Consider the following 265,688-nt stretch of genomic DNA (forward strand, 5'->3'; position numbering starts at 1 on the left):
CTTACCCTTCCCCCTCCCCATATCCTCAAGTCCATTCTCTAGTAGATCTGTGTCTTTATTCCCACCTTGCCCCTAGGTTCTTCATGACCTTTTTTTCTTCTTATATTCCATATATATGTCTTAGCATACAGTATTTGTTTTGCTCTTTCTGACTTACTTCACTCTGTATGACAGACTCTAGGTCCATCCACCTCACTACAAATAACTCAATTTCCTTTCTTTTTATGGCTGAGTAATAGTCCATTGTATATATGTGCCACATTTTCTTTATCCATTCATCTGTTGATGGACACTTAGGTTGCTTCCATGTCCCGGGTATGGTAAATAGAGCTGCAATGAACATTTTGGTACATGACTCTTTCTGAATTATGGTTTTCTCAGGGTATATGCCCAGTAGTGGGATTGCTGGGTCGTATGGTAGTTCTATTTTTAGTTTTTTAGGGAACCTCCATACTGTTCTCCATAGTGGCTGTATCAATTTACATTCCCACCAACAGTGCAAGAGGGTTCCCTTTTCTCAACACCCTCTCCAGCATTTATTGTTTGTAGATTTCTTAATGATGGCCATTCTGACCGGTGTGAGATGATATCTCATAGTTTTGATTTGCATTTCTCTAAAGATTAATGATGATGAGCATTCTTTCATGTGTTTGTTGGCAATCTGTGTATCTTCTTTGGAGAAATGTCTATTTAGGTCTCCTGCCCATTTTTGGATTGGGTTGTTTGTTTTTTTGATATTGAGCTGCATGAGCTGCTTGTAAATTTTTGAGATTAATCCTTTGTCAGTTGCTTCATTTGCAAATATCTTCTCCCATTCTGAGGGTTGTCTTTTGGTCTTGTTTATGGTTTCCTTTGCTGTGCAAAAGCTTTGAAGTTTCATTAGGTCCCATTTGTTTATTTTTGTTTTTATTTCCATTTCTCTAGGAGGTGGGTCAAAAAGGATCTTGCTGTGATTTATGTCATAGAGTGTTCTGCCTATGTTTTCCTCTAAGAGTTTGATAGTGTCTGGCCTTATATTTAGGTCTTTAATCCATTTTGAGTTTATTTTTGTGTATGGTGTTAGGGAGTGTTCTAATTTCATACTATTACATGTACCTGTCCAGTTTTCCCAGCACCACTTATTGAAGAGGCTGTCTTTTCTCCACTGTATATTCTTGCCTCCTTTATCAAAGATAAGGTGACCATATGTACGTGGGTTTATCTCTGGGCTTTCTATCCTGTTCCACTAAGCTATATTCCTGTTTTTGTGCCAGTACCATACTGTCTTGATTACTGTAGCTTTGTAATATAGTCTGAAGTCAGGGACCCTGATTCCTCCAGCGCCATTTTTCGTTCTCAAGATTGCTTTGGCTATTCGGGGTTTTTTGTGTTTCCATACAAATTGTGAAATTTTTTGTTCTAGTTCTGTGAAAAATGCCAGTGGTAGTTTGATAGGGATTGCATTGAATCTGTAGATTGCTTTGGGTAGTAGAGTCATTTTCACAATGTTGATTCTTCCAATCCAAGAACATGGTATATCTCTCCATCTCTTTGTATCATCTTTAATTTCTTTCATCAGTGTCTTATAATTTTCTGCATACAGGTCTTTTGTCTCCTTAGGCAGGTTTATTCCTAGATATTTTATTCTTTTTGTTGCAGTGGTAAATGGGAGTGTTTTCTTAATTTCACTTTCAGATTTTTCATCATTAGTGTATAGGAATGCCAGAGATTTCTGTGCATTAATTTTGTATCCTGCTCCTTTACCAAATTCATTGATGAGCTCTAGTAGTTTTCTGGTAGCATCTTTAGGATTCTCTATGTATAGTATCATGTCATCTGCACACAGTGACAGCTTTACTTCTTCTTTTCCAATTTGGATTCCTTTTATTTCTTTTTCTTCTCTGATTGCTGTGGCTAAAATTTCCAAAACTATGTTGAATAAGAGTGGTGAGAGTGGGCAACCTTGTCTTGTTCCTGATCTTAGTGGAAATGGTTTCAGTTTTTCACCATTGAGGACGATGTTGGCTGTGGGTTTGTCATATATGGCCTTTATTATGTTGAGGAAAGTTCCCTCTATGCCTACTTTCTGCAGGGTTTTTATCATAAATGGGTGTTGAATTTTGTTGAAAGCTTTCTCTGCATGGATTTCACAATTTTTTAAAGTTTTTAAATGTTCAAGGGATGGTTTTAATCACAGATAAGAAATGGCTGGAGAATTAGTAAATTGTAAAACAGAACTAAAGAAAGCATCCAGAATGCAGCACAGAGGCACAAGGAAATATAAAATTTGAATAAAATTGAAAAATAGGAGACACAGAAGACGGAATGAGAACATCTAACAAAAAATCTAACTGCCATGCCTCAGGAAGACAGACTAAGGTAACAGCAAGGTTTTAGGAGATAGTCACTAAGAATTTTCCAGGACTGATGACAGACATAAATCCACAAATTCAAGAAGCCCAAGGGACTCCCCTGGTGGTGCAGTGGTTAAGAATCCTCCTGCCAATGCAGGGAACGTGGGTTCGATCCCTGGTCCGGGAAGATCCCACATGCTGCGGAGCAAATAAGCCCGTGTGCCACAACTACTGAGACTGTGTGCTAGAGCGCGTGAGCCACAACTACTGAGGCCTGCATGCCTAGAGCCCGTGCTCCACAAGGGAAACCACCGCAATGAGAAGCCCGCATACTGCAACAAAGAGTAGCCCCTGCTTGCCGCAACTAGAGAAAGCCCATGCACAGCAACGAAGTCCCAACACAGCCAAAGATTAATTAATTAATTAATTTTTTTTTTAAAAAAAGAAGCTCAAGAGATCCCAAACAGGATAAAACGGAAATAGATCCACACTTAGACACAGATCTTAGAAGCAGCCAGATTGTAAAAGCTGATTACCTTTAAAACCATGACTTTTAGACTGAAAGCTGCCTTCTCTAAGGCATCAATGAAATCCCGAAGAGTTGAATAATATCTTCAATATGCCGAGAGAATAACTGTCAGAGAGAAAAAAAAAAAGGTCACATTCAAAGAATCAGAAGACAGAATGTCTTCAGCCTTTTCAGTGAAGCACTAAGAATTAGAAAACAATGAAGTAATGCCTTCCAAATTTGGGGAAAAAACGATTTCCTCACCTAGAATTCTATAACCAAACTGTCAATTTTTAGGTTAAAGGTGTTTTCTAACATAAAAGAACTCAAATAGTTTACTTCCTCTGCATTCTTTTTCTGGAAGCTACTAGAGAAGACGTGCCACCAAAACCAGAGAGGAACCTATGACAGAGGTAGAGATGGGATTTATGAAACTGGGGCCCCAAGCTAAAAGAAAGGCAAGTGCAATCTCCAGGATGATGGAAGGGGACCCAGGCTGGCAGCTGGGCAGTGGGCCTGGAGGGCAAGTCAAAAGGCTCCAGGAGAGAGTGCTCCAAGTGAATGAAATATGCAGGACATCTTTCAGCAGCTGGAGCGGAGATATAGCCAGTTTGGGGAAGTGCTGACCTATAATAAGTAGTAGAGAACAAGCAACACGGGGTGGGGAGAGACAAGTGTTAACTCTAAGGAAAACAAAACATCAGGAGAGAAAGGAAAAGTCATCAGAGTTGCTGTAGACTTGATAACGTGAACACCAAAGAATAATCTAATGCAGATGATTGTATACTGTACGGGAAGGATGGGGGTGGTGAAAGAGCTACATCATCATCTTTTACTGTAAGAAGTCAATAATTCCCAAAATCTAAAAAATAAAGAAACAGCACTATAAACAATTTATTTACAGAACTAGAGGCAAATGCCAAAAGAAACAGCTAAAAGGGTTGAATGTACTTGATTCTGGGGAATGGATGGACCACTGTGGGTGGAAGCAAGAGATTGCTATTGTTTAAAAATATATATTTATTTGGCTGTGCCAGGTTTTAGTTACAGCATGCAGGATCTTTAGTTGCAGCATGCGGGATCTACTTCCCTGACCAAGGATCGAACCCAGGCCCCCTGCATTGGGAGTGAGGAGCCCTGGCCACTGGACCACCAGGGAAGTCCTGTAGAGATCGCTATTTTTTGTAATAAACCTTGTAGAACCATTTCACTCTTTGAACCAGGGGTTGGCAAACTACGGACTGGTTTTGTACAGGTGTGAGCTAAGAATGGTTTCTACGTGTTTAAATGGTTGAAAAAAATCAGAAGAAGGAGGATATTTTGTGGCATGTGAAAATTATATGAGATTCAAATTTCAGTGTCCACAAAGTGTGACTGGCACACAGCCACACTGATTCATTTACATATAGTGTATGGCTACCTTTGTGCCACAACAAAGGTCTAGTTGAGCAGCTACAACAGAGAACATGTGGCATCAAATATTTACTATACGGCCCTTTACGGAAACAGTTCGCTGACCCCTGCTTTAAACAATGTTCATACGTAGCACTGATAAATGAAAGAACTAAGTATTTTTAAAGAAAGTAGTTAATAGGGAAAGTTAAAATTTGCTAATGACTTGTTCTATTGAGGAATTTTATAGATATCATATAAAACTCAAAACTGACAGAAGAATATGTTGGTGAAAAAAAATTCAAGGCAACCAGTAGAAAAAAGCCAGGTAAATAACATCCAAATAATCAAGGGCAGAAAAAAAGGAACTTGATTAATCCAAAAAAGGGAAGGAAAGGAGGAACAAAAAGAAATGAGATATCAGGTTAAGTAGAAAATACAAAATAGGATGGCAATAAGATGTGATTATCAATGGCTGTATACCATGTTCTTGAGAAGACTCAATACTGTAAATATGTCAGCCTTCTACATATTAACTTATAAATTCAATGAAATAACAGTTTAAAACCCAATGGGAATGTCTTATGAATGTTAGATTAGCTAATTCCAAAATGCAAAAGAATAGCTAAGAAATTTTGGGAACGAAAAATAAGTATGGTCTTGGGATACTTGGCTATCTGAATAAAACTAAATTAGAGTGCTACTTTACATCGCATACAATAATAAAGTCGAGACAGAATAGAGAACTAAACATAAATATGAAACTCTAAAGATATCAGAAGGACACAATAGGAAATGTTTTTATAATCTCTCTGTGGAGAACACCTTTTTGAACAAGTCTCAAACCAAAATGCCATAAAGGAAAAGATTTACATATTGTACTACAGTTTAAAATCTTTAAACCTTCTTATGGTGAAGGAAGCATAAAGTTAAGAAGCAACATTTCGGTTTTGGTTCAAACACTTGCTTCTTCTTAAAAATAAAGTATCTCCATTAACATTTTTAAAGAGCAACAGATTAAGAAAAAAAGATTTGCAATTATCTCTAAGAGATAAAAGGCTAATCAACATAATATATAAAGAACTACAAATTAGGAAGCTAAAAACAAATCATCAAACATAAAAACAGCAAAGGGTAGTAATAGACAATTCAGAAAGGATGAACTATGAATACCAGTAAACATATGAAAAATGTGCAACTGCAAGGAAATCAGGCAGACATAAATGATTAAAAAAGATGTTCTCGGGCTTCCCTGATGGCGCAGTGGTTGAGAGTCCGCCTGCCGATGCAGGGGACGCGGGTTCGTGCCCCGGTCCAAGAGGATTCCCACATGTTGCGGAGCGGCTGGGCCCGTGAGCCGGCTGGCCGTCCGGAAAGTTCTAGAAAGAGAAAGAAGGTCCGCGCAGAGACGTCACACTGCCTCAGAACGCTCAGGCCGCCTCACTTGCTGTGAAGACCTCCCAACCCCCACTGCCGGGGGCTGGGCTGCTAAGGGGCTGGAGGGAGGCGGCTGCAAAGGGGAAGATTCCAGCGTGGCTTTTTTTATAGTGTGAGGAAGTGCACAAAACAAACTGCACTATCGTATCAATAACTCTTTTAAAGCGTGTGAATGAATCGGCCCTCCTTTACTACAGTCACCACATAGCGCAACTGTCACACCATCTACTTCCAGAATTTTTTTATCACCCCAAAAGTAGACCTGGTCCTGCGTGTAGGCAGCCCTCTTTGAATTGATAGGATGAGGGCAGATATAAAAGAATTAAATTATTTCGAATAATGTGCAACATACGAATAACAATTGTTCAAAACCCATGGAGTTGGAGGGCGCGCGTAGGGAGCGGCACGCGTGCGGCCAGCTGAGGAGGCTCCGCGCCATTCGCTCCTCAGACGCGGAGGCAGCGGCGCGCGGAGAGAGCGGCGCGCATGCGGCTAGCTGCGGATGCTTTGCGCCGTTTGCTCCTCAGACGCGGGCGAGATCTCAGCTATGGCTGAACAGGAGGCGGGCGGAACGATGGCGGAAGAAGCCAAGATGGGCGAGGACATCTTGCAGGTGCTGCAAGACATGGCCAATCGCCTGCGCCTCCACGCCATCAGGACCCTCTGTGCCTCAGGCTTTCGGTAAGGCGCCGTGGTCGAAGCTCCGGTCGTTGAGCGGCCGGCCCTGCGGCGACGACCGGGGAGACAGTTGAACGGAGCCGTCGGGGGCGGGGTGGGCTTCGTTATTTAGTGGCCCCATTTCAGGCCCTCAGGGCTTCGCAGCCACCCGCAGACTCGTGGCCGCCGCTGGCCACGTACTCAGGTAGCCGCCCCTCACTGGCCCGCGGCCGGCCGACAGTGGCGGCCCAGGGCCTCCGGCCTCTCCTGCTAGCGGAGAGAAGCCGGGATGCGGGCCGGCTGGCGGAGCGCCTGCGTCCGACCGGCTAGAGTGGGAGCGGGAGCGGCCCGGCGTTTTCCGTGTAAGTGGTTGTCCTTGACGCCAGGGTCCCGACCCAGGACGTGGAGTTCCAGGATATAAAGCCTAAAAGAAAGTAATAGGCGAGTAGGAATCGGAGCCAAAGGGGACTGTTGGTTCTGCTGGTATTTTGTCGAGGATGTTTGCGTCAGTATTCGTGAGATGTTAGCCGTTAGCTTTCCCCGAAGGTATTTGTCTGCCTTTAGTATGGAGGCAGTTCTGGCCCCAGCGTGAGTTTCAGTGTGTTCCCTTCAGTTTTTTGGGGAAAGTTGGAGGAGGATTGAGGATTCACCAGTGAGGCCATCAGGTTCAAAGTTTTTTTTTTTGTCACGGAGCTTTTCGACTACTGATTCAATCTCCTTATTGTAGGTTTATTCAGATTTTCTATTTCTAAAAATTTCTTCTAGGTTAACTGATTTATTGGCGTACAATTGTTCACAGTCCTTTATAGTCCCTTTTATGTCTGTAGAATCGGTGGTTATATCCTTACTTTCATTCCTGAAATGTAATTAGTAATTTCAAATCGGATTTAGTAAATTCAGTAATTTTCTGTTTTTTCCTTACTTTAGCTAAAGGCTTTTGTTTTTGTTTTGGCCGCGTTGGGTCTTCGTTGCCGCGCGTGCGGGCTTTGTGGCGAGCGGGGGCGGGGGGGGGGGCTATTCTTCGTTGTGGTGCACAGGGCTCTCGTTGCGGAGCACGGGCTCTAGGCGCACGGGCCTCAGTACTTGTGGTTCACGGGCTCTAGAGCGCAGGCTCAGTAGTTGTGGCGCATGGGCTTAGCTGCTCCGCAGCATGTGGGATCTTCCCAGACCAGGGCTCGAACCTATGTCCTCTGCATTAGCAGGCGGATTCTTAACCACTGCGCCACCAAGGAAGACCAAGGCTTATTAATTTTGTTAATCTTTTCAAAGAACCAGCTTTTGTTTTGGTTCATTTTCTACATTGCTTTCCTAGTCTTTTATTTCTGCAATAATATTTATTACGTTTTCCATTCTGGTAGCTTTGGGTTTAGTTCTGCTTTTCCTAGTTACTAAGTTGTGAAGTTAGGTTTTCTTCTTTGAGATCGTTCTTTTTTTTAAGTTTTATTTACTTATTCATTTATTTATTTTGACCGCGCTGTGCAGATTGCGGGATCTTAGGTCCCCGACCAAGGATCGAACCTGTGTCCACGGCAGTGAAAGCGCCGAGTCCAACCCACTGGACCACCAGGGAATTCCCAGAGATCGTTCTTTTTTAATGCAAACATTTACAGCTATAAACTTATCTCTTGTTACTGCTTTTGCCACACCCCATAAATTTTGGTGTCTTATGTTTTCTTCTTCATTTGTCTCAATACTTTCCAACTCTCTTGAAGTTTCTTTGACCCATTGTTCGTTTAAGTGCGTTGTGGGGGAAGGTTGTTCTCTTTTTTAATCGAAGTGTAGTTGACTCTTACATTAGTGTCGCGTGTACAATATAGTGATTTAATGCTTTTATGTATTATACCCCATTTAAAGTTATTATAAGAGTGTGTTGTTTAATTCCCACAAATGTGTGAATTTTACCATTTTCTTTCTATTATTGACTTCTAACTTCACCCTGTCCTGGTCAGATAAAATAGTTTGTGTGATATCTTTTTTAAGTTTTGTTCTCCAGCCTGTGCTATAACTTTAAAAAGGCAATGTCAATGAGTTTAAGACCTGCATGGTTTTGGATTTTTTTTTTTTACATTTTCATTTTGCTCCCTTCACCTTCAAAATTAATAACAGTTTGCATTTTCTCAAGAGATCTGTAACAGCTTTTAAATCCAAATTATCCACTTGGGATATTTGCAAAGGCAAGAGGTTTAACTCTCTATTTTCTGTATTGTGAAACTTGAAAGGGGAGATTATTAATACACATGAGCTGGGCTTAAAATGTTACTCTTCTGACTTTTGGGGCGTGGCAGGGCTCTAGGGAGTTGGTTTGTCCTCTGCCCTGCCACCTCCTCCCCTTATTAATTAATGGCAGACTGCCTGGACTCCCATGCAGGCTGCTTTCTAAGAGCAGCAGTTTCTTCATTCTATAAGGGCCTCAAGTTACACCACAATGAGAAACTTCTCAGTCTGACCATTCACTTCCTAAAAGAAATTCATTTTAGGAAGTAGAATGCGTTTTCTTTGTTGGATTTTTTAAAATTTTCTTTCCCAGTTTTATTGCGATGTAATTGAGCACACAGCACTATCTAAGGTATACAGCGTAATGATTTGACTTACATATATTGTAAAATGATAAATACAGTAAGTTTATTTATTACCCATCATCTCATAGATACCAAAAATTGGAAAAATGTTTTTTCCATGTAATGAGAATTCTTAGGATCTACCGTTAACAACTTTCAAATATATCATACAGAAGTGTTAATTATAGTCATTTTGTTATATATTACATCCCAAGTATTTATTTATTTTTAAAATTTATTTACTTACTTGTGGAGTTTTGTGGGTTTGTCTGTTTGTTTTGGCTGTGCTGGGTCTTCGTTGCTGCACGCTGGCTTTCTCTAGTTGTGGTGAGCGGGGGCTTTATTGCAGTGTGCAGGCTTCTCATTGTTGTGGCTTCTCTTGTTGCAGAGCACTGGCTCTAGAGCACAGGCTCAGTAGTTGTGGCTCATGGGCTTAGTTGTTCAGCGGCATGTGGAATCTTCCCGGACCAGGGCTCGAATCCGTGTCCCCTGCATTGGCAGGCGGATTCTTAACCACTGCGCCACCAGGGAAGCCCTGTATTTAATTATTTTATATCTGGAAGTTTGTAACTTTCGGCACCTTCATCCAGTTCCTCCTCCCCTCAACCCCCACCTTTGGTAACCACAAATCTGGTGATCTCTTTTTCTATGAGTTTGGGTTTGGGGTTTTTTTTAGATTCCACAGTGTAATAATACAGTATTTCTTTTTCTGTGAGTTACTTCATCTAGCATAATGTTCTCAAGGCCCATCCATGTTGTCATAAATGGCAGAATTTCCTTTTTGTGCCTGAATTATGTTCCATTATATATCTGTACCACATCTCCTTTGTCCATTCATCTATCAGACACTTCAGTTGTTTCGATAGCTTGGCTATTGTAAATAGTGCTGCTGTGAACGTAGGGGTGCAGATATCTCTTCCACATAGTGTTTTCATTTTCTTCAGATATACTCCCAGTAGTGGAATTGCTGGATCATATGGTGGTTTGTTTGTTTGTTTGTTTTAAGATCCTCCATATTGTTTTCCATAGTGGCTCCTCTAATTTACATTCCCACCAACAGTGCACAAGGGTTCTCTTTTCTCCACATCTTTGCCAGATTTGTTAACTCATCTTTTTGATGACAGCCGTTCTGATAGGTGTGAGGGGATATCTCATTGTGGTTTTGACTTGCAATTTCCCTGATGATCAGTGATGTTGAGCACCTTTTCATGTGCCTGTTGTATGTGTTCTTTGGGAAAATGCCTATTCAGATCCTTTGACCATTTTTAAGAGGACTTTTTGTTGTTTTGTTACGGAATTGTGTGAGTTCTTTATATATTTTCCATATAAACACATTATCAGATATGTGATTTGCAAATACTTTCTCCTATTCAGTAGGTTGCTTTTACATTTTGTTGATGGTTTCCTTTGCCATGAAGAGTTTTGTTCAGTCCCACTTGGTTTTTGTTTGTTTGTTGTTTTTGTTGCTTTTGCTTTTGCTTTTAGTGTCTGATTCAAAGCATCCTCGTGAAGACTCAGGTCAAGTAGCGTAGTGCCTATGTTTTTCTTCTAGGAGTTTTATGGTTTTTGGTCTTACCTTTAAGTTTTAATCCATTTCAAGCTAATTTCTGTGAGTGGTATAAGATAGGTGTCCAGTTTCATTTTTTTACATGTGAATATCCAATTTTTCCTGTATCAGTTGTTGAAGAGACTGTTTTTTCTGCATTGAGTATTCTTGGCTCCCTCATCAAAAATTAGTTAACCACATACGTGTGGGTTTATTTCTGCTTTGTGAAATTTCTGATTAAGGATATCACAGATGAATTCATACAAGTGAAATGACACTCAAATGCTTACAGAGTCACCAGGCGAACTTCCCCAAGTATGCCGGTGCTCCACTGATAGAAGGGGGCTGGTCTGTGAGGTCTTGCTCCCTACGGGGAGAGGAGTTGTGAGGTTCCAGGGCCTCAAAGCATCCTTGAAAGCTGTGAACTTGGTGGGCAGTGGCCCAGCATTCCTTTCCCTTGGCTGGATTCTTTCAGGCTGGGAGAAATGACTGCTGCTTCCAGTTTGAGGAGACCATGTGCTGAAAGGCCTCCTCATGCACTGTGTGTGTCCCTGGTGAGTCACTTGCCTGTGAGAAACGACCTGTGCCATGTCTTTCAGCCACCCCACATTGTGCAGCAGTGCATCTGAGATCATGTCCGTGCTGTTGTTCTACATCATGAGGTATAAACTCACGGACCCGGAGAACCCGAACAATGACAGATTCGTCCTCTCCAAAGTAAGCTGGCATAGGAACCCATGCTCAGACACTTGGTTCCTGAACTCATTTTAAAAGCCACCATGTGGCAACAAGACCTGAAATGGCCTCTGTTTATCCTTTTGGTGCTTCTCTCTTTGCCTCATGTCTTCATCTGTTCAGGCTGGTATAATAAAACACCAGAGACTGGGTGGCTTCTGAACAATAGAAATTTATTTCTCACAGTTCTGGAGGTTAGAAGTCTAAGATCAAGGCGCCAGCATGGTCATGTTCTGGTGAGGGCCCTGTTCCTGGTGGCAGACTTCTCACTATATCCTCGTGTGATGTAAGGAGAAATGGTCTCTCTTTTATAAGGGCCTTAACCCCACTCTTCAGGGTTCTGCCCTCATGACCTAATCACTAACCAAAGACCGCTACCTCCTAATACTATCACCTTGGGCATTAGGTTTTCAACATAATGGATTCTGGGGAGGGTGCACAAACATTCAGACCGTGGCACCTCATAAAGATCTAAAAGGTGTTCTAGTGAGGGCTGCGTGGTGGGAAGGAAGACTTGTGGCAGCTGGCAGTCCTTCTTTTCCTTTGATGGTGCCTCACTTTACCCCACTAAAGCCCCCCTTGTCAGGGTCGTGCTGCTCCAATCCTCTGCCACCTGGGTAGAGGAGGGCCACATGCGTGAATCCAACTTGTTGAGCTCGAGGAGCGCTGAGCTTGATTTGAAGGGATGTCCCTCCTGTCCATCAGCTTTCTCTTCCATTTCTCTGCATATCTGACCTGATACCAATAAGGAGTTTCTCATTAGGCTATAGTACGAGATACCTCATGACATTGGGGGACAGGAAAGAAAAGAAATATTAAAAGCAAGGTCGGTCTAGAAGAACAAGCAGCTCTTTTGATGCTGTCTGAAAGTTTGCTGTGTTCTGACCAAAGCATTTAAAGCTCAACTGGTAGAGCGACATGTGCAAATAGAAACCCCAGATCTGGGCAGCGGGAAGTAAAGACAGAGGCAGAGTATAGGCAGAATACCTGGAGCCGTAGTTGTGATCCTTGTCTTGGTGTCTAAAACATAATCTCAAATGAGGTTTGGTAAAGGATAAATAAAACGTGTGTGTAGAGGAAGAGAGATGAAGCAAACGAAGTCCATTAGTAACAGTCGACGAATTTAGGTAAAGAGTATATGGAACTTCATTGTACTATTTGTACAACTTTTCTGTAAGCTTGAATTTCCTTCATCATAAAAACTGAATAACTACAGGTGTACAGACAAAGTATGGGTGTTTAGAGCTTTACTTTAAAAAAAAGGGAAAGATGTGGGAATTCCCTGGTGGCCTCTCACTGCTGTGGCCTCTCCCGTTGTGGAGCACAGGCTCTGGACGCGCAGGCTCAGCGGCCATGGCTCACGGGCCCAGCCACTCCGCGGCATGTGGGATCTTCCCGGACCGGGGCACGAACCCGTATCCCCTGCATCGGCAGGCGGACTCCCAACCACTCCGCCACCAGGGAAGCCCATAAATTTAGTTTTTTAAAAAAAGAAAACACTCAGGAGCATAGTCCATCTTGGCTCTGGTTGGGAATGGAGTAAATGGATTTGCTAGAGGCCGAGAAGCCAGGGTCTCCATAATCTGTGCTCCCGGGGCAGGAGTGTCTATGTAGACAGCTGCGTGAGGAGGCCGCTGGCTAAAGCCTGGCCATGGCACTGACTGAGGTGCTCATGATCTCTCCGTCCACCACCCAGGCCTTAGTTTTTGTTTTATCAGCTCTTTTGTTTTCTTTAGCCAAGGAGGCCTGGGAAGTAACCAAAAAGCCTTCTTGTAAATTTGTTCTTGAAGCATACTTTGTGTCAGAACAAAGATGAGAAGTACCACCTGGAAGAGAAAGGTTTCTTTCCTGGGTGCCTTCAGCAGCTTGTGTGCATCTTTATTATTGGCCCCTCAGTTGTGAGTGTCCCCCCCACAGCGAAATGATTCTTGGGAAAGGAAAGGGAACCCATGTTGGTGTGCTTCCACCATACCAGACATCATGTTGATGCCCCATCAATCTTCTCAATTAATCCTACAGCCTCTTGCTTCCTGAACGGGGCTTTCCTCACCATCATACCCAGAGAGCAAAGCCTTATGGAAGTGGGCTTACTTGTCCCCCGCGTTAAAGCTGGGGGGAAGTGGAGTTGGTCTGAGTGTAGAGCACAGGCTCCCTCCAAGGGCACATAAGGCACCTGGGAGCCAGAGCTTGTCACAGGAGTAAAATAGGAGCTGTAGGGAGAAAGACTAAGCTAGCGACGTTGTCAAGAGAGACTTCAGTGGGACAGTTCTTGGGGCTAGAGATGCAAAACAGGAATCTGTGAGGGCACAAAGCACGTAGAGAAAGTTAAGGAAGGTCAGGAGCCCCAGGAAGAGCAGAACAGTAGGGTGGAGCAAAACAGGAGAGGGATCTGAGACGAACAGGTACCATCCACTCATCGTGGTAGTGAGAACACAAACCAGTCTCTGAATGGAGCTGACATCTGAATGGAGGAAGGGGGCAGACAAGAAACAAACCCAGAAATAGCATGTCAGATGGGGCTGAGTATCCTAGATCCAAGGGAAGTGGAGGGCAGGTACTAGGTGAAAGAGATGGTCCAGGAAAGCCTTGGTGTTGACATTTGAGCAGAGACTTGGAGGGTGTGAGGGAGTAAGCTGTGCCCTTACTTAGGCACAAGCACTGAGCACTCGGCAGAGAGGGAGCCACACCTGCTAAAGCCCTGAGGCAGGCGTGTGCGTGGCGTGTTCAAAGGACAGCCAGGAGGCCAGGCACCCGGAGCAGCGGGAGGTGACGGGGGTCTGGAGTGAACAGGCCACTGCAAGAGCTTGAGCTCTACTTGACGTTAGATGACAAGACCTTGGACAGTTCTCCGCGAGCAATTGAGGGGCGGACTTCGGTTTTATCGTGCTCCGCCTGGTGGCTGTGATGAGAACGACTGTGGAGGGAAGCAGGGAGGCCACTGCTCTGACGGAGGCAAGAGATGTTTGTGGCCAGGCCAAGATGGTGGCAGCGGAAGTGTTGAATAAGTTTGATATCTCTTCAGAAGCTTGGGAGTGAGTGAGGCCTTAGTGCAGCAGACCTTTGGCATTGGCACCACCTTGTGGCCCTCATAGGGCCACATTCTCTCCATGGGACAGTGATAGCCTGTGCGTACAAGCAGGTCAGTGGGGATAAATGGAGCAGTGGTAGAAAGTGATTTATTTCTAGCATAACCTCCTACATCACCACTTCTCAAATCTCAGTTGACTTGAGTTTTACAAACCAGGGAAATTGAAATCTTCTTCAGTGTTTCTAGTTTCTATTTAAGAGTCCATATTCTCCAAAAACATTGAATATCTGGTCTGTATACAACTAGATAAAAGGTCTTGTGGAAATGGCAAGACTTGTGCTTATGTTTTTTTCTGCTTTGCTCTTGGGCTCTGTTTAGGCCGCTGTGTGCAGAAGCTTCCCACTTCTATGTTGTCAGAGCTCCAGTTGCCCTCACCAGCTGGATTACCTGTGACTCTGTTGTCTTTGTGACGTTGATCTGACACTTTGGGGTGCATGAGGGTGTGTAGATTCATTTGGTCCCTTCTCTTACAGAGACTGTCGTTTGTTAATGTGGCAACTGGATGGCTGGGGCAAGGACTGGGGATCACGTGTGGGATGGCATATACTGGCAGGTACTTTGACAAGGCCAGGTAAGGCGCTTACCCAGAAACCATTTAACTGTTCCCACCCCCCGACCCCCTCCCCCAGCACTTTGGCTTTATTTATCACTTATTAGTTTGGAAAGACAGTGATTGTGTTAAAAGTTCAGGTTACCAAGTACTCAAGGAGTAAAAAGAAATCATATTTCATGATGCTGTTCTAGCATCTCCTTTTGGGTCCTAAGTGCTGCCTGCAGTATAGAAATCAGTTCATTAGGGACTTCCCTGGTGGTCCAGTGGGTAAGATGCCGCACTCCCAGTGCAGGGGGCCCAGGTTCGATCCCTGTTCAGAGAACTAGATCCCACATGCATGCCGCAAGTAAGAATCCCGCATGCTGCAACTATGAGCCCACATGCCACAACTGTAGGATCCCACATGCTGCAACTAAGACCCAGCACAGCCAAAATAAATATTTTAAAAAAGAAAGAAAACAGTTTATTAGGATTCAAGTCTAAGTTTTTTTTAAACATTTATTTATTGCTTGTTTGTTTATTTAGCTAGCTGCGCTGGGTCTTAGTTGCGGCATGCGAGATCTTTAGTTGCAGTATGCAAGGTCTTAGCTGCAGCATTGTGGGATCTAGTTCCCTAACCAGGGATCGAACCCGAGCCCCCTGCATTGGGAGCATGGAGTCTTAGCCATTGGAGCACCAGGGAAGTCCTAGGATTCAAGTTTTTACTAAGAGATACATCTTCCTGTTTCCCATATCTCAGTGAGGTTCACTATAGAGTGAACAGATGGTGTATTTGCCTTTCCATTGGGGACCCCTACATGTTAATCAAAGGTCTCCTTTTCTGGAATGGTCCACCTTCCTGAAGACAGGCAGATCCATGCCTTTCTTGCAGGGGTGTGTGCCCAGGTGCTGCTGATGTAGGAGCAGCAGGATGGGGGATCCTGGGGGGCTCAGGGTTGGCCATGATGGTGTGCATGTTCTACTCCCATGGTTCACCCAGCGTGCCTGAGTCTGCAGCCCCTCAGTCCCAGGTTCCAGCCCAGATGGCCCCTCTGGAGGCACTTTGCTGTACTTCCTCCACAGTTGACCTTTTGCATCTCTCACTGTTGCCTCTGTTAGTCCCTATTCTGTGGTTAATCACTATTTTTATACTTCATTTATAGCATTTTTGGGGGGTCTGGGTTGTGTTTTAGTGGTTTAAATATTTCATGTTTCTGCTGCGGAGGAGTTTAATATTTATAACAGAACAAACGCTCCTGAGGTCGGATGTTTTGATTGTTATTATTTCATATAAATTTGTAAGATCAGAAATAGAAGGTAGCAGTGCTTAACATGGAGCTTATCAAGAAACCATATATGTAAACGTTTGGGCATTTAAGGGAGCTGCCTTCTCCCCATCCTCTCTTATTCGTTGGGCCCAGAGGAGTGGCAGAAGAATGTAGAAATTACTTTTACAGCTAGAATGAGAAGACTAGCCAAAGGTGCAGCCCATGTCGTGAGGCCCAAGCTTTGAAAGCTGCATTTCCTCAGCTGTGGAATCTGGGCAGCATTGACAAGGAAAACTGTCTTAGGTCTGAAGCAGCTGCTCCAGTCTCCTCCTTTGTTTCTCTCCATGAAATCTATTTGCTCGAGCCGCCCAGAGGAGCCCCAGGCAGGGTCCTAACGTCTCTTGGCTTGCCCCAGCTACCGGGTGTTTTGCCTCATTGGAGATGGCGAGTCCTCGGAAGGCTCCGTCTGGGAGGCCATGGCCTTTGCTTCCCACTACAGTCTGGACAATCTCGTGGCCATCTTTGACGTGAATCACCGTGCCACAGCAGCACCCAGCCCCTCGAGCACCGCGTAGACCTCTTTCAGAAGCGCTGTGAAGCCTTTGGGTAACTGTCCTGTTTTGTGGCACCTTCGTTCCGCCCCATCCCCGCTTCGCCTTCTAACCTGGCCCATTCTCGGTTGACAGATGGAGTACTTTCGTGGTGGATGGCCGCGATGTGGAGGCACTGTGCCATGTGTTCCAGCAGGCGGCTCAAGTGAAGAGCAAGCCCACTGCTGTAGTTGCCAAGACCTTCAGGGGCCACGGCATGCCACGTAAGGAAGTGTTGCTTTCCTGCTTGTGGTTATCAAAGCCCTGCCTAGCGTATGAGGTGGAGAGAGGCTGACTTCATGCACGGTGATTATGCCTGTGACGTGCGCCCAGTGCTTTTGCTCTTTTTCATGCTTGTAGATAGCAGATCTGGTTAGGGCAAGGGGGAGGAAGCCCAGACCCCCAGCAAGCGAGCGCGAGGGAGTGGCTGAGAGGATAGTCTGTCAGTTAGAGGACCAGCAGGGAGCCATCTCCACGGGAGTGCAGAGCCAGAGGGGGGCTGAGCGTGAGCAAATACGTAAACATGAGTGTACGTGCCTGCGAGCGCCCTAGCCTGTTCCCATGCTACCTGGGAAGACACACAGGCCACTAGTAAAGCAGCGCCTCTGGGAAAGGTAACTGTGGAACTGAGGGTCGGGGAAGGGAGGGGGTTTTGAAAGTCTTCTTGCAGATTTCCAAGTGGACATCTGAAGTTGTTCATCTCAAGTATAAATAGTTGCAGTAGGTGTGATTCCTGGTGTGTTTCTAGTGTTGACATTTTAGAATAAAACTCTTCTATGATTCCTTCTCAAAATACAGTCTTATTCTGGCACCCCCGTTCAGTAAATGATGACTGGACCAGTTTGCTCCTGGAAGAAACGTGGGTATCGTCCTTGCCTCCACCTCCCCCTTACGTGCCCCCTACACACATACCCAGTCTGTCATCGATTCTGATTGATTCTGCTCCTGATGTACGTCTCAAGTCTGTTTGCTCCTCTCCATCTCTCTTGCCCAGGCCCAGTCATCTCTCCCTAACTGCAGTCTCCCCAAGCCAGCCCCCACATGACTGCTGTGGTGACCCTTCTACAACGTGGATCTGATCAGTCACCATCCCCCTTCGAAACCCGTCAGTGGTTTCCCATCTTGTTTGAGTATAAGAACTCAAACTCCTTATACCCATAGGATCCTCCATGGTCTGCTCTGCCTGTCCAGCCTCATCTCCTTCTCTCCCCTCCATTCACCAGCACATGGGCCAGTGGCCCCCTCAGGAGCCTCTCGGCCTTTGTCAAGGCTGTCTCCTGTGACTGTAGTACTATTTCAGGCCCCCTGTGCCAGGTTTTTACTCTGTGGCTGACATCTTCTCCATCTGGATGTCTTTCAGATGACCGAACAGGAGCTCATTAGATACTTAGGAAATGAATGCGTTTTATCCATTGGGTTACAGATGTTGAGGATGCAGAACACTGGCATGAAAGGCCAATGCCAAAAGAAAGAGTGGAAGCAATTATCAAGCTAATTGAGAGCCAGATACAGACCAAGAAGAAGCTTAACCCAAAACCCCCTGTTGAAGACTCGCCTCAAATCAACATCACAGATATAGAAATGACCTCTCCACCTGCTTACAATGTTGGTGACATGGTAGGCAAACTGCTTTTTTCTCTGCTTTTCCTAATACAGAGGACTCTGTTTACTCTGATCTCCAGGAATGAATAAATTGTTAGGTGATGTGATATTTAACTAAAGATTATAAGCAACAAATATGGATTTACCTTCTCCTTTACTGTTTCTGATATTTATTCTTTGATTTCAAACTTAACTCAGGTCTGAATTTTCTTACCAGTCAGTCGCTGCTTATTTGTGTCCATTGCTATGCAACTTTTGCTTGCTTCTGTGTCTTCTCAAAGGGTGGGGGCCTGGCTGGATTGATCTGTTGGGCTTATTCCCTGGATTACACAAGGAAACACGTCAATTCATCAAAGACCAGTTCTTCAAAAAGGAAACAAATTAGGCACGAAACCCTGAACATACAGCCTTTCTGCTTTTTGTTACCACTTTTGTATTCAAAGTATGCAGGGTCTTCACAACCTAAGGAAATAAGGTGGCGAGCCTGGGAGGAAGGAAATATTTATTTATTTGGGGACATTTTGAGTGTTACTTACGTTTTCTTAGCCTGGTAATATGGGTGTAAAATAAATGACTATTTGAGAAATTAGAAAACAAATTTAAAAGCAGAAGAATGCTGTTAATAAGGGAAAAGTACATATAAACAGAGGCTACTTTGGTAGTATGTGTTAACACTTTAGCTGTTCATACCTTTCAAACTAGCAGTGCAACTCACAGGAATTTATCCTACAGAAACACCTGTGCAAGTGTGCAGACTAGAATGAATGTCAATTGCAGCATTGATTATGATGAGGTGTTTATGTCTGTAAGGTAGGTGGGATTATGGAAGCTTTTCATTTTTTGGAAGCTTTTCATATTTTACTAATAGGAAAAATTAAGGAAACAGGCCAGTTCGTAAAAAGTTAATGAATTAAAGAACAAGAAGTCACATTAATACACAAATCAAGGAGTTGGCTCTTTGAATTACTTATACAGTAGACAAACTATTATCTAGCCTACTTAAAGAGATGAAAATCATAAATGAATAAAATTAGTCACTAGAGGAGACAACCACAGATGCAGAAAACAGAATTTTGAGAAAACTATGCTAATTGGTATGAAAACCTGTAAAAAAAAATGGACCTCTTTTAGGAATACATAAAATACCAAAATTGACTAAAAAGACACAAAACACTTAAGTAGATCAACAGCCATAGAAAAATTTGAGAAAACTGTCCAAGAGTTATATACCTCCAAAGCGCCAGGCTCACTAAGTTGCAAGAGTGACTTAATTTTAACCTTCAAGGAATAGGTGAATTCCTAGGCTATTTCAAACCTTCTTGAATATGGAAAAAGACATTTATGAAGCCAAAATGTTACAATGCTATCCCAAAGGAAAAAACTACAGGCCAACCTCACTTATGAATATTGATGTAAAAATTCTAAATAAAATGTTCGCCGGTCTCAACTCAGTACCTTAAAGAAGTATATGAATCAGTGAAGTTCAAATTAGTAATGCATATCATTCACCAGTATTAGGAGGGGGGAAATTATGATCATTAACAATAAAAGACTCAGTCCTGACAATGAAAAGGCAAGCCTTTTTGCAGGTGGTAGAGTTGTATGCCTGGAAAGCCCAAGAGAATCGACAGAAAGTGGTTAGAAATAAGAGGAGTCCAGAAAGAGAGCTTGTAGCAAAACTAATATACAAAGACTGATTCTTATATTAATAAAATGGAGAGGTTATCCCTTTTACAGTGGCAGTAAAAACTAAAATAACTAAAAATAAACTTAAGTATATAAGGTCTATGTTAAGCTACTTATAAAACTATAGCCCTAAAAGAAGCTCACATGCCTTGTACGCATGAGATGCTCACCAAGTATTTGTGAGTAGACCATTGCCAAAAGGATGCTACACGAACCTGTCATTTCCCTTACCTCTGGGGAGAGGAACTGGGAGAGTGGGAGGAAGATGGCCTTTTCACTCGATATTCTTTCATAACTTGACTTTTGTACTCATCTACATGAATTGCCTGTTTTAAAAAATATTTTTAAGAGTGTTTAGATGAGTGAACAAAGACAAATAAATGAGGAGGCAAACCTTGTTTTTTAAATAACAGCTTTATTGAGATAGTAAAGATATATAAAGCTATAGATTTCTATATAATCCACCCATTTGAAATGTACAATTCAGTGGTTTTTAGCATACTGACAGAGTTGTGCAACCATCACCACACTCAGTCTTACAACATTTCCGTCATCCGGAAGAGAAACCCTGTACCCATTAGCAGTTACTCTCCATTCCCACCCAGCCCCTAGTAACTGCTAATCTACTTTCTGTGTCTGTGGATTTGCCTATTCCAGACATTTCATGTAAATGGGATCATATAATCTGCGAAGTTTTGAGTCTGGCTTATTTTACTTAGCACTGTGTTCTCGAGGTTCATCCACGTGGTGGCGGTACTCCGTTTTATGGGTATATCATATGTTTTATTTATCCATTCATCTGTTGCTGGACATTTGGGTTGTTTCTACCTTTTGGCTATTGTGAATAATGCTGCAGTGAACATTTGTGTACGACCTTTCCTGTAGATGTGTTTTTCTCTTGGGTATATACCTAGGAGTAGAATTGCTGGGTCGTAGTAATTCTGTTTAACTCTTTGAGGAAATGCCAAACCTTGTTTTTTTTAATAGAAAAACTCAATATTGTAAGGATGTCAGTTCTCCCCTAAATTAATCCATAGGTTGAGTCCAATCTCAAACAATATCCTAATGGAATTGTTTATTATTTGTATTATGTTTCTAAAGTTCTACATTTTAATATTTACAGTGAGTATCATCAGTTTTATAGTTAAACACTCACAGAGGCATTTGCATTTGGGGAAATTTAAATTTTTAAATCAATTATAGGAATGGGACAGAAGAATAAATTTATTTGGGGGAAATTGATACCCAGTGAGCCAAGTATGGACTTAAGATTGGCTAGCAGTCCTTTTTTATTACCCTAAAGGAGATCATTGGTGAATCGTAAATTTTCTTTCTTCATTAAGGTAGATGACAATTTATAATTCTACCAATTCACCTTCCTTCTAAACCCATTCTAAGAAACTCTGCTGTTTAACTTCCAGATAGCTACTCGGAAAGCATGTGGTCTGGCCCTGGCTAAACTGGGCCGTGCAAATGACAGAGTCGTTGTGCTGGACGGTGACAGCAAGAACTCCACCTTCTCTGACATATTCAAGAAGGAACACCCTGAGCACTTCATTGAGTGTTCTTCTGAGCAAAACATGGTATGTATGCTGGGAACATCCATCTGGAGCCTTCTCATCGACAAACAGTGGCCCACCAGACATAGGAGGCCTGCGCTGTGTTACAGTTTTTCTTTCCACTTATAAAAGCAAAGGAAATGGAGGAAAAAAGTGTCGGGAGAAACAAGTACAGAGCAGCCAGGCAGAGTCTGAGGGGTGACTTCCAGGACTGCAGGGAGGGGCTCCAGCCATCTGCCCTCAGGTCTCCAGGCCTAAAGCATGCACAGCTCCCTGGTAGCTCTAGGTGACCCCACTCTTCCTGCCCTGCCCATCCCACAACCAGGCAATCCTACAACATCTCAGAGGCCAATAGAGTGAAAGCTACAAGGGACTGTGGTTTTTCTCTCCACGTTGTTGCATGGGGCCTAATATATCCTAGATATTCAAATGTTGCCCTAATTGCAGCCTCAAGAATGTCAGTAGTGCTGTGGCCTTAGGTAGAGCTGTTCTGCTTATCTGTGCTTCAGTCTCTTCCCAGGATGACGTTAATGCAGGAGTCTCTTATGCATGCACATATCCGCACACACTCCCCTCAAGAGAGAGAAAGGAGTTTGTGCAAGTAAACGCCTTGACTTGTAAAGCTCTGTGCCAGTGCAGAGGCCAGCGCACATGTACCTTCACATCGTAGAGGCCAAAAACAGCACTGGCCAGAAATCTGTGGGCCAGCAGGCCTTACGTGACCACCAGAGATATTGTATTTGGAACAAGTAGTATTTACAAATATTTTAAATTAGTTGCAAGCTTTTTTTTTGCCTGTACCATGTGGCATGTGGGGTCTTAGTTCCCCGACCAGGGATCAAACCCGCGCCCCCTGCGTTGGAAACACGGAGTCTTAACCACTGGACCGCCGGGGAAGTCCCAGCTGCCAGCTTTTAAAAGTCAGGAAATTTTATATGGAATCCAAATTTCTGGATTCTCTTGAAGATTGGGAAGATCTGGCAACATTGGAACGACATTCCTTCCTGCCTGCCACCAGTTAGCTGGAGCCAAGCAGGGGCCCCATTTAGATGGGGGTCCACAGCCAGCTCACCATGTCCCTGCATCCTGCTGGCCCGCTCATTTGTTCACGGTGCTTCCCTGGCCCTGTCAGTGTTGGAATTTAAGCCCCCCCCCGTTCAGTAAAGTAGGTCATTGCAATTGTAAGAATATGTACATTTTTCTGTGGGTCTCATTAAGCTAAGCTGTTTCCATTTTGAATGGAAAAAAATACAATTCATAATTTTCTGAATTGAGCCACCTATCAAAAAGCTTGCTTCCTAACTCATTGATTCTTTCAATCAGCAACTGAAAAAAATGAATAAAGAAGCAGCCAGCAAGTGGGTAGTATCCAGTGCTACCGGGTGAAACTGGTGACTACAGTGATAGCATGACTAGGGCCAGTCAGGAGCAAGGTCTCAGAGGACGTGACATTTAAGCTGGGACTTAAGTGACAAGGAGTCAGTCATGCATAGATCTTGGGGGGACGGTATTCCCAGCAGAGGGCCCAGATAGCTCTGTGGCATGCCCAAATCTGAGCTGTTTAGGGAGCAGAAAGAAAGGCCGGTGTGGAGAATAGCTTGTTGGGGGAAGTTGGGGAGGTGACAGGAGATGGCGACTTGGACCAGGACAGTAGCTGTGGGGTTGAAGAGAAGCAGACTCATCCAGAATCAGCTTTGACAGGAGAGTCGGCAGGATGCCATGGGGTAGGTGTCAGGGCAGGAACCAAGGCTGGCACTAGGGCATAGGCCAGAGCACTTGGGAACAGAGCAGTGTCGCTTCCTGAGATGGACAAGACTGGGGGAGGAATGGGTTTTGGGAACACAGCTCTCTTTGGGCCCTGGGGTGGGGGGGTCAGGGTACCTGTTAGAATGGGGATGGGGGTGCCAGGTAGGTTAGAGGATAGATCATTTATCTCCAAATGTGTTTGCTTTCCAAACTGCTGAATGTGTTCTTCTAAACTAGATATTTTTCTGCCTAGCTTTAAGTTAACATCTAAATTTTTCATCACAGATTTAAGTAGATGCAAAGGATATAATTTCCCGTATATTGAAATTTGTGACACTTTAATACTCAAATCATCCAATTACATGAAGGCTCTCTTTGTCAGAAATTAAATCCGTTTTTCTACTTGAATTCTTATTTCCGTTCTGCTTCCCCAAATATATTTATGCAGGAAAGCCTTTTATTGACAGCTCTTTTCTGCAATAAAAATATGCATATACACTGATAGTTTTTAAAATTTTTCCTATGTCCATAGGCCTTGGAGCACTACAATTTTTTTTCTTCTGGATTGAGCTACAGTTATAATTATTAGCTTGTGTAGCATTGGTTAAGTACACTTAAAGCTAGAATGAGGCAAGTTTCAGAACAAAATCTATTCGTATTTTAATGATGTAAGTGCAAAGAAATGTTGTTTACATAAATAAGGTGATGGGAAGGGAAAGAGTTTTGTTGTGGCAACATCATTGAATTCATTTGAATTCCTTCCCAGTTATAAGCCAAACACGACACAGTGATCTTTCATGTAAAGCTGTCGGTGCAAAATTATTTGTAAAGGGTTGACAGTTGCATTAGGTTCTCTTTCAGTTTTGTTAAAAGAATTGGAAAACCCCTGACTTAAAAAAGAATTTGTTATCCAACCTTTTGAGTTCTGTAGTTTCTCAAGGCTGCTATGATTATTTCGAATTGTCCTTTCTGTTTTGGTCCGGAGCTCTTACACTCCAGGATGTTGCCCGACTGAAGGACCCGATGTGGGTGAGAGAGCGCCTTTTGGCAGTCAGTGACTGGGAGGCGATTATCAGGGAGACAGCGGGAAGTAGGCCCTGGGCCCTTTTGCTGGCAGACAGACGTGGGAGTCAAGGATCTTGATGTTGAGACCAGCCACAGCCATGTTTCCCTTGGACGGTCTTTGTTTACCCCCAAGATGTTCATCTTCTAGTTTGAAACCTGCCAGGGTATGTGAGCCTGGCGTTCCAGGGGAGGTGAAGAATAGAGAGAGAGGGGTGGTTAGCATCAAGCACATCAGAGTGACACAATGAGACCATATGCTGGTTCCCCGTGGAGGGCACAGATGAGGAGGAGTGTGGCCCGAGCCCCAGGACTCAGTCTAGGTGCCCCGCCCAGCAGAACCAGCCTGGGCAGGAGAAGCAGTGTTCAGTGAGACGGGTGGTCTGTAGTGCTGGAGGCTCCCGAGAGGTCAGATATGATGCAGACAGGGTCAGGTGACCTCTGCATTTGGCAGCTTCTGGGTCCCTCACAGGGAATGGCAGCCTAGATGAAGGGAAACGGGCAGAAAGTGGGAAATGAGGAAGGGTGCGAAGTTTCCTGTGAAGGAGAACATAGACGAAGGGCAGCACCTGGAGCGGGAGGACAAGGTGAAAGTGAGGGGGGAAGATGGAAGATACTAGCACACACTTCAGTGATCAGAGAGGGAGAAACTGAGGAAACATGGGAGGGGAGGGAATAATTGCACGGTCAGAGGTGCCCTTGAGAAAGCAGGAGAAGGATGAGGTTCAGCAGGGTGGGCAAGTGGGGGCCTCAAGTAGGTACTGGTCTGTCCCTCTCCTAATGACACGGTGGGGACGTGGGGATGGGATAGGAGAGCCTCCGTTGTTCACCTCTCTGCCCCCGGAAGTGCCCCGGGGAAGCATGCGAAGGGGCAGGGAGAGAGGGGACAGAAGGTAGGGGAAGAGAATAGGAAGGAGACCCACGGGGACTGCAGGGCGGCCTTGAGTGTCCCGAGCTTCCACATCTTGGATTTGAAGGAGCAGGGTTAGCACTGCAGTTCCTCTCTTTTCTGGCAGCATTCAGGGGACACCGTGGATTTGCCAGGTTTGGGTTTTTCCCAGGTAGGTGCCTGGGGGAGGGGTGGCAAGGTGAGAGGGTGCAGAGTAGAGATTTCCCTGAGATCCCCACACTCTGTGCTGGGGAACGGAAGGGGCAGTGGGGTCCGGGAGTGTTCTGATTCACCTTCTTTGTGTTGCAGGTGAGCGTGGCGCTGGGATGCGCCACCCGTGGTCGGATGGTTACTTTTCTTTGCACCTTCGCTGCCTTTTTGGCCCGAGCATTTGATCAGATCCGGATGGGAGCCATCTCTCGAACCAGCATCAACCTTATTGGGTCCCACTGCGGGGCATCCATAGGTATGAGTCCTCAATGCCGTCATCTTAATCGCCTTCCTTCTTTACAGAGAAAGATTAGCCTGTAAGAGATTGAACTGCCGGCGTACTTAAGGTTCCATAATGTTCGGTTATCCATAACCTCCTTTTTGAAAAAAGCCATGTCATGTTCTAGAAGTTCCAGACACTCTGGGTAACTTTTGAGCTGATCTCTTGGTATTACTGAAAAGTGCCCATTTTTTCTGTCACCAAGAAATAATTATCTGTCCTGAGTGCCTCTTCTTTGTCAAACCACATACTAGGTAGGGATTGGGTCACCCTGGCATCACCGAATTGTCTACTGCTCTCTGGTGGCCTTAGTCTAAGTGGGGACGAGTAGCATGGGCACAGCAAAGCAAGGAGCACAGCCCGCCAGGACTCTGCTGGCCCGAGCAGCCTGCTTGGACAGAATGGGAAACCTCGAGGCACCTGACACGTGGGCATTAACCGTGGATGGGCCACATGGAAACTGTGGGAAACACGGGAGCCAGGAGGAGGACCGAGGTGTGTGTTAGCAGTGGATAGAAAATCGGGCGAATCTGTGAGAACCTGAAGAAAGATTTCAACATTGCTGACAGGAGGAGTCTCAGACTGCAAGAACAGCAAAACCCCAGTCCCCAGGGGTTTCTTGCCTGGGAAACATCCGGGAGTCGTGTCCGTGGATGACAGAAATGGGGAGTCTAGAAAGATGGGGCACCTGACATTCCTGTGGCAGGGCAGGTCAAGGTAGATGTGACAGCTTACACTTGCTGCCAAATGCTGGAGGGAAGAGCTGGAAGTACATGTTTGGGTGTCGTCTTGGGGACTTCCTGGGAGAGCAGGACTGGCTAAGAAGTCTCTGGATGGGCCAGATGCAGGGGAAGAGAGCAAGGAGAGAGGAGGTCTGGGCTCTCTGCCTGGGGCTGGGTGAGGAGTAAGTTTTCAACTCAGCTAAGTGGAGAAGTGGCTCTAGGTCCAGCCCAGAGGAGCTGGGGTTCTGAGGAGAGACAGCAGTCCCAGGCCAGGCAGTGTACACGGTGACAGTTCCCATCCTAGCTGGAAGAGCTAGGCCACCCTGGTGTACATTGGGCTTTCTCTTTCCACAGAGTTTCTTTCCCCCACACACGAAGGCCCCCTGAGTTCCAGCAGCACCCCGAGGGCACCCCAAAGGTTATGTTCTGTAATGCTCGGCTACTTTGAAGGCCACGAGAAATGAATGAGACCATTTGAGTCTGAAAACTTTAGTCTCTTGATGGAGAAGAAGGTAGAAGAGCAGAGAAGAAATGACAGAGTCTGAGGGGGCCCTCCTAGGGAGAAGAGAACAGGGCCAGAGGCCTGGCGCTCAGGGAGGAGTGTTGGGTCACTTAGGGCAGCAGCACAGCGAGGCTTGGGGCCAAGAAGAGGCCTATGCCACGTTGCTAGCAGGCTCATCTTTTTGTTGGGCTATGGCTTTGCTTTCTCAGGTGAAGACAGCCCCTCCCAGATGGCCCTGGAGGATCTGGCCATGTTCCGAACGGTTCCGAACTGCACTATTTTCTGTCCAAGCGATGCCATCTCAACGGAGCATGCTGTGTTCCTGGCGGCCAATACCAAGGTATTTTTAAGGGGACACTGGCGCAGACAGAAGATGTTTCTGGGCTCTGATGCTAGTTTGGTACTGATGGTTTGATTTTTTTTCCCATCTTTTTCTCAGCGTAAAGAAGATAGATATTCGTTATAGGAAATTTGGTTGTAGGATTCCTTTTAAAAGTAGAACCATTGCCCCAAAAAAGGGTGATGAACCACGAAGGACATGAATACATTCGCATTGTAAAAAACGGTGCAGAAGAATTTCGAACCCCTGATGACCTGTATCGGGTGGGACTTGGGTCAAGAAGGAGGGAGTGCTCTGGGGCTCTGAGACAGGGAGCCCTTGGCAGGGCCACGGAAGTGGGCTCCAGCGACAAGCCATCATGTGCTGGCCTTAGACACAGCCCGTGCAGCTGCCACCTCGTGATATCAGAAAACTGGACAGTTGCCAGTGGGAGGCCACCGTAGACAAACCCTGGGGTTCCCAGCCCTATCCCACCCTCAGAAACAGCTTAGATGGGTACAAGTCTGGCTTCTGCCCTGCCTGCCCCTCCTGAAGTCTCACCCAAGGGCATCAGATGGACACAACCTAACTCCTGTCCAGAACCCAGCTGCAGCAGAGGCTACGGGACAGAATCTTTATCTTTCTAACCACTCTAGCTAGCGGTCGCCAGACTCACCTCACCCTGCAGCCCTGCACACACCCATGCCCCTGCACAGGCAACCCTGGGCACGGTTGGGGTGGGTTGTGCAAGTTCCGTTCCAAGCATTTCCAACGTGTTAGAGACATGAGTTTCTTTGACTTTTTTCCTTTAAACCTAAGTGGCCTCACACATAGTTCTGGATTTTTCTATTTGCTATATCATAGACATTGCTTTATGTCCTTGCATGTACAGTACAATCTTGTGTGCTGCCGGAGCTCGTCTGTGGGAAGTTCAAGAGACAAAGCTGTGGTGACGGAAATCAGAACAGAGGTTGCTTCTTGGGTGGGGAGAGTGACGGGAGAGGGGCATGAGGGAACTTTCTGGGCAGGTGCAAATGCTATCCAGACTCAGGAGGTGGTTACACGGTGTATAACTTACCAGAATTCAGGGCATGCTCCACTTAAGTCAATTGTACCTCATAAAAATACACCGAATACAACTAGTTCATAGCATGTAAATGAGCGAAAGGAATCAGTGTTCCTAAATTCATATATTGGTTTATCATGTATGATTTAAGTATGCATGTAAATTAACAAATACTCTAGACATTTGAGTATTCATTTACATTCCTGTTTACATGTTCAAGGTGATAAAAAACGTATTTACATCTTTTTGTTGGAGAAATAGTCATTTTAGATTCTGGTGTCTAAGGTACTTCTGAGGATGGCATTAGAAGCTGTTGGGACAAAAGTTGTTTCCCATGTGTTGTAGGCTTTCTGTTCAAGGTGAGTCAGTGCTCCTGCCCCACGTTTATGTTCTGTGGAGACACAACACATCGATTTGTATTTGAGAAAGCTTTCCTGCATGGGTGAGCTAGCACAGTGTGGAGGGCTCGCCACAGGGCACCCAGCAGGGCCCTTCGTAGTAACCTGACCCCGTGACAGCTGGCCCTCACTCCAAAAGGCACATTTTGTTTTTAGTACAAAGAATTGTTAGGTCCTCCTCCACTTCTTTTTGAGGTTTATTAGTTGGAAATTTAGTTTGATTTTCTAAACTGTGGCTCTGGTGTTCGTTTACACCGTAGGGGATGTGCTACATTCGGATCAGTCGGCCAGAAACTGCAGTTATTTACACCCCAGATGAAATCTTTGAGATTGGACGGGCCAAGGTAAGGCCTTAAGTTCTCCAGTGTCTTCCAGTATCGGTTCATGTGGAGAGCACTGTTGTTGAAGCCAGCGCTAGAGACATCCACAGTTAACGCTTCATTCTTTCTGAAAGGAGTCTCTTTGTTGAGCCCTTAAAGATAAGCTGGTAACAACTTGTTGCTTTGCTGTACCTTATCACAGCCTCAAGCTAAACAAAATAATAGAACCCATTTCAGATGAATAGTATATCTGTTAGGTTCTGGTTTTGCAGGTCCAAGGCCAGGAATATAACAAACAAATATGAACCATCTTGCCTCTGGCCATTGTGTGACCCTGAGGTTGTTTTTTCACACGGATTGTGGCCTCGCCCCCAGGCCTGCTGATAAAGGCTGGCATCGCAAGGTGCCTCCTATCTCCTGTATCCTTGAGAAAGCCCTAGAAGCACAGATTGTTAGCAACCAGCCATGTTTTGTAGTTGAGGGCCAGAGAAGGTGTTCAGGAAGACCAGGATTCAAGCCCCCACGGCAACCTGGCGTCTGTGTGCCTGCCTGTCGGAGCTGTGCGTGCAGAAAACCAGCAGCGTCTGTGGAGAAAATAAGTGATTGCCCACCACCTAGAGAGCAGTGCTTACAGACATTGGGCACGTTTTCTTCCTGGCTTTTTCTATATACACGTATATATACGTGTATATCTTAGTTGAGATCATACTGCATAGGAAAGTTTTCTGTCCTGTCTTTATCTTATAAGCCTTTTAGAACATCATTAATACTCTCCTTAAGTATGTGAAAGACTGATAGCCACTCTTGAAGAGTAATAGGTGACTTCCAGCTTGATTGCTAAGGGCTAGGCTGCTCCAGAATTCACAGCGCTGGATGGCTTTCGTGCCACAGTAGACCGGGTGTACCCAGAGCAGTCAGTAGTCCCCCATAGCTCCATTCTGCTGAATGGAAAAGCTGTACTATTCACTTCAGTGTGAACTACACGTTCACACGATTGTTCCCTGACTCCCATGTTTAACTCAAAGCCATATGTTTGCCTCCAGGGGCGGTGGGGAGTGTGTCTTGGTGATAGTCATATGGTTTTCAAAGCTTTCTCATATCTCTCTTCTTTCTTTTCCCCCCCTGATGTTTGTCCTGTCCTGACAAAATGAAGTAACTTCCTGATGTGAGTTAATACGTGTGTGATAATATGCATGCCGTGGATAATTCAAGGGCTGGGTTTGCAAAGGGGGACGTAGGTGTGTGTATGTATATGTGTATATGTATGTATCTATACATGTATATATATGTGTGTGTGTGTGTGTGTGTGTGTGTGTAAAAACGCTAGAACATTCTCGAAGAATGGGGATGGGTGGTTTGAAGCCCTGAATATCTGTAGTCAGCAGTGGTTCTTAAGCTACGGCAAAAGCTGTACAGAGGAATGCAATGCAGACTTCCAGATGCCTTTGGTTGGGTGACTTTGGAGGAAACAAAACGATGAAAAAAAGAGCAGAGAACCCTGTCTGCTTACAGAATAGCGAGTGGTTGGGAGCATGGGCTCTGAAGGCAGATGGGCCTGGCTGCTGGTCTCAGCCCTGCCCTGGGCGAGTTCCTCCTGCTCTGAGATTTGCTTTCCACAGCCACAGAAGGGGTCCACTGATGCACAGGCTTCACAGGGCACCTCAAAAATGCCTCCAAATGGTCCCCGTTAGCGTGTTCATGATCGGAGTCCGTTCTGTGTGAGTGCCCCAGCAAGATGTTCAAGCAGTCCAGAGGTGGTGCCTCTTCAGACCCCTTGGTGGGTGTGAGTCCATGCTCCGGAGCAGATGGGCTGTACAACTCGCTTCTGGCCTTCAGCCTTTCACATCCCAGTTGGAAATCCACCTGCTTTGCTAAAGGGTCATTTTGCATACCTATTGTAAAAGAACCTAGTAATTTGGCATCTTGGATCCTGAGGAAAAGTAGGTGAATTTGTTAAACAAACAGGAAGTGGGGCTTATTGAAAAGAATGTGTCCTTGTTGGTCAGTGTGCTGACTCGGCCTTTTTTATAGTGAGCTATTAAGGAGTGAAATCGGTGGGCTCAGGAGAGCACTGTAGCAGAGGGCCCTCCGCTTTGAGACACACTCTGTGTGTAGTAAGCACAGCATTTTTGCTTTGTGGGTGCAACACCAGGTCGTCCGCAACAATGTCAACGACAGGCTCACGGTTGTTGGAGCTGGAGTGACTTTGCATGAAGCCTTAGCAGCCGCCGATGATCTTTCTAAGCAAGAAGGTCAGTTGGTCGTTGCTGAGTGCTGAAGTTCAAGCTGGGAGTGGTAGGACTCGGGCTGCCTGCGTGCCCCAATCTGTCTTTTATTCTGAGTCCGCTTCATACACCAAGCTGGTTATCTCTGTTCTCCAGATATTTCTATCCGCGTCATCGACCTGTTTACTGTTAAACCCCTGGATGCAGCCACCATCAACTCCAACGCAAAAGCCACAGGTGGCCAGATTATCACAGTGGAGGATCACTCTTCAGAAGGTGTGTGCAGGCCTTGGGGACCACTTTGAAAGTCTGTTTTCCCTGACCGGAGGTGTGCCGTGATCGTGGGCAGCACCTCCAGCCAACCACTCACCCAGCAGCCTGTATTGCCCGCTCTTTGCGACGGTCTGGGTATGGGATCTCTTGCCCGCCTACACTGGCTGGCAAGGGTGGGGCCCTGCCCATCCTCGTTTGCGTGTGCTGAGCACAGTGTGCGGTGCCTGGTCCCCGGGCAGCTGGTTCAGTGGCAGTGCAGAGGATGTCTAACTTGGCATTGTGAGGGGAGGCGTCATAAGAAGCTTCACGGTTGCTCTTGAGTATTGAGTGATTAATAGTTTGCCCCCCACAAAAAAATGGCAATGGTGCCTTGCAAGCAGAGAACACAGCAAACGCAGGAAAAGTGTGGCCAGGGAGAGGGGGCTGGGCAGTGTTTGGCTAGGGAAGGTCAGGTGGGGCAGAGGAGGGAGTGGGGAGCTTCATGTGTTTGCGTGTCAGGGGCCCCAAGAACACCCCCGTGACTTGCAGGAAAGCACTCCAGTGCCCTCCCGGCTGAGGTTGATGACAGGGACAGGGCACGCGCCAGCACCCCCAAGGACAGAAGACGCGGGTCGGGGGTGGAGAACCCCACACCTTCGGCTTCCCCTCTCCCTCCCATGAGGGGCCAGCCGAGCACTCTCCCTTCTCCGGCAGTGACAGATGCCTCCCTGGAGACCCAGGGAGCCCACTCGAGACTCAGCGCCCCGGGTTTCATTGAGGGCTGGTCGCTGCCCGGCACGTGCCAAACTTCCCGATTCCCAGAGGAAAGCAGGTGCGCCTCCTAAACGACCCTGTGGTGCCAGAGTCCAGGCACAGGGACCACCCTTATCAGTAGGGAAAGTGTCTTGTTGATGCAGGGCACTCGCACCAGCCCACTGCCCGGGCACCACCCCGGGGCCAGCCTTGCAAGCCGGCCCTTCCGAAGCCGGCATCCAGTTCGTAGGTTCCTGACAGCTTTGAGAATCTGAGTTCCACAGACGCCTGCATCCATGGAGCCCCAGTGGAAAGAGCCCCTGCCACAAGTGAGGCTGGGAGCAATTTGGAGACTTGCACTTTTGAACGAGAATGCTTCTGGTCAGTCAGGGAATGGTTGTTTATGAATCAACGGCCAGTGAAAGATATTCTTCCCTGGGAACCACAAATTCAAAGGCCTCTGTGTGATGGGGTTTTAAGGCTGACTAGCTGTTTCCAGAGCAGAGCCTAATGTCCCTTGCTTCTCCAGGTGGCATCGGGGAGGCTGTTTGTGCAGCAGTATCCATGGTGCCTGATATCCTGGTCCATCAGCTGGCAGTGCCAGGAGCGCCTCGGAGCGAAAAGCCGAATGAGCCGCTCAGTATGTTTGGAATCAGTGCCAGACAAATCACAGTGGCTGTGAAGTGTATTTTAATGAATTAAAATAGCTGTTGGCTTTGGTCAGGTAAAGACTGGCCTCTTTACCTTTCATTTATGCTTATTGCCAACCCATTACTTAAATCTATATGGTTGCGCTTTATTCTTTTTAAAAGCAAAGCCAGTTAACTACTTTCCTGTTAAGCCATAACTACGTATACAAGAGTAACTTTCACCTTTGAATCATAAATATGGGTTATAAGATAAGGTTTTAAGTGACAGAATAGCTAACAAAACAACCACCTAATAAATTTTCTGATGAGACTACAGATAACTGGGCTGGGGACCAACATAAGGTAACAGTTTCTTGAATGTGTGTCATGAGTAAAGAAAATGCAAATTGAGTTGTAGCCCGCAGTTGCCCAGGTTTGAGCACTGTACACCACGCCGTGCACTGCTGTCCCAGTTCAGTTCGCCGGCTGCCATCCTACCTGTGGCCTCCCAGGTACTGTGTGGCTGCAGTTGCCCTAGAATTTCCTCTGGGGTTTGCCTTCATCTCCCCTGTTCCGTGAGGAGGCTGTGGGGCAGCAGGGAAAGCTCCTAGTATGTCCTGTGCTGCTTGCAGCGACGGTTCTGTGAAGAGAGGACACAACCCGTTCTAGTCCCCACACTGCAGTCTCCTGGGAGGTCTCAGAAATGTCTCATTCGCCTAGTGACCACACCGAACTGTTACCTCAGTTGTACTCATCTGCTAAGCATGCTAGTTAAAGTTAATGTTAATGAAGCAATTACAAACCGCTGCCTGCTTTATTGCGTTTGTGCCTTGTATGTGTAATTTGGTTTCTCCTTGATGAAATCCCAAATGAGGAAGGAGATGTTATCTAAACCAGCAGAGAGCCATGTCCCCTAACAAGCCCTGGAAATGGTACTGGGCAGGAGATGCACCACTAGAGGACAGTGTACAGCCTGAAAAGCCAGCCCAGAGCTGACTCCTTAATTTCGCTCTGAGCATGTAAGCCATGTGGCTGGAATACAAGAAGAAAATACCTGCCAGGTAAATTAAAGATAGGCCCCGCCTCCGCAGCCCCCCCCCCCCCGCCCGCCATAACCGAAGAGTCCTGAGCCCTCTTGTTTGCGAGCTGTACGCCAAGTCCTCCTTTCCTGGAGAGCCGGGGCGGGGCCTGCGTCGGCCCCAGGAGGTCTGCGCCCTCCCGGAGTAAGGCCAAGAAAAAGCCGCCCCCCAAGATCCAGGGCTCAGGAGAGCCCGTGAGCACCGTTGGGCCCGCCCTGACCCGGCAGAGAAAAGAGACGTTGTGCTCCCCAGGGTGACTTGGAGAAGGCGAAGAGGAAGGTGGCGACCCCACCCAGATGGCAAACGAGCACTGTCACTCCTTGTGCGGCTGGGCCCCAGTCCTGGCCTCTGAGAGCTGCCTTGATCTGTACTCCTGGGAGCTTCCACCCTCCCGGGCCCAGAATGTGGCACCCACCCCCACACACAGTTCTTTCCCCGCCCACTGAATTCCAGCGCCTCCTGAGTGTGCCTCTGAGATGTTCACGAAACCACCCCCCGCCCGCCCAAGAATACATCCAGAGAAGTGTCCAGAGCTAGTACCCATACCACCAGGGATCTAAGTATCCGCCAGAGGTGCCCACGCTTCTAGAGCTGGGGATAGCAAGAAGGTAACAAAGTCTTCCCCGTGTCACTTGACAGGTGTGACACACCTGTTCTTCTCCAGGACGACCTTTCACTTTAGTGAATGGGTCCTTTAGGAAGGCTTGGGAAGATTTGTGCTGTGCACTTCCAGCACTGCTGCAACTAGGTCCTTCCCAGGGAACACGGCCTCCCCTTCCATCAGGGGGCTCTGGGTCTGGAAACTGGGTGAGAAGATGTGACTCTCCACGGGGGCAACTCAAGTCAGGGTTTCGCTCCCAGAACTAGAGGATTTAGGGTTATACGCATCAAGCAGTCCTGTAGCAGTCTGCCCAACTATTTCCTTCTTAGAGGCTCATTTTCTTTTTCTTTCTTTTTTTTTTTTTGCGGTACGCGCGCCTCTCACCGCTGTGGCCTCTCCCGTTGCGGAGCACAGGCTCCGGACGCGCAGGCTCAGCGGCCATGGCTCACGGGCCCAGCCGCTCCGCGGCATGTGGGATCCTCCCGGACCGGGGCACGAACCCGTGTCCCCTGCATCGGCAGGCGGACTCTCAACCACTGCGCCACCAGGGAAGCCCTAGAGGCTCATTTTCTGTGCCTGGCTCACCTGGCTCCAGCCCGTCATTCTTGCTTTTCCTGGAACGTGCCACACTGTTCCTGGGGTCCTTAGTCCTTCCGCTCGTGTTCCTGCGCTAATGGCTCTCTCAGCGCCTTGCTGAAAAGAGCTGCTTCTGGACCTATCCCTGGAGCACAGTTGGGGGATGGAGTGTTCAGGCCGGATATGATGAATGTACTCTCAAATTCCTCTCTCCCTAAGCCTACGGATTCTGTCCTGCACCTCCTGTCAGGGCATTTCTGGCATCAAAACCCATGAAATGCAGGTCAGTAGTAGGTCCAAGCCAAGCATGTGAGGTGCTAGACTACACAGCAGCTGTATGTCCTAATACTTTTTTATTTTTCAATTTATTTATTTATTTATTTTTGGCTGCATTGGGTCTTCGTTGCTGCGCGCGGGCTTTCTCTAGTTGCGGCGAGCGGGGGCTACTCTTCGTTGCGGTGTGCGGGCCTCTCGTTGCAGTGGCTTCTCTTGTTGCCCGGCACGGGCTCTAGGCGCGCGGGCTTCAGTAGTTGTGGCTCGTGGGCTCTAGAGCGCAGGCTCAGTAGTTGTGGCGCACGGGCTTAGTTGCTCCACGGCCTGTGGGATCTTCCCGAACCAGGGCTCGAACCCGTGTCCCCTGCATTGGCAGGCGGATTCTTAACCACTGCGCCGCCAGGGAAGCCCCTGTCCTAATACTCTTAATCTGGAACCTCTAGTAAATACACTATCAGTTAATCCACCCCATCGAGTGGCCCACCTCACCTACTGAGTCGCACACCCTGAGAACCTACTACCACAAACGTTCAAATACAGTTCAGTTGGTAGATATCAGTGAAGTCTGGAAAATATTTTTTTAATATCCTTGTGGAAAATACGTATTGACGTATGAGCTCTTTCCTCTAGGGTCAGGCTTTGGTCTGTCCCCCTGGATCACGCTGTGATTAGGCCCCAGTTACGGGTCTAATGGCAACAGGGTGTGGTGGCACCGGTGTGGAGGACAGAGGGTGTCCCCTTGCAAGGCATCTGCGCCAGGTGAGGTGATGACACAGTCCTCAAGGGAGAGAACAGCAGCCTGCCAGAGACGGGAGGGCAGGCTACTTCCACCCGCAAGGGAGGCTGCAGGGGACCGGGGGCTTCCCGACTGTCAGCCTCCACCGAGGGCAACCAGATGTCCCGATTCTAGGCTTCAGGGTCCCACTCCTCCAGCCAGTGCCGTACCCTTCACACGAGAAACATGGAGAGGCTGGGAATTCAGGTGACCTTGGGATTCTGCAACCCGCACAGTGATGCAGGTTTCGTTTGTGTTTGTAGTGTTTGATTTCCAGTACCGTCAGCCCTGCAGGTTGCAGGAGGAAGAGAAGTTTTAGGGCTGCCATGGAAGTGCTCTGGCTGGCATACTGTGCCTTGAGCTGAGAGGTAAGGAATCGGACCTTGTCAGTTTTTTCTCTGTGCACTCCCGGGGACACTGTGGAGTCACCCCACACACAGCCTTGATCCCCAGCGTCCCCTCCACGACAGTTCAGGGCAGCAGCCGCTGCGGCTCCCCTGGGCGCTTGCTGCACTTGGCCCTTCATCCCGGTCAACCGCAGGGGAGAGCTTGATGAGCGGTGAGGCCCCCGCAGGTCATGGGTGCCTCGAGCCCCACTAGGTTACCCAGGGATCGGAGGGCTGGAGGAACAGAGATGGTACAGGAAGAAGCTGCCCCCCACCCCCAGAGCCTGGGAAAAAGGGAGGGGGTTGACGTCATCTGAAGCCTAGAAGGCAGGATAAGGGGCCTTGAAGAACAGAGGCCGGATCTCTGAGGAGGGGCTGCGGCAGTTTCTCAGGGAAGGAGAAAGCAGCAGCATCGCTAAGAGGGGGAACGGGACAGGAGGGGCAGGAGGTGATTTCCGAGGCACCACCTATCTTCCAGGGCACTGGTTCCTTCTTCGGTGGCGTCCGATCTGTGGTTCGATTCATCTGTTGAGATTTTTATTTCAATGACTGTGGCTTTGTTTTTAATTCCTAAAGTTCTTTTTCTTCTTCAAATCGGCCTGGGCTTTTAAAATTAGTCTTATCTTTGTGGTTCCTTCCTTGGTATCTTTGTTTTGTGTCTCGGAGGCTGCTGAAGATTTGGGGAGCTGGAGCAGCCTTCTATCACAATGATGCAAACGACTTGTAAATACCCATGAGAACTGCTCTCTGATCTCAGGAGAATCCAAAGGTAATGTCAGTCTGTGTTTCAAAGGCCGCCCCCCGCCCCCTCCCCCCATTAAGCACAAGAGTAGAAGGTGTTTCTCTTTCTCACCCTCCTTCCTTTATGGGCTGGCCCAAGGCCAGGGCGGGGATAGTCACCAGGACTCGCCTCTGATGCCTTCAGGACAAGCTGATGTGCCACACGCACCACGGCCCGGGAGCCTCCCTGCGAGGGAGCAATCCAGATGCAGCGCCTCCCCGCAAAAGGACGTCAGGCTTAGAGGCCGGTGTCCTTGATCCACACCTCGCCTCGGCCACCTGCTAGCTAGTGATTCAGAACAAGCTCCTCAACCCTTCTGTCATGTTGGCCTCATTTGCTCATCTGGAGGATGGGGATGACATGCTCCCGACTTCCTAGGGCCACCGCGAGGGTGGAATGGACGAGTCCAGGCACGGAGCCGGCACTCACAGCCCTCACTGAAAACTATATTATCTGGCCTCTGACAGGGATGCCCTGGGGACAGGACGTTGACAGGGCCAGTCGTCCGTCCAATGCTCCATGAGGGTGGGCGGTGTCTTCAATTTGAGCTGGCAGACCCGTCTTCCGCTGGGCCTCTGGGAGTCCCGAGGGGGAAGCCGGGGGTGAGGTGTCCCCTTCCAGGGAGCGACTGCTCTTCGGGGAGCCCAGCAGTACTACCACGACGGGGGGCGCTGGGCATCGTCTCTCTCAGCCTGCGGTTCTCTGAAGCCCCTCTGTCTGCGGCGGGGGGAGGGGAGGCAGCCCCAGCTTGTGGATGATGGGGGCAGGGGCTCCTCTCCTGCTCACTCAGACCCATGCTGGGATGGACCCACTTCTTCGTACAGCCCTGTCCTTCCTTTTCACTGTGCAGGTGACTGTTCAAGAGCGCTGCTTTCAGGCGGATTCTCAGTTCTGCTCTCTCACCTTCTGCGGCCCATCAACTCTGAGCCCCTCGGAAAGCCTGCCCGCAGCTCCTCTCCCAGGCCCAGCCTCGGCCCCAGCCACCCCACTGATTCCATTTGCGGTTGCCCCCATGGATCTCCCTCGCTCCCCTGCGGGCCACCTATGCACTTAAATGATATAGCTAGGGCTTCCCTGGTGGCGCAGTGGTTGAGAATCTGCCTGCCAATGCAGGGGACACGGGTTCGAGCCCGGTCTGGGAAGATCCCACATGCCGCGGAGCAACTGGGCCCGTGAGCCACAGCTACTGAGCCTGCGCGTCTGGAGCCTGTGCTCCGCAACAAGAGAGGCCGCAATAGTGAGAGGCCCGCGCACCGCGATGAAGAGTGGCCCCCGCTTGCCACAACTGGAGAAAGCCCTCACACAGAAACGAAGACCCAACACAGCCATAAATAAATAAATAAATAAATAAATAAATAAATAAATAAATAAATAAATAAATAAAAATGATATAGCTAAACTCTTCTCCTTACACATTTCCTTGTCTTCTCCCCAAGTGGACTGGCACCCTGGAGGGCAGGGGCTGGGTGTCTGAGAGGCACTGCCCCCAGTCCCGGTCTACATAACGTGGGGTCATGTGACAAACACCACCTCCCCACAATCTGCCCCCGTGCGCAAGCGCATACACACACACACACACAGACACACACACACACACAGACACACACACACACACACACACACGGAGTGATTGGCCGGCAGGCCGATTGCCAGCCAGGGTCAATGAGGAATTTGCTGTGGGACTCAGAAATCCCGCCCACCCCACCCACTCCCGCAGTCACGACACTCTCCTCACACGAGGGAGGAGGCCTTTGTGCCCAAGATACATAACCCAGAAATCATCAACTGAGAGTTTAATAAATTTGCTCATATAAAATTGTATAGCTTCTCGGGCGTCCCTGGTGGCGCAGTGGTTGAGAGTCCGCCTGCCGATGCAGGGGACGCGGGTTCGTGCCCCGGTCCGGGAAGATCCCACCTGCCATGGAGCGGCTGGGCCCGTGAGCCATGGCCGCCGGGCCTGCCCGTCCGGAGCCTGTGCTCCGCAACGGGAGAGGCCACAACAGTGAGAGGCCCGCGTACCGCAAAAAAAAAAAATGTGTAGCTTCTTGACAGCCCAAACCAGCCAGCCTAGTCTTTCAAGACAAGAGACAGACTGAGGGAAAATATTTACAACACATGGAACAAAGGACTAACAGCCCAAGTGTATGACAAGCAGGGTCTTTTGGGGAGGCAATTAGGTGCTGTCCATTAAAACTGTAAATGTCCATAGGCTTTGACCTGGCAGGGCCACTTAGAGGTAATTATTCTAGGGTGACATTGACACATGTTCAGAGCAGGTAGCAAAAACAAAGAAAAAGGAGAAGAAGGAGAAGAAGAAGAAGGGAAAAGGTAAAAGTTCATCAGTTGGGCATTTGTTATGTAAATTATAGGACGTGTACTCTATCAAATACCGCGTGGCCAGAGAAGAAATGAGCTAGATGTTTCTGTACTGACATGGACGAATTTCGAAGCTATATTATTGCTAGTTAAAAGAAAATCACAATTGTATGTACAGGGTTTGTGTTTTTTAAAACTGTGTGAGTATAACTATGTCGGTGATTGCATACAAGAACATAGTTAGAAGTGAGAAACAGAACCGTTAACAGTCTTGCTTAAGATAACGTTTTGTAAAAACTTTCAATTATGTGCTTTAAATACATGCGGGTTGCTAACGTGTAAAATGGTCCAGCCACTGTGGAATGCAAATTGGCAGTTTCTTCCAAGGCTAAACGTCCACCTCCTTAGAACGCAGCAGTTGCACTGTTGGGCAGGCATGCCAAAGAAATGGAAACTTCTGACCACAGGAAAACCTGTACACGAATGTTCATGGCAGATTTATTTGTAGAAGCCTAAAGTGGGAATCGGCACCATGTCCCTCAGTGGGTGAAGGCCTGAACAAACTGTGGCTGATCCAACCAAGGACGACAGCTGGCAATACAAAGGAAGAACTAACTATTGATACCTGCAACCGTTCCGATGGACGGATCTCAAGAGCAGTGTGTGAGTGAAAAAAAGCCCTGGGTGGCTCGCGGGATCCTAGCTCCGGCCCGGAGCAGGGATGGAACCCCTGCCCTTGGCAGTGAGAGCGGGGACTCCTACCCACTGGACCGCCAGGGAAGTCCTTATGTAATGTCTTCAAATGACAAAATTACAGAGCTGAGAATAGAATCCGGTTGCCATGGGTTGGGAGGAGGAGGGAGGGGGCTGTGGCAACGAAAGGTCCACAGGAGGGGTCCTTGTGAGGGGACGGGCTGGATAGTGATGGCAGTGGTGGTCACCTGACTCCAACACACACACACACACACACACACACACACACACACACGGGGATAAAACCCGGAGCAGCTCTCCGCTGGCACCAATGCCCTTTCGTGGTGTGCGGTCCCACTAGCTGTGCAACAGGCTGACGCTGGGGGAACTGCGGGAGGTGCTCCGGCCTCTTGGACGTTTCTGTGTAACTTCCTGTGAACTTAATTCCTCCAGAATACAAGTTCACACCAAAAGCACACAAGCAGGGCTTAGCGTGTACACATCGGACCACTCGCGCGACTCTGCACGGACAGTCCCTGCTCTCCCGGCACGGACACCTAGAGGCCCGCAGCCGACCCGGTCGCCGGCTGAAGAAAAACCGCGGGGGGCAGAGCTGAGAGGGGCGCGTGGGGCGGGGGGGGGCGGTCTGCTTGTTTTGATTGGGCAAAGGAGGTGCCCGTCACACCAGAAGGGCCGGGTTTCCTGGGGGCGGGTCTCGTCACGAGTCGAGCTCGGTCATTGGCGGGGCCAGCTGGAAGGGGTGGGCAGGAAAGCGGTGCTCCGCGGCTTACGGTGGGCGCGCTGAGGGGAAGTGAGGAGACCCGCGTGGGGGCGGTCAGGGCGGGGCTCGACGCGCCGGGAGAACGGCCCGGCCTTGTGGTCACCGCCCAGCTTCCCCGGACTCCGCCCCCCACCCCTCTGGGTCCTGGGCCTGGCCAGAGTCCCCGTTCCCCGAGTCACCGGGGGCCTTTGGCTCCGCGATCCTGAGAGCTTCCACCCTCCCGCCACCCCACCCCTTGCCTGGCCCACTGTGTTCCAGCGCCCCTGAGTGTGATTCGGACGGTTCCCTGTGAAGCACGGACCCGCCCCCCTCCACACAGGCGTGGTATCCAGGGAGAGGTGGGCAGAGCTGCGGCCGTGCCCAGAAACTTGGTGTCGGCCAGGGGTGTCTGTCCATGCTGCTGGAGGGGGGGGGACGGCACGAAGTAACAAAGTCTTCCCCATGTCACTTGACACGTGTGGCCTGCTGGGAAGGAATCCTGCCCAAGCACGCCTGTTCTCCAGGACAACCTGTGGGTGCCTGCCTGCCTGCCTCTCACCTGGGAGGTCAAGGTGAGCCCCGCAGAGAGAGAAAGCTCATGGCTTCTCTAGAAGAGGGTGCGATCAGGAACCGTCCATCCCGGTGGTGGTTCTCACGCTGAGAGGCGCGTAAGAACACCTGGAGGGCGCGTTCAAGCCTGGGTTGCAGGGCCCCACCCCAGAGGCTCTGATCTGGCACACCTGGGGTGGGGCCTGCGAATTTGCTAGTCCAGCAATCCTGGGTGATGCTGCTGCTGGCCAGGGACCCCACTGTGAGAAGCACTGCTCTAGAGGGCTGAGACTCCTAGGTGTGTGCCCCCTGCCCTACCCCAGACTGGCTCCTCTGCAGGGTCCCCGCGGGCCTGGGAAGCGCCAGGAGGATGCTGGCTCTCGCGAGATCTGGGGCTTCCCATTGAGCAGCCTTCCCCCTTCCCCGCCTGAGGATGTGGTCCACAGCGCACCGCCCCCCCCGCCTCCCCCCCATCCCCCCCACCCCCGGCACCCCGGCAGGATCAGGTGTCAGGTTTGTACACGTGCTCAGCAGTTCCCGGACTGGGGCTGATAACATCTGGACAGACACTTAGGAGGGAGGGACGGAGGCCTGGGCGTGGGGATGGGAAGAACTCTGATGAGGCAGAGGAAAAAAGACCTGACCGCCGAGCTCAGAGGTGGGAAAGGAACACGGGCCCTGAGACCAAGAGTGTGGATTTGGGGGAGCGTGGAGGCCAGAAAGGGGGTTGTCTGCCCGGGAACTGCCCTGACAGTTGTCTGGTCTGTGGGCGTGGCCAGTCCTCTCCAGCCGCCGCCGCCGCCTTTCCTGCCAAACGTTCCTCACCAAGAGGGTCTCCCAGCTCCTGGGTGATGCTGCCCAGACCTGCTCAACGCCCAGCGCCACCACCCACCGTTCTGGCCAGTCTTTGCGGTGGCTGGTCTTTGTTCGGCTCCAGGATCGCCCGCCTTCTAGTTGGAGGCGCAGAGCAAATGCAGGGCCAGTCACCAGGCACCATGTGTGCCCGGAACCAGCACCTCTGGGACCCCAACACTCGAGCACGCTCTGGCTGTGGGATCAGATGGGGGGTAGCCTTTGGCGTGCACTTTCCGCGGTCCCCTCCTGCACCCCCTTTTCCTTGGCGTCGTTGAGCTTTCCTTGTCGACTGGTTCAAGCTCTCTATGCCTTAACGACATGAGCCCTGAGTCACGTCTTGCTACTATTTTTTTGCCCCACTTTGTCACTTGTGTCTTGACTTTGTGGTTTGGTCTTTGTGTTGGCCAGGCATACGATTTTAGTGTTTGTGTCATCAGACTTTCCAGGCTTCTCCTAATGGCTTCTGGGGCTTCTCGTCGGTTTGTTTGCTTCAGGCTGACTTGGAGTGGTCTTCTCCATTTAAAATGATCGTGTATTAGTTACCCATTGCTGTGTAACAGATTACCCCAATCGTAGCACCTTAACACAGCCAACCGTCGTAATCTCCTGCGTGTGTGAAGGACAGGACTCTAGAAGGCTTGGCTGGGGGCTTCCGGCTTGGGGTCCATCACAGGCTGCAGTCGAGGCCTCCGCTGGGGCCACAGCCCCATGGTCTGCCTAGGGTGTGGGGATGGGCGGGGGCAGCTCTGCTTCCTTGGTGGCTCGCGTGGCTGTGGCAGTGCCTCGGGCCTCCCCACCGGGCCTCTCCCTAGGGGTGCTCAGGGTGGGGCTTCGCCAGAGCCCACGACCTAGCACAGAGCAGCCCCGAGATCGAGGCCTCAGTGTTTCTCTAAGAACTTCACCTCGAAGTGACACCCCCTCACCTCTGCTGTAAGTTTATGGCTTACACGGGTCAACCCAGGAAGAGCGGAGGAGGGGACGGTACCCGCTAGGGCGTAGCTTGTTCGCGTTCATGGCGGATGAGAAGGCTCAAAGGAGTGTCCTCGCTCCAGAATCTGTGTGCGGGACTCCTGGTCCGCACAGGCCCCCTTGGGAATGCGTCCTATGTCTGAGCAGGGGTGGCAGGTTCCAGCCCGGGACCCAGAGAAGCAGGGCCTGTGTTTGCAAGGGCACGGTGGGTTTTCACCTTTAAACGGTTGCAGACAAAACACACAAAAAGCCAGAGAAAGAGGGCCTTCCCTGGTGGTGCAGCGGTTAAGAATCCGCCTGCCCATGCAGGGAACACGGGTTCGAGCCCTGGTCCGGGAAGATCCCACGTGCCGCGCGGCAGCGAAACCCGTGCGCCACAGCTACTGAGCCCGCGAGCCTGAACTACTGAAGCCCGCATACCTAGAGCTCGTGTTCCGCAACGAGAGAAGCCACCGCAGTGAGAAGCCCGCACACCGCAACTAGAGAAAGCCCGCGCGCAGCGACAAAGACCCACCACAGCCAAAAATAAATAAAATTTTAAAAACCAAAGTTAAAAAACAAAAAAAGCCAGAGGAAAGAAAGAACATGTGACAGGACCCCAGCGTGGCCCACAAGGCCAGCGGTGCGTGCCCTCTGCCCAGGAGTTTACAGCCCCGATGGGCGTCCTGCCTAGTTGCGCTGCCAAGGCGCGGGGGCCAGAAGCGCTTTCGCATCACAGCAGCCCATCCACTGCCAGGGCCGTGCAAGTGCGCACCCAGGCCTGGGCCCCAGTGCTCCCCGACCTCCAAGGTCCCCGCCCCCTCTCCTTCTCAGTGGGGTGGGGGCGGGGGCAGCTACCTTGCCTGAGGCTGGGGTGGCCTCTCTGTGCCCATAGGTGCAGGCCCTCCTCTCCCAGCTCCCCTCCCCGCCCCGCCAGCCTCCCACCACGCAGCTGGGAAGTGGGTAGGGGCAGGGAGCAGAGAAGGGTGGGCCCCACTGTGAGGTTGCAGGCTGGCGAGCCCCTGTCCTCAGTGACCATGCCAGGTCGCCCCGGGCCGGGCTGTGACGGCTCAGCAGTGGCAGGCGCCAGCCCGGGGTGGCAGGCGAGTGTCCCTTTGGTCCCAGCAAGGAGCTCCCACTGTGGCCGAGGGAGAGGTGCCCGCCGCATCCTTCTTGCCTGGGAGTCAGACGCGACTCCCCGGTGACACGCTTGGTGGCTCTGAATTTCTCACGCAGGTTCTGTGGGCGGTGAGTGCCTTTCCTGTTGGCTCTCGCTGCTGGGCAACGCCGGGGCCCTTGGCGACAGCTCTCCGGCCCCGTCCGAGGCCGCCATGCACTTCTTGAACCCCAGGACCGTGGGTGTCGGGAGAGCCAGGCTCTCTGTCTCCGTCCCAGGAGCAGAGGCCGAGGCCGAGGCCGTGCTTGCTGGGCCCGGCCTCGTGGCTGTGGTGGTGGCTGCCGGGGACACCCTCCGGCCGCGATGTGGGGCCGCGGGGTCCTGGGGCTCCGGGGGACGCGCGGGCCCGCTGCAGCCCCACACTCCTGGGCCATCTGACTGTCCCCCAAAGTAGAGCCATCTTCCAGTCCCTCAGCCCTGGGCAGAAGGCACGACAAGGCGGGCCCGGCTTCCCTGCAGTCTTCCCTCTGAGGCGGCCTGCCCACGGGGGCCCAGGGCACTGCGTGGGCGCTGGTCCTCCCTCGCCCGAGGGAGCTCTTCCTAGCGGCCTGCTCTGTGGATGGGCATAATCAGGGCAGCGGCCAGGCCCTGTCCCCGCCCGGCCGCCGCCCACCTGCAGTGCTCATCCTTGGCCCTCACCCTCTCCGCCCGCCCGAGGACCTGGGTGCCTCCCCCCGCTGAGTACGGGCGTCAGTACCTGGCCCGTCCTCAGTAGGTGCTCTGACCGCAGGGCAGTCCCCCAGCCCCGCCCATTGTTTAGCACTTTCCTCAGTCCTGCTCCCCTGGCTGCGGCCTCGCTGGGCTTGTGGGGGCCTTCCACACACACACACACACACACACACACACACACACACACACACACTCTCTCCCATCACTGGCTTCATCGGGGTTCCTGGGGGGTGTGGAGGTGGCTGCCCTGGAGCGCCCTGGCCCTGCGCCCTGGAGTTGGGTGAGGCCGCCCGTGCTGGGGGCCTGCATGGGAATCCCAAGGGTCTCCAGACTACTGTCTCCCTTGTTGAAGTGCTGGGGCTCCCTCACTGTCGGGTGGGCGGCAGTCCCGTCCTGAGGGGCCGGTGCTCCCCTTTCCTCAGCCGGGTCCCTCCCATCCTCCTGGGGGAGCGGGCAGCAGGGAGGGTCGGGTGCAGAGGTGTGGCCAGAGCAGGGGTGGAGGCTGGCCGTGGGGTGTGGGTGGTCAGCTCCACCATCCCCCTGCCCTGCCCTGCCCGCAGCTGGACCTGCAGGATGGGGGGCTGCTCCCAACTGGGGCGACCGGCCACCCCGTCCCTAGACTTAGTAGGTGAGGTGGGGCCAGCCTGGGGGAAGGCGTGTGGCCGCGACCTCATCTCTGCTTCTGGCACCTGCTGGTGAGCGGGGCTCGGGCGTGGGCGTGGGGCCTGTTGGAGCTGGGCCACCATCCCTGCTGGCTCTGGGTGGGTGGCCCGGGCTGGACACCCTGCGTGGGAACCTGGCTGAGGCCCAGGCCTCGCACTTCCCTGTCTCCTAGCAGCCGGGGTGTCCTCTGGGGGATTTGCTCAGTGGGGCCAGGTCCCAAGCCATTTCTCCCCAGCAGGATGGGGTCTCGGTGGTCCTTTTCCTGGTGCCATCTGCCTGTTCCCCACCCCCACCAGAAGCCCTGGCAGGGATGGCACCCCAGTCACGCTCCCTCCTGACCCCTGCCTGGGCGGGCCTCAGGCTCAGGCCTGGTCTGTCCCGTGGCCTCTGTCCTCAGGGCTGTCGTCAGGGTCCCGTTTCCCCCCTCCAGGGCGGCATCTTTTCTGCCGCTGACGCCTAGCACGCCTCATGGCTGCCTGGGTGTGACGTGGAGTCCGCGGTGGGGACGGAGCCTCCTGGTTAAGCTCAGCCTGGCTCTGGGGCCATTCTCCCATGGGGGCCCGTCCAGCAGGCGGGGTTCGGAAAGGTTGGGAGACAGGACTGTCTCCTCCTGGCGGACTGGTACAGGGAGCAGGCAGGAGGCTCTGGGTGAGTCGGCGGGAGGGGCGTCTGGTGGGCCGAGGGGAGAAGGCGGTGCCTGGGGGGGACCATCTCTATTCCCCCCAACTGCGGCTGGACTTCTCTGGGTCTGCCTCTGCCCCTTCTCCACCTGAGCAGCTTCTAGAAGTAGAGTCTCCAGGGACTGGCCGTAGGCCAGCCCCGGGGCAGTAACGCTGGGCACCATGCCCCTTTCCTGCGGACCAGTGGCTGCCCCTGCTCTGCCTGCCCCCTGCATGCTGGGGACGAGTGGCTGGAGGCTGAGGGGGCCCTGGGTCTGGGTGTTGGGGAGCTGCCACTGGCCCCTGCCTGCTCGTCTTCCTGTCCGTTTCTGAGCTCGTGCTTCTTTTACTGGGCTGTGGCTGGGAAGCGACTGTGATCTGAATCTGAGCTCATGGTGGCCCAGAAAGTGCTTCCAGAAGGGGGGCATGGCCAGCACGTTTTCAGCTGCCCAGTTGGGAGAGGAGGCCTGAAAGCTTGAGCCTTGGCTGGCTCTAAGGCCCTTCCCTACATCCGGGGGGTGAAGCTGGCCGCCACCCAGGGGAGGAGCAGGGTGGCTGTGCGGCCGCAGGAGGGACATCAAGAGTTGTGTGCGGAGGGCGGAAAAGCATGGAGGGCTCGGGGTGGGGCACTGGGCACAGAGGTGAGGGAGGCTCTGAACAGGGCCGCAGAGGAACGGTGACCTGAGCGGCTGGGATTGCCCTTGCACACCGGTGGCAAGAGGGAGATAGGGCAGGACAGGCGCAGACACCTGTCACTGGAGTGGGGATGGGGCAGACTCTGTGGCCAGTGCCTTGAATGCGTCCACCTGCTGCCACCTGCCCACTGAGGGGCCTGGAGACCCACAGCCTGCCCCCGCCCCCGGGGCGGGGGCCCTGGTGACAGTGACAGCGCCTCCTCGGGGGATGGTGGCACGTTTAAGCTGTCTGAGGGATGGCCAGGGCTTGCCGTGATTTCAGGTCCTGCTTATCTGGTCCTCCCACCCGGCACTTCACCTCCTGTAGCCTGGCCATGGCCTGGCCCTTCCCCGGGACAGCATCCGTTGCTGGCGGGGTCTGGGATAAGCACACTAGCGTCGGGCCCTGTTCTGGGGGCACGACACACCCCTTGCCCCACATTGGTCTGAACTCAGGGAGGCAGAGAGGAGGCCAGTGCAGATGGGACCCGAGTCGGGACCCCCTGGGTGCCAGGGCAGTGGGAGGGGGCCGGGCCTGGAGATCCAGCAGCCTGTGGTCTGGGCCCATGCTTCCACCCAGCCGTGTCCCCCGCGTCTGCGCCCTTGCCAGGAAGCTCGAGCCACCCTCAGGAGAATGGAAGCGGAACTTTATTCCTCTCGGCTAGAGAAGAGAACTAGCGGGTGGTTGTGCACGAGACCCCCACCCTCACCCCTCCCGGGAGCAAAGAAGACAGGCAGGCTGCCTCTGCTCACCCCTCTCCTTTGCCCAAGTGGAGGCAGGGGAGCGCAGCACAGGGCAGGGTCAGCTGCGGTGACAGGGTGGCCGGGGCTGGCCAGGGCTGGGGCGGGTGCTGCTTGGGTGGCGGAGGGCGGGCGCAGGGGCACTTCTCATCCTGGGAGCTGCTGGCTGGCACGGACACAGAACTCAGGGCACCAGGACGCGGTAGGGGCTGCCTGGGATGTGCTCGTCACCCCATTTGACCACCAGCGTGTACTCCCCCTTGTCCTTGAGCAGGTAGGAGACGCTGTAGAGCCTGCTGCCCACGTGCTTCACCAGGATCTCCTCGCAGGGTGTCCGGGGCCCGTGTACCCCGACCAGCAGCATGTTGTTGCCTGGGGGTGGGGGAAGGGGCCTCAGTGCCAGGCCCCAAGTCCCTCCCCTCAGCTGTGACTGCGCTGACTCCCTTCTCCTGTCTTGGGGCGACAGCCCTTCCTAAAGAGCTGCCAGCAACCCCCCACCCCACCCCACCCCGGCAAGACCAGCAGAGGAAACTCCAGCTCCTCCAGGGCACTTCCCTGAAGGGTAGAGGAGACGGCAGGGAGGCCCAGGCTGGAAGCGGCCCGCTCCCAAAGGCACTCCCACCGCCCTCGCTCCCCTTGCCATGTTCCCAGGCACTGGCCGTCCGCTCTAACGTCTAGCCTCATCTCCTGGAAGGACGCCCACCTGCTCTGCTGCAGTCCACCGTGAAGCTGCTCTTCTGGCCCATGTAGGCCTTGCTCAGCCCCACGCCCTTGGCCAGCACCTTGCTGGCGTCGGTGGGACCTGGGCCTGGGGCCCCGTGCTGGGGGGCACTGGCAGTCTTGGTCAGGGAGTCCACAAACACTGATGACGTCTCATGGAGGCTGTGGTTGCTGACCAGACGGTGACCTGCAGGGCAGAGCAGGAGGGGCTAAGAGGTGGCCAGAGTGTCGCGCACTGGGTTGGGTAGCCGCAGTCTGGTACGAGGCTCACCTGTAACCCTGGCCTTGAAGGGGCTGCCCCCAATGTGGTAGGGGCCGCCGTACTTGATGGAGATGAGGTAGCTGCCAGGTGCCATGGGGGTGTAGGTGACGCGGTAGCCCTCAGGGCACTCCTGGCAATCCATCTTCACCTTGGAGGGCCCGTCGATTGTGACCGAGAGGGCACCAGCGCCCGCATTGCTTGTGTTCACGATAAACTCGGCTGGGCTCCCTGGGGGCGCGGGAGGTTAGGCAGAGCCGGCCTGGCCCGTTTCCCCACCCCAGCCCCCCAGTGTAGCCTTGTCACCTCCGCACGCCTCCTGTTGTCACTGAGAGCTCGGAGGAGGGACCCGAGCAGTTGTGTTCACACACTGGAAGCTGCACCCACTGACCTACCTGTGACGCCGCCTTCCAGGCCCGCTCCGTAAGCGGACACCAGGCCTGGGTCCCCTCCATGCCCAGGCTCCCCAACTCGGATCTTGAAGGGGCTTCCAGGGATGTGGGTGCCATTGAACTTGACATCAATCAGGTAGATGCCATTCTCCCGTGGGATAAAGCGCACGGCGTACTTATCTGAGGGGCAGAGGAACGTGCCGTGGGCCTGGGGTCTCTCCTCCAAAACTGAGCAACTGGCATCGGCGAGGGGCTTCCCTTGCCTGCCAGCGTTGAGTCCAGCAGGTCTAGGGGGCCCACTCAGCTTTTCCTGGAGACCGTGCTGGGCACCCACACCCCACTGCACAGACCTCCTGAAGCCTGAGGGGTGAAGCTTTAGATGCCCAAGCTACCGATAGGACTCATTTGGACTGAAATCTTCTGTAGGCAAAATGCCCCCCTCGACGCCTCCTTCTCCAAAGGTTACCGTGAGCGCCTTATCCCCCACGTGTTCACTGGGGCCCAGAGACAGGCGGGAACTTGCTTGAGGTCACGCGGCTGGGAAGGGGCAGGATGAGGCTGTGAACCAGTGAAATTGGGCTGGGCAGCTCCTCCCACCCCCGGGGCTGTCCCCGGGTTCCAGGCCTTAGCCAAAGGCCTGGGCAGCCCCCATCACTGGACTTTGGGTCTCTCCCTCAAGAGACTGCACTATACGGCCCGCAGAAGGTGTTTTCCTTCCCAGCAGCACGGCTGCCAAGCTAGGTACCCCAAGGGCTTGGGTCACAAGCTGGGGAAGCGCCGCCCGGCTGGAGGAGCCCAGGCCTCTGGGCCCTGTCTCGGCTGCTTCCGGAGTCTGCGCCTCCCCTTTGTACTCTCAGCCCGCTTCCCAGCCAGTGGGCCAGGCCCGGGGGGAGGCCCACCGCTCCCAGTCGGGCCAGGGCAGACGGCTGGCTGGCCGGGAAGGGACAGGGCCTCACCTTGGTCGATCTCTGTGACATAGCACTCCTCCAGGGCTCCTGAGGGGCTGTGCACCTTGGCATCGATCGCCCCCTTGGCCCCGTTCAGGCTGACTGCAAAAGAGGCTGGCTGGTTGACCTTTAGCCCTGACTCCTGGAAGCACAGCAGACGCGGTTAGGGGCTGGGGCGGGGCAAGGGAAGGAAAGGGCTCCAGAAGCAGGAATCCCACTGGGTTGCACTTACCCATCTGGCGTCCAGCTTGGTTTAAAGAGGGAGAGCCATGGATTCTCGAGGGGCAGCAAGCTACAGGCACACACCCCCGCTCCCCGACCCACGCTCTACAATCACACACCGGGCAGCAGGAAGGGGGGTGGCCCCGCCCTGCGGGCAGCACTCCTCAGCCCTGGCAGGCTGTCCCTCTTTAAACCTCAGCCCTGGTGCTCAAGGGGCACAGGCTTCTGTTCAAAGCCTTTAGAGCTGAGACACGAGAAAAACTCCACGCGACGGTCAGGGGTACTTCCTCCGACCCCAAGCGTGGGCTGCACCCGGCCAGAGCAGAAGCCCGGCGCCCCGAGCTGGGCTGGGCGGGTCACTCGACACAGGGCCAAGACCTGCTCTGTGCGGCGGCTCTGGTCTGGCCGGGCCCAGGAGCCCCAGGCGGGCGGTTTCTCTCGGTGCCTCACCTGAAGACTAGAAACAGTAAGGCGGCGGGCGTCACCAGACGGAGAAGCCACAGGCACCACAAAAGGGCTATCGGGGATGTGCTCCTCGTTGAACTTGACTGAGACCTCGTAGTCACCTGAGCAGGGAGAGAGAACAGAGGGCGTGCCGGGAGGTCCCCACCCGTCAGCATTCGAGCCTGCCACCTCCCGCAACCGCAGACAGCCTGAGCGGCCCTGGGACCTCAAGGGGGAGGGTGGGAGCCGGGCAGGGCTGTCCGCGTAGACCCAGACCAGCGCCCAAAGCCGAGTCCTGCCTCCCAGCCCCAGCCACGCCTCAGTACCTGGCTCCTGGACCACATAGGCCACGCCACAGGAGCCATCCTTGCGGTCCTCGAAGGAGATCTCGGCCTTGCTGGGGCCCTCGACAGCAATGGCCAGGCCCCCGGCGCCAGCTTCCCTGGTCCAAATGCTGAATTCGGCTGCGGGAAGGTACAGTGTGTCCTCACGGAGGGCCGCTCCCCCGGCGTCGGCCCCCGCCAAGCACGGCTGCTAGCCCCCCTCCTGCCCCCCAGCCCCCGCCCAGGAGGGGCAAGAGCCCCGCAGGAAGCAGGCCTACCTGGCACTCCAGCTTCAGCCCTTTCCAGGCCAGGGCCCCCCGCGCGGACCTTGTGGGCTCCCCCTTCCCCCAGGGGCCCTACGGTGAACTGGAAAGGGCTCCCAGGCACGTGCTGGCCCTTGTACTTGACGCTGACGGTGTGCATGCCCATCTCGGCGGGCACGAAGCGGATGCAGTAGGTGTGGTTCTCCCCTTCCACGATCTCGGCCTCGTGGCTCTTGCCTGATGGGCTGGTCACCTGGGCTGTCATGTCCTGGATGCTAATTTCTGTAGGTGGGGGACAGCCTGGTGAGCAGGAGACCCAGGGTCCGCCCCTCTGCTTGGGACCGCCTCGGGCTGGCGCCTAGGACTCCCTGGGACCCTCCCTGGCTCCTGTAGCTCCTACCAGGGATCTTCAGGCTGAGGTCACAGTGACTGCCAACGTTAGCCACCGAAGGGGCCCGTCGCCTGCGTGTGATGCTCTCTTTCACCCGGCCCTCGCCTGTCACCTTCACGGAGAAGGGGCTGCCTGCAGGAAGAAAGCACAACCCACGTCCCGCACAAGTTACGGTGTGCGGACGGACCCTGGGGTGTGGCAAGAAGGGTTGCCCAGCCACGGGGAAGGTGCCTCACTCACCGGGCACGTGCTGGTCAGCGAACTTGATGTTGATGATATAGTTTCCAGGCTCCGTGGGGCAGTAGGTGACCCTGCATGTGCCATCCTCCAGGTCCTCTGTGTTGATGTCCACCTTGCTGGGACCCTCGATGGACAGGCTGAGCCCACCATAGCCTGCGGGAGGGACACCCCTGAGCCAGGGGGCCGAGTACAGAGGTCTCACCCCAGCTTCCAGGCCACCACCGCCTACCTGCATCACGGGTGTCGATGATAAACTCTGCAGGCTCAAAGGTGTGGCCTTCGTGGAGGCCCTGGCCTGAGACCCGCACGCGGCTGGCATCCCCAATCTCCGACTGGCTGATCACCACTGGAATGGGGCTGCTCGCCACATGCTGGCCATTCTTCTTCACGTGCACCAGGTGCTCCCCGGTCTCCTTGGGCACGAATGAGATGCCTGGACACGGGGAGGGGCTGTCAGCTGGGGAGAGGCGCGCCCCCACCCCCAGCCTCCCTCCCTTCCAGAAGGCCCCACTGCCCAGCCTCTTACCCACGCGGCCGTTGCGCAGCCGCTTCAGCAGGCAGGGCTCCTCCCGGCCCGAGGGCGGCACCACCGTGGCCGTCAGCAGGCTGAGGTCCGTCTCCGAGATGTTGATGGGGATGTCGGCGGCAGAGCCCACCTTCAGGTGGGACATGCGCATCGAGTCGTCACCTGGCAGGGGACGGTCACTGTGTGTCCAGGCACAGAGGGAGACTGCACCCACCCTGCCACCTGCCCCCTTTTGTCACCGCTCTGGGTGTCACCTACCTGTGACCCTGGCAGTGAAGGGGCTGCCCGGGATGTGCTGCTCGTTGTACTTGACCAGGATGCTGTAGTCACCGGGCAGCACGGGCAGGTAGGAGACGCTGCACGTCCCGTCGTGGTTGTCGGTGCAGCTGATTTCTGCTTTGGATGGGCCCTCGATGGCCAGGGACAAGCCCCCTGGAGAGAGTTGTGGGTGAGGGTGCGAACTGTGCCCGGGGACACTGCGCCAATGAGGAGAAGCCCCAACGGGCAAGCGGCGGCCGGGGGTGGGGCAGGGAGCCTCATCTGGGGAGCATCTCCAGTGTCCAGCTCCCCAGCGGACGACAGTAGCCCGTGACACACAGGCGGGTCAAGACGAGAGCTGCCGCTCACCCTCTCCTGCATCCTTGGTGTTGACGGTGAAGACGGCAGGCTTGTTCACCACCCCGTGCGTGAGGCCAGGCCCGTAGGCTGTGACGTGGCCGCAGTTCACATAATCCACGTAGAACTGTAGGGGGCTTCCTGAGGCAGGAAGAGGGACCACGTGGAATGGGGGCCTCGTGTCGTCCCCGAGCCCCTTCCCCCAGCCCCACGCCCCTGTACGGTGGCGGTGGCATGCTGAGGGGCGCACCTGGGATGTGCATGCTGTCGTAGCGGATGTCCATCTCATGCAGGCCGGCCTCGCTGGGTGCGTAGCGCACGGTCACAGTGCCATCCTTGTTGTCGGTGATGGCCGGCTGCGCCACCTTGCCCGAGGGCATCCGCACCTCCCCTGCAGGGCAGTGGGGCGCGGGTCAGGGCAGCCCGTTGGCACACTCTGGCCTCTGTGGCTCCCTGGCTCCTTCCTGCCCCCGCTCACCAGTGATCTCGCCCTTCTTGATGGTGAAGGGGATGACAAGGTCGAAGGGCCTCAGGCTGGTCACATCCAGCCCGTTGACACCCACCAACGGTCTTTCTGGGGCCTGCAGTGGAGACAGAGGGCCTGGGTGAGGAGCTGCAGGAGGGAAGGGAGTCCCGCGTGGGAGGATCTGGGGTCCCTCCTAACAAGCGGCAGAACAGGGCCTCACGGGACGCCCAGCTGGCCGGTCCCCGAGTGTCCCCTAGGGCTGGGAGGAGGTGGGCCAGGCCATACCCAGGTCTGCTGGCCGCCCTGGGCGTAGGTGTACGGCGGGGCCAGCTGCTGAGGCCGTAATGGGGGCTGTGCCGTGGGCTGGTCTCCAGCCAGAGCCTGCAGAGCAACGCACAGGAGCTGGAGACTCTGTCGTCACACATGAGCCCCGCCCGGACGCCTCGCCCCTGACCCCTCCTGACCGTCACTTGGAAGGGGCTGTTGGGCACGTGTTCGCCACCGAAGCGCACGCAGATGACATATTTGCCCGGCTGGGGGGCCGTATAGAAGATGTCAAAGGTGCCGTCCTCGTTCTCTACCACGTCCACGTCCACCTCGGAGCCGTCGGGTGTGCACACGGTGCAGGTCACCTTGCCTTTGCCCGCCGCCTTGGTGTCCACGGTGATCACCGTCTCCTCCCCAATCTGGATGGTGGGGCCGATGCCAGCGCCTGGTGGGGTAGGGTGGGTCCCCAAAGGGGGGGCCGGCGCATGAGCTCGGCGCTCGGGCCGCTCCTGTCCACCTGCCGCCCGCCCAGGCCTCTTACTGCCACCACCAAGCACAGCCAGGCCTCCCGCCCCCGCCCCCCCAAAGCTGGGATGGTGAGTGATTTCTCAGAAGGCAGGAAAGGTTCCCCCGAGCCACCTCAAGCCTGGGAGTCCTGTCTCGGGGGAGTCCCCCACGTGGGAAAGGCCCAACGGATGGCACCCAGGAGTCTGAGAGGAAGGAAGGGCCGGGAAGCAGGGCACCCTCACAATGGGGCCCACCCTTCTCTGCTCCCTGCCCCTACCCACACCCCAGTGCCGTGTGCGGACGCGGTGAGGCGGAGACCTGCTGCAGCGTGGGGAACGTGACACTCGCCCCGCGCCCCCCGGGCCTGAAGGTGAAATTGGAGTTTCCTGACAACTGAGAACGCTCGCTCGACCGGAGGCTTGCAGAGAGGGGCGGCCGGGCGCGGCCCGGCGCAGGCAGGGAGCTGGGAGCAGGGAAGCAGGTAGGCAGCACAGCGCAGCAGGCAGTGGCAGCACCCAGGGGGAAGGGGGGCAGGAGGCCCAAGCCAGAGCCACGACTGCGAGGTGGCGAGAGCAGAGCAGCTGAGCAGCCTCCAGGGCCCCAGAGTGCCCGAGGAGAGGGGAGGGACAGTGACGTTATGATCTGGGCTCAGCCGTGGAGGCTCGGGGAGCTGTAGGCTGTGAGGGCTGAGTGCAAGGGGGTCCCCCGGCCAGCCTGCCACCGGACTCTCCTGTCCGCCGAGGGCTCCCACTTTGCGCAAGGGCTCCATGCTGGCCTTCCGCGGCTCTCCCGAGCTCTACGCCTGGCCCCCCCTGCTGCCCGCCCCTGCCCTGGGAGGCCTCACCTCGCACACAGCCACACCTGGTCTCCCTGGCTCGGAACCTGGACCCGCCACCTAGCTAGTAGCTCGGGCCCCAACCTCACAGTCAGCCCCGACTCCCCGCTTTCCCTGCCCGGCGCCCAGCCCCTCAGCTGCCCCATCCTCAAAGTACCCCACCCCCGCAGTTTGGCTCCCCCTCAAGCCCCACCACCAGCAGCCTAGCCCAAGCCACCCCTCCGACTGGTCCAGAGGTGACTTCGGTTCCCCAGCCGGGCGCCCTGTCTCCATTCTGCATGCGGTGGCCGGGTAAACCGAGACCACTCCCTCAGCCCAGCCCTGCCCCTGCCTCTGCTCCCCCCCAACCCCGGCCCTACCCCCTGCCCTAGGCACGCAGGGCTGGCGTCTCAGACCCCGAGGCCTGCTGTCCAAAGTCGTCGAGCCCCTGCCCTGGAGCCCCAGCCACCCTCTAACTTTCTCCCCGGCTGCCTCGGCCAAGGTCCAGGCCGGCAGCCTTCAGAGGCTCCCGTGTAGTCGTTGCCTCTTCTTGGTGTCCCTGGCTGGGGCTGGCTCTCCCCTCCCATGCCTGAGCGGGAGAACCTCCGTGCCTGGTTGGGGACCATCTGAATAACGTCACTGCTTGGGGAATGGGGGGAGGGAGGGGGGAGGGGGGCCACCGAGTGCACTTTGGGGCTCTGAGGCCGGGCCGGGCCCCGCCATGCTGGCCGCCCAAGCAGTCGACGCTGGTGCTACGGCACCACCAGCCAGCCCCACCCACTCATGCAGCCTGCACCTCCCCCGGCCTGGGACGCAGAGGCCCCCGGGAGGTGGGGATGGGGGTCTGTGGATCCGGCCGGGGCCGGGGACTCCCGCGGCTTGGGGGAGACCCCACGCGAGAGCCCTGGACGCGGAAAGAGGAAGTGAAAAGAAAGGGCCTGCTGCCCGCCCCCGGGACTTCCCCGGGAAGCCAAGATCCCCAGACCCCAGAGCCCCCAGGGGGGTGCCTCTCAGGATGCACCTCACCCCAAAGCTCTCAGCTGCAACCCGACTTCTCAGATGGGGAAATGGAGGCCCAGAGAGGGGGAGGGCCGGAGCACTCATGCTCAGCTCCGGAGGCCTCCCTGGGCCCTAACCCTCCAGTTCCCCCCTCTGTCCCTGCCAAGAGCTGCAGCTGGAACTGTCCTGGGAATCAGCATGGAAGAGGAAAGGAAGCTGCCCTCTGGGCAGGAGGGGCATTGGGAGTGGCCCCAGCAAGCAGCTTACCTAGCCCGTGACCTCCGATTGACACTGAGGTGAGAGGGCAGAGAGCAAGGAGAAAGGTCAGGTGAGTCACTCAAGGGGGCGGCCCCCACTCCCACACGCCGCCCCAAGCAGCGAGCCCTTGCACACAGGCACTCCCAAGCCCCGTGCTGAGCGCCGTGGCCGCTGGCGGGCTGGCTCACCTGTGACGGTGCACTTGCTGGCATCCCCAGCGGGCACGGCCCGAACGCGGTACGGGGAGAAGGGGATCTCATCGCCGCCATACTTGATGAGGATGGTGTAGCGGCCCGTCACGTCTGGCACGTAGGCCACCGTGTACGTGCCGTCGTGGTTGTCTTGGATGTGCGTCTTCTTGGGCTTGCCCTCAGGGTCCTGCATGGCAGAGCAGAGGGGAGGCGGTTGGCCCAAGCCCAGCCAGGCCCGGGGTTCCCTCAGGCCCTCTCAAAGGACCAAGCGTCAAGCACCACTGCTGCAGGGACAGCCTCTGAGCCGCTCAAGCACCATGGCCCAAGACGGTTGCCTGCATCCACCACTGTCCTTTACCTCCCCACGGGCAAGGTCCAGGAGGGAAGCGCCAAAATGCCCAGTGACCAGCCCCCCCCCCCGGCCCCCCGCACCCTGCGTGACAACAGGCAGGGGCAGGGACCTGGCGCCCATCCTGCTCTACCCCCACGAGGACCTCTCAGCTCCCATCCTCTACCCCAGGGCCTGCCCTAGCACTAGGACGAGCTCCCCCAAAGATCTCAGAGTCCTAGCCTTATACCTGGCCCCAGGGAATGTTACAGGCAGAAAAGCTGAGGCACTAAGGGCTTTGGTGACACCCGAAGTGAGCAAGTGCGTGCGTGGGGAAGCCCGTGTCTGTCACCACCATCCTAGAGGCTGGCACGGCTTCTAAGGGAGACCAGAGAGCCGGGCTGGCCCAACTGCCCCGGGCCGCGGACCCCGCGCGGCACCCCGCTCCAGCCTGGGCCCCTCCCCTCCCTCGCCTTCCCTGTGCCCGGAGCTGCAGAACAGCTGGAGCAGGCGGCCACCCGTGCGGCCGGCTCACCGTGATCTGCACCGCCAGCAGGCCCTCCCCTGCGTCCTTTGCGTCGATGGTGAACTCCACAGGCAGGCTGGCGGGCACGCCAGTGGTGTTGAGCCCGGGGCCGCTGGCCTTTACCTTGCTGGCGTCGTGCGTAGGTAGCACCTTGACCTTGAAGGGGCTGTGAGGCCAGGATGCTGTGAGCGGTCAGGACGGCTCTTGGTGCCCAGCCCAGGCCCCTCCCCACACGCAGAGGGCCCAGCCTCTTACCTTCGGGGCACCTCTTCTTCCCCGTACAGCACCGAGATGCTGTAGGGCCCCTCACGGCTGGGCACGTAGTTCACGGTCTGGGTGCCATCGGCGTTGTCCACCACATCCACTGGCTCCACCAGGCCTGGCCCCAGGCCCACAGACAGAGCCTTAGCCGGTGCCCTGGGCCCCTAGGCCCACCACACTAGAAAGCCGAGTTTGGGCCATGCACCCAGCCCTCACCCCAGGCGGCCTCGACTTGCCCTCACCTGCCCGTCCCCAGAACAGCCCTGAGCCCCCGTGACATCTCAGACCCTTGCCCGCTCTACCTCCCTCCCGCCTGCCACATCTGCTCAGCGGCCGAGTCCTGTCTGTTCTGCCTCCTTTAGGTCCCCTGCCCCAGGGCACTGGCTCTGGGGTCACCTGAGGCTCCTCCGTCAACTGCCTGCCCACCGGTCCCGCCCCCCGCCTCCCGCCGTGTGCTGGGTCCCCTCCCTCAGAGGACCGCACTCCCCCGACCTGACCCCCGACTCCCAGGCACAGGAACGCTCACCTTTGGGCCCCTGCACTTTGACCTGCAGCGGGGCCACGCCGGCCTTGCTCGTGTCCACCTGGAAGGACTGAGGGAGGTTGGCACGGACCATGCCTGGGCTCAGGCCAGGCCCAGAGCACTTGACCTTGGACGCGTCTGTCACATCATGCACGGGGACCTTGAAAGGACTGCCTGGAGGCGGGCAGAGGGATGGCAGCTGTGTGAGACAAGAGTGGAGGGCGGACAGGTGGTCCCAGCCCGGCCCCAGCTGACCTGCCTCCTCACCTGGCACCTGATGGCCGCCGTAGGTGACGTTAAGGCTGTAGGTGCCGGCCTCATAGGGGACGTACTCGACCGAGCAGCTGCCGTCCTTGTTGTCCATGCAGGACATCTTGGCCTCGGAGGGGCCCTCTACAGCCAGGCCCAGGCCCCCTGTGCCAGCGCCCCTGGTCCAAAGAGATAGCCCGTTATCCCCTGGGTTCCAAGGCCCCTGCAGCCCTGCCTCTGGGGCTCTCGCTCACCTGGTCTCCACGGTGAACTTGTTGGGCTTGTTGGTGGTGCCGCTTTGGATGCCCGGCCCGTGGACGCGCACTCGGGAGGGGTCACAGCCCTCGGTCACGGGCACCTGGAAGGGGCTGCTGGGCACAGGGCTGCCGTCGTAGGTCACATCCACAGAGTGGAGTCCTGCAGGAGGGCAGGCTGAGTCAGAAGGAGCCCAGGTCACCCTGCCCCCACCCCCAGCCCATCCCTCCAGCGCCCTAGCACGTACCCTCCTCGTAAGGCGTGTACTCCACTTTGTACGTGCCGTCGCCACAGTCCTGCACGTAGGTCTCGGTCAGGTTGCCCGAGGGGTTGGCCACGCGAGCCTTGACGTGCGGCCCTCCGGTCTGCGTCAGAGCCCGGGCATCCACACTGAACTCAGTGGTGGCTTCTCGGAAGACGCCTGCAGGGGGGCAGGGAGAGGAAGAAGAATGGGGCTCCCAGGGCCCCGGCTCCCGCTGCTCCCACGCCCTATGGTGGGAGGCCTCTCACCTTGGCCCTCAATCCCGGGCCCGTAGCACTGGACGCCTGAGGTGTCCACTGCGGGCTCCACCTGCAGCTTGCTGGGGAAGTTGGGCACGGGCTGGCCGCCGTACTTGATGGTGACAGTGTAGGCCCCGGGGCACAGGGGGATGTAGGTGATGGTGTGTGTGCCGTCGCCGTGGTCCTGGATGTGCACCTCGGCTGGCAGCCCCGCCTCGGAGCGGATCTCAATGGTCAGCTCTGCGCTGCCTGCACTCGAGCAGTCCACGTGGAACTGGCCCGCCTCACCGGCTGTGGCACGCTCCAGCCCGGGGCCCGAGCACTTGACCTTGGATGGGTCAAAGCAGGGAACCACGTGGGCCTTGAACGGGGAGCCGGGGATGTGGGTGTCAGCGAAGAGGATGTTGATGTTGTAGTCCCCGGGCTCCGTAGGCACGTAGGACACAGAGCACGTGCCGTCCCCGTTGTCCAGGCACTCAAGCTGGGCCTCACAGGGGCCCTCCACTGTCAGGCCCAGGCCGCCCGTGCCGGCGCCCTTGGTGTCGATGGTGAAGCGGGCAGGGGAGCCTGCACTGCCCCCCTGCAGCCCCGGCCCAAAGGCTTTCACCTGAGGGAGGAGGGGCAGGTCAGGAGCCAAAGCCACGCCACCTCCCTGACCCTTGACCCTCAGACCCCCAGCCTGACTCCGTCTGCCTGCTCTCGTTCTGGCTCCCCTCCCCCACCAGACGGGCACAGGCAGGCCTGAGCAGGGCCACCGCTCAAAAGGACAAAAATGAGAAGGGGTGAGGGCGAGTCTGGAGAAGAGAGGGGGTGGCGCCCACACCCCAGTTACCTTGCTAGGCTTGGTGGGGGGCACAGCTTCGAGAGAAAAGGGGCTTCCAGGCACAGGCACGCCGTCGTAGGTCACCTCGACCTCGTAGGGCCCCTCCTCACGGGGCACAAAACGCACCACGCTGTTGTCAGCCCCTAGGCCTGGCTCCACCTTGCAGGGCACTGCTGTCCCCGAGGGGCCCACAATCTTGGACACCACTTTGCCTTGGCCACCGGCGCCCTTCGACTTGACTGTGAACTCCTGGTCTTTGCCAACATCCACCTCTGTTGACACGATGAAAGGAAGGGGAGAACTGTGGCACGGGCCCAGGCAGCCCCGGGGCATGCTCAGTGGCTGGCTGTGACAGGCCCCAACTACTTACTCTCTCCCAGGCCGGACACCTTGATCTTGCTGAGGTCCAGGCTTGGAGACACCGCCACCGAGAAGGGGCTCTTGGGGATAGGATCCCCTCCATAAGTGACACTGACACCCACTGGGCCCTGGGAAGGGTACAGAAGGGCAGGGTCGTGGGTCATGGCCCTGGTCCCCCTGGCCTGGGGCTTCCCAACTTGGGCATGGGGAGGGGCTTCAGAGACAATGGCTTCTCTCTGCCACTGCACCCCCTGGACTTCCATGCCTTCTCTCTCCCAGGTGGGAAACGAGAGTGGGCGGGAAGCCCCCTGGAGCTGCCCACCCAGCCCACCACATGAGGGGGCCCACGGGCTCAGCAGGTATATGGACAGGCGCGGCCACAGGGGGTCAAGGTAGCTACCTGCTGCACCGGGGTGTACTTGACAGTATAGGTATTGTCATGGTGGTCAACGAGGTCCACATCACGCACCGCATCCCCCTTGGCCAGCCCCGAGAACTGGACATCCAGCTTGCCTTTGCCGGCGGCTTTGGCATTGACCGTGAAGTGGGTGGGTTTGCCAAGCTCGACACCTGAAGAGACACAGCTACCCTGTAGGGGCACCTTGCCCCACGCCCCCCGGGGCTCCCCAGCCTCCCCATGGGGTACTCGTCCTCACCGGTACGACTGAGGCCAGGGCCCTCGGCCTTCACCTTGCTGGCGTCATGGGAGGGGTCCACCTTGACCCGAATGGGGCTGGTGGGCGTGGCCTGCAGGGGGCGGGAGGAGGAGGGCTGAGAGGAGAGCCACACCCCATCACCCAGCAGCATTAGGGGCCGGAAGCACCAGCACCCACCTGGTCGGCGAAGAGGACCATGATGGTGTAGCTGCCAGCCCCGCGGGGTGTGTACTTGACCGTGAAGGTGTCGTTGTCATTGCGGATGATGTCGAAGTCAATGTCGGCCTCGGCGGGGCCCACCACGCCAGGGGCACACTTGATGCCGATGCTGACGTCACCTGCGGGGGAGGAGGGAGTGGAGGCTGGAACCTCACGGGGACGCCTCGCCCACTCGCCCACCCGCGCTCTCGAGGCAGGGCCTCACCCTGGCCGGCCTCCGTGCAGTCCACAGTGAAGTAGGTGGGCTCGTGAGCCTTGAGTCCCGTCTTGGCCACTCCTGGGCCGTACACCTTGACCTTGTTTGGGTGGCTGCCGGCTCCCACATTCACCTGCAGGGCACGGGGGCAAGTGCAGGGGCATGACCAGTCTGGAGGAGGGGCAAAGTGGCGTGACCACCCTGGGGAGTGCCATGTAAAGCAAGCATTCGATGCTGCAGTGCCGCCACCCTTCGCTATCTATGCAACCAGAGCAGTGAGATCGCTCGTCTGCACTAACGCCTGTACCAGAACGTCCGTGGCAGCACTGCTCACGACAGCCAAAAGGTGAAAAACCCCAAATGCCCGTCAACAAGTGACTGGACACCTAACACGTGGGCTATCCGTGCGATGCAGCGTCATTCAGCCGTGAACTCGTGCTATGCTGACCGGGAACTAGTGCGAACACAGACACAAAAAGCCACAGGGCCTAGGAGCCCGTCCCCAGGGAATGTCTAGCGAAGGTAAACCGCACAGCCAGAAAGCGGGTGCGTGGCTGCTTAGGGCCGGGGGCAGTGGAGGCGCAGAGGAGTTTCTCTGGGGGACGGTATGCGAGTTTCATGGAAGAGGGCCGTACCAAAGCAAAGCAGGCACCCAGGGAAGTGGGCTAAAGGCCCGTCTGAGGCCTGCAGAGGGCAGGCTCACCCGAAAGGGGCTGCTGGGGACGCTGACGCCTCCCCAGGACACCATGGCCGTGTGCTTCACCGGCTTCCGGGGCACGTAGGAGCAGCTGTAAGTGCCGTTGCCGTTGTCCTTGACCACTGCCTCCACGGGGCAGCCCTCGTTGTCCTGGAGAGCGGGCGGGAGCAGGCGGCCTCCTGGTCAGTGCCCGGGTCGGGGCACCTGCCCACCCTGCCCCCACCACAGAGGGCACCCCACCTGGACTTGGACCCTGAGAGGAGCCTTCCCGCCGTGCTTGGCATCCACCGTGAACTCTGCCGGCTTGTTGACGGCCACACCCGTCTTCTCCAATCCAGGCCCACGTGCCTTCACCTAATGGGAGGCCACCCAGATCTCAGGGGACCAAGTGCTGGCCTCCAAAGACAGAGTGGCGGGAGCACGCTGCCGGCCGTGCCAGCCCAGGGCCCCAAAGCCCAGAGACCCAGCCCAGCGGCCCGCACCCTTTACCCTGTCTGGATGGAAATCCTGGGGCGCCTCACGGATGTCGGCCATGAAGGGGCTGAGGCGGATGTCTTCACTGTTGCACAGCACGTGCACGGCATACTCGCCAGCCTCCTGGGGCCAGTAGCGCACATCACAGGAGCCATCGCCCTTGTCATCACATTCGATCTTGGCCTGCGACGGGCCCTCCACAGAGAAGCCTGAGAACAGCCGCCAGCTCCGTCAGTGCCCTGGAGCCTCGGGAGGGTGGCCCTTACCAGCCTCTGCCCCCGGGTGCCCACATCGCAGCCTCCAACTTACCCAGGGTGCCCACGTCGTCCCCAATGGCCTCCACCACAAAGTCTGCGGACTTGCCAACGACGCCGCCCTCCAGCCCGGGGCCCCAAGCCCGCACCTTCTGATTGCCACACTCGGTGCCCACCTTCACCTCGAAGGGACTGCAAGGAGAGAGCCACCCAGGGGAGTGCCAACGGGCCCCGTCTTGGAGGGGGGCCGGCCCAAGCCCAGCAGAGGGAGGAGTGCGCCACCTCCGAGCTCAGCCCGGGGTCTCACCTGCGCCCAATGTTCTGGCCGCCCCACGTGATGGTGACAGTGTATGTGCCGGGGACCATGGGGTAATACTCGAAGCCATAGACACCATCCCCCAGGTCCTTCTGTTTCACGCGCTCCTCGCCCTCTGCCGGAGACAAGGGAGGGGCCTCAGGCCTGCCCAGCAGTGGCCGGGGACTGGCACCGCCCACCCCAGCCCAGCCACAGGCCAACTTACTGGGACCCTTCACGGTGACCTTCAGCTCCCCACTGCCCGCGCCCTTCGTGTACACCTTGAAGTCGGCAGTCTCCTTCACTCGCACACCCTTGGGCTGGAGGCCCCGGCCGATGGCGCGGCAGGCCCCTGGGTTACAAGCTGTGAGCAGAAGGCTGGCTGAGCTGCTGGGAGCCGGCGCTGGGCGACCCCTCCCTTGCTCCCACAAGGCTGGGCCGTCGGGCCACACAGGCCGGTGAGGGACGCGTAAGAAAGAACTGGAAGGGACCGTGACCCTAGGACCTGCGTGGCCCAGGCCAGGACACGGCAGGCCTCCTCCCACCTGCTCCGGCCATGCCAGCCCCCAGCCCCCCGCCTAGCCCCCCCTAGGAAGACAGATCCAAGTACCGTTGACCCTGCGGGCAGAGCAGAGAGCAGCAGGTCTCTAGACAGCTGGAGCGAGCTCTTCCGAAGGTGAGAGCGCGGAGAGAGAGATGGAGAGGCGAGAGGAGGGCCAGAAAGAGTGCCCGCACAGCGGAAGGACAGAAGCCCGGGGAGCCGGGGCGGGGGCTGGGACGGACCTGCCCGGCTGCCCCGCTCCGAGACCGCAGGGCTGGAGCCGTGCCCAGTGGGGGGCGGCCGGGACTGGCCTACCTTGGCCAACAGTGACAGTGTAGGGGCTGCGAGGGATGGGCACACCAGCGAAGGTGACATGCACCGTGTGGACGCCCTCCACGGCGGGCTGGTAGCTGCAGCGATACGTGCTGTCACCCCGGGCCTCCAGCTGAGGCTCCACGGTACCCTTCCGTCCTGTGGGGTCCTGGATCACCACTTCCACCTCGCCTGTCCCCGCTCCTGCCAGGAGGCATCGGCTCAGATCCCGGAGCCTCCAGGCCGCTCCCGCGGCCCCCCAGCTCTTCCCCCAGACCTGCCGGCCTCGGCACCCTCCCCTCACCCGCCGTGAAGATCTCAAAGTAGGTGGTCTTGTTGGCGATGTTGCCGCTGGGCTCCAGGCCAGGGCCCTGGGCCGTCACTTTGCTGGCATCTCCCTGGGACTTGTCCACATACACCTCGAAGGGGCTCTTGGCGATGTGCTGGCCGGCAAAGAGCACGGTGACCTGTTCCCAGGAGGGGCGCACCGTGAGGGCAGGGTTGGGGCACCCTCGCCACTGCCCTCGCCACTGGCCTCCCCTTGGGCTGAGGGCTCACCTTATGAGTCCCCGTCACCTCGGGGACATACCAGACGGAGAAGGTACGGTTCTTGTCGTTATTGGCGGTCACCTTTGCCTAGGGTGGGAAGGAGTCCGTGAGCCGTTGCTCAGAGCGGCCCCTCCACGCGGGGGCCCGGCAGCGCCCTGCCCTGCCTGCCGGCCGCCCTACCTCCTCCTGGTGCCCGGCCGGATCCTCCACGTACACCAGCACCTCTCCCTGCCCGGCGCTTCTGGTCTCCACAGTGAACTCTGCCCGCTTCTTCACCATGTTGCCTGTGGGCTCGATGCCTGCCCGGGGATGAGGGGGAAGCCACAGGCTGGCTGTGAGGGCTGGCGCACTCCCGCCGCAGCCCCATCAGGCTGTTCGGAACGGGGTGAGTCAGTTCGGTGTACACCCCAGCGCGCAGAACCCGGCCTTCGGCCCCAGCTGCGCTCCTGCCGTGGGACAGGCCTGGGCCTGTTTTCTAGAACGCTGGCTTGAGTTTGCCTCGGGCTGGTGTGGCGGGGGGAACACAGAGCCAGTGGCCAGTTTTGACCAGCCCCGACCCACTCCTGTCTGACTCACGGGGGGGCATTTGATATCCTGGCAGCCACGTGGCTGAAGACTCCCCGGGAGCTCACGTTCAGGGAGGAGGTCACCTTGCAGGAGGACCCCCCGCCTGGCTCTCTCACCTGGCCCGTAGGCTCGGGCTTTCTTCGGGTTCAGTTTGGGCCGCAGGGGAGCCCCTGGTTTCAGCTTGGCCTTGGGGAACTGGGACAGGTAGGTCATGACGGAGTGCTCATCCACATTGGGGTCCACGATCTCCTCAGGGGTGATCACCTGTCACGCGCAGAAAAAGGAGCCAGTTGGCCTCCAAGCCTCAGGGCCCTGGGACACGCCACCTCTCCGCACTGGGCCCTCGGCCCCCAGACGGCCGCGGTTGGCCCGGCGGAGCGTACCTGAGGGATGCCCAGCCAGTCGTCGGCCTGCTGCATGGCTTCCCTGGCGTTGTTCACGGGCTTGCTGGCATCCCAGGAATCCCAGTCAGGGCACAGGCCTGCGGGGCAAGGAAGGCCATGAGTCTGGGGGACCATGAGACCTGGCTGCAGGCCATCCCCTCCGCCCCCCTACAGGCGGCCCCGCCCCCCCGACGCCCCTCACCCGGGGCACAGCTGTCGACAAGGGCGCCCAGGGCCCTGCCACTTTGCCAGTCCCGGCTGAAGTTGGTGATGGGCAGCTGCGGCAGCTTGTTCTGGATCCAGCCCAGGAGCCTCTGCTTGGGCGTCTGCTTCTTGGCCTCCTCGTCCTCCTCCTCGTCCCACATGGGCATGGAGATGGAGTAGTGCAGGATCAGGGTCCAGATGAGGCCCAGGATCAGCTTGAGGTTCCCGTCCACTATGGCCTTACTGTCTGTAAGGGGAACGAGCGGCAGCGCTGGGCGGGCAGGGTTGACCCGGGAGTCCCTGCGCATGCGCGCACACACACACACGCGCGCGCGCACGGGTTTGGGGGTGGCACACATTCAGGGTGTCAGGCCACTCCCAGGCACTGGGCAATGTGGCAGCATAGCAGGCCCCAGGGAGGAGGCACAGGCCCCCGTGGGGCAGGGTGGGGTGTGGGTCGGGGCCCGTTCTGCCCAGGGCCCCTTTGGGGGTGTGAAGGAGGTCTGGAGGCAAAGCACCTGTAGACACATGATGACAATACAGCACAATGAGGGGGCATTGCTGGAAGCCCTGGAGGCCGTGGGGACCCAGAGGAAGGACGGGAGACAGACCTAGGCGGCAGACAGGGCCAGGGGAGGCCTGGGGAGGAGCCCCCTTCCGCAAAGGTGGCTCTGGAGAGTGAGTGGGATGAGTGCTCTGCGGGGGCCCACCGCCCATCCCCAGGGATCTCCAGGAAAGAGCCCCTGACCTGCACTGAGAAAGAGGAAGGCCGGCGGGTGGAGAGGTTGGGAAATGTGGCGGCTGCCCTGGGGTCGCGGGGGCGGGTGGATGGGTGGATGGCATGGGGCTGGGGAAGCGGAAGCGGTGGCGCGTTGGGCAAGGACCCTTTGGGTGGAGGGTGTGAGCCCCGCCCCCCACTGCCTTAGTGCTCCCCCGCCACCCACAGAGCCAGGCTGGGAGTTGGGCAGCAGCCCTGATGCAGGGGGAGGGGCTGGGAGCCCCAAGGAACCGCTGGTTGGGCTGCATGGCCCTGACTCACTGGGGCCCGGCAGAGATGGCCTGCCAGCCAGGATGCTGGGCAGGACACATTCCAGGGGCCCCCTCACCCAGCCCGAAGGGGAAGGGCGGAGCCAGTGAGCCTGGGTTGGGCGCTCAGGGCCCAGCTTGGGAGTCTGGGTGGCAGAGGTCATGGGTGGGGTCCCCAAGTCCTGCCGCCTCAGTAGAGCCTGCTCAGCTGCTGCCCGCCCTCCTCGCCACCTAACGGGCCACTGGGCTACAGGCTGGTGACCGCCAAGCTCGCCACAGGGGAAGTGGTTAGGGCGGGCACCCTGCACCCCATCCCCATGGCGATGCCTCTGGGCTCTGAGCCCCACCCAAGGCCCTTCTGGGTCTCAGCCTCCTCAAGCGAACGGGGTGGGGGGGGGCCGGGGGGGGCCTCTGAGAACTCAGGAGGGCAGCTCATCTTTGGAATCCCTGCTGGCGTGTTCCACCTACCCTTCCCCAACAATCAGTAGAAAATACTTGTCTGGTGAGTCAACTTGGGGGTGGGGAGAAGGGGATGGACGCCACCAAAAGGGCCATCAATGGCAGGTAGCCTCTGAATCCAGCGGGCAGCACCTTGCAGACCAGCTCAGTGCCACTCAAAGCAGAGCGGCCTTCCTGCTCCTAGGCTGCGGTTGGCCCCAGTCCCTCACCACTGCCTTGCTCTGTCCCCAAATGGCAGGTAGGAGGGTGGAGTGGGGGCTTCAGGCTAGGGGTGACTGGAAGGTTCAGAGAAGCCCAAGGACACAGGAGTAGCCAGGCCTTCCCGCCAGGCTCCCACCCGCAGAATCGCGAGTCTAGCACAAGCCCTCAGCAGGCCCGAGGTCCACTATGACCCACGAGGGGAAACACAAGGCCAAGCTCATCAGCCATCATCGGGCTGGGCCCTCCCCACCCCCGGTCCATAGGAGGCTGGCCTAGGCCCTCCCATCCACCTCACAAAAGAGGGTGGGAAGGACCGGGCTCAGAGTTGAGAGACTGACTGGTTGGATGGCCCCGCCCCATCCCACCCCCTTTCACCAGCCCCCCGGGCCAGCCTGCCCCCTCCCTCCCCTAATCACTGCTGCTTTCCAACATTTTTTTGCCTTATATGGCAAAGCTCTGGGAACTAGGCCTGCTCCAGCCAGCTCACAAGAGGAGGAGAAGGAGGGAGGGGGGAGGAGGAGACCCCCCCCAGACAATTGGGGTGTGGCCCGCCTCCCCACATCCGGTTGCCCCCCCACCCAAGGCTCAGAGATGACTCAGCTTGGCTAGACTGAGGCTGGGACTGGGGGGTGGGCCTCGGCCTCGACTTGCATTCCAGAGAAAGAGGTGGGGCCCTTGAGACCTGCCCTGAGTGGTTGGGGGCACCTGGGTCTCGGTCCCTCCTTTTCTCAGGCTCCGCATGGACCGGGCCAGGGCTGTAGGGACAACTGGAAGGCCTCTTTCGATTCTGAAGAAAAGAAAGCTCGTGCCCCTTCTCTCCCTGTCGCATCTCCCCGCCCCCCCCCCAAGTCACCAGTTCTGGTGCCTGTCCCTGTGTGGCTCTCATCTCCGAAGTGCCTGGGATGATGCAGTAGGCCCGACCACTGCCAGCCTCACCAGCCCGGTGACACGAACACTGGGCTGGCAGCGAGCCCAGCACATGCTGGAGTACCTCCCAAACAACTCCTGCATATTCTAGATGCAGGAAAGCAAGTCCTACATGGAGGCAAGAGTTTGGCACAAGCTCGACAGTAACCAGGTATCTAAGTGACTACAAGCCAGCTCCCTTCACTGGCCAGCGCCCAAACCCATCTCAGGTGCTGTTTTGCTAGCTATGGCCCTCTCTGGCCCCCTAGTTCCCGAAAGGAAATCTAAACTTGGGGTATGAGCCATCTTCACTGGGGGGCACTAGACAATGGGACCCACAAGCTCCAACCCCCTGTTTAAGGAACCACAGGGGTGCCTGAAGCCCAGAGGGCCCTCTCCAAACTGCTGTAGGGGGTGGAGAGCCCCGGCCTCCCCCTCGTTAGAGATGGGGCACTAGGCGCACAGCCAGAGCTTGGCCAGTGCCCGCCCCCCCAGGCCCTCTCCCACCGCGGGCGCAGCGGCGGGGGCGCGGCCTGTGGAGGATGTGAGCTCAGCCTGGGCGTGGGCCAGCCGGGGACCGGCGGGCGGGGGCGCGTAGCGGTCCGCACGCACCGCCGGCCTGCGAGCCTTTGTTCTCGAGGCCCACACGGAGCTGGGCGACCCCGGGGACTCCCGGGGCGGCGCCACAGCTTAGGGGGGTGTCTGCGAGGGGTCGGCCCGGAGAAGATGGGAGGACGCGCGGAGCCCCCCTCCCTCGCCTCCCAGCGCCACCGGGCGGCCCGCGCCCTCACCGATGGACACGAGCTTGATGCTCTCGCGCTCCAGGAACTCGAGCGCCACCGACACATTCTCGAGCTGCATCTGGCGGAAGGTGGGCCTCTGGTTGTGCTTGCGGTGCATCTTCTTCTGGCTGAGCACCTCGAGCAGCGCGATAAGCCGCAGCCCGTCGCTCAGGTCCGTCTGCAGGTTGGCGATACGCTTGCTCACGCACTTGAGGTGCTCGTTGCACCAACGCGTGAATGTGTTCTGCTGGATCTTCTTCCACGGCGCATCCTCCGCCAGGTCCTTCTCGGTGGCCGGCATCTCGGCGTCTCGCGTGTCAGCGCCGCTGCCCGGAGCCGCGCCCGCAGCGCTCTGGCCCGCCCGGGAGTGGGAGCTACTCATTTTGAGGCGCGAGGAGCCGAGGGGCGGTGCTGCAGCCCAAGCGAGGGGACGGCCCTTTAATTAAAGTCGCAGGCACCTCAGCGAGCGCGGGGCGATGCAGACAGCAGAGACAGCGCTGTGGAGAGAGCGAGCCCTTTAAATGCGGGCGGGGGCGGGGCTGGGAGGCGGGGTCACATCGGGGCGTGGCCTTGGGTGGGGCTTCGGGGCCGTGCCCGCCCCGCCCCGCCCCGCCCGTTGGAATGCCCCCCTGAGTCCCCCCGCCCAGGCGATTTCGACCCGACCCCCAGCTCCGGGAAGGGTCGTTGGGCCCCGTAGCGGGCAACGATGCGCTCAAGTCCTGCGATCTCCCTCCCGCGCTGCAGGAAACGCTGCAGCGAGGAAAGGCTGAGCAGCGTCTGGCGCTGGACCTCTTGGCTTCCAGCGGGCACACCATACAAGGGACTTTCCTTCCCCAAGGCCCCTGCGGGGGGTGGGGTGGCTCGCCCTCCCTGAGTCACGTGGACTCCGCTCGGTCCCCGCAGCCCCCCGTCGTCCCCTCTCCCCCGAGCTCCGGCGCTTGGGGTTCCCTGGACGCGCCCCAGCCGGCGGCCCCGGCAGCAGCAGCAGCAGCGGGAAGGGCCCCGATCTGAAGGGCGAGCCCTTAGAGAGCGCAGGTCTGGGCCAGGCGCTGCTGGCAGCGCTTTGCGCGCGTGCGCCAAGCCAAGGAAGCCCGTAGCGCCCGAACCCTAGGCCGCCGCCCCAGACCCCCAGGCCCCCTGCCCCAGCCCGCCTTCCCGCTCTGCAGCGCCTGGACTGCGCACCTGCGCCCCGCCGGTCCCCACCGCCTCCCTCCCTCCCCGCTCCACCCGGGAGGAAATGGGGCACTGGGCCAGGAGGCCACCGGCACTCCTGGAGCCAGCAGCCTTGGAAGGGGCCTGGGCGTGCCGTTGCGCACTGGCACAGGGCGCGGTGTGATGCATGCAAAGACAGCGAGTGCCCGCCTCACCCACCAGCTGTCCACCTGGGGCGGGAGGGGCTTCCTCTCCTGTCGGAATGGCCCCTGAGCCCAGTGTGACCAGCAGCCAGGCAGCGGCGGGGGGCGGGGGTGGGGGCTTCCAGACTCAGAGGGACCTGCTCCGGGGTTCCAGTAAGACTTGGTGGGCTCTGAGCACCTGGGTCTCGGTGGGCTTCAGAGCCGTGGTAGTGCAGAGCGGGCCCCCAGGACAGGAGGGCCAGGGGACCGAAGGGGACAAACCACGGAAGGCTGCCAAGGCCTGCTGGGGAGCCGGGATGGTGTCAGGGCAGTGGGGAGCTATTTGCTCAAAATTAATTTTCTGGTAGATAACTGGAGACCGTGGGAGGTCACTGTGGGGAGACATTGACCGGCAAAGGCACAGGAGCGAGAGGCCTGTTGGGACACTCACTGCCACCCTCTTCAGTGAAGAGAAGCCAGCCTACTCATGGCTTTGTCACCAGAGTGGACTCACTTCCCCCAGTCCTGTGTACCTCCCCTCTCCAGGATGTTCCCTTCTTTACATCTTTTTTCCAGAAAGGCATGTCTCTGTTCCTCCTGCTTGATTCTTAGATTGACCCGCAGACTAGCAGTAATTAAGTTATCTGCTAAAGACCAGTGGGAGAGGAGGCCCTGGGTCAGCCAGCACGTCATGCCCAAATATGGTTGACTCTTGCACAGCCCTGGTGTCTGCATCACCCGCAGTGGGGCTGCAGTCCCCACCGGCATCTCCCTTGCCCTCCAGCATGCTCGCTTGGGGGCTGCCTGTCCCCCCACTGGTTTTTCCTCACCAGTGGTGGTGGCATGGGGTCTAAATGATGTTTTTCAGTCTGAGGCTCACCTCCTGTGCACTGTCCACTCCTGACCACTTTCAGACACATGTGCACAAAACTCCACACTGCGGTGTCTGGGAACTGGGATGGAGGTGGGAGAGAGAGCTGTAGAGGGGGACCCATGTGGACCCCTCCCTACCAGGCCCCATTCAAGAGGAGGTGAGAGTTGTCCTTCTGATTCCCCTGCCCCACAGAAGGACAGAATTACACCAAGGACAGAATTACACCAAGAATTGATTCTCACTCCATAACTGCCATCCAATTGGGTCATCTGTGTTCATTCCTTAATCTTCAGAGAGCAGGGAAACTGAGTCAGAGTAAGCGACCAGAAGCCGGCTCCAGCAGAAAGGGGGACAGAAGCTGGGTGCCCTGGCTTCCAGCCCTAGGCTTTCCCTATTTGGGGGCAATAAGTGACGGGGGTGTAGAGGGTTCTTGTCCCAAGGGGACATAGTATCACCACCAGGTGGCGCCCCATCCCAAAGCCCCCAGATCGGGCAGCCCTTGGAAGCCAAAATCCAGCTCTTTCATATTTTCCCTTATTTGGAGTAGATTCTTGGATGTTAAACACACCCCGCCTCCCACCCCACTCCTGCCCTCAGACCCCAGGCCAGGCCCTCCCACAGGGGTGCTTCGGCTGATGAAGGAAGCCGAAGAGTGGCAGGAGGGGCTGCTCAGGCAAGTCCAGGGGCAGCACGTGACAGCACTCAAGTCCTGAGTTCCCACTTCGACAGAGCTGCCTGGATCACACACAGGTGGGTCTGTCAGCGGACTTCACCTGCTGCTCCTGGACCAGGTGGCATGGGAATCTGGGGACCCTGCCGCTCACATCCTGGCTGGTGTGAACATCTAGCTCAGAGCCAACCTGGGACAGGGCGCAGCCTGAGAATCTGGCCTGGCCACCCTCCCACCTGGGTCCCCGTGGAGCACAGCAGCCCAGGAGCCAGCCCCCATGTACCCAAGGCAGTTGGTGCCCAGAGGACTGGTGTCACAGGTACCCACTGTCGCCCTCCCAGGGGGCATACTGGCTGCGAAGTGTCCTTCCAGGTGGTCACTCGCGCTCAGCCCACACAATGTCCTGCTTTCAGGGCCTTGCCTTCCTGGACAGTCATGCAGTGACCCGCTCACGGGCACCCACGAGAGCCCATATCCCGCCAAACTCTCAGACACCCTCTCTCTCAGGGACCCCCGTGGCTTTCGGCTCCCACACTCCTGGGCACACACATAGGTTCCCGGGGAAACCCGGGAAGGCGGCTGCGCTCACGCACCCGGCTGCACCTGGCCCTGGGCTCCCGCTCCGCGAGCAGCTCGGTGACCGTTCCACTCGGCGCCCGCCTCGGAGGCCTCACCTGCTGTCCCTGCGGGCGGCCGGCGACCGCGGGGTGGCGCCTGGCCGGTCCTAGAGCCCGCGCCGAGCGCCTCGGGGCTCCGCTGGCGTCCGCTGCGCGCCGCGCGCCTCCACGCGAATGGGCCGCCGCCGCCCGCCTTCTTGTTTGCCGCACCCCCGCCCCGCGCCCGGCCCGGCCCGGCCTGGCGAGAAAGCCTTAATTGGTAAAATCGCCCAGGAGCGGGGGTGGTGGGGCGCCGCGGGGGCGCGCCGTGAGCTCAGGCGCCCGGGCCGCCGGCGACGCCCCCCCACCCCCGATGAGCTCACCGTCCAGCGAGGGGAGGGGCGCGCCCAAGGGGTCGCAGGGCCTGCGTCTCAGCCCAGCAGCAAAAGCCACCTCCTCCAGGGAGCCGCCCACAGTCACGGCCCCCCGCCTTTGCCCCGAGCCTGGGCTGTCCAGACAAGTTTGATTCTGCCTTGCGGGTGGGGGGTGGCCCTTGCAGGTGCTCACTGAGCGCCTACCACCCGGAAGTCCGCACTGGGGCAGGGACCCGAGCCCCGTGATGAGCCAGCGTCCTGGCTGCCACTGATTTCGCCCCTGATGGGTGCCAGGCCTGGCCTGGGAGCGAGCAGTAGAAATGTTCTGGATTCTCAGGAGCATGATTAGGTGCAGTGCTGAGCTCTGGGCGTGTACAGCGGGGTGCCACCGAGGGGCCAAGTGTCTGTGAACTGGGCGGGCACAGCCATGCCCCGGCTCTGCCAGGCTCCCTCTTCCTCTTCTACGTGCCCATTGCCTGGTAGTTTCATATTCAGCTCAAATGTTACTTCCTTGGTGAAGGCCACATAAAGCAGTGTCTTAATATTTTGCCCACAACCCCCAATAAGAACTACATTTTACATCCTGAGCCAGCACCTGCATGCACACACGGATCGACACAAATAACTGAAACAAACGTTCCACCAGATGAAACCTTCCCTTACTGCCTGAAAACACTCTAGTTCCTATTCTATTCTACTTCATAAAAAGAGAGAAAAAAAAGAAGGAAGGGGGCTTCCCTGGTGGTGCAGTGGTTAAGAATCCACCTGCCAATGCAGGGGACACGGGTTCGAGCCCTGGTTCGGGAAGATCCCACGTGCCACGGAGCAACTAAGCCCATGCACCACAGCTACTGAGCCTGCGCTCTAGAGCCCGTGAGCCACAACTACTGAGCCCGCGTGCCACAACTACTGAAGCCCGCGTGCCTAGAGCCCATGCTCTGCAACAGGAGAAGCCACCGCAGTGAGAAGCCCGCGCACCGCAACGAGGAGTAGCCCCCACTCGCTGCAGCTAGAGAAAGCCTGTGTGCAGCAACGAAGACCCACCGTGGCCAAAAATAAATAAATAAAAAATTTAAAATACCTTTAAAAACAAAAAGAAAATAAGGAAGGGAGGAAGGGAAAAAGGGAGAAGGAAGGAAGGGGGAGGAAGGGAGGAAGAAGTTTGGTCACACCTGCTAAAATGCTGGCTCTGCTGGCAGTGACATTTCCACCTTGATCCATGGTGGGATCTCCTCGCAGTACCTCGGCCTTTGTTTCTCCCTGCTCCATCTACTGGGACCCCGTCCCCACAGCACTGGGTTATCCTCACTTGATCGATGAGTGGCCTCAGTTTAGATCCATAAGGTGGCTGTGTTGGAGCTCATGGCCAAGGCTGTCTTTCAAGGAGGGAAACCCACCTACCACAGGCATTGCAGTCGGAGCCAGGGGTACAATAGGTGGGGTAGCAGGAAGGAGACACCTTCATTTTAATTTTCTCTTTACACTACTATCTCCCTCCCCTCCCCCCCACACCCCTGAGACACACACATCTCGGGGTCTCTACTTCTTCCAGGTCTGGGGGAACGGTTTGTACAGCACCTGCTCTTCCCTGGTAAAGACTGTAATAAACACTTTTTCTCCTTGTGTTGAAGGTTCCTGAAAAGCACTAGAACCAGCTCCATTCCCACTGCCAAGGCAAGCTGACTCTCCAGCTAGCTGTGCCAACAGTCCCAAGGTGGACGGATGTGTTCTAGGGCTGGAACACAAGGTGTTAATTGAGAGGCTTTTGGTCAGCTAACCATTCCCTGCTGTATATTGGCTGTAACAATCTTCCACATGTTAATTTTCACAATAATCGCCATCTTACGACTTTTGCTACAATCTGAGCAATGTTTTAAAGTATTTGATTGCCAGGAAAAACCCATAGGATGTTTCACATCTTTGAAGAGAAAAACTAAGTTTTGTATTGTACCAAAGTATTACGGTTCTGATCTTTTTAAAAAAATATTTATTCGGTAACACTTTATTTATTTGGTTGCACCGGGTCTTAGTTGCAGCAGGCAGGCTCCTTAGTTGTGGCATGCATGTGGGATCTAGATTGAAACCGGGCCCCCTGCATTGGGAGTGCAGAGTCTTAACCACTGCACCACCAGGGAAGTCCCCTTAAGGTTCTTATCTTAAAGAAAACATTAATAGCTCAATGAATAATAGTCTCCTTGGACATGACTGTTGAGAAATGTATTCATGTTGATATTACTTTTCCTTATAATTTTTGATGTTGCTGGGATTACAAGTTATATAATATACTGCTTAGAATCCATTCCCCATTCTCAAAGGAGAAACTGTCTTCTTGTTCTTGACTTGGAATCGGTGGCTTCCAAGCCCACTCTTCCCAGCAAGACTCCCCTCAAGGCCCCAGATTTCCCCTAACAGCTCCTCTGCTGACTCAGAAACCCCGCTGGGCCACACTGTCCGGGTTAGGACCTCGAGGGCTAGGTACTGGCTGGGGGAACATCCATGAATGAATTGCACTCGGGGCCCTTGCGCAAGTCTCCTCCCTCTCTGGGTCCCCAATTCCTCCTCTGTGTGACAGGGGTGGTGCCGAGGGCCTCTCAGCTCTGACGGTCCAGGGCTCGCCTGTTTTCTGGTGGTCTGGGATGGGTCTGCCTGCAAATGGGGCTGGACTTGGGCTCCAGGTGGGCTTGTGTGCAGGGGACCATCACAAGTCAGACTCCTGGTGCCATCCATGGTGGGACCTCATAGCGGGGCAACTGGGGGAGAGGGAAATAAAAGGCAGAGGGCCAAGGCAGGTGCCGGGGGAGGGGTTGTTCCTAGAGGAGAAGGCAAACTTAGAATTCCTTGACCTCATAAGGAAACAGCTTGGGTCTGTATGGGGAGGGGTGGCATGGGGAGGACAGCCTCTGGGACAGGGGCCAGCACTGCAGAAGGCTTGGAGAGGTACTGGGGAATCTGATCTTGCCAAAACTGCAAATTCCAGGAGGCCAACTCTGAGCGGCCCAGAGCCCAAACGCCATCTCCCTTCCTGCTCTGAGATAAGCAGCAAGACCCTGCCCTGCCCTGGGCTCTGCCCCCTTGTACTGCCATGCATGTCTGGGGCCTTCATATTTTGGGAGACAGAGCAGGCCTCATCTTTACTCCAAAACCCAGCCTACAGCAACTTTTCTGAGGGTCTTTGTGTGTGGTCAAACCAGGGCCCTATATTCTCTCCACCCCATGAGCGAACCTCCACGCAGAACTGGTCTGTGACCCTCGCCACCTGGGCCAGCCTTCCTGCCTGGTCTTCTCCCAGGTACCAGCCGTCATCTATGAGAACCTCCTCCCCAGGCTCCCAGTTCCGGGAGGAGCACTTCAGTTCCCCCACACTCCATCAGCTGCCTTTGTTTAGAACGTGACTGTCATCTCCTTCCCAAATTCCACAGGGCAGCTCTTTACTGACCAAGCCCCTCACCAACTCCTGGTGACAGTCCCGGCTCCCCAGCAGGCCTTGGCAGCCTTCCGTGGTTTGTCCCCTTCGGTCCCCTGGCCCTCCTGTCCTGGGGGCCCGCTCTGCACTACCACGGCTCTGAAGCCCACCGAGACCCAGGCGCTCAGAGCCCACCAAGTCTTACTGGAACCCCGGAGCAGGTCCCTCTGAGTCTGGAAGCCCCCACCCCCGCCCCCCGCCGCTGCCTGGCTGCTGGTCACACTGGGCTCAGGGGCCATTCCGACAGGAGAGGAAGCCCCTTCCGCCCCAGGTGGACAGCTGGTGGGTGAGGCGGGCACTCGCTGTCTGCATGCATCGCACCGTGCCCTGTGCCAGCGCGCATCGGCACGCTCGGGCCCCTTCCAAGGCTGCTGGCTCCTGGAGTGCCGGTGGCCTCCTGGCCCAGTGCCCCATTTCCTCCCGGGTGGAGCGGGGAGGGAGGGAGGCGGTGGGGACCGGCGGGGCGCAGGTGCGCAGGCCAAACCCTGCAGAGCGGGAAGGCGGGCTGCGGCAGGGGGCCTGGGGGTCTGGGGGGGCGGCCTAGGGTCCGGGCCCAGACCCACGCTCTCCAAGGTCTCGCCCTTCAGATCAGGGCCCTTCCCGCTGCTGCTGTTGCCGGGGCGGCCGGCTGGGGCGCGGCCGGGGAACCCCAAGCGCTGGAGCTCAGCTGAGGGTGGACAGCAGGGGGTCTGCGGGGACCGGGCTGGGTCCACGGGACTCAGGGAGGGCGAGCCCCAACCAGCGCGCGGCCCCGCCCCACTTCCATGTCCTGGCCGGTTTCTGCCGGTTCCATGGCCACAGGCCCCGCCCCTCTTCACTTCGGGCCGGAACAGGCCAGCGAGTGACGTCTTGGCTCGCCGACCCCGCCCCGCTCCCGGGTCCCGGCGGGTCTAAGCTCGTCCCCCTCGCGCGCAGGCCCCGCCCCTCGTTCCCGTCTTGCCCAAACTCGCCAGCGTGTGACGTCTCTGGGCTCGCAGGCCCCGCCCCCCTCCCGGACGCACAGCCCCACCCTCTCCCACGGCCCGACCCGTCCTCGGCTCTTCGGCTCTAGCGCGCCCTACATCCCTCTTTCGCCTCTAGCCAATCCCCGCCCATTCCCAGGGCCCGACCGCTCTGCGCCGGGAGCTCCCCGCGTCCTGGCTCCGCCCCGCACAGCGCGCGCGGCCCGCAGGGGCCGCGGTTGGACGCGATTGTGACGCAGGCGTGACGCGGGCGTAGCCGCTCCCGAGGCGCTCGCGCTGCTCCTGTCGCGCTCTGAGGCAGTCGTAGCTCTCGGCCTGTATCACCAGGCCCGGGCCACCCCCAGGCCTCTGCCGCCCGCTGCCCGCCATGGACGACTACGCGGTCCTGTCGGACACCGAGCTGGCTGCCGTGCTGCGCCAGTACAACATCCCGCACGGGCCCGTCGTGGGTACGCGGCGGCGGCCGGCCCCGTCCCCGCGCTTCGCCCCGCGCCCCCTTCCTTAACCCCTCTCCGCGCCGCCCCCGGTCTCGCGGCCCGCGCCCTGACCGCCCTGTGCCCCTTGTCTGGCCAGGTTCCACTCGCAAGCTCTACGAAAAGAAAATCTTCGAGTATGAGACCCAGAGGCGGAGGCTCTCGCCCCCTAACTCGTCCGCATCCTCTTTCTCCTGTCGGTTCTCGGGTGAGGCCCCCGCCCCACGGCTCCACCTGGCCGCCCTCGGGGACAGGGTTTGGGAGGAAGGGGTCGCGAGGGGGTGGCAGGGGCGCTGGCCGGGAGGGGCACAGGGGAAAGGGGAGGTGAACCTTGGAGGCAAATGGCCCTGGCCCCTCCCCCATTCAGACTTAGATTCTGCGTCCGTGGACTCGGATATGTACGATCTGCCCAAGAAAGAGGACGCCTTACTTTACCAGAGCAAGGGTAAGGCAGGGGTGGGGTGGGCACCCAGACACCTTCATTCCAGTGTCAGGGAGAACCTGAGATCTCAACCCCCACCGTCCTGCAGTAGTCCTGGAGGGGAGAAACCGAGTCACAGGCCCCCAAATGGGATTCAGATTAGGGCCATCTGGCCAGGTGGGGACACCGTTGCTCCCTCTTCCCCGCTGCCCCCCTTCCCAAGGCTATAATTATGACTACTGTGAGGAGAGTTACTTGACCACCAGGACTTACGGGGAGCCTGAGTCTGTGGGCACATCCAAGGGCTTCCGCCAGCCCTCGGCTTCACTCTCAGATGCTGACACCTTTCACCACCAGGTGAGCTGGCTCTTGGGCACCCTGTACTTGGGTACAACCTGAGGGGGTGATTGTGGGGTTTGGATAAATCAAGGGGGCCACTGGGTGCAAATGGTGGCTCCGAGAGCCCCCAGGGAGAGGTGGGGTCAGCAGACACCTGCCGGGTCAGGGCCTTTTTGTGGGGGGCTGTCAGAACTGTTTGACTGGAGTGCCCGGTACATGCCCTGCACCCTTGCCTGGGATCTAGGTTTGAACTCTCTCTGAGAATCCTGGGGCAGAAAGTAGGGTGTAGGCAGCTGGCACAGTCGCTTAGCAAGTGGCAAGGCCCCACAGACATAAGGCCGGGAAGCAAGAAGGGTGCTGGAGGGTGGCAAGGCCCAGGCCTTGAAGCAGTGTTCAGAATAGGCTGGCAGGGAAGTTTGGGCTGAGGGGTATGACAGCGCCACGCTGACCCTGCCAGCCAGTATCCTTACCCTGATTCACTTCTATAGGTTCACGATGACAATCTTTTCTCTTCTGAAGAGGAGGGCAAGGATAGGTGAGTAGTAGGGAGGGCGAGGGACTGGGGCTGATTCTGGGCTCAGGCCTTCCCGGCCTATCTGCTCCCCTCTCTGCCTCAGGGAACGCCCCGCGTATGGCCGGGACAGTGCCTACCAGAGCATCGCACACTACCGCCCTGTTTCCAACGTCTCCAGAAGCTCCCTGGGCCTGTCCTATTACCCCACCTCCTCCTCCACCTCTGCCGTGTCCTCACCTTCATCTCCTCCTTCGTGGCTCGCCCGCCGTGCCATCCGGCCAGAAAAGCGGGCCCCTGGGGCTGCTCTGGGCCAGGATCACCAGGTCCCACTCTGGGGCCAGATGCTCCTGTTTCTCATCTTCGCTGCCTTCCTGTTTTTTGTTTACCACTGCATGCAGGCCTAGGGTAGCGACCCCTTCCGGGCGGAGCCCTAATGCTCTGGCTTCGTGGCTTGGGGCCAGCTGCTCTTGGAAGTCCTGGCTGACTGCCTTAGCAGTGTTTTCTGGGGGAGGGGGGTTGGGGCTTTTCTGCGTGTTCTAGCTTGGGGGTACTGGGACAGGGGCAGTGTTTGCTTCCCCTGCCTCGTCCTGTCAGGGAGGCAGCAGGCCTGGGCCTCTGCAGCATGGTGGGCCTGGACAGGTGTTCCTCTGGAGCCTCCTGGTCCTACTTGCCTCTGACCCTTAGGGCCTAGGAGGGCAAGAGCCTTCTCCTGGAGAGGAGAACGTGGGTGTCATCATTGCATGCCTCCTGTTCATTGTCACCTCATTGGGGGGGATTAACCAAAGGACACCCTGACTTTGTTTTCGTGGACAATAAAAAGACCGTTTATTTTTAACGTGTGGGTTCTTCCCTTTAATGTGGGGAGGGGTTGGGCTGCCCCCTGCTAAGGCCCTCCAGGCCTTGGGCCTCCAGAATTGCCATCTGGCGTTGTTGGTTCTTCTTTTCTTCCTTTGCGCTTGGGGTAGGGATCACATGCTACCCGTGGACATACTTGTGCTTTGCTTTTGGGGTCCACTCCCTGACTCGTTACCCAAAGCTCTTGTAACTACTCATAAAAACAACTGTCACACGGAGAACCCACTTGGAAATGCAGGCGAGGCTGCTTGCACGATGTCAGTTATGGGTGTTTAACTCTCCAGCAGAGGCCAATCTTGGTGTCCAAGGGTGGGGGGATGAAGAGGAAACGAGGCATCTGCTTGGTGAGCCATTTCTGCTGGAAAGCTGATTGTTCGATGCTACAGGAGAAGGCTCTTAGTACTCTGGAGTGCTCCATCACCTTTCGGTAAACCAGTTCCTCACCTGGCTATATTCTTTCTTATTGCCAGGTTTTCTGCTGTGGGTATTTCATAATTTTCAAAGAAGGAAACCTAGGGTAGACTGCCACAAGAGGCCGTGCGTCCTGGCTCTGCACTGCCAGTAGAGGGCAGTAAAGCGTGGAGAGGCTGGCTCCGTGTAAACAAGCGGGAATCGGAGGCACCACAAGGGCTACCTCGTTGTGTGGGGGCCTAGCATCAGTCCCTCTCACCTCTGACCGGCTCCTTGCTACAGGTGGCAGGACTTGGCAGAGCCTGGCCTCTCACCTGCATGTACACCATGGGCTCCTGAGCCTTTCGGGGCTCCTGAGCCTTTGGGGGCTCTTAGCTGTCTATGGCTGCATGGTGAGCTTTGGTCAGGGCTGGGACTGGAGCCATCCTACCGAAGCTCCTGGACATTTCTTTCTGATGCATCCTAGTCTCCCCATTTTCTTTTCTTGGGCGGGTGTTTTCTTAAAAATAACACAGGGCTTCCCTGGTGGCGCAGTGGTTGAGAGTCCGCCTGCCGATGCAGGGGACGTGGGTTCGTGCCCCGGTCCAGGAAGATTCCACATGCCGCGGAGCGGCTGGGCCCGTGAGCCATGGCCGCTGAGCCTGCGCGTCCGGAGCGTGTGCTCCGCAACGGGAGAGGCCACAACAGTGAGAGGCCTGTGTACCGCAAAAAAAATAATAATACACACTTTTCTGTGCATTTAAAATAAACAAAAAAGAATGATGGGACTTCCCTGGTGGTCCAGTGGTAAAGAGTACACCTTCTGGGACTTCCCTGGTGGCGCAGTGGTTAAGAATCCGCCTGCCGATGCAGGGGACACGGGTTCATATTCCTGGTCCAGGAAGATCCCATATGCCGCGGAGCAACTAAGCCCATGCACCACAACTACTGAGCCTGCGCTCTAGAGCCTGCGAGCCACAACTACTGAGCCGGTGAGCCTAGAGCCCGTGCTCCACAACAAGAGAAGCCACTGCAATGAGAAGCCCGCGCGCTGCAACAAAAGAGTAGCCCCCACTCGCCACAACTAGAGAAAGCCCACATGCAGCAACGAAGACCCAACACAGCCAAAAATAAATAAATTTATTTTTTAAAAATCCACCTTTCAATGCAGGGGACACGGGTTCCATCCCTGCTGGGGGAGCTAAGATCCCACATGTTGTGGGGCAACTAAGCCCGCGTGCCACAGCTACTGAGCTTATGCACCTCAACGAGACAGCCCACGCACCCTGGAGCCCACGCCACAACTAGAGAGAGAAAAACCCGCACGCCGCAATGAAGAGCCCGAACATCACAGTTAAAGATATTCTGTACCGCAACTAAGACCTGACGCGGCCAAAAAATATATTTTTTTAAAAAAAATATTTTTAGGGCTTCCCTGGTGGCGCAGTGGTTGGGAGTCTGCCTGCCGATGCGGGGGACGCGGGTTCGTGTCCCGGTCCGGGAGGATCCCACATGCCGCGGAGCGGCTGTGCCCGTGAGCCATGGCCGCTGAGCCTGTGCGTCCGGAGCCTGTGCCCCGCAATGGGGGAGGCCACAGCGGTGAGAGGCCTGTGTACCGCAAAGGAAGGAAAAAAAAATATATTTTTTAAAATATATACAAAAAAGGATGAAAAAATTGCTTCTAATTTTCTTACCCCTCCCACAGGCTCAGCCTCCTTTGTTTGCTGCAAGCCCCTCCCACCTGGCTCCCCCAGCACCCAGCCAACTGTGGCATGGACTCCCCAGGTCTCCAGCTTCTGCCCCTTGCCATCCCAGTGCAAGAGCTGAGACTTGTTTGCTTCATGGTGGGTGGTGGGCATGGGCAGGGGGTGCTGCCTTCTCATTGGTGGCAATAAGGCCTGATGGTCAGATCAATGAGCCTGAATGGGGGTGGGGGTACAGAAGAGGTAGTCAGGTTGCCAGTGCACCAGAACTCCAGGGCAGCATGGTGAGACATCTTGCTTCAGCAACGGATCCCAAATCAAGTATGTTGGGAAGAGGGACCAAGCCTGTGAATGCAGCTCCCCCATAGGCTCTCACTACCTGGCACTGCTGTTCAGCTGGAGCCCCACCAGGTCTTGGCGGAGAGGCAAGTGGAGCCTAGGGACGTGGTAAGGTTGACTCGCTGATACCCTGTGGAGTAGCTGGGGCGGAGAGGGACAGCATGGGAGCGAGGGGAGCTGGGCTTGGGCCCTCCCAAGGAAGGGGAGAGAGATGGCGTGGCCTCCGGGTGGAATGGTCCTCTCCAGGCCTCAGGTCCTTGATCTGTTCCAGGAAAGAGGAGGAGGCTAGGTGTGCTTGGCAACCACTGTGGTGTCTGAGAGAAGAGAGGAAAGAGTCCCCACCCAGGTGACATAGTTTCCCTGTTCTCATTCATTATTCCCCAAGGGCAACCACATCCATTGATCACCATGCAGCAGAGAGAGGGTGTCTGCAGGCTCCTGGGTGGCTTCAAGCTTCCTGCCCCAGGGCTCTTAGACGCCCCCCTCCCAAAGAGTTGTAGCTCCCAAGGGCTCTGGACCGCCCCCAGCACTCCCCTTCAGGCTTGGCCCCACTTCCCAGGGCTCTGAGACTACCTCCCGCGAGAGCTCTGAGGGGCCCAGCTGCCTAAAAGTCCCCCGAGGGCTCTGGAGTTCCATCACAGGGCAACTGAGGACTTCCATTCCCCAGGGCTTAGGCCATCCTCCCTTCCCCCACCAAGGGCTCCAGTGGTGCTGGGAACACAGCAGGGGGCAGCAGCTGCCCAAGGTTAAGGGGACAGTGACTCCCCTGCTGTGTAGGTGCCAGCAGAGGTAGGAGGGAATGGTGGTGGTGGTGGTCCTGCCAGGCAAGGAGGAGCCTGGATGATGCAATGGAGCTGGTTGCAATGGACCTGGATGCGTGGCTGCTGCCAGAGGTCTGAGCCGCATCCCTAGTGGAGCACAGAAAGGAGGGCCCTGTGGGTGGGGCAGGGGGGTGGAGCCAGGAATCCTAGCTCAGGATCCTCCCACCCTTGACCTCCACCCCCTTGTCAGGTCCAGGGTAAGTAGCAGGCAGTGTTGGGCAGACCTAGGTCCACCCCTACCTTGACGCCCACGCTGTGCTGGAGCTAGAGATGGTGGCTACTGGGCTGGTCCCCACACTGCAGAGGACAGTCCATCCAAGAGAACAGTCCAAAGGGGGCACAGCCTGTGGATCCACGACGATGGACCACCCCAGGCCCTGAGGGTCTAAAGGACAGGAAAGTGCCACTGTTACTACCACGGGGGCTGGCCAGTTGCCCTAGGTTCAGGGTGGCCATCGCTGGAGACTCTACCCCTCCCCCCAGGGCAGACAGGACTCAGTGAAAAAAGTCAGGTCCCGCCCCCTGGCCCACCACTTCTCAGGCCATGCCTGCTGCTTGGGGGGTAAGGGGGGCAGGTACACTCTGGAGGCTCTGGAAGCTGCTCAGCTGGAGAGCTCCAGCCCCAGTTGAGGGGATAGAGGTCCTCCCCAGGCACCGCCTTCTCCCCTCGGCCCACCAGGCGCCCCTCCCGCCGACTCACCCAGAGCCTCCTGCCTGCTCCCTGTACCAGTCTGCCAGGAGGAGACAGTCCTGTCTCCCAACCTTTCCGAACCCCGCCTGCTGGACGGGCCCACATGGGAGAATGGCCCCAGAGCCAGGCTGAGCTTAACCAGGAGGCTCCGTCCCCACCGCGGACTCCACGTCACACCCAGGCAGCCATGAGGCGTGCTAGGCGTCAGCGGCAGAAAAGATGCCGCCCTGGAGGGGGGAAACGGGACCCTGACGACAGCCCTGAGGACAGAGGCCAGGGGACAGACCAGGCCTGAGCCTGAGGCCCGCCCAGGCAGGGGTCAGGAGGGAGCGTGACTGGGGTGCCATCCCTGCCAGGGCTTCTGGTGGGGGTGGGGAACAGGCAGATGGCACCAGGAAAAGGACCACCGAGACCCCATCCTGCTGGGGAGAAATGGCTTGGGACCTGGCCCCACTGAGCAAATCCCCCAGAGGATACCCCGGCTGCTAGGAGACAGGGAAGTGCGAGGCCTGGGCCTCAGCCAGGTTCCCACGCAGGGTGTCCAGCCCGGGCCACCCACCCAGAGCCAGCAGGGATGGTGGCCCAGCTCCAACAGGCCCCACGCCCACGCCCGAGCCCCGCTCACCAGCAGGTGCCTGGAGCAGAGACGAGGTCGCGGCCACACGCCTTCCCCCAGGCTGGCCCCACCTCACCTACTAAGTCTAGGGACGGGGTGGCCGGTCGCCCCAGTTGGGAGCAGCCCCCCATCCTGCAGGTCCAGCTGCGGGCAGGGCAGGGCAGGGGGATGGTGGAGATGACCACCCACACCCCACGGCCAGCCTCCACCCCTGCTCTGGCCACACCTCTGCACCCGACCCTCCCTGCTGCCCGCTCCCCCAGGAGGATGGGAGGGACCCGGCTGAGGAAAGGGGAGCACCGGCCCCTCAGGATGGGACTGCCACCCACCCGACAGTGAGGGAGCCCCAGCACTTCAACAAGGGAGACAGTAGTCTGGAGACCCTTGGGATTCCCATGCAGGCCCCCAGCACGGGCGGCCTCACCCAACTCCAGGGCGCAGGGCCAGGGCGCTCCAGGGCAGCCACCTCCACACCCCCCAGGAACCCCGATGAAGCCAGTGATGGGAGTGTGTGTGTGTGTGTGTGTGTGTGTGTGTGTGCGCGCGCGCGCACGCGCGTCTGGAAGGTCCCCACAAGCCCAGCGAGGCCGCAGCCAGGGGAGCAGGACTGAGGAAAGCGCTAAACAATGGGCGGGGCTGGGAGACTGCCCTGCGGTCAGAGCACCTACTGAGGACGGGCCAGGTACTGACGCCCGTACTCAGCGGGGGGAGGCACCCAGGTCCTCGGGCGGGCGGAGAGGGTGAGGGCCAAGGATGAGCACTGCAGGTGGGCGGCGGCCGGGTGGGGACAGGGCCTGGCCGCTGCCCTGATTATGCCCATCCATAGAGCAGGCCGCTAGGAAGAGCTCCCTCGGGCGAGGGAGGACCAGCGCCCACGCAGTGCCCTGGGCCCCCGTGGGCAGGCCGCCTCAGAGGGAACTGCAGGGAAGCTGGGCCCGCCTTGTCGTGCCTTCTGCCCAGGGCTGAGGGACTGGAAGATGGCTCTACTTTGGGGGACAGTCAGATGGCCCAGGAGTGTGGGGCTGCAGCGGGCCCGCGCGTCCCCCGGAGCCCCAGGACCCCGCGGCCCCACATCGCGGCCGGAGGGTGTCCCCGGCAGCCACCACCACAGCCACGAGGCCGGGCCCAGCAAGCACGGCCTCGGCCTCGGCCTCTGCTCCTGGGACGGAGACAGAGAGCCTGGCTCTCCCGACACCCACGGTCCTGGGGTTCAAGAAGTGCATGGCGGCCTCGGACGGGGCCGGAGAGCTGTCGCCAAGGGCCCCGGCGTTGCCCAGCAGCGAGAGCCAACAGGAAAGGCACTCACCGCCCACAGAACCTGCGTGAGAAATTCAGAGCCACCAAGCGTGTCACCGGGGAGTCGCGTCTGACTCCCAGGCAAGAAGGATGCGGCGGGCACCTCTCCCTCGGCCACAGTGGGAGCTCCTTGCTGGGACCAAAGGGACACTCGCCTGCCACCCCGGGCTGGCGCCTGCCACTGCTGAGCCGTCACAGCCCGGCCCGGGGCGACCTGGCATGGTCACTGAGGACAGGGGCTCGCCAGCCTGCACCCTCACAGTGGGGCCCACCCTTCTCTGCTCCCTGCCCCTACCCACTTCCCAGCTGCGCGGTGGGAGGCTGGCGGGGCGGGGAGGGGAGCTGGGAGAGGAGGGCCTGCACCTATGGGCACAGAGAGGCCACCCCAGCCTCAGGCAAGGTAGCTGCCCCCGCCCCCACCCCACTGAGAAGGAGAGGGGGCGGGGACCTTGGAGGTCGGGGAGCACTGGGGCCCAGGCCTGGGTGCGCACTTGCACGGCCCTGGCAGTGGATGGGCTGCTGTGATGCGAAAGCGCTTCTGGCCCCCGCGCCTTGGCAGCGCAACTAGGCAGGACGCCCATCGGGGCTGTAAACTCCTGGGCAGAGGGCACGCACCGCTGGCCTTGTGGGCCACGCTGGGGTCCTGTCACATGTTCTTTCTTTCCTCTGGCTTTTTTTGTTTTTTAACTTTGGTTTTTAAAATTTTATTTATTTTTGGCTGTGGTGGGTCTTCGTCGCTGCGCGCGGGCTTTCTCTAGTTGCGGTGTGCGGGCTTCTCACTGCGGTGGCTTCTCTCGTTGCGGAACACGAGCTCTAGGTATGCGGGCTTCAGTAGTTCAGGCTCGCGGGCTCAGTAGCTGTGGCGCACGGGTTTCGCTGCCGCGCGGCACGTGGGATCTTCCCGGACCAGGGCTCGAACCCGTGTTCCCTGCATGGGCAGGCGGATTCTTAACCGCTGCACCACCAGGGAAGGCCCTCTTTCTCTGGCTTTTTGTGTGTTTTGTCTGCAACCGTTTAAAGGTGAAAACCCACCGTGCCCTTGCAAACACAGGCCCTGCTTCTCTGGGTCCCGGGCTGGAACCTGCCACCCCTGCTCAGACATAGGACGCATTCCCAAGGGGGCCTGTGCGGACCAGGAGTCCCGCACACAGATTCTGGAGCGAGGACACTCCTTTGAGCCTTCTCATCCGCCATGAACGCGAACAAGCTACGCCCTAGCGGGTACCGTCCCCTCCTCCGCTCTTCCTGGGTTGACCCGTGTAAGCCATAAACTTACAGCAGAGGTGAGGGGGTGTCACTTCGAGGTGAAGTTCTTAGAGAAACACTGAGGCCTCGATCTCGGGGCTGCTCTGTGCTAGGTCGTGGGCTCTGGCGAAGCCCCACCCTGAGCACCCCTAGGGAGAGGCCCGGTGGGGAGGCCCGAGGCACTGCCACAGCCACGCGAGCCACCAAGGAAGCAGAGCTGCCCCCGCCCATCCCCACACCCTAGGCAGACCATGGGGCTGTGGCCCCAGCGGAGGCCTCGACTGCAGCCTGTGATGGACCCCAAGCCGGAAGCCCCCAGCCAAGCCTTCTAGAGTCCTGTCCTTCACACACGCAGGAGATTACGACGGTTGGCTGTGTTAAGGTGCTACGATTGGGGTAATCTGTTACACAGCAATGGGTAACTAATACACGATCATTTTAAATGGAGAAGACCACTCCAAGTCAGCCTGAAGCAAACAAACCGACGAGAAGCCCCAGAAGCCATTAGGAGAAGCCTGGAAAGTCTGATGACACAAACACTAAAATCGTATGCCTGGCCAACACAAAGACCAAACCACAAAGTCAAGACACAAGTGACAAAGTGGGGCAAAAAAATAGTAGCAAGACGTGACTCAGGGCTCATGTCGTTAAGGCATAGAGAGCTTGAACCAGTCGACAAGGAAAGCTCAACGACGCCAAGGAAAAGGGGGTGCAGGAGGGGACCGCGGAAAGTGCACGCCAAAGGCTACCCCCCATCTGATCCCACAGCCAGAGCGTGCTCGAGTGTTGGGGTCCCAGAGGTGCTGGTTCCGGGCACACATGGTGCCTGGTGACTGGCCCTGCATTTGCTCTGCGCCTCCAACTAGAAGGCGGGCGATCCTGGAGCCGAACAAAGACCAGCCACCGCAAAGACTGGCCAGAACGGTGGGTGGTGGCGCTGGGCGTTGAGCAGGTCTGGGCAGCATCACCCAGGAGCTGGGAGACCCTCTTGGTGAGGAACGTTTGGCAGGAAAGGCGGCGGCGGCGGCTGGAGAGGACTGGCCACGCCCACAGACCAGACAACTGTCAGGGCAGTTCCCGGGCAGACAACCCCCTTTCTGGCCTCCACGCTCCCCCAAATCCACACTCTTGGTCTCAGGGCCCGTGTTCCTTTCCCACCTCTGAGCTCGGCGGTCAGGTCTTTTTTCCTCTGCCTCATCAGAGTTCTTCCCATCCCCACGCCCAGGCCTCCGTCCCTCCCTCCTAAGTGTCTGTCCAGATGTTATCAGCCCCAGTCCGGGAACTGCTGAGCACGTGTACAAACCTGACACCTGATCCTGCCGGGGTGCCGGGGGTGGGGGGGATGGGGGGGAGGCGGGGGGGGCGGTGCGCTGTGGACCACATCCTCAGGCGGGGAAGGGGGAAGGCTGCTCAATGGGAAGCCCCAGATCTCGCGAGAGCCAGCATCCTCCTGGCGCTTCCCAGGCCCGCGGGGACCCTGCAGAGGAGCCAGTCTGGGGTAGGGCAGGGGGCACACACCTAGGAGTCTCAGCCCTCTAGAGCAGTGCTTCTCACAGTGGGGTCCCTGGCCAGCAGCAGCATCACCCAGGATTGCTGGACTAGCAAATTCGCAGGCCCCACCCCAGGTGTGCCAGATCAGAGCCTCTGGGGTGGGGCCCTGCAACCCAGGCTTGAACGCGCCCTCCAGGTGTTCTTACGCGCCTCTCAGCGTGAGAACCACCACCGGGATGGACGGTTCCTGATCGCACCCTCTTCTAGAGAAGCCATGAGCTTTCTCTCTCTGCGGGGCTCACCTTGACCTCCCAGGTGAGAGGCAGGCAGGCAGGCACCCACAGGTTGTCCTGGAGAACAGGCGTGCTTGGGCAGGATTCCTTCCCAGCAGGCCACACGTGTCAAGTGACATGGGGAAGACTTTGTTACTTCGTGCCGTCCCCCCCCCTCCAGCAGCATGGACAGACACCCCTGGCCGACACCAAGTTTCTGGGCACGGCCGCAGCTCTGCCCACCTCTCCCTGGATACCACGCCTGTGTGGAGGGGGGCGGGTCCGTGCTTCACAGGGAACCGTCCGAATCACACTCAGGGGCGCTGGAACACAGTGGGCCAGGCAAGGGGTGGGGTGGCGGGAGGGTGGAAGCTCTCAGGATCGCGGAGCCAAAGGCCCCCGGTGACTCGGGGAACGGGGACTCTGGCCAGGCCCAGGACCCAGAGGGGTGGGGGGCGGAGTCCGGGGAAGCTGGGCGGTGACCACAAGGCCGGGCCGTTCTCCCGGCGCGTCGAGCCCCGCCCTGACCGCCCCCACGCGGGTCTCCTCACTTCCCCTCAGCGCGCCCACCGTAAGCCGCGGAGCACCGCTTTCCTGCCCACCCCTTCCAGCTGGCCCCGCCAATGACCGAGCTCGACTCGTGACGAGACCCGCCCCCAGGAAACCCGGCCCTTCTGGTGTGACGGGCACCTCCTTTGCCCAATCAAAACAAGCAGACCGCCCCCCCCCGCCCCACGCGCCCCTCTCAGCTCTGCCCCCCGCGGTTTTTCTTCAGCCGGCGACCGGGTCGGCTGCGGGCCTCTAGGTGTCCCTGCCGGGAGAGCAGGGACTGTCCGTGCAGAGTCGCGCGAGTGGTCCGATGTGTACACGCTAAGCCCTGCTTGTGTGCTTTTGGTGTGAACTTGTATTCTGGAGGAATTAAGTTCACAGGAAGTTACACAGAAACGTCCAAGAGGCCGGAGCACCTCCCGCAGTTCCCCCAGCGTCAGCCTGTTGCACAGCTAGTGGGACCGCACACCACGAAAGGGCATTGGTGCCAGCGGAGAGCTGCTCCGGGTTTTATCCCCGTGTGTGTGTGTGTGTGTGTGTGTGTGTGTGTGTGTTGGAGTCAGGTGACCACCACTGCCATCACTATCCAGCCCGTCCCCTCACAAGGACCCCTCCTGTGGACCTTTCGTTGCCACAGCCCCCTCCCTCCTCCTCCCAACCCATGGCAACCGGATTCTATTCTCAGCTCTGTAATTTTGTCATTTGAAGACATTACATAAGGACTTCCCTGGCGGTCCAGTGGGTAGGAGTCCCCGCTCTCACTGCCAAGGGCAGGGGTTCCATCCCTGCTCCGGGCCGGAGCTAGGATCCCGCGAGCCACCCAGGGCTTTTTTTCACTCACACACTGCTCTTGAGATCCGTCCATCGGAACGGTTGCAGGTATCAATAGTTAGTTCTTCCTTTGTATTGCCAGCTGTCGTCCTTGGTTGGATCAGCCACAGTTTGTTCAGGCCTTCACCCACTGAGGGACATGGTGCCGATTCCCACTTTAGGCTTCTACAAATAAATCTGCCATGAACATTCGTGTACAGGTTTTCCTGTGGTCAGAAGTTTCCATTTCTTTGGCATGCCTGCCCAACAGTGCAACTGCTGCGTTCTAAGGAGGTGGACGTTTAGCCTTGGAAGAAACTGCCAATTTGCATTCCACAGTGGCTGGACCATTTTACACGTTAGCAACCCGCATGTATTTAAAGCACATAATTGAAAGTTTTTACAAAACGTTATCTTAAGCAAGACTGTTAACGGTTCTGTTTCTCACTTCTAACTATGTTCTTGTATGCAATCACCGACATAGTTATACTCACACAGTTTTAAAAAACACAAACCCTGTACATACAATTGTGATTTTCTTTTAACTAGCAATAATATAGCTTCGAAATTCGTCCATGTCAGTACAGAAACATCTAGCTCATTTCTTCTCTGGCCACGCGGTATTTGATAGAGTACACGTCCTATAATTTACATAACAAATGCCCAACTGATGAACTTTTACCTTTTCCCTTCTTCTTCTTCTCCTTCTTCTCCTTTTTCTTTGTTTTTGCTACCTGCTCTGAACATGTGTCAATGTCACCCTAGAATAATTACCTCTAAGTGGCCCTGCCAGGTCAAAGCCTATGGACATTTACAGTTTTAATGGACAGCACCTAATTGCCTCCCCAAAAGACCCTGCTTGTCATACACTTGGGCTGTTAGTCCTTTGTTCCATGTGTTGTAAATATTTTCCCTCAGTCTGTCTCTTGTCTTGAAAGACTAGGCTGGCTGGTTTGGGCTGTCAAGAAGCTACACATTTTTTTTTTTTGCGGTACGCGGGCCTCTCACTGTTGTGGCCTCTCCCGTTGCGGAGCACAGGCTCCGGACGGGCAGGCCCGGCGGCCATGGCTCACGGGCCCAGCCGCTCCATGGCAGGTGGGATCTTCCCGGACCGGGGCACGAACCCGCGTCCCCTGCATCGGCAGGCGGACTCTCAACCACTGCGCCACCAGGGACGCCCGAGAAGCTATACAATTTTATATGAGCAAATTTATTAAACTCTCAGTTGATGATTTCTGGGTTATGTATCTTGGGCACAAAGGCCTCCTCCCTCGTGTGAGGAGAGTGTCGTGACTGCGGGAGTGGGTGGGGTGGGCGGGATTTCTGAGTCCCACAGCAAATTCCTCATTGACCCTGGCTGGCAATCGGCCTGCCGGCCAATCACTCCGTGTGTGTGTGTGTGTGTGTGTGTCTGTGTGTGTGTGTGTGTCTGTGTGTGTGTGTGTGTATGCGCTTGCGCACGGGGGCAGATTGTGGGGAGGTGGTGTTTGTCACATGACCCCACGTTATGTAGACCGGGACTGGGGGCAGTGCCTCTCAGACACCCAGCCCCTGCCCTCCAGGGTGCCAGTCCACTTGGGGAGAAGACAAGGAAATGTGTAAGGAGAAGAGTTTAGCTATATCATTTTTATTTATTTATTTATTTATTTATTTATTTATTTATTTATTTATTTATTTATGGCTGTGTTGGGTCTTCGTTTCTGTGTGAGGGCTTTCTCCAGTTGTGGCAAGCGGGGGCCACTCTTCATCGCGGTGCGCGGGCCTCTCACTATTGCGGCCTCTCTTGTTGCGGAGCACAGGCTCCAGACGCGCAGGCTCAGTAGCTGTGGCTCACGGGCCCAGTTGCTCCGCGGCATGTGGGATCTTCCCAGACCGGGCTCGAACCCGTGTCCCCTGCATTGGCAGGCAGATTCTCAACCACTGCGCCACCAGGGAAGCCCTAGCTATATCATTTAAGTGCATAGGTGGCCCGCAGGGGAGCGAGGGAGATCCATGGGGGCAACCGCAAATGGAATCAGTGGGGTGGCTGGGGCCGAGGCTGGGCCTGGGAGAGGAGCTGCGGGCAGGCTTTCCGAGGGGCTCAGAGTTGATGGGCCGCAGAAGGTGAGAGAGCAGAACTGAGAATCCGCCTGAAAGCAGCGCTCTTGAACAGTCACCTGCACAGTGAAAAGGAAGGACAGGGCTGTACGAAGAAGTGGGTCCATCCCAGCATGGGTCTGAGTGAGCAGGAGAGGAGCCCCTGCCCCCATCATCCACAAGCTGGGGCTGCCTCCCCTCCCCCCGCCGCAGACAGAGGGGCTTCAGAGAACCGCAGGCTGAGAGAGACGATGCCCAGCGCCCCCCGTCGTGGTAGTACTGCTGGGCTCCCCGAAGAGCAGTCGCTCCCTGGAAGGGGACACCTCACCCCCGGCTTCCCCCTCGGGACTCCCAGAGGCCCAGCGGAAGACGGGTCTGCCAGCTCAAATTGAAGACACCGCCCACCCTCATGGAGCATTGGACGGACGACTGGCCCTGTCAACGTCCTGTCCCCAGGGCATCCCTGTCAGAGGCCAGATAATATAGTTTTCAGTGAGGGCTGTGAGTGCCGGCTCCGTGCCTGGACTCGTCCATTCCACCCTCGCGGTGGCCCTAGGAAGTCGGGAGCATGTCATCCCCATCCTCCAGATGAGCAAATGAGGCCAACATGACAGAAGGGTTGAGGAGCTTGTTCTGAATCACTAGCTAGCAGGTGGCCGAGGCGAGGTGTGGATCAAGGACACCGGCCTCTAAGCCTGACGTCCTTTTGCGGGGAGGCGCTGCATCTGGATTGCTCCCTCGCAGGGAGGCTCCCGGGCCGTGGTGCGTGTGGCACATCAGCTTGTCCTGAAGGCATCAGAGGCGAGTCCTGGTGACTATCCCCGCCCTGGCCTTGGGCCAGCCCATAAAGGAAGGAGGGTGAGAAAGAGAAACACCTTCTACTCTTGTGCTTAATGGGGGGAGGGGGCGGGGGGCGGCCTTTGAAACACAGACTGACATTACCTTTGGATTCTCCTGAGATCAGAGAGCAGTTCTCATGGGTATTTACAAGTCGTTTGCATCATTGTGATAGAAGGCTGCTCCAGCTCCCCAAATCTTCAGCAGCCTCCGAGACACAAAACAAAGATACCAAGGAAGGAACCACAAAGATAAGACTAATTTTAAAAGCCCAGGCCGATTTGAAGAAGAAAAAGAACTTTAGGAATTAAAAACAAAGCCACAGTCATTGAAATAAAAATCTCAACAGATGAATCGAACCACAGATCGGACGCCACCGAAGAAGGAACCAGTGCCCTGGAAGATAGGTGGTGCCTCGGAAATCACCTCCTGCCCCTCCTGTCCCGTTCCCCCTCTTAGCGATGCTGCTGCTTTCTCCTTCCCTGAGAAACTGCCGCAGCCCCTCCTCAGAGATCCGGCCTCTGTTCTTCAAGGCCCCTTATCCTGCCTTCTAGGCTTCAGATGACGTCAACCCCCTCCCTTTTTCCCAGGCTCTGGGGGTGGGGGGCAGCTTCTTCCTGTACCATCTCTGTTCCTCCAGCCCTCCGATCCCTGGGTAACCTAGTGGGGCTCGAGGCACCCATGACCTGCGGGGGCCTCACCGCTCATCAAGCTCTCCCCTGCGGTTGACCGGGATGAAGGGCCAAGTGCAGCAAGCGCCCAGGGGAGCCGCAGCGGCTGCTGCCCTGAACTGTCGTGGAGGGGACGCTGGGGATCAAGGCTGTGTGTGGGGTGACTCCACAGTGTCCCCGGGAGTGCACAGAGAAAAAACTGACAAGGTCCGATTCCTTACCTCTCAGCTCAAGGCACAGTATGCCAGCCAGAGCACTTCCATGGCAGCCCTAAAACTTCTCTTCCTCCTGCAACCTGCAGGGCTGACGGTACTGGAAATCAAACACTACAAACACAAACGAAACCTGCATCACTGTGCGGGTTGCAGAATCCCAAGGTCACCTGAATTCCCAGCCTCTCCATGTTTCTCGTGTGAAGGGTACGGCACTGGCTGGAGGAGTGGGACCCTGAAGCCTAGAATCGGGACATCTGGTTGCCCTCGGTGGAGGCTGACAGTCGGGAAGCCCCCGGTCCCCTGCAGCCTCCCTTGCGGGTGGAAGTAGCCTGCCCTCCCGTCTCTGGCAGGCTGCTGTTCTCTCCCTTGAGGACTGTGTCATCACCTCACCTGGCGCAGATGCCTTGCAAGGGGACACCCTCTGTCCTCCACACCGGTGCCACCACACCCTGTTGCCATTAGACCCGTAACTGGGGCCTAATCACAGCGTGATCCAGGGGGACAGACCAAAGCCTGACCCTAGAGGAAAGAGCTCATACGTCAATACGTATTTTCCACAAGGATATTAAAAAAATATTTTCCAGACTTCACTGATATCTACCAACTGAACTGTATTTGAACGTTTGTGGTAGTAGGTTCTCAGGGTGTGCGACTCAGTAGGTGAGGTGGGCCACTCGATGGGGTGGATTAACTGATAGTGTATTTACTAGAGGTTCCAGATTAAGAGTATTAGGACAGGGGCTTCCCTGGCGGCGCAGTGGTTAAGAATCCGCCTGCCAATGCAGGGGACACGGGTTCGAGCCCTGGTTCGGGAAGATCCCACAGGCCGTGGAGCAACTAAGCCCGTGCGCCACAACTACTGAGCCTGCGCTCTAGAGCCCACGAGCCACAACTACTGAAGCCCGCGCGCCTAGAGCCCGTGCCGGGCAACAAGAGAAGCCACTGCAACGAGAGGCCCGCACACCGCAACGAAGAGTAGCCCCCGCTCGCCGCAACTAGAGAAAGCCCGCGCGCAGCAACGAAGACCCAATGCAGCCAAAAATAAATAAATAAATAAATTGAAAAATAAAAAAGTATTAGGACATACAGCTGCTGTGTAGTCTAGCACCTCACATGCTTGGCTTGGACCTACTACTGACCTGCATTTCATGGGTTTTGATGCCAGAAATGCCCTGACAGGAGGTGCAGGACAGAATCCGTAGGCTTAGGGAGAGAGGAATTTGAGAGTACATTCATCATATCCGGCCTGAACACTCCATCCCCCAACTGTGCTCCAGGGATAGGTCCAGAAGCAGCTCTTTTCAGCAAGGCGCTGAGAGAGCCATTAGCGCAGGAACACGAGCGGAAGGACTAAGGACCCCAGGAACAGTGTGGCACGTTCCAGGAAAAGCAAGAATGACGGGCTGGAGCCAGGTGAGCCAGGCACAGAAAATGAGCCTCTAGGGCTTCCCTGGTGGCGCAGTGGTTGAGAGTCCGCCTGCCGATGCAGGGGACACGGGTTCGTGCCCCGGTCCGGGAGGATCCCACATGCCGCGGAGCGGCTGGGCCCGTGAGCCATGGCCGCTGAGCCTGCGCGTCCGGAGCCTGTGCTCCGCAACGGGAGAGGCCACAGCGGTGAGAGGCGCGCGTACCGCAAAAAAAAAAAAAGAAAGAAAAAGAAAATGAGCCTCTAAGAAGGAAATAGTTGGGCAGACTGCTACAGGACTGCTTGATGCGTATAACCCTAAATCCTCTAGTTCTGGGAGCGAAACCCTGACTTGAGTTGCCCCCGTGGAGAGTCACATCTTCTCACCCAGTTTCCAGACCCAGAGCCCCCTGATGGAAGGGGAGGCCGTGTTCCCTGGGAAGGACCTAGTTGCAGCAGTGCTGGAAGTGCACAGCGCAAATCTTCCCAAGCCTTCCTAAAGGACCCATTCACTAAAGTGAAAGGTCGTCCTGGAGAAGAACAGGTGTGTCACACCTGTCAAGTCACACGGGGAAGACTTTGTTACCTTCTTGCTATCCCCAGCTCTAGAAGCGTGGGCACCTCTGGCGGATACTTAGATCCCTGGTGGTATGGGTACTAGCTCTGGACACTTCTCTGGATGTATTCTTGGGCGGGCGGGGGGTGGTTTCGTGAACATCTCAGAGGCACACTCAGGAGGCGCTGGAATTCAGTGGGCGGGGAAAGAACTGTGTGTGGGGGTGGGTGCCACATTCTGGGCCCGGGAGGGTGGAAGCTCCCAGGAGTACAGATCAAGGCAGCTCTCAGAGGCCAGGACTGGGGCCCAGCCGCACAAGGAGTGACAGTGCTCGTTTGCCATCTGGGTGGGGTCGCCACCTTCCTCTTCCCCTTCTCCAAGTCACCCTGGGGAGCACAACGTCTCTTTTCTCTGCCGGGTCAGGGCGGGCCCAACGGTGCTCACGGGCTCTCCTGAGCCCTGGATCTTGGGGGGCGGCTTTTTCTTGGCCTTACTCCGGGAGGGCGCAGACCTCCTGGGGCCGACGCAGGCCCCGCCCCGGCTCTCCAGGAAAGGAGAACTTGGCGTACAGCTCGCAAACAAGAGGGCTCAGGACTCTTCGGTTACGGCCTGGGGTGGGGGGGGTTGCGGAGGCGGGGCGAGGGCGGGCCTCTCGCTCCGGCCTCCCGGTGGACCAATGAACGTGGGCAGAGCCTCCAATAGGGCGCCTCCCTGCTGGGCTCTGGAGCGCAGCGGGAAGGTACAGAGGGCTTGTCCCGGGCTCCGCCATGCCCGGGAACACGCGCGCGGCCGCCGTAAGCCCCATTCGGCATTTTCCTTCTTTCAACTCTAGGAACATACGTCTTTTATAGTTACGGCAAAGCCTCGGGCAAGAGTTCTACGCCCACAATGGCCAGCCGGAAGCCGGCTTCTCTCGCTGATGTGGCGAAGCCCCATTCGCCAGCCGGCCGCCTGCGGTACGGGACCTAGCCGCCTCCCCGCTCTGCGCTTGTGCCCAGCCACTCCCGCACGCAGGCGCAGAGCCCCGCTGCGACTACGTTCCGGAAGTGTGACAGAGTGTCTCTCCGCCCTCACCCGGACTCTATGGTTCCTACGCGTGAAGAGAGACGGCCTATATAAGGCCTGCGCAGGCGTAAGAGCATCTCTTTCCCTTCGGCGCGGTGAGTAGTCGGCCGTTGTGGCTCCTGCGGTGCCCTTGCCATTTCTCTCCTCTAGTTCAGGGCCTGTCTTCGACTGCTCTTCCGATCTTGTATGTTTTGTTGCAGCCACTGAAGATCTTGGTGTCGCCATGGGCCGCCGCCCCGCCCGCTGGTGAGTGCCTGTTTCGCTGCTGGGAAAGTGGGGGAGAATCGCGTTTGGCTGCTAAAAGCAACCGTGGGTGGGGTCTCCCTAGTGCGGCTTTCCTGTCCTGGGAACGGGCCCCGCGTATTCTCCAAGAACTTTTAGGTCGCTTTAGGTCTTTGTACCATTTGGTTGTATAAATTCATGCTGGTATTTACCGCTTCCCTCTTTTCGTTGGAGTGGCCGGTTGACCCAGGTCTGCATACGTTAGCCCCATTTTAGGGCTACAAGCGACGTCCGCCTTGCATCCCCGCCTTCAGAGCTGAAAAGTCGCTTGCTTTTTAGGTTCGGTGCCCTCAGGGTCTTTGTGTGCCATCCCCGTCTTATTTCCAGGCGACGTGCCGTGTGGGCTCCTTGGTCGCCAAGGGCAGTCCCAGAAAAGCGTGTTCAGCCGCCTCGTGTGCCCTTCAGGGGGCGCCCATCACGAAGCTTGGAGGCCGACTTAATGCCACGTGCCCAAAGGACTTTAGGTGGATGGCACGAAGTGTGTTACTCTTCGCAGTATTTAAATTGAGAAAGTCCGTTTCAGGATGTTAGCCTTATAGGGAGTTGAAAACACAACAGGGCATAGAGGGTGATTTTTTTGGTTTGTTTTTTTTTTTTTTTTTTTTTACTTTTATAATCTCCTAGCATTGGTGTCCTAATTTCTGGCCGCATCTTGCTTTAGCACCAAATTTCTAGGAATGAAGACCAAGCTTAGAGATGACATGTGTCATTCCCCCTCTCCCAACGCCCCTTTGGTCGTAGATTGAGGAAGAACTCAAAGTGCCTATTGTGGAGTTCACTTGTGAATCCCTGCTAACTTGGGTTCCTCCCCTTCCCCGCAGTTACCGGTATTGCAAGAACAAGCCATACCCAAAGTCTCGCTTCTGCCGAGGTGTCCCTGGTAAGTGGTGGGAAAGCCCCCAAACTGGTTTGGCTGCACTGACCCAGTGGCTATGGTACACACACACACTCTAACCAGATTTTTTTTCTAGATGCTAAGATCCGCATCTTTGACCTGGGGCGGAAGAAGGCAAAAGTGGATGAGTTCCCACTCTGTGGCCACATGGTGTCGGATGAATATGAGCAGCTCTCCTCTGAAGGTGAGGCAGGTTTCCTTGCTCACCGTCCCATGTCCCTTGTATGTGGGCCCCCGGCCAGACCTAGAGCTCACCGCAGTGGAATTATCAGGTCGTTAATCACGAGCAGCCAATCGTGAGCCTCTTTACTAAGCTTCCCTCAGCCAATACAGGTGTTCCCAGAGAGCTATGGTAAGTGCTTCTGTGCCATTTTGTCTCACTCTGCTGCCTCCCCTGCCCCAATAGCCCTGGAGGCTGCCCGTATTTGTGCCAACAAGTACATGGTGAAAAGCTGCGGCAAAGATGGTTTTCACATCCGAGTGCGGCTCCACCCCTTCCACGTCATCCGCATCAACAAGATGTTGTCCTGTGCTGGAGCTGACAGGTGAGCTGGGTCCTGAGACTCCTGGCCTTTTCAGATGTTCTCCCATATCTTAAAGCCTGGGCTTGATTATTTTTTTCATCAGTCAGGGCAAAGAGGTGGTCTCACAAAGAGTCAACCACCCATAGCAAAGCCAGGCCAAAGGGCTAGCAAGTGGACTTCAGTGGACAGTCCCAGAGACAAACACAAAAGGCGTCATGGCTCTGGGAAACAGGTAGAGGGAGGTGCTTCTGCCGGAGGAGCTCCTCTTTGAGCCTAATGGCATGAGCTGCAGGCAGGCAGGTTGCTGGCATGGTCACAGGGTGGATGGCTTTCAGATGAGCGCAGTAGCACCTTGCAGGGATCCTAGCTAGTCTCTTTTAGGGTTCTCTGTGTTCTTTGCAGCCAGTTAAGCCGACTGTGCTCTTTTCCCCATGGGGGCCCGGTGCGCAATGGCTGCAAACAGCAGCCTCCTCGGTAGTGTATGCGGCCTGTTGCCTGTACGGGTTGCCCTAAGGGACCTTGGAGACAGCCCTTTCCGGTGGACATTCATGACTGGCATGCTGTTCCCAATCTAGGCTCCAGACAGGTATGCGTGGTGCCTTTGGAAAGCCCCAGGGCACAGTGGCCAGGGTCCACATTGGCCAGGTCATAATGTCCATCCGCACCAAGCTGCAGAACAAGGAGCATGTGATTGAGGCCCTCCGCAGGGCCAAGTTCAAGTTCCCTGGCCGCCAGAAGGTATGTAGTGCTACAGCCTTGGTCTCACCTTTCCCTGCTCCTGTCCCCAGGCCTCCTGACTCGGCTGTTTCTGTCTCTCTCTAGATCCACATCTCCAAGAAGTGGGGATTTACTAAGTTTAATGCAGATGAGTTTGAAAACATGGTGGCAGAAAAGCGGCTCATTCCGGATGGCTGTGGGGTCAAGTACATCCCTAATCGTGGCCCGCTGGACAAATGGCGGGCCCTGCACTCGTGAGAGCCTTGGCGCTGCCCCCTCCCCACCTATGGCCACTAATAAACTCTACTTTCTTCTCCTGTCTTTGCATCTGGATTCATGGGGGGTGGGGAGCCTCTGGGAGTCCTAGGGTTGCTGTCCCTTCTCTTCAGAAAAAGGCTGACCACTAAGCTGGCCAGCTGGCGCTTAGCAGGGCCAGCACCGGGACCAGCACTTAGACCTGCCTTAGATCCCAGGCAGTGGGTTCACAAGTCCCCCTGCATGTGCATGGAGCACTTCCTTAGTAAAGCACCCACCCTGGGTCATGGAAAGGGGTCTCAGGCAGCTGTGGAAGCTCTTCCCCAAGGGTCCAGACCAGGACAGGAACATTGTTGGACATGGGGAGGAAGGAAGCAGACCAGACATGGTTCTGGCTGTATTTTCACCAGTTACCCCTGGAGTAAACATTTGTCCTGGGCCTAACCACATTTCCCCGTCTACAGAGTTGAGAAATCTCATCACCCCACCCCATCCTAAGCCTAACCCACTACCCCTTATAGGGCCTCACTCCCAGGGCCCTTTACTCCTGATATCAAGCTCCTATGGCTGAGATAGGGCTTGGCGACAAGAGACCTTTGGGCAAATAGCGTGCAGTGTCCTCTGGCCCAGGGGATCCTGGTGTGCTATCTGACACCAATTGCCAGGGCCACCCTGCTGTAAGAGCAGCTGAGTCCCAGAGCTCTGCTAGGTGGGGTGGCCTGGGGCTGTGAGGCCAGGAGAAGAGGACCCTAAAGGGATTTGGTTCCAGAGCCCAGCATAGTAGCCGGAGAGCCTTGCTGCAGTCTGGCATCTCGTAATCCTTAGCAACTGCCATTTCTAAAGTTTAAAACTACCTTTTAACCTAAAGTTGATGCTTCTATATCATAAAAACATAACTTGCACTTAAACGGCTCTGATGTCCTGCTAGCCGTCTTTAATGAGCTCTGTTTTCTGGGAAATGGAGCTGGGGAAGGAGGGGTTCTGTGATAACACTAAGTGGGGTCATTGTTACTTCGGCTGTAGTATCCTGTATCCCTTTCCCCTGGGGGATCACATACACAGGTAACTTCTTTGTAGATAGTATAAGTGGTTTATGTAGATGCTTTTAACCAGCCTAGGAGATGTCAGGGCAGCTAGCTGGGTTACAATGAACTTAAACATTTCCTGTTGACTACTTACTGTGTGTGTGTGAACTCTTTAGCTCCAGTCCCTGTATCTAGTCGGGTCTTGCTTCATATGAGTCCCACGTATGATAAAGATGACCCTTTGCCATGTCTGCTACACACATGTAATATCCCTGCAATCTAGCTTTCTGTTCTCAGCGTGTATGGTCTTGTCATACAATAAATATTTATTTATTTGGCTGCATCGGGGTCTCAGTTGTGACACGTGGGATCTTCATTGCAGCATGGGGGATTTTCATTCCCCCACCCCAGCCCTGGAGCCTGCCTTTTGTCCTCATTCCTGACACTACCTGGGCTTAGAGTGGCGTGGCTCCAGCCTCAGGGCTCCTGCCTTCCTCTTCCACATTCTCATGCCAAGCACAGGCCCAACCAAAGAACACAAGCCAAAGCAAAGGCACGTAGAGGAGTGGCACGGCAGGATAGAAGGGGGGGTTGAGTCCAGAAAACGGCATAGTCCTCGCAACTGTGGGCAGCTGGCATGCGGTGGCTTCAGGCCAGCAGGCCCAGCTGGGCGGACAGGAGCAGCAGCAGTGACAGTAACAGAGCGGCCAGGCTGAGGGTCTGGGCCCCGTGCACCGCACAGCTCAGCTCCACCTCCACGGGGTAGTGATCGCTGACGTTGAGGGCCTGGGGGTGGGCAGCGGGACAAAGCGTCAGTCTCGGGGCCTAGGGGCTTCCCCATGAGCCGGTTCCTGCCTCACCCCTTTACCTCCTCCTCGGTGAGCCCAAAGCTCCGGGGGAAGTCGAAGGCGGCTGCGCCGCGCAGCATGCCCTGGAGATGCTCCCCGTGTAGCACTATGCGGTCGTAGGTGCAGTGGGTGCTGGCCCGCACTGTGGTGTCCACGCCATCAGGGATGGCCCAGTGGAAGCCAGCCTGAGTCCGAAGGACTAGGTCATCCAGGCGCTTTTTGGTCAGTGAAGCACAGTCAGCGTTGAAGTCCCCAAGCAGGATCACGTCCTGGAGAGGGAAGCAGCAGTCGGGCCTGGCCACCTGGCTGTCCTGTCCCCCTCCCTCCCATACAACTGGCCCAGCCCTACCTCGCTTTGCCAGCGCTGGGAGGCGTCCAGAAACACGTGGTACAGGGCGTTGAGCTCCGTCTCTACGGCCTTCGGCGTGGTGTGCAGTGGGACCAGCACCAGGCTGGGCAGGACTGCAAGGCCCCGGGGACAGAGGGCTCCCAGCCACTCCTGGCCCCCTCTGCCCAGTCCCCCCCAAGGCCCCGTAGAACCCACCAGACCCCCATTCCTGCTCCCTCATAGGGGGCCACCCTTCATCCCTACCTACCCTTGCTGGGCAAAGAGAACCGGCACACAAAGGGCTCCCGGGCAAAGAGGTCATTCTGATCGTCGTACGTGTAGGAATCCAGGACCTGCGCCTTCTGTGACCTGGTGGACCACTGGTTTCAGTTTGCAAGTGCCCACATCAGACCTGGCACTCAGGGAGAAGCCCTCCGCCAGCAGCTCCATTTCATGTAAGCACAGCCTGCCTAGCCTTTCTTTCTAGAACTTCTTCTAGATCGAGATATATTTTGCACATCGTAAAACTCACCTGCGTAAAATGCACGATACAGTGGCATTCAGTACATTCACAAGGTTGTGCGACCATCCCCACAATCAATTTTAGAACATTCTTATCACCCCAAAGAAACCTCGCCCATGAGCAGTTCCCATTCCCCTCCCCGCCAGCCCCTGGCGGCCCCTGATCTGTCTTCTGTCTCTGTACATCGCCTCTGCTGGACATTTCATGTGAATGGAATCCAATAATACATAGTCTTCTGTGTCTGGTTCTTTCCCTTAGCACACGTTTCAGGTTCATCCAGGCTGCAGCCTGGCTCAGACTTCCTTCCTTCTTAGGCTGAATGATATTCTACTACGTGGAGAGACCGCCTTTTGTTTATCTGTTCATCAGCTGACGGACACTCGGATCATTTCCACTTTGAGATTGTTATGAGCGGTGCTACTGTATGGGCGTGTCTCTGTTCCCCCATCATTTTGGAGTGAATTCTAGACATTATGTAATTTCATCTATATATAGGAACAGGTCTCCTTCCCTGACTGCCACCCTTGCCCTCTCAATCCTGACCCCCGCCCCAGGCTATCCTCCCAGGGACTTAGGGCTGTTTCTGGAAACTGGGTCTGCCCAGGACCCACGACAGGCCCCTGGTGAGCCTCTTCCCAGAAGCTGCAACCAGTCACTCCCAAAGAGGGAGCCAGCCTCACCCCGAGCCCCTGTGGCTTCCACAGGAGAGAGGCGGGGGGCCCCACTTCTGTACTTGCAGAAGGAAGGCCACCTGCTGGAGGGACACATGGGCACTAAAGCTGTCTGGGGTAGAGGACAAGAAGACCCCAGGGTAAAACCACTGAGGAGAAAAAGTGTGATGCGGAGGTGAGGGCCACGCTTGGGGCTACTGCGCCACCGCACGCCGGGCCAAGTGTCCAGACCGCCCCGGTCACCATCTGCACTCACCGGTAGATATACACATATCTCTCCTTGTACGTGCCACGCCCCAGCAGGTGGCTGCTCAGGAAGCTGTAGGGCCCAGAGTCATCAAATCTGCCAGGAAAGGGGAACCTCGGGTCAGCGGCCCTGAGGCTCCGTGGGGCCCCCAGTTTAGACCCACAAAGCCCTCCTCACCGATTGAGTTCTCGAAGCAGGAGTAGGATGGCACTGCCAGTAGAGTCCACCACCTCCTGCAGCAGTGTGATGTCACACCGAGCCAGGATCTGCAGGACACCAGGAAGGCCAGCCCCACTCAGTGCCAGCCACCCTGGGAGAGGGGTGGCATCCCTGGGGGCCCGGCACCAGCGCGGCCAAGAGTGGCATGACACGCTGGCTGCAGGCCAAACAGAGCAGCGAGGCTAGAAGGGACCCGGGAGAAGACTGAACGCCATCTCCACCAACACCACACCCACTTTGTGGAGGAGGAGACTGAGGCCAGCGACAGGGAAGGAAGGTGCTCCATGTCTCCACACCATGTCTCCTGATGTCCCCTCTTCTCTGGCACATGCCCCTGGTCAGGTAGGGCTAGGGGGCTTTGGGCCATGGTCCTTAGGGGCACAGCTTCTCTGCAGTGATGAACCTACCTGAACTAAGGTGTCCAGCACAGGCTCCCTGGCCACCTTGCTGAGCGTCAGCCGCTGGGTGTTAAAAGCACAGATGTGAAAGGTGTCAGCCCCACCAGCCAGGAGGAGGAGCAGAAGCAGTGCATGGCCATGTATGGGCTTCTGGAACCCTCCAGAGGAATCCAGGTTGCTCCAGGTTCAGGTCCCAGTTGGGCTCAATTCTAGTTCCAGAAGGACACGGTAATATGCGACAGAGAAAGCGATGCCATCCTGCTACTGCCCAGCACCAGCCTCCCAGAGCTGCCAGCATCACACATTTCCTGCCTTTCTTGTGGACACCTTCCGACATCAGCATGTACGGTTCAATCTCGTTCTTTTTAATTGCGGTCAAATACGCATAGCATCACGTTCACCATCTTAACCATTTTTAAGTTCAGTGGCATGAAGCACCTTCACGGTGCTGTGCAACCATCCCCACCATCCATCCCCGGAACTCTTCCACCTTCCCAAACTGAAACTCTGTCCCCATTTGACACTAACCCCCACATCCCCTCCCCCAGCCCGTGCCCCCCCACCCTACTTTCTGTCCCTAGGAACCCGACGACTCTAAGCAGCTCGTACAAGTGGAGTCGTACAGTATCTGTCTGTCTGTGACCGTTTGATTTCACTGATCATAACGTGCTCGTCTCATCCATGTCAGAATGTCCTTCCTTTTAAATTCTAAATAACATTCCGCTGTACGGATGGACCACGTTTTGCTCATCTATTCACCTATCCATGGACACTGGGTTGCTTCCACTTTCTGGCTACCGTCAGTACTGCTACTGTGAACATGAGGGTACAAATATCTCTTCAAGTTCCTGCTTTCAATCCTTTCGGTTAGATACCTAGAAGTGAAATTGCTGGAACGTATGGTAATCCTATATTTAACTTTTTTGAGGAACCGCCATACTATTTTCCACAGTGGCTGCCCCATCTTACATTCCCACCAGCAGTTCACAAGGGTTCAACCTTAGAGTTGATTCCAACTTTTCACCGCCATTAGCAACTAGAAGGACCATCTTCGTGCATCTCTGTCTCCTCACTTGGCAGACATTATGCTCAAGACAAACTCCCAGCAGTATAATTGCTGGATTCAAGGGCGTATGCATTTAGAATGATCTCGGATACACCAACTCACCACACTGCAGTGTGTGATGGAGCCCCTCTCCCCATCCCCCCCACTACTGGTGAGCCCTACTTGTTCATCTTACCAGCTGGAGCACCCCTCTTCCTGAGTGTCTTTCTCTTTGCCCTGTCTTTTGGGCTCAGGCCCTTGCTCAACTCCCTGTTGGTGTTGCCCTCGTACAGTGACGTAAGTCCCTCTACATCTGTCTGCCTGCTTTTCTCTGTTGCCTTGTCACCTGCCTCAGTGCCTGCCCGGGCTCCATGCCTGTTTCCCCCTAGCCACCTGCTCTGTCATTCACGCTAGTTTGGGTCCCCTGCCCTGGTATCTATTCTGGGATGTATGTAGGCCTTTAGGCAGCCCTGGGCTGGCAAGGGCAGGCTTGGAGGCTCTGGGGCCAGGGGCTCCCAGGTGGGCGGAGGAAAAGAACTAGAGAGTTCCTGGCCTCAGCCCAAAGTCGGTCCGGGCTCCCAACACCAGCCCTTAGCCCCAGCCCTGGGATTCCCTTCCCCTCTCGCCTTCCCTCACAGGCTGGGGGCAACTTCCTCCTTCCCTCTGGCCAGAGGGCTCCCATACCTGTGCAGAACGGGTCGTCTCCACACCACCTTCCTGTGCTGTGAGCGGATCGCGACTCCCCACGGAATCACAGCGTCTGCCTGGGCAGGGACCGTAGACGAAAACAGAGGAACAGACTCTCAACTCTCCCCACCCGTCAGGGCTGGCTCGGCAGCCCCACCCTTCCCGGTGGGCGGGCCCGGCCCTGGCTCCACCCCGGAGGCCGCCAGGAGGTTGGGCAGCTGGCCTGGCTTGGACCTGGCCGCCCACTTTCCCACCAGACCCCGCCTTCCCCGCCCGGGTGGGACAGGGCGCTAGCGGAGATAAAGGCGGGGGAGGGTTTGAGCAGATGACCGTGCTGTGAGTCAGAGTTTTTCCTGTGCCCAGGGCGCGCAGCGAGGGGCTGCGGGCGCCCGAGCGCAGACTCTGTTCTGCGCTCTCCCAGGCCCGGCGCTCAGCCCCTGTCCCCGGCCGCCTGCAGGAAGGATACGGTGGGGAAGACTCCAGAGCTGGAGGCGTGCCTGAAAAAGGGAAGCCCCGCGGCGAGCCTGGGCACCCCCGAGGACAAGGGCCTTATCTCCAAGACCTCGGGCCGGGCCCGGTGTGGCTGCGCACTCCTGAGCGCTCTGAATACCCAAAGCGAGCGACAGTCGGCGCAGGAACTGGCCATGGTGGTGGAAGCCGAGGGCGGACTAAAAAACTGTACCTGAGAGATTAGAGCGCTGGCAGCTCAGTGCCCCGTGGGGATCCTGCACTGTCGCTGCTGGGACAAGTGGGGGACTCAGGCGGTGTCTGCGGGCGGGCGATGGGTCCTTACTGAATGGTTGTAGTGCGGTCTTCGGGGCAATGTCCCCGTTGGCAGGACCTCCGTGCTAAGGGATTGGGGGTGGTGATGAGCCGAAGACTGGGATTTTTTTTTTTTCCGCGTCTTGCTGGATCTTAGTTCCGGAGCAGGGATTGAACCCAGGCCCTCGGCAGTGAGAGCGCCGAGTCCTAACCACTGGACCGCCAGGGAATTCCCGGGAAAAATATTTTTTAATCAATAAAATTATACTTTGCTTTAAAAATAAAAAATAGACTGCTTAACGCCTACAGGTCTTTCTTTTTGGGGTGATGAACATGTTTGGACCTAGTTAGAGGTGGTGGTTGACAACACTGTGGGTGTACTAAACGATATAAAATACTGTAATATACATAGTATTTCCTATTGTATGTTATATGCTGCTATATATTACATATTGCATCACATGTTACATTATATTACATACATACATAAGTATAGTACAATTCTGTAATATTGTGATTATATAAAGTTGTAGGGCTTCCCTGGTGGCACAGTGGTTAAGAATCGCCTGCCGATGCAGGGGACACAGGTTCGTGCCCCGGTCCGGGAAGATCCCACGTGCCGCGGAGCGGCTAGGCCCGTGAGCCATGGCCGCTGAGCCTGCGCGTCCGGAGCCTGTGCTCCGCAACGGGAGAGGCCACAACAGTGAGAGGCCCGCGTACTGCAAAAAAAATAAATAAATAAGTTGTATGTAGCTAATTATGTAAAGTTACATAATGTAACATATACAATACATAACGTTTAACATTACATACGTTACATACATAAAATAATGTAATATAAAATACTATAAAATGGTTAATTCCGTGTTATACGAAATTAATGAAAACAAAGGGGGAAGAAAACTAAAGTAAAAGTCCTCCGCCAGCCCCGACCTTTTTTTTAAAATAAATTAATTTTATTTATTTATTTTTGGCCTCATTGGGTCTTCATTGCTGTGCGCAGTGCACGGTTTTCTCATTGCAGTGGCTTCTCTCGTTGCGGAGCACGGGCTCTAGGCGCGCGGGCTTCAATAGTTGTAGCACGTGGGCTTAGCTGCTAGCACCGCGGCATGTCGGGTCTTCCCTGACCAGGGCTCAAATCCGTGTCCCCTGCATTGGCAAGCAGACCCTTAACCACTACACCGCCAGGGAAGCCAGCCCCGATTTTGTGTGGTGTCAGGTAATCGTGTTGCGCAGCCCATGTTACTCACGGAGAGTTCACCGGGGAGGAACTAATGAGACAAAACGGACCTGCAGCCGGCGGGTGGCCTCAAATCCGCGCGGCTCCGGAGCGGGGCGGGGCCACGCGGCCCGCGGGCCCGCCCCCGCTGCCGTCAAGCGGCCCGAGCGCGTTTTGCGACAGACGGCGGTAGAGCCCGGCGCCGTCGCAGGCTCGCTTTCCGGCGGGTGCGGGGGCTTCGCGGCTGCCGCTCCCGTCCGCGCTAGGTCCTCAGTGCGCACCCCGTCTCCTGGCTCCAGGGCGGCTAGTGTGTGGCGAGAGATCGGGGACGGGCCCGGTTCTGGCCTGACCCACTAGGTGACCTTGGTCGAGTCCCCTGTCGCGCCGAGCCGCGGCGCCCGTCTGTGGCGCTGGCCTGTTAGGGACCCATCCCCCGAGCTGTTGAGGACACAGACCTAGAGTAGCCCCACAGCCTGCCCCAGGGCAGGGGGAGCGCCGGGCCGCCGGGGGCGGTGGGGGAAGCTCGGTCGGGGCGGGGAGATGCCCCTACATGTGAAATGGCCGTTCCCCGCGGTGCCGCCGCTCACCTGGACCCTGGCCAGCAGCGTCGTCATGGGCTTGGTGGGCACCTACAGCTGCTTCTGGACCAGTGAGTGGACCCAAAGCCGAGGCAGGGTTGGCCACGGGTCTCCACGCCCAACCAGAGTTGGGGTTCGGGGTTGGGGGCGCTGGCAGGGGCTGGCTTGGCCGCGGGTGGGGAGCTCTGGGCTCCCCGGAAAGGAAGCAAAGATCCCGACCCTCCCGCTCTCCCTCCAGAGTACATGAACCACCTCACCGTCCACAACAAGGAGGTTCTGTACGAGCTCATCGAGAACCGAGGCCCGGCCACACCCCTCATCACGGTGTCCAATCACCAGTCCTGCATGGATGACCCTCACCTCTGGGGTACACGGGCCAGTGTGCTGGGTTTGGGGAAGCAAGGAGGGAACCTGGGACAGGGCCGAACACAAGCAGAACAAACTCACTCCTCACGGGCTGCTTTGCATAGCTCTGGCGCTCCTGTTTCTGGGATGTCCTGCCCCAGGGATGAAAGCTTGATTTGTGGCCCCTTCAGCATCCCTCCTAGGGAGTGTAATTTGGAGAGCGCCTCAGATATTTGGAGGGAACGGACGTAGCGCAAGGTCTGACAGCTTCTTTCCTCTGACGTATCAGGCCCAGTGTGTCAGACCCTCCATTCTCTCAACTGTTGACGGTTCCAAAGAGCCTTGGGAACAAATCTGAGGACCACAGAGTGTCCTGTCAAGGAAACTCTGGGCTAGGGGCTGGAAGACCTGTGTCCTGTTTCCAGGGTTGCCCCAGGCTGGGTTTGTAGCCTTCCACCAGCCTCGTTTGGGAGCCCGCTTCCCCACCTAGAAGTTCCTGCTCTGCTGACTTCACAGGGAGTGGCTTGGCTCCAGTAACCCAGATGGCTGCCAATGCAGGGGACGCGGGTTCGTGCCCTGGTCTGGGAAGATCCCACGTGCCGCGGAGCGGCTAGGCCCTCCTAGGGGTGCCCGGGGCTCCCACTGCTGAACTCAGGAGGTTATAGACTAGGAGGTAGATCTCGTGGGAAGCCATTTGATCAAATCAGAGCCTTTCAGAGCTCACCCTTGCCGCCGGGCAGAGCATGGCCTGCAGGGTGCCACAGGCAGATTCCAGGAGACCAGGAAGGAGGCTCTAGAGCCATCCAGTAACCTGGACCAAGGTGGTGGCGGTGACAGTGGGGAAATGGGTAGAAGAATAGGCAGCATCAGAATGTATCGGGGAGGTAGGCAGACCAGCTGTGGTGACTAATAAGACATACGGGGTGGGAGAGAGGGAGGGGCCCGGGAGAACTTGGGGGTCCAGCCCAAGGGTCAGGAAGATGCCACTTTGGGCCATAGGGAAATGGTAGTACTGCTGTCCATGTCCCTCATTCCCCAAAACAGGATGACAGAAATCGGCGCCCCCTAGGTACAAGGTAAGTTGGGGCATGAAGTCTTTCCTCTCCTTCTCCAGGGATCCTGAAACTCCGCCACATCTGGAACCTGAAGTTGATGCGTTGGTGAGGAGCAGTGGGCCCCTCGTGGTGGGCCGGCAGGCTTCACCCGTCTCTGCCCAGGTCTGCCCTCCCCCTACTGTGCCCAGGAGGAGCCTCCAGCAGTCCAGGCAGGGCACGGGGTGGGGCCCCGCAGGCCCTCCTGTGCCTCCATTCTGCACTGCCCACGATGTCAGGCCTCACGCTGGGGGCAGGGCAGAGAAGCAGGGTGCAGGGGAGGCCGTGGTGACCACGTCTGTCCCCGCTCCAGGACCCCCGCGGCCGCAGACATCTGCTTCACCAAGGAGCTGCATTCCCACTTCTTCAGCTTGGGCAAGTGCGTGCCCGTGTGCCGAGGTGAGGTGCTTCTGGGGGCTTCTCTGGCCTCCCTTGGGGCCGGGAGACTGGTGGTCCATGCCTCTGGCTTGGCAGTGCTGGGAATAGAGGGACCCTGGTGGGACAGGCAGCCGGGGAGCCGGGGGCCACTGCCTCACTCGCGTGAGGCCCAGCTTCATCCTGCGGCAGGAGGGGTGGCAGTGGCTTCTTGGAGCGCACTGCATTCCCCGCGACTGCCTGAGGATTGTGTGCCTCCGGCTCCGATGTTAGAAGTGGACGAGGCGTTACCCACGTTCCTTCTCTTGAGGACGTTGCTGAGAGAGACTCACTGATGGCAGTGTGGTGTCATCAGTGTGTGATGGTGGTGGCGTGTGCCGTAGGGTGAGGGGTGTGGTGTTGAGCTTCCGGAGGTAGGGCCCATTTTCATCCCCTTCTCCAGATAAGGGGACTCAGAGGGATAAAGGTGCTGGCCCAAGGTCACAGGGCAAGAGGTGGCAAAGCCAGGGTTCAAATCCAGGTTGCTTTTCCCTCTGGGGAAGCAGGATTTTTCCAGGGAGAGTATGAAAGGAAAGGCATCCTAGACACGGGAAGCATGTAGCAGACACTGGAGAGGTACGTGATAAAGGTAGAAAATGTGCATTGCAGGCTAAAAGTGAAGGTTCTGGAACAATCGTGAAGAATTTGGGCTCTGCTTTCTCATCAGGGTAGTGACAGGGCTTTCGAGTGTGGTTAGAGAGAGAGCCCCCGGCTGCAGTGTGCCTGGAGGGCAGAAGCGGGGTCGAGGATTGTAGCTGGGCCTCTGGGGGTCACCACAGAGAGCAGAGACGAGACGGCTTTGGGATACGCTCTGGAGGCGGAGGGGACAGGACTTGATAGGTTGGGTGTAGGAGGGGGCGAGGAAAAGAAAACGCAAAGATGACACTAGGTGATGTCTGGTAACGAGGAGCCACTGGGTGGATGGGACTAGGGGAAGGCAGCATGGTGGTTGAGAGGAGCCTGTCACCTGAGGAGGGAATGGTCCAGAGACAGTGAGATGCGCAGCTCTGGAGCTCAAAAGAACGCTTGGGAATAAAGATACCGGGAACTCAACCGCAAACAAAGTCACAAACGTAGAAGCGAGATCGTAGACGGGGAGAGCACGGAGAGAGCAGGGGTCCAGGACAGCACCTCAGCACAGAAGGAGACACGAGCCACCAAGACAGCAGAGAGCAGTGGCCAGAGAGGAAAGAAGCAAAACAGGGCCCCTCGGTACTGTGGAAGCCTCCAGTGACCCTGGAGAAGCCACTTCTCTGGACTGACGGCCACAGGGCAGGGTGTGGGGTAGACGGCCCGGGGGGTGGGGTGGGGTGGGCGGTGGGGGGTGGGCGAGGGGGGGTGGCGTGTGTTTGGCCACTCCTCCCAGAGGTTGGGTTGTGAAGAGGAAGTAACCAAAGGGCGTTGGAGGTCAGGGAAATCTTATTTCTAGTAGATGGCAGTAAAACATGGTAAAATCCAATAAAGTAACCTCAAATAATAAACAAGGTTGTTTAATGAAGAGCTGCAGCGCCCACCCTCCACATCCGCAGACCTAGTTACTCCCCAGAGATAGCCACCTGGAACGCTTTCTGCTTTTGGTGCTTCTGGAGGCGGCTTCCTTTCACTGAAACACAAGCAGAGGCTACAGTGTCGTGGCGAGTGGCCGTGGCGTTGTTCATCGTGCACTGCTCTGAGAGATGGCGACTCTGCTCGTGCATCCCGTCCCTGAGTCTCAGTCCCTCCTTTCGGCAACCTCAGAGGCCTTCGTGTCCACTTCTAGTCTCATTCTTCTTTTTGACCCGCATCTAAGTTTTACTGCACGATAAAAGCAGCAAGTGAAGTCTTAATCCGAAGCACCTTCTGGTGAGAGAAAGTGGGCAGGGACAAGCTGTTTCTCAAGTGCATTTGACGTGCAGCAAAGATCTAGCAACACGTATTGAAGCAAAGGAAGTATCTGGCATGTGTTGCTTCTGTGTTCCAGAAAATTCCCCTTTCCCCCCAAGCATAGGCCTTGTGATAGGACGTGAAGTGTCAGAGTGATCTCGCACAAGCTGTACAAGTGAGTGGAAGTAGCATTTGCAAAAGCCAAACATTATGAAGTGTTGCTCCCAAAGCACGGTATTTGTAAATCTTGATTCCAAGCTGGATGGCTCGGTTGCACCAGTGGGTTTTTGTAGAGCAGGAGCCTGCGGCCCTGCAGCCCACCCCTACCGGCTAATGCGAGCCCAGGTAGGGAAACTGCTGCTCTCAGCTGCGATGCCCTGAGAAACTGCAGCGGGTGACTGCTCCCCAGCTCCAGCCCCTAAGGGAGCTGCCGGGCCGGGTTCCCATTTGGGTTGGGTTGAGACTCCTGGATCCCTATCTGGCACCTTCCAAAGACTCCGCCTTGCAGAGAACAGGTTGAAAGTCCATTTCTTAGTGCATTGGCCCAAAGAGTCCTGGCGTCAGTCTGTCTGTCTCTCTCCCTCTTTGTGCTGCGGCTCTCTACTCCTTACTTGATAACGTAAGGATATTTACCCCGCTTCTTCAACCTCCCCCCCTTCTCTGTCTCTGTCCACTCTACGGACAAGGTTGACGAGTGGGGCTCAACTGTGCGTGGGTACAGATTGCCCCCATGTGCCTCCAAGTCAAGAGCCAGCACGCGGCATTAGGCATTCATGTCTGTGTTGTTGCTGACCGCCGGGCCACCTGGGTCCAGTGTCGTGGTCTCCGGGAAACTCTAAGGCGAGTGTTGCTAGCACTGGGGGCGGCTCAACCCTGCTGTTTTCCATGTAGCAGGTTTGAGTTTTCCCCAACTCTCAGTGACACTGTGTTCCATCAAACACTCTCCCGTTCCCGAGAGGCCTGGCTGAGGGTGAGTCTAGTTTTCAGGGGGAGCCCTTCAAGGAAGGGGCCAGCAGGAGGCAGGGCCGGCAGAGGCTGAGGGCTCAGGAAGGGCTGGGGGGGGCCTGTGAGGAGTGGCTGCGGGAACTGGCCTGGCAGAGACCCCGGGGAAAGGGTCGCTGTCCAGAATCTGGGGCCCAGATGAGGCTGGAAATCACCAACAGACTGGGCCAGAGGCAGCAAACGGTAGGCTCGCCCCAGGGGCGGCTCATCCTAAAGCTCCAAGAGCCCAATCAGGGAGGCAGCTGAGCAGGCCCGAGAGGGACTGGCCTTGGAAGGTGTTCGTGTGGGCCGCCCGCTGGGGGATGGGGAGCTGCTGCTTCGTGCCCAGGGAGGGCGGAGGGGGGGCCCTGGAGGATGGAGACTGAAGGGAGGGACTGTCTCTTGGCAGGAGATGGCGTCTACCAGAAGGGAATGGATTTCATTTTGGAGAAGCTCAACCATGGGGACTGGGTGCACATCTTCCCAGAAGGTCAGTGGGGCTGGCAGGGTCGTGACCCTCTCAAGAATATGGGTGGGACTGCCCCCCTGCCGCCGCCCGGCAGCCCCCAGCCTCACCTCCATCCTGCCTCTCAACAGGGAAAGTGAACATGAGCTCCGAGTTCCTGCGCTTCAAGTGGGGTAAGAGCCGCTGGCCCGCCTCCGGCTGGGTGGGACTGTGTGTGGCAGGCGGGGCAGAGGAGCATGTTGGGAGCGGCGGGAAGGGCAGGTGCCGGCCCAGGGCAGCTGCTTTTGACTGGGGGAGGGCAGGAGTGGCCCCGGCCGCAGGCTGGCACCGAAGCTCCACTCATGCCACCATTTCTGCCTCTCTCTGGGGTAGGAATCGGACGCCTGATCGCCGAATGTCATCTCAATCCTGTCATTCTGCCGCTGTGGCATGTCGGTGAGCCAAGGCTGCGGCCCAGGGAAAGGGGCTTCGCTCGGTCGTATTGGTGGGTGGGTCTCCTCTGGGTGGCAGAGAGAGGGTGCCCGAGCTGCCCTGCTCCACCCCACACCTGCTTCCCAGCCTTCTGTCTGCTGTGCTACAGGAATGAACGACGTCCTTCCTAACAGCCCGCCCTACTTCCCCCGCTTTGGACAGGTGGGTAGGGCTGCTGACCTTGTCTGTCTGTCTGTCTGTCTGCCGTCTGCCCCATGACTCCCACTCAGCACCACTGAGGCCAGATTCAGGAGGCTGCAGCAGGGGGAATGGAGTGAAGCGGGGTGGGGTGTCTTCCTGGCATCAAGGCCGGGGCCGGGGCAGGGGCAGGCCTTGGGATTGGGACAGGACAGGATGGGATGACTAGGGCATGGACCCCGGGACGGGGATGGCCCTTGGATGTCACTGAGCCCAACCACCTCGTTTTAAAGAGGTTAGAGTGGACCCGAGGGAGTACTCAGCAAGGTGGGGACAGGATTTGGCCTCTGGCTCCCCAGGGTGCTGGGGCTGTGGGCACCCCCCGCTCCTGTCGCCCACCGGCGGCCCGTCTCCCCACAGAAAATCACCGTGCTGATTGGGAAGCCCTTCAGTGCCCTGCCTGTGCTCGAGCGGCTCCGGGCAGAGAACAAGTCAGCTGTGAGTTTCTCCCCCAGGCCATCCCAGAGCTGTCCTAGCCCATCCCAGTGCCCTTGGCCTCCCAGGGACCCTGGGCGAAGCTCCCTGAAGGCTGCAGGCCAGCCCCAGTCCTTCCCCTCAGGTGGAGATTCGCAAAGCCCTGACAGACTTCATCCAGGAGGAATTCCAGCGCCTGAAGAGCCAGGCCGAGCAGCTCCACAACCACCTGCAGGCCGGGAGATAGGCGCCACCCCGCCCAGACCCCGCCCAGATCCTGCCCCGGCTTTCCTCTTGGACTGGGGCGGGGACAGGGAGGGGCGGCGAGGCCTGGGACAGAGGCAGCTCTGGGACCCGCGAGTCCCAGCTGCCAGGAGATCGGTGCTGCCTTGGGTTCTGGCCCTGCACAGAGCTGGGCTGGGGGATGGACTGATGCTTTGAGCTCAGATACGGTTTTTTAGACAGATTTGTTCAGAACCCTTAACGGGTGCCCTCTCCTAGTTGGTGTGCGTTCCAGCTCCTCTGTGGTTCTTCAGCTGAAAAAGGGTCTCGGCTGCTCCTCCCACTTGGCCACGCAGGGAGGAAGACTTTTAGGCAGCGGCCTCCTTCCTTCTTGCCTTCAAGGTGTTCTCTCCCAGGGCCGGGCACTGGAGGGAGGGTAGTTGAAGCGGGGCAGTGGCCAGGCCTGGCTTCTACCCGCCTGCCCTGATCCAGGAGCTGCTCACCACTTCCTCAGGGATGGCCGTCAGCCACGTCTTCCTTCTGCCCGTGCTCCCCACAGGCGTGGGACCCTCGGGCAGGGCGCAGCCCTGGGCTGCAGGTAGAAGAGCTGCCCTGTTCCAGAAGTGGAGCCCAGCCAAATGGAGCCTGCAGCAAGGGCCCAAGACGCGGCCCCTTGCCCTCATGCTGGGGCCTACCGACTTCTCCGTCCTTTCTGCCTCCCTGGCATCACTTGAATCCCCTGGGGCCTAGGTTTTCATGTTTTATAAACAATAAAGCATCTGTGTTGTGCTCTTTTACATCTGGCCTCTCTGTAGGGGTGGGGGTGGGAGGTGCCCCTCTGGACAGGAAGGCTGGGCCTTAGAGCTCTGGGCACATCAAGAGCACTTGACCAGATGGGCTCTCAGTCTGTACCAGTCGCCTAAGGCTTCCGTCATTGTCTACAATCCCCATACAACCTTGCAAAACTAGGGATTAATCTCATTCTGTACAGGACGCAGAGCGAGGTTAATGGACTTGCTTCAAAACCCAAAGATTTGTAATACACGTAACTAAGGCAGGGCTCACACCCAGAATAAATAAAGAACTCCTATACATCAGTAAAAGGATAAACAATCGGATAGAAAAACGGGAAGATTGATGTGAGCAGTCACTTCATAGAAGAGGAAACAATGGCAGAGCTGAAAATACATGTACTGTATGAGTTTGCTGTAACTGCAGTAACAAAGCACCCTAAACTGGTAGGGTTAAAACAACAAAAGATTTATTCTCTCACAGTTCTGGAGGTCAGAAGTCCAAGGTCAAGGTAACGGCAGGGTTGGCTCCTTCTGGGGGCTCTGAGGAGGGATCTGCCCCTCCCCTAGCTTCCAGTGGTGGCCAGCAATCCTTGGTGTTCCTTGGCTTGAAGACACAAGTTCACTCCAATCTCTGCTTCCAGCTTTGTATGGCCTCTTCTTCTAAGGACACCAGTCGCTGGATTAGGGCTCGCTACTCCACTATGACCTCATCTTAACTAATTATACTCACAAAGATCCTTTTTCCAAATAAAGTCACATTCTGAGGTTCCAGGTGGACATGAATTTGGGGGGACACAATTCAACCCAGTACATACACTCTATGACCTGATATATATACCCTTTGAAATGCACATATATGCGCACCACATACGCAAGTATTGGCAGCACCACTAGCCGTGCTAGCTAAAGTGGGAAACCACTCAAATGTCTCTCAACACTAGAAGGGCTCAATGACTGGCAGAACATCTATCTAGGGGAACAGCAGTCATGTTACTGTTATGCAATGACTCACATTAACCTCCCAATTTTTAAAAAATATTTATTTTGGCCGCGCCAGGTCTTAGTTGCAGCACGCAGGATCTTTGTTGCAGCATGCGGACTTCTTAGCTGTGGCTTGTGGGATCTAGTTTCCCGACCAGGGATCAAACCCGGGCCCCCTGCACTGGGAACGCGGAGTCTTACCTACTGGGCCACCATGGAAGTCCCTAACCTCCCAATTTTGAGCACAGAATCTAGACACAAAATGTAATACTGAATAATTCCATTTATATAAAGTCCGAAAACAGACAAAACAAAATCATCATATTGAGGGATGTGTGATGGCCTGGATGTTTGTGTCCCCCCCACCCCAATTCACTGAAACCTAATCCCCTAACGGTATTAGTAGGTGGGGCCTGTGGGAGGTGCTTAGGTCATGAGGTCATGGGGGTGAGGTCCTCATGATGGGATTAGTGCCCTTATAAAAGAAGCTCCAGAGAGTTCCCTCACCCCTTGCACCAGTGAGGATACAATGAGAAGTCTGCAACCTGGAAGAGGGCCTTCCCCTACCCTGATGGTACCCTAATTTCTGACTTCCAGCCTTGGGAACTGTGAGCAATAAATTTCTGCTGTTTATAAACGCCACAGTCTGTGGTACTTTGTCATAGCATCCTGGACGGACTGACACAGTTGGTAAAATTATAAAAACCAAAGAGATTATCACAACAATCAGGTTTGTGGTCACTTTGGTGGAAGGGAGAAGGAAGTGATGGGAGGGGGATGAGGGGGTTTGGGGAGGTAGACATTTGAGTTCTTGACTTTGGTGATGCCAAGGGAGTGTTTGTTTGCTTTGCTAAGTCATTGAGCTGTACACCTGGATTTTGCAACTTTTCTTTTTTTGGCCAGTGTAGGGGTGGGGGGCAAGGAGTGTGTGGGGAACGCAAGCCTGGGAGGGCTGAGCAGTGGTCTGGGTGAGCAGGCTCAGGGTGTGGACTCCACTTTGCCCGGGGACACACTCGAAATGATGTGGGATGCAGGGGTGAGGCGATGGCGCCCTTCCCGCCCCTTCACCTGTCTCACGCCCAGCACAGCATGGAGTTCAGTGTTTCAGCAGCAACGTTCCAGTGCCTAGTCACTTGCTGTGCGGGTGTTGTAACACTCCCACAGGGACCCTGGTGGTCTCCTGATCCCCGGATCCCAGCTACGGTGGGGTGCCCTGGAACCTGTCTCTTCCAGTGTGTCTCCTGCCTGGAAATGGGCAAGGAGGGGTGCTCCTAAGGGAAGGGGGAGACTGAATCACTGTGAACGACGGTGCCGTCTGCCACGGCCCCTGAGACATCTTGCGTTCGTAGGTCATGAAAAGCCTCCCGGCAAACAGGGACGGTAGGGAGCACCGGCACCTGCCAAGGGGAGAGTGAAACCAGGGTCGCGGAAGGCTCACCACCAGACTAGCAAGGATGGCACGATGCTACCCGCGTCCCCTGTGCAGGACGATGCCATTTCGTCAAGCTCAAGTACAAGCAGACTGAGCACTAGACTGTTTAGGGGGACATACTGAAGTGGTCAAACTGTAAGAGAAAAAAAGGGAGAATGATAAACAACAAATTCAGGGTAGCCATTACTTCTGGGCGTGGGGCAGGAAAAAGGGATTGGGGGAGACAGATTCTTGCCCAGGAACTGGCAGCACTCTGAAGTCTGGGGTGGGTGATGAGGGCTCCTTTTCTTGTATATTTCACATAAAGTAACGCATCATGTGTAACGTGTGTAAGACACAGGCCACACGTGTCTACGTAACATATGTAATCTATGTAGCACACAGATATTACACATATTTTGGAATGTGTCCAATATTATATTAAAACAATTTAAGAAGACATGGAGTTGATGAGGGCCCAGAAGGGTTTTAATGAAGAAATGCTTTTACCCTAAAAATGAAGCACTGGACAGAAGGTGCTTGTGGGCGCTATCAACATTTAGTGAGTGACTCAGCTTAGATGTCACCTTGTGGTCAAAGCAGACTCAGGTGGTGCCCCTCTTTGTGCCTCCCTCCCAGCCCTGTGTCTCCCTTTTTTTTTTTTTTGTCTCCCCCTTTTGAACATCCATCACCCTGGGTTGTGACTCACTATTCTGCATCTCCTCCAGATCAGATTGTGAACTTGAGGGGCAGGGTCCGAGTCTGACTCAGTGCCTGGCCCATAGCAACCGCTTCAGGAAGCCTCGAGGGTCACCACTCCAGGGACCTCCGGGAACTGAGGGAAGAAGAAAAGTAGCCACGGGACTTTCTCCCTTAAGGATGGTGAGCAAGAGACTGCTGGCCAGCAAGGTCACACTTTTGAGAAAGTCTTTGCCTTGAAACTTTATTTAAACGGTGCCCTTTGTGTTCCTAAGTCTGCCCATGGCCATTGGCTCCTCTTTTTTTTTTTTTTTAAATATTTATTTATTTATTTGGCTGCATCGGGTCTTAGTTGCGGCATGTGGGATCTTTAGTTGCGGCATGCGGGATCTTTAGTTGTGGCCTGTGGGATCGAGTTCCCTGACCGGGGTTGAACCTGGGCCCCCTGCATTGGGAGCGCAGAGCCTTAGCTACTGGACCACCACAGAAGTCCCATCGGCTCCTCTTGTCACCCTGTGTCACTGTTCTGATCCCTGGGGCCTCTGTCCCTTCCCTCGACAGCTTTCACTCCTGTGGCATTATTATAGAACTTTCCTCTCAAAACGTGTCCCTTGCCGGGTCTGTCCTGGGCCTGGAGGACTTTAACTTTACTGTGATGCCCCAATTGGGGGTCCTCATTTTGTTTCCCCCCCAGGTTCTGGGCCGAGCAAGATTTCTAGGACTTTGGTGAGTGACGGAATGACAGACCGAGGGGATGCAACTGACCCCCAGGGCAGCGAGTGACAGCAAGAGCAAGGCCAGGGGAGGGCTTGAGCATGAGGGGCTCTGGTTTCCCCACCCCCCGCTGGCTGCCCTGGCTTCGACCTCTCACTTCAGATGCTCCTGGGGTCCCTGCCCCACCATCATGCCACCTGGTCGAACCTCGGTCCTGCACCAACACTGAGGCAGTGACCCCTGCAGTCTCTTGCCTTCCCTCTCTGCCCCTCCATTACCCTGGCCAGGCCCCCATCATCTTTCTCCCAGATGATGGCAACAGCCTCCTCCTGGTTTCTGCTGGCACTCCCATCCCTGTCATCCGCTCTGCTCCCACAGCCAGATCCGCCTTTTCAAATACAAATCAGATCGTGGCACTAGAACTTCCAACCTCTCCCAGGGTTTTGGGGGCACAGCAAGCTCCAGCACAAACCTCTCCCCTCAGCTGGCCCGGACACGGCCAGTTGGGGGCCCCACAAACAACCCAAACGTAACTGTCCCCAACTGATCTCATCTCCCAGTCTCCAACTCAGAGACATCCAAGAGCCACCTTCAGCCACTGTCCTCCCTGACCATGCCAAGCCCACCTCCTGTCTTCAGCTCAACTGCCACTGTCTTAGTCAGAGCCACATGTGTGACAACCATGACTACAATCTCATAAGCAGTTTCTCAGACAAGTGCAGGTGATCAATGGTCTGTCAGCTCCATGGGGCTGGGTGGGAGTCATTGTGTACACGGTGCAGCGGCTCCCAGCATCTAGTCCCCCTTCCCGTGTGCTTTCCTGTGCTGAGTTGAGGGTTCCGCACACAGATCGAATCCTGCCAAGGAACTGGTGTTTGAGGGGCAGGGGCGGCAGCAGCAGTGGCGGGGCACAGTGTGTTTGGCTTGAGTATTTCTGTTGAATGGATCCCTAAGAGGGAAACTGCTTGGTTAAAGGTCATACACGTTTTAGTTTGTTAGATGCTGCCAAATTGTCCTCCAAAAAAGTTCTACCAATCGATACTCTCACCACTGTGTAGGTGAGACTCTATTTCCTAACATCCTTGCCAGCAATGGGCCTGATCAAACTTTCCTCTCTCTCTCTCTCTATATATATATATATTTTTTTTTTTTTTTTAAATAAATTTATTTATCTTTGGCTGCATTGGGTCTTTGTTGCTACGTGTAGGCTTTCTCTAGTTGTGGCGAGCGGGGGCTACTCTTTGTTGTGGTGCGCGGGCTTCTTATTGCAGTGGCTTCTCTTGTTGTGGAGCAGGGGCTCTAGGTGTGTGGGCTTCAGTAACTGTGGCACGTGGGCTCGGTAGTTGTGGCTCGTGGGCTCTAGAGCGCAGGCTCAGTAGTTGTGGCGCACGGGCTTAGTTGTTCGGCAGCATGTAGGATCTTCCCGGACCAGGGCACAAACCCGTGTCCCCTGCATTGGCAGGCAGATTCTTAACCACTGCGCCACCAGGGAAGTCCTTCCCTATATGTTTTATTATGAAAAATATCAAACATATAGTGTGTTAGTTTCCCAGGGCTGCCATAACAGATTACCACAAACTGGTAGGCTTAAACCAACGGAAATTTATTCTCTCCCAGTTCTGGAAGCTAGAAGTCCAAAGTCAACAGGGCTGTGCTCCCTCTGAAAGCTCTAGGAAAGAATCTTTCCTTGTCTCTTCCAGCTTCTGGTGGCTCCAGGAGTTCCTCAGTTGGCAGCTGCAAAACTCTGTCTCCATCATCAATTGGCCTTCTTCCCTGTGTGTCTGTGTCTAAATTTCTCTCTTCTTATAAGGACACTAGTCACTGGATTTAGGGCCCACCTTAATCCAGCATGACCTTATTTTGATCACATCTGCAAAGATCCTGTTTCCAAATAAAGTGACATTTACAAGTTCTGGATACACATGACTTTTAGGGGGATACTCTTCAACCCAGTACATGTACCAAGGTCAAAAAAAAGCTTACAGTGAACACCCATATACTCACCCACTAGGTTGCAGTGGTCACTAATATGAGAAATAAAAAATGGCACAGAAAGGGGCTTCCCTGGTGGTGCGGTGGGTAAGAATCCACGCTCCCAATGCAGGGGGCCGGGGTTCGATCCCTGGTCAGGGAACTAGATTCCACATGCATGCCGCAACTGAGAGTTCACATGCCACAGCTAAGGAGCATGCCTGCTGCAACTAAGGCCTGGTGCAACTAAATATGTATTTTTTAATGGCACAGAAAAAGATGAAAGTCTCCCAATTTATTTGAGGTGGTGTCTCACATCTTCTGACTCTAGCTGTCACTCTGTCTCTTTCCTCTCTTTAAGGCTAACTTCGAGAAAGGACAATCTATACCGTGTCTCCACTTCCTCACACTGACATCGCTCTCACCAAACTGGTGTTGATAAGTACAAGAAAGTTTTCTGTCCTCATCCTACCTGCTTCCTGGCAGCAGTCGAGAATGACGTTGTTAACCATGGTGTGCTTGAAACTTCCCTGGGTTTCCCCCTCCTCTTTGATGCTCCTTCTCCGATCTCTCTTCTGGATCCTCCTCCCTGCCCATAGTAATTGCTGGCGTTCCTCTGGACGCTATCCAGGGCGTCCTCTTCTCTCCCTACCTGTATAAAGGAGGGTCCATCTGCAGGAAAAAGAAACCACTCTTGCTACTTTAAGCACTAAGAAGATTAAAACAGGGAAAGGAGAAGCTGTGCGTGTGGGAACCAGCGGAGCCCGCTCCGCCCCGCTCCTTCTGCAGGGTTGGAACCCGCGGCGTCCGCAGAGGGGCAGGAGGCTGTGGGAGCCGGCGGAGCTCGGTTCCGCCCCCTTTCCTACTTGGAGCTTGCGCGCCTGGAGACACGTACAGCCAACCAGTGAAAAGGAGCGGCTGTGAGTGACATCCACTTCGTCCAATAACCTGAGGGTCTGGAAAGCGGTCTTGCGCCCGGGCCAATGGCGGCTCGAGGCGGAGCTCGGGCGGGGGCGACGGTCACCTGATCTGCGGCGGCCGCGGTGGGTCCTGGCAGTGGAGGCCGAGAGGTTTTGATGGCGGCGACGGCGGTGGGTCGAGTGCGGGCGGGGATGCGGCGGTCCCTGGCGCTCTGGCAGATGCCATGGCTGCCGCTGGTGATGGTGGCGGCGGCGGCGGTGGCGGTGGCGTCGGAGCAGCAGGTGCCGCTGGTGCTGTGGTCGAGTGACCGGTGAGCGGGGCGGGCCGGGGCGGGCTGCGCTGCGCGCCGCGTCGGCTGAGGTGCCCTCGCCCGACTCCGGGGCTGTCCTTGGCGAGGGGCGGCGGGGCCCAGAGGGGGACTGTCCGTTGCTCGGCGGCTCCATAGCGAGTGGGCTGGGTCTAAGCTCTGGGCCCCACGCATCAAGCTGGGAGCCCGTGGGTTTCCGATCTCAAGCCGTGAGCTTCCGCTTGACAGCACGTCTTCTGTCCCCTGCCAGAGACCTCTGGGCTCCTGCGGCCGACACCCACGAGGGCCATATCACCAGCGACATGCAGCTCTCTACCTACTTAGACCCCGCCCTGGAGCTGGGCCCCCGCAACGTGCTGCTTTTCCTTCAGGACAAGGTGCGCCTGCCACAGCCCTCTCTCCCTCGGTCATCAGGAGGCAGGCAGCCCCCCCCTCCCCCCGCCCCAGGACACTGAGGCCCATTCCTCAAGGGACGCTTCAGTGACCTTGTCCCAACTCTAGGGAGGTGTGGTTCCTCCCTTGGGAAGGCATGTAGGAGAACGTTCAGTGGGAATGGTGAGGGCCTTGAAATGGCACCCACTTGATTGGGGGAAATAAAGGGTCAGAGGCCAGATGCCCAGTGAGTGCCAGACCCTTATCTGATCATGGTGGGGATGATGCACCCTGTTTACAGATCAGAAGAGTGATGCCAAGGATGGCAAATGACTTGCCCAAGGTCACACAGCTAATGGGTGGCAGAGTCGTGATTCGAGAGAATGGAAGAATGATCACTCACTGAGTGCTTCATTCGCACTGTGCTGGGCTGACGTCATTATCTCGGTTTTACTGCCAGAGAACGATTGGCTGAAGTTGTGTGGCTTGTGCAAGCCACAGCTGGTTCCAGCCTGAGTCTGTGGGACACCCCTCCACCCCAGGTTTGTGCTCATATCCAGCACACTGTTTACCCTCCCATCTGGGTCCTTCTGCTCCTAAAGCAGGCACGTAGACCACAAGAAGGTTCTAGGGCAGCGTAGGGTTGTCGTTTGGGAGGTTATCGAGCTTCTGCTTGTCGGTTCCTCATTGATGGCCTGTATGGCTCATTCCCCTTTTGGTCTTGCTCTGTCGTTCTGTGGGCAGGTGGTGGTGGCTGTGCTGGCCTGTAGTCTTTCCAGGAGGTGGTAAATAATGTAGTCAGACTGGAACTCAGTTCTAGTTCTACTACTTACTGGCCTTTGGACATGTGAAATACTCTGCAAATGCCCCTTTCCGCATCTGTAAAATGAAGACACCACTGACATCAGAGGGCTGTGAGGAACATTTCTCACAGTCCGTGTGAAACGTGTAGCTGGCATCCCCACCCTGTCTTATGGCATTCCTTCAATTCATTCATTTGTCAAATATGGACTCTGCCTACTGTGTACCAGGTACTAAGTGTTGGGGACACAGCAGTGAGCAGAATAACCCAAGCCCCCCCGGAGATGCTGACATTGTCGTGAGGGTGACAGGTAAATGCTAAGTTGGTGTATGATATAATGTCAGTTCTGTAGTCCTTAGAGAAGAAGGAAGCAGACTAAGGGGACAGAGTAACTGGCAATGCCGTTTAAGGTAAGGGTGACCAGGCAAGCGCTCACTGTGGAGGTGATATCTGAGCAGAGACCTAAGTGGAGGGAGGGATGGAGCCGTGTGGCCGTAGGGGAAGGGCATTCCTGACAGAGGTAACGGCAGGTGCAAAGGCCCTGGGCAAGGAGCGCTCCTGGTGAGCCCGTGGAAGAGCTGGTGTGGCTGGAGTATAGTGAGCGAGAGAAAGGGGTAGGAGATGGTCAGCCAAGGAACCGGGAGACAAGGGGGGAAGACGTTGGTCGCAGTTCTAAATGTGGCAGGAAGCCTTGGGTGATTTCGAGCAGGGAGTGCCATGAGGACACAGCGGTGGTTCCTGGGCTTTCAGAATGAGAGCTTAGGTGGCCAGACAGGGTCAACATTCCTGTCCAGAAGGGAGAGGAGGCCGCAAGTATGTATACTAAACAGGATGAGGTTAGGGAAGCTGATTAAGATCTCCTCTGGGCCTAACCGGGAAAAGCCAGAGGAAGCTGGGAGTTGGGATGGAGGGGCAGAAGCTGAAGGACATCTCTAGGTTGCAGAGGAAAAGGGATGGGGTTGGGGTTACTGTGGCCCAGAGAGCTCAGAAGACTTCAGTGCTTTCTCCAGCATGTCCTGAGATCCTCACCTCTCTCTCCCCTTCCACCAAAACCAGGCAGGGAGGGGCACTTCTCCCCCTCCTTTGCAAAGGGTCCCATCCAGACCGGACGGACGCAGCTCTACCTGTCGCAGCTGGCGCGCAGGCTCTCCTTGTCTCTGACTTCTGCCCTGGGGGGCGTGCAACCAGTGCTCCTGGCTGCCCCCCAGCTCCTCCCCACAGCTTCCCTCTTCCCTCCGCAGCTCCTCCCGTCTGCTCGCGGGGGGTGGCTGACTCTTACTCCCGAGGTTACCATGAATCAGCTGCCCACAGACTTCCTTCCAACCCCATGACCACCTTCCTTGTTCCCTCACCCTGCCAAGAGGGTGCTGGAGAAAACAGAACCTTCCACCGCCCCACCCCACCCCTAAAATACACCGTTGCTCACTCTTCGGACCAGATCAAATTTGACTCTGAATGAGATTCTGCTGGCCCTGCAAACGCACAGGGAAGGTGTCTGCCCCCTGCCCTGGCCCTAGCCCAGCGTTCTGAGGCCATCTCCCTGCTTCCCTACTAGCTGAGCATCGAGGACTTCACAGCGTATGGTGGCGTGTTTGGAAACAAGCAGGACAGTGCCTTCTCTAACCTGGAGGTAAGGGTCCTCTCCCAGCTGCAGGCCCTGGAGGCCATCCTGCGCCCCCTCTCCCAGCACAGTAAGAACTGTCCCCTCAGGAGCCAGAGATGCTGGCTGAAGGTAGAAAGGCCTTAGTGTCAGGGCCAGGGGTGTGGCGTGTTTTCTTTGTCACCTGGAATGAGAGCCGGTGTGGGTGTGGGCGTGGCTTTCCAGAGAGGTCTGGGAGGCTGGCCCGGGTCCACTGGCCCCTTGCTAACTCATCCTCTCGCCTGCTGCTCTGTCCCCAGAATGCCCTGGACCTGGCCCCCTCCTCTCTGGTGCTTCCTGCCGTCGACTGGTACGCGGTCAGCACTCTGACCACTTACCTGCAGGAGAAGCTCGGGGCCAGCCCCCTGCACGTGGACTTGGCCACCCTCCGGGAGCTGAAGCTCAACGCCAGCCTCCCAGCCCTGCTGCTCATCCGCCTGCCCTACACAGCCAGGTACGGCCCGGCCTCTAGCCTCAGGGCCCAGGCCCCGAACAGTCCTCCTGTTAGCAGCTTGAGGCCCTCCCAGAAGGTGCCTGTGCGGCCAGAAGAGGCGGGAAGGACCTCAGCCTGTCGGGCCTCCTGAGACAAGGCAGACGTGGGCCTTGCTGGCGGGGAGCCGGCCCGCCTAGCGGGGACCGTACACGGAGCAGGTGGCAGGGACTCGAGCCGGACTCCGAAGCTGGGGGAGGAGGGCCGGGGGATTCCAGGCAGGGCTGTGAGGTGAGCAAAGGTACCAGTGGTGGGAGTGGGCCCGCAGCTCGAGTGTGCTAGGTGGCGGGGCTACCAGGCAAGGACGGCGGCCCAGGGCAGCGGAGGCCATTTGGATTTGGGCGTCTCTAATGTTCTGTCTCTTCCCCAGCTCGGGTCTGATGGCACCGAAGGAAGTGCTCACAGGCAATGGTGAGTGGGGTCGGGGCGGTGCACGGTTTCTGTCCTCATCCCACCCTTGGCCGCAAGGAGCTGGCCTGCGCTCCTCAGCCCCTCTGCCCTCCCAGGGTGGCCCGCCTGCTTCTTGGCGGCAACTGGCCAGCTGAGCAGGGCCCCGCCGGTCCCCAGGCCTCGGCCCTCTCTGGCTGGGCCCAGCCTGGCAGAGCTGTTGGATGTCCGGGGGCCTTCCGTGTGCAGCCTGGAGCCAGTTTCCACTCAGGCGGCCTGAATCCTCGGGTTTGGGCTTGAATATACCAGCAACGTTTCAAAAAACAGTTCCAAGGACTGGTCTTCCTTTGGCTGTAAAGGACAGTCATTCCTCCTGGCAAGGTCACTGGACACTTTCCGGGTGTAGAGTTGGAGTTTTCTGTGTCTGTCTGTCTTTCCTCCCTCCAGTGAGTTAGGATGTGGCATTAGGGATTCAGTGATTGGGGCCACGGTGGCCGGGGGGAGGCTGGGGCTGGGCGATGATGAGAAGTGGCTGCTGGAAACGGCGAACACCAGTGAAGGTTGCTGGGACCCGGCTCTGCGAGGGTCTCGGCGTCCCACCAGAGGACGTGCCGGTTGCCGGCGTACGGGGACCGCACAGGGCAGACATCCGGCGCTCCCCAGCTCAACACGGCGATCCCGCTGAGCACCGTCAAGAGAAGCCTCCGAGAGGGTGCATGGAAGGCCCCAGCCTTGCCCCTGCCGTGTGACAGTCGGGCGGGTTCTCACGGGCAGTGGCAAGCGTGGCCGCGAGCGGCTGCCTGTGACTTGCTTCTCTGCCCCCCCCCGCCCCCCCGTTGCTCCTCAGATGAGGTCATCGGGCAGGTGCTGAGCGTGCTCAAGTCGGAAGACGTTCCGTACACGGCGGCCCTCACGGCAGTCCGCCCTCCTAGGGTACGTGCCCTTGCCCAGGGCTCCGGGATGTGTGGCCAGGGGCCTGGAGGGGGGCCGGCTTCTCCTCCAGGCAGATGTCGGGGTGGGGGGCGTGGATGAGCCGTGAAGTCCTGCTTCCTCCTTCCAGGCGGCCGCTGCCCATCTCATCCCAACAGCCTTACTGGCTGGCGTATTCGGACAGTAAGTCCAAGTGTTCCTAAGGTGCAGAGACGAGAAACATCACAAAGGCTTAGGGGCCACCAGGGGAAGGCTTCCCAAAGGAAGCTTTGAGTATGAGCGTGACTGGTGGGACTTGAGATGGTGGAGAGAGTGCCCAGCGGGGACCGCAAGGGCAGGCCGCTTGGTTCAGGGCCTGCTGAGAGAACCAGGGCTGTTGAGAGAAGGCTTGTGGGCTCTTTCTGCAGGTGGCCCGCGATGTAGCCTTGGTGGCTGGGGGTCTGGGTCGCCAGCTGCTGCAAAGACAGTCGGCATCGCCTATGGTCTTTTCCCCTGTGAGTTACAACGACACTGCCCCCCGGATCCTGTTCTGGGCCCAGAACTTCTCGGTGGCATATAGGGACCACTGGAAGGACCTGACCTCCCTCACCTTTGGGGATGAAGACCGCCTCAACCTGACCGGCTCCTTCTGGAACGAGTCCGTTGCCAGGTAAGGGCGAAGTACATGCCACTGAGGGGGTATGTGTTGGGGGCTGTCCGCCGTGGGGATGCAGGTGGCATTGTGGCGGGGGGGGAGGCTGGCGGAGGGCTCCTGAGTGGGCGTTGCTCAGAGCTCTGCCTCCTCACGCCTTCTCGTCCTCGGCCCGACCTCGGTGGTTAATACCTTGGGTCCTGCTACTTCCCCCTTGGGCAGCCTCCGCAATCCCCAGGGGGAGCTGAAGGAGTGGCCATGGGTTCAGGGGAACCAGAGGGAGGAGCTCTCAGCTGGAGGTGGGGAACCTGTGTGCTGGCTGGTTCCTGACTTAGGGTGTGATGGGGCCTCAGTTTTCCTATCTGTCAAGTGGGAGGCACTGCCTCTTCAGGTGGCTGTGAGGACCCCGTACAGCTTAGGTAGAAGGATACCTGAGGAACTTGCTCTAAGATGCTCAAGGCCATCCCAGAACCTGAAAACTCACCTCTTCCTCTGACTCTGCAGGCTTGTGCTGACCTACGAACAGCTCTTTGGTACCACAGTGACATTCAGGTGAGTCCGAGAGGCAGGTGCGGGTGGGCTCATGTGGCTCCGGCCTCTCCAGCTGCCTGACACCTCCACGGCCTCCCCCAGGTTCATTCTGGCTAACCGCTTCTACCCGGTGTCTGCCCGACACTGGTTTACCCTGGAGCGCCTTGAAATCCACAGCAATGGCTCCGTCGCCTACTTCAATGCCTCCCAGGTCACGGGGCCCAGCATCTATTCCTTCCACTGCGAGTACGTCAGCAGTCTGAACAAGAATGGCAATCTCCTCGTGCCCGGCACACAACCCTCTCTCTGGCAGATGACTTTTCAGGACTTCCAGGTAGGAAGGGGGAGGGACCGCGCCTGGAGGTGGGGAGCCCAGGTTGGAGGTAGCCCAGTACTGGGAGGGGTTGGGGGAGCAGAGGCCTGAAGAGTCTCAGTGTGCTTTGGGTTGGGGTTAGGGCTTGGGAATGTCCTGTCGCCTTGGTGAGGGAGAGTCCTGTCGCCTTGGTGCTCCCACGCCCTTACTGGGCCTCCCTGTGTGGGGCCACTCGGTGCTTTCTGTCCTGCAGATCCAGGCCTTCAACGTGACGGGTGAGCAGTTCTCCTACGCCAGTGACTGTGCAGGTTTCTTCTCCCCGGGCATCTGGATGGGGCTGCTCACCTCCCTGTTCATGCTCTTCATCTTCACCTACGGCCTGCACATGATCCTCAGCCTCAAGACCATGGACCGCTTTGACGACCACAAGGGCCCCACCATAGCTCTGACGCAGATCGTGTGACCCTGCGTCTGCGGGGGGGTGAGGGCGTGCTGGTGTCCAGGTCGTCGCATTCCCACCAGAGGCATGCTGGACGGGAGGGCTTCCCCTCTGCCTACGGTAGCATGACTCCTGGCTCCTCTTAGCCTGTCTGGCCCTCTGTTCAACCTGCTGAGGGTCTTCCCTGGGCTGCCCACTCCCCACCTCTATCACCAAGGTGTATGTATTCTGCGTAGACAGTAGGCAAATTTCCCAGGCTTGGCCATTGTGAAGGAAGGGGCCGTGAGTTCTAGGGCCCGTCCTCCTCCCCCTTTCTCCTTATTTATTCTCATTTCTCCACCTTCGCCCTTTGCTGTTTATAAGTGCTTTAGTGTAGCCACTGCTCCCTCCCCAGGCTCTGTGGGGCTCCTTGTAGCAGCCAGGAGCTGGAAGTTCCCTGAGTTTGGGGGGTGTGGAAGTACTATTTAACTGTCTGTCCTGCTTGGCTGGTGTTATTGTTTTTTGGTGATGTTGTGCTAAGGATAAGCAGTGCACTGGGTTTTTTTTTTTGGCTTGAGAAGGAAGGGACCTCCATGGCAGGGGGGCTGGGTGTGATCTCTGGGTGCCTGGCAGGAGCCTGGGGTGCTCGTGGTTTCCTTCCTAATAAAATAAAGACGGGTCGCCATGCTTGGGCCTCTTGTTACTCATTTCTGCGCTGGGCACAAGGGAGGATGCGCTTGGCCGAGGGCTGCCGGAGGAGGCGTGCGAATGTACCCGTAGCCTAGCGCGACCAAGAGGGAGGCGGGAAGGTCTCGCACGGGTCCGTCCTCCGGGCTGCTTTTCCGGCGGCCAGGGGAGGCCGGGAGGGTTGTTAGCAAGCTGCGTCCCTAACCGACTAAAGGAGGGCGGGGGCGGTCAGCGCCCGGGAAGGGGGTGGAGACGGCCGCGACAATGGCCGCCCCTACGTCCCTAGGGGGCCGCCTCGGGCTGCCGCAGCGGCGCGCACCCAACCCGCGGGGCCGCGCTGAGCTTCCCGGGGGGCGGGGCGCGTGCGGCTCCCGCGCACGGATCCCTCGCGGACCTCAGCACCGGCTTCCGAGCCGCCCCGCCCGCCCCGCCCGTCCCGCCCCGCCCGCTCTCCCCTCAGGGCCGTTGGCGAGCGGGCGCTGCCCGCAGAGCCGCGCTGGTGCTGGGGCCCGGACCCCAGCAACCTTCACGGGAGACAACCCGGGGAGGCGGTGGCCCCGGTCGGCGCGGCGGGGGCGGGGAGGGGCCGGGACTCTTTGACGCGGCGGAGGGGTCGGGCTACGGCCGAAGCGCCGCCATCTTTGGTCCAGTGCGGCGGAGGAGGCGGCGGCGGCGGAGGCGGCGGCGGCGGCGGCGACGGCGACGGCGGTGGTGGTGAAGGAGGAGGAGGAGGAGGAGCCGACGGGCGCTGACACCGAGGCCTGACCATGGACGAGGAATATGATGTGATCGTGCTGGGGACCGGCCTCACCGTAAGTGCGGCCTCTGGCGCCCGGGGCTCCGCCTCGCCCTCTCCTCTCCGGGATGCTGCAGCCCTCGGCCCCATCCTCCCATCATTGCCATCGCGGCGCTGCCGCCCCCGGCGTTCGTGTCCCCGAAGAGACAGCCCCATGCCCATCCCCCCTCGATGTTGCTTCTACCCACTGTCTTGGCCCATCTCCAAGAAGCGGCCCCTCTTCTGGCCGCCCCCCCCCAACTCCCCGGGCCCCGACCCCTGGCCCCTCCCGTCCTCCCTATTCCGGCCGGCAGGGCCGGAAAACGCACCCCCGCTCGCCCCGATGTCTCCCGTTGCTCCCTGACCCCGCCCACCCGGCCCCCACCCAAGGCCAGCCCAGCATCACCTACCATCTTGCGCTAATTCTGGTGGGGATGTAGTAGTACAAGGACCGCCGGTCAGGTCGGGGGACCTGGCCAGGATGGGCCCTCATCCCGCCTCCCCGGGTTCTTATGGGGCCCGGGGACCCATGGAATGTTCCAGAAGGAGCAGCAGTGGGGGCAGTGACCACATTCCCGTTACCCCACCCCGGTTTCCCGTGGAGACCTCAGGCTGAGTCGTATTTGCAGCCTTTGTCCTTGGGCTGATGACAGTGACTGGTGAGGGTGTTTACCCTCCCCCAAACCCCCTCGGACTGCTGCCTTAAGAGATGCATCCCCTTCAGTCGGGTGCAGAAGCTCCTCCCGTGGCTGGGAAGGCTCACGGTCAGGAGCTCCTCTCTGAGGAAAGAGCAGCCCAGGGTGGGGCCTGGGATTTCAGTACCATGCTAACTAAGCCTTTTTTCGCTTCCCTTTTGGGTCCCTTTGGCTGTGCAGCTAGGTCTTCCCTGTGGTTCATTGTGTTTTATCTGCTTTTCTGTGGGGCTCTACGTAGGTAGATGACTTTCTTGGTATCTGGGTTGCTGGAAGACCCTGCGTGTGTCTGCTGGATACTCTCTTCCTTGTTCACCTTTTTGCCTAGCAAGGTTATGATACGAAAGGAAGCCGTGGTCAAATAAAGCACCACCCCCAATTTTAGGCAAGGCGACCAGCCACGGATGGAAGGAGCTGTCCGTTGGGGCACAGTCCTTCCAGCTTTGCTCTCCTCTCAGGGTTGGGGTGGGGAATACATCAGGGCTGCTGGTGGGAATGTGGGCAGGTAGGAGTGCAGTGAACATCGCCCCTCGCCCAGGAATGTATCCTGTCGGGTATCATGTCCGTGAATGGGAAGAAGGTGCTGCATATGGACCGGAACCCCTACTATGGGGGCGAGAGCTCCTCCATCACCCCCCTGGAGGAGGTAGGGTGCTTGGGGCCCAGGCCCATCCCTTGTTAACCTCTCGTGTGGGGTGCGGAACGAAGCAGCTCCCCAGGTTTTCTGGGCGGGGGGTGGGGGCGGGAGGGGGCGTCCTTGAGGCGCATCTCGGTCTCTCTCTTCCGCCTGCAGCTGTATAAGCGTTTTCAATTGCTGGAGGGGCCCCCTGAGACGATGGGCCGGGGCCGAGACTGGAACGTTGACTTGATCCCCAAATTCCTCATGGCCAACGGTGAGGGAGATGAAGGAGGGATTATGGGGGGTGATTGGGATGACCAGAGGAGGGTCAGACTCCAGAGAAGGGCAGCCAGACCAGGTAGAGCTTCTGGAGTGAGCCACGCTGACTCTGTTGCCTTGCCCACACCACCCCGCAGGACAGCTGGTGAAGATGCTACTGTATACAGAGGTGACACGCTATCTGGACTTCAAGGTGGTGGAGGGCAGCTTTGTCTACAAGGGGGGCAAGATCTACAAAGTACCATCCACCGAGACTGAAGCCTTGGCTTCTAGTGAGTGCGGGTCCCCTGAGCCAGGGAATCGTGGGGCGGGGCCGCTGTCCAGAGCAGGGCGCCCCTTGCCCAAGGTCACGTTCCTCACACCGTACCAGAAGCCCCTTGCTCTGTCATCCCTCTGTGCCCTGGGCCATGCCTCCCACTGGTTGCCAGGAGGGGAGTCCGCGTGCGGAAGGGATGTGGAGTCCTTGACAGACTCCAGGTTTTGACAGGGGCTCCACCCGATTAGTGAAACGTCCCCAAGCGTTGGAGCCGGGAGGGCCCTCAGAGCCGTCCAGCCCGACTCACTCTTCGTACATATGGGGAAGCTGAGGCCAAGAAGCACAGAGGGGGTTCATCTGAGGTCACGTGGGGGTCAGCTGGGAGCCGGGGTGCGCGCTTGCTCCGCCTGCTTGGTGGGATGGAGAGTTTCATTGTCTGCGGTGCAACGGTTGTTTTCACGTTGCCCGCGCAGATCTGATGGGCATGTTTGAGAAACGGCGCTTCCGGAAGTTTCTGGTGTTTGTGGCAAACTTTGATGAGAATGACGCCAAGACCTTCGAGGGCGTTGACCCCCAGAACACCAGCATGCGTGACGTCTACCGGAAGTTTGACTTGGGCCAGGATGTCATCGACTTCACTGGCCATGCCCTGGCGCTCTACCGCACCGATGAGTGAGGGGAAACTGGCATGGCAGACCACCCCTCATCCGGCCCTCACCCTGCCCTACCTGCTCCTGCCTGCTGTTCTCTCGGCCCACGCCTCTCGTACTCAGCCTCGTGCTCGCCTGCCTGTCGCCTTTTCTGTCCCTTCCCTACAGTTGACCCGTGGGCTTCCCCAGGCCATTGAGGGTGGTGGGAAGGCTGGCCTGGTGCCTGGGTGGGGTGAACTGGGGGTCCTGCTGTTGGAGCCTCTTCTGAACCCATCCCCCCAGCTACCTGGACCAGCCCTGTCTTGAGACCATCAACCGCATCAAGTTGTACAGCGAGTCCCTGGCCCGGTATGGCAAGAGCCCGTATCTGTACCCACTCTATGGCCTCGGCGAGCTGCCCCAGGGCTTTGCAAGGTAAGGGCGTGGCTTCGGTCGGTTGGCGGTCCCAAGAAGGACTGAGGCCAACGATGGAAATGGCCCCCTTGGGTACCTCCACAGCATTTTGTACTTTCCCACTGTGGTCCTAGTTCATTTCACACCATCCTTGGGTGGTGACGCCACAGTGGGGTATTGACGTGCAGAGTTGAAGAACCACACATGGGGGCTTGCTTGGCTCCTGGCCTGAGTCAGGCAGCGCTAGGACTGGGCACGGGGCCTGGAAACCTCGAGTCGGATTCTCCAGAGCCCTTCGTTCTGTTTCCCAGAACATTTCCGTGAGGAGCCACCCTCACGCTAGCCCTTCGCCGAACATTCTGGCGATAAGCTCCTGGAGAGGAAGGACCACTCCAGGTTCAGTCCTGAGTGTGTGGCTGTGACAGAGTTGGGAAGGGCCGCCAGGTCTCCTGAGCTCTGCCTGCCTGGGGCCGCCTTCTCTGCACCCTCGTGCTGGTAGGGGCGGGTGGCGCAGTATCACTGGTCCCCGTTTGTCCTGGGAGGGCGCCCTCACCATCACTCTCCCCACCACAGGTTGAGTGCCATCTACGGGGGGACCTACATGCTGAACAAACCCGTGGATGACATCATCATGGAGAACGGCAAGGTGGTGGGCGTGAAGTCCGAGGGAGAGGTGAGCCGTCCCCACCGCGCAGGCACGCCGGTCTGGGCGGGGTTCGCCCCCTCCTTAGAGGTGCTCTTCCCAGTGACCCTGGCTCTGCTGGGTCTGCTGCTGCTCGGCTCTGAGGGCCTCGGGCTGGGGACCGGGGCTCCAGAAGAAGACTACGTAGCCGATCCTGTTGGCAGCCGTCTGCGTATCAGGGCCCCCTCCCCGAGGCGCAGGAGGAAGCTGCACGTTGTGGGAGTGTCCTGCCTGCCGGAGCTGCCAGCCCTCGTCGTGAGTCCAGGCCCTGAAACCCCGAGGGGTGTGATTAGATAGGGACGAGGCCTTTTGGTGTTTTCACAGGTGGCCCGCTGCAAGCAGCTGATCTGTGACCCCAGCTACGTCCCAGACCGCGTGCGGAAGGCTGGCCAGGTTATCCGTATCATCTGTGTCCTCAGCCACCCCATCAAGAACACCAATGATGCCAACTCCTGCCAGATCATCATCCCCCAGAACCAGGTCAACAGGAAGTCAGGTAGGACCGGAGGAAGTCACGTGTTCTCTCCGGTGTGGCTCATGCCTTTCCCCTCAGCCTGGGGGCTGGCTCCCTGCCAGATCCCTCCGTGGGAGAACAGGGACCCACGCTGCAGTCCCCATGACCTGAGGTCCAAGGCATTGGCTGGCTTGGCCTCTTCTCCTCCGTGAGGGTGGCAGCTTGGATGCTGCCCGCTCTGCAGGGCTGGGGAGGGTGGGCGGGCCAAAATTGAGCTTGGCCCCCCACGTGCCCGTGTTAGCCGAGCCCTTCCTGTGGACAGACATCTACGTGTGCATGATCTCCTACGCACACAACGTGGCCGCGCAGGGCAAGTACATTGCCATCGCCAGCACCACGGTGGAGACCGCAGAGCCCGAAAAGGAGGTTGAGCCGGCCCTGGAGCTGCTGGAGCCCATTGACCAGAAGTGAGGGGCTGGGGGGCTGGGGCGGAAGCTGGGGGGGGAAGGGAGCCAAGGAGCCGGAGGGTGGGCATCAGGGAGGGCAAGGCTGGTTGTGAGACCTGTCTCGTCCCTTCCGTCTGCCCGTCAGGTTTGTGGCCATCAGTGACTTGTACGAGCCCATCGACGATGGTTCTGAGAGCCAGGTAAGCAGCCTGTCCCGGCCCCGGCTCCTGGCTGCCCGCCCAGGGCCCCTGCCCAGCTCACCTCGGGCCCCGGGCGCTGGCTGTTTCCAGGTGTTCTGTTCCTGCTCCTACGATGCCACTACACACTTTGAGACAACCTGCAACGACATCAAAGACATCTACAAGCGCATGGCAGGCTCCGCTTTTGACTTTGAGAACATGAAGCGCAAACAGAACGATGTCTTCGGAGAAGCTGACCAGTGATTGCCGACCCCGGCCCCAGCCCCTGGTGCCCTCTGCCCCAACCTGAGCCTGTTCTCCTCAAGGGCTGGGGAGATGGGCGTGGCTGGGCACCCCCGTTTCCAGCATCTTCTGCTTCCCCCACCACATTCCTGTCATCCACCTCATTGATTCACTGACCAAATCCTTAACCTTAGTGATGGTTTGGGAGACGGGGGGCGGGGGGGGGGGTTGGTTAGTATCCTCTTTCTTGGCCCTTCCTTATCCTGGGAGAAGGGGGTTCCTCTCCTTGTGTGTGTCTCTCCCCCCACCCCTAATTCTTCTGCTCTGTTCGGGAGGAACGTGGAGGAAAAGCTGACTTCTGCCCCCACTGCTCTTACCCCTGCTCTAGTGGCCTTTGGAGATGCCCCCTGCCTCCCCCCACCAGCTCTTGTGTGTTGGAGAGAAGGGGCCCTCCCAGCACAAAGTTGCAGTCCTTTCCCTACCCCACCCCCGTAATTTATTCTAATTTATTAACTTCGGCCCACCCTGTGTGAGAAGGGAGCACTGTGCCCTGCAGCCTCACGGTGCGGCCTGGGGCTGTGGAGCAGCTACCCTGGCCTGGCCTTCCTAACCCTGGCGACCCTGGTGCAGCCTGGGAAGGAAGAGGGCTTGGGTGTGGCCCCATTGGAGGTTGATTTGGTTTTTGTTTCTTGTCTTTGTGTCTGCTGGTACTTGCTGAGAGAGAAAAGACATGTGAGCAAAGCAGAAGGAGGTGGGAAAATGGATCCAAACCCCGTGTGCCCTGCCCTATTCCTTCCCCTTAGTGGTGGGAAACCCTTATCTTGCAAAGTGAATGTGTCCCCTTCCCCAACCTCTAGTGTATTTCACAGAAAACAAAACCTCCCAATAAAACTGTGTTGAAACCTGAGCCCAGATCCGTTCGTTTTATTTCCCCAAAGCTGCCTCTGGGGCGGGGCCTTGGCTCCCTGGGCTGTCCTGCTTTCCTACCCAGGCTTGGGACTGCGTGGGGCTTTGCTTTGCTCCTGATGGCTGTTAAGAGGTGACTCCATCAGGAAGGAAACAGGTCACATCACCCTGCCCAAGGGGTCAATGTGAGAGGAATCGAGGGAGAGGGGTCTGGCCTGGGGTGGGGGCTGAGGTGGAGGAAGCAGACGCGCAGGCCCAGCCTCATGGCCTGGGGAAACGCGGGGCTGGGGCCCAGTCTTGGGAGGGGAGTCAAAGCCAAGGAAGCAGGGGGAACCAGGACGCCCTCAGGCAGGGAGGCAGCGAGGGGATGGGGATCTGCCCTTAGACTGAGATCAACATCGAGGAAGTGAGGGGCCCGGAGGCCCAGCCTTGGGGTCAACAGGGTGAAGCAGGACTGGGAGCCCAGCCTCGTACCGGCGGTTATTGTTGAGGAACTGATGGGGAACCTATAAAGAGAGGGACCGCGGCGTCCAGCTTCCGGCGGCCGGCGGGGCGGGGCCGCTAGCGGGGCGGAGCTGGGCGGCACGCAGTCACGTGCCGGGGGCGGGGCGCGGTGGCAGCGAGTTCCCCGGTAGCGACGTCACGGCGCTGGGGTCAGTTGACTGCACGGCCGCCTCCACAGCCGTTGCAGCCCGTGAGACTCGGCCGGGCCGCTGTCGCTGTCGCCGCCGCCATGGCTCAGTACAAGGGTGCCGCGAGCGAGGCGGGCCGCGCCATGCACCTGATGAAGAAGCGGGAGAAGCAGCGCGAGCAGATGGAGCAGATGAAGCAGAGAATCGCGGAGGTGCGGGCCGGGCCGGGGCGCCTCGGCGCATGCGCGTGGCCCGCCGCCCGCGCTCTGGTCCCGCAGCCCGGGGTCGCGCGGGGCCCCGGGGAGCGGGAGCAGAGCGCGGGCGGCGAGTGGGGGTGGGACCCTTGCTCGCCGATCTCTAGCAAGGGGCGGAAATGAGCGGGCGACAGTCTGTTCATCTGTAAAATGGGCGCAGAAGGCTGAGAGGAGGTGGGCTGTGACAAGCCTCCAAAGGAGCCGCACTCAATGGTTACATTTCTGGCATTGGGGCGATCCTCGAGGGCACAGAGCATTCTTTCTCTGGCCCTTCAGCCCTGAGAGTCAGGCCCAGATCCAATGGATATCAGGAAGGGTGGGCCCCAGCCAATCCACCGGACTCATTCTGGAGCCCTTTTCATGGGACAGAGGCAGGCAGGAAGGTCTGGGGTGCTCGCGGTTCACTAAGGGCTTCAGTGAGTGGCCAGTGGCCGTGGGCCGTCAGGAAGGAAGGAGCCCTCCACTTAGGCCTTTGGGGGAGAGTCGGTGGAAGAGCAGGGACTCGGCGCAAGGGGAGGGCAGGCCTTAGGTACCGTGGCAGCCGGGCCCAAGGAAGTGGCTGCATGCTGAGGCCCGGTGCTGCCTCGGTTTACACTTGTGCCCCAGCCCCACTGTCTCAGTGCGAACTCAGTGGCGGGACGGAGGTACATTTCTCTGCTGGCCACCTCCTGTGGAGGCTGCTGGCCAGAGAGGGACCTACTTGATACCAAGTGGGATGGGACTGGGCTGGAGTGAGGAGGCCTCGTGGGAAGCTGTTGGCAACATCTGGTGCCAGGAGGGAGCAGCATTGCTCGGTGAGGGACCAGGCCGCCAGCCACTCTCTGCTCCCTCCTGGCACTCCTTGCCTTGGGTCTCCAGAGCTTCAGCTTAAGAGCTGGGCGTGAAGAACACCAACCACTGAGTGAGCTCTGGTTCCCAGTGGGACCTGTGGAGGGGCCGGAGCAGCACAGATGGCACGGGGAAACAACCCCACTTGGTTCCCTCGGCACTGGAAGAGCCTCTCACAGCCCCGTGGAACCTTCCACCAGTCAAGGGAAGGGGACATGTCTTTCCCAAGGTCACATCATAGTGAGTCTAGGGACACACCTGGGACTAGAACCCAGGTCCCCACTTGCATGGTGGGGTGGCAGGTGGCCCTCACTGCTGCTTTCCCTCCCGGACAGGAGAACATAATGAAATCCAACATTGACAAGAAGTTCTCTGCGCACTATGACGCCGTGGAGGCGGAGCTCAAGTCCAGCACCGTGGGTGAGCAAAGCGCTTGTGTCCCCACTCCCGGGCTGAGGTCGGCTGCATGGCTGACTCTGGGTGACCGCCTCTTGCCCCCGCGTCTCCTCACCTCGCAGGTCTTGTGACCCTGAACGACATGAAGGCTAAGCAGGAGGCCCTGGTGAAGGAGCGGGAGAAGCAGCTGGCCAAGAAGGAGCAGTCGAAGGAGCTGCAGCTGTGGGTCGTCTCCTCCCAGCCAGCGGCCTTCCCCTCTGGATGGAGCTCGTGCTTGGGGGCGGGTCAGGCTGGTCCTGCACGTGGAAGGGGAGGGGGGACCCTTTTTCATCATCAGATCCCTGCCTGCCCGTGAACTTGAAGTGCCCCGGGCCAGCAGGACTCCTCTGGGCCTGCGCGGAGTGGGACCCGCACTGAGCACACAGGTGGCTCTGGGTCGGGGAAGGGGCCTCGGGGGTGGGAACATGCATGACGGCCACCCATGCCTCGGCAGGAAGCTGGAGAAGCTGCGAGAGAAGGAGCGCAAGAAGGAGGCCAAGCGGAAGATCTCCAGCCTGTCCTTCACCCTGGAGGAAGAGGACGAGGCGGGCGACGAGGAGGAGGAGGCGACCATGGACGATGACGAGCTGGAGAGGGAAGGTGGGGGCAGGTCCCGCTGGCAGAGCTCTGTCCTGGCGTCCAGCTCGCAAGTGAAGAAGCGCCTCTGCCAACAGCCTTGACTGCCCGCCGCATTCGGGGTCCCGGACCTCACAAGTTGGGGCAGGAGGGAAAGGGCCAAGTCTTCACCGTGGCAAAGTTGAGTGGGGGGGCTCGCTTTTGGCGGCCGATTGAGTGGGAACCAGCTGTGCGGTCCCTGGGCAGCTGTGTGGGGCTCGTGTGGCTGGGCACCAAACTTAATTCTGTTTGAATAATTTCAGTATAAATTGACCCAACCGCAGAAACTAAGCGGCTGCTCACTGGACAGTGCAGGCCTTGCCCAAGGGAACAAGGGGCCACAGGAACGACTCGGGAAGGCTGAGGTCACCATGGGGCCCCTGTGTGCTGGGCACCTGCTCACGGCCGGGCCGGGGCCGAGGCAGACGGACAGAAGCTGGGTGCCGTCCCTGTCCTGGTGGGAGACACACGGGGAAGCGTGTGTCTCGCTGGGGCCAAGGGAGGGGGGAAAACTGAGTTGGGCCTTCAGGGTGAGGGGAATCTCATTAGCACCCAGAGAGAGGCGGGTGGAGAAGCACGTAGAGTCAAGAGATGAGTGTACCTAGAAGCAGAGCGGGCAGAAGTGGACACATTTGAGGACCGGGGAGGATGCAGCACAGGCCTGGTCTGGGTTAGAAAGCGTGATGGCCAGCATGTGGTGGCCTGGGATCAGTGTTGGGGAACCAAGGCAGGGGATGGCACTGGGACAGCTTTGAGGGGAGCGGCCAGTGCTGTCAGGGGGAAGAGCCTGCCCGCCCCCCGGGGGGAAGCCCCTGGGGTAGTCTCACTACTGTTGAGTAACAGTAACTAGTAATATTTGGTATCTAAAATGTTCCCACGGGCAGGTCAGTTGTGTTTGGTGTGAGCTGCCCATCTGTACGGCAGAGGCCACCTTTGGGACAGCACGGGTCTGGGGGGAGGCTTTCAGCCTCACTGTGTGTCACTGGGGCTTTGTGGGTGCTTCCCTCCCCCTGGAGGTTTGGTTTCCGGGGCCCGGCCATGGGTAGCTGGCGTGGAATTTTTGTAACTTGTCCAGGCGCTGGAACCTCTGCCCTGGAGTATGGGCTTGTCTTCTAGGTCGGCGGTTCTCAAAGAGTGCTCCAGGGACCCCTGGGGGTCTCCGAGACCCTTTCGAGAGGTCTGCGAGGTCAAAACCATTTTCATAATTGTGCTAAGACGTTCTTGGCCTTTTGCACTCTTGTTCTTTCGTGAGCGTGCAGTGGATTTTTCCAGAGGTCACGTGACATGGTATGCCGTCCTCCCTCCGACAGCTGATAGAATGCACGCTTTCATGTTCTCGAGTCTTTGGCACTTCCCAGATTTAGTTTTCGATTTGGTGACTGTCAATGGTTACAACTCCCAGGGACAAGAGCTCTCTGGGGTCCTTGGTGACTTGTAAGACCGTCCAGGGTGCCGAGACCAGCAAGTTAAAGAATCACTGTTCTCGTTCATTTGTGCCCTAATTGGGGAAAGTGAGTTGCAGAGTCCAAGGTGTCAGGCCTGGCCTGAGCCCAAGTGGGGCCTCTCCTTCCCTCCTCCCCGCGGGTTCTGATAGTAGCAACCATAGGACTTTGGGCTTCAGCTTCGTCTCCTGGTAAAAAGGAATGTCGTAACCTTTTGAGGCTGTCGTGAAGAGTGGATGAGACGTCAGATGTGGATGTCCTGCCCCTCTGGTGCAAAGGACCTTCTCTCCCTCTGGCACCGGCACTGAGGCCTTAAGTCCCCCGAGGCACTCCAGGTCACAGCTGATGGGGCAACAATTTGGTACCAGCCTCCTGCTCAGCTGCTGGCGGTGGAGACCAAGGTGAAGGCCCCTTGGCAAGGGCGCCTCTCATAAAGGTTTCCATAGGTGCTGTGAAGAGGGCTGTGCGTCCCGGCCAGGACAGTCCAAGAAGCCTCCAGGGAGGTTGCGTTTGAGCTGAGGCCTGGGTGACAAAGGTCTGGGGTGCCCCGGAGGCAAGGGCCATCGTGCCACTGACTCTTGTGTTTCCTTTTGCTCCAGAGATCACCACAAAGAAGAGGAAACTGGGGAAGAACCCAGATGTGGACACAAGCTTCTTGCCTGACCGAGACCGAGAGGTAAAGGCGGCCTGCCCCCGGCCCTGGCAGAGGCTTTTGCTCAGGAAGTGGGGCCCTGCGTGCCCCCTGGGCAGCCCTGGGCCTCCCTCCTTTGCCTCTTTCTCTTCCAGGAGGAGGAGAATCGGCTCCGGGAGGAGCTGCGGCAGGAGTGGGAAGCCAAGCAGGAGAAGATCAAGAGTGAGGCTCCCGGAGCGGGATGTGCGTGGCCCGGGGCTGGGAGCCGCACCCGCGCTCCTGCCAGCGCTGCTCTGGACAGCGCCCCGAGCCCCAGGGAGCTGGCAGGGAGTGGGGACACCGGGGTCTGGAGGCCAAGGGGCAATTCTGTTTTGTAGGCGAGGAGATCGAGATCACCTTCAGCTACTGGGATGGCTCTGGGCACCGGCGTACAGTCAAGGTGACGCTGCGGGGCCTGCGCCCCGGGCCCCATGCCCCTCGCCCCTCGGGCCCAGCCTCCTTTGGCCTCGGTGGGAAGGAGCTGTCAATCCCTTGGTATGGGTGGCCCCTGGGGGTTCGGGGGGAGCAGGGAGGAGGGTTCCGGGCTTCCGTCCTCCCTTCCCAACTCCTCGGTTGGTTTCCCCGCACGGTTTCCCTCTTGCCTCTTCTTGGGTCACTCACACAGATGAAAAAGGGCAACACGATGCAGCAGTTCCTGCAGAAGGCCCTCGAGATCCTGCGCAAAGACTTCAGCGAGCTCAGGTGGGGCTGCGCGGGTGCACAGACTCCAGGGTGCACCGGAGTCTGCAGCCTCAGCCCTGGCGCTCGGGACCCCAGGTGGCAGCTGCTGCTCGCGGCACGCCGGGCGCCGTGCCCCCTTACCCATCCCCCTTCCAGCATCGCGGGCCTCTGCCTCCTGGCTCTGGTGCCCCGATGTCCTTGGCCACCTGCTATCTGGTCCTTCCTCCCTCAGGTCGGCAGGGGTAGAGCAGCTCATGTACATCAAGGAGGACCTAATCATACCCCACGTGAGTCCCTTCTCTGGGGGCTGCGGGGAGGGTCTCGGGCCGTGGCACACCTGGGGGCTTCGAGGGGGGCCCCGCGTGCCCTGGGTCTTCGGCTCGGGTGGGCAGGGCTGGAACCCGGCTTGCAGGCGGCCGAGGTGGCTCACCTGCCGTCGCCTTCCTGCCCTCTGCTCGTAGCACCACAGCTTCTATGACTTCATCGTCACCAAGGCACGAGGGAAGAGCGGTGAGTGCGCCTGGCCCCGCCCCCCCGGTCACTTGCCCGTGTCACGGGGCGGCAGCTGATGGGGCCTGGCCTCTTGTCTCCTTGTCCCTGCAGGGCCCCTCTTCAATTTCGACGTTCACGATGACGTGCGGCTGCTCAGTGATGCCACCGTGGAGAAGGATGAGGTACGGTGGGCAGGGGCACTGCGCGGGTAGGAGGGGTCCAGCCACGTGGCCCCGAGCCCTGAGCCGCAGCGCCCGGCCCTTCTCCCGTCCTCAGTCGCACGCGGGCAAGGTGGTGCTGCGGAGCTGGTACGAGAAGAACAAGCACATCTTCCCCGCCAGCCGCTGGGAGCCCTACGACCCTGAGAAGAAGTGGGACAAGTACACGGTACAGAAGCCCTCGAGCACTGGGCGCGGGCTGGCCTGGCTGCCCGGCGGGAGGCCCGCCTGGCCCTGCTCAGCTCGCCTTTCCTTCTCTGTCCCCTCGTCCTGCACCAGATCCGGTGATGTGGAAGCAGCGCAGCCCCAGCCCCTCCGGCTCCCTGCGGCGCCCTCCCTGCGGCCCCAGGATTCCAGGCGCCCGGCTCCCTGCTCCCGAGACGTGACGGGGCCTGCTCAGCCCCTGCCCCTGGTGCTGTGTTTACCGCCTTTTTCTTTTATGACAGAGATACACACGTCAGAGCTAGAGCACCTGTTGTGCGTTTTATTCTAAAGACTTTTTTTATTGAGCTAAAATTCACATAGCATAACGTTCACCTAGTGTTGTGAATCACCCCGAAAGGAGACCCCACGTCCATTAGCAGCTGCCCCCAGCCCCTCGCATCCCCTGGTTTACTTTCTGTCTGTATGGATTTGCCTGTTCTGGAAGTTTCACATAAATGGAATTATACAATATCTCTGCTCTCTGTGTCTTGCAAGAAAGCGTGTGTTTGGCAGAGGTGGGAGGGTGGGAGGGTGGGAGGGATATTTGGGATCCACTGGGGCCTCAGCAGGCCCAGCTCGTCCCCACTGCGGCACCTACGTGGGTAGGAAGGGCGTTCCTCCCCATGCTTCCCGCCTAGGACTTTGGGCTCCTTTGTGTCTCCTAGCTGCCCGTTCCATAAGGGACACGGCTGTCCTGTGGCTCCCAGCCACCCTGTATCCCTGTCACAGCATCTCTCCCCAGACTGGACACGGGAAGGCCACTGTGGACGCCCTGTACTCCCTGCGTGCCCACCCCACCCACGGCCAGCTCTGTTCAGGCTGCCCTGGGGCTGGTCGCTGTCACGGCCCGAAGGGGGGAACTTGTCTTGGGGATGTGTGCTCCCTGCTTCCTGCCCCGCCTTGGCGGGCAGCTCCCCTGGTTCCCCTGGGCCCAGCTCCAGGAGGCTGAGGAAGGTAAGCTCGCCACCCCTGCTCCCCCCTTATTCCCCTTGCCTGAGACCTGGCAGAGGGGACAGGGGACAGACCCCAGCCGGCAGAGAGCGTCTCCGCTCTGGGTCCGGCCCCACCTCCCTGGCCAGTGTGCAGATCTGACGCTGGTGGCGGGCTTTGCTGGGTACACAGGCTCTTGTGCCCTCCTCTGTGGCAGGGCCCTCTGTCCTGTTCAGCCGTGGCCTGGGGAGGCCCATCTGGCAGCTAGGAGCTGTCACTTGGGCTTCCTTACCCTGTGTCTGGGGCGGGGCCATCCAGGGTCACTTGGAGGAGGGAGGAGGGTAGAATAGGCCTGGGCACCTGGGGCACAGCAGGGAGGGGTGGCCAGGCCTGACCCTAAGTCCTGGATGTGGGGAACAACTCTGAGGAAATCGATGGGGCTTTCTGTTGGGTTCCGGGAACCCTGCGGGGGGATCCTCTGGCCTGCGCCAACGCCCTCTTGCCCCCTTTGAGAAGCCGCCAGAAGACTGCATGATTTGAGGGAGCCGCCTTTGGCCCGGCAGCTTCTGGAAAACAAGCCCCTTGAGGCCCAATCTTGGGTCCTGTCAGGGAAACAGCCCTAAGTTGCTGGGAAGAAGGGAGACGTCTGGGGTCAGGGTCAAGGGGGCAGGGAGGCGGTCAGGGGAGGAGACCCCCTTCCCTGTGGCCGTTGGAGGGATGGAAAAGACACCATGGTTGGTGGGGCCCAAGGGAGGAGCCCCTTATCCTAAGAAAGGGCTGAGAAAGGGCCAGCTTTCTGCTTGGCAGTCTTGGGCTCCGTACTTCCTGCCTGGAGGCCAGTGCAGGCCAGCACTCCTGCCAGGAAGGGCACCGTCGTGCTGGGGGCCCTCTCCTCGGGACCTTGAACTCATGTGAGTGTGGAGTGTAGGGGAGAGGTCCGGGGGCCGCAGAGGAAAGTTGGGGGCTGCCGGGACAGCTATTATCTGATGCTCTAGAACTACACGAGGTCACCGAGGCCAGTGAGTGCTCACCAAGGCTTCTGGGGACTAGTGTTTGCGGGGGGTGGGGGTGGGCTAGGCGGTGAGGGGAGCAGGTGTGTCGGCACAGGAAGGCAGGCTGGAGGTGAGTGGGGTGGAAGGGAGGGAAGGAGAGAGGGGAAGGCGAGGAAGGGAGGAAAGGTCAGAGAGGCAGTGCCCAGAATGAGCGGGAGGGGCGGGGGCCAGCTCTTCACCCTCCGGGTCCAGTTGCCCCAACAAAGCACTCGCGTTTATTGCTTAACAATACGTCCCCCGGTAGCCTACGTGTCTCACCAGATCTGTGCATACAGAGCCTCCTCCGTTTTAAATCTTTTTAAAACTTTTTGGCCGTGCCGTGCAGCCTGCGGGATCTTAGTTCCCCAGCCAGGGATGGAACCCGTGCCCCGGAAGTGGAAGTGCCAAGTCCTAACCACTGGACGGCCAGGGAAGGCATAATTAATTTTCCAGACGGTGGCAGACTCCCCCGCCCCCGGCCCCTCCCATTTTGCAGCACCACCGCCAGGTGAGAGTCCTGGCTCCCAGGCTTCGAGCACAGTGCACTGTCACTCCTCAAGGGGTGGGGGACATATGCAACCTGAGATGGCACATGTGGTCTCTAACTGTGGGATTTTGTTTTTTATTTTCAAATTTTTTCAGCTGAGGAAAAATTCACATAACATAAAAATAACCATTAGCCATTTAAAAATGCACATTTCAGTGGCATTGAGTATATCCGCAATGTTGTGCAACCATCACCTCTATCTACTCCCAGAATATTTTTATCGTCTTAAAAGGTGAGAAGAAGGCTCCCCTGGTGGCGCAGTGGTTGAGAGTCCGCCTGCCGATGCAGGGGACACGGGTTCGTGCCCCGGTCCGGGAGGATCCCACATGCCGCGGAGCGGCTGGGCCCGTGAGCCATGGCCGCTGGGCCTGCGCGTCCGGAGCCTGTGCTCCACGGTGGGAGAGGCCACAACAGTGAGAGGCCCGCGTACCGCAAAAAAAAAAAAAAAAAAAAAAAAAAGGTGAGAAGAAATGTGTATTGTTTTAGCTACTCTACTCAGTTTGTGGAACTTTGTTACAGCAGCCACAGGAAACTTATACGCCTTACTTAGACCACACAGAAAAATGAACTTGACATGGGCTGTAGACCTAAAAGCTAAAAGCTAAAACTAAAACTATATATAAATAAAACATGGGGGAAAACCTTTGTGACCTTGGTCTATGCAAAGTTTTCTTAGACAGGAGACAAAAAACAATCATAAAAGGAAAAACTGATAAATTAGACTTCATCAAAAATCCAAACTTTTGCTCTTTAAAAGATACTATTATGAAAATGAAAAGACAAGCCACTGGCTTGGAGAAAAGAAAATATTTTTATGACAGAGGGCTTGTATCCAGGATATGTTTTGCATGCACGTGTGCACGTGTGCGCGCACACACACACGTAAACTCCTGCAAATCAATAAAAATGAGACAAACATCCTAATTTTAAAAAGCGGGCAGGGCTTCCCTGGTGGCGCAGTGGTTGAGAATCTGCCTGCCAATGCAGGGGACACGGGTTCAAGCCCTGGTCTGGGAAGATCCCACATGCCGCGGAGCAGCTGGGCCCGTGAGCCACAACTACTGAGCCTGTGCGTCTGGAGCCTGTGCTCCGCAACGAGAGGCCACAACAGTGAGAGGCCCCCGCACTGCGATGAAGAGTGGCCCCTGCTTGCCACAACTAGAGAAAGCCCTCTCACAGAAACGAAGACCCAACACAGCCAAAAATAAATAAATAAATTAAAAAAAAAAAAAAAAAAAAAAAACGGGCAAAAGGGACTTCCTTGGTGATCCAGTGGTTAGGACTCTGTGCTTCCACCGCTAGGGGGCACAGGTTTGATCCCCGGTCAGGGAACTAAGATCCTTCATGCCCTGTGCATGTGGCCGAATGAGAAACAAAAAAACAGGCAAAAGATTTGAATACACAATGTCACAAAAGACGAATAAGAATGGCAATAGCAACCCAACATTGTAAATCAATTATACTCCAATAATTTTTTTAAGAAAAACGGTAAAAAAACAAGTGAAAAGATGCTCACCATCTTCATGGTGACAGCAAGCAGATGGGCAGCCACCTGGGGCTGGGCGGAGGGAACCCAGAGGGGCCTCTGGGCTGATGGAAATGGCCTGTATCTTGGCTGGAGGGTGGTTGAAAGGGGTATGTATTTGTCAAAACTCACTGAACTGTACCCTTAAAGTGGGGTCATTTATTGTCTGTAAATTATACCCCAATAAAGCTCATTTTAAAAGAAAACAGGAAAAGAAGGCAACTAATGAAACTGGTTACCTAAAGGGGTAGGAGGGAACCGGGTGATAGGGATGCGAGAGGGAGTGGTGCTGCTCTGGATGTGTCTCTTCTGATGTAGTTTTGACTTCTGGACACATGTTGCTATTTTACATACTAAAAAAAAAAATCAACAGGATGGGGGGAAAAGCTAAAACTGAATACAAACAAATTCTCCCAAGTGCATTTCAAATGAATAACATAGCTATATTAAAAGGAAAGATTTTTCTTTTTTTGGCCGTGCTCTTCTTGGCTTGTGGGATCTCGGTTCCCCCACCAGGGACTGAACCCGGGCCACGGCAGTGAAAGCCTAACCACTAGGCCACCAGGGAACTCCCATAAAGGGAAATTTTTTTTAAAAGCTACCCAAGGGACTTCCCTGGTGGTTCAGTGGTTAAGAATCCATCTTCCAATGCAGGGGATGGGGGTTCGATCCCTGTTTCTGGGAACTAAGATACCATGAGTGGCACGGCCAAAAAAACAAAAACAAAACAAAAAAACAATAATGGATTACAGTCCGTCGAATAAAATCCACATCCCCGAGTCCACCCTGATAATGAATACATAGATAGATGAACAGAGGAGCTCTTCCTGACAGGAGAACGCCAATGAATGAACGTAGGAGGGATCATGGAGGGAGAAGAATCACTGTTTTGTAACCATCAGAGTAATCATTGATTTAGGCAAGAATTATCAATGACTGGTAACATTTTGATAAAAACAGAATATTTACCTAGTTTCAAAGTATCTTCCTACAAGCCGCTTTTTAGTTACAAAGGGAAAAATAATAACTGTCCACTTGAGAAACTGGCAGTCACCACCTTAACCAAATGCTTAAAGTTAACATCACAGTGAAGGGACAAAACAATAACACTTGCCTCCTGATAAGAAGCACAGAGAGGGCCTGGTAGCCTCCCAATACCACACAGCCCAAATCGCACCCTGAGAAAACATCGGACAAATCCAACCTGAGGACGTTCTGCCGAACACCTGGCCTGCACTCTTCAAAAATGTCCATGTCATGAAAGGCCAAGAAAAGCAGAGGGATGTTCCAGATTAAAGGGAACCAAAGAGACACGAGAACGAATGCCACGTGGGATCCTAGACTGGATCCTGGATCGGAAAAAACATCATGAGGACAATTGGTGAAATTCGAATGAGACCTTAGATCAAATAATATTATCGTATTAACATTAACATTTCTGATGTTGACAGTTATACTTTGGTTATGCAAGAGTCCATAATAGTTATACGGTAATTATGCTGTGGTTATGAAATACCGAGTGAAGTATTTAGGGGCTGAGGGGTAAGCTGTATGCAGACATAGTTACTTAGACACAGTTGATAAAAATATTATTTTTATATATAATAAACACATATGCACCCACAAGTGAGAGGGAGAGAGAGAGAGAGAGAATGAGAAAGCTTTTTTGTAAGTCTGAAATAATTTCAAACTATAAAGTTAAAAAGAAAGCTACCGCTTCTATCCAACATTGACTGGAGGGTGTAGCCAGGGCAATTAGGCAACACAATGAAGTAAAAGGCGTCCAGATTGGAAAGGAAGAAGTAAAACTATCTCTATCTTCAGCAAAGTTGCAGGACGATAGGTCATTACACAAAAATCAATCGTACTTCTATACCATAGCAATAAACAACTTTGTTTACAATAGCATTATAAAGAATAAAATACTTAGGAATGAATTTAACAATAGAAATGCAAGACTTGTACACTGTGAACTAGACAATGTCATTGAAAGACAATAAAGAAAACCTGAATAAATGAAAAAAAAAAAAAAAGAAAACCTGAATAAATGGAAAAATATTTAGTTAGGGTTCTCCAGAGTAACAGAACAGGATACACACACACACACACACACACACACACACACGATTTATTTTGAGGAATTAGCTCATGAGATTGTGAGGGCTGACAAGGTGGCAAGTCTAAAATTTGTAGGGCAGGTCGGCAAGCTGCAACCTCAAGCAGGACTTCTACATTACATTCTTGAGGCAGAATATCTATTTCTCCTGGAAACCTCAGTTTTTGCTTTTAAGGCCTTCAATTGAGTGGACAAGACTCACCCACATTATGGAGGGTAATCTTTACTTAAAGTCAACCGATTGTCGGTGTTGACCACACCTACAAAATTCCTCCACAGCAACACTTAGATGAGAGTTTGATTAAATAACTGCAGACTACAGCCTAGCCAAGTTGAAATTAATACACATAAAGTTAATCATTACATCCCATGCTCATGGATGGAAAGAATCTTGTTAAGATGGCAACACTCTCCAATTGATTTACAGATTCAATTCAATCCCTATCAAACTCTTGGTGGCTTTTTTGCAGAAACTGACAAGCTCATCCTAAAATTCATATGGGGCAGACCGGGAGGACTACTAAGGGGTATATGGGGGCTTGCTTCAAGGGTGACAGATGAATTATAGGTCAATAAATCTGTTTAAAAAGAAAAGGAGGGCTTCCCTGGTGGCGCAGTGGTAGAGAGTCCGCCTGCCGATGCAGGGGACACGGGTTCGTGCCCCGGTCCGGGAGGATCCCACGTGCCGCGGAGCGGCTGGGCCCGTGAGCCATGGCCGTTGAGCCTGCGCGTCCGGAGCCTGTGCTCCGCAACGGGAGAGGCCACAGCGGCGAGAGGCCCGCGTACCGAAAAAAAAAAAAGAAAGAAAAGAAAAGGAAACCAAGGGAATGAAAACCTCCGATTCAGGGCTGCGGTGGCTGGCTGGGGAAGGGGCCAGGTGTAAATGGCCGACAGCCTCAAGTCCTCGTGCTGAGCATCTGCATGTTATTAGCCGCGGGCCCTCCGGATTAAGGACCGTCAGGGCGAGAGTATCCTGAGCCAGGACCGCGAGTCCCCGGCTGGTGTGCGCCCTAAGGATTGGGACACCGGAGGCCGCGCACCGGCGGCAGGTGGCCCCGGGCGCGCCTCCGAGCACCGGGGCGGGGTCTGCGCGTGCCCCGGGTCCTAGGGGGTGTGTGGCGCGGGCACGCGCGGGTCCCAGGGTTGCGGGAGGCGGCGGCCCGGGGCGGGGGGTGGCGGGGGAGAGGCGCGCGCCGCGGACGCGGCCATTGCGCGAGGGGGGTCGGCTCGCTGGGCGGGGACCCGGGCCGCTCACGGGGGCCCGGGCTAAGCACTGGGCCTCTCCTGGCCCCAGGGAGGGGCGGCCGCCGCCCGCGAGCCCTGCCGCTCGGCCCTCCCTGGGCGCCCCCGCCCGGCGCAGTGGTACGGTCCGGGTTTAAAAGGCCCTGGCGGCCGCGGTCCGGCCCAGTGTGTGGGCGGCGGCGGCGGCGGCGCGGGCGCGCGGGGTGTAGGGCGAGGGGTGCGGCGGCGGGGGCGCGCGAGTGGGGCGGTGTGGGGCTCGAGGGCGCGTCCACGTGGCCGGCGGGCGGCCACCCGGAGCCAGCGGCGGCGGAGGGACAGGTAGGTGGCCTCCATCCCCCCGCCGCCTGTGCGGGGCCGGCCTGCTCGGCGGCCCTGGGCTCCGGCAGCGCGGGGATTCGGCTCGGCCTTTAAGGGGTCGGGCCCTGCCCCTGCCTCTCGGGCGCCGGCCTGACTGGTCCTTCGTGCCCGGCGCCGGTAGGGACGGTCCGTCCGCGGCTAGCCCCCGGCCCGACGGGGACCCTTTGTGGCGGAGGAGCGGCCCCTGCAAGGACCGCTGCGGCGCCTCCATCCACTAGGGTCCTCGTGGATCTGCCGGGGGTGGGGGGGCAATCCCTGGTGGGGGCAGGGCGAGCCGGGCAGGCAGCACCGCGCGGGGCGTTGGGGCGCGGGCGCTAGAGCCGGGTCTCTGCGAGGGTCTGTCCCCACCCTCGGGCTCTGCTGGCAGGGCCGTAGCAGAGAGGCTGGGCGTGCCTGTGATGCCCGAGGCTCCCGGTTACAGGCTGAGGTTTGGGGTGGGCACTTGGGCTGCAGATTCTGCCTTTCCAGGTCTCCCTCCCGACCTGTCCCATCCCCATTCTTAGGCCTGTATTCCTGTGCGGTGTGGAGGAGGTGAGGGTGGCATGAGGCCTCCCTTCTCCGTCTTCCTTTCTTCTCTGGCTCTTGCATTAAGGATCCAGGATGCGGACCTGACAAAAGAGCCCCAGAGAGATGATCAGCCTGAGCTGAAACTTTGCAGTTCCAAGCTGGGTCTTCTCCTTGTTCTAGCAAATGCATTTTTCCCCCTTTCCTTGGTTGCTGCCTTGGTTTGGTTCCCCGCACCCTCCCCGAGCTGAGTAACTTGTGTCTCCCTTGGGGCTTGGGCACTGAGAGGGTATCGCTGAGCCCTGCCCCCTTGGCTGCCACGACACTTCTCTGCTGTCTTTGCTGCCTGGAGCTGGCCGAGGGCTGGGTGTGGCCTAGGGGTGAAGACCCAGCCAAGCCTAGTACTGCTCCTGTGGTCCCCCACCCCGTCTCCCCAAAGTCTCAGCTGTATTTCAGAATGCTGCTTCCCTTCCATAGGGCTCCTTGGGCCCCCCTGCATCTCCCCTTCCCCAGGTAACGTGTGGATTTGGAGGGAGAGCCGCGCAGGGCTGCCTGGGCATCCGTCTGGCTGTACCTGAGCTGAGCCTGACTTACGTCTGTCTCTGTGCTTTGCTCTGGGGGCAGGCGACTCGGCTTTGTGTTCCAGCCGGTAGGCTAGATGGCAGGCTCCTCCTGGACAGCCAGCAGACGGAGGCCCCTGGGGCGAGGAGGCAGCCGGGGCCAGGAAGGTGGAAGTGGCAGCCCTGGTTCCCATCTGGCCTCAGGCTTTGATGCCTCAGACCTCTGTCCTGGGGTGGTGTCCTGACACCAATTTGCGACTGTTCTCTCCCTACCTTTTCATCCTTTCCCCAGCTAGGGTGTGAGGCACGTCTGTGGCCTTGGCTTGCCCACGGTTGGGTTGCTCTTGTGTGCGGCTGGCCACCCTCAGCTCTGGGATCTGGTGTTTGGCTTCTCCTTCCTGGAGGGCCCCCCACCCTGCCTTTCCTAGCATCTGGCTCTGCTGCCCCCTTGGGTGTGGCCCAGCTGAGGCGAGGCCTCCTGGCTCCTTTCCAGCAGTGGGTGGGGGGATGATTGATGGCCCCCAAGTCTGCCTGTGCTCGCTGCTCACTCGTGCGCCCTGGCGGAGGCCCCTCCTCTCTCCCAGCCGTGGTCGCCATCTGGGGCTCTGGTATGGTGGTGGGCGACTGGCCTCCACCCTCTGTGGCGTGGCTCTCGGCCTGCTGGGGGCCCTAGGCCAGGCTGGGCGCCCCGGGCCGGGGGGCCTCTGACCGGCACTCCCCGTCTCTCCTCAGGCCCACCCCCGGGGTGGCTGCTGGCCATGCCCGCCGTCGGCCTCCTCCTGCTGTTCCTCCTTGCCGTGGGGCGGGCCCTGGGTGGCAGCACGCCCTTCCCTGCCTTCTCAGTGACGGACACCTCGCTCACCCATCTGGCCGTGCACCGGGTGACCGGGGAGGTGTTTGTGGGTGCGGTGAATCGCGTCTTCAAGCTGGCCCCCAACCTGACTGAGCTGCGGGTCCACGTCACGGGGCCCGTCGAGGACAACGCTCGCTGCTACCCACCCCCCAGCATGCGTGTCTGTGCCCACCGCCTGGCGCCTGTGGACAACGTGAACAAGCTGCTGCTCATAGACTACGCAGCCCGCCGCCTGGTGGCCTGCGGCAGCATCTGGCAGGGCATCTGCCAGTTCCTGCGCCTGGACGACCTCTTCAAGCTGGGCGAGCCGCACCACCGCAAGGAGCACTACCTGTCGGGGGCCCAGGAGCCGGACTCCATGGCGGGCGTCATCGTGGAGCAGGGCCAGGGGCCCAGCAAGCTGTTCGTGGGCACCGCCGTGGATGGCAAGTCTGAGTACTTCCCCACCCTGAGCTCCCGAAAGCTCATCGGCGACGAGGACGGTGCTGACATGTTCAGTCTGGTGGGTGAGCCCGCCCACCTGCCCGGACTCTCGCCCGCTGTCCGGCCCCCAACCCCTCCCTTCCCCTCCCCTCCCCTCCCTTCTCGCCCCTCTGAAGAGCCAGCTCCCGTGCCCTCCTGCCTTCACTCTGTCCTGGCTCTGCCTCTGGAGCCTTTCTGGCCTGGGGTCCTGTGACCACGTGGGTCAGGGGCAGGGAGAATGTGAGGGAAGACCCCCGGGGGCCATGTTGTGGGCGCAGGGCCAGGCTGGGTGGCGGGGGCCCAGGGGCCATGGTTGGGGAGGTCGAGGGTGGACCTAGGCCTCGTCCCAGGCTGTGTCCTCCACCTGCTCCCCAGGTGTACCAGGACGAGTTCGTCTCCTCCCAGATCAAGATCCCCTCAGACACGCTGTCCTTGTACCCAGCCTTCGACATCTACTACGTCTACGGCTTTGTGAGCGCCTCCTTCGTGTACTTCCTGACACTGCAGCTGGATACCCAGCAGACACTGCTGGACACGGCAGGCGAGAAATTCTTCACGTCCAAGATCGTGCGCATGTGCTCGGGGGACTCGGAGTTCTACTCGTACGTGGAGTTCCCCATCGGCTGCTCCTGGCGCGGCGTGGAGTACCGCCTGGTGCAGAGCGCCCACCTGGCCAAGCCCGGCCTGCTGCTGGCCCAGGCCCTGGGTGTGCCGGCCGACGAGGACGTCCTCTTCACCATCTTCTCTCAGGGCCAGAAGAACCGGGCCAGCCCGCCGCGGCAGACCATCCTCTGCCTCTTTACCCTCAGCAGCATCAACGCCCACATCCGGCGCCGCATCCAGTCCTGCTACCGTGGGGAGGGCACGCTGGCCCTGCCTTGGCTGCTGAACAAGGAGCTGCCCTGTATCAACACCGTGAGCCCTCACCCGCCCCCACCCCCGCCCCCGGGCCGGGCCCTCTGCCCCTTCCTGGGTGTCGTACGGCAGCTGATGGGCCGCCACGTGTGCCAGCCTGGGCTCGGTCTTGGGAACGACAGCTTAGCCCGGGGTCCCCCGCCCCCGTCCTCCCCTCCCTGCCTCTGCTGCTTGTCTTTCCTCCCCGGCCTGCCTACCCACCACCTCTCCCTGCTGCCGCCTGCTCGCCTCCCTCCTCAGCCCCCGATTTCCTGTGGGGTCCTGGGGCAAACGGTTGGTCTTAGCTGCTAAGGAGCGAGCTCCAGATTCTGCTCCCTCCTAGAACGTGGGCTCTCATTAATGGCCTCTGTCCAGCTGGTGCCCCCAAGCTCTTACTCATGCGTCCTCCTCCTGTTTCACCAGCCCATGCAGATAAATGGAAACTTCTGCGGGCTGGTGTTGAACCAGCCGCTGGGCGGCCTGCACGTGATCGAGGGGCTGCCCCTGCTAGCCGACAGTACTGATGGCATGGCCAGCGTGGCCGCCTACCCCTACCAGCAGCACTCCGTGGTCTTCATCGGCACCCGCAGCGGCAGTCTGAAGAAGGTGAGCCCCGGAACGCTCGGCATGTGGGCGTCAGGGCGCACTGAGATGCAGACGAGGGCTGGGGTCAAGAACGTGCGGCTGAGCCCTGCAGCACCTTGGATGGGGCCTGGCCCCTGGGGGAAAGGGGACTTCCCAGGCTGGGACCCAGGAGCCCAGCTGTGCTCCGCAGGTGGCCTCTCAGCCACCCATGCTTGCAGTGCCACCGCCCGCCGTGGCCTGAATCGCTGGCTTCCTGTGGCTCTGGGGGCAGACCGGGCCCACCTCCGGTCCTCCCTGCTGGGAGAGCAGGAGCCGCCGTTGCTGGGTCCTCAGTTGAATGAACGAGGAGACAGATGTGGACCTAACCCTCCTTGCCCTCTTGTCCCCTCATGGGCACGGGGGCTGCAGTGCCGGCAGGGCCGCAGCTGCTCCTGTTCCAGGGTGTTCTGAAGGGACAGGAGTCAGGACAGCTGCCACATTCCCTTCCTGCTGTCCCTGGGGGAGGTCTGGGGTGGCCGGGGGAAGGTTTGTGAAGGGAGCCACCGAGCTTTCGGGGCCTGGTCTGCTTCCCTCCTGGTCCCCGTCTTGCATTTGTCACAGCTTTATTGGGGTGTAAGTGCCGTGTCACAACCCCCCCTCCCCCCGTTTAGAGCATACATCTCAGTGATTTCAGTAAGTCTGCGGAGTTACTCAAGCATAACCGCTATCTCATTCCAGGATGTTGCCATGATCCTAAAAATCCCTTCCCTTTTAGCTTTCACACTTTCCCTGTCCCCCAACTCTAGGCAACACTCATCTCTCTCTCTATGTCCTGGGAGCCTTTTTGGATTGGCTGTGTCACACCCAAGGGCCTCCAGGGGGCAGCCTTGGCGTCCTCCTTCCCTGGTCTGTGAGAAAGGGGGCGGCGGGCAGGCTGGGTCCCTGGCTCGGGAATAGGACACCTGGGCGCGTGGGGTGCTGCTGTGGCGTCAGGTGGCTGGTCTCGTGGCCCAGGTACGGGTCGACGGCTCTCAGGAGGCCCACCTGTACGAGACGGTGCCTGTGGTGGACGGCAGCCCCATACTCCGCGACCTGCTCTTCAGCCCGGACCACCGGCACGTCTACCTCCTGAGCGAGAAGCAGGTGGGCCCGGCAGGTGGTGCGGCAGGGGTGGGACGGGGGTGGGGCGGGTGCTGACACGGCTGCCCCCAGGTGAGCCAGCTCCCGGTGGAGACCTGCGAGCGGTACCCAAGCTGCGCCGCCTGCCTGGGCTCGGGGGACCCGCACTGTGGGTGGTGCGTGCTGCATCACAGGTGAGGAGCCGCCCAAGTGCCCGCTCCCCCGAGCTGTGCCCCTGTGGCCTCCCCCTCCCTGCCCTCCTACTTTCTCCAGCTAGCGGGTGGAACCTCTACCCCGAGTGACATCCCTCGGACCCCAGGGGATGAGGCCGAGGCATGTGGTTGCCTGGTGCCGTGGGCTGGGCCGGCTGTCCCCTCCGTCCCCCCCAGGCCCCCGCTGCACTCCCGCTCCGGGCCTTGCCGGGGCAGCTGTGGGATGGGCCTGGCCTGACCCCGCGCAGATGCTGCCGCCACGGGGCCTGTCCAGGCGCCTCAGCCCCGCGTGGCTTCGCCAAGGAGCTGAGCAAGTGTGTCCAGGTGCGGGTCCGGCCCAACAACGTGTCGGTGACATCGCCTGGGGTGCAGGTGAGTGGTGCGGAGCGTGCGGGTGTAGAGGCCCGTGCATACGTGTTGGGGGCGTTCCCAGCTCTGGGCCCTCTGCTTCCCCCAGCTGACCGTGGCCGTAAGCAACGTGCCGGACCTCAGTGCGGGCGTGAGCTGTGCCTTTGAGGAGGTGACCGAGAGCGAGGCCGTCCTGCTGCCCTCTGGAGAGTTACACTGTTCCTCGCCTTCCCTGCAGGAGCTCCGGGCTCTCACCCGGGGGCATGGTCAGTGGCTGGGCCGCGGGGGGGCAGGGCTGCTCTCCGTCCACGGCTCACGTGTGGCTCCCCTGGGCTCGCTGCAGGGGCCGCGCGCACCGTGCAGCTGCAGCTGCTCTCCAAGGAGAGCGGCGTGAGCTTTGCTGGGGCTGACTTCGTCTTCTACGACTGCAGCGCCCTCCAGTCGTGAGTACTGGCCCCCCGCCCCCAACACCTGTTCCCGTGTCTCTGTTGCTCGCGGTGTCGTGTAGGCCTCAGGCGGGCCCCGGTGCCTTTTGCCTTTGGTTCCCCGTGTGTCCCGCAGGTGGGACGGTGAGGGGCCAGGCCCGGTCTTCTCCGTGATTTCTGAAGCCTCTCCCCTCTAGGTGCACGTCCTGCGTCGGCAGCCCTTACCCCTGCCACTGGTGTAAGTACCGCCACGTGTGTACCAGCCGCCCCCACGAGTGCTCCTTCCAGGAGGGCAGGGTCCACAGCCCCGAGGTGAGGCGGGCGCCACACGCGAGGGGGCTGGGCTCTGCGCCGGCCGGCCCCCGGCTTTTCTGCCTTCGGTCTTGGGGTTTTCCTGGAGCCCCCTTAACCGGGGGCCAGCCCAGCTGGCTGATGGGCGTTTTCCTCTCAGGGCTGCCCTGAGATCCTGCCCAGTGGGGACCTCCTGATCCCAGCAGGCGTCATGCAGCCTCTCACCCTGCGGGCCAAGAACCTGCCGCAGCCCCAGTCGGGCCAGAAGAACTACGAGTGTGTGGTCCGGGTGCAGGGGCGGCAGCAGCGGGTGCCCGCCGTCCGCTTCAACAGCAGCAGCGTGCAATGCCAGAACGCCTCGGTGAGGCCCACCCGCCCCGCCTCCCTCGCGGGTCCAGGCCGTGCGGGGCTGGGCGTGGTGCAGATCTGTGCCCAGCAGACTCTTCTAGAAGCCTCAGCTGACAGTGGCCAGGGACCTTCTGAGTCTCCTGCTGGGGATTTCTGAGCTGGGGGAGGGGCGGTCTGTGCACCTTCCCTGGGGTCACGCGGGTCCCTCTCCCCCAGTACTCCTATGAAGGTGATGAGCACGGTGACACCGAGCTGGACTTCTCCGTGGTCTGGGATGGAGATTTCCCCATCGACAAGCCCGCTACCTTCCGAGGTGACCGGCGGGATGGGGCTGAGGAGCTCGCCTCCTGGGGCGGAGAAGGCACGTGCTGGGGCCGGGCCCACAGGGGCACCCTTCGTCGGGGCCCGTAGCTGCTCCCCAGCGGCGCCTTCTGTGCCCACAGCCCTCCTGTACAAGTGCTGGGCGCAGCGGCCCAGCTGTGGCCTCTGCCTCAAGGCTGACCCTCGCTTCAACTGTGGCTGGTGCATCTCGGAGCATAGGTGCCAGCTGCGGGCCCACTGCCCGGCCCCCAAGACCAACTGGATGCACCCAAACCAGAAGGGCGCTCGCTGCAGCCACCCCCGCATTGCCCAGGTCGGCCTCCCCACCACCCGCCGCCCTCTGGGTACCCACTGCCTCGGCTCACCCTCCCGCCTCGCCTCCCGCTCCGCAGATCCACCCGCTCATGGGGCCCAAGGAGGGAGGCACCCGGATCACCATCGTGGGCGAGAACCTGGGCCTCACCTCCCGAGACGTGGGCCTGCGGGTGGCTGGCGTGCGCTGCAACTCCATCCCCGCCGAGTACGTCAGTGCCGAGAGGTGAGTGCGGCTGTGCGGGCGCCGGGCCTCCCCGCAGCCTGTGGCCGGGCGCCCGGGCCTGACCTCCGACCTGACCCGACCCCTAGGATCGTGTGTGAGATGGAGGAGTCGCTGGTGCCCAGCCCGCCACCAGGGCCTGCGGAGCTCTGCATCGGCGACTGCTCGGCTGACTTCCGCACACATTCTGAGCAGCTCTACAGTTTCGTGGTACGTGGGCTGCCCGCCCCCTTCCCTCTCCCACTCCTTCCTGGCGGGGGCTGTGTCCTGGCCCTGTTGGGCGCCCGCCGTCTCCCCACTCCCCTCAGGGCTGCTTCTCCCGTAGACGCCCACGTTCGACCGCGTGAGTCCCAGTCGGGGCCCGGCCTCGGGGGGCACGCGGATCACCATTTCCGGTCATTCTCTGGACGCCGGCAGCAGAGTCACAGTGACCGTGAGAGACGGCGAGTGCCAGTTCGTGAGGTGAGTGTTGCAGGTGGGGGCCGTAGGGCCGGCAGGTGGCAGCCCTGGGCAGCCTGCTCCAAGTCCCCGCTTGCTGGCGTAGGAGGGATGCTGAAGCGATCGTGTGCGTCTCGCCTGTCTCCACCCTGGGTCCGAGCCAGGCCTCCATCACCCTGGCCATCGACCGCGCCAACATCTCCAGTCCCGGTGTCCTCTACACCTACACCCAGGACCCCACCGTCACTCGCCTCGAGCCCACCTGGAGCATCATCAAGTAACGCCCTCGGGAGAATGGGGCCTGGCTGGCAGAGGGGAGGCTGGGGGCCAGGTCCTTGAGTGCCCGGCCCAGGCCTTGCCTGGTGACCAGGTGACCTAGGGTTGGGGAGGCCCTGGGCTCCCGTGGCAGCCTCGATAACGCTCCAGGGCTGGGCTCAGGGTGGTGGGGAGGAAGCCTGAGGCCCCTCACCCCCATACCTAGTGGAAGCACCTCCATCACCGTGAGTGGGACCCACCTGCTGACGGTCCAGGAGCCCCGGGTCCGGGCCAAGTACCGAGGCATCGAGACCACCAACGTGAGTGCCAGCTGCCGCCATCCCACCCCTGACCCTCTGCCCGCTGTGGCCTCACGTGCTGGGCTGCCCGCCTTTTTCCCCACAGACGTGCCAGGTGATCAATGACACCGCCATGCTGTGTAAGGCCCCTGGCATCTTCCTGGGGCGGCCCCAGCCGCAGGCCCAGGGTGAGCACCCTGACGAGTTCGGCTTCCTGCTGGACCACGTGCAGACGGCCCGTTCCCTCAACCGGTCCTCCTTCACCTACTACCCCGACCCCAGCTTCGAGCCACTGGGGCCCTCTGGGGTCCTGGACGTGAAACCCGGCTCCCACGTAGTGCTGAAGGTGCCAGTGTGGTGGGCGCCTAGGGCGGGAGGGGCGGGGCGGTGGGGAGCCCTGGCCAGCAGCGCTCTCCGTCTGCAGGGCAAGAATCTGATCCCTGCGGCGGCCGGCAGCTCCCGCCTCAACTACACGGTGCTGATCGGGGGCCAGCCGTGCACGCTCACCGTCTCGGACACGCAACTCCTGTGCGACTCCCCCAGCCAGACGGGCCGGCAGCCGGTCATGGTGGGTAGGGGGCAGGGAGGCTGCCGGAGCAGCCTGGGGCGGGGGTGCGGGTCAGCTTATGGCGCCTGTCTCTGCAGGTGCTGGTGGGCGGCCTGGAGTTCTGGCTGGGCACCCTGCACATCACGGCCGACCGGGCGCTGAGCCTGCCGGCCGTGGTGGGGCTGGCGGCGGGGGGCGCGCTCCTGCTGTTGGCCATCACCGCCGTGCTGGTCGCCTACAAACGCAAGACTCAGGACGCCGACCGCACGCTCAAGCGCCTCCAGCTCCAGATGGACAACTTGGAGTCCCGGGTGGCCCTGGAATGCAAGGAAGGTGCCTGCGTGAGGGTGGGGGGTGGGGCAGGTGGCAGGGGCTCCCTCCTCCCTCTCTGCTCACCGCCTCTCACCGGCCCTCCCCAGCCTTCGCTGAGCTGCAGACAGACATCAACGAGCTGACAAACCACATGGATGGCGTGCAGATCCCCTTCCTGGACTACCGGACCTACGCCGTGCGTGTGCTCTTCCCGGGCATCGAGGCCCACCCGGTGCTCAAGGAGCTGGATGTGAGTGCCCCCTGTTGCCTGCCTATGCCCTGTCACCCCCAGGGCCACCTCCGCCGTCTGAGATGCCCTGTCCCCCCCACCCGCTCCCAGACACCCCCCAATGTCGAGAAGGCCCTGCGTCTCTTTGGGCAGCTGCTGCACAGCCGCGCCTTCGTGCTCACCTTTATCCACACCCTGGAGGCTCAGAGCAGCTTCTCCATGCGCGACCGTGGCACTGTGGCCTCGCTCACTATGGTGGCCCTGCAGAGCCGCCTCGATTATGCCACGGGGCTGCTCAAGCAACTGCTGGCGGACCTCATCGAGAAGAACCTCGAGAGCAAGAACCACCCAAAGCTCCTCCTGCGCAGGTACTTGGGCCCTCCGCCCGCCCCGCCCCGCCCCGGAAGTCCAGCCCCGCCCCTCCGCCCGCCCCGCCCCGCCCTCCCCGGAAGTCCAGCCCTGCCCGGCCGGGGCCCCAGCACCCCTTTCACCCTAGGACCGAGTCCGTGGCTGAGAAGATGCTCACCAACTGGTTCACCTTCCTGCTGCACAAGTTTCTGAAGGTGCGTGCGCTCGAAGGGCAGGCGGGGGGCGAGGGGACGTGAGGAAGCAGCCGGCCGCAGGCGGGCGGCAAGCTGTGTCCCGGCCCTGGCTGCAGGAGTGCGCCGGGGAGCCGCTTTTCCTGCTCTACTGCGCCATCAAGCAGCAGATGGAGAAGGGCCCCATCGACGCCATCACAGGCGAGGCGCGCTACTCCCTGAGCGAGGACAAGCTCATCCGCCAGCAGATCGACTACAAGACGCTGGTGAGCGGGGGTCCAGGTGCGCAGGGTAGCGGGCCTGAGGGGAAGCCTCACCCAGGACCCACCCTGTGGTCCCCCTCGCCCTCAGACCCTGCACTGCGTGTGCCCGGAGAGCGAGGGCAGCGCTCAGGTCCCGGTGAAGGTTCTCAATTGTGACAGTATCACCCAGGCCAAAGACAAGCTGCTAGATGCTGTGTACAAGGGCATCCCCTACTCTCAGCGTCCCAGAGCTGAGGACATGGACCTAGGTGAGGCCCCTGCCCTCTCCTCCTGGGCCCCCCCACCTCCTGCGGCCACGTTACCTTGGCTGGCGTTCACTCTCCCCACCTGAGCTCTGTCCTCTGAGGGCAGTGGGCCCAGGGTCCCAGGGCTCGTGGAGCAGGACCTCAGAGCTGCCTGTGGCCCGCAGAGTGGCGCCAGGGCCGCATGGCCCGCATCATTCTCCAGGACGAGGATGTCACCACCAAAATCGAGTGTGACTGGAAGAGGGTCAACTCACTGGCCCACTACCAGGTGAGGAACCGGAGGTCCCCTCACGCCCAGGGCCCTTGTGAGCCATGGCCCTGCCCCGAGGCCACAGGAGTAGGGGTCCCAGCCCCTCCCCTCTCTGGCCCCCGCGCCACAGGCCCCCCTTGGGTAGCCGCCCCACATGTGCCCTGCCGGGCCAGGGTAGGCGGTGGCTCGGGCCCCTTGGCTTCTCGGCCTCCTGCATCGCCCCCTTCTCTGTCTCTGGGATTTGCAGGTGACAGATGGTTCCTTGGTGGCACTGGTGCCCAAACAAGTGTCAGCCTACAACATGGCCAACTCCTTCACCTTCACCCGCTCTCTCAGCCGTTATGGTAGGCGTCCTCGGTGTGGGGTCTCTGCTGGCCCCGTGCCCTGCAAGGCTGTGTCGGCCATCGTGGGGAACCCGCAGCCCCACCCCGTCTGAGCAGCCAGCCTGGCTCTGGCGGTTCCCCCTGGACCCTGCTCTCAGGAGGTCTCTAGTTCCTTAGAGCCTAGAAGTGCAGTGGGCCCGTGAGAGCAGACGGGCCCCCTCGGCCTGCAGGGCTCCCGGGATGGAGGGGAGCGAGAGCCACAGCGATGGCTGGTGCGGCCCCACTGGCCTAAGGGGCACACCACCCTCTGCCCCAGAGAGCTTGCTCCGCACGGCCAGCAGCCCTGACAGCCTCCGCTCTCGGGCACCCATGATCACGCCCGACCAGGAGACGGGCACCAAGCTGTGGCACCTGGTGAAGAACCACGACCACGCCGACCACCGAGAGGGAGACCGAGGCAGCAAGATGGTCTCGGAGATCTACCTGACGCGGCTGCTGGCCACCAAGGTGTGGGCCTGCCCTGCGCCACCCTGGCCTTAGTGCACGTGCCTTGTAGCCTGGCCTTGGCCCTGGGGTTGGCCTGGGCTGCCTGGGGAAGGGGCCACTGGATTGTTCCGATCCCAAGGGACTTACTTGCTCAACGCTTTTGCCATGGGAACTGCCACCCTGAGGTCGAGGCCAAGCTTGTCTGAGGGGTGGTGGCTGAGCAGGGAAGCCCTGCTCGTTGTCAAGCCTCTCCGTCCCCATCTGTCCTGCCGTGGGGACGTCCCGCCCTGGCTCCCCGTCAGCCGGTGTCCTTGCTGCGCCCCCGCAGGGCACACTGCAGAAGTTTGTGGACGACCTCTTCGAGACCGTGTTCAGCACGGCGCACCGGGGCTCGGCCCTGCCCCTGGCCATCAAGTACATGTTCGACTTCCTGGACGAGCAGGCCGACCAGCGGCAGATCGGTGATCCCGACGTGCGCCACACCTGGAAGAGCAACTGGTACTGCCGTGCACCGGCCCGCGGGCGGGGGCGTGAGGAGGCTTGGCTGGGGCTCGGGGACCACGGTCAGGATGCCGGCGGGGGCTTGGCTGGTCACCCTGGCAGGAGAGGACAGCGGCCTGGCACTGATGGTGCCGCCGAGCACAGAGAGCAAGTGCGTGTGATTCCGCAGGTGGGCTCTGCCAGGGCTTTGGGCGTCTGGGATGTGGGTAGTGTGGCCAGCGCCCAGAGGTGCCCTTGGCCCTGCTGCTCACCTGGTGATACCGCTGACACAGGGCAGAGGTAACCAGAAGCCCGGTCCCGGGGTTAGCCTTGCGAGGGGGGCGCGTTGAAACTCACTGAGGACGGAAGACCGTCCACCCTGATTTCTCACTGCTTGAAGTCAGGCAGAAAATTAAAGAAGAGGCTGCTAGCTCTCAGTGTGTCACTCTCGCCGCCTGTGGGCCTGCGGAGGTGAGCGCGGATGGGAGGGTGTGTGCAGGGAGATCGCGGAGCTGCGGGCCTTTGTCCCTCTGTCCAGCCTGCCCCTGCGCTTCTGGGTGAACGTGATCAAGAACCCGCAGTTCGTCTTCGACATCCACAAGAGCAGCATCACGGACGCCTGCCTGTCGGTGGTGGCCCAGACCTTCATGGACTCCTGCTCGACGTCCGAGCACCGCCTGGGCAAGGACTCGCCCTCCAACAAGCTGCTCTACGCCAAGGACATCCCCAGCTACAAGAGCTGGGTGGAGAGGTGGGCCCCAGTGTGTGGGGAGGCGGGGCTGGGACCCCAGGGGACGCGGCTGCTGGGCGAGGGAAGAAGGCCCGGAGGCTGGCCTGGCAGCCGGGGCAGGGGCTTTGGCTTCTGTGGCGCCTGCTGGCACGACCTCCTCGGGGCCCCAACAGGTACTACCGGGACATCGCCAAGATGGCGTCCATCAGTGACCAGGACATGGACGCGTACCTGGTGGAGCAGTCCCGTCTCCATGCCAGTGACTTCAACGTCCTGAGCGCGCTCAGTGAGCTCTATTTCTACGTTACCAAGTACCGCCAGGAGGTGCGTGCCACCCCCTCGGGCCCCTGCTCTTTGGCTCTGAGGGTACAGCTGGTGGCAGAGGCAGGGGTGTGGTGGGGGCCAGCGAGCCCAGCTCTTGGACTCCTCACAGTTCCTCCCCCAGCCAGGCCCTTAAGGTGGCACAGGTGACATGCTCTGTAGATGCTGGGATTCGAGGGACCCAGTAGAGAAGCCACTGGCTGGAGCGCAAAGTTCTGGTCCGGCAGAAGTTAGGGGCTGGGAGCACACGGAGGGCTGGGTTGACGGGCTGGGGCCAAAGGTAGGCGCGGTCAGCCCGCCTGCCCGGTTTGTGGCTGGAGAGTCAGGGAAGACAGATGCGCCGGCTCCAGGGTTGGATTGCTGGCTGGAGATGAGAATGGGTGGGCCCGGACAGGGCCCCGAGCCTGGATGAGCTCCCCGAGGCGGGGGCCATGGGCAGCTGGAGAGGGAGACGTGGCCCAAGAACTTGAGTGGCCCTGGGACATTCAAGAGGTGGCAGAGAAGAGGGGGGACTGGCTGCAGAGTCTGAGGAGGCTCGGGAGGGGCCCCCGAGTGCCAGACGGGTCCCGGAACACGCGTGAGGACCCCCCCCCAACCCCGCCCTGGGCGTCAGGGAGGAGGGAGCGATGGGCTCTGTCGGGTGCTGCCCACCGTCACGGAAGGTGAGGCCCGAGATCGCGGAGACCTGGGTGAGAGAGGTCTGGGGTAGGGTGGGGTGGGGTGGGGGTTAGGAGGGACGGGAAAGGGGGGCCTCCAGTCCAGACCACCCTGTGGGAGGGGCTGTGTGCTGGCTGTTGGAAGGCGGGAAGAGGTTGTGCAGTCGGAGGAGGGGTTGGGGTCAAGGAGGAGCTGCAGGCCCTTTCGGAGGCCAGACGCTGGGCCCCTCCCACGTGGGAGGGGCGGGGGGGCATCGGGGGTGGGGCTTGGCCAGGAGGAGCCCGCCCCTCAAGAGCCCGGCTCTGGGCCTCTTCCCGCAGGTTCTCACCGCTCTGGACCGAGATGCCTCTTGCCGGAAGCAGAAGCTGCGCCAGAAGTTGGAACATATCATCGGCCTCGCATCCAGCAACAGCTAAGGGAGGTGGACCCCGTGAGGAGGGGGCTTCTCAGTCCTGAGCCGTACTCCCGTGCAGAGGGGCGTCTCCCGCCTGGGTCCCGGGGCTGAGCCCTGGATCGGGTGGCATGAGGTCACCGGGCCAAGATTGCCCTGGCACAGCCGGGCCCCCGTCACTAGTGCCTTGCTTTGGGCCCTGCGTGGGGAGGGGGTGACCGGACCAAGCCCCCGACCCCGGCAGCAGCAATACCCCTGCCCTCCTGCCCTCGTGCCGGGGGTTGTGGTTGCCCCTGCCCTCCTTGCTATTTATACCCCAACCACCTATTTATTTAATTTATCTCCACCTCACCGTCGTCGTCTCCATCTGTAAATACGCGCCCCCTCCTCCCCCGGCCCCCCTACCCCCCCCCCCACCCCCGAGGTTGCCAGCCTCACTCACCTTCTCTCCTTGAGCCCTCCCGGCTCCCCTGTGACATGGTCAGCCTTGGCCTAGCCTCTGGCCCCGCCCCCTTGCCCTGGCTGGCCCCACCCATGCCGAGGACGGGCCTCGGCACCAGCAGTCCTTGGGGCCGGTGAGGCACCGAAGTTGCCCTCGGACGGTGGCTCGGCCAAGGGGTCCCCCTGCGGCCACTGCAGCAGCCCCTCCAGACTTCTCGGGCCGGGACTGTACCCCCTCCCGGGGCCCCGTTCTCTCTGAGCGCCTGGAGAGCTCGAACCAGGCTCCTGCCAGGGCGTGAGCTGGGCCTGGGAGCACCAAACCTCCCTTCTCCGGGCCCTGCTGCTAAACCCCCTCAGTGTGGTCTGCGCGTCCAGACCCCTCATCCGCTGCCCTGTCCTGCGCCCGCCCCGAGGGGCAGAGGCGGCAGTGCCTTACTCCTTTGTCCTTCTGCCTCCTCAGAGGAATCTGGCCCCGGCCCGTGCTCCTGGAAACCCAATTGGCCCCTTTTTCTCTTTTTTGCATGAGGTTTTCTTTGTCCCTGTAATTTTTTTTCCTAATTAAATGTTGAGAAATGGATGCAGTGTGTGGCTTTGTCCTCGGGGCAGGTGGCTGCTCCCAGGACGTGGAAGCAGGTGGGGAGGCTGTCGGACTCTGCATGAGCTGCTCGCCCTTGATGGGGGGAAGGGTGACCCGTTACAGGGTTTCTGAGGACTTGAGGTGCTCTAGGGCGACGTCCAATCCATCAGTGAGTCCTGGTGGCTCCGCCTTCAAGACACATGCAGAATCCGCCCCCTTCTCCCCACCTCCACTGCCCCCAACTGGTCCAAGCCGCCCTTGTCGCTTGCCTGGATGCCAGGGTACCCATTTCTGCCCTGGCCGCCCTCAGCCTCTTCTCAGCTTGGGAGGCACTGGGACCCTCCCTCTTAACATACACGGTGGACCTTGTCCCCACTCTGTTCAAAACCATCCAGGGCTTCATGGCCCCCGAACGCCTTCGTATCTGACAGCTCTTTGCTGTCCCAAGTGCACTGCAAACACTGTGCTCCTACCTACCTCCTACCTCTTAGGCCACACACCTGTTCAGGTAAGCCGGGTGGGGAGAAAGCAGGATGCGATTTTAAATCGAGCCAGAGGGATCCGCAGAGGAAGAGGGTTCCAGACTGAAGAGAACCAGTGCAAAGGCCTTGAGGCAGTAGCCAGCCTGGCATGTTTTGTTTTTTTTTTAATAAACTTACTTGAGGGCTTCCCTGGTGGTGCAGCGGCTGAGAGTCCGCCTGCCGATGCAGGGGACACGGGTTCACGCCCCGGTCCGGGAAGATCCCACGTGCTGCGGAGCGGCTGGGCCCGTGAGCCATGGCCGCTGAGCCTGCGCGTCCGGAGCCTGTGCTCCGCAACGGGAGAGGCCGCAACAGAGAGAGGCCCGCGAACCGCAAAAAAAAAAAAAAAAAAAAACCCCAATAAACTTACTTGAGGCAGGAGCCAGCCTGGCATGCTTTTTTTTTTTTTTTTTAAATAAACTTATTTATTTATATTTTTGGCTGCGTTGGGTCTTTGTTGCTGCGCACGGGCTTTCTCTAGTTGCGGCGAGCAGGGGCTACTCTTCCTTGCGGTGTGCAGGCTTCTCATTGCGGTGGCTTCTCTTGTTGCGGAGCACAGGCTCTAGGCACGCGGGCTTCAGTAGTTGTGGCTCGCAGGCTCTAGAGCGCAGGCTCAGTAGCTGCGGCGCACGGGCTTAGTTGCTCCGCGGCACGTGCGATCTTCCCGGACCAGGGCTCGAACCCATGTCCCCGGCATTGGCAGGCGGATTCTTAACCACTGAGCCACCAGGGAAGCCCCCGGCCTGGCATTTTTGAACGGCTAAGGAAGCCAGTGGGGCTGAACCACGATGAGCAAGCGAAAGGGTGGGAGTGGAGGATATTGGAGAGGAAACGGGCTGGATCACATCTGGCTTTTTTTTTTTTTGGCTGCACTGGGTCCTCATTGTTGGATCTTCGTTGCTGCGCGCAGGCTTTCTCTAGTTGTGGCGAGGGGAAACTACTCTTCGTTGCAGTGCATGGGCTTTTCATTGCGGTGGCTTCTCTTGCAGAGCTTGGGCTCTAGGCGCGCAGACTTCAGTAGTTGTGGCGCACGGGCTCAGTAGTTGTGGCACATGGGCTTAGCTGCTCCGTGGCATGCGGGATGTTCCCGGACCACGGATCGAACCCGTGTCCCCTGCATTGGCAGGTGGATTCTCAACCACTGCGCCACCAGGGAAGTCCCTCACATCTGGCTTTTCAGGCCACTGTAAGTTCTTTGGCTTTGTCCCTAAGAGTCCCTTTTGGAGATTCTTTCTAACAGAAGAGTGACGCAATCTGACTTATGTTTTAAACCAACCTGGCAGCTTCACCAGTTCACCTGTCAGGCCAAGGCAGTAGGCTGATTCTGGGCTTTGCTGGGTGAGGGAGGGAGAATCAGATTGACGTCGGGCCCTGGAGCCTGGGGTACTGTAGCTCGGGAGCTGCCGGCAGAGAGGATCCTGGGGATCTGCAGAGGGTCCCCCTGGAGTATCATGGGGTGCTGATCGGCTCAAGTGTGTGAGGAAACCGCCCCGGGCCTGGGAAAGGGCTGCCAGGAAGGATTACAGGGAACTATGCTCAGGGCTCAAGCAGGCCCTAGATGAGCACCTGTCCCCACTGGCCAGAATGGAAACCTCGGAATTCAAGAGGCCTGAGGGAGGGCACTCAGAAGGGTCTTGCCTCAGTAGCGGGAAAATAATTAATTCTACAGTAGAAGCTGCTCTAGCGCCACGTAGCAAATCTTAGAAGCAAGATTCTAAAGAATCAAATTGTCTCCAAGTAACCGCAGCACCTAAGAACAAAGTTCGAGTATGTTTACGGACACAAAAGTAGCCAGCACCCAAGGGAAAACATACAAGGTCTGCTATCCAAGCAAAAACACTGGGCATGAAAATAGTAAGTAAAGACCAGCCCACTAGAAGGGGATAGATAGAGCAATCAATAAAAGGCAACCAGATTGGAGAGGAAGAAGTAAAACTTCCATGATCGCAGGGTATTTTAGAGGGAGCTAACTGCCCCTGCCCAGACCCTGAGCCAGGTGCGCCAGCAGTTTTCTTCACTGATCTGGAACAAAGCCAGTAAACTACAAAATTCCTAGCCTAGTGCTTCTGGGTTGTTTGCTCTTTTCACACACACTCAGTTTTTTATTTTTGCGGGACGCTAACCTAATGGTGACATAGATGTGGGGAAACCAGAATTGTGGTGGGAGGGCACAGTTTCTGGAGTGAGTAGAATAGAACCATTTGGGGAGGAGGCAGAGGGACAGTGGCGTGAAAGTGCTCAATTCTCATCTCCCCATCGATAATTAAAGTCTTAAAAACGGTTTTTAAAAAGGGAAGAAAGAAAAAGACCCTTGCCGTAGCCACCAGAGCTGCTGCGTGCTGGCGGGGGAGATGCTCCATCATCACCGTCTTCGCCACGCCCACCGCCACCACCCCCAGCACCAGCATCTCCCTCCCTCCAGCCCACACTGCCAGAGCTCTCTGGGTTCTGTGCCGGCAGACTCCGTTCACGCACATGCAGGAACAGGGACCGGATCTCCCCCGCACTGGCTTGAAAGAATCCCCTAAATGCAGCCAAAATATATGAAACACAGGCTGTGAAGAAACTGGGCCTCAGGTGAGGGAGGACCGTCAGGGATCTCTGGGAGCTGAGACCCCGAAGAGGTGAGCCGTGCAGCTGCCCCAGCTTGCTGTCTACACGGACTGTCCGGACCGACTCCAGCCGCCTCCCCGGGTCTCGGGGGTGGATCGCAGAGCGCACGCAGCCGGAGTTGGCGGGTGGAGGACCGGAGGGGACACAGCGGCACAGGGAGAGAACCGTGCCCAAGGGCGCAGGGTCCATTGGAGTGCGCCGAGGACCACTGAGCGGCATCAGTGTGGAAGGGAACTCTGCGAGGCGGGGGACAGGGCCACCCAAAGGATGGAAGGTAAGTCTGCCCAGCGCTCGAGCAGGACAGGGACTGGGGGCTGTCCGCACCGGCCAGAATGCAAACCTCGTAACTGGGGAGGCATCCTGAAGGGGGCTCAGAAGGCCCGCGCCTCAGTAGTGTGGGAAAAAAATGAATCCTATGGGACTTGCCCGGCGGTCCGGTGGTTAGGACTCCGCACTTCCAATGCAGGAGGTGCGGGTTCGACCCCTGGTCGGGGAACTGAGATTCCACATGCCACGGGGTGTGGCCAAAAACTTAAAAAAAAAAAAAAAAAGTGAACCCTACACTGAAAGCTGCTCTGGTCCCACACAGCAAATCTTCAAAGCAAGACTCAAAAGGATCTGTCCCCAGTAACCTGACAGCATCCCAGAACAGAGCTCAAAAAATATGTCTAGGAATACAAAGATACCCAGCACCCAGGGAAAAAAAGGCCCAACGTCTGACACTGAAGAAGAAACTACCAGGGATACAGAGCAGCCAAATCCAATCCTTAACCAGGAGAAAAATTCATCACTGGAAGGCACGCAGATTGGAAAGGAAGAAGCAAAACTGCCTTTATTCTGAGAAAACGTGATCAATGATGAAAATCCAACGGCATCTACCAAAGAGCTACTAGAATATAAGTGAGCTTATTTGAAAGGCTGCAGGATACAACACCTTTTACAGGAAGCTAACTCCTTCTAACTGAAGGCTCAAATGACTGTCCTAGCACTTTTTCTTCACTGATCTGAGACAAGGCCAGTAAGCCACAAAGCTCCTATTCGAGTGTTTCTCGGTTGTCTGCTCTTGTCATACAAACCCAGTTTTTAAAAAAATTTTACCGAGGAGACCCAGTAGTGACAAGGATGTGAGAAGCCAGCATTCTGGTGGGAGGGTACACTTTCTGTACAATTTGGAGAGCAATTTCACACACTGCAGTGTGAGAGCTTTACATATTTAACCAATTTACCTCTTGTAGTCTATCTTAAGAAAACAATCACTCAGGCAAAGCTCTACGTACAAGCATTCCACTGAATCATTACCTATATAATAAGGCAAAAATTGAAAAGAATTTAAACATTCAATAATGTATCTTTTATGCATCCATTCAATAATGCTTTTGGAGAATTTTTAGAAAAAGGTTCATGTTAGATGAAAAATATGAGGAAAAATGCTAAACTTGCAAAATATTATTACTGTTACACATTTACTACATAAATACCACTATAAAACTAAGAAAATATTCCAAAATGTTGACAGTAGTTAATACTGAATGACAGACAGGACCTATCCTCTTCCATTTCTTAAACTGTCTTCAGTTGCGTTGTACTACTTGAATATCTGCATCACAGAACCTCCCCTCCAATTTAAGGACAGAGGCAAGAAGATTTAAAGGTGCTGTAGTTGAAAATCAAGTCAGACATAGCATCGTAGCTCAGTTTTTGTTTTTGTTTTTTAAAGATGTTGGGGGTAGGAGTTTTATTAATTAATTAATTTATTTTTGCTTTGTTGGGTCTTCGTTTCTGTGCCAGGGCTTTCTCTAGTTGTGGCGAGCGGGGGCCACTCTTCAACGCGGTGCGCGGGCCTCTCACTATCGCGGCCTCTCTTGTTGCGGAGCACAGGCTCCAGACGTGCAGGCTCAGTAGTTGTGGCTCACGGGCCCAGTCACTCCGAGGCATGTGGGATCTTCCCAGACCAGGGCTGGAACCCGTGTCCCCTGCATTAGCAGGCAGATTCTCAACCACTGCGCCACCAGGGAAGCCCCATAGCTCAGTTTTATTTCCAGTAGTTAAGAAACATTTAAGCACCAAACAAAGTAAGTGAACCCTCAGCACCCAAGGGCCAGTAGAGGCAAAAGATGAGGCCCCCATAATAAAGTGGCAACTACTACAGAAATCACTGCCCTAGGAGGGATGCACTGTCTAGGAAGGGGCACAAGTTTAGACCTTAATCCCCTTCTCTAGCCCTGGCTTAGCGTGCAACGGGGGGCCCAAAGCGCTGCATGGTCCGTATCACCAGAGAAAGCTGGTCAAGAAAGTTGACGATGGAAATTTGGAGGAGGTGGGAATCTTCAGCTCTCCAGTGGCTAAAAGTGATGGAAAAAGAAAATCAAGGTGATGGTAGCAACCCCTCCAGTCCCTCTCTGGCTCTGCCCCTCTGTGACACCGAAGCCGCTGCCATCTCCATCGGGTCCAGTGCACCGCGTCACCTCCCTAGATCCAACCCTGGAGTATCTCCGAGTCTCCAATAGAGCGCCCTTGGGGGAGTCTGGCCCGGCCACCTGCTGCCACTCCCAAGCAGCCCCTTCTAGAACTTACACCGCCAGGACGCTGCCGCTTACTGTGAGCTCCTTCCCAACAGCCCCATGGTGCAGTTCGGCATCTGGGGCCAGGGACCCATGGGCGATCTCCGCCTCCAAGGTGGACGGGAAAGGCACACTTAGGGCGCTGATGGAGATTCGGTTAAGGCAACATTCACACGGATCTGGTGCTTTGGGCCCTGTCTCAGGGCACCCTGACCAGCCTCACCCCTTTCAGAACTGCTTCCAGCCCCCCAGACCACGCCCGGCCCTAATCCACCCCAGCCGCCCCGCTGCCCCGTGCTCTCATTTCTTCGCCCCCAGGCGCCCCGGGTTTCCTTCTGCTCTTATTTCTCCCCCTCAAGACCACCCCGCTGCAGCCCCTGACTCCCCCTTCTCCCCTTCGCTCCCAGGCTGCCCCTGACTCGTGCGTCCCTCTGTCCCACCTCCCACTGCACGCAGTCTGCAGCCTATTCCCCACTCCGCCGTCGGGTAGGATACAATACGTGTGGCCGGCTTCCCGGCCTTCTGGCTGTGGACGCGGGGTGTCCGCCCGGCCCCGGAGAGTGCTGTGCCGGCGCGGCACACAGAGCTCCGTCGTTTGCAGCGGCAGCAGCACCCCCGCTGCGAGGGCCGCCCCGGCACCCCCTGCCCCCGCTGCCCCCCTGGCTGTCCAGGCCTTCAGCGCCGCCCGCCATCCTGCCTGCGCCTGCTTCCGCCTCTGCCGCCTGCATGGCTGCAGCGCGCTCTGCCTCCGACTCTGTCTTCGGGCCGCTGGTCTCCCCATCCGCTCTCTCCGCGGTCGGCTGAGAGACAAGGGCTCCTTCCTGAAGCTCCGCCCCCTCGCGCTGACTCCGCCCCGTGCGCCTGCGCAAACAGGCCCCGCTGAGGCCGACGGGGTGCGTGGTGGCTTCCCGCGGAACCGGCCTGGCTGGGCGTTCTCCAAGACTCCCTTGGCCGCAGAGAAACTGAGGCTCCCTCCCAAAGCCCTGGCCCTTCGCAAACTGTGTGACGCGATTTTAACTTCCTTTTTCTGTTTTCCTGCAAGTTTTTGACAGTGCCCTTATACGACTTTTTTTTTTTTTTTTTTTTTTGCGGTACGCGGGCCTCTCAGTGCTGTGGCCTCTCCCGTTGCGGAGCACAGGCTCCGGACGCGCAGGCTCAGCGGCCATGGCTCACGGGCCCAGCCGCTCCGCGGCATGGGGGATCCTCCCAGACCGGGGCACGAACCCGTGTCCCCTGCATCGGCAGGTGGACTCTCAGCCGCTGCGCCACCAGTGAAGCCCTTATACGACATTTTTAATCAAAAATAAGTTTTTAAACTGACGTGAAATTTCCGATGGTGATAGTCCTGTTAGTTTTCTATTTTCCTACTTTGTAATCATAAGGAAGGGCAAAAAGCTGAACTGGATCACCGAAGCCTGTTGGATCTCCCCGAAAATAAATCCTAAATCACCCCACTTCTCTCCACACAGTAGAATCAGTTCTTAATTTTTGATATAAATCACATCATATCATGTCCTTGCTTAAAATCCTGAAACAGTTTCCCATTGCCTTTGGAATCAAAACCAAACTCCTTCCTGTGTGACCTGGCTCCCGGCTCCTCCACTCTCTGCCCCCACCTGCCCACTTCCTCACTCTGTGCAGCCTCTAGGGTCTTTCTTTTCTCTGCTCCTGACCAAGGGTGGCCTGCCCCCGTCCCCCTTTGCACTTACTCTTCCTCTTTGGAAGACTCTGTCCCCAGACTCCCGTGGCTGGCTCCTTCTTGTCGTTAAGATGTTAAGATCTTCGCTCCAGTGTCACCTCTGAGAGGCCTTCGGGATCACCAATCTAACATACTACCTCCAGGCACCCTTCATCACATTTGCCCATTTCAGTCCGTTGCCTTTCTAATAATCTGAAATCGTAACTTTGTTTTGTTCACTTCTGTTGATGTACTGTCTCTGGTACCCTTTCACTGCAGTTTATGCAGTAGGTGCTTTGCTGCTTGTCGGATGAAACAGTGTATTTAAACAAGTACAAAACTCAGTGTCTTGGGCCTAGCAATGCCACATGTAGGAAGTTACTTCACAAATATGAAACAACATATTTATAAAATTACTCACTGTAATATAACTGGTAATAGAAAACTATTGGACACAACGCACATATCCATCAGCAGGGAACTGGTGAAATCAATTGTGGTTCATTCATACAATAGGCCTTTTTTCTGTTTGTTTTGTTTCTAATTTAATTTTATTTATTTATTTTTTACATCTTTATTGGAGTATAATTGCTTTACAATGGTGTGTTAGTTTCTGCTTTATAACAAAGTGAATCAGTTATACATATACATATGTTCCCATATCTCTTCCCTCTTGCGTCTCCCTCCCTCCCACCCTCCCTGTCCCACCCCTCTAGGTGGTCACAAAGCACCGGTCTGACCTCCCTGTGCCATGCGGCTGCTTCCCACTAGCTATCTATTTTATGTTTGGTAGTGTATATATGTCCACGCCACTCTCTCGCTTTGTCGCAGCTTACCCTTCCCCCTCCCCGTATCCTCAGGTCCATTCTCTAGTAGGTCTGTGTCTTTATTCCCGTCTTAACCCTAGGTCTTCACACAATAGTCCTAAGCAGCAGTAAAAAGAATGAAAATCTCTAATGAAAAATGAAATGATTTCCAGGATATATTGTTATATGAAAATATGTAAAAAGCAGGGTGCAAATGACAACTGCACACACGCTCACAGACACACATGCTTATTGGGGAAAAAAAATATAAGGAGGATGGAAAACCCTGAAACTAGTGAAAATTATCACCTATAGGGGGTTGAGATGGGTATGAGATTTCTTGTAATATATCCTTTTGTATAGCTTTGACTTTGAACCATGCAAATATTTTATATGTTCAAAAATACATTTGAGGGACTTCTCTGGTGGTCCAGTGGTTAAGACTCTGCGCTCCCAATGCAGGGAGCCGGGGTTCGATCCCTGGTCAGGGAACTAGATCCTGCACGCTGCAGCTGAGACCCAGCACAGCCAAATAAATAAATAAATAAATAAATAAATAAATAAAATAGATATATATTTGAAAGAGTGAAAAAAAAGCCAAAATTGAATATAAACAAAAGCAAATAAGCCTAACTGCATATCCAGTTGATAACAGAACCACACAGAGAAAATAAGTCAGGTACCTTCCAAATTCAGCCCTCTGACTGTGCTCCCTTCATGGGATATATTCTAAGGACAGAAAGACTCCGCTTTATTCCCAGTATGTATGTTGTTGGCAATGATGGTGTCGAGGTGATTGTGGAGCCTATGGTAGACTGTATCTGGTAGAGGACATGAGTAAATATATCCATACATGGATGTTGACAGGAGCATCGCTGTGGAATGAGGGAAAAGAACTGTACTGCCAGATTGGAATTGGGGACTGCGGTATGAACTCTTAAAAAATAGATTTCCTACTTTTGTCCAGTGAAAGAGTCTAGAAGCAGTGAAACTCCAGTAGCAATGAACACACCCTGTACCCAGACCTTGGTTTCTCAATACCATTCTCCACTAAAAGGAACCAGAGGTCCTTGGAGAGGTGGAAGATTCTAGGTATGGGGCAGGAAAAAATACAAGATGAGCCTGGAGCAACTTGTGGTGCCAGAAAGTAAGGACATGCTTGAAAAGCAGAAGGAAGAGGCATGTCAAAAGGACATGGGAGCCAACCAGAAAGAACCAAAGCTAGAATATCTGAGCATCCAAAAGGCTATTAAACCTTTTGGAGGAGGCACCAGGGAAGGTAGCATATGTGTATTCACTTTAAAATTCCATTGAGCTGTACATTGACGATTTATGCACATTGCTCTATGCATGCTATAGTCCAAAAAAAAAAACAAAACAATGCAGGGACTTCCCTGGTGGCGCAGTGGTTAAGAATCCGGCTGCCAACGCAGGGGACACGGGTTTGAGCCCTGGTCCGGGAAGATCCCACATGCTGCGGAGCAACTAAGCCTGTGTGCCACAACTACTGGGGCCGCACATTGCAACTACTGAAGCCCACGCGCCTAGAGCCTGTGCTCCGCAACAAGAGAAGCCACCGCGGTGAGAAGGCCGCGCACCGCAGTGAAGAGCAGCCACCACTCGCCACAACTGGAGAAAGCCCGCGCGCAGCAACGAAGACCCAACGCAGCCAAAAATAAATAAATCAATAAATTTATTTATTTAAAAAACAAAGAAACGATGCGTCCACCATGACAATTGTGGAAAGGGAAAGCTCTTTATAGAGAAATGCCAACTAAAAATTGTAGAAAGAAGGAAAGCATGAGAAAACCACCATTTTGCAGCCACCAATGCAATTCATCCAGCTGGGGATCATCCTTGGATGGTAAAACCATTAGATAAAGCTTGCTGGGGAAAAGATAGCCACTGGGTCTCAAGGTGTCACCCAGATTACTTGTGCACTGGGGAGGGAAAATGCAACTTTACAAGGGAGTCACAGCCCAGAGCTGTGGCCTGAAGCTCAGAGACAGGGCTGGGATGAGCCACAGACACGGGTGCAAAACACAGAAATGGTGATGAAGGTGGACAGGCTCCCCAGGGAGTGACATGGAGAAGGGGTCCGGGGACAGAGTCTCGGGGCCCCCCGACAGTAAGAGATGGGGGTGTGGGGGGAGAACCAGCAAAGGAGCCAGAGGAGTGAGCCACCAAGTGGAAGGAAAAGCAGAGAGGGCGGCAGCAGAGGTGGCCAGGGGCAGGTCCCCAGGAACTAGGGGAGGCTGCTCTGGCTGGGCCCTGGAGGGGGACAGGGGCGACTGTCTCTCCTGCAGGCTTTTCAAGGCCCGGAGGGCTGAGGCTGCCACGGCTGTCGCGTCTGCTGCTGGCAGGGCCTGGCACGGCTGAACAGCTCCTGTCCCACCTACTGGAGCTGGTGAGGCCCGGTCTCATCCAGGTCTGTGGGGAAAGCCTGCAAGGCGCCAGCAAATTGTGGGCACGGCTGATCTGTCACCTGGGTGCTTCCAACTCCATGAGCCCCACCCCCAAAGAAACGCTGCTTTCCTCTGAGTCTGCCCCTCCTCCTGTGTGCCCGTGGGAAATGGCACCACAGGCATCTCATTCCAGGTGCCACAGCCCATTTCTGTCTGCGAGGCCACTTCAGCTGGGCCCTTCACTCATCCTGCCGTCTCCTAGCGGCACTGTGGTCACCACAGGGCTGTGAGCTGCACCCCACAGCCCTGGGGATCAGCGACTGGCTCGAGGTCCCTCCGTGAGGAGCGGACAGCGGGTCTCGGGGCCCCACAGCGGCCAGGGGCCAGGGGGTAACAGGTGGGTCAGCACCCACCTCCGGGGTGGACACTTGGCCCAAGGGGTACAGTGCCCACGATAGACATTCCGGCCCCTGTGGAAGAATCTCAGCATTCGGAGCCTGCGGTGTACATGGGGCCACCCCGAGAATCTAAGGGCAAAGGCGGGATGCAGCCTGCGGCCATTCTGTCTTCACGTGCGGTCGCCCGTCTCCTCTCACGATGGCATGGGCCTTCCCACCCGGGCCTCCCATCTCTCGGGCCGGCAGCATCTCCTCCCTCTCCATGTTCCCGCCCCGGCCCTGCCCCTCCACAGCTACACCCGGCTGCGCAGACAAGCTTCCGGAAGCAGGGGTCCGCGGTCACCGTCACGGCCCCTTCCCCACGGCGCTGCCGACGACCTTCTTGCTACCGAGGCGAAAGGAGGCTCTGCCATGCCCTCCCTGTGCTTCTCGGCACCACTAGACAACTCCCCCCCACCACGTCTTCCTGGAGGGGCGTTCTTGGCCTCTGACACCGAGCTCTCCCTGCGGCCTCCACAGCGTCTCCAGTTGGTGAAGTCCCTCATGGCCCAGTCCTCTCCCCTCTTTTTACGCCACGCTCCCAGGGAAGCCGTCTCATCCGTCCTTACGGCATCTAGGCCATCGTGTCCACAGGCCGCTCCCGAACGTCATGGAAGGCTGCACGGGGCTGTGGAATCAGACCGGGTCCAGATCCCAGTCAGTTCTGTCAGCGAGGCGCCTACCATACACCGTGAAGACGCCACTCCTGTCTCCCTGTCCAGCCTGATCTACCCGCCGCCGACTTCCTGACCCCCCTGTCCAACTGCCCAGCAGATGGCTTTGTCACCCCCAAGCCGGGAGGCACTGGCACAAGGGACTCAACAACCGCCTCTAGGGTCTGTCTGCAGCATGCGTCTGCGTGTGTCACTCCCCTGCACTGCACCGGTCAGCCCTCCCCGAGGACCTGGCTTTCGCTGAGAATCTCCCTCTCCCGCCCACGCCCACCCCACCCCCTGCCAAAATGATGGAGGCACCACCCGGTTCTGACCAGCGAAAGGACAGCGTTTATTTGCTGGGGGCGTCTGAGAAAGAAGCTACGCTACAGGTCGGGAAGGTGCTCCTTGCTGGCTGTGATCGAGGGATTTGGTGGAAGCTGCAGGCAACCATCTTCTGATCCTGAGGCAGAGGCCTGGGATGAAGCAGACGCTGCAGAGTGCAGAGGGGAGGTAGGAAGAAACTGGGTATTTGGTGAAACTGTTTATCTGCTGCCAATACCCCTGGACTTCTCAGTTTCGTAAACCAACACATTTCTTTTATTGCTTAAACCAACTTCCTCTACGGTTAAATCAATTACTGGAAACCAAAAGCCGCCCAGCTAATACAGTTCCTTTCAGATCAAAGTCTCACATTCACCTCTAGTGCGACTGGAAGTGTCAGTATAAACCTTCCTTACGGAAGCGAAATGAGAGTGCAGGCAAGTCTGTCACACGGGCCCTGCTGCGGGGCGGGGCCAGGGCCTTCCATCTGTTCTTCAAAGCCTTTGCCCGTCAGGCCTCTGCCCCGTCCTCCCAGCCCGGGGACCCGGCGCTTACCCCACGAGGCCCAGGCAGGAGGGCGGCCCAGGCGCCCGCCTCCAAGGAGCAGGTGCCTCGATGATCTCTAGGGCCCACCCGCCAGCGGCTTCTGCCCCTCCCTGGCCCCCCAAGGTTCCTTGTCAGGCAGTGAGTGGTGTGCACAGTGAAAGTCCCTGTACACACGCGGCAGGGGAAGGGTCTACTTTCAGGCTGTGGGTGAGCGCAGGGTGTAGGGGCCTGGCTGAGTAACCTCGAGCCCATCACCTGTCATCTCTAAGGGTCGAGGACCGCCCGTGTCCAGGAGGAGACAAGCAGAGGGGGTGCCCAGACAAAAGCTGTGACACTAAGGGCCAGGGCACCCCATCTCTGGGCCACGCTTGGCCATCACTCAGCTTTTGGCCTCACTTTGTATCTGGGACACAAGGGGGAGGATGGCTGCAGACTCCCGACCCCGGGGGTGCTGGGGGTAAAGGAAACTGACTGAGGTCTAAGGAGTGGCCCTCACTGTGCAGAGTCAATGGCTGGGGACCAACATGGCACAGGGACTTGCCTAAGGTAACACTCCAGAGCTGGGTGACGTCCCAGACCCCCCAACACGCTCTCCCTTCATCGAGTGCACACTGGTGGCGGCAGCTTGAGGGGGCCCAAGGCTGGCTATCACTTGACCTGCCAGTGTCAGACCTGCCAGAGGCGAGGTGACACGACTGGGCAGCAGGGGCCAGCTGCTTCCCCTTTCAGGCCTGGAAAGGTATTGCTCGTGGGTTTATCCTCCGTGGGCTGAACACGGAATGCCAAAGCCCACCCCTCAGAACCCTCCTAAACAACCCTCTCACCCTGAGGCACTTCTAGAAGCTGGCTGGACTCAGATTGTGGCTCTCCCACTTCAGCACTAGCGCCAAACGTGGGAGCAAACCCAGGTCAAGAGCCGGATACAGGTACCCGCGTACCCGCCAGCTAGTATTATGAGCCGAACTGCAACATGAGAACACATTTAATGCTACATGCAGCTTGTGGCCTGGCCCGGCTCCTCCCCACACTCCGAGAATCCTACTTGGAGAACCCCTTCTCCATAGCTTCAGTCACTTCAGGGTGCAGGAAGCGGCCAGCCAAGCGTTCGATGTCGTCCAGCGTCAGGCGGCTCAGGGACCTCTCATAATCCTGAGGAGAGAAGGCCAGGAGGATTCAGCGGCGCGGGTCGGGGGGACGCTGGGATAGGGGCAGGGGCTGCGAGCGGCTGGGTGGGACGTGGAAGTCCCGGGCGACCCTGCTCACCCTCTGGAGTTGGTCCAGGACTCTGCTGGCATCTGCGGCGCTGAAGTGACGGGCCAGGACTTTGGAGATTAGAGGCCAGGTGGCCGGGGGTGGGGGCGGGGCCTCGGCCACTGTCCGCGCGCTGCTTTCTTCCAGTAACACCTTCTCCAGAGGTTTGACCACTAGGTTGAGCTTGGAATTGGGCCCAATGCTGTAATCGGAGAGTCTTTTCCCATCTGCCCGAGAGAGAGTGATGGAGCTGTGGCCCACGGTGGTGGGAAAGGCCTCGGGGAGGCCAGGCGGAGCGCCGCGGCGTCCGGCTGAGGATGCAGCCTCCCCGGGGGTCAAGTGGCCAGAGCCCCCTCCACTCCACTGCTGCCCGGGGTCGGCCCGGACGCCCCGTCCCCTGACTTCCCGCGGGGCTCCCCGGGCGTCTCCTCTCCCCGGTTACCTGCCAGGGCCTTGCCCTTGAACAGCAGCCGCTGCTGGCGGACGGGGACGTTCAACCTCTCGGAGACCAGATGTTTCAGCGTGGACACCAGCTCGTCCTCCGACACCTGGCCGGGCCGAGGGTGAGAGGCAGGCGGTGAGGCCGCAGCCCCCGCGGAGGGCGGCTCTCCTGGCTTCCCCTGAGCGGCCAGCCCGCCCGGTTCGTCCCCGCCCTCGGCCCGGCCCTGCGCCCAGGGGCCAACCGCGTGAGCCGGCACGGCGGCGGGGACCGGCGGCGCTACCTGCAGGTTGCACTCGCGGCCCTGGAGCGCCTTCACTGTTAGCTGCATGGCGGCCGCAGCGGCGTCCACTCCGGCCGGCGCGAAGCCCTACAGCCCCCCGCCGCGCGCCGCCGCCCCGGGCGCGCGCCAGAACCAGCTGCCGCTGCCGGAAGTCGCGCGAGGGGCGCGCCCGGCGTCGCGGCCCCGCCCCCCGTGTCGCGTTCCCCAGCAACCCCGCAACACCCTCCCCCCGCACCCCGGAGCACGGGGACCGGCCCGGATCCGGGCCCCGCGGCGACTGAGCCGGGAAGCCCGCGGGGATGAGAAGGGGCAGAGGAACTAGTCGGGCCCGGTCGGCGGAGTCGGGGAGCTGGGACTCGGGGGAGAAGGCGGGCCAGGGGTTCGCTCGCCCCCGCTCACTGCCCGAGGGCGGAACAGGTCGGCGCCGAGGCCGATTCCCTGCCTCTCAGGAGTCCGCTGATGACCCGGCCCTGCAGAGCTCGCCCCGCGGCCCTCGTGCTGCCTCCTTTCTAGTCGGCCTATGGAAAATCAGCTGAGCTTGGGAGCGGGCGGGGGAGCCAGTCCTCCGCTCTCCTCTTCCCACCGCTCCTTCTGGAACAGAGAGACCCAACTCTCAGAGGGGATGCATGGGGAAGGAGGGCTGAGAGAGAAAGTCTGGGCAGAGGTCACCACGTCACCCAAGCCAGCCCTCCACCCTGGCCCACACTCACCCAGCCACACCCTCCGCCCCCTCACCCCCCCCCACCGGCCCGCAGGCCTCAGAGGGCAAAGACTGGAAGGGACCCAAGCTTGCTTCTCTCTTTTATTGAAATATATTTTCTAGGCAGTGCCCACCTCCTGAACTCAGCATGGCCTCTTTGGCACTGAAAGCTGGAGAATAAAAAACGAGTAGAAAAAATAAGCCTGGATTTTTCTGAGTGCACAGAGTGCATGAGAACCAAAGGCCTTTGGTACACAGAACTGTGGGGGCCGCGGGTGGAGGCTGGGGGCTAGGGGTGGCGAAAGCTTGACCCGGGGGGCCTCAGGGAACTGCACACACACTGCTATAGATGAAGTGGCCAGTGACTAAGGCCAGCATCTCTGAGGTGCCACTCAGTGCCACAAGGAAGGGGGCCTGGGAGGCATAGTCAGCCTGAAGGCGGCGGAGGGACAGCTGCAGCATGGCCAAGGCCAGCAGGCTGTTCTGCACCCCGACCTCGATGCTGACAGTCCGACGCTGGGCCACTGGCAGCTTCAGGCACGTGGCCAGGCAGTAACCCACCAGGAGGCCGACCGGGGGCACTGTGAGGCCCACCAGCACAATGGGCAGCCTGACGCCCGCCAGGATGAAGACCCCCATGTGGCAGGCCAGGAAGAGGCCGCCCAGGAGCAGCACGAAGCTGAAGGGCTTGATGACCTGCAGCAGCAGCTGCGAGAACCTGGGGAGCTTCGACCTGATCAGCACGCCCGCTGCTATGGGGATGGCGATGAACAGCAGGGTCCCCAGGATCTTGGAAATGGGCACGTGGAGTGTTTCGTGGCTGCTGAGCAGGCGGCTGTAGATGGCCGAGGACAGCGGCAGGAAGCCGGTGGCAGCCACCGTTGAGATGAAGGTCATGGAGATGGCCAGGGTGACATCCCCCCCAAGGAGGAGGCTGAAGAGGTAGCTCCCCCCGCCGCCGGGCGACGAGCAAGTGATGATGAGGCCCAGAGCCAGGGCCTTGGGCAGCATGAAGACCTTAGCCATCAGGAAAGCATAGAAGGGCATAACCAGAAACTGGCCCAGGAGGCCCAGCAGCATGGGCTGGGGGCTCTGCAGGAGCCCCTTCAGAACTTCGAGCTCTACTTTGCACCCAAATGAACACTTGTTGACAAAGATAAGAGGCAGGAGCAGGTAGAGTACTGGGTTCTCTGAGAAGTGGGCCAAGTCAGTGCCAAGGGCGGCAGGGTCTTCAGCACGTGAGACCTTGATGCAGAAATCTCTCCGCTCCTCAACCAGCGTGGGTGGGGCCTCACAGGGGTCCAGGAGCTGGAGGTGGAGTGGCGCTAGCCCAGGCAGGCCCGAGTGGATGCTCACCACGAAGCCGCCCCCACCAGCCCAGGCTATGGCACTCACGTTCTTGATGGTCAGCAGCTCTGTGTCCAGGGAGGTGACCCTCAGCACGGGGCTGGGCCCCGTCCCGTTGCCCTGGCCCGGGTACTGGCTTGAGACCACGATGATGCCCTCGCTCTCCTCTGGGAACTCAAACTCCGTCACGGAGCCATCCCCAATGCTCAGGTAGCGGCGCCCTGTCAGGGGCACGGTACGGCCCACAGCCGCGCTGAGACTGGCGCTGGCTGTGCCCCGTGCCCCACAGAGCAGGCTGAGAAGCAGCAGGCTGGCCCTGAGCATGCCTCGGGGGCCCGTGCAGACACTGCCACCCCCCAGGCCCAGCCACCTTCTAAACACCATGGCTCCTCCCAAAAGGTGGGGAGCCCGGGCCCCCTGCGGCTTAGGAGAGCAGCTCTGCGGGTGCCGTCGGGTTGTCCTGAGAAGGGTCCATGGGCAAGGCCTGGCCCTGTGCGGCCTTCCTTGATGGCAGAGCTCTTCCTGAGGAGAGAAGGGACACAGAGAGGTAGGTGGCTGGTGAAGGTGAGCAGCTGTGAGCCCAGGAGCGCAGGATCTGGAAGCCCACTGTTCGGAGACTTGGCAGCGCCCCTTGCCGCAAGCCTGGGGATGGAAACGGAAGGCCTAGCGTTGGCCCTTGAGTGCCATTCGGCTGCCCCCATCCCAGTCACAACTGCCTCAAGCTTCCCATCCCTCACCCAGAGGGGCCACCTACAGGTCGGAGTTCACCTTCAGCCCGCTGATACGCGCTGATTTCCCTGGGTTTGCCCACCACAGTGACCATCTGGAGATGTCCCGATACCAGAGGATCTGGGAGAGCCACCCTCGGTCCTGTCACCACTAGCCTGTGCCCCACCTGCTTTGAGACGCAGCTGCAGCAGTACTACCACTGGGACGAAATCTCTGAAGGACTGCCCAGGGATGCCAAGGAAGCCAGCCTGCTGAGAGCAGGTTAGGGCATTTGAGTGTCATCTGCCAGGCAGAGAGCAGCCGGCAAAGTGTGGGGCAGTGGGTGGCCACCAGGCCAAAGGCCCCAGGGGCTGATGTTCACCATTGGCACGTGAACGGCGTTGCTGTGCATGGCCACCTGGCCTACCCTTCCTGCTGACAGGGGTGCGATGGGGGTTCTGGGAGGGCACAGGTCCCCTCTCCCCAGGGGAGCTGCCGGAAGGGGCAGCGGGAAGGGATCAGATAGGGCCACGTGTCCACTGGGGGTTCTCCTCCTTCTGTCAGAGCTCCCACTCCCCTGGCGGTCCCAGAATTTGAGCTCCTAGAGCCACTGTGCCAAAGTCCAGGGACTCCTCCCCTGCCCACACATGGCCCTAGCAGAGCCTGGAACTACCAGTGACAGGACGAGTGTTTCTAGTTCTAGGAGGGCAGGGCGCCTCAGGGGGAAAGGAGTACGTTTGTCTCCTTCCACTTCTCAGTTTGGGCAGCCAGCAGCCGATTGCCACATCACCTGCAGGAACTGGAGCAACCAGGATGAGGGCACAGTGATTTTTCATCATTACTGTTGACTGAGTCACATCCTACGCTGCCCCAATCTTGGAAGAGGCCCCTGCTTCTCTAGATCCTATCAGGGCTGGGTCCTGCCCCCTCCCCCCGCTAACCGATGCCGGGGGAGCAGGGGAAGTAGGTGGTGAAGTTCCGCTGTGCCACCCTGGGATGCCATGGCCTCTCCTGGCTTGGGGTTTGCGTCACTTACCCTGGAGGCCCTGATCCAGCCTTGAGTCCCACCACTGAAGAGGGAGGCAGGAAAACCAGAGGGAGTCACAGGGAAAGGATGAAGGTACCCGGTACTGAAGGCACCGGGTGCTGTGAGCCAGCTCAGAGGGAGAGGAGGTGAAGGGCTATCCACCCCGTCCTTCCAGTACCGCTGGCGGCTTTGAGTCACTGCGTGAGGGGTCTGGCCCGGATCCCCACTATTTCTGCTTGAGGTACCGTTAGAGTTTGGGCAGATGCGCCCCTAGGCAGGCGAGGGAACCCCGGGCCGGTGGCTTTTTCCACACGGGCCAAGCGTTCGGTGTCGGGGCAGTTGGCAGTGCTGACCCGGGTCTCCTCCCTACCTGGGAGTCCAGAAGTTGTCGGATGGGGCACAATCAGAGCTCGGGCAGGAATCAGGGAGGGAGGGGAGGAGGAGCGCGCCGCCGCCGGGTTCGCGCTGCAGCCCCGCAGCCTGCAGGCCGGCGACCCGCCCGGGCAGTCCCGGGGTCTCTCACGCCACTCCTGGTCCCCACGGCCGCGCCAGGCCTCACGAACGCGCGGTGGTGGCCCTTCCCCGGCCGGGGCCAGAAGCCGCCTTCCAACCGCCCTTCCCAGACCGAGGCTCTCACCTGCCTCCGCGGCCCCGAAGCTCGGCGCCGGTGCCAGGCCCTGCCGGGCGGGCGGACGCCAGCGAGCTCGGCCCGCCGGGGCCCCGCCCCGAGCCGACGAGGCCCCGCCCCGCCTACGCCGCGGCGGCCTCCTCACCTCTGGCGGCCGGGGCGGGTCCCGACCGGATGTGGCGTGCCTGGGAGCGACGAGGTGGCGCGCGCGCGCCGGCTTGTCAGGCTTCCGGGTGGCGGTTGGTCGGCTCTGGTTGCAGACTCGTGTGGCCACCGAGCCGCGGGTCCCAGCCTTCTGCGGTCGCCGCCGGGGCGACTCGCTCCGCGTAGGCACCCCAGTCATTCCCAAACACGCTGTGACCTCTGGGGGCACTGGGACACAGGCTTAGACGTTAGCTGAGCTAGGACGCCCGAGGGCTGCTGCTGGTGGCGGGAGACTGGGGTCAGGGTTTCGCCCACGGTCCTGCTCAGGGCGCCCAGTCCTGTAGCCCGAGAGCCGGGTCCGACCGACCCAGACTCCGGGGCCCAGGCTCGGCCTTGTTCCACCTTCCTTCGTCCAAACGTCGACCGAGCGCCTATTTCCACACTGTGTAGCATCAGTGAACTTTTCAACCTCTCAAAACTATTTGGGGCCACCAGCAAGGTCCGGAGGCTTCACGGAAAAGGAACGCACACACATGGCATAAGGAAGGGCAAAAAGGTGGTGAGGACGTAGAACGTGGACATGGGAAGACAGTAAGCAAGCAAGTGTAGAATCACGGGGATTTGCATGTTCCCAGAGGCTGCTGGGCAACTGCGGTCAGGCAGCGGGACGAGGGCTACCCACTGCTCTGGAAGACCTCTTGTCAGGGCTGTGACGGAGGCCAGTGGTGCCCAGACTTGCAGGTTCTTGCCCCCAGGAGGTTCATAACACACCTCGTAGAGAATGTCCAAAAAGACCTGTAGCATCTCTTCTATTTAATTTTTCCAATAAATAATTGTAATCATTTAAATAAAAACCTATTTTCATTTAGCCTTATTTAAATATTTTACTTGTTTAAAAATTCTAGTTGTGTGTGCTATAAAGTTCAGGTTAGTACATGCGTGTGACATGTAAGCAGACACAAACATGGTGAGGGTACGCACTCTGGGTTTGATTTATGTCAACGATCCAGAAACATTCAGCTCTAGGCTGTTCTTTAGCCTCAGTTCATAAGCCATTTCTGTGTGTGGACTTGGTGTCCCAGAAAGTCTGTACTGTCCCTCTCAAATGGGTTGAGCTGTCCTGATGGAAGCAGCCTGGCACGGGTGAGAGGGCTGAACTTGGCACATGCTGTGTTGAAGACTGCAGTTTGCAAAAGAGCGGTGGTGCTGTCGCTGCCTGAGGATGGGGTAAAACTGGCCAGAGGGAGAAGGTGGATGGGTCAGCTGAAAGAACTGGGGATGGAAAACCTAAAAGATGTGTTAGCTCTTGAGGAAACCTGTGTTTTTATTTTCCAGCTGCACGGGAATTGGTGCCAGGGGTCAAGGAGAGCAAATGTAGTAAGAAGGCTGCTCCCCGCTCTACCATCAGTCCTTTCAGTCTTCCCTGAATAGCCAGAGCGGGCTGGTGGGCTGTTCAACAGGAGGGAGTTTAGAGGCCTTCCCTGCAGGAAAAAAGGCGTGGCTAAATTAAAGACAAGAGAATGTTTGTAGTTAGCTTAGGGGATTAATAATTTACCCCAGAGGAGAAGGAAGGTCTCTACGAATCAGTCAAGGATATCTAGTTCCAAAAGAGAAGTCAGCTGGACCGACAGAATAGATGGCACAAACGATAGTGACAGCTGAAACAACATCCGTGCACTTCAGATGGGAGACCTGCCACAGTCCTGCTAACAGGGCCACAGTGATGACCCTGAAAAGTGTGCCTACCTCCTGCTCTCCAGGCAGGGGTCTCCAAGTAGACCGTGTGATAAATCAGCACGCATGGAAGGCGTATTCTATACAAGCACAAGTATGGGATGCATTTGGTATTTACCGGGAAATGTAGTGACAACTGGCGTTTTTGCATGCCCAGCAACAGGTCACGGCCCCCGAGTTTTCTTTGGGGGGGCCATCCCTCCTCCATTCTTGGTACACAAGGTTTGCATGAGGATGACCCCAACACTGGCCTCTAGGGTGGGCACAGGCCCAGAGGTAGCCAATCAGAGCCACACAGATTGAGACAAGGATAAACCCATAATCCAATCTGGACCTATGAGAGGTAGTGCCCGAGGACTTGGGCTGGAACGACTGGGAAGGTGGGAGCTCTTTTCTTGCTGGGGTTGCTAACCTGGGACATCTACTGTCACTCCCCCTGCCTGGGGAAGACAGCATGTTTGAAAAGGATACAAACACAAAGAAAAGCGGAGCCAAGAGATGGAGAGCCTGTATCCCAAGGACGTTACTGGAGCTGGAATCACCCATGGGCGTTGGGGTCTGTTACAGGAACATTAAGCCTCCCTCCCCTGTCATTATGTATTTATTTTTGCATATGCCAGTTGGGCTGGGACCCTGTCACTTGTAACTGACGATGTCTTAACTCCTGAGGGTAGGCCTGGGGGACAAAACCCTGGCGGGAGAGGACCGCAGGATGTAAAGATGTACCTCTGCTTTGGAAGGTCGGGCGGGGTGCACTGCACACCACTGTCAGCATCCTACCTGTGTTGGGCCACATGGGGGATAAAGCTGGCCCGCCGTTTCCATCTGTGTGGCTCTGGCGCACGCAGTGAAGGTCTGGGGCAGGTCAGCTGGCTCAGCAGTTGTATAATACAGAGGCACCTCCCAGCCTTGCGGTGCCGCCCTTCGCTGAGATGCGTTTCATTTGGGGCAAGCGACTAACCTTGTGGGGCCCCATTTATCTGGCTTCTAACCTCCCAGCTCCAGGGAAACTTTCCTGGGCACACCAGGGACCATTTATCTTCCGTAAACGGGGCTCACCAGCAACCAGCAGCATTGCTCGCTAGGGTGTGCAGATGAGACACTGGCCACACGGTGATCACTTTGGCAGCCCCGCTTGGGTTCATGTAGATTCATCAGACTAGTCTCTCTACTTTGGAGGATGTTGAAAATGTCCATAATAGAAGGTTTGAAAAATGAATACACGTATGATACTCTAGTGGTAAGTACTCGTCATTATAAACACTGTCAAACGCACAGACTGTACGACACCAAGAGGGAACCCTGATGTCCACCCTGGGCTTTGGGTGGTGATGACGTGTCAGTGGAGGCTGGGTATGTGGGAACTCTGGACTTTCTGCTCAACTTTGCTGGGAACCTAAAACTGCTCTAAAACAGGAAGTCTGCTTAAAAATGAAGACACATAAAAAAAAAAAAAAAAAAAAAAAAAAAATGAAGACACATAAAGCTCTCGGAACAGGGTCACGCTGCGTTTCAGCTTCTGTGAACACCGTCTCCCAGGTAAGCGACCCGGGCCGTCCTCACGTCTCCACTTCCTGGTCCTTTGCAGTCGTGGCTATGGCCTCACAACCACAGCTTCTCGTCCTGGGGGCCGTCCCTCGCCTCTCTCTCCTCTTCTGCCACCTCCTTAAATACTTTCATTTCCTGATGCCGTGTTCACACTCTCGCAGCACCTAACCCCTAGAGGGGGGACTCGCAGGTCCACTGCCCCGGCCACGGCCCCCTTGACCCTACCTGGCTGGCGCCCCGATTCCTCCATCTGGGAAGTCCCAACCGCCTTCTCTCCTTTTTGTGACCCCAGACCATTTCTGCACCCTCACGTACTTTTCCAGAAAACTCCTTATAGTTTCTTGCTGGTTCTCACCCCTTGCAGGGAAATATAACTGCAATCTGTGAGAAATGCCAAATAGTCCACGTGACTCGGCCTCTTGCTGGCCTGATTTCAAAGGCATCTAACGCTGAGCACTGTGGGGGAGACACACTAGCTCTCGCGGGAGGCTGCAGCGAGGGGGGAAGCTCCTGGGTTGGTTTTAATCCCCATCCCTGTCCCTATAGGCCTGTGCCGTGTCTAAGGGCAAGGCTACAGGGATGCCCACAGGGGAGCCCCTCTGCTCACCACCTGAATCACATCTCAAGGACAACACCACCCGGACTCCCCTCTGAATGCATCTCATTCCTTCGGGGGCCACCAGTTTATTAAGACGTCATTTAGAAAGCGGGCCCTCTGACAGACAAACCGCAGGAGCTGCCACCCGCCACGCTGGGAACCGCCATCGGGCCGGCGACCTCACTGCCCGGCCGGCCTGGCTCCCAGGCGGGCACCCCTTCCCGCGAGAGCAAGGCAGGAGGCAGCCAGGCGCTGGGAGTGGCCACCACGTTCGGCTCAGCAGAACGAATCACACTGGAAACAGGACTGGCCTGCAGAGCAGCGAGCCACTCTGGGACGGAGAGGCTCCGGAAGATGCCCCGACCTGCCAGGCAGCTGCTACCAGACTGGGGGCCGCAGGCGCTTGGGACTTGGGTGGGTGTCGGCCAGCAGAGCGCTTTAGGAAAAGGAGACGGGTACCTGGGGTCCCCGGACAAAGCGCCATGGGGCCGCAGCGCAGCCCCACCACCGGGCACGGTCCGGTCACCGGTCACCGCCTCGGAGCCCTGCCGTGCTGGGGCAGGAGTGCCCCTGGCTGGGCGGGGGGTCGGGCCTCAGCGCTGCGCCGGCGCCCCCTCCTGGCTGGGTACACACAGCCTCGCTTAGTCTGGTCGTCGAGCTCGGCCGCTAGCTGGCTGTGGTCCTCCTGGGGATGCAGCCCTCCATCTCCAGCGCCTCGGGCCAGCCTTCGTACTTATTGCTGTGCTTACTGTTCTTCACGTGCTGCGGGTCGGTGGGGGCAGGAAGGCACGGGCTCAGCCCTCGGGCACCAGGGCCAGACAGAACTCTCTGTCCCCCTGTGCCAGGGTCAACCAAACGTGCAGCCTCGGGCACCCGCCACCTGTCTGTCCCAGCGCCTCAGCGTTCTCATCTAAAGATGGCAGCAGCTGCCCTGGACCTGCCCTCTCGCAGGTGGAGGGGGGGATCACCTTCTTTGAACTTAGGTGGGCCTGGCACACGCTAGGAAGGGAAGGAGGGGGAGTGTGTCCCTGCCCTCACCCAGCCCTCAGGGAGCCGCTGGAAGCTCCGGGAAGAGCGAGGCCAGAGAGGGCATTTCTTCTCTGGGGGCTGAGCTGCTCTTTCGGCAGCTGGAGCCTTCCAGAAACTGGCGGAACAGCCTGTTTGCCTTGTTCTGCTGTGGGGAGCAGGGTGTGCAGTGTGAACTGCGGTGCTGGGTTTTGGGGGGATGGGACAGGACTGAGCAGCCTGGCATGCAGGATCTTAGTTCCCCGACCAGGGATTGAAGCCGTGCCCCTTGCAGTGGAAGCGCAGAGTCCCAAACACTGGACCGCCGGAGAAGTCCCAGGAGCATCTTAAAGACGTGTGGCCTGCTGTGTGTGTGGGTGCTGGGCGTGAACAGAGGCGACCCCAGAGGATGCAGGCAGGAGGGGAGGGCAGACTGGCCTGCGCCGGGCAGTGGGGGTCCCAGAGCCTGCGCCCATACCTGCTCAAAGGGGCTCTTGTTCTGCACACCCTTGGCCCCTACAAACACCCAGCTGTCCCGGAAGGCCAGGTCCTTGACATTCTTGCTGCCCAGATCGCTGAAAAGCTTCCTGGTCTCTTCATTCATCCTGCCCCACAGAAGGAAGAGATATGAGCCATGACCACGGAAGGGTGAGGCCTCGGCCAGCCTCGGCCATTACTTACTTGGTGGCTGGGTCATCGTAGGAAGCCACAAACACCAGGGTGCCTTCATGCAGCGGCCGGATAAACTTCAGTAGATCATTGACATCTAGGGGGACAGTTCCCATGGAGCATCAGGCACCACTGAGCACCCCTCCCTCACCAACCCCTGTTCTCCAGATGAGGAAACTAAAGTAGTGATCAGGCCAGGGACACACCCCGGCCAGAGCTGCTGAGTGAGTGCAGGGACCAAATGGTATAAGAAGCCAGGGCTGAAGCCCTGACCATACACCTGTCCTTCTCCCTGGCTTTTCTGAACCCAAGGAAGTGCTCAAGACTCCCCAGCAAGCAGACAGAAGGAGCAGCTTTCAGGGGGAAGAAGCCGTCATTCCGCCCACAGTCAGAAGTCGGAGGCCGCGGCCTGACTCACCTCCCGCCCACATGTCGAAGGCGCGGGCCTCGATGAGCTCTCCGCTTACCCCTGGTCAGAGGGAAGGATGGGTGCTGCTGGAAGCTTTTCACCTCCCCCCATCTTCACGCCCACCGTGCCCCTCGTTCAGACTGCTGGGACCCACCCGAGGCTGTGGAGCTTCTGCTCAGTATCGGGGGCCCTCCAGGGGCTCCCCATGAAGCAGCCCCCCACATCCTGGAAACTTCCAGTTCTTCACTGCTGCCACGCTCTCGTCCATTGGGTCACCTCTTCTGTGGAGCCTTCAGCTCGCACAGACCCTTTCCCAGGCCCCCCTGTGAATCCCTGGTGGTGGGATGGAAGGAGGGCGGCAGGTCACGGCTCAGCTTTGCCTCTCTGCTCCGTGGGCAACTCACCGTTCACCAGGGCGATGTTCAGTCCCCGGCCCACGTTGTCCTTGACACTGCTCATGAGCCTAGCAGGGGGACAGAGCCTTCCAGTGGCACGTCTACCCTGCTCGGCCCCGGTCCTCGCAGACCCAGCTCCCCTCCCCGCCCCCACCCGCCTGAGGGGCTCACATCCTGTCCTCCAGGCAGATCTTGGGTCCAATGACGTTGGCAGCCCCGCTGACCACGCGGAAGGCCAGGTGCTCCTCGGGACACGGCTGAGGCAGGCCGCATTTGTACTTCCTGGCCCTCGGCTCTGGGTAGGGACAACAGGGGTGACCCATGGGCCTGGCCCTGGGGGCACCTGAGGTCTGAGAGGGGGAGGTCAGGACCAGCCCATAGGGAGGAATGAGTGACCACAGACCAAGGGACTGGCGTGGGGTGGGGACGTGGCTCAGGCCAAGGAAGGGACACTTCCACGGACACTCTGTATCCCACTGGGGCTGGCCTCAGGGCAAAGTGACAGGGACCCCAGGGAGGCTCTTCGGTCACTGGTGGGAGAAGAGAAAGGAGGCAGGAGGGCTGGCCTGGGCTGTGGCCCCACCGGGAACAGAGGACAGGAGGGAAGGAAAGCTGCTGGGAGGGCAGGTGCAAGGACCCCATGGAGAAGGCACAAGGAGGTTGGTCTCTATTACGAGGTGACCTGTGTCCCCACAAAAGATGTTCTCAAGTCCCAACTCCCAGGACCTCAGAACGTGATCCTCCGTGGAAATAAGGTCATTGAAGTTATAATTCATTAAGATGAGGTCATCCTGGAATAGGGTGGGACCTAAATCTAATGAGACATGTTCTTATAAAAGACAGAAGAGAAGACCCACACACATGGAGGAGAAGTCCTTGTGAAGATGGAGGCGGAGATGGGAGGGAGGCGGCCACAAGTCCAGGGACACCTGAGGCCACCAGAAGCTGGCAGAGGTGAGTAAGGGTCCTCCCTGGAGCCTCTGGAGGGAGTATAGCCTAAAAAATGTGGAAATGGCTTTGCAATTGGGTAATGGGTAGAGGCTGCAGAATTTTGAGGTGCATATTAGGAAAGGCCTAGATTGCCTTGAAGAGACTGTTGGTAGAAATATGGATATTATAGGTGATTCTGGTGAGGGCTCAGAAAGAAGAGAGAAGAGCAGTAGAGAGAGCTTCTATGGTCTGAGATAAGGCACATATCATCGCGACCAGACTGTCGATAGAAATGTGAATGCTAACAGTGCTTCTGGTGAGCTCTCAGACACAAATGAGGAACATGTTATGGGACACTGGAGGAAAGGCCATCCTTGTCATAAAGTGGCAAAGAACTTGGCCAAGTTGTTTTCTACTGTTTTGTGGAAGGTAGAACTTGTAAATGCTGAACTTGGAGACTGAGCTGAGGAGATTTCCAAGCAAAGTGTTGAGGGTTTCTCCTTGTTGCTCAAAGTAACATGTTAAGGGAAGAGAGATAAATTGAGGATGTAACTGTTAAGTATGAAGGAACCAGAATGTGAAGATCTAGAAGATTCTCAGGCTAATCATATTGCAAAATATGAGAAAGCAGGCTTGGGAGAGAACACCAAGGGTGTGGCTGGACAACCGTTCATGAAGAGCTGGGCCGCGTGACCTGTGGACCCACTCAAGCATGGCAGCGGAAGCTGGGAATGGAGAGATGAGGTTATCCAGGAAAGATCTGGAGGATTCTCTTGTCTTACAGCTTAGACCCTCATGAATTGCACAGGAGATCAACAAAGTTTCTGAGAATGTTATACCAGTGGAAACACTGCCAGCCTGGACCGAAAGGGACAGAGAAAGGCCAGAAGGGAGGAAGGATGATTCCAAGGGCAGAGCAATGGCTGCAGAGGCCAGAGTTGGCTCAGGTCCAGAGGGAGGGTAGGATCGTCCCCTACGCTCCAGATCCCCCCTACCCCCACCAAAGGCCCAGGGATTCTTCTTATGCTTTGAAATCGAATGGATTTGCCCTGCTGGGTTTGGGACTTGCTTGAGACTGATGAGCCCTTTATACCTTCCAATTTCTCCCTTTTGGAATGGGAATGTCTATCCTATGCCTGTCCCCCTAGTGTATTCTGGAAGCAGGTAACTTGTTTTCTAGGCTCACAGCATGCAAGCAGCTCCAGTGGGCTGTGACAGCTAGTTTGGGGAGGGATGAATGGAGAAGAGAAACCCTGGAGGGCTGGGGACAGGCACGAGTGTCACAAAAGTGGTAAGAGGGGTGGGCACAGGGGAGGAGCAGGGAGGTGACAGGAGCCTTACCTGCAGTCACTGAGTTCTCTGGGCCTGTGGGTACAGAGAGTTGTTTCTGTTAGTGTGGACCTTTCCTAGGGCCTGTAGCAGGGAAGCCTGCTCCTATACTGTGATGTGAAGTCAAGGTGGAGGGGCAGTCAGGTTCAGGGGCCAAGGGCTAAGCCAGGCTGACCTTGGCACGTACGTTCCCGCTCAAGTCTAAATGATGTTCAGATGCAAAGCTCTCTGCTCCAGGAAAAGGGTAGATCGGAATTGCAAAAAGTACTTAGGTGATGTGTCACCAGTAACGAGGTGTCGAGTCCCCTCCCCATCTCAGAACCCAGCGGAAAGCCTGCAGGGAACAACTTGGGAGTCATCCCCAGTGTTCAGCAAAAGCCCCCCTGCCCCTCACATGGGCCCCAGTGAACAAAGGATTCTAATTAGCGGGGATTGGCGTTTCCAGCCGAAGCAACTGGGTGGTAGGGGGAAGGCTGTGCCGGATGCCAGGAGGCGGACCGAGGGCAGCTACAGGTGCCCTGCCAGGAAGAGACAGCAAACCCAGGCCACCGCCACCTCCACCCCGAGCCTCAGGCCACAGGCCCAGGTGGCCGCGCCGGGGACCTCGTAGCGGGGCGAGGGAGAGTCCCACACTCACCGGCGAAGAGTTGCTGGATGAGAGGAAAGCCGCCGCCAGGCCCACCGAGGAGGATGCTGGCTACGAGCCAGGTGAGGCCCACGGAGATGACCAGGGCCATGATGCGGAGGGGACCTAGAGGCATGACAGACACGGGCAAAGCCTCCTCAGATGCCAGCGAGCTCCCGAACGACCCCAGGGCCTCTCATGATCGGATCTCCCCAGGCACTTGGGCAGAAGCGAGTGGAGACCAGGAAGGTGGGAGCTCCTGGAGGGTGAAGGAGGAAGCTGAGCTCCAACCCCAAGGCTCAGCTTGGCTCTCCATGGAGGTGTGGAGGGGCCTCCTAACCTCCTGCTTCTGAAGCTACCAATGTCTTTGAGTCCCTGTCATCCTGCCCTCCTTTCTCCTGTGACGGTGACGGTGGAGGTTCCTACTCCTTTGGAAGGCCAGGCAGTCCTCCTGCTGTGAGCTGGGCGCCGAGCTCTCCACCCTGCTCGGCTTTCTTAACATAGCGGTCCCTTTGTCTCCCTCTTTCCCCTTTATTTTTTTTTTATTTTTTTTTTTTTGCGGTACGCGGGCCTCTCACTGTCGTGGCCTCTCCCGCTGCGGAGCACAGGCTCCGGACGCGCAGGCTCAGCGGCCATGGCTCACGGGCCCAGCCGCTCCGCGGCATGTGGGATCCTCCCGGACCGGGGCACGAACCCGCGTCCCCCGCATCGGCAGGCGGACTCTCAACCACTGCGCCACCAGGGAGGCCCTTTCCCCTCTACTTTCAACACCTCCCGTCCTCAGAAAACGCGGGAGGAAAGGTCTCCTTCGGAATCACATCCGCAGCCAGCGGTGGGGCTCTGCGCCCTCCCTTCCTCTCCCTGCCGGCTCCTCCAAAGTCCTGTGCGCTGGCTTCTTCCACAGACTTCCCTCCCCGTCTTGCAACCTGCTCCACTCTGCCCTTGCCTCCATTACCCCCGCAGGACGGCTTGCGGCCAAGGCCGCCTGGGACCTTCTTGATGCCAGCGCCCCGGGTTACCTGTTGGCCCTAATGTCCCTTGACCCCTCAGGTGGCCGCACAGGCTGCGGCCCTCCCGCGGAAACCCTGCTCGGCTGGCTTCTGGGACGGCGCCCTTGAGCCCCACCTGGATGCTCCTCGTCCTTCTGGCTTAGATCGTCCTCCTTGACCCTCCCCTGAAAAGCTGGACTTTCCCCAGCTCCTGTCCCAGTGTCCTCTCTGCCTCTACCCTACTCTCCGTCTCCCCTCCTGCCTCGACTCTACCTAGAGGTGCCCTGCTCTGCTCCCAGCCTTGAACTAACCCTCACGGGCACTGACTGTATTTTACCACTCCAGTCCTGACCACTCTTGAGGCCCCACTCTCCCAGCCAGCTCCTCATGGGTCAGCTTCCCCGGGATACATGCATAATGCTTCAATTTTAGAAGGTATGAAGTCCACCCCCAACCTATCCATCCCCAAGCCCCCTTCATCTTAGCTGTCCAGGCGACAGTAGGGCTGGCACTGGGTTCACATCCAACCTCAGGGCCACTATGGTCAGCTTCTCATCTAAGACCACTGCCTCTCCCTGTCCACCCAGCCACCGTGCTCCCTGGAGCTCTCTCCCACAACTTTTTCCAAACAGCGGCCAGTTATCCCATTTGGGAGAAATCTATTATAATCCTCATCTCACAGCTGAAAAGAGAGAGCTGGGAACTGAAGTCCTCAGAGGTGAAAGGATTTGCTCAAGGTCATAGAATGAGTGTTTGTGCAGAGTCCTCTGTTTCAAAAACCAAACCCAGGGACTTCCCTGGTGGCGCAGTGGTTAAGAATCCGCCTGCCAATGCAGGGGACACGGGTTTGAGCCCTGGTCCGGGAAGATCCCACATGCCGCGGAGCGACTAAGCCCGTGCACCACAGCTACTGAGCCTGCGCTCTAGAGCCTGCGAGCCACAACTACTGAGCCCACGTGCCACAACTCCTGAAGCCCGCGTGCCTAGAGCCTGTGCTCTGCAACAAGAGAAGCCACTGCAATGAGAAGCCCGTGCACCGCAAGGAAGACCCAACATAACCAAAAAAAAAAAAAAAAAAGTATAAACCCTCCCCCCCCAACCCAGTGGTGCCACCACCCCTGGCCCTTCCAGACAGACCTCTGGACACCTGGGCGTCCAGCCAAGTCTCCTTTCCAACTCTCTCCGGTTCACTGTGGAAGCCACCCACCTGCCAACCTCATGTCCACTTCTCCCGCTGGGGTGGGGCAGCCGTCAGGTGCAGCGTTTGTGGACCGTGCGCTCTGGGGGGCAACAAAGCAGAAGAGCAGGTTTGGGTGGGGGTCAGGGATGATGAGGCCGTGCTGGGTCCCAGCTGTGGGGCGGGCGCGGTCGGTGCACCGACTTGCTCGGCCAACTACATGGCCAGGCTCCTCGGGAAGGCGGAGAGAAGCCCGGCTGGGACCGGAGGGGCCTCGGGAACCTGGAGGCTCACGATCGTGCCCACGGGAGCCTCTGGGCCTGGGAAGTGGAAGTGGTTCTCCCGGACGCGGGAGTGGGAGGCCCCAGCTCAGGCCCCCCACACGGCCCCCCGGGCCTGGAGGTCGGCGACGCGGGCCGGGCCGGCCAGAGACTTGCCTGGCGGTGGGGGGGATGCGAGCTCGGTCAGGGGCAGCCCCGTCAGGCCGGCCGCCCCGCTCTGCTCGACGAGGCGAAGCGAGGGAGCTCCGCAGCGCGGAGCGAGAGGCCCGGTAATGGCGGCCCAGGGCGGTAGCACGGCCCGCAGGCGCCACCCCGCCATCGGTCGGGGCTGGGCGACCGGCCACCGGGTGGGAGGGGCCTGGGCCGGCCCCGCCCCGCCCCGCCCCGCCCCTGACGCACGCTCCGGCGGAGCCGCGGGGCCCGGCTGCCAGGCTGCCAAGGGGAGGGGCCCTACTCAGCCCCGCCCCCGAGGTCTCCTCTGAGGCTTCGTTCAGGAGGGAGAGCGCCGCTTTCCCAGGCTTTGAGGGCGGGGCTGTGGTCATGCCCCGCGCTCGGATTTCTGAAGTTTAGGAAGGGGCGGATGGATCTGGGGGCGTAATTAGACATTGTTTAAAAGTTCAAATGTGTGCCTTTTCGAAACCCGGAGGGACAGAAGCGTGTACGGGAAACAGCAGAATGCGAAGAGCCAGGGGCCAGCAGGCTCAGCCTTCCGCGGCCTCCCTTTCGCCGTCTTCTTTCTAGAGGGCAGCGCGCTCACACGCTGTCACCCCTGCCTGCTCCTCCAGCCTCCTTCACAAAGGCGCCCCCGACACCGCCCAGGGCACCCCGATCACCTTCCGCGCTGGGAGAGCTGGGGCCACCTCTGTCGCCTGGACCCATCTTTCTGGACGGCAGCAGCCGGGCGGCGTGAGAACCACTGAAACACCCGTGCCCTTTGACCCAATGTCACCGCTTTCTGGAAACCTTCCTAAGGAAAGAACCCAAAATACAGAGAAAGGTGATAGAGCCAGGCAGTGACAGAGCTCTGGTTAGCATCCAGGAGTTTCTCCACTGGCATTCACAACACTCCCTCGTTCTCCCTAACAAGATCAAGGTGATAAGTTTCAGGCCCCTGTGCTGCTGTCACGGGTTGGTATTTGAGTTTTGTCATGGAATTTGGGACCAGAAATAGCACTGACCATTTGCCAAACTCTCACATATCTGTGAGTACCAAGCCCTGGGCACCGTGCCCTCCTTAGCACTCTTCCCTGTAATGCTGGCAGTCGTGGTGCCCAGTAGACGAAGCTCCTGCCAGGCACAGGGCAGCGGCCAGACGGCTGGTTCTTAGAGGACAGTGTTTACACCTTGCTCAGAGCAGGCATTTTGGAAAGGCTGGTTTAATGAGCCCCCCTGAGGGCCCAGAGGCACATTCACCAACCCCAGGGGCACCACCCTCGAGAGGGCCAGAGGCCTGGGACTCATCCCAAGCCTTCTGTGCCTCAAGGGGCAGCTTTGTTTCTCCAGGAATGTTTTTCGATGGGGACTTGGAGAGCATGAGACCCTCTTGTCATAGACCCTCATGGCCCTGCCCCAGTGCGGGTACCCAGCGGGAGATGGCAGAGAATGTAGTTCCCACAGCTGTGGCACCAGTTCACCGTGTTTCCTTGGCTCCTCGTGTCCCTGCCTGAGTGTAGGCACCCAGAGCCCGCGTGCTCGGCTGATCCCTCGTTCCCCTCTCAGTGTAGACACCGAGCACGGAGTTGTCACTTGACAGTGCTCACGTGGGCCTGCATGCTGACGCCCCCGTGCCGGCACCTCCCGCCTCTACCCCCGAGTAGGCACCCAGAGCTGAGGTGATGGGCGACTGTCTTATTGCAGGACCTTTTGCCTCTACCTTAGATTAGGCAATCGGATCTCCGGTGACAGTTGAATGCCCTCACCTGAGGCCACCTATGCCACAGTGTAGGAATCCAGAGCTGAGGTGACAGTTAAATGACCTCCATGGTCCCTCACTCTCCGTTCCAGTGTAGCTACCAAGATTTGTGCCTGTAGTCAACTCACCTCACCTGGGCCCTCACGTCTCTGTGGTGTGGAGCTGTACGGCGGTGAAGTGGCATTTGAGTGTCCCCTGCTGGGCCTCATGTCTCTGCCCCAGGGTGGCTGCCATCGCTGAAGGGCTACCTGTGTGCCCTTGCCTGCCCCTCATGCCTTTACCTGAGGTTGGGCCTCTAAGCCTCGCCCTGGTCCAGGCATCCCACAGTTAAATGTGAGTTGAACGTTGAAACCTGGGCCCAACGCCTCTCACTCAGTGTAGGCGCCCAGAGCTAAGTGGACTGTTGGCTGTCCTCGCCTGGGCCCTCCTGCTGTGTCCCACTGCAAAGATTCAGTGCCAGTTGAAAGCCCTCAGCGCCAATGTTGCCACCCAGAGCTTAGGTGACAGGTGTCTTTCTTCACTAGTCCGTTGTGTCTGTTCCCCATCCTAGGGCCCCAGAGCTGTGACATTTGTCTCAATTCAGCGAGGCCCTAAGGACTATGTCAGAGATGAGGTGACCAGTGACTGTCCTCACGGGGTCCCTCATGCTTGTGGCTCCAGAATGGAGGTGACAGCTGAACGTCCTTACCCGGGACCTCATGCTTCTTCCTCACTTCAGGCTCCTAGAGCTGAGATCACAGCTACTGTCCCTCTCAGGTCTCTCATCTCTGTCACTCACAGGCACCCGGTGTCAGGTGATAGTGGAGCACCCTCACCAGAGCCCTCTCATCACTGCCACAGGGTAGCACTCAGATCGGAGGTGTCCATTGATTGCCCTGACCTGGGCCCTCTGTCATGGTGGGGACACTCAGACAGATGGGGAGGGTAGGGTCCCCACCCCTCCCTCCCTCCCTTCTCACAGGTGGTTATCACATTTTGGGGGCCCAGGAGGAGCTGGGTCCCTCCTCCACTTCAGGCTCCTGCCCCTACATGGATCTTCTGTGTTGCTAAGAGTCCCCCTCGGTGACGCCATGCCAGAAGGTTGCCCAAGGGGCCTGGGTCTTGGGAGGACTACCCCCAGCACACAGCTCTACTGGGTCCCCCAAAAGGCTGTAGGCGTTTGTGGTCATCCTCAGGCCCGGATTTTGAGGGTTTGAAGTCCCAGGACTGGGCCAGGGACGCGGCTGTCCCTTCCCCGGGAGCAGCACAGCGCCCCCTGGCGGCTAGCAGAAGGCCAGGCTGCGGCTCCGAGGACCTGCTCCACCGCATTCTGGGCCACCATCTCGGGGTCTGGCGCTCTCGTGCCATCCTGGGCCTTTTGCAAAGCCTCATTTGCCCCTCACGGGCACGTGGCTGCACCACAGAGAGTCAAGGGCAGGACCCTCTGTAGCCACGCTGGAGCCAAAGCGTTACAGGTGGGCGCGTGAGTCCCTAGGCCCACACCATCAGCTCCCGGCGAACCCGGGCGACTTACGGCCCCTTCTCCAGGCCACAGGCATCGGGAGGACCAAGGCCACTGCCCGTCCCCCCGCCCCCAGGCTGAAGCCTGGCCTGTAGTCCTGTCCACGTGGGGCTTTCTCAGCTGCTCTGCATGGACCTGGGCCAGGAGGCACTGCAGGATCCGGATTCCAGCCGCCCCTGTCCCAGAAAGCCCCTCCCTTCCCCGTCCACCGAGGTCTACGTGAACTCTGTGGTCTCCCTCCTGCAGAAGCTGGATGGAAGCGGCACGTCCTCTGGTTACAGGAGGGGTCGGGGAGAGCGGGGATGGCACCTGAGGATGCAGCCGTGTGCAGGGTGTGACTCACCACCCTGGCTTGTGGGACAGGAGGCGGCCAGCCCCCACTTGAGTTCCTGCTCGTCTACTTACCGTTCCTGCAGAGTCCTGGGTGGGAGCCTCAGCTCTGCCCCCAGCCCCGGGGGCCGTGCCGGGGTTAAGGAGAGCTGGTGGTCAGCATCAGGCTGAGAGGCCTCCGTGATGGGAGCGAAAAGCCCTGGACAGTTGCCTTCAACAGTGGGGGTGGGGACAGACGGGCCACTGGCCCAGCTGAAGGGAGGAGCCACTGGCCAGGTTCTTGCCAACGGCCTGAGGGCCTGGCCCCGCTGCCACAGAGCGTCCCCACGGGAGCCCTGAGCCCTGCCAGCTGTGAGGCCCTGAGGCATGGAGTCTGCCTGCCTGGGGCACGGATCGGACTGCTGGCTCTTTCCGTACCAGCATCTGAGTCTTTTGTCTGTTCGTTTGGTTTGGGTCAGCCTGCTGCTCTCCCCGGAGCTCAGTGAAGAGCTGAGCTGGTGGCAGGGGCAGGACAGACGCCCAGGGAGTGTGCTCTTATTCAGAAGTGGGGTGTGTGCAGACGTAATCAGGTCAAGGTGAGGTCATCCTGGAGGAGACTGGGCCCCAAATCTAATATGACTGGTTCTTGTAAAGGGAAAACAGAGCGAGACAGACACACGGAGGAGAATGTCATATGAAGACACAGAGAGACCGGAGTGACGGGTCTACGTGGCCAGCTGAGCCCCTGGAGGGCGCTGGTCCTAGAGCTCAGCCTTCCGGCCTCCGGCACTGGGAGAGGATACCTTTCTGTTGCCTTAAGCTTCCCTGCGTGTGGCGCTTTGCTAACAGGGGCCCCAGGAAACAGGCAAGGGAGGCTGGTGAGGCCAGCTGTGCACCTCTCCACGGTGCCCAGGGTGTGCCCTGGACTTGCCCCTCCCCCCTGGCATCTGTTCCCAAATCCCTTAGCCACTCCTTCCTAAATACTTGTCGCCTCAGTGGGCCGGCAGTGCCCCTGAGTGCCCTGGCTGGGGCAGGAGCACTGCCTGGGGAGGGAAGGGGAAATGAACGTGACTTGTTCTTGTGCCCTAGGTGGTCTCGTGACAAAGTTCTAGGGTGCGGGGCAGAGAGGAGGGGAAGGCCGGGCTTGGTCAGGACTGAAGGATACCCACGTTCCCGCCCGAGCCAGCGGTGGAGGGAAGTGGGTGGCAGGGAGAGGCGAGGGCTGGGGCCCATGGTCGCAGGTGGCAGGAAAAGAAACAACCAGGGGACAGGCAGGCCTGTCTGCGGATTTAATGGCAGGGGACTGAGCCGGGGCATCCCACCTGCCGCTTCTGCTTTTCTGGTGGCGAGAGCACCACCTGAGGGCGGGGTGAGATGGGGCGGCCGTGGAGTGCTGAGTTAGGGTGGCCGCGGGAGCTGTGGGGGGCAGAAGGCCACTCGGGAGGCCCGACACAGGTGCGCTGCTGGGCCCTTCCAGCACAGAGGTCCCTTCCAGTGGGGAGCCAGGAATGTCAAGTGGCGCCGAGACTGGGCCGCGCCTGCCCCCTTCCCCTGCGCTCCGAGGACCTTGCCCCCCTGCTGCCCACAACTGCAGCCCTCCTTCTCCTTCCTCCAGGAGGGCTCAGTCTGGGGGACAGAGGCTGGCTCGGGTGGGGATGGTCACAGTGCTGGGTGGCAGAGGAATGAGACTGGGCCCAGGGGCGGGTGGCGTGGCCCGAGCCCGGGCGGGAATGTGAGGCTAAGGGCTGTGGTCCCGAGTCCTCCAGAGGCGGGTCCTCCCGAGGTAGGGCAGGCGGGGGCGGGGAGGGGGTGGTGGCGGCGGGGGAGCACGGAGAGGCGGGGCAGGGGTGGGCCCGGCACAGGGTCAGAGCTTGTGCGGGTTCACCCACTTGTAGGTGCCCTCGTACTGGAAGCCCACTCTCTTCATCAGCTCGTCCGCTTCCACAGGGCCACGGCTGGGAGGGGCACAGGCGGGGGGAGAGGTGAGGAAACCCTGAGCCCCCGAGTCCCCCTCCCCCATCACCCCCATCACCTCCCCCTGCCCGCCCCCGCACCTGCCGTAGACGTAGGGGATGGGCTGGGCCTTCTCGAGTTCGATCTGGTGCAGCAGAGGAGTGAAGATCCGCCAGGCCTCCCGCAGCTCGTCACTGAGGGGACAGGGGGCGGCGATGGGGTGGGTGGCGGCCCAGAGGGAAGGAGGTGGGGAAGGAGGGGGGGAGGGGCCAACCCTCACCTGCGCACGAAGTGCATCTGGCTCCCACAGAAGACGTCCAGAATGAGGCGCTCGTAGGCGTCGGGGAGCTTCACGTTCTGCCAGCGGACAGGCGGGAGGGAGTCACCGAGGCACGCGCCCCTTGGAGCCCTGGACGCCACCCCCTCCCCACAGGCGGGCACCCACCTTGTATCTGTTGCCGTAGGTCAGGTCCAGCTCCGACTCCTCAGGGTTGAAGAACATGCCAGGCTTCTTGGTCATCATTTTGGTGTACACGGCCTCATTGGGCTGCACGCGGATCACCAGCTCATTGCGCTTGCACTGCTGTCGGAAGATGTCCCCGGCCACGTCGCAGAACTGCAGGCGCACCTCAGCCTTGCGCTCGTTCAGGGCTTTGCCGCAGCGCAGGATGAAGGGCACCCCTGCGGGGACAAGGCCAGCCTTGGGGGGCCGTTCGGGTGGATGAGGGGGCCAGGTCCCACCACCGCGGGCCCAGCGGCATCACCTACCATCCCACCGCTCGTTCTCCACGTAGAGGACGACGGCCGCAAAGGTGGCTGTGGTGGACCCCTGGGGCACTGTGGGGTCATCCAGGTACCCTTTGGTGGCCTCTCCCTCTCCGTTGGGGTTCCCCACATACTGGCCCAGGACCACGTTGCTCGCCTGCACCTCTGAGATACATTTCAACACCTTGACCTGGAGAGGAGCCAGGGAGAGGGGCCCCTTGGGTAACAAGGACAGCAGGTGCCGGGAACCATGTGACTCCGAGGGGTGGTCTTCCTGGACGGGTGAGTGGCCCAGATAGTCAGGAGGCTCCGTCTTGCAAGGGCCCTCTGGGGCCACCTCAGCCCACCCTCACTGTTTCCGAAGGAGAAGCTGAGGCCTAGAAGGTCAGTTCTGGGACAGGACACCTCGGGCTCAGGGCTGGTTGCTGCAGGAGGGGGAGGGGCCTGGGAGGGCACAGCCCCACCCACCTTCTCATCGCGGACGTCATCGGAGTGGGTGGAGGCGGGCTTCTCCATGGCCACCAGACACAGCATCTGCAGGAGGTGGTTCTGCATCACATCCCTGGCGGGAGGAAGGGACGGACAGTGAGCTAAGGCCTCTCCTCGTTGGCCAGGTGCTGGGGGCTCAGGGCCTTAAACTGGGCTTGTGTCCTGATGCCCCGTGTCTGCCAGGTCCCCTTAAGGCAAAGGAAGAAGACCGTGACCGCTCCTGACGGCTCAGACACTCCTGCTGCCAAAACAGGAAGAGGCGACCCTGCAGGGTGGCGGGATGCCCGCCCCCCGCATCTCCCAGGAACGGGAACCAGGCTCTCACCGGATGATCCCAAATTCATCGAAGTAGCCCCCACGACCCTCAGTGCCAAAGGGCTCTTTGAAGGTGAGAATGACGCAGGCGATGTTGTCCCGGTTCCAGATGGGGCCGAAGATCCTGTTGGCAAACCTGCAGGAGGGGCAGGGTGAAGGCTGGTGGGCGTCCGAGGGGGCAGCAGCAGGGCCCCCCAGCGCCCAGTCCTGGCCCCGGTCGCACCTCAGCACCATAAGGTTCTGGACCATCTCCTTGCCCAGGTAGTGGTCGATGCGGTAGATCTGGTCCTCGCGGAACAGGGAGGCGATGTGGTTGGACAGCCGGTTGGAGCTCTCTAGGTCCCTCCCGAAGGGCTTCTCCACGATGATGCGATTCCAGCCTCTGCGGGAGGCCAGAGCTGCGTCACTCCCACACCCTCCCTGGGGACCAGGGCTGAGCCCCTCATCCCCCTCCAAAGCCCCTTCCCCAGGGAGTGAGGGCAGAGCCTCCCTGCAGCCGCTCTGCAGTGAGATGAGCCAGCAAAGCTCTGCCGGGCCGGCCCTCCCCCGGCCTCGGCAAGGAGAACACCTCCTTTCCTTCCCAGCCCTCAGCGCCACGCTCAAAGCTGACTGGCTGGTGGCTGGAAGGAGCGCCACTGGCTGGCTCTGCTCCCTCCCGGGCCCCGAGCTAGTGAGAAAACGGGGAGGGGATGCCAAAGGCAGAGCCACCTCCATGGGTTTTAATGTGGAGAAAGATCCCTTATTCCTCACGGAGAGTTAATATGGGACAAAGTGAAACCGACATGGCCGTGGCTTTGGAAAAACGACAGAGCGCTGAGCTGCTGCGGCACAGGCAGCAGGGTTCCCGTGGACCAACGCCGCCCTCTGGTGGTGGTCGAAGGGACCCTGAGAAACGCCGAAAGCTAGAGTAAGCGACCGGCAGCAAGAGTTTCGTGGAGCAACACTGCCACCTTGTGGTGCTAGGCGGGACTGCTGCCAGGGACAACGGGATTTCATACGGGGGATTTGGAAGGTAAACACGGGTGGTAGCATTTTCAGTAAAGGCTGTTAGAGAACTACTCTTACTCCTATTGCCTTCTTTGGAGAGGTAATTCATGGCAAGAACAAACACGGGACATCTGTCTTTTTCAGACTCCCTAGATCGGTCGGCCCAGGAGGCAGGAAGGGAGGGTGAAAGAGCAGCCTTACGTCTGGCTCATGCAGGTTTCGTGGATGTTCTTGGTGACAGCCTCATAGACAGTGGGGGGCAGGGCCAGGTAGAAGAGGCGGTTGGCCTGTGGCCCCTGGTGGAGAGCGTTCATGTGGCTGTTGAGGCGCTCGTAGGAGGCTGCATCGTTGTACTGGCCAGCCACATAGGAGTTGCGGGCAAAGAACTCCTCCAGTTTGGGCTTCTCCTCCGGGGCAGCCTAGAAAATACGGACACAAGGATGTCGGACCGGCCCCTCCCTCCCTCCCTGATCCCACAGGCAGGGTGGGCTTCCTGAGAAGTCAGCCATCCTAGCCCTGCACTGGGCTCACTCCCATCTCGTCGGCTTTGCACACCCATGGGGGCGGGGGCCGCGTGACCTAAGACGGAAGCCAGAGTTCAGGAAACTTTGACCTGGGAGAAAGATCTCTCTCCAAAGTCATTCCACCAAAGTATGGTATGTTGAGAAAAGTCAGGCTTGCAGCATTTCCATGGCGGAGGGGCCGCAGGGTACAGTGGGAAGGAACTGGTGAGCCCAAGTCAGAGGGGGCTGGGAAACAGGGGTCTCAGGCTGGCATCAAGGAAGCAGTGGGAGCAGGTGGGGAGGAGTGCCAGGCTGAGGATCGCTAGGGAGGAAGTGGCCCTGGCACAGGGGGGAAAGGCTGGGCCTGGGGGGGAGGGAGGAAGGGCATCTGCGATGGGAGGCGGGTATGGCACGTATGGAGACCCCAGAAGCCACTCACTTTGAAGAAGGGCTCGCTCTGCTTGCGGATGTCAGCCACCGTGAGGCGGGAGCGGGCATAGCCCACGATGTAGGTGTCTTCGGGCAAAAGGCCATCCCGGAACAGCCACCTGAGGGCAGAGCACGGCTGTGGCGAGGGCGGGGGCAAGAGGACCGTGGGGGGCAGTGAGCAGTGGGGGAACAAGCTTACCAGATGGTGGGGTAGATCTTCTTCTTGGCCAGGTCACCCTGTGGCAGAGAAAACAGGCATGGTTAGGAGCTGAGGACATGCCCTAGATCATCTCCCCGCAGGACACCCGGGTACCCTTGTCCTGGCCCTGTGTACAGCCTGAGCAGCTTGAACTAGAGCCCAGCCTAGCCCTTGACCCTGACCCGACAGTGCTCGCACATTGCCGGGGGCACTTCGAGGCAAAGAGACCTCGTGCTGGCCAGGAGGCAACCACCAACCCGCTGGTTCCACGATCCACAGACCCCAGTCTCTGGTCGAGCAGGCAGAACCAAAGCCAACACAAGATGCCCGCTTCTAAACAGCTCACGGGCTAAAGAAAACCCTAAATTCCCTGGAACCGAATGGCAATGGAAGTAGCACACATCAAATGAGACATGACCTTAAATGCTTAGGTTAGCAAAAAAGAACGGCTGGGAGCTGCTGAGCTCAGAATTCAATTGAAGAAGTTAGAAAAAGGACAGCAGAATTTTAAACCCAAACAAATTACAAGGCAGAGAACAATGAAAAATAAAAATGAATAAAACGGAAAACAAACCAAAAGAAAAGATCAAAAAGCCGAAAGTTGGTGCTTGAAAAAGACTAATCAAAACAGACAGCCTTCTGGCAAGACTGGTTTTTTAAATTAATTAATTAATTAATTAATTATTGGCTGCGTTGGGTCTTCGTTGCTGTGCGTGGGCTTTCTCTAGTTGCAGCGAGTGGGGGCTACTCTTGGTTGCTGTGCGTGGGCTTCTCATTGCAGTGGCTTCTCTTGTTGTGGAGCACAGGCTTCAGTAGTTGTGGCGCAAGGGCTTAGTTGCTCTGAGGCATGTGGGACCTTCCCGGACCAGGGCTCAAACCCGTGTCCCCTGCATTGGCAGGTGGATTCTTAAACACTGCGCCACCAGGGAAGTCCCAAGACTGCTTTTTAAACAGGCACCAAGAATTAGGAGTGCAGTGGGACAAAACTACCGATGGGAAAGACAGAAGAGAACAACCTTACTGCATGTCTGACAACTTACATGAAATGGACACATTTCTAGAAAAATCCAACATACCAAAACGGAGCAAGGGACCTGAGCAGGCAATGGTTATAAAGGAGACAGGATTGCAGCCACAGCCTTCCCAACGAGACAAGCCTGGCCCTGATCCTGGCACAGAAAGCTCTGCCAGCGGGTCTCCCAGGAAGAGAGAACACCAGTCTGAGGCAAAGCCTGCCTTGGAAGCACCTGCTGAGCCACGTGATGGGGCCCCAGAACCCTGCGGCTGGAACCTCTGAGAAATGCACACAGGAGGCCCCAAGCCCATCTCATCCATGTACACAGATACAGATGCAAAATTTCTGCAGAAGGTACCAGCAAACCCAATCATGCAACGTCAAAAATGGAGTATGTCAGAATCAAGTTGGGGTCATCCTGCAAACGAAAGGTTGGTTTGATGCCGAAAAGCAGAAAAAAAAAAAATCACTGAAATTCACCACATTAACAGATTAAAGGAAAAAAAGCTGTAAGAAATCTGTCTACTCCTTTTGATTTTTCAATCTAGCAACCTTGCTAAACTCACCAGATGTAGATAAAGTGTTCCAGACATCAACATCTATCACAATAGGACCTCTTACCAAACTAGGAATAAAAGGGAACTTCCTTATCTTGATAAACAGCACCTATAAAAACCCTCACAAACATCATATATTGTGGGGAAATGTTGAAATAATCCCCTTTAAACAGCCAGGAGCAAGAAAAGAGCGCCTGCCATTGGCTGTTTATTCAATGCTCCACCAGAAGCCCTGACAGCGGCAGGTGGAGAGCAGACAAGACGTGAGGACGGGAAACGAAGAGCCACGCTGGCCATCTTTGTAGCTGACGGTCTGTCCATTAAAAGAAAACCACCTCAAAGCAAGCTACAGGCAAATTATTACAATTAATGAGATTTTAGCAAGGTTGATAGATTTAAAAAAATCAACAGATGGGAATAGAAACATTTCTTATGACACAGAAAGCAGTAATCAGAAAAACGGGTAAATGAAGGTTTCAGCAAAATTAGAAACTCCTGTTCACCATAATACACTACCAAGAAGGTGAATAGAAAGAAAGAAAAAAAAGAAGATGAATCCACCCAAAGGCTCAAATCCATCAACAGGGGGTGGACACGCAGCGTCAAGGGGGGAGCTGACGGGTTCCCTGGTGGGCCAGTGGTTAGGGTTAGGGCTCCTGCTTCCATTTCAGGGGGCCTGGGTTCAATTCCTGGTCGGGGAACTAAGATCCTGCAAGCTGTGCAGGAGGCCAAAACAAAACCAAAAACAAACAAAAAAGGGATGAGCCAGTGACCCACCCAGCACATGTGAATCTCAAAATCATAACGCTAAGCCCCAGACCCAGACACAAGACTAAATACCCTGAGTTCATTTAAGGGAAGCTTTAGAAAAGGCAAAATGGTTGCACGGTGAGGAAGTGACAGCCGCGGTGTTCCAGAGCAGGAGGTGGACCACCGCCCAAGGACTTCCTGGGGAGGTGGGAACATCCTCTTTGCTAATAAAGTGTGTGTAAACCTTTACAGTGAAAATGGGTGCCTTTCAACGTGTACAAGTTTTACCTAAAAATAAAAAGACTGAAAAGAATATAACCGAGCAGAGGGTGGGGCCCAGGTAGCCTGAGCGCTTAGCTGTTGACTTGTGTGCCGTGAAACTTTCCAAAGTAAGAGCAAGGGTATGAACACACAGTAACTGTGGGCAACAATATGGTCATCCCACGAAGGTGACAGAAGACTCACTAAAATGTCACTAAAAAGTCCCTTCTCTCCACTCCAGTTCAGTCGCCGTGGCCACGGCAACATGCGTTAATTTGGTATTGGTGACCTGACAGAGGAATTCTCCACTCGGGTGGAAGAGGCTTCGAGCGAGGGCATGGCCGGGGGTGGGGGTGGGGGTGGGTGGAGTGGGGGGCAGAGGAAGCCTGCGGGGCACAGCAGGCCACCCTTTCATGCGCCCGCCCTGTAATCAGGGAGAGCCGCTGGACTCACCCTGGGCAGGAAAACCACCTCCAGGGATAAGAACCCAAATCTTCACGGCAAAATGACCTTAGGAGCCACGTAACCACTGGACGGGTTCTATGAACCACTGCAGAATGGAAGCCGCGTGACTAGAAGCGAAGCAATTCCAACCTGATTAAAATCCCTGCCCCCTAGACAGGCAGTTAGGAAGGCACTTGGGGGTCTCCTGGGTGGCGGTGGAGGTTGGGGCGGGCCACTTATGAGACTCAAACGTTCGCGTTCATCCTGTCCTTGGCTTCAGCCTCCAACTCCCGGGCTGAGCCGACCTCTGCATGCAGACAAGCCCAGGTGTCTGTTCCACCCCAGGTCACCACCTCCAGGCTCCACTGGGACCCCGATGGCCCGAAGTGGATGGTTCCCAAGCCAGGGTTCCCCATGCTGCTGCCCCTGCCCATGTTTGGCAACTGCTCAGAACTGATCCCCCATGTGCCTGCCACCTTCCATGGGAGCCACGGAGACAGCAGTGCATCAAGGTCCGGCTCCGACCCCCAGTCGGGGCCTCGAGCTGCCCCCGAGCCCAGTAGCCCCCAGCTGCGGCCCCCTCCTCCCAGGGCCCATTGGCGCCTGCTTCCTGCTTCTCCATCACTGGGACCGGGCCGGTGGGAGACTCCACTCTGGTCCCTGGGGCTCGGTGGGCCCCGTCTCCTCCCGGGCTTGTTGGTGACTGGCCAGGAGAAACGACCAGCACCACGGCCCACAGCCACGTCCCGCCTTCCTGGCCAAGTGGAATGTTTGCTTCCGATCAAATTCCAGCAGGCTGCCCGCCGGCTTCCGATCAAATTCCAGCAGGCTGCCCGCCGGGCCCAGCAGGCCCAGCGTCCTGCCTGACTCACGGCGCCCCACACCCCACTGCTCTCGCTGGTCCCTTTGGGATTAACTAGCGATAGAACCTGCTCGCCTTGTTCAGCTCAGCCCTGCAACCAGTGGCCTGTTGGGCTCCGAGTCACCCGATGGAAAGACGAGGTAGGACCCAGGACAGTGGGGGCAGGGGCCCGGGGAGGCCCACCCTCCCCACCAGCCTGGGCTGGACTCCTCTACCAGAGCCACTGTGGGAAGAGAGCATGCTGTACACGGTGGGGGCAATGATGGGGCCCCCCCGAGGACCACAGCAGGGAGGGACGTGCCTGGGGACACATGGTGATGTAGCAGAAGCAGTACCTGATTCACATTCCCAGCTGCCGGCCAAGGGCCGTGGGCCGCCGCCTGCGTGTCACCGCCCAGGTCTGACCTCAGTCTCCAGTTTTATAAACCCTCGGTCTCGGCCTCAGAGGCTTTTAGGGTGGAGGGGCGTGGCAGAGAATGCAGAGGCTGGCTGCCAGCTGGAGGCCAGGAAGGGGTGGGCTATCCCTGTCCCACTAGGGCCACCCGGGTCAAGGATCGCCCAGGTCCTGGGGTGGAGCGCAGCTCTGCTGGGGCCCAGCTGGATCCCAGCCACCGAAGTGAGACCCTGGGGCTGCTGAGGCAGGCTGGGCTGCAAAACCAACAAAAGGGCCTCCCTCCTACTCCCTGGGGCTCATGAATCATCAGGCCTTTGGGGGAGTGCCAGAGTCATCATGACACAGCAAGAATCTTATCGCCCTAAGAGGGGAGGCAGCCCAGAAACACCCTGAGGAGAGGGAGGGCTGAGGCTGCCAGATCATGCCACGCACGGGCCCATCACTGGGATGGGACCTGAGCACCGATCGAGCCACAGCCCTCGTGGTCCAGGTGGGGAAACCGAGGCCCAGAGAGGCGAGGGATGTGCTGAGGACCATGCAGTGAGCCAATCTTGCCCGAGGGGGCTCCCAGTCCTGTTCTCTTTCTCTCTCGCCCCGATTGCTCTCTCCGTCCACTGTGGGGGTAAAGTGGCTCCAGCCTGGGAGAGGACACATGCGATCTGTCAGGCCCCAGGTTCCTCTCCCAATGCTGGTCTATAAGGAGAAACTGAGCTCTTTCATTCCAGAGCTCTCTGGACTGGGACAGTAAGTACCTCCACTCCCTTCGCAGCCGAGGGTGGGAGTCCTGAGAAGGGAGATAGTGGTCTCAGAGCAGGGAGAAGAGAGTGGCCGAAAGCCCATCGGTAAGTCCACGAGCCAGCCTCAGGACACGCCCAGGAAGGAAGCTGGGCATGCGGGCGACGGTTGGGTAAGCGGCCCAGGGAGGAGAGGGGGCAGAGGACGGCCCCGCAGCCCAGCCTGCCCCAGGGGCTCTGCGTCTGCTCGTCCTTCTGAGAGGAAGGCTCTGTTCCATGGCCCTGGGAACATGAAGGCCTGGCAGTGTCTGCTGTCACATGCACTCACCTTGGGTTCCGGCCCCCAGCACAGTTCCCATGAGGAGGGGGGAGGGAGGGGGGAGGAAGCCTCCCAGCTGGGCTAGGTGGGAACTCTTCTAGGTGCTGCCCTTGCAGGGACACCCGCCCCCCCCCCCCCCCCGCACCCGGAACAGGAGGAGGGAGAAATACACAAGGGCTCTTCCTCAAGGACCCTCCTCCTCCCCCACTCCACCCTGCTGGAGCGGCACTTCCCACTTCTGCTCTAGAAGCCTCTGGTTATTGCTCCCACAGCAGAGGAGAGCAAAGGGGAACCCTACTGTTGGCAAAGAAACAAAGTTGCCTAAGCCCAAGCCCATCCCACATGAAGGCAGTGGAGTCACAGAATCAGCTCAGCAGAGCCCCAGGGCCCTCCACACTTGCTTCAGAAGACCTCAGTTGCTAAGTGGAGACAATGAGGTTCAGAGAAGGAAAGACACCTGCCCCAGGCCACAGAGCAAACTTGGATGCTCTCAATGAGGTATCTAAGTGTTGAGGGCCTGGGGTCATATGCCATTTACTGAGGCCTGGGACCCTCTGTTGGAGCATCCTGTGACAGGCCGGTATGGGGACGGAGCGGGGGGGGGGGAAGGAGGAAAAATAATCCTGAGTTACTTTCTCCCCCAACCTATTTCTTAGACAAGGTCCCAGGTGTTAAGGTTTCTGGCTCCTCTAAAGGGGATGAGGCCGGGGCCAGGGTGGGGGCCAGGCCTGCTCCGTGTGCTCCTCCTGGGCACCCCCCAGCCCTGGGTGACAGGGGGTCAGGGGACAGTGTTTGGGGTGACCTTCCTTGCCTCCCACTGGCAGAGTACTGCATTCTGGCTCGCTTTTCCAAGTTCTGAAGAGAATCACAGAACTGGCAGGAGGCAGGCTCTGCAAAGCACGGTGGTGTGTTACGACACATGAACGAAGAGCCGAGTTCCTCCAGAGCTGAGGGGACAGCGGTGTGGAAGTCACAGAGAGACAATGTCTGCCCCGTCAAGAGCTGACTAGTTTGGGTAGAACTCTCACTTGAGGTTTATAGAATAAGTTACCAGCAAAGATGCTCATATCATGGGTAGCAGATTCTTGGTCAAGTCCACGGTGAAAAGTGAAAAGAGAAAAGAGACCACTTTCACTTTGAGATGAAACCCTGACAGCTCCCCAGCCCCTGCTCATGTCTTACCACTGGGTAGATCTTGTTTCCACACGGCACGTGGGGAGAGTGCTTCAGTCAGGGGTCATGGCTCTCTGAGGACCCACCCTCCCTCTCCTGTTCCCCCACCCTCATCACGTATGGTCAGCGTGCTTTACTTCTGACTTTGCTTCTACTCCTTGGCCTTTCTGATCAGAGAAAAGTGGCAGTTCCACTGGCTAGACAATGGGGCTGGTCTCAGTTCCTCAGCAGGCCTTGGAAGCTGGGGCAAAGAGATGGTATTTCAAGAAAGGTTGAGTGTTTTTCCTCAGGGAACTTGACGGTAGAGAGATAAGGCAGAGATCCAGCCTTGAATCCTACCTCTGGATCTAACTGTGTGACATCTGTCAAGTCAGAAACAGGTTTGGAAAACATACTCCCAGAATGAATCGCTTCCCCTGTTTGCATCTCGGTTTTCCCTGTGGAGGAGGAAGTCCAACCAGACAGTCTCTAAGGACCTCCCAGCTCCAGGACGTAGGTCTACAGTCAATGGCTGCACACGGACTTCAGAAATGCCTCGCGGCGTGTGTATACTGGGTGGTGGCAGGAGGAGTGGCACATGAGCAAGGGCAACAGCGAGAGCCCAACCGAGCAGAGCCCGAGGGTCCCGACGACAATCAGTTGGGAAAGCCCAGGTACCTAAAGGGAAGCAAACTGAAGCAACGTCACGCTCTAAGTCTGCTGCTTCTACGATGTGGGGCCTGGGGGAGACTCACCGATGCACCCATGATGATAAAGATATGTGTATCAGCCTGATGGAAGGCATCGCCCTGGTACAGCTCTTCCCGCAGGATCCCGCACACCTGGGTCCGGCTCAGAGCCACCTGCCCTGCCATGATGCTCTCTGGTGGAAGAAATACTGGTTAACAAGGCAGGAGAACAGAAGAGCATTGAGAAGCTGGCCCCTTTCTGGAGGGGTCCTTTGGGCTCTCACCCAGCTGGTGCCTGATTACTGAAACCACTCACTGTGAATGGCTGGGGAGCAGGACGTTTGGGAGGTTAGAAACTGCTGGCCCTGGGCTCTGGCGATACTCTCTGGGCAACCTTCTTTCATGGTGTATGTTACAAAATTACCCAAAGCATTAGTGAATTCCTACTACGGCCTCCTCTCTGGGGGACTGAATAAAACCCTACTGTAGCATTGTACGACCGGCTTAAGACTATCTCACCCGGGGTTCAGGCGGAAACTCCACAATGAGCTGGAGCATGCTAGATTGTGCAGCCGATGGAGTGTAGCTCCAGCCCTCCTCCTGCCACACTGCGAGACACCGGCAAGCCCCGTGTCCAGTGTGGCGGGGGGGCGGGGATGCAGGGGACTGTGAGATCGGCTAAGACCCTCTCGATTTTGCCCCGTTCCCAAGTACGGGAAATCAAAGTGCCTCGCAGCGCCGCGACCGCCCACTCAGTTACCTGTGCTTCGACGCTGCCGCCCGTCGCGCTCGCAGCCCCGGAGTTCCCAGCAGTTTCCGGGGTCTGCTCCCCGCCGGCCCATTTAACCGGCGGGGGCGGGCACCTGGTCTGAGCTGACCAGCCTCAGGCGAGACGCGCGGGTGGGGCCTCTGCAGGCCCCTCCCTCGAGGGGCAGGGAGGGCCAAGGGGCGGGCAGGTGCGCGCGCATTCCAGGCCCCCCCCCACGGCCCCCCCCCCAAGCAGACCCTGTGCGAGGGCCCAGCCCTGGCCCACCCTGCCCTTTGAGCACCTGCGCTGGCCGTCGGGCTACGAGCTGCCTCCTTTACCCGCCGCCGCTGCACCGTGTCCCCGATGCTTCGAGAGTCCGCGTGCTGCTCTCTGCTGCTCGCCCGCGTGCCCATCCCCGGCCCGACCCCGCCCCTATAGTCCGGCTTTCTCGCGTGCCCTGGGAGGTCCCGCGCCCTCGCGAAGGGCTCCACTTCCGCCGGCCGCGTGGTCACGCCCCTCGACCTTGTTTGTGGGCGGGGCCTTCAGCAGCCCCGTCCCCTCGCTGGACCGGTCGCTGGATCAGGTCAAACCGGCCCTATTAGATGATAGCCTCGTCGTGGCTCCTCCCCTAACGGGGGCGGGGCGGCCAAACGCTCCGAGGCTGGATGCAGCCGACGGAGAGACAAGGGGGAATGCGGGTCGCGACGCATATTACTGCGGAACGTCCTGAGGGCCAGTCGAGGCTCCCGGGCTCGGGTTTCGGTCTGAGGCAGCCTCCCTCACACCTCTCGCCGGCCGGCCGGGGTCGGGGCCTGAGTGTTTTACTTCCGGATCCCACAGCTACGACACCGGAAGCCGGAAGTGGGAATTTGGCAGCGGGAGAAGGGAAGGGCTACCGCGGAGCCCAGGCTTTCTCGGAGCATCGGGGTCCGAGGAGCGCTCGGGGCCCGCCACTCCCGCCTTTCTCACGTCGGACCGACTCTGCTGACAGGTGTGGTCCTCTTTTCTGAAGACAGGTTACCATCGGTGGGTGTTCCGCTGCCTCCGAGACCCCCCCCCCCGGACGACCAGGCTTCCCCCTCCTGTTGGGCCCCAGCCAGGTTCTGCCGCCAGCTTCTAGACCAGGGGCCGAGCCCAGCCGATTTAGGACTCAGGTTACTTTAGCGGCGAGCGGGACTGTTCCTGCCTCTTCTTCCTCCACCACGGTGGAGTCTGACCACACCCCTAGTTTGTGAATGACTCTTCTAGTTCGGAGACATTTTCTGTTCATCAAACTTGACTGCATTTGAGGTTAAGTTCTTTAAAAAGGCCTCAAATATAACTTGGCAGCTAAGTATCTTAACTCATGTGCCTCGTTTTGCTCCATTTGCAAAAGGTGACTGTCTCCCGGACCTCAACATTTCTGTGACTTGAGGATGAATGGGCCATCCTGGCATGTTCGAGGAACTCATTAAGGCGGCCACTATACCTGGAGTAGAGTGAGCGAGGGGAGAGTACTTAGAGTGGAAGCCATGGGGGACCAGATAGTGCACGGCCTTGTAGGCGGGTTGTAGGGTCTTTGAGTTTTACGCGATGGGCAATGAGACACCATGGTAGGGATCCGAGTAGAAGAGGAATGTGATCAGAGTCACCTTTTAGGCTGATTGTTCAGCTGATTGTTCGCTGATTGGCGTGGTGGGGAGAACAGACTGTAGGGGGCAAGGGTAGGAGCAGGGTGACCTGTTAGGAGGTTATTGTAGTAATCCAGGTGAGAGACGATGCTGCTCTGATCATTTTATTATGTAAAATTTCAAAGATGTTCAAAAGTAGAAAGAATAGTCTGGTAAATCCAATGTATCCACTTCCCAGCTTCAACAGTTACCAACTCGTGGCTACTTTTGTTTAATTTATACCCCTCACAGTATTCTATTATTTTCAAAAATAGCTTTATTGACATATAATTCATATACCTTACAATTCACCCATTTAAAGTGTACAATTTGCTGGTATATTCACAGACTTGCACGACCATCACCATTAATTCCAGAACATTTTCATCACTCCAAAAAGAAATCCCATAAACTTTAGCCATCACCCCCATCACCCCATCTACCCCAGCTCTAAGCATCCACTAGTCTCTATGTATTTGCCTATTCTGGACATTTCACATAAATGGAATCATATAATATGTGGTCTTTTGTGACTTGTTTCTTTCTCTTAGCGTAATGTTGTAGTGTGGGAACGTACTAGATTTTGTTTATTCATCAGCTGATGGACATTTCGGTCATTTCCACTCTTTGGCTGTTAGGAGTAATGCTGCTGTGAACATCCCTGTGTGGACACAGGTTTTCATTTCTTTCAGGTAGATACCTAGGAGTTCCCCCATTATTGAACCAAATTCCAGACAGTGTAATTTCGTCCACAAATATTTCAGTGTGCATCTCTAAGAAATGACTTTGAAAGAAACATAACCACAATACCACTATCACACCTAAAATAGTTACCATTATTTGCTTAGCATCATCAAATAAATTCTAAGATACATTTTGACAGGATTTCCTGATGGATCTGACGTGAGCTGTGAGCAGCAGAGAGGACTCAAGAAGGACTCCTAGGTTTTGTCCTGCTAACTGGAGGATGGATTTGCCACCAACTGCTAATAAGGAAGGCCGTGGGTGAGCTGGCTTCTGGGAACTGTCAGGAGTGCAGTTTTAGAGACGTTAGTTTTTTTTTTTTTTTTTTTTTTTTTTTTTTTTGCGGTACGCGGGCCTCTCACTGTTGTGGCCTCTCCCTTGCGGAGCACAGGCTCCGGACGCACAGGCTCAGTGACCATGGCTCACGGGCCCAGCCGCGCCGCGGCACGTGGGATCTTCCCGGACCAGGGCACGAACCCTGCATCGGCAGGCGGACTCCCAACCACTGCGCCACCAGGGAAGCCCGAGACATTAGTTTTGAGAGGATGACTAGATACCCAAGTGGAGATGTGGAGTTTGATGGGTTAGTTTGGAGTTCAGGAAGGAGTTCTGATTTGGGGTATCATCAGCATTAAGATGAGGGTTACAGCTTTGAGTCTCGATGGAATTAGTATTGGAGTGACTGGAGTTAGAGAAAAGATCCCAGAACAGAGCCCTGGGCACCACCATGTGAAGGGCTGGGCTGACGAGGATGGTCCAGTGAAAGAGCCAGAGCAGGGGCAGCCCGTGAGGCAGGAGGAGAACCAGGAGAGTGGGCTGTTCTGGAATCAGGGACCAGCGATCCGTCAGATACTGCTGGTGGGTCAGGAGGGTGTTCAGGTAAGTATCAGTGTAATAGTGAAACGTCCAGGCTCACTTGGTGTTCGAGTCTCTGGCTGAAGCTCAGGCCCTACTCCTGGAAACTTCTGTTGGGATTGGCCTCCTCCTCCATGTAGTCAGTCTTCTTGGTCAGGACTTAAAAGGGCTCCAGGCTGCTGCTGTCTAGCATAGCCTCCCTCTCTATACTCTAGTTCACAAGAGAACGCAAACAGCTCAGCCTGTGTCTGCCACTCTCTCTTCGGCTGTGAGCCCAGCTCCCACTTTCAGATGCTTCAGTACACGTCAGATGCTAGATGTCCACCTCGGCCCCTCAGGTCCAGGGAACACTCATCAGGCTCTGAGTGAAGCCCCTCTTACTTGGTGTATGGACTTCCTAGGGCGGCTGTGGGAAATTTCCACAAACCAGGGGGCTGAAAACAACAGAAATTTATCCTCTCCCAGCTCTGGAGACCAGAAGCCTGAGATCGAGTTGTTGGCAGGGCCGTGCTTCCTTTGGAGGTTCCAGGGGAGGGTCCCTCCTGCCTCTTCCAGCTTCTGGGGGCTCCAGGTGCCACTTGGCTTGTGGCCGCATCTCTCCCATCTCTGCTTCCATCTTCACGTGGCTTCTGCTCTGCGTCTGTATCTGCTCTTCTGTGTCTTATAAGGACCCTGCCATTGGATTTAGGGCCACTGTCATCCAGGATGATCTCATCTGCAGATCCTTAACTTTATTACATCTGCAAAGACCCTTTTGCCAAGTCAGGTCACAGTCACAGGTTCTGGGGGTCAGGGCGTGGACATACCTTATTGGGGGCCATCATTCCACTCAGTACACTAGGTGAGGGGCCAGCACCCTCCACTCGTGCTTGGAGGTGTAGGTGTCGGGGTAGGATTCCCGGCACACTGGCACCTCCCTCCAGAAATAATCTCCGTGATTTCTCCTCTCTGGTGAAGTTCCTCAGGTCACAGCCTGGAGATAGTGCTAGGCACAGTTTACAACCAGTGCTGAACCATGACCTTTCCAAGCGCCACATAAATCCCTGTACCTCCCTTTGGAATGGGAGTATGTGCCACCTCTTAGCATCCTTTTCCGCTTGGCACAGTGCTTGTCATTCTGCTTAAAGTGTGGCGCCCGAACTCCTCCCCGGCCTGCAGGGTGGGAGAATTCTGCATAGGCCTCCTCACGTGATGCCTCTGCTGGCTCTCTGTTTCAGACCCTGACGTATTGGATGAGCAGGCCCCCTTGGAAGAGTCCACTGTGTGAGATGGTGCAGCCTAGCGGCGGCCCAGCAGGGGACCAGGACGTGCTGGGTGAAGAGTCTTCTCTGGGGAAGCCAGCCATGCTCCACCTGCCTTCAGAGCAGGCTGCTCCTGAGACCTTCCAGCGCTGTCTGGAGGAGAATCAAGAGCTCCGAGGTGAGGGAGACAGCGGGTGTGTGGAGTAAAATGTCCAGGGACCCGACACTGCTGGGGGAAGGATTATCCCACTCACCTGCCCCTCTGCATTGACTGGGACTGGGGTGGGCCAGTTAGAGACTGAAGCTCAGCCACCCTTCCTCTTTGTTTCAGGTGGGAATCCCTGGAAGTGGACTTTGAGATACAGAGTGCCATGCAGGACATTTATTTAGAGTCCTCTTAGGAGTAACACTGGGGAGGGGAGGGGAAGGGCGGAGGGAGAAGCTGGTCCGCAGTGCAGGCCAGCCCTACAAGGAGCTCTGGAGCGGGAATGACCCTTCTGCGTTGTCCCACTTGGGCCAACGCGGCCAGGCCCCTGTGTCTCCGTCCTGATCAGTCATTAAGCACTGGCTATCCTAGGAAGGGGCGTGGCTATCCTGGGGAGGGGGCGTGACCTGCTCCAGAAAGGGGCTGTGGTCTGCTCTGGGAATGGGCGTGGCCTCCCTGAGAAGGGCCAGTGGGCTGCTTTGGAAAAGGGGCGTCCAGGCCCTGTGGGCGGGGCATGAGCCCGGCGGGCCGCTCCTCGAAGATACCGGAGCTGAGGGCTGTCCTCCAGCAGCACCCACCCCGCAGGTGGCCGGGTTCGAGTACCTTCCGGGCCGCCCCCTCCCCATCGCCATCACAACCCCCACTCACTCACTGTCCATGTCCTCACCTGCATCGGGGACAGCTTCTCCAGGCCCCAGGGGCCGTCTCATCGCGCCCCTCACCTGGTGTGGCTGCCCTGGGGTGTGACCCACTCCTGCCTGCTTCGCGTGAGACAGCCCTCCCCCCTTGGTGGTCGTGCCCCGGGGGCTCCTCGTCTGGCGTGCCGCTCCTTGGGTACGGTAGCACCAGGTGCCCAGGCGGCGCCCCTGCTTCTCACTCAGTGAGACTCTTGTGTTTTGTGCTGTGAAGACCTTCTACACTGCCGAGCCCAGAGCTGCAGGTGGAGATGGGCGGCACAGACTCCCCGGGTGGGTCACGGGGAGTGATGGGGCACATGGCCACTTTTGCTTCATCCTGGTTCCTGTTGGCAACTCAGGGCTTATAAAGGTCGCAGTCTTTGTGTACACCATATCCCAGAGGACAGGGCCTTGGTTATTTTCACTCAGCCGTCCACTGTCCAAGCTGGCGGGCAGGTTGGCGTGTGACATAAGCAGTGGAGGCCACAGTCATGGGACCACTCCCCCACCCCTCTGCTGGACAGTGCATCCTCTGGTGTGATGGGATGTCACGTGGGGCCCTGTGCTGCTGGGTCACGTGCCCTGTAGGCCTCAGAGACTGGTGCTGGCTGAGGCCCTGCAGGCAGGCACCAAACTTGTGCCCAGAATATGTGTCTCTTTTTCTGTGGAGATGAGTCGCCTTCTCTTGCAGGATGGAAAGGGTCCAGCGTGGTCAGCCGGCCACTTAGGGGCTGCTTGGTCTTTTGGAGCGCTGGCCTGCTTTGGAGACAGCCCTGATTCACGCACAGAGGGCTGGGACCTACCTGCTTGAGGACAGAGTCCTCCCCCTCAGCGCTCAGATATCTAGAGGTTGTTCTGAGCACTGTGGCGTGTTGAGCAGCATCCCTGGCCTCTACCCACGAGGTGCCAATAGCGCCCCTTCAGTTAAGACAGCCATCGGTATCCCCAGATGTCATCAAATGTCCTACTGTGTTGGGGCCACATAGAGCTGGCAGCCAGGTTGAGGGGTGGGGAGACAGCTCACCCTCCATAGCCATGTGCGTAGTCTCTGCTCATCCCGAGGACAGCGCTCTGGCAAAGGGGACTCGGGGGTGAGAGTGTGGCAGGCTGGCCAGACAGGCACCATGGACCCCCAGCTGCCCCCCAGGGAGCTCGGGCTCTGCACCTTTCTGCTTATACGGCTGCAGTGTATCAGGCCCTGGTCCAAACCCCCGGGGCCTGAGGTGTCTGCCCCTGTGACGCTTGTGATTGTGTCCATGGAGGAGGGGGCAGGAGGGAGGACGTCGGATTTGTTTGGAGTATTTGTGGGTAGGCTTCATGGTAGAAGTCGTTTCTACCTGGTGTAGGAGTCCATTGATGTGGCGAGTCCAGTGAGAAGCATGAGGGGGCGCCGGTGTCTGGGGCCAGAGGGGAAGTGACTGCCAGTGGGTATGAGGTTTCTTTTGGAAGATGGAAATGTTCTGGAGCTAGATAGAGGTGATGGGTGCACAGCTTGGTGAATATACTATAGCCACTGAATGACTGTATACTTTAAAATAGTTCAAGTGGTGAATTTGGTGTTCTGTGAATTGTACCTCAGTTAAAAACAGAAGTTGTGTGTGAGCTGAGCTGAGCCTTGGTGGGGGCTGGTGAGGAACCTGAGGCAGGGGACAGTGGGGCGCAGAAGGTGGCTTTGGAGCCAGGCTCAGGAGCCACTGTGGTTCTGGTGAAAGAATGTTCCATCAGCAGGCACCAGTTAGCTCGTTGGGGGTTTTGACCAGAGGGGGGCCTGAAGCTACTGCCTGTCCCCCTCTTGTCCAGCTCTGTGGTGGCTAGAACCTTTGCATGCCACGGATCAGTTCTGTCACTCCCAATGGATTTCTGCTGCCTGGGGTGTCCCCAGGTGTGTGGCTGTCCTTTCCTTAGGCCCTGCTGACTGCCCGGGGAAAGGAGGATGGACTGGTTCTTGAGGTTGTCTTGAAAACCAGGCACTTTGGTTGCTTTTTTGTTTACCTTTCCTCATCCTGTGAGATGGGTGTGCTTGTCCCCATTGAACATGGACATGAGGATGGTGAGGCTCAGAGAGGTGGCTAAGTGGCCTGCTCCAAGGCTTCTCACCCGCCCCCCCCCGGTCTGTGGCCAGCAGTGCCATGGGCAAGTTTGTTCTGGTGGCTGTGCCCCCGAGTCTGATCCCGAAGGCAGTGACCCAGGGCCCCAGGGCGGCCCACCTCTGACCCACACGGAGGGCAGATGAGTTCCAGAGTCACTTGCTAAGAAAGTGGCATTTGACAACGTGCTTTTTTCTTTTTTTTTTTGGCTGCCATGTGCAGCCGGTGGGATCTCAGTTCCCCAACCAGGGATTGAACCCACTCCCTGGCAGCGAAAGCCTGGAATCCTAACCACTAGGCCACCAGGGAACTCCCGGACACATGCTTTCAAGTGAAGCTGACGTGGTTAATATCTTGGAGACACTGGGGGCACGTCATTTGCGTAGTTGACTTCGAAAGCGCTTGGCGAAGTGAAGGGAGTGTTTGGAAGTTGTCAGGGTGGGAGAGGCCGCGGCCACCGGGCTCACCTGCCCCCTGCCACCTCTGCAGATGCCATCCGCCAGAGCAACCAGATGCTGCGGGAGCGCTGCGAGGAGCTGCAGCGTTTCCAGGGCAGCCAGAGGGAGGAGAAGGCCTTCCTCATGCAGAAGTTCCAGGAGGCCCGGGACCTGGTGGAGAGGCTGAGCCTGGAGAAGCGGGAGCTGCACCGGCAGAGGGAGCAGGCCCTGCAGGAGGTGGAGCGCCTCAAGACATGCCAGCAGGTAGCGGGCCACCGCTGCCCGCCCCGGACCCGCAGGGACTGTGCTCGGGGTCGTGGGTGGGGGGGCTCCTGGAGTCGGGAAAAGCCATTGTCCTCGTGGCCATGGCGTTAGGCTTAGTCACCCAGGAGGGATGCAGGTTGGAATCAGCACAGATAAAAGGAACAGAGGGCAGGTCCAGGAGAGGCTGGGCCACGTGTGATGGCACGCACGGGTACCACCACCAGGGAAGCTCCCGTGAGTGGTGCGGTCCGGGGACTTGAGTGGGGGTCGGTCCTGGAGGCCTGGGGCACCCACGTGACTGACCTGAGTTACCGGGTCTCTGTGCCCCGCAGGTCAAGGTGATACATGTGGCCTGGGGCCCCGCCCCAAATCACCCTGGTGGTGTAGACTGCCTGGTGGGGGCCCTCGGGGAGGTGTGTTAGGTTCCTGGAGCTGCTGTAACAAAGTACCACAAACTGGGTAGTTTTAAGCCACAGAAACGTATTGTCTCCCAGTTCTGGAGGCCGGAAGTCCAAGATCAAGATGAGGGCAGGATCTGGCCAAGGCCTCTCTCCCAGCCTCGGGTGCTGGCTGGCAGGACTTGGCGTCCCTTGGTTTGCAAACACAGTGTCATGGGGCCTTCTCCCCACGTGTCTGGGCATCTCTCCTCCTCTTATGAAGACACTGGTGTCAAAGAGCAGCTCAGCCGGCCATTAGGTAAAGGGGTAAAAACAGGTTTTGTTTGGTAACTACCGACAGCAGGGGAAGGTGCTGCGCACCCTTCTGATGGGCACAAAATTGCTGGCGATTTGAAGGGAGAGTGAGGTGGGGGCAGCGAGCAGGGGCTCAAGTGGAAACCCACGCGGGGTGGGTCGGTGTCAGTGCGGTGAGGTCAGCGGCGTCCACCCCGGGAGTCAGTTCTGGAAGTTAGGATTCCATCCCACGCAGACACAGGCAGACTGAGCCCCTATCCTTCCTGAGGATTTCGTTTCAGAGGAATGGCTCTCAGGTCCCCGAGAAAGACTCCTGGGTTGCCTCAAAGGGACAGAGGAAGGATTCACATGTTGGGAGCCCTCTTAGGAAAGGCTCTGAGGATGGTGGGGGTCCAGGTCAGGTGTTGGCTGGAGCAAACAGTACATTCTTTTGCCAGCCCTCTTTTCTCAGACAGGAACTCAAAAGGGGGCTGGGCCGGCCCAGGGTCGTGACCTTAGGCTGCAAGAAGCCACTGTAGAGTTGCTCGAGTGTCCGAGTCTTTTGTAGTTCTCAGCAGTCACTGGATCGGGGGCCCACCCTCCTCCAGTACGATGTCATCTTAAGTTGGTCACATCTGGAGAGACCCTGTCTCTAAATCAGGTCCCATTTACAGGTACTGGGGTTAGGCCGTGGCCATGTCACTTTGGGGCCATCGGTAAAGCCGCTATAATCCTGAACTGGTGTACTCGGCGCAGAAGCGAGAAGGAGAAGGCTGCTGTTCTCAGGATGCCTTCAGAGCGTCCGCCTGCCCCGTGCTCACATGATGGGATGCTGGCTTCACGGTCGCCATCAGAGCCACTGCCAAAGCCCTATTTCTAGCTGACAAGTCTCACAGTAGCGGGTATTGGAGGGGCCATGGCTTCATGTTGCTGGTGGCAGCATCAGTTGGTGCCACTGCTTTTTTTTTTTTTTTTTTTTTTTTTGCGGTGCGTGGGCCTCTCACTGCTGTGGCCTCTCCCGTTGCGGAGCACAGGCTCCGGACGCGCAGGCTCAGCGGCCACGGCTCACGGGCCCAGCCGCTCCGCGGCATGTGGGACCCTCCCGGACCGGGGCACGAACCCATGTCCCCTGCATCGGCAGGCGGCCTCTCAACCACTGCGCCACCAGGGAAGCCCTAGTGCCGCTGCTTTGAAAAACTATTTGGCATTTTTCTCTTCAAGTTGAAAATTTAGGTCACCCCCAACTCATCAGTTGCACCCCTGGTATACGTAAGAGAAACTCCTGCACATGGACAACAGATGATGGGGATAAGACGGTGACCCCAGCAAAAACCTGGGCATAGCTGAGTGCCCGTCCCTGGAGAAAGTGGTAGAGCCATGGGCTGGAGTTTTTTCCAACAGCTCTTCCAGGATAAAACTCAACATACCATGAAATTCACCCCTTGAAAGTGTAGAATTCAGTAGTTTTTAGTATAGTCACAGAGTTGTCCAACCATCACCTCCATCTGCTTCCAAAACATTGTCACCATCCCAAGGAGAAAGCCCGTCCCCACGCGCAGTCACTCCCCAGCCCCGGGTACATGCTCACCTTCCTGTCTGTGTTTGCCTGCTCTGGGCGTCTCCTGTGAGTAGGATCCACCGTGTGGCTCTCATGTCTGGCTGCTTTCACTCAGCATCACGTTTTTTTTTTTTTTTAAATAATATTTACTTATTTATTTATTTGGTTGCACCAGGTCTTAGTTGTGGCAGGTGGGCTCCTTAGTCATGGCATGCGAATTCTTTTTTTAATTTTTTTAACATCTTTATTGGAGTATAATTGCCTTATGATGGTGTGTTAGTTTCTGCTTTACAACACAGTGAATCAGCTATACGTATACATATGTTCCCATATCTCTTCCCTCTTGCGTCTCCCTCCCTCCCACGCTCCCTGTTGACATGCGAATTCTTACTTGCAACATGCCTGTGGGATCTAGTTCCCTGACCAGGGATCGAACCTGGGCCCCCTGCATTGGACCTCAGAGTCCTAACCACTGCGTCACCAGGGAAGTCCCAGCATCATATTTTTTGAGGTTCATCCACGCTGTAGTCTGTCCAAGTACCTCATTTCACTTTATGGCTGGATGATATTCCAGTGTATGGAGAGACTACGTTTTGTTTATCCAGTCGTCATTTGATGGACATTTGGGTCGTTTCCACTCTGGCTGTTAGGAGTAATGCTGCTGTGAACATCCCTGTGTGGACATGGGTTTTCATTTCTTTCAGGTAGATACCTAGGAGTTCCCCCATTATTTTGAACCAAATTCCAGACACCTCATAGTTTCGTCTGTAAATATTTCAGTGTGCATCTCTAAGAAACATAAGAATAATACCACCATCACACCTAAAGTAGTTACCGTTACCTGCTTAGTGTCATCAAATAGATTCTGAGAAACATTTTGACAGGATTTCCTGGTGGATCCGATGTGAGCTGTGAGAGGCAGAGAAGACTCCAAGGTTTTGTGCCACTAACTGGAGGATGGACTAGATGGGGAAGGCCTCACCGGGGTGCCATCTAGTCAGGACTGGAATACATGTGGGTATCTGGGGAAAGACTGTTTTAGAGGTGGAGAAAGCATGTGCAAAGGTCCTGAGGCAGGAGCATGTCTGTGATGTTCAGGGAAGACCGAAGAGGCAAACATGGCTGGGGCAGAGTGGATAGGGGCTGAGGAGGGCAGAGTCATGGTGGGGCTAATCATGTGGGATTAGTAAGCCAGTGAAGGATTTGGGCTTTGATCCTGAGTGTGACAGGACCCGTGGGAAGGTGCTGTGCTAGTGTGAGACATTATCTGGATTCCTGTCTAGTGTAGGGGTGTTATGGGTTGAATTATGTTCCCCCAAAAGAAATGCCCATATCCTAACCCCTGGGACCTCAGAATGTGACCTTATTTAGAAATGGGGTGTTTGCAGATGTAATCAAGTTAAGGTGAGGTCACACTGGCTTAGGATGGGCCTAAATCCAATGACTGGTATGTTTCAAAGAAAAGAAACAGACACCTAGGGAAGATGGTCACGTGACAATGGAGGCTGCTACAGCCAAGGGCCCTCAGGAGGAACCAGCCCCGCCGACACCTTACTCTTGGACTCCCGGCCTCTAGAAGGCAATCCGTTTCTGTTGTCTTAAGCCCCCTGCTTTGTGGTCCTTTTGGGGAAAGCTTACTGTAGCCTCCGGGCCTCAATGTGGAGAAGCTGGGCAGGCAGTTGGGTAGCTAAGCTGGGGTGCCGGAGGGAAGTCTGTCCTGGAGGGAGGAATCTGGAAGCCCTCAGTCCGTGGAGGGTACTGAAAGCCTTGAGACGGAGCAGGTCATCATCGTGCGCGTATAGCTGGAGAGGAGACGCAGCCCTGAGACTGCCCTTGAGAAGGATGGTGGGTGGGGCCGTGTGTGCGGCCGGGAGCACAGGGGTGCTGGTTCCTACCGAGGGGTTACTGCGGAGGGGCCGGGTATGGAGAAGACCGGGGCTGCACCCTTGGCTTGAGCAGCCCGAGGTCTCAGGGGACCGGGATCTGGACAGTTTGATGACGGAGGCACACAGACTCCTGCTGGGCTCAGCCCTCGTGGCCTGGTTGTCAGCCTCGTGAGACTCGAGGCACCTCTGTGCTCCCGTGTCCCTGGGTCTCCTGTTGCCCCATCTGCAGGGATGAGGAGGGGCTTGGAGTGGGGGCTCATGGGACTTGATCTTTTTCCACCGCTTCAGTTGCCTCGCTGGGGGGGAGAAGCTTCCAGAGGTGAGAGGTGAGATGAGTAGGGGTGCTGAGGGTGCGAGGGGAGCCCTCGGGGGACCCATCTCAGTGCTTTCAGCTGCCCTGGGGCTTGGGGCTGCCAGGGGTGAGCAGCTGGTAGGGAAGCATCGCCGACAGGAGGTGGCTTTTTTTCATGCAGCAGATGGCCGAGGACAAGGCCTCAGTGAAAGCCCAGGTGACATCCTTGCTGGGGGAGCTGCAGGAGAGCCAGAGTCGCTTGGAGGCCGCCAGCAAGGAGCTGCAGGCTTTGGAGAGCAGGTGAGTAGGGAGGGAAAACCAGCCTGGAGGCCGTTGTCAGGGTGCCCGAGAAGAATGAGGCCATTCAGGGGCTTCCAGAGAGTTCCTCTGTGACAGGATGGGTGGGAGCACACGGGCGTGGGGCAGGTGTGTGGTGGGGCTGTGGACTGGGTGTCCAGGACCTGAGTCCCAGTGGCACTTCCGGCCTCTCTGACCTTTTGCTGGAGTTTGGATTATTTCCTGAGGGGGCATTTGCTGGGCAGTGGGGAAGAGCACCCCCGTGACCTGCAGGAAAGCACTCCAGTGCCCTCCCGGCTGAGGTTGATGACAGGGACAGGGCACGCGCCAGCACCCCCAAGGACAGAAGACGCGGGTCGGGGGTAGAGAACCCCACACCTTCGGCTTCCCCTCTCCCTCCCATGAGGGGCCAGCCGAGCACTCTCCCTTCTCCGGCAGTGGCAGATGCCTCCCTGGAGACCCAGGGAGCCCACTCGAGACTCAGCGCCCCGGGTTTCATTGAGGGCTGGTCGCTGCCCGGCACGTGCCAAACTTCCCGATTCCCAGAGGAAAGCAGGTGCGCCTCCTAAACGACCCTGTGGTGCCAGAGTCCAGGCACAGGGACCACCCTTATCAGTAGGGAAAGTGTCTTGTTGATGCAGGGCACTCGCACCAGCCCGCTGCCCGGGCACCACCCCGGGGCCAGCCTTGCAAGCCGGCCCTTACAAAGCTGGCAGCCTCAGGTCCACCAGTCGCTCTCTCCTGCAGAGGGAGGTTCCTGTAAGTGAGGTCATTGGGTCAAAGGGCACGGATGTTTCAGTGGTTCTCACGCCGCCCGGCTGCTGCCGTCCGGAAAGATGGGTCCAGGCGACTGAGGTGGCCCCAGCTCTCCCAGCGCGGGAGGTGATCGGGGTGCCCTGGGCGGTGTCGGGGGCGCCTTTGTGAAGGAGGCTGGAGGAGCAGGCAGGGGTGACAGCGTGTGAGCGCGCTGCCCTCTAGAAAGAAGACGGCGAAAGGGAGGCCGCGGAAGGCTGAGCCTGCTGGCCCCTGGCTCTTCGCATTCTGCTGTTTCCCGTACATGCTTCTGTCTCTCCGGGTTTCAAAAAGGCACGTGTAATTTTTAGGGCGCGTTTGGGTCTTCCCCGCCTATCTTTTTTCTATGCACATGAAAGAAGCCAACTTTGGTCACTTAATGACCCTGCAAGGGCGTTACTCCAGCAATTGTAGGCTCTTGGGCACCCTCCTTTCCTGTCCCCCGCCCCCGTCTCCATGGCTGAGCATGTACGTGCTGAGCTGGACGGCTCGGGGCAGGAAGCCTGCCCGCATCTCCCATCATTCGGCGTGGCCATTTAAGTGGCCTCAGACTTAATGCACATGGCTGCCCTTTGAGCCCTGGCCTGTCACATCGGGCCCCTGGCAGGCGGCGCTTCCATCTGCTGATGACAGTGGCAGCCACTAGCTTTTGTCGGCTCCCAGATGGGGCCCTGTGTTCAGTAGATATGGATGGGCGTGTGCACACGGTGAGACCAGAGAGCATCCCCAGTAGCCTCCCCCACCGAGAAGCAGCCACTGTCGTCGCGCAGGGAGCTGTGTGGACGTAGGGATGTGGAGCAGGGAGATGGCGGGCTGGAGGTAGCTGAGGAGAGCTGAGCTGTCACTGCGCCATGGGACAGGGCACCGGGAATTCTCTGCTGAGGCTGCTGCTGTCTCCTGGGTGGGCAGGCGCAAGGCTCTTCGTGCAGGTGCGGACCCCGGGGCCCAGACGGGCCTGCGCCCCCTCACCACTTCTGGAGCTGTGACTGGTCGGCAGAGAGCCTCTGAGCACTGACCCTGCCTCCCCTCCACCTCCCCCCGCCCTGCCCCATTTCTCACCTTCTCCCTCTCCGGCTTCCAGAAAGGCTCTCTTTGCTGGCTGTCTCCACCTGCTTTCCTCCCAGTCCCTCCCAGCCCATCCACCGAGATGGCTCTGGCCAGGGCCCCCAGCGCCCACATGTCGCAACCCAATGGGCAGTTCCCTGGGGCTCCTCTCCCCTGGGACCACCTCCTTCGCCTTCCAAAGGGCTTCTCTGGGGGCCGCCATCAGCCCGACCCTGCCCCCATTCGGCTGCCCTGCAGTTGTCCCTGTTTCCAGTGATAGTGTGTCCACTGTGACGCCTGGAGGACCCCCTTGGTCCCACCTCTCTGTGACTTGTTCCCCCGCCTTGGCCCCACTGTGCCGTGACTTGTCCCTGCCCCTGTGCGGCGTGGCGGGGATGCTGGGAGCACAGGAGGGTCCTGCTATGGGCCCTCTGTGACCGCCCATGCCCTCGCCAGGGTCCGGGCCGCCAGCGAGCAGGCCCGGCAGCTGGAGAGCGAGCGCGAGGCGCTGCAGCAGCAGCACAGCGTGCAGGTGGACCAGCTGCGCCTGCAGAACCAGAGCATGGACGCCGCCCTGCGCATGGAGCGCCAGGCTGCCTCGGAGGAGAAGTGAGTGGGCCGCTGCCTCCTGGGAGCCCTTCCAGGGCCCGGCCGGTGGGGAGGGCCCAGTGCTGTCCCTTACCGTTGTCACACCCCAACGATCCGGCTTTCAGAGGGTGACATTGTTCGCTCTCCGGTCCACATGTCAACAGCGTCCCGTCTGGGATCCTACCTTCTCCTTGTTGGCGTGTCTTTTGAGTCTTCTTTAATCTAGAACAGTCCTCCTGCTTTTCTCTGTTTTTCTTGAACTTGACTCTTTTGAACAGTACAGGACAGCTCTGTTTTATTATAAACATTTCTTTGTGTACATTTTGAAATGCCAGATTGATGGAAAATGATATGAAATAGGTAGCAAAGCTTACCTCAGAGCTGACGGCCTTCCAGGCACACAGGCACCCTGAAAGCCACATCTGGTCTGTGGCCGTGACGACAAGGAGGAGGGTGGAGTTGGAAGCAGTAAGCTGTGGCTGGGTCAGCACAAGGTGGTTCTCCAGCCTCAGCTCCTTTTCCGTAGGAGGAAGCTGGCCCAGCTGCAGGTGGCCTATCACCAGCTCTTCCAAGAGTATGACAGCCACATCAAGAGCAGCATGGTGAGCAGTGAGTGGAGCCGAGTGGACACGGTGGCGGCGTCTCCTGGGCTGCCGGCCTGGGGCTGACTCCCTCAGCTCAGGGATACTGGAACTCAAGGCCCTACCTTAACAGACTCACACAGCTGGCTTTGGAGAGGGATCCTCGATTCGACCTAGAGCTTTGTCAGGGCTCTGGGGTGATGGCTCAGGACAGGCAGTGGGGAGGCGGGGACGCTTGGGCTGTGTTGTTTGCAGCCCATGTTGGACTAGGCGGCGCCTCCAGATGCTCCGCCTGTGGGCAGGACCACGCTTGTCTCTGCAGCTGGTCCCTCCCGCCAGGCGTCCCCAGATTTCCCTGGGAATGTTTCCATACCAGTGTTGAAGGTGGCTGATACCCCTTTTCTAGTTTGTCCTCGTCAGACTTAAACCGAGTGCGGCTTCTAGCGATCACATTTTAAGAAGGATGTAGTCAAACCTGAACATACCTGGAAGAGACTTATAAGGGTAAAGCCTGAAAAGTGGGTCCCATGAGGAAGAGTTAGTTAGGAAAGCGTGTCCCTTTGATCTCCAGAGGGAAGGCTTGGTGGTGTGTGTGTGCGTCTGTGTGTGGGGCTGTGGGGGGGGGGCGGGGCATCCGTGAGGGACCAGCAGACCCTCGACCAGGTGGCAGAGCGGAAGGACCGACGGGCCTCGGCTTAGCGGGCACGTGGTGGAGCATTAGTGCATGAGACTGGCTCAGTGTGCAGCACTTGGCCTCAGGAGGGAGTGTGGCCCCCGTCCTTTGAGGGGTCGGGGGACTGTCCAGCTGGGAAGGGAATGTCGGCCTGGGGGGCGGTTGTGCCAGATGACCTGAGGTCCCCTCCAGCCTCTGCCTTTCCTGGGCCCGATCTCTCGTTCCTCTTGGTTCTGCTTTCCTGGAGCGGCAGCCAGCCTGGGGGCAGCCCTGCCGCAAGGCTGAGCCAGATCAGGCTCTGTCAGCTCCCCGCCACCCACATCTAGGGATTGCAGCTGGAAGACCTCAAGCAGCAGCTCAAGCAGGCGGAGGAGGCCCTGGTGGCTAAACAGGAGCTGATCGACAAACTGAAGGAAGAGGCTGAGCAACACAAGACTGTGATGGAGACGGTTCCGGTGCTGAAAGCCCAGGTGAGGGCTCTCCTCTGCGGCCTGCGTGCGGGTGAGCAGACTGGGCCACTGGCGCTGGGACCTGGCATGCCTCTGGCGGCGCTTTGCACTGGCCTCTCGGAAGCTCTTTGAGTCCCTCGCAGTGTTCCTTGAACCCTCGATGCCTCTGGGGTGACTGTCTTCGTGCCGTGGGCTCTGGGAGAACAGGAGCGGGCTCTGCCTTCCCCCGGCCCCCGTGGCTGCCGTGGAGTGTCCAGCGCGTGGCTGATGGAGAGTGGGCACTGCCCCTGTCTTGGCTTTGCCAGGCGGATATCTACAAGGCGGATTTCCAGGCTGAGAGGCAGGCCCGGGAGAAGCTGGCTGAGAAGAAGGAGTTCCTGCAGGCGCAGCTGGAGCAGTTGCAGAGGGAGCACAACAGGCTGAAGACCAGCTGTCAGGAGTCGGCCAGGTGGGCCTCGGAGCGCGGGACCCACGGGGAGTGGCAGCGGGTACCGGGCCTGTCAGGTTAGGGGGAGCTGGCCTCCCTCTCCCCGCCTCGTGCCTCGTCCTTCCATCAGCTTTGTACGTGCTGGAGATTGACTCATACGTACTGATCGGACGGTTTCTTTTCTCAAAGGATCGAAGACATGAGGAAGCGGCATGTAGAGGTCTCCCAGACCCCCTTAGCCCCTGCCCCAGGTGAGGGAGCTGCAGGGGGAGGGCTGGGGAGGGCAGGGTGCTGGGAGGAGGTGCTGAGGATCCTGGAACCCAGCGAGAGAGCTCCAGGGAGCTCGCACCGGCCCCTGGCCCCTCCTCCCCAGCGGTACCGCCCCTGGGGGCGGGGCTAAAGGGGAGGCGCTAGCGGTGGGGACCCAGGTCACTGGAGCCAAGGTATCTCGGCACTTTCTGCCTTGGCCCTTCCCTGCAGTGTGTGCAAGGGGACACACAAGAAGCCCGCCCCCACCAGTGCCTATCCTCTTTCCCCAGCTCATCACTCCTTTCACGTGGCCCTGCCCAGCCAGAGGAGAAGCCCCCCTGAAGAGCCGCCCAACTTCTGCTGCCCCAAGTGCCAGTATCAGGCTCCTGACATGGACACCCTGCAGATACACGTCATGGAGTGCATCGAGTAGCGCTGCTTACCGACACCCAGCCCAGGACAGTGCAATCTGTTGCTTTCCTCTCCTGTCTGCCTGGTCCTGAATTAGGGGCTGGGTGACAGAGGTTGGGCCCCTTCTCTGAGCCCCGAGACCTAGCCGCAGGGCCTTACGTCCCCGTCCGCTGGTTCACCTCTTTTAGGGCACACAGAGCCCCAGATAGGCGCGATGCTCTGCTTTTTCTGTTCGTTCTGTCTGCTTGACTCCGGGGTTCGCTCTTCTTTCACCTGTGCTGGGGAAGCCAAGAGCCCAGGCCAGGGCTCCCAGACAAGCGATTCCCAGGCTGAGACGGGCAGGACCCTTCGTCCCGGCCGCCTGGCACAGTGTGGTGCTGCTCTCATGGGCCGTGTGCTGTTCCACTGGCGGCTGCACCACTGTGGATCGAACTTGTCTGCTGCTAGCGGACGTTTGGGTTGTTACTGGTCTTTTTACTGTCATAAACAATACCACGCTGAAAATCCTTGTGCGTCCATCATGTGTACCTTTGGATTGGATCCCGCAGAAGCGGCACCATTGAGCAGGGGGTAGACAGTGCCGGCGCTCCCCTACCCTGGGCGTGCTTTCCCACTCCTCCCTCACCCCCCATAGCCCTGCCGCAGATGATGGGTGTCCGGCCCGTGGGCTTGTGCCATCCACCAGGCGAGCCGTTCTCTGTTAAGAGAGAGCTTGAGCATCTCTTGAGAGCTTGAAGGGTCCTTTTCAGTTCTTCTGGCGTAGACAGCTTGTTTGTATTTTTTGCCCATTTCTCTATTGGGCTGTTAGTCTTTTGTTCCTTGACTTACAGCAGCTCTTTGGTCATTAGTGGGATCAGCTCTTGTGTGTGATAGAAATTTCGGTTATCTTTTCCTCCTGACTTGGTACCGGTGTGTTTGGACTGGAGCTTGTCATCTTTTTTTTTTTTTTTTTTTTTTGTGGTATGCGGGCCTCTTACTGTCGTGGCCTCTCCCGTTGCGGAGCAACAGGCTCCGGACGCGCAGGCTCCGCGGCCGTGGCTCACAGGCCCAGCCGCTCCGCGGCATGTGGGATCTTCCCGGACTGGGGCACGAACCCGTGTCCCCCGCATCGGCAGGCGGACTCTCAACCACTGCGTCACCAGGGAAGCCCTGGAGCTTGTCATCTTTGTAGTCACGTTTATCCACTGTTCCTTCACGGCTTTGGGTTTGGAGTTGTTGCGACCACCTCTTGGTCTGGCGAGGGGTGCGTCCCACACGTACACTTGCCCTGACACTGCAGTGCGCTCTTGTCCTCCCCAAGTGCGTTGCCACCCAGCGTGAGCAGTGGCGGCCCTATGTCATCACATTCCAGAAGTTGGTGATGCCGTTCCCCACACCAGCCACAAATGCCCCGGCCTGGCCAGCAGAAGCCACTCAGCAATCTTTGGCAGATTACCAGCACCAGAGGACTCTTCCTTGTTGTTTTGCAAGATTCTGGATATTTCCGAGGATGTCAAAGCTGTGGGCATTACCCCTGCAACTGTGGTTTACTCCTCAGTGCCCAGCCTCTTCCTGCACCCCGTGGGCTGCTCTGGTTGGGAATGGGATGTCACAGGTCTGTCCCTGGGTTTTGTCCAGGCCTCCCTGCTATGTGGCAGTGACAGGGTGGGCTAGGATCGGGGCATAAGTCTCCCGCAGGAAGACGGCCCAGCCAGCATGCTGTTCCGAAAACAAGCCTTGGCTGGGGGCTTTCTTGGCATCTGCAGGGGTGGGAGGGGCTGACCCACTCCTGAAGCCCAAGTATGTAGTTGCAGATGGTCCTTCGGGAGCACGTTAAAGGCACAGATAGGTTCTCTGCTCATGGGTGCTGCGTTTCAGTCCACATCCTGCAATTTTTCGACAAGAGCACTTTGTGTTTTGGGGGGAATGTGTTAGTTTCCTGTTGCTGCTGTAACAAATGGCTGCAAACTTGGTGGCTTAAAACAACAGGAATTCATTCTTTGCCAGTTCTGGAGGCCAAAGTCTGAGGTTCAGGTGCGGGCAGGCTTGGCTCCTGGCACCTCTGAGGGAGCCTCAGTTCTGGGCCTGTCTTCCAGCTCCTGGTGGCTGTCCTCGGTGCTCCTTGGCTGGTAGATGCGTCTCTCCGGCATCTGCCTCCGTCTTGACGTGGGCTTCTCTGCTTCTGTCTGTGTCCTCTTTCTTCTCTTCTAAGGATACTTGTCGTTGGATTTGGGGCCCACCTGTGTCATCCAGGATGGCCTCACCTGTAGACCCTTAACTTTTATCACATCCCCAAAAACCTTTTTCCAAATAAGATCACTGCCACAAGTTCTGGGGGTCAGGACACGTATCTCTCTCTTGGCCACCATTCAGCCCAGCACAGGGGCATTTTCTGGAGCCCACAGATTAGGACAAACGCAGCCAAAGGCAGGCGTCTCCAGGAGCTGCAGCTCTGTTGGAGGGCTTGTTCCCCAGGGTGATGGTGGTGAGGAAAGCTGGAGTTGGCGGTGGGTGGGCCCTTGCAGGCTTGGGGACTGTCGATCCTTAGGACGTCTTGTCTCCAGCTGGACACTGCTGCTGCGGCCAGTGGACGTGGCCGGGAAAAGGGGTCAGTGCCGTTGGACCACCTGCAACCTGTGCTGGCTCCTGGCTGTGTTGGGATTGGCTTCGTGCTTCTAACAGGGTGGCGGGCGCACAGGAGCCCTTCTCTGATCAGCTCCCTTTTCTGAAAGGGGGTTGAAAGAAGGGGAGACCCTGGAGTGGTGCGAGGCGGACGTTCTCCGCCCCCCCAGGAGTGCGCCAGCGCCTCGGCGGTGACCCCCACGCAGGCCGCACGGCGGCAGCGGTGAGAGCTTGACACACGTGCTGCCCACACCCCGGACCAGCTGAGTGGGGGCTGGGATGGGACCAGGCGCTGGCCGAGAACCACTGCTCTTTGGAACCTTCTCTTCCTGGAGGCTGTCTTGATTACTGTAACTTTGGAGTATAGTCTGGAGTTAGGGAGCCTGATTCCTCCTGTAGGGCCGACTGGACCCGAGAGACTGAGGGTTTTAAACCAGGGCTTCCACTCTCTGGCTTCGCGAACAAGTGGCTGGATTCCTCCCGTGAGGGAAGCAGCCTGCCTGTAGGTTTAGCTGTGGCCCCTTGATACTCGTGACCCTGGGTTTGGGAGGTAGAGACAGACAGACAGAAGCACATCCCTGTTGTCATTCCCACACGCCCCACTCCATTACCTGCTTAAGAGGAATCCAGATGAGCCATAAAATAAGCACCATATGAAAGGTTTTCTCCCTCACGAAAGACTAAAACAACACAGACTCAGACTACACAAAAAGTGATGTCAAAATAGCAACAAATGAAGACTTCCAGTGCTCTGCTGACAAGGCGCAGGGACCCCCTTCCGTGGGGGCCGGTCAGGCAGGGTGACGACTTGCGCCTGTGCAGCCAGCACTGCGGACATCTCATCACCTGGAATGCACTCTGTAGCACCTTGGTGTGAAAAATCAATAGACACAGTTATGTATAAAGTGCGACCCCCAATAAAAGAGCAAAAGCTGCCGTGCACACCCTGCTGCCACTTGGATGGATGTGGTGGTAGGATTACCAGTGATTAAGCTTTCCTCACGTATGTATTTCCTAGGTGCCTATCATTTGCAGGTATGAGTTTGATACATAGGGGATGTATGTTACTGCCCTGGGGTGGATGCAGCAGGGGGCTTTGACACCAGGTGGCTGACAGCAGATGGTGCGAGGGCCGACTCGACGCTTCCACGCTGCGTGCGCACAGTGCATGGGGCAAACGACAGAGACGTATCGTCTCCCAGTTGTGCAGGCCGGGAGGCCAAGATCCAGGGCTGTGGGCAGGGGCAGTTCCTTCTGGGGACCGCGAGGGAGGGTCTGTTCCAGGCCTCTCTCCTGGGCTTGTAGTTGCCGTCTGCTCCTTGTGTCTTCACGCCGTCTCTCCTCTGTGCGTGTCTGCGTCTCCAAATGTCCCCTTTTTATAAGGACACCAGTCCCATCGGATGAGGACGCACCCCCGTGACTCACTTTAACTCGATCACCTCTGTAAAGACCCTGTCTCCAAATGCAGTGGCATTCTCATGTCCTGCGGGTGAGGACTCCCATGTGTCTTCTTTGGGGGCACACATTTCACCCATAGCACGTGGGGCACTCAGCCCTGTTTTATAGGAGGCCCGAGACAGCAACGAGTCTGCTATTTTCTGTTAGAAAACACAGCTCTGCCTGCACTGCGAGTTGGATGCCTTTGGTTGCCAGCCAACCACTGACACGTTAGAAAGGGGACAGGGCTGAGCAGGTTCCCTTGGCCGTGGCAGGACATTGCCCGTCTGAACAGACAGAGCAGACACGTCACTGTGCGGGCTTTGCTAGGAGCAGAGAGCAGCAGCGGCTCCTTGGGGAGGAGATGGGCCCAGACGGCGTCTCCCTGGGCCCGTCTGCTGTTTGATGGCGGCCTGGTGATTTTGCCTTTCTGAGCCTCAGGCTCCTCAGCCATGAAATGGGACCATCCAGGTATTGGCTTCCATTTGAGCAGGTTGTCCTTCGCACACTGTTCGTACATGGTGGATGGAGAAGAGGAAACGAAATAGCACTGCAGTAGCAGCACTTTCCGGGTGGGCAGTGTGGGGTGTGGCTGCTTCATGGTTTCTGCGACCTCCTCCCTTACTTTCTGGAGTGTCTCATGCCTTAGTGGTGGTGAAGCCATGGCAAGGGCGGGTCTTGAACAACCTTGGCCAAGGCAGAGCTGAACTGTGGCTGAGGTACAAACCACAAGCCTCCGAAGCAGACATCTCAACCTACAGTCAAACTGCGCACTGCACCATGGGTGGGTGGGTAGGGGAATGTCCCCAAATCCAGGTGTGTAAAATGGGGAGCATGTTACTGCCGCGTCTGTGAGGTCAGCCAGGTGGGCATGGTCATGAGCCTTCACTGTGTTTCCTCATTTATTTGCAAAAGACCTCTCTAGCCCCATCAAGGTAAACCAGTGTGTAGATATTTAGAAATGGAATGAGAAAACGTGCTCGGACAGACAGCTGCACACTGACCCGTGCTTGTACCTTTCCCGCTGACCCTGACATCTGAAAGCAGTTAAGTGCAACCAACTGAACATAGGGTGGGAAGCAAAACTGATTTCATAAGAACATAGCGGGACTGTTGGGCTGACACAAATGTTGTAAACACGGTGCTCCACGGCAGATGTTCCAGTGTTCTTGGTTGGATTAGCTGCTCTGCTAACCACAGGGGTGGCCAACCCCATGTTTCACTCAGGCATGAGGAGCTGCTGCTTTAGGAAACCAGGAAGCAGTAAACAATGCATCTAAGCCTTATTCTCGAGTGTGGTAACACAGCTTATGAACTTCTGACAGACCCGGGGGTTTGTTACGTAAGTGCTTCTGTTACCCAGTTGTTGGCAACCACTGGCTTCCTAACAGCTGGGATTCTCTGAGCACGTCCCCAGCAACTGCATGGTGTTGCTCACAACAAACCAGACACACACACACACACACACACACACACACACACACACACACTGACTGCTAACTCTCTGTTGATCCCTGGCCTGCCCAAGTGAGACATCGAGGTGTCTGCACGGCTGTCCACTTGTGCTCCCAAAGCAACTTCAAACATGATGCACTCATTCTGGAAACCTAAGAGCACATAATTCCAAACTGGTAATTCATTTTTAAAAAGCTAATTTTTTTAACATCTTTATTGGAGTATAATGGCTTTACATTTGTTGTTAGTTTCTGCTGTATAACAAAGTGAATCAGGTATACGTACACATATATTCCCATATCCCCTCCCTCTTGCATCTCCCTCCCACCCTCCCTATCCCACCCCCGCATCCCGCCCCCTAGGTGGTCACAAAGCACAAAGCACTGGGCTATGTGGCTGCCTCCCACTAGCTATCTATTTTACATTTGTTAGTGTGTATATGTCCATGCCACTCTCTCACTTCGTCCCACCTTCCCCTTCCCCCTCCCTGTGTCCTCAAGTCCATTCTCTAGTCCTGCGTCTTTATTCCTGTCCTGCCCCTAGGTTCTTCAGAACCTTTTTTTTTTACATTCCATATATATGTGTTAGCATATGGTATTTGTTTTTCTCTTTCTGACTTACTTCACTCTGTATGACAGACTCGAGGTCCATCCACCTCAGTACAAATAACTCAATTTTGTTTATTTTTATGGCTGACTAATATTCCATTGTATATATGTGCCACATCTTCTTTATCCATTCACCTGTCGATGGACACGTACGTTGCCTCCATGTCCTGGTTATTGTAAATAGAGCTGCAATGAACATTGTGGTACATGACTCTGTTTGAATTATGGTTTTCTCAGGGTATTATACCCAGTAGTGAGATTGCTGGGTCATATGGTAGCTCTATTTGTAGTTTTTTAAGGAACCTCCATACTGTTCTCCATAGTGGCTGTACCAATTCACATTCCCACCAGCAGTGCAAGAGGGTTCCCTTTTCTCCACACCCTCTCCAGCATTTATTGTTTGTAGATTTTTTGATGATGGCCATTCTGACTGGTGTGAGGTGATACCTCATTGCAGTTTTGGTTTGGATTTCTCTAATGATTAGTGATGTCGAGCATTCTTTCATGTGTTTGTTGGCAGTCTGTATATCTTCTTTGGAAAAATGTCTATTTAGGTCTTCTGCCCATTTTTGGATTGGGTTGTTTGCTTTTTTGATATTGAGCTGCATGAGCTGCTTGTATATTTTGGAAATTTAATCCTTTGTCAGTTGCTTCATTTGCAAATATTTTCTCCCATTCTGAGGGTTGTCTTCTCATCTTGTTTATGGTTTCCTTTGTTGTGCAAAAGCCTTTAAGTTTCATTAAGTCCCATTTGTTTATTTTTGTTTCTATTTCCATTTCTCTAAGAGGTGGGTCAAAAAGGATCTTGCTGTGATTTATGTCATAGAGTGTTCTGCCTATGTTTTCCTCTAAGAGTTTGATAGTGTCTGGCCTTACATTTAGGTCTTTAATCCATTTTGAGTTTATTTTTATGTATGGTGTTAGGGAGTGTTCTAATTTCATTCTTTTACATGTAGCTGTCCAGTTTTCCCAGCACCACTTATGGAAGAGGCTGTCTTTTCTCCATTGTATGTTCTTGTCTCCTTTATCAAAGATAAGGTGACCATAAGTGTGTGGGTTTATCCCTGGGCTTTCTATACTGTTCCATTGATCTATCTTTCTGTTTTTGTGCCAGTACCATACTGTCTTGATGACTGTAGCTTTGTAGTATAGTCTGAAGTCAGGGACCCTGATTCCTCCAGCTCTGTTTTTCTTTCTCAAGATTGCTTTGGTTATTCGGGGTCTTTAGTGTTTCCATACAAATTGTGAACTTTTTTGTTCTAGTTCTGTGAAAAATGCCATTGGTAGTTTGATAGGGATTGCATTAAATCTGTAGATTGCTTTGGGTAGTAGCGTCATTTTCACAATGTTGATTCTTCCAATCCAAGAACATGGTATATCTCTCCATCTGTTTGTATCAACTTTAATTTCTTTCATCAGTGTCTTATACCTTTCTGCATACAGGTCTTCTGTCTACCTAGGTAGGTCTATTCCTAGGTATTTTATTCTTTTTGTTGCAATGGTAAATGGGAGGGTTTCCTTAATTTCTCTCTCAGACTTTTCATCATTAGTGTATAGGAATGCCAGAGATTTCTGTGCATTAATTTTGTATCCTGCTACTTTACCAAATTGATTGATTAGCTCTAGTCGTTTTCTGGTAGCATCTTTAGGATTCTCTATGTATAGTATCAACTCATCTGCAAACAGTGACAGCTTTATTTCTTCTTTTTCTATGTGGATTCCTTTTCTTCTCTGATTGCTGTGGCTAAAACTTCCAAAACTATGTTGAGTAATAGTGGTGAGAGTGGGCAACCTTGTCTTGTTCCTGATCTTAGAGGAAATGGTTTCAGTTTTTCACCTTTGAGAACAATGTTGGCTGTGGGCTTGTCATATGTGGCCTTTATTATGTTGAGTGCCGACTTTCTGCAGGGTTTTTATCATAAATGGGTGTTGAATTTTGTCGGAGGCTTAAAAAGCTGATTTTAAAATTTTATTTTCAAAGGTGTTCTCCGAACACTTCGTGATGTGGGTGTTTTTATAAGCTGTAGTAGAAAACACGTAAGATTCACCATCTTAACCATTCTTAAGTTCAGTGGCATGAAGCACCTGCACGGCGTTGTGCAACCATCCCCACCATCCATCCCCGGAACTTTTTTCATTCTCCCAAACTGCAGCTCTCTCCCTGTGAGACACTAACCCCATTTCCCACCTTCTCAGTCCTCATCTCTCTCCTGTGTCAGCAGCGTAGGACATGCAAAGAGCAGCTCAGCCGGCCATTAGGTAAAGGGGTAAAAACAGGTTTTGTTTGGTAACTACCGACAGCAGGGGAAGGTGCTGCGCACCCTTCTGATGGGCACAAAATTGCTGGCGATTTGAAGGGAGAGTGAGGTGGGGGCAGCGAGCAGGGGCTCAAGTGGAAACCCACGCGGGGTGGGTCGGTGTCAGTGCGGTGAGGTCAGCGGCGTCCACCCCGGGAGTCAGTTCTGGAAGTTAGGATTCCATCCCACGCAGACACAGGCAGACTGAGCCCCTATCCTTCCTGAGGATTTCGTTTCAGAGGAATGGCTCTCAGGTCCCCGAGAAAGACTCCTGGGTTGCCTCAAAGGGACAGAGGAAGGATTCACATGTTGGGAGCCCTCTTAGGAAAGGCTCTGAGGATGGTGGGGGTCCAGGTCAGGTGTTGGCTGGAGCAAACAGTACATTCTTTTGCCAGCCTTCTTTTCTCAGACAGGAACTCAAAAGGGGGCTGGGCCGGCCCAGGGTCGTGACCTTAGGCTGCAAGAAGCCAGACAGTGTTTGCCATCCCTGAGTGCCAGGGGTTGAATGGAATGTTCCTGCCAAGAGTTCTTGTAGTTCTCAATGTCACCCTCTTCCCCTTCCTCAACTGTGTCTTTAGGTCTTTGTTCCAGCTGGCCTCCCCACCCCCTTGTGGGGAGTGCCCTTTTCCAAATCTTTGCATGGCTGGTTTCTCTTTTGTTGTTCAGCTCGAAGTTGAAACATCACCTCCTTCATCTATAGTCTCCATCCTAAATCCATTGCCCTGTTTGAATTCCCCATCTTTTCTGGTTTGTTTTCCATCTCCCTCCACTAGAGGGCAGAATCCCCTGGAACAGTGTGCATATAGAAGGCGTGAGCTTGCCTTGAAGCCCCATCAAGATCCCTCTGTCCATATTTTTGCAGACATCACCCCATCCCGATAAATGGTACTTGACAGAAATGTGTATTAATGTGCTAGAGATGATCACACAGAAAACCTCTTTTAGGGAGCATGTGACTTAACTTGGGAGGGGCCTCTTATAACCATCTGTATTTTTTATTGATATTTCTCTGGAACACGAATGGGTAGATCATGTTGGCTATGTACAGGCAGGAACACAGACCCTGGGGTCACCTGGACAAGTCACAGCTCTGCCCCTTATTTAATCTCTCTGAGCTGTAGTTTCCCCATTTGTAAAAAGGGCAGAATGCCATCTGGTTACTTCAGAGTTACTAATGAGATGAGGCACGCAACACACTTAGAGTAGTGCACAACCAAAGGTAGAAGGCAAGGGACTTCCCTGGTGGCGCAGTGGTTAAGAATCCGCCTGCCAACGCAGGGGACACGGGTTCGATCCCTGGTCTGGGAAGATTCCACATGCCACGGAGCAGCTGAGCCCGTGTGCCACAACTACTGAGCCTGAGCTCTAGAGACCACGAGCCACAACTACTGAAGCCCTCGCGCCTAGAGCCCGTGCTCCGCAACAAGAGAAGCCACCGCAATGAGAAGCCCGGGCACCGCAACGAAGAATCATCCCCGCTCGCCGCGACTAGAGAAAGCCCGCGCACAGCAACGAAGACCCAACGCAGCCAAAAAAACCAAACGAGACAAAACAAGAACAAAAAAACCAAAGGTGGAAGGGAAAACCGTGAAAGCAATTCCAGTTCAGGCCATGCCAAAAAACTGGATTTTCCTTTAGATTGTAATTGTTGTGAATGTAAGTTTAAATTTTAAGCAGGGTCGCCTGGCGGGTACAGGGATGATAAGAAGATTCTGAAATTGGTTGTGGCGATGGTTGCAAAAATTATGAATATACTAAAACCCGCTTGACTGTGCCCTTTAGACGGCTGGATTGTATGGTGTGTGTTTATCTCAATAAAGCCGTTATAAAAAAACGTTGTCCAAGAGCCCTGTGCAGCTTCCTATAAGCTCCTTTGAAAATGCAAATGAAGATACAGCAAAACATTTACACCTTTCCCAAAGCTCTGTTTGACAGATGACCATTGGACAGGTGGTGCCATGTGCACTAACCACAGGGCAGAAGAGAACAGGGGACTGTCTGCCTTGGTCTCATGATGCAGATGACCCCACTCTGACCTTTCCCTAGAGGCTGCTTTCTCTAGAGTCATTCAGAGGTGAACCCCCCACAGAGCGGGGTGTGCATGTCGGGGGTGGGCAGGCAGCAGCTGACGCTACCACATCCTTGGTGGAGCAGAGCGCAGGGCAAGTGTGGTAGGTCCTGGAGGCTCTGGAAGCAGGGAGACCCAGGGATGGAACCGTTCTGAGAATTCCACTGGTTCCATTGGTTCTGAGCATTGTGGGTCTGGGGGCGAGGTGGGGACTGATTTCTCAGAACCACGTGGATGAACGTCTGCTGCCAACAGACAGGTTGGAAGTCCAAGATGAAGGTACCGGCAGATTTGGTGTCTGGTGAGGGCCCACTTGTGCTTTGTAGACAGCCATCTTCTCACTGTGTCCTCACATGGCAGAAGGGGTGACTGAGCTCTTTGGGGTCTCTTTTGTAAGGGCACTAATCCCATTCATGAGGGCTCCACCCTCATGACCTAAATCATCTCCCAAAGGCCCCACTTTGCAGGTTAGGATTTCAACACATGAATTTTGAGGGGACACAAACATTCATTCTATGGCATAATTCAACCCATAATAGTACCATTAGATGCCAAGCAAAAGCAATCAATTCTTTTCTGGAGAATGCCATCCTAGGCTCCAAAGAATCCCCACAGAAAAGCTTCTTAAGGGCAATGAGCAGTACACAGTTCAAAAACAACCAGGCACTCCATAACACAAGGCATCCTGAACAGGACAGGTGCCCTGAGACACCTCAGGAAATTGAAATAAAAGCAAAAATAAACAAATGGGACCTACTCAAACTTAAAAGATTTTCCACAGCAAAGAAAACTATCAGCGAAACCAAAAGGCCACCTACTGAATGGAAGAAAATATTTGCAAATGATAGGTCCTATGATGGTTTTTTCAAAAAAATTTTATTGGAGTATAGTTGATTTACAATGTTGTGTTAGTTTCAGGTGTACAGCAAAGTGAATCAGTTATACGTATACATATATCCACTCATTTTAGATTCTTTTCCCATATAGGTCATTACAGAGTATGGAGTAGAGTTGCCTGTGCTATTGCCTTAATACTTATCTATTTTATATATAGTAGCGTGTATCTGTCAATCCCAATCTCCCAGTTTATCCCTCCCCCCACCGCTTACCTCCCTGGTAACCGTAGTTTGTTTTCTACATCTGTGACTCTATTTCTGTTTTGTATATGAGTTCATTTGTACCATTTTTTAAACATTCCACATATAAGTGATATCATGATATTTGACTTTCTGTGTCTCACTTACTTCACTTAGTATGACAATATCTAGGTCCATCCATGTTGCTACAAATGGCATTATTTCATCCTTTTTAGGGCTGATTAATATTCCATTGTATATATATATATATATATATATATATATATATATATATACCACATCTTCTTTATCCATTAACTGTTGATGGACGTTTGGGTTGCTTCCATGTCTTGGCTATTGTAAATAGTGCTGCTATGAACATTGGGGTGCATGTATCTGCTCAAATTAGACATGGAAGGGACACCTCCCCGGAGAAGGGTAAGTCTTTGAATCGCTAGTGTTGGGGAGAGAGTGGGTGTGTTTTATCTGTTTGGAGGAGAGTTGCAAAATGGGAGACAGGAGACTGACGTTGGCAATATTGTCTGAAAACCTACATGATGGACTAATACACGCAAAGCAACTGAAACAGTGTATGGAACATAGGAAGTGCCAGCTATTACTACGGAGTCCAGTAGCCAGAGGGTGGACCCTGCTGAGTTCTGTGGCTTGGCCCCTCGCCATCTACAGCAACCTTCATCCGGTGAGCCCTGTTCTATGGCACAACTGTTCTTACATATGTCTCCCCAACCTGACAGGAAGCCCCTGAGAGAGCCATGTGTCCAGGCTCCCCGCTGGGTCCCCGAGGGCAGACAGGCAGGTGAGAGAGACAGGCGTAGACCAGGTCTAACGAGACGGTCAAAAACTGACTCAGAGCCAGAACCGAGAGGAACTGGAAGGGAGGGAAGGCAAGCCAGGGATGCCCCCCACCCCAGGGAAGGGGCAGCCGCTGCCTGGGCCTCTCCATATCAACTCGGGAAAGAAGGCTGCCAGGCCTGGGGGCGCAGGGCGGGGAGGACTCTCCAGCCAGGGGGTGGGGATCAAGTGGCCCGGACTGAAGTCCCCACCCCTCCTCGGGCTCTGGCCCTCGTGCCATCTCCTCCCGTGGCAGCAGTGGTCGCTGGCGGACACCCACACCACCCCAGGCAGTGCTGCCCCCAGGCCTGCCGTCACCCCGACTGTACCTTTCCTGTTGCATTGACCCCCTTCAAGACGCAGAAGTAGACCAGCACCCAGTAGGCCAGCAGACACAGGGTCACCTCCCAGCTGAGGGCCCCCGGAACCTCCAGCCCCCGAGAGAGCCACAAGACTTTGTTCCTAGAGCAGGGAAAGCCCATGAGGTCTGTGCTACCAAACGGCCAGGAGACTGGGGGTGGTCCTGGGGTGGCACCACCCCCCCGCCCCCCCTCCGCCCCATCCCCCCCCACCACCCTACCCCCACGCCCCCCCCCCCCCCGCCGCCGCAGCCCTTGCGTCCAGCCGGTCTCCTCCATGCACCTGGCCAACCCGGGCCAAGCCTGCAGCCTGAAGTCCCTGCAGTCTGTGTCCCTGGAGCCTTGGAGCCCCTAGCGACCTGGCCCCACGCAGTCCCCAGCGGGCCCAGCAGCAGCCCCACGCTTCCCTCCCCAGGCGGGCAGGCACCGCCCGCTCTCCATCCCTGGCCTCATCCCCGCAGGGCTGGGCCCCGACTCACGCACGCGTGCACACGAAGACACATGCAGACTCGAGCTACGTGTGGGAGACCAGAGGGCTGGCCGGGCCTGGCCCACAGGTGCCCGACTCCCTTCCAGACCTCGATGACAGGGACCTGCGCTCAGCAGGCTGGTCACACGTGAAGTTGGCCAGGCTGGCACTGACACAGACTTCGAAGTGCACGGGGCTCGCCTGGGGTTTGCAGGCTTGGCAGGGAAACTTACGTTCTCAGAGGCCTCAGGAGGTGGGGCGGGGCTCTGTTTGCACATGCGCACTGGGGAGCTCCAGCCACACTCCGGGGAGCAGCGTCACCTGGAGGCCTCATGGCTAAGCCGCTTACGGGGAGCCTGGGCCCGAGGTAGGCCGGTTAGAGGGACCGGAAGATGCGGGTGTCTGTTTGCGCAGGCTCATTGGGGTTACACAGCGCTCTGCAGTGTGGAGCTTCGTAAGGGGGCGACCATTGGCTGGAGAGCCTGCAGGCTCTGTCGGTGGGAACCAATCACGAGTCAGGAGGTGTTACCAGGGGTCTGTTTGCGCAGGTGCTCTGGGACTCCCCACCTGAGGGGCCATTAGACGGTTGGTTTTGTGAGGGACCGTTTTTTCCTTCCCCCGCTCGGAGGGAGGGTGGAAGCGGTTCTAGATGGAGTCTGAGGCAGGTGGTGAAGGAGCCGTGAGGGCAGCAGACGAAGGCGCAGGTGCCGCGGCCGCTGCAGTGGGAGCAGCACGTGGTGGCCAGGGTGACCCCGGTGACCCGGTTGATCCGGGCGACCCTGGAAACCCTGGCGTCGCAGGAGAGGCAGGTGGCGCAGCCGGTGGCCTTGTGAAGATCCAGTGGGCAGCCCACGCAGCAGGGCCACGTGGAGACGCAGGACCCGGGGCCGGAGGTCCGGGTCTGCAGGCACTACAGTTGTATCTTTTGCAGGAGCCCCCGTAGGCCCGGCGGCCAGGGGCTGGGCTGCAGGTGGTTTGTGGGGAGGGGCTGCAGGCGGTGGGGCCTGAAGTGTAGAAGGAGGGAACTCTGGGCGGCTGGAGGGTATGGGCCAAGGGTGGTCTGGGCTGACGGGATGGTGGTGGGGCAAACCAACCTGAGGGAAACCAGAGGGTAGGGTTGGTGATGTCCAGGGTGGCCTCAGTGTATAGGGTGGGAGGTTGTGGACGGCCTAAGGGGTGGTCTGGTGGAGAAGCCGGGATGTGGGGGTGTGAAGGCGGGTCTCAGTGAGGAGGAAGCCTGAGGCACAGGCGAAATCAGTAGTGTGGGTGGTGCCTTAACCATATCTCCTCCAGCACACTTACTGTGCATTTCCCATCGCCCATGGACGCGGAGATCGCCCACCAGTGGCTGAGTGTATACTTTCTAGTCCCGGAGCCCATTCAGAAGGAGCTCATTGTGGAGGGCCGCGTCCTGTTCATGTGGGTTCTAGAAGGGTCTAGGGAGGGGCTGGTGGCAGGTGGCCAGAGCCAGGCTCAGGCCAGGTGGAGCTGTAAGGGAGGGTTAAGCCTAAAGAAGAAGTGTGCTGCTCTGGGATTGTCAGTGTGGGGGGACACGGAGGGACGTGTGCCTCCCCACGAACTTCAATTTTATTTTTCCCTCCCTTTTAGCCGATTGACTGCTGAAGACTTTGGCCAACTCCGAAGTTCCATCATGTTCTGTGTGAACCAGCTTTCCTGGGTGGTTCACATCTTGCAGTACATTTTTACCCGCTTTTTCGTTTAGCGTCAGCAGGCCCCAGGGCGCTAACCCTAACTTATGTGTCGTGTCCTTGGCGTCCCTCCCTAGAGCATTGCTTTCTTCAGTGGTTACCACTTGTTGCGGCCTCGTCTTTTGCCTGTACTGGCCCTTGGGCGCTCAGGGTCCACGTATTTTGTTTGGTGATTAAATGGTAACTGCAGAAAATACAACTGAGCTGCTGTTCTGTGTCTGAGTTTAGCTTTTGCTTCTGCACCTCCTAATATTCTTGCATTTGTGCTCAGGTTGGAGGGGAGGTCTGGAATGCAGCTATTCAAGTAGCACACCTAATTGAAGACAATGTCAGAAGTGGAACAAAAAGAAAATTGTGTACTGCCATTCACTGTTAATTTTGGAATGTTTTCTTAGTTCTATAATTACATTTTTATATTAACGTATAATGCCAGAATACTAAGTGAGAGTTTGTGGCTTACCGACCTTGTTTCAGGTCTGCAAAGAAAAGTGCTGGGGCAGTTGGTTAAGTGTTTGGGGTGAGGTGATAAGCTCCCTCTAAAACAGCTTGTATTCTGCAACCTTGCTAAACTCACCAGTTGATAGTAAAAGCTCTTTTTATAAATCCCATGGGCCTTTCTACATATACAGTCATTTTGTCTGTAAATAAAGGCACATTCACTTCTTCCTTCCCAATCGATGCATTTTAACTGATTTCTGTCATAACGGTTTGGATGTTCCTGCCTCTTTGCATGCCCGGTAAGTTTAGATTGGGTGCTAGGCATTATAAGATTTCCCTTGGGTGCTGGATGTGTTTCTATTCCTGAACTTATTCTTAAGCTTTGTTCTGGGATCCTATTAAGTGACTTGGAAACAGTTTGAACCTTTTGAGTCTTAGTTTTTCGGTTTTTCTGCGTTACGCGGGCCTCTCACTGTTGTGGCCTCTCCCGTTGCGGAGCACACGCTCCGGACGCGCAGGCTCAGCGGCCATGGCTCACGGGCCCAGCCGCTCCGCGGCATGTGGGATCCTCCTGGACCGGGGCACGAACCCGCGTCCCCTGATTCGGCAGGCGGACTCTCAACCACTGCGCCAAAAGGGAAGCCCCTGTGCCTTAGTTTTTTAAGATTTGGTTTTTGGGACCAGAGCAGGTCTCACTGTAGGATTAATTTTTTTTGGTAACATCTTTATTGGGGTATAATTGCTTTACAATGGTGTGTTAGTTTCTGCTTTATAACAAAGTGAATCAGTTATACATATACGTATGTTCCCATATCTCTTCCCTCTTGCGTCTCCCTCCCTCCCACGCTCCCTATGCCACCCCTCTAGGTGGTCGCATAGCACAGGGCTGATCTCCCTGTGCTATGCGGCTGCTTCCCACTAGGTATCTGTTTTACGTTTGGTAGTGTATACATGTGCATGCCACTCTCTCACTTTGTCACATCTTATCCTTCCGCCTCCCCATATCCTCAAGTCCATTCTCCTGTAGGTCTGTGTCTTTATTCCCGTCTTACCCCTAGGTTCTTCATGACCTGTTTTTTTTTTCTTAGATTCCCTATATATGTGTTAGCATACCATATTTCTTTTTCTCTCTTTTTTCTTTTAAAGTCATATGGATATGAATGCTTTATTTATTTATTTATTTCTGCGGTTCGCGGGCCTCTTACTGTTGTGGCCACTCCGGCTGCGGAGCACAGGCTCCGGACTCGCAGACTCAGCGGCCATGGCTCACGGGCCCAGCCGCTCCGCAGCATGTGGGATCTTCCTGGACCGGGGCACGAACCCGTGTCTCCTGCATCAGCAGGCGGACTCTCAACCACTGCACCACCAGGGCAGCCCTGTTTTTCTCTTTCTGACTTACTTCACTCTGTATGACAGAGCCTAGGTCCATCCACCTCACTACAAATAACTCAGTTTCGTTTCTTTTTATGGCTGAGTAACATTCCATTGTATACATGTGCCACATCTTTGGATTAATTTAATTAACTAAAATCTTCTGTGTTTGAGAACGCTATAGTTAGAAACAAAGACTCATACACTATCAGAGTGGTGGTAAAATCTATCTGGACACTTGATTGGCATTTCCTCTTAAATATTAAGATATGCATATCCTTTGACCCACCTTTGGGAATCTATCACAGAAAAACTCTTGTGCATGTGAACAAGGCAGCTTTGGCCACAGTGTTATTTACAGCATTGTTTGTCATTGTGAAAAATCGGTAGAATGTACATCAACAGGGGAAACGTTCAGTATATCACAGCAAGTCCGTCCTGGTGGAGTACCATACGGCAGTCAGAGCAAAGTAGATAGCTGGGAACTAATATGGAAAGAGATGAAAGCAAATTGCAGAATTCTGGGTATGGCATATTCCTGTTTTTGAATACATTCTGACCATATGACCATGTGGGGAAAGGCAGAGTCACCACCTGGAAGGAGCCACCCTGCTTTCAATGTCGTCACTGGGCATTAGGGAAGAAACCTTTCACTATTTAGATTTTAGATTTCCAAGTTGTTTAAATATTTTCCTAAGGAATTATTAGTTTTGAAATGTTTTTCCTTTGGAAAACAATAGTCTGCTCCATTCTTTTCCCTTTAAAAGCACTTACTTAACAAACTTAAATTCAGCAATGATCTGTGTGGGAGGATTAGGCAGAGGACACCCCCTTGAAATGGATGTGGAAGCCCAGAGTCAGGGGATGGGAGCTAATGGGAGGGCCAGTAACAGGGCACATGGTCTATTACGAGAAGAATCTTTCCTAGTCTTTGTTTTTTTAAAAAAACCATTAGAAATGGATTTTCAATTTGATGAAAAGTCTGCACCACTGTAGAGGACATCTATGGGTTTTGTCACCCAGCATCCGTGTCCCTTCTCTTGGTACTGGTATCCTCATGTCACCCTCGAAAATCTCCCCTTTCCTTTTCTCTCGGCCATTATGCTTCTGATAGAGTTGACGTCACCTCTGATTCCAGGGGTGGGCATGTGGCTCAGGCCTGGCCAATCGGAGCACTGCTTTCCTCCGGCCGCGGTGATCCCATCCAACCAGTAACACTTTTGAGGCTGCAGGGGAGGCAGGCTGGCAATGGACCGAGGGGAAGCTAGAGCAAGAAGACAGATCTCAGAGAACCGAGTCCTGGATCCAGCCATGCCCGAAGACAGGAACTACCTCTGTACATTTCAGTTACACAGACCCAGAAATTCTCCCTTTGGCTTAAGCCAATGTGGATTTTTTTTTTTTTGCGGTATGCGGGCCTCTCACTGTTGTGGCCTCTCCCATTGCGGAGCACAGGCTCTGGACGCGCAGGCTCAGCGGCCATGGTTCACGGGCCCAGCCGCTCCGTGGCATGCGGGATCCTCACGGACCGGGGCACGAACCGGTATCCCCTGCATCGGCAGGCGGACTCTCAACCACTGCGCCACCAGGGAAGCCCCAATGTGGATATTTTTGATTGTTTCTGTTCTACTCGGTTCCAAACCCTCCAAGGGGCTCCGTGTCAGAATTGAAAACAAAGCCTTACGGTGGCCTGAAAAGTCCTACGTGATCCAGGCTGTATCCTCTCTGGCTTGGATCCTTCCCCTTTCCCTTCCCCTTTCCCTGTGCGTATTTTTTTTTTTTTACATCTTATTGGAGTATAATTGCTTTACCATGGTGTGTTAGTTTCTGCTGTATAACAAGGTGAATCAGTTAGACATATACATATGTTCCCATTATCTCTTCCCTCTTGTGCCTCCCTCCCTCCCGCCGGCACGCTGTCTTATTGTGTGTCTGTTCACACAGTTGTCCCCACAACCTGACAGGAAGCCCCTGAGCGAGGGATGTGTCCAGGCTCCCCGCTGGGTCCCCGAGGGCAGACAGGCAGGTGAGAGAGACAGACCGAGAAGGTCAAAAGCTGACTCAGAGCCAGAACAGAGAGGAACTGGAAGGGAGGGAAGGCGAGCCAGGGATGCCCCCCACCCCAGGCAAGGGGCAGCCGCTGCCGGGCCCACTCCACCTCCACTCGGCAGAGAAGGCTGCCGGGCCTGGAGGCGCAGGGTGGGGAGGACATTCCAGCCAGGTGGTAGGGATCAAGTGGCCCGGACTGAAGTCCCTGCCCCTCCTCGGGCTCTGGCCCTGGTGCCGTCTCCTCCCCTGGCAGCAGTGGTCGCTGGCAGACAGCTACACCCCCCAGGCAGTGCTGCCCCCAGCCCTGGCGTCACCCCGGCTGTACCTTTCCTGTTGTCTTGACCCCCTTCCAGACACAGAAGTAGACCATCACCCAGCAGGCCAGGAGACACAGGGTCACCTCCCAGCTGAGGGCCCCCGGAGAGCCGCAAGACTTTGTTCCTGGGAGAGGGAAAGCCCATGAGGGCTGTGCCAGCAAAGGGCCAGGGGACTGGGGGTGGTCCTGGGGTGGCGCCAACCCCCGCCGGCCCTCCCCCCACCTCACCGCCGCCGCAGCCCTTACATCCAGCCGGTCTCCCCCATGCACCTGGCCGGCCCGGGCCAAGCCTGCAGCCTGGAGCCGCTGCAGTCTGTGTCCCCGGAGCCTTGGAGCCCCTGGCGGCCCGGCCCCACGCCGTCCCCAGCAGACGCAGCAGCAGACCCCGCTTCCCTCCCCAGGCGGGCAGGCACCGCCCGCTACGCATCCCTGGCATCATGCCCCCAGGGCCGGGCCCCGACACACGCACTCGTGCCCACGCACACACATGCAGACTCGAGCTACGTGTGGGAGACCAGAGGGCTGGCCGGGCCTGGCCCAGAGCTGCCCGAATCCCTTGCAGAACTCGATGACAGGGACCTGCGTTCAGCACGCTGGTCACACGTGAGGGTGGCTCAGCTGGCTCCAGCACAGACTTTGAGGTGCACGCGGCTCGTCTGCGGTTTGCCGGTTTGCTGGGAAGCAGTCACGTGCCCAGAGGCCTCGCAAGCGTGACATCCGGGGAATGGCGGCGGGGCCTGTTTGCGCAGGCGCCCTGGGAGCCCCAGTGACGTCAGCCGCCGAGGGGCGGAGCTTCCTGGGGGCCTCGTTCCCTCAGAAGCTCGTGCTGGGCGTGGAGGGCAGAAGCGAAGCCTGTGGCAGCATGGAGGCCGCATCCCGAGGCGCTGGTGGCACCGTGGCGAGAGGTGGTGAAGTCCAGGGCGGCCCAGATGGCCCCAGAGGTGTCGCACAAGAGGTTGGCAATCCACAGGCCTTGCAGCTGCCGCCTGCTCCTGGGCCAAGAGGAGATGGTTTGGCCGGGGTGGGCAGACGCCGATTATGGCGTCTCCGTCGCCATGCCCTCCCACGGCCACGCCGTCCACCAGCCTGGGTGCCACCTCGCAACATAAACAGGTGGAAACGCCGTGCCCGGACCAGGGGGACAAGGCGCGCCTGGATCAGGTGGAGACGCCGCCTACGGACCAGCTGGACACGCCGCGCCGGGACCAGGCGGACACGCCGTGCCGGGACCAGGTGGACACGCCTTGCCGGGACCAGGTGGACACGCCGCGCCGGGACCAGGTGGACACGCCGCCTCAGGGCTGGGTGGGTTTGTCGGGCCCGTGGGCAGAGGATCCGGAAGCCAACTGCTCCAGTTATATTCTGTTTGAGGAGAGGCCGAGGGATGCGCCTTCGGGAGCCAGTGGAAGGGGGAGAAGGGGGTCAGCCCGGGGATGTGGAGGGGTGGGGGAAGGGGGAGCAAGACCGTTGGAGGCGCTGGCCTCGTGGGGGAGGGGTCAGCGGGGCCGGGGAGAGGCGGCGGGGTGGGGGGGGGCGCGGGGGGAGACGGCCTGAGGGAGCAGAAGGGGGCGGAGCAGACCTGGAGGGGGCCGAGACAAGTGAGAGCGGCCTGAGGGCACGCAGGCCTGCGGCACAGGCCAGGTCGGGAGCCGGTTCCTTGGCCGTGCCGCCACCGGCTCCTTCCCGGTGCCCCTCCGATGGCCCGTGGAGGCAGAGAGGGCCTGCCAGCCCCCGGCGCCACACGCCCAGCGCCACCGAGGGCCGGTGTGGAAGGAGCTCGCAGTGTGCGGCAGCCCCCTAGCCGTGTTAGTTCTCCGAGGGGCCCCGGTGGGGGGCGGTGGCAGGTGGCCGGGCTGGTTCTAAGCGTGAATTGGAGACCCCCAGAGGCGGGGTCTGAGGACGTAGACCTGCGCGCCGAGCCTGCCGCGCGCTGAGGGGGCAGAGCATTAGGCTCACAGTTACCACATTTCACTGGGTTTTCTCTTGCTCTCCCTTTTAGCCCAGTGAGTGCTGAGGACCCGGGCTGACTCCAGATTTCCATCACCTCCGGTCTCAACCAGCCTTCTCTGTTGCTGCGGACCATGCAGCACTTTGTGCTCCATGTTTTCACGAAGCCCGGGCCAGGAAAGGGGGCGTAGGACTAACCTAGCGTCTCTTCCTAGGCAGGGCGTCCCTCCCCAGTGCGTTGATTCCTACACTAGTTGCCACTTTATTCTGGGGCCCTAATTGTTTGCTTGCATTGGTCTTGCGCCCGCTTGGCCCTGTTGTTTCCCTGTTGCTGGAGGAGGACGTGCTGAAACGTTTGTTACGGCAGAAAATAAAACTGAACTACTACTCCGTGTCTGAGTATATTTTCAGGTACTGCGCCTCCACGGTTCCTTGCTTTGTCCTTGGTTTCAAGGGAAGGTTCTGGGCTTCAGGTATTCTAGTAGTACAAGGTAATTGAAGACGGTGTAGGAGTTGGAAGAAGAGTAAAATGCATTATGTCGTGTCATTCAGCGTTAGCTACTATCAGTATTTTGGAATATTTTCTTAGTTTTATACTTTCATTTATATATAGCAAGAAGATAGTGTAATTTTTGCAAGTTCATGGTTAATTTTCTTCCTGAATTATTTTCATTTAACGTATGAGCTTTTTTTTCCCCTAAGATTTCTTCAAAAACACGTACTTGGTTGCATAAAAGAGGTACTATAAGCGTTAACATTTAATACGTTTCCATTTTTCCCTATTATAAGAAACGAGTCAGTGGAATTCTTCTGTGTAAGTATTTGCCTGACTGGTTACGTCCTCAAGGTAGGTTCCAAAGGGTAGAATTGCTGAGGTAAAAATTCACTTTTCTATTGATTTTTTAAGGCTGTTGGTGTACAGTACATGGTTGCTGCTCAGAAAGTGTGCCCTCCCACCAGAATTCTAGTTTGCCCACCACCTTGTACCAGTAGGTCTGATTCCTGCCAACATAAAAAGCTTAGTTTGCAGGAGATCAAACAGCCCAGAAACACTGGAACTGGAACTTTGTGGTCTACTGACCTTGTTTCAGACGAGTGGAGAAAAGTTTTGGGACAATTAGTTAAGTCTTTGGGGGAGGAGTTAGCCCCCTCTAATGTATAGTGTTTCCTGCAACCTCGCTAAATTCCCTTATAGTTTTAGTAGCTCTTCTGTGAATTACAGCATATTTTCTACGTACATGATCAGGTGGTCTGCAGATGAGGTAGTTTTACTTTTTCCGTTCCACTTGGGATGCCTCTTTGTGATTGATTTCTCTCCTAATGGGATTGGATTTTCCTGCTGCTTTCCGTGCCTGGTGATTTTGTATTGGATGCCAGACATTGTGAAATTTTACCTTGGATGCTGGATATGGGTGTTCCCAAACATATTCTTGAGCTTTTCTCTGGGACTCTGTTAAGTTACTTGGAAACAATTTGAGCCTTTCAAGTCTTCCTTTTGGTGAGAACAGGGCAGGTTTTAGTGTAGGAATAATTTAACTAATTAACAACCTCCAATATTTGTTACAAACAAAGACTTTTATACTTTATCAGTTGGAGTGTCAGTAAAGCTATCGGGACATTTATTTGGCATTTTATATTGAAGTTTAAGCTGTTCTTACCCTTTGGCCTACCTTTGGGAATCTTTCAGAGAGAAACTCTTGCATATGCAAACAAGGCAGAATTAACCAGAATGTTAATTATAGCATTGAGTGAAAAAGCTTCAACTGAGTAAAGATTCAGTAAATTACAGTAAGCCCATCCTAGTGGAAAACCGTGTGGCAGTTAGAGAAAGAGCAAGGTAGATAGCTGGGTACTAAGAAAGATTAAAACAAGTTGAGAATCTCTGCGTGGTATATGCTGTGTTCTCTGTATGGTATGTTCTGTTCTCACACTGTGCTGCCACCATGTGAATGTGTGGGGATATGCATAGTAACTACCTAGAGTGAGCCACCTCCACCATCAGGAATGCTCGTCTCCAGACATTAGCATTAGGGAAAGAAACTCCACCTGGTAGGTTTCACACGTACGTATTGTTTAAATATTTTCATCACGTATGTATTCCTTCTGACATAAGTATTTTTATTTTGGGAAAGTACAAATACTGTTCTGTTAGATTAAGGAATAATCTTTCCTAGTCTTGTTCCTTTAAAACATTGGACATTGATTTTGAATTTGATGAAAACTCTGCACCACTGTAGAGGACATCTATGGGTTTTGTCACCCAGCATCCGTGTCCCTTCTCTTGGTACTGGTATCGTCATGTCACGCTAGAAATCCTCCCCTTTCCTTTTCTCTCGGCCATTATGGTTCTGACAGAGTTGACGTCACCTCTGATTCCAGGGGTGGGCATGTGGCTCAGGCCTGGCCAATCGGAGCACTGCTTTCCTCCGGCCGCGGTGATCCCACCCAACCAGTGACACTTTTGAGGCTGCAGGAGGGCAGAAGGTTAATGGACAGAGGGGAAGCTAGAGCAAGAAGACAGATCTCAGAGAACCAAATCCTGGATCCAGCCATGCCTGAAGACAGGAACTACCTCTGTACCTTTCGGTTATACAGACCCAGAAATTTTCCGTTTCGCTTAAGCCAATGGGAATATTTTAGATTGTTTCTGTTCTACTTTTTTTCACTTGCAATAGCAAAGTCTTGACTATTAATCAATTGAGGGAATCATAATTTTATTTATTTAACTACTGTGGTCTGATTACTTGGCCCTCGTTTATTACTTCAAGGGAGAAATAGGCCTCTTTTCTTGTTAAGGGATTAGCTCCTTGCTGATCAACTCATATTGTGGTAGAAAAGGAGACAAATGAGTCAAAGGTGGGGAGGGACTGCAAGGGGCAGCTGGAGGAAAGGGACAAGGAGAAGGACCTTCCCTTTCCAGACAGGGCACCCAAAATTGGCCCAGAAGTGGGCCACATAGTGGATATGGAGAAGCCTGTGCCTTCCACATTATTTTCAATAGCTGTATAATATTCCACAGAATGTGTATACCATAGTTATTTTAACCAATCTCTTGTACATAGGCCTTTAGGCTACTTATAATTTTTCAGTATTATGAACCATGCTGAAATTAATACCCTGGTACATTTGTTTTTGTGTAACACATTATGTACAATAGGATTTTAGAAGGAGGCTTGTTGGGTCAAAGAGTAATCTCTTTTTAAAGTGCTTGATATGTATTACCAAGTTGCCCTCCAAAACGTTTGCATCAATTTAACTCCAACCAACTGTGTATGAAAGTGTCCATTTTCTTACTTCCTACCCTCTATTTGTCAGCTTAGCCCGCCATAATAAAATAATAATAAAATACCACAGACTAGGTGTCTTAAACAGCAGAAATTTATTTTCTCATAGTTCTGGAGACTTGAAGTCCAAGATGAAGGTGCCAGCAGGTTGGTTTCTGGTGAGGCCTCCTCCTTGAGTTATAGACAGATACCTCGCTGTGTCCTCACATGTCCTTTGTGTGTGTGTGTGTGTGTGTGTGTAGTGAGAGAAGGAGCTCTTTGGTGTCTTGTTCCTCTTCTTATAAGGACACCAGACCTATTGGATTAGGTACCCACACTTATGACCTGATAAATATAACCTTAATTACCTCTTTAAAGTCCCTATCGCCAAATACTGTCGCATTAGGCAATAGGATTTCAACATACGAATTAAGGGGGGATACAATTCAGCCCATAATGCACACCAAGCAGGACATTTTCAATCTTTTAAATCTTGCCCATATAGTAAGCAAAATCATATCTCAATACTGTTTCACTTTCTTTTGATTTCTAAACTGGTTTAACAATATTCATATGACACCTGGCCACTGGTAACTCCTCTTCTGAGAACTGTCTTTTCATATCCTTTTTTTCTATTTTTAATTGTAATAGTCATATTTCACTTATTGATTTGAGAGTGCTCTTTATATGTTAAAGATATCAAATCTTTGATGTAATTTGAAAACGCTTTCCTTCCTCATTGCTTCATTTTACATTTGGTCATAGTTCTTTTCTATATAGAACATTTTAAAAAATTTTTATAATGTATTTAAGTCATCGATCTTTTCATTATGATTTCGGTAGTTTATGTCCAATAGAAAGCCTTACCCACTGTAAAACTGTAAAATTTGTCACTCATAATGTCTTCTAGTACTTTAAAATTTTAATCCACTAGGAATTTATTTGGGTGCAAAAAATGACATTGATCTAATTTTGTTTTGCCCCCAAAGATTAGTCAGGTGTTGGAACGTTATTTATTTATTTATCTTTAGTTTTTGTAGTATGCGGGCCTGTCACTGCTGTGGCGTCCTCAGTTGCGGAGCACAGGCTCCGGTCGCCCAGGCTCAGCAGCTCATGGGCCCAGCCGCTCTGCGGCATGTGGGATCTTCCGGGACCGGGGCACGAACCCGTGTCCCCTGCATCGGCGGGCCGACTCTCCACCACTGCGCCACCAGAGGAGCCCTGGAACGTTATCTATTTATAACGTTTATAATCCGTATTTCTCGACTGAGTTGAAATGTCATCGTCACCAAAGTTTAACCCCCACCTTTGTTTATTCTTTTTTTTTTTTTTTTTTTAACATCTTTATTGGGGTATAATTGCTTTACAATGGTGTGTTAGTTTCTGATTTATAACAAAGTGAATCAGCTATACATATACATGTGCTCCCATGTGTCTTCCCTCTTGCGTCTCCCTCCCTCCCACTCTCCCCCTCCCACCCCTCCAGGCTGTCCCAAAGCCCCGAGCTTATATCCCTGTGCCTTGCGGCTGCTTCCCCCTAGCTATCTACCTTACTACGTTTGTTAGTGTGTATATGTCCATGACTCCCTCTCGCCCTGTCAAAACTCACCCTTCCCCCTCCCCATATCCTCAAGTCCGTTCTCCAGTAGGTCTGCGCCTCTATTCCTGTCTTATCCCTAGGTTCTTCATGACATTTTTTTCCCCTTAAATTCCATATATATGTGTTAGCATACGGTATTTGTCTTTGTCTTTCTGACTTACTTCACTCTGTATGACAGACTCTAGGTCTATCCATCTCATTACAAATATCTCAATTTCATTTCTTTTTAAGGCTGAGTAATATTCCATTGTGTATATGTGCCACATCTTCTTTATCCATTCGTCCAATGATGGGCGCTTAGGTTCTTTCCATCTCCGGGCTATTGTAAATAGAGCTGCAATGAACATTTTGGTACATGACTCTTTTTGAATTTTGGTTTCTCAGGGTATATGCCCAGTAGTGGGATTGCTGGGTCATATGGTAATTCTATTTGTAGTTTTTTAAGGAACCTCCATACTGTTCTCCATAGTGGCTGAACCAATTCACATTCCCACCAGCAGTGCAAGAGTGTCCCCTTTTCTCCACACCCTCTCCAGCATTTATTGTTTCTAGATTTTTTGATGATGGCCATTCTGACTGGTGTGAGATGATATCTCATTGTAGTTTTGATTTGCATTTCTCTAATGATTAATGATGTTGAGCATTCTTTCATGTGTTTGTTGGCATTCTGTATATCTTCTTTGGAGAAATGTCTGTTTAGGTCTTCTGCCCATTTTTGGATGGGGTTGTTTGTTTTTTTGATATTGAGCTGCATGAGCTGCTTGTAAATTTTGGAGATTAATCCTTTGTCAGTTGCTTCATTTGCAAATGTTTTCTCCCATTCTGAGGGTTGTCTTTTGGTCTTGATTATGGTTTCCTTTGCTGTGCAAAAGCTTTGAAGTTTCATTAGGTCCCATTTGTTTATTTTTGTTTTTATTTCCATTACTCTAGGAGGTGGGTCAGAAAGGATCTTGCTGTGATTTATGTCATAGAGTGTTCTTCCTATGTTTTCCTCTAAGAGTTTGATAGTTTCTGGCCTTACATTTAGGTCTTTAATCCATTTTGAGCTTATTTTTGTGTATGGTGTTAGGGAGTGATCTAATCTCATACTTTTACATGTACCTGTCCAGTTTTCCCAGCACCATTTATTGAAGAGGCTGTCCTTTCTCCACTGTACATTCCTGCCTCCTTTATCAAAGATAAGGTGTCCATATGTGCGTGGGTTTATCTCTGGGCTTTCTATCCTGTTCCACTGATCTATCTTTCTGTTTTTGTGCCAGTACCATACTGTCTTGATTACTGTTGCTTTGTAGTATAGTCTGAAGTCAGGGAGCCTGATTCCTCCAGCTCCTTTTTTCGTTCTCAAGATTGCTTTGGCTATTCGGGGTCTTTTGTGTTTCCATACAAATTGCGAAATTTTTTGTTCTAGTTCTGTGAAAAATGCCAGTGGTTGTTTGATAGGGATTGCATTGAATCTGTAGATTGCTTTGGGTAGTAGAGTCATTTTCACAATGTTGATTCTTCCCATCCAAGAACATGGTATATCTCTCCATCTATTTGTATCATCTTTAATTTCTTTCATCAGTGTCTTATAATTTTCTGCATACAGGTCTTTCGTATCCTTAGGTAGGTTTATTCCTAGATATTTTATTCTTTTTGTTGCAATGGTAAATGGGAGTGTTTTCTTGATTTCACTTTCAGATTTTTCATCATTAGTATATAGGAATGCCAGAGATTTCTGTGCATTAATTTTGTATCCTGCTACTTTACCAAATTCATTGATTAGCTCTAGTAGTTTTCTGGTAGCATCTTTAGGATTCTCTATGTATAGTATCATGTCATCTGCAAACAGTGACAGCTTTACTTCTTCTTTTCCGATGTGGATTCCTTTTATTTCCTTTTCTTCTCTGATTGCTGTGGCTAAAACTTCCAAAACTATGTTGAATAAGAGTGGTGAGAGTGGGCAACCTTGTCTTGTTCCTGATCTTAGTGGAAATGCCTTCAGTTTTTCACCATTGAGGATGATGTTTGCTGTGGGCTTGTCATATATGGCCTTTATTATGTTGAGGAAAGTTCCCTCTATGCCTACTTTCTGGAGGGTTTTTATCATAAATGGGTGTTGAATTTTGTCAAAAGCTTTCTCTGCATCTATTGAGATGATCATATGGTTTTTCTCCTTCAATTTGTTAATATGGTTTATCACATTGATAGATTTGCGTATATTGAAGAATCCTTGCATTCCTGGAATAAACCCCACTTGATCATGGTGTATGATCCTTTTAATGTGCTGTTGGATTCTGTTTGCTAGTATTTTGTTGAGGATTTTTGCATCTATGTTCATCAGTGATATTGGCCTGTAGTTTTCTTTCTTTGTGACATCCTTGTCTGGTTTTGGTATCAAGGTGATGGTGGCCTCGTAGAAGGAATTTGGGAGTGTTCCTCCCTCTGCTATATTTTGGAAGAGTTCGAGAAGGATAGGTGTTAGCTCTTCTCTAAACGTTTGATAGAATTCACCTGTGAAGCCATCTGGTCCTGGGCTTTTGTTTGTTGGAAGATTTTTAATCACAGTTTCAATTTCAGTGCTTGTGATTGGTCTGTTCATATTTTCTATTTCTTCCTGATTCAGTCTTGGCAGGTTGTGCATTTCTAAGAATTTGTCCATTTCTTCCAGATTGTCCATTTTATTGGCATAGAGTTGCTTGTAGTAATCTCTCATGATTTTTTTTATTTCTGCAGTGTCAGTTGTTATTTCTCCTTTCTCATTTCTAATTCTATTGATTTGAGTCTTCTCCCTTTTTTTCTTGATGAGTCTGGCTAGTGGTTTATCTATTTTGTTTATCTTCTCAAAGAACCTGCTTTTAGTTTTATTGATCTTTGCTATCGTTTCCTTCATTTCTTTTTCATTTATTTCTGATCTGATTTTTATGATTTCTTTCCTTCTGCTAGCTTTGGGGCTTTTTTGTTCTTCTTTCTCTAATTGCTTGAGGTGCAAGGTTAGGTTGTTTATTCGAGATGTTTCCTGCTTCTTAAGGTGGGCTTGTATTGCTATAAACTTCCCCCTTAGAACTGCTTTTGCTGCATCCCATAGGTTTTGGGTCGTTGTGTCTCCATTGTCATTTGTTTCTAGGTATTTTTTTATTTCCTCTTTGATTTCTTCAGTGATCACTTCATTATTAAGTAGTGTATTGTTTAGCCTCCATGTGTTTGTATATTTTACAGATCTTTTCCTGTAATTGATATCTAGTCTCATGGCGTTGTGGTCAGAAAAGATACTTGATACAATTTCAATTTTCTTAAATTTACCAAGGCTTGATTTGTGACCCAAGATATGATCTATCCTGGAGAATGTTCCATGAGCACTTGAGAAAAATGTGTATTCTGTTGTTTTTGGATGGAGTGTCCTATAAATATCAATTAAGTCCATCTTGTTTAATGTATCATTTAAAGCTTGTGTTTCCTTATTTATTTTCATTTTGGATGATCTGTCCATGGGTGAAAGTGGGGTGTTAAAGTCCCCTACTATGAATGTGTTACTGTCAATTTCCCCTTTTATGGCTGTTAGTATTTGCCTTACGTATTGAGGTGCTCCTATGTTGGGTGCATAAATATTTACTATTGTTATATCTTCTTCTTGGATCGATCCCTTGATCATTATGTAGTGTCCTTCTTTATCCCTTTTAATAGTCCTTATTTTAAAGTCTATTTTGTCTGATATGAGAATTGCTACTCCAGCTTTCTTTTGGTTTCCATTTGCATGGAATATCTTTTTCCATCCCCTTACTTTCAGTCTGTATGTGTCTCTAGGTCTGAGGTGGGTCTCTTGTAGACAGCATATATAAGGGTCTTGTTTTTGTATCCATTCAGCCAATCTGTGTCTTTTGGTGGGAGCATTTAGTCCATTTACATTTAAGGTAATTATCGATATGTATGTTCCTATTCCCATTTTCTATATTGTTTTGGGTTCGTTATTATAGGTCGTTTCCTTCTTTTGCATTTCTTATCTAGAGAAGTTCCTTTAGCATTTGTTGTAAAGCTGGTTTGGTGGTGCTGAACTCTCTCAGCTTTTGCTTGTCTGTAAAGATTTTAATTTCTCCATCAAATCTGAATGAGATCCTTGCTGGGTAGAGTAGTCTTGGTTGCAGGTTTTTCTCCTTCATCACTTTCAGTATGTCCTGCCACTCCCTTCTGGCTTGTAGGGTTTCTGCTGAGAGATCAGCTGTTAACCTTATGGGGATTCCCTTGTGTGTTATTTGTTGTTTTTCCCTTGCTGCTTTTAATATGCTTTCTTTGTATTTAATTTTTGATAGTTTGATTAATATGTGTCTTGGCGTATTTCTCCTTGTATTTATCCTGTATGGGACTCTCTGTGCTTCCTGGACTTGATTAACTATTTCCTTTCCCATATTAGGGAAGTTTTCAACTATAATCTCTTCAAATATTTTCTCAGTCCCTTTCTTTTTTTCTTCTTCTTCTGGAACCCCTATAATTCGAATGTTGGTGCGTTTAATGTTGTCCCAGAGCTCTCTGAGACTGTCCTCAGTTCTTTTCATTCTTTTTTCTTTATTCTGCTCTGCAGTAGTTATTTCCACTACTTTATCTTCCAGGTCACTTATCCGTTCTTCTGCCTCAGTTATTCTGCTATTGATCCTATCTAGAGTACTTTTAATTTCATTTATTGCGTTGTTCATCGTTGCTTGTTTCATCTTTAGTTCTTGTAGGTCCTTGTTAACTGTTTCTTGCATTTTGTCCATTCTACTTCCAAGATTTCGGATCATCCTTACTATCATTATTCTGAATTCTTTTTCAGGTAGATTGCCTATTTCCTCTTCATTTGTTAGGTCTGGTGGGTTTTTATCTTGCTCCTTCATCTGCTGTGTGTTTTTCTGTCTTCTCATTTTGCTTATCTTACTGTGTTTGGGGTCTCCTTTTTCAGGCTGCACGTTCGTAGTTCCCGTTGTTTTTGATGTCTGTCTCCAGTGGCTAAGGTTGTTTCAGCGGGTTGTGTAGGCTTCCTGGTGGAGGGGACTAGTGCCTGTGTTGTGCTGGATGAGGCTGGATCTTGTCTCTCTAGTGGGCAGGTTCACGTCTGGTGGTGTGTTTTGGGGTGTCTGTGGCCTTGTTATGATTTTAGGCAGCCTCTCTGCTAATGGGTGGGGTTGTGTTCCTGTTTTGCTAGTTGTTTGGCATAGGTTGTCCAGCACTGTGGCTTGCTGGTCGTTGAGTGAAGCTGGGTGCTGGTGTTAAGATGGAGGTCTCTGGGAGATTTCCACCGTTTAATATTATGTGGAGCTGGGAGGTCTCTTATTGATCAGTGTCCTGAAGTTGGCTCTCCTACCTCAGAGGCAGAGCCCTGCCTCCTGGGCTGGAGCACCAAGAGCCTTTCATCCACACGGCTCAGAATAAAAGGGAGGAAAAGTAGAGAGAATTATTAGAAGTATGAGGAAAGAAAGAAGGAAAGGAGGAAAGGAAGGAAGGAAGAAAGAAGCAAAGAAGGAAAGAAAGGAGGGAGGGAGGGAGGAAGGAAGGAAGGAAGGAGGGAAAGAAGGAGAAAATGTAGAGAGAATTAGTAGAAGTATGAGGAAAGAAAGAGGGAAAGGAGGAAAGGAAGGAAGGAAGAGAGAAGCAAAGAAGGAAAGAAAGGAGGGAGGGAGGGAGGGAGGGAGGAAGGAAGGAAAGAAGGAGGGAAAGAAGGAGAAAATGTAGAGAGAATTAGTAGAAGTTTGAGGAAAGAGAGAAGGAAAGGAGGAAAGGAAGGAAGGAAGAAAGAAGCAAAGAAGGAAAGAAAGGAGGGAGGGAGGGAGGAAGGAAGGAAGGTAGGAGGGAAAGAAGGAGAAAATGTAGAGAGAATTAGTAGAAGTATGAGGAAAGAAAGAAGGAAAGGAAGGAAGGAAGAAAGAAGCAAAGAAGGAAAGAAAGGGAGGGAGGGGAGAAGGAAGGAAGGAAGGAGGGAAAGAAGGAGAAAATGTAGAGAGAATTAGTAGAAGTTTGAGGAAAGAAAGAAGGAAAGGAGGAAAGGAAGGAAGGAAGAAAGAAGCAAAGAAGGAAAGAAAGGGAGGGAGGGGGGAAGGAAGGAAGGAAGGAGGGAAAGAAGGAGAAAATGTAGAGAGAATTAGTAGAAGTTTGAGGAAAGAAAGGAGGAAAGGAAGGAAGGAAGAAAGAAGCAAAGAAGGAAAGAAAGGAGGGAGGGAGGGAGGGAGGAAGGGAGGAAGGAAGGAGGGAAAGAAGGAAAAAAGACAGAAAGAAAGAAGATACAGTAAAAATAAAATAAAGTATAATATAGTTATTGTACTAAAAAATATTTAGAAAGAAAGAAAAAAAAAAAAAAAACAGATAGAACCCTAGGACAAATGTTGGAAACAAAGCTATACAGAGAAAATCTTACACAGAAGCATACACATACGTGTTCACAAAGAGAGGCAAAGGGGGAAAAATCATAAATCCTGCTCCCAGAGACCACCTCCTCAACCTGGGATGATTCGCTGTCTAAAGGAGGGAAGGAAGGAAGGAAGGAGAGAAAGAACGAAGGTAAAGTACAATAAAGTTATTACAATTAAAATTAATTATTAAGAAAAAAAAATTTTTTTTTAAAAAAAACCATGGACGGATAGAGCCCTAGGACAAATGTTGGAAGCAAAGCTATACAGAGAAAATCTTACACAGAAGCATACACATACACGTTCACAAAGAGAGGCAAAGGGGGAAAAATCATAAATCCTGCTCCCAGAGACCACCTCCTCAACCTGGGGTGATTCGCTGTCTAAAAGAGGGAAAGAAGGAAGGAAAGAAAGAAAGAAAGAACGAAGGTAAAGTACAATAAAGTTATTACAATTAAAATTAATTATTAAGAAAAAAAAATTTTTTTTTTTAAAAAACCATGGACGGATAGAGCCCTAGGACAAATGTTGGAAGCAAAGCTATACAGAGAAAATCTTACACAGAAGCATACACATACACGTTCACAAAGAGAGGCAAAGGGGGAAAAATCATAAATCCTGCTCCCAGAGACCACCTCCTCAATTTGGGGTGATTTGTTGTCTAAAGGAGGGAAGGAAGGAAGGAAAGAAAGAAAGAAAGAACGAAGGTAAAGTACAATAACGTTATTACAATTAAAATTAATTATTAAGAAAAAAAATTTTTTTTAAAAAAAAAAACCATGGACGGATAGAGCCCTAGGACAACTGTTGGGAGCAAAGCTATACAGAGAAAATCTTACACAGAAGCATACACATACACGTTCACAAAGAGGGGCAAAGGGGGAAAAATCATAAATCCTGCTCCCAGAGACCACCCCCTCAACCTGGGGTGATTCGCTGTCTAAAGGAGGGAAGGAGGGAAGGAAAGAAAGAAAGAAAGAACGAAGGTAAAGTTCAATAAAGTTATTACAATTAAAATTAATTATTAAAAAAAAAATTAAAAAAAAAAAAAAAAAAAAAAACCATGGACGGATAGAGCCCTAGGACAACTGTTGGAAGCAAAGCTATACAGAGAAAATCTTACACAGAAGCATACACATACACGTTCACAAAGAGAGGCAAAGGGGGAAAAATCATAAATCCTGCTCCCAGAGACCACCCCCTCAACCTGGGGTGATTCGCTGTCTAAAGGAGGGAAGGAGGGAA

At 56.5% G+C, this 265,688-nt stretch overlaps 16 protein-coding genes, 1 long non-coding RNA gene and 1 other non-coding gene across 50 annotated transcripts; 10 read left to right on the forward strand and 8 right to left on the reverse strand.

Annotated features, from left to right (window-relative positions):
• The first annotated feature begins 6,244 nt into the window (after positions 1–6,244).
• TKTL1 (transketolase like 1) lies at positions 6,245–33,494 on the forward strand. Its single transcript, XM_032619044.1, is given in 17 exon segments — positions 6,245–6,351; positions 11,031–11,148; positions 11,753–11,772; positions 11,774–11,853; positions 14,283–14,305; positions 14,728–14,825; positions 16,470–16,606; positions 16,609–16,660; positions 16,741–16,868; positions 18,068–18,261; positions 21,354–21,515; positions 25,498–25,654; positions 27,112–27,242; positions 28,946–29,029; positions 31,158–31,257; positions 31,387–31,506; positions 32,765–33,494. Coding segments are annotated over 17 exon segments (1,884 nt in total). The 3' UTR covers positions 32,938–33,494.
• Positions 33,495–47,924: 14,430 nt separating this feature from the next.
• On the reverse strand, positions 47,925–73,118 carry FLNA (filamin A). Of its 3 annotated transcripts, none has more exons than XM_032620566.1 (48): positions 72,983–73,118; positions 69,440–69,927; positions 66,055–66,303; positions 65,853–65,950; positions 65,586–65,733; positions 65,083–65,201; positions 64,912–64,989; positions 64,658–64,820; positions 64,357–64,554; positions 63,727–63,864; positions 63,513–63,636; positions 63,261–63,397; positions 62,967–63,160; positions 62,718–62,831; positions 62,484–62,627; positions 61,790–61,913; positions 61,543–61,703; positions 61,366–61,456; positions 61,110–61,279; positions 60,720–60,837; positions 60,359–60,621; positions 59,536–60,133; positions 59,273–59,446; positions 59,025–59,187; positions 58,789–58,949; positions 58,525–58,695; positions 57,993–58,116; positions 57,747–57,903; positions 56,881–57,070; positions 56,702–56,725; positions 54,312–54,559; positions 54,133–54,228; positions 53,860–53,962; positions 53,632–53,772; positions 53,394–53,522; positions 53,025–53,198; positions 52,767–52,928; positions 52,470–52,673; positions 52,241–52,393; positions 52,010–52,132; positions 51,625–51,891; positions 51,350–51,487; positions 51,030–51,145; positions 50,367–50,499; positions 49,414–49,590; positions 49,031–49,249; positions 48,743–48,946; positions 47,925–48,411 (listed from the first exon to the last, which is right to left on the reverse strand). In XM_032620566.1, the coding sequence occupies exons 2-48, from the start codon at positions 69,810–69,812 to the stop codon at positions 48,224–48,226; spliced, it is 7,941 nt and encodes a 2,646-aa protein (XP_032476457.1). In that variant the 5' UTR covers positions 69,813–69,927; positions 72,983–73,118; the 3' UTR covers positions 47,925–48,223. The 3 variants fall into 3 exon arrangements, with proteins under 3 accessions (XP_032476457.1, XP_032476456.1, XP_032476458.1); XM_032620565.1 differs by having other exon boundaries at positions 64,357–64,557; XM_032620567.1 differs by lacking the exon at positions 56,702–56,725 and having other exon boundaries at positions 64,357–64,557.
• A 4,811-nt stretch (positions 73,119–77,929) lies between these two features.
• Positions 77,930–80,285, forward strand: EMD (emerin). 2 transcript variants are annotated; one of them, XM_032620569.1, is made up of 6 exons: positions 77,930–78,152; positions 78,277–78,384; positions 78,544–78,621; positions 78,821–78,954; positions 79,425–79,471; positions 79,518–80,285. In XM_032620569.1, exons 1-6 carry the CDS (start codon positions 78,071–78,073, stop codon positions 79,852–79,854), a joined length of 786 nt encoding a protein of 261 aa, XP_032476460.1. In that variant the 5' UTR covers positions 77,930–78,070; the 3' UTR covers positions 79,855–80,285. The 2 variants fall into 2 exon arrangements, with proteins under 2 accessions (XP_032476460.1, XP_032476461.1); XM_032620570.1 differs by having other exon boundaries at positions 77,937–78,152; positions 79,554–80,285.
• A 16,724-nt stretch (positions 80,286–97,009) lies between these two features.
• RPL10 (ribosomal protein L10) lies at positions 97,010–100,092 on the forward strand. 2 transcript variants are annotated; one of them, XM_032619944.1, is made up of 7 exons: positions 97,010–97,448; positions 97,554–97,599; positions 98,457–98,515; positions 98,607–98,714; positions 98,937–99,075; positions 99,630–99,792; positions 99,877–100,092. In XM_032619944.1, exons 1-7 carry the CDS (start codon positions 97,208–97,210, stop codon positions 100,027–100,029), a joined length of 909 nt encoding a protein of 302 aa, XP_032475835.1. In that variant the 5' UTR covers positions 97,010–97,207; the 3' UTR covers positions 100,030–100,092. The 2 variants fall into 2 exon arrangements, with proteins under 2 accessions (XP_032475835.1, XP_032475837.1); XM_032619946.1 differs by lacking the exon at positions 99,877–100,092 and having other exon boundaries at positions 97,427–97,599; positions 99,641–99,749.
• Positions 99,451–99,585, forward strand: LOC116748172. Its single transcript, XR_004348185.1, has one exon. It is a non-coding gene; the product is annotated as a small nucleolar RNA SNORA70 (small nucleolar RNA).
• Positions 100,093–100,940: 848 nt separating the features above from the next.
• On the reverse strand, positions 100,941–108,428 carry DNASE1L1 (deoxyribonuclease 1 like 1). The gene is made up of 11 exons (XM_032619045.1): positions 108,425–108,428; positions 108,070–108,302; positions 106,700–106,865; positions 106,015–106,514; positions 104,295–104,348; positions 103,846–103,934; positions 103,678–103,764; positions 102,496–102,596; positions 102,249–102,361; positions 101,920–102,168; positions 100,941–101,837 (listed from the first exon to the last, which is right to left on the reverse strand). The coding sequence occupies exons 1-11, from the start codon at positions 108,426–108,428 to the stop codon at positions 101,700–101,702; spliced, it is 1,734 nt and encodes a 577-aa protein (XP_032474936.1). The 3' UTR covers positions 100,941–101,699.
• On the forward strand, positions 108,202–115,838 carry TAZ (tafazzin). Of its 3 annotated transcripts, XM_032620821.1 has the most exons (10): positions 108,202–108,647; positions 108,815–108,943; positions 110,036–110,081; positions 110,326–110,411; positions 113,680–113,760; positions 113,868–113,909; positions 114,109–114,171; positions 114,317–114,369; positions 114,766–114,843; positions 114,965–115,838. In XM_032620821.1, exons 1-10 carry the CDS (start codon positions 108,539–108,541, stop codon positions 115,064–115,066), a joined length of 789 nt encoding a protein of 262 aa, XP_032476712.1. In that variant the 5' UTR covers positions 108,202–108,538; the 3' UTR covers positions 115,067–115,838. The 3 variants fall into 3 exon arrangements, with proteins under 3 accessions (XP_032476712.1, XP_032476710.1, XP_032476711.1); XM_032620819.1 differs by having other exon boundaries at positions 114,766–115,838; XM_032620820.1 differs by lacking the exon at positions 114,317–114,369.
• A 6,801-nt stretch (positions 115,839–122,639) lies between these two features.
• ATP6AP1 (ATPase H+ transporting accessory protein 1) lies at positions 122,640–130,040 on the forward strand. Its single transcript, XM_032620242.1, has 10 exons — positions 122,640–122,842; positions 123,090–123,216; positions 125,569–125,643; positions 125,913–126,106; positions 126,513–126,553; positions 127,377–127,462; positions 127,867–128,108; positions 128,595–128,642; positions 128,724–128,955; positions 129,188–130,040. Exons 1-10 carry the CDS (start codon positions 122,688–122,690, stop codon positions 129,395–129,397), a joined length of 1,410 nt encoding a protein of 469 aa, XP_032476133.1. The 5' UTR covers positions 122,640–122,687; the 3' UTR covers positions 129,398–130,040.
• A 632-nt stretch (positions 130,041–130,672) lies between these two features.
• On the forward strand, positions 130,673–136,614 carry GDI1 (GDP dissociation inhibitor 1). 2 transcript variants are annotated; one of them, XM_032618825.1, is made up of 11 exons: positions 130,673–130,851; positions 132,045–132,152; positions 132,300–132,399; positions 132,542–132,676; positions 133,134–133,332; positions 133,593–133,724; positions 134,277–134,376; positions 134,710–134,881; positions 135,141–135,306; positions 135,431–135,485; positions 135,576–136,614. In XM_032618825.1, exons 1-11 carry the CDS (start codon positions 130,807–130,809, stop codon positions 135,726–135,728), a joined length of 1,365 nt encoding a protein of 454 aa, XP_032474716.1. In that variant the 5' UTR covers positions 130,673–130,806; the 3' UTR covers positions 135,729–136,614. The 2 variants fall into 2 exon arrangements, with proteins under 2 accessions (XP_032474716.1, XP_032474717.1); XM_032618826.1 differs by having other exon boundaries at positions 130,683–130,851; positions 135,162–135,306.
• PLXNA3 (plexin A3) lies at positions 134,443–166,051 on the forward strand. Of its 5 annotated transcripts, none has more exons than XM_032618821.1 (33): positions 134,443–134,448; positions 153,180–153,251; positions 153,587–154,126; positions 154,529–154,711; positions 155,684–155,812; positions 155,882–155,982; positions 156,249–156,372; positions 156,458–156,614; positions 156,692–156,791; positions 156,971–157,085; positions 157,225–157,425; positions 157,629–157,725; positions 157,856–158,046; positions 158,126–158,271; positions 158,358–158,478; positions 158,594–158,730; positions 158,813–158,983; positions 159,188–159,281; positions 159,367–159,606; positions 159,685–159,828; positions 159,906–160,140; positions 160,227–160,369; positions 160,460–160,716; positions 160,845–160,911; positions 161,007–161,153; positions 161,239–161,398; positions 161,560–161,663; positions 161,893–161,989; positions 162,285–162,475; positions 162,783–162,952; positions 163,473–163,685; positions 163,838–163,988; positions 164,963–166,051. In XM_032618821.1, exons 2-33 carry the CDS (start codon positions 153,240–153,242, stop codon positions 165,056–165,058), a joined length of 5,034 nt encoding a protein of 1,677 aa, XP_032474712.1. In that variant the 5' UTR covers positions 134,443–134,448; positions 153,180–153,239; the 3' UTR covers positions 165,059–166,051. The 5 variants fall into 5 exon arrangements, with proteins under 5 accessions (XP_032474712.1, XP_032474710.1, XP_032474711.1 ...); XM_032618819.1 differs by lacking the exon at positions 134,443–134,448 and adding an exon at positions 150,656–150,793 and having other exon boundaries at positions 152,629–153,251; XM_032618823.1 differs by lacking the exon at positions 134,443–134,448 and having other exon boundaries at positions 153,191–153,251; positions 153,654–153,813; positions 153,962–154,126.
• Positions 137,247–143,555, forward strand: FAM50A (family with sequence similarity 50 member A). 4 transcript variants are annotated; one of them, XM_032618830.1, is made up of 13 exons: positions 137,247–137,457; positions 138,663–138,747; positions 138,846–138,945; positions 139,217–139,362; positions 141,419–141,495; positions 141,606–141,672; positions 141,828–141,889; positions 142,115–142,191; positions 142,403–142,457; positions 142,632–142,680; positions 142,774–142,844; positions 142,939–143,049; positions 143,160–143,555. In XM_032618830.1, exons 1-13 carry the CDS (start codon positions 137,347–137,349, stop codon positions 143,166–143,168), a joined length of 1,020 nt encoding a protein of 339 aa, XP_032474721.1. In that variant the 5' UTR covers positions 137,247–137,346; the 3' UTR covers positions 143,169–143,555. The 4 variants fall into 4 exon arrangements, with proteins under 4 accessions (XP_032474721.1, XP_032474720.1, XP_032474718.1 ...); XM_032618829.1 differs by having other exon boundaries at positions 141,606–141,693; positions 143,160–143,303; XM_032618827.1 differs by having other exon boundaries at positions 141,606–141,693; positions 141,828–142,191.
• A 3,940-nt stretch (positions 166,052–169,991) lies between the features above and the next one.
• Positions 169,992–177,578, reverse strand: LAGE3 (L antigen family member 3). The gene is made up of 6 exons (XM_032619046.1): positions 177,423–177,578; positions 177,232–177,336; positions 176,933–177,132; positions 172,242–172,607; positions 171,760–171,888; positions 169,992–171,527 (listed from the first exon to the last, which is right to left on the reverse strand). The coding sequence occupies exons 1-6, from the start codon at positions 177,576–177,578 to the stop codon at positions 171,413–171,415; spliced, it is 1,071 nt and encodes a 356-aa protein (XP_032474937.1). The 3' UTR covers positions 169,992–171,412.
• Positions 177,579–178,056: 478 nt separating this feature from the next.
• On the reverse strand, positions 178,057–180,729 carry UBL4A (ubiquitin like 4A). 2 transcript variants are annotated; one of them, XM_032619490.1, is made up of 5 exons: positions 180,569–180,729; positions 180,289–180,394; positions 179,859–180,073; positions 179,638–179,744; positions 178,057–178,218 (listed from the first exon to the last, which is right to left on the reverse strand). In XM_032619490.1, exons 1-5 carry the CDS (start codon positions 180,614–180,616, stop codon positions 178,107–178,109), a joined length of 588 nt encoding a protein of 195 aa, XP_032475381.1. In that variant the 5' UTR covers positions 180,617–180,729; the 3' UTR covers positions 178,057–178,106. The 2 variants fall into 2 exon arrangements, with proteins under 2 accessions (XP_032475381.1, XP_032475382.1); XM_032619491.1 differs by lacking the exon at positions 178,057–178,218 and having other exon boundaries at positions 178,303–179,744.
• A 627-nt stretch (positions 180,730–181,356) lies between these two features.
• SLC10A3 (solute carrier family 10 member 3) lies at positions 181,357–185,115 on the reverse strand. 7 transcript variants are annotated; one of them, XM_032619476.1, is made up of 3 exons: positions 184,988–185,115; positions 182,664–183,137; positions 181,357–182,576 (listed from the first exon to the last, which is right to left on the reverse strand). In XM_032619476.1, the coding sequence occupies exons 2-3, from the start codon at positions 182,997–182,999 to the stop codon at positions 181,590–181,592; spliced, it is 1,323 nt and encodes a 440-aa protein (XP_032475367.1). In that variant the 5' UTR covers positions 183,000–183,137; positions 184,988–185,115; the 3' UTR covers positions 181,357–181,589. The 7 variants fall into 7 exon arrangements, with proteins under 7 accessions (XP_032475367.1, XP_032475369.1, XP_032475362.1 ...); XM_032619478.1 differs by having other exon boundaries at positions 184,721–185,051; XM_032619471.1 differs by having other exon boundaries at positions 181,357–183,137.
• FAM3A (FAM3 metabolism regulating signaling molecule A) lies at positions 181,358–201,660 on the reverse strand. 4 transcript variants are annotated; one of them, XM_032619486.1, is made up of 12 exons: positions 197,645–201,660; positions 196,561–196,633; positions 194,377–194,490; positions 193,752–193,775; positions 191,652–191,775; positions 191,490–191,548; positions 191,095–191,145; positions 190,689–190,773; positions 190,486–190,612; positions 184,988–189,764; positions 182,986–183,137; positions 181,358–182,836 (listed from the first exon to the last, which is right to left on the reverse strand). In XM_032619486.1, exons 2-10 carry the CDS (start codon positions 196,571–196,573, stop codon positions 189,669–189,671), a joined length of 693 nt encoding a protein of 230 aa, XP_032475377.1. In that variant the 5' UTR covers positions 196,574–196,633; positions 197,645–201,660; the 3' UTR covers positions 181,358–182,836; positions 182,986–183,137; positions 184,988–189,668. The 4 variants fall into 4 exon arrangements, with proteins under 4 accessions (XP_032475377.1, XP_032475376.1, XP_032475379.1 ...); XM_032619485.1 differs by lacking the exon at positions 197,645–201,660 and adding an exon at positions 196,968–197,155; XM_032619488.1 differs by lacking the exon at positions 197,645–201,660 and adding an exon at positions 196,968–197,155 and having other exon boundaries at positions 196,491–196,633.
• Positions 201,661–201,807: 147 nt separating this feature from the next.
• G6PD (glucose-6-phosphate dehydrogenase) lies at positions 201,808–214,549 on the reverse strand. 4 transcript variants are annotated; one of them, XM_032619469.1, is made up of 13 exons: positions 214,400–214,549; positions 213,417–213,544; positions 206,174–206,211; positions 205,985–206,093; positions 205,244–205,461; positions 204,279–204,437; positions 204,066–204,191; positions 203,720–203,813; positions 203,255–203,441; positions 202,932–203,167; positions 202,767–202,843; positions 202,588–202,680; positions 201,808–202,488 (listed from the first exon to the last, which is right to left on the reverse strand). In XM_032619469.1, exons 1-13 carry the CDS (start codon positions 214,509–214,511, stop codon positions 202,398–202,400), a joined length of 1,668 nt encoding a protein of 555 aa, XP_032475360.1. In that variant the 5' UTR covers positions 214,512–214,549; the 3' UTR covers positions 201,808–202,397. The 4 variants fall into 4 exon arrangements, with proteins under 4 accessions (XP_032475360.1, XP_032475361.1, XP_032475358.1 ...); XM_032619470.1 differs by lacking the exon at positions 214,400–214,549 and adding an exon at positions 214,111–214,327; XM_032619467.1 differs by having other exon boundaries at positions 201,809–202,488; positions 203,255–203,525.
• LOC116747401 lies at positions 209,151–211,547 on the reverse strand. Its single transcript, XR_004348032.1, has 3 exons — positions 211,209–211,547; positions 210,398–211,094; positions 209,151–209,328 (listed from the first exon to the last, which is right to left on the reverse strand). It is a non-coding gene; the product is annotated as an uncharacterized LOC116747401 (long non-coding RNA).
• On the forward strand, positions 211,090–232,681 carry IKBKG (inhibitor of nuclear factor kappa B kinase regulatory subunit gamma). 6 transcript variants are annotated; one of them, XM_032619483.1, is made up of 10 exons: positions 211,090–211,200; positions 218,564–218,765; positions 222,046–222,257; positions 226,846–226,964; positions 229,254–229,406; positions 229,912–229,987; positions 230,966–231,109; positions 231,394–231,536; positions 231,705–231,766; positions 232,055–232,681. In XM_032619483.1, exons 2-10 carry the CDS (start codon positions 218,579–218,581, stop codon positions 232,195–232,197), a joined length of 1,239 nt encoding a protein of 412 aa, XP_032475374.1. In that variant the 5' UTR covers positions 211,090–211,200; positions 218,564–218,578; the 3' UTR covers positions 232,198–232,681. The 6 variants fall into 6 exon arrangements, with proteins under 6 accessions (XP_032475374.1, XP_032475373.1, XP_032475370.1 ...); XM_032619482.1 differs by lacking the exon at positions 211,090–211,200 and adding an exon at positions 214,680–215,089; XM_032619479.1 differs by lacking the exon at positions 211,090–211,200 and adding an exon at positions 214,683–215,124.
• The last annotated feature ends 33,007 nt before the right edge of the window (positions 232,682–265,688 follow it).

The sequence above is a fragment of the Phocoena sinus genome, chromosome X (genome assembly GCF_008692025.1).
Source record: "Phocoena sinus isolate mPhoSin1 chromosome X, mPhoSin1.pri, whole genome shotgun sequence".
NCBI classification, from domain to species: domain Eukaryota; kingdom Metazoa; phylum Chordata; class Mammalia; order Artiodactyla; family Phocoenidae; genus Phocoena; species Phocoena sinus.

Bases quoted from the DNA above. Each gene is read 5' to 3' on its own strand.
- FLNA (XM_032620565.1), bottom strand. From the start codon at position 69,812: ATGAGTAGCTCCCACTCCCGGGCGGGCCAGAGCGCTGCGGGCGCGGCT. The intron at 52,674-52,766 runs GTAAGAGGCTGG...CCCCGTGTCCAG, and splicing joins GCTGCGCAACGGCCGCGTGG to GCATCTCATTCGTGCCCAAG. The intron at 52,133-52,240 runs GTGAGTGAGGCA...TTCTTCCTGCAG, and splicing joins CGCTGACCAGCACGTGCCCG to GCAGCCCCTTCTCCGTGAAG.
- EMD (XM_032620569.1), top strand. From the start codon at position 78,071: ATGGACGACTACGCGGTCCTGTCGGACACCGAGCTGGCTGCCGTGCTG. The intron at 78,385-78,543 runs GTGAGGCCCCCG...TCCCCCATTCAG, and splicing joins TTTCTCCTGTCGGTTCTCGG to ACTTAGATTCTGCGTCCGTG. The intron at 79,472-79,517 runs GTGAGTAGTAGG...TTCTGGGCTCAG, and splicing joins GAAGAGGAGGGCAAGGATAG to GCCTTCCCGGCCTATCTGCT.
- RPL10 (XM_032619944.1), top strand. From the start codon at position 97,208: ATGTGGCGAAGCCCCATTCGCCAGCCGGCCGCCTGCGGTACGGGACCT. The intron at 98,516-98,606 runs GTAAGTGGTGGG...TTTTTTTTCTAG, and splicing joins CTTCTGCCGAGGTGTCCCTG to ATGCTAAGATCCGCATCTTT. The intron at 99,793-99,876 runs GTATGTAGTGCT...GTCTCTCTCTAG, and splicing joins AGTTCCCTGGCCGCCAGAAG to ATCCACATCTCCAAGAAGTG.
- DNASE1L1 (XM_032619045.1), bottom strand. The intron at 106,866-108,069 runs GTCCGTTTTGTC...CCAATCCCTTAG, and splicing joins AGGCCACCCGCCGGCTGCAG to CACGGAGGTCCTGCCAACGG. The intron at 106,515-106,699 runs GTACAGTTTTTT...TCCCTTTTTCAG, and splicing joins CCAGCGCTCTAATCTCTCAG to GCACGCCTCCAGCTCTGGAG.
- TAZ (XM_032620819.1), top strand. From the start codon at position 108,539: ATGCCCCTACATGTGAAATGGCCGTTCCCCGCGGTGCCGCCGCTCACC. The intron at 108,648-108,814 runs GTGAGTGGACCC...CTCTCCCTCCAG, and splicing joins CTACAGCTGCTTCTGGACCA to AGTACATGAACCACCTCACC. The intron at 108,944-110,035 runs GTACACGGGCCA...CTCCTTCTCCAG, and splicing joins GGATGACCCTCACCTCTGGG to GGATCCTGAAACTCCGCCAC.
- ATP6AP1 (XM_032620242.1), top strand. From the start codon at position 122,688: ATGGCGGCGACGGCGGTGGGTCGAGTGCGGGCGGGGATGCGGCGGTCC. The intron at 125,644-125,912 runs GTAAGGGTCCTC...CTCTGTCCCCAG, and splicing joins GTGCCTTCTCTAACCTGGAG to AATGCCCTGGACCTGGCCCC. The intron at 128,109-128,594 runs GTAAGGGCGAAG...CTGACTCTGCAG, and splicing joins TGGAACGAGTCCGTTGCCAG to GCTTGTGCTGACCTACGAAC.
- GDI1 (XM_032618825.1), top strand. From the start codon at position 130,807: ATGGACGAGGAATATGATGTGATCGTGCTGGGGACCGGCCTCACC. The intron at 133,725-134,276 runs GTAAGGGCGTGG...TCCCCACCACAG, and splicing joins CTGCCCCAGGGCTTTGCAAG to GTTGAGTGCCATCTACGGGG. The intron at 134,377-134,709 runs GTGAGCCGTCCC...GTGTTTTCACAG, and splicing joins GCGTGAAGTCCGAGGGAGAG to GTGGCCCGCTGCAAGCAGCT.
- FAM50A (XM_032618827.1), top strand. From the start codon at position 137,347: ATGGCTCAGTACAAGGGTGCCGCGAGCGAGGCGGGCCGCGCCATGCAC. The intron at 142,681-142,773 runs GTGAGTGCGCCT...TTGTCCCTGCAG, and splicing joins CAAGGCACGAGGGAAGAGCG to GGCCCCTCTTCAATTTCGAC. The intron at 142,845-142,938 runs GTACGGTGGGCA...TCCCGTCCTCAG, and splicing joins CCACCGTGGAGAAGGATGAG to TCGCACGCGGGCAAGGTGGT.
- PLXNA3 (XM_032618819.1), top strand. From the start codon at position 152,655: ATGCCCGCCGTCGGCCTCCTCCTGCTGTTCCTCCTTGCCGTGGGGCGG. The intron at 155,813-155,881 runs GTGGGCCCGGCA...GGCTGCCCCCAG, and splicing joins ACCTCCTGAGCGAGAAGCAG to GTGAGCCAGCTCCCGGTGGA. The intron at 158,047-158,125 runs GTCGGCCTCCCC...CCCGCTCCGCAG, and splicing joins GCCACCCCCGCATTGCCCAG to ATCCACCCGCTCATGGGGCC.
- LAGE3 (XM_032619046.1), bottom strand. From the start codon at position 177,578: ATGAGGGACTTCACCAACTGGAGACGCTGTGGAGGCCGCAGGGAGAGC. The intron at 177,337-177,422 runs GTAGCAAGAAGG...TTGTCTGCGCAG, and splicing joins CAGAGCCTCCTTTCGCCTCG to CCGGGTGTAGCTGTGGAGGG. The intron at 172,608-176,932 runs GTGCAGCTCACA...CTGTTTGCGCAG, and splicing joins CTGATCCCCAGGGCTGTGGG to GCGCACGGGGCGGAGTCAGC.
- UBL4A (XM_032619490.1), bottom strand. From the start codon at position 180,616: ATGCAGCTAACAGTGAAGGCGCTCCAGGGCCGCGAGTGCAACCTGCAG. The intron at 180,395-180,568 runs GTAGCGCCGCCG...CGGCCCGGCCAG, and splicing joins GCCGCGAGTGCAACCTGCAG to GTGTCGGAGGACGAGCTGGT. The intron at 180,074-180,288 runs GTAACCGGGGAG...TCTCTCGGGCAG, and splicing joins CAAGGGCAAGGCCCTGGCAG to ATGGGAAAAGACTCTCCGAT.
- SLC10A3 (XM_032619471.1), bottom strand. From the start codon at position 182,999: ATGGTGTTTAGAAGGTGGCTGGGCCTGGGGGGTGGCAGTGTCTGCACG.
- FAM3A (XM_032619486.1), bottom strand. The intron at 191,146-191,489 runs GTGAGTTGCCCA...CCCTCTGACCAG, and splicing joins GAACATCGCCCTGGTGAACG to GGGTAAGCGGAGAGCTCATC. The intron at 190,613-190,688 runs GTAAGTAATGGC...TCTGTGGGGCAG, and splicing joins TACGATGACCCAGCCACCAA to GATGAATGAAGAGACCAGGA.
- G6PD (XM_032619467.1), bottom strand. From the start codon at position 214,511: ATGGGCACGCGGGCGAGCAGCAGAGAGCAGCACGCGGACTCTCGAAGC. The intron at 206,212-213,416 runs GTGAGTCTCCCC...TCTCTGCCACAG, and splicing joins TTATCATCATGGGTGCATCG to GGTGACCTGGCCAAGAAGAA. The intron at 202,844-202,931 runs GTGGGTGCCCGC...GTCCGCTGGCAG, and splicing joins CCTACGGCAACAGATACAAG to AACGTGAAGCTCCCCGACGC.
- IKBKG (XM_032619483.1), top strand. From the start codon at position 218,579: ATGAGCAGGCCCCCTTGGAAGAGTCCACTGTGTGAGATGGTGCAGCCT. The intron at 231,537-231,704 runs GTGGGCCTCGGA...CTTTTCTCAAAG, and splicing joins AGCTGTCAGGAGTCGGCCAG to GATCGAAGACATGAGGAAGC. The intron at 231,767-232,054 runs GTGAGGGAGCTG...CTCTTTCCCCAG, and splicing joins CCCCTTAGCCCCTGCCCCAG to CTCATCACTCCTTTCACGTG.